This window comes from Perca fluviatilis, chromosome 21, assembly GCF_010015445.1.
Source record: "Perca fluviatilis chromosome 21, GENO_Pfluv_1.0, whole genome shotgun sequence".
Taxonomy (NCBI): domain Eukaryota; kingdom Metazoa; phylum Chordata; class Actinopteri; order Perciformes; family Percidae; genus Perca; species Perca fluviatilis.
In genome coordinates this window covers 17,258,120-17,509,770 of record NC_053132.1, presented here as the reverse complement: position 1 = coordinate 17,509,770, position 251,651 = coordinate 17,258,120, and the positions used below count along the sequence as shown (strand labels likewise).

General features: G+C 42.5%; 9 protein-coding genes across 16 annotated transcripts in view; 5 read left to right on the top strand and 4 right to left on the bottom strand.

Moving 5' to 3' along the window:
• Window positions 1-9,420: 9,420 nt before the first annotated feature.
• On the bottom strand, window positions 9,421-146,116 carry LOC120551712 (ankyrin repeat and fibronectin type-III domain-containing protein 1). 4 transcript variants are annotated; one of them, XM_039789239.1, is made up of 24 exons: window positions 145,947-146,116; window positions 139,888-139,984; window positions 117,330-117,511; window positions 112,854-113,092; window positions 63,525-63,565; window positions 46,829-46,951; window positions 32,661-32,874; window positions 32,149-32,356; window positions 27,720-27,917; window positions 26,806-26,919; window positions 26,498-26,595; window positions 25,346-25,436; window positions 21,753-21,860; window positions 19,360-19,459; window positions 18,756-18,888; window positions 18,315-18,434; window positions 17,993-18,208; window positions 16,719-16,885; window positions 16,398-16,548; window positions 14,784-14,952; window positions 14,484-14,650; window positions 14,108-14,315; window positions 13,197-13,921; window positions 9,421-13,101 (listed from the first exon to the last, which is right to left on the bottom strand). In XM_039789239.1, the coding sequence occupies exons 2-24, from the start codon at window positions 139,902-139,904 to the stop codon at window positions 12,793-12,795; spliced, it is 4,098 nt and encodes a 1,365-aa protein (XP_039645173.1). In that variant the 5' UTR covers window positions 139,905-139,984; window positions 145,947-146,116; the 3' UTR covers window positions 9,421-12,792. The 4 variants fall into 4 exon arrangements, with proteins under 4 accessions (XP_039645173.1, XP_039645174.1, XP_039645175.1 ...); XM_039789240.1 differs by lacking the exon at window positions 145,947-146,116 and adding an exon at window positions 145,434-145,652; XM_039789241.1 differs by lacking the exons at window positions 139,888-139,984; window positions 145,947-146,116 and adding an exon at window positions 127,589-127,626.
• Window positions 146,117-148,417: 2,301 nt separating this feature from the next.
• Window positions 148,418-187,394, top strand: capn15 (calpain 15). 3 transcript variants are annotated; one of them, XM_039788614.1, is made up of 12 exons: window positions 148,418-148,683; window positions 165,352-166,990; window positions 170,841-171,049; window positions 172,970-173,153; window positions 175,033-175,256; window positions 176,820-176,945; window positions 178,622-178,774; window positions 181,546-181,707; window positions 181,800-182,035; window positions 182,178-182,347; window positions 184,025-184,203; window positions 185,866-187,394. In XM_039788614.1, exons 2-12 carry the CDS (start codon window positions 165,374-165,376, stop codon window positions 186,041-186,043), a joined length of 3,438 nt encoding a protein of 1,145 aa, XP_039644548.1. In that variant the 5' UTR covers window positions 148,418-148,683; window positions 165,352-165,373; the 3' UTR covers window positions 186,044-187,394. The 3 variants fall into 3 exon arrangements, with proteins under 3 accessions (XP_039644548.1, XP_039644549.1, XP_039644547.1); XM_039788615.1 differs by lacking the exon at window positions 148,418-148,683 and adding an exon at window positions 151,266-151,824; XM_039788613.1 differs by lacking the exon at window positions 148,418-148,683 and adding an exon at window positions 152,245-153,191.
• A 2,702-nt stretch (window positions 187,395-190,096) lies between these two features.
• Window positions 190,097-200,682, top strand: LOC120551763 (putative protein MSS51 homolog, mitochondrial). 2 transcript variants are annotated; one of them, XM_039789334.1, is made up of 8 exons: window positions 190,097-190,381; window positions 192,055-192,126; window positions 192,260-192,437; window positions 192,654-192,803; window positions 195,377-195,501; window positions 195,797-196,360; window positions 199,264-199,357; window positions 199,924-200,682. In XM_039789334.1, exons 3-8 carry the CDS (start codon window positions 192,280-192,282, stop codon window positions 200,144-200,146), a joined length of 1,314 nt encoding a protein of 437 aa, XP_039645268.1. In that variant the 5' UTR covers window positions 190,097-190,381; window positions 192,055-192,126; window positions 192,260-192,279; the 3' UTR covers window positions 200,147-200,682. The 2 variants fall into 2 exon arrangements, with proteins under 2 accessions (XP_039645268.1, XP_039645265.1); XM_039789331.1 differs by lacking the exon at window positions 192,055-192,126 and having other exon boundaries at window positions 190,098-190,381.
• Window positions 200,683-201,536: 854 nt separating this feature from the next.
• Window positions 201,537-205,192, top strand: LOC120551762 (putative protein MSS51 homolog, mitochondrial). Its single transcript, XM_039789330.1, has 6 exons — window positions 201,537-201,879; window positions 202,419-202,568; window positions 202,678-202,802; window positions 202,965-203,528; window positions 203,688-203,781; window positions 204,687-205,192. The coding sequence occupies exons 1-6, from the start codon at window positions 201,863-201,865 to the stop codon at window positions 204,889-204,891; spliced, it is 1,155 nt and encodes a 384-aa protein (XP_039645264.1). The 5' UTR covers window positions 201,537-201,862; the 3' UTR covers window positions 204,892-205,192.
• A 455-nt stretch (window positions 205,193-205,647) lies between these two features.
• Window positions 205,648-206,394, bottom strand: LOC120551641 (myeloid-associated differentiation marker-like protein 2). The gene has a single exon (XM_039789138.1). The coding sequence runs from the start codon at window positions 206,392-206,394 to the stop codon at window positions 205,648-205,650; it is 747 nt and encodes a 248-aa protein (XP_039645072.1).
• A 1,783-nt stretch (window positions 206,395-208,177) lies between these two features.
• LOC120551591 (myeloid-associated differentiation marker-like protein 2) lies at window positions 208,178-209,801 on the bottom strand. The gene has a single exon (XM_039789080.1). It carries the CDS (start codon window positions 209,684-209,686, stop codon window positions 208,784-208,786), a length of 903 nt encoding a protein of 300 aa, XP_039645014.1. The 5' UTR covers window positions 209,687-209,801; the 3' UTR covers window positions 208,178-208,783.
• A 2,001-nt stretch (window positions 209,802-211,802) lies between these two features.
• Window positions 211,803-219,890, top strand: cog7 (component of oligomeric golgi complex 7). The gene is made up of 17 exons (XM_039788286.1): window positions 211,803-212,444; window positions 213,618-213,766; window positions 214,045-214,161; window positions 214,446-214,614; window positions 214,723-214,805; window positions 214,934-215,056; window positions 215,209-215,407; window positions 215,495-215,622; window positions 215,769-215,923; window positions 216,096-216,212; window positions 216,456-216,521; window positions 216,688-216,874; window positions 217,019-217,159; window positions 217,338-217,421; window positions 217,589-217,703; window positions 218,624-218,767; window positions 218,934-219,890. The coding sequence occupies exons 1-17, from the start codon at window positions 212,204-212,206 to the stop codon at window positions 219,098-219,100; spliced, it is 2,385 nt and encodes a 794-aa protein (XP_039644220.1). The 5' UTR covers window positions 211,803-212,203; the 3' UTR covers window positions 219,101-219,890.
• Window positions 219,891-220,839: 949 nt separating this feature from the next.
• Window positions 220,840-237,101, top strand: LOC120551110 (ubiquitin carboxyl-terminal hydrolase 31-like). Of its 2 annotated transcripts, none has more exons than XM_039788284.1 (16): window positions 220,840-222,334; window positions 225,613-225,750; window positions 226,004-226,092; window positions 226,859-226,951; window positions 227,208-227,343; window positions 227,697-227,847; window positions 228,129-228,309; window positions 228,394-228,505; window positions 228,605-228,699; window positions 228,951-229,028; window positions 229,200-229,329; window positions 229,643-229,762; window positions 229,985-230,210; window positions 230,305-230,463; window positions 232,881-233,033; window positions 233,140-237,101. In XM_039788284.1, exons 1-16 carry the CDS (start codon window positions 221,768-221,770, stop codon window positions 234,660-234,662), a joined length of 3,951 nt encoding a protein of 1,316 aa, XP_039644218.1. In that variant the 5' UTR covers window positions 220,840-221,767; the 3' UTR covers window positions 234,663-237,101. The 2 variants fall into 2 exon arrangements, with proteins under 2 accessions (XP_039644218.1, XP_039644219.1); XM_039788285.1 differs by having other exon boundaries at window positions 220,841-222,334; window positions 233,143-237,101.
• A 10,847-nt stretch (window positions 237,102-247,948) lies between these two features.
• LOC120550663 (heparan sulfate glucosamine 3-O-sulfotransferase 2-like) overlaps window positions 247,949-251,651 on the bottom strand; it is a 5,739-nt gene continuing 2,036 nt past the window's right edge. The window contains exon 2 of the mRNA XM_039787310.1: window positions 247,949-249,860. Within this exon, the coding sequence (XP_039643244.1) occupies window positions 249,242-249,860 (619 nt within the window). The 3' untranslated portion in view covers window positions 247,949-249,241. The remainder of the gene's footprint in view (window positions 249,861-251,651) is intronic.

Sequence of the window (251,651 nt, the reverse complement as noted above, 5' to 3'; positions counted from 1 at the left end):
AGTTGGCGAATGAAAGGCGAGAGCCGACGAAGTAGGTCATCGAATCAAATCGAAGCATTGACGTCAATGCTGCTGCCAGTTCTGCCGTGGTTTATCTTTTTCTTCTTATCTCTTCTTTTTCTAGTCCGTAGAAATAGCAAAGTCGGTAGCCTTTCCTCATTGGTGCCACCTCTGTTCAGGAGAAGACTGCAACTAGTGTCGCGACCACCAGCGCGGGTATAAATAGTTACGGCGATTCCGTGACGTCACATTTGCGCACTCCAGCTGGGCTGCGGCTACTGTATAACGCCCTTTATTGCTTGGTCCCTCACAAAGAGTTTAGGGAAGTGTCCTTTTATTGATCAACATGACAATGCCCCCATGCACAAAGCCAGGCAAACGGCTTGATTGGCCTGCACAGAGCCCTGACCACAAGCCCTATTCAACACCTTGGGATGAACTGGGACAGCGATAGCGAGACACTCCTTATCATCCAACATCAGTGCCTGACCTCACTAATGCTCTTGTAACTAAATACACTCCAACAAACATGATAAAATTCTCATTGAATATAATCTGGGCTTTTGCCGTCGCCCAATATCAATGTTCTTGTCTGGGGAAAGGATTGGGCTGAATGGGAGTAAATCCCTGCAGCCAGGTTCCAAAATCAGCTGGAAAGCCTTTCCAAAAAGTTGATACTATTATAGCATCATGTTCAACAATCACACAATCACTTTTTTTTACTTATCACAGCGCTCTATTTTTTGTTTCCTCTCTCAAACTGCTTGTAAACGTAGTTCTGAGGCTGTTCAGGTGAGTGATAGAGGATGTCACGGTGGACATAAAACTATAATGAGACAGAGAGACAGAATTCAGGAGCCGGGCACCTTTCTCAGTCTGTCTGGTAACAGTGTGTACATGAATGTGTATGTGTGTGTGTGTGTGTGAGTGTGTGTGTGTGTGTGTGTGTGTGTGTGTGTGTGTGTGTGTGTGTGTGTGTGTGTGTGTGTGTGTGTGTGTGTGTGTGTGTGCGCGTGTGTGTGTGTGGTGTAATTACAGCTAGGTCCCCGGCGTGGAGCCCAGTAGAAGTATCGTCAGTCTGTCTGTGGCATGCGGTGGTGCTGACCTTCCCTCTCTCCTCTCCTCTTCTTAGGCCTGGTGACTCTCTGACTGGCTCTGGAGACCCCCCCCCCACTGCACTGCTCACACACAGGTGCTAGCAGGACAGCTGGCTGCTCGCTTTGTGTGTAACATGTCCGGTAAAGTCTTCCCTATGCATGTATCAGTCATTAATCATTCTAAATTGTGTTTGGCTGATGATAAGTAAATGTTGATGCAACAGTCTGCACCATAAATAGAGTATTGTTTTGTAAACTTGGTTGTATATGTCTTCCTAAAATGCGTTCAAATCATTTCCCAAAACTGTTTCCGCATAAGCGTTTACTGAGCCATTATATCACAATATGAAGATTGTGTGTGTGTGTGTGTGTGTGTGTGTGTGTGTGTGTGTGTGTGTGTGTGTGTGTGTGTGTGTGTGTGTGTGTGTGTGTGTGTGTAAGAGATCGAGAAACTGGTGATCCAATTGGCTCCAGACGCTATTTACCTGTCTGTCTAATATTTGGTCAGTTGAACCAACTATCCAGCTCTTACATCTTCATGCTGGGCTCCGGGGGCACACACACACACACACACACACACACACACACGCATGCATGCACGCACACACAAACACACACACACACATGCACACACGCACACTCACTTATCATGAGTGAGTCTGACAGTAATCCGTAAGGGTTTGGTCCTCAGCAGGCCAGGGCTCAGGGCCCTGAAGATGAAGCCAAGTGGAATATGTGTGATATAACGCCACAGAAGAAGAATGGGGGAGGATGATGGCAGGTTCATCAAACAATTTGGTCAGTATGAGTCACTAGGATCCCCTCCATCCGGGCTTATTTATTTGTGAGCATGTTGCTAACAGCGCTCAAAGTCTGTGTCCGTGCAATTTTGCATGTCTTTGTTTGTGTATACAAGGTGTGTGTTTAAGTGTGTGTGAGCAATCAGTGAGCCTGGAATGTCTCAAGACATTGTGAATCCTAATGATCAACATTGTGACCCTGTGTTACATGTGCTGCATGCGCAGGGCACGTTTACACAAAGTGACCTAGACCGCCTCTGTGCTGGTGAGACGAGGCCCTCGGTCTGATGTCTAATGTAAATGCAGCCATTTACCATTTAGTCATTGTACAGAATTAGATGAAAGTAATAATACTTAGGATTCAAGCACTATCAGGACAGAGATTCTTTTGGTTAATCTGGCTCATTGAATTATGTCAATTAGTATCCCTGATAAATTAATTTAAAAAAAAGTACATTAAAGTAAGTAAATACACACATTTCTTAACCGCAATTGTTAGCAGCACTAACCTGAAAAATTCCTTCACTGACTCTGACTGTAGCAGAAACATTTGAAACAATGTTTTTCAAATGTATTAAAGTGTTGTGGATTTGTTTATTTGCTTTAAAAAAGCTGAAAAAGCTATCTGAGTGTGAGCACGAGATAGCTCAGGTAAACATGCTAAGAGAGAGCGTGTGTGTGTGTGTGTGTGTGTGTGGGTGCCTGCCTGCTTGCCTGCATGCGTGCGTGCGTGCGTGCGTGCGTATGCGCGCCCAACATGTATCCCTGCAAACTCCCCCCCTCCTCACTGCATCCAGGGGGATTTATTTGACCCCTTATTGCCAGCGGTGAGCCTGTGGTGGAGATGAAAGCATGCCTTCCCAGTGTGGCCCCAGTTTCTATAGCTATGGACACAGAGTCCCACTGGTCGGGGACAATAGAGGGGTCCTGCCACTCGCCCCTGCCAGAGCCCTCTCCTCTCCCCACCCCATCCGTCACCGCAATCATATTTTCAAAACAATAACACAGCCGGGGGGGTGGGCATGATTGAAGTGTGTGCGTGTTTGATCTGTTGGTATGCAAGTGTGTGTGTGTGTGTGTGTGTGTGTGTGTGTGTCTTTTTAAATGTGTGTATGCATGTGTGTCGTTATTTTTAGGCATGCGTTTGTTTCATCTGAGTGTGAACATGCTCGTTTGACTTGTGTGTAGGTGTGTCTGTAGGTCCGTACGTGCATTCGGTGCATGCATACTTTTGTGTGTGCAGATGCAAGTGTGTGTGTGTGTGTGTGTGTGTGTGTGAGCTGTGAGTCGGGCCTTTGATGGCGTGGCCGGAGCGTGCCTAATGTGACTGCTTGCTGGGGTGGGGTGGGATGGGGGTGGCAGCGTTGAGCCTCCTGCCCTCGTACTGTCTACCCTGCCGTGGCCCAAGGCTCCCCCTGCAAACTTGAAAGGACCAAAGGAATCCCCCCCTAAACCCCCCGACGCCGCCCCACATGTTTTCAGAAGGCATGACATCATCCTTTGCTCAAAGGGGGCTGGAGCTGGGGTTAATATGGTTGAATGTGTGAACGTGTGTGTGTGTGTGTGTGTGCGTGCGTGCGTGCGTGCGTGCGTGTGTGTGTGTGTGTGTAAGGTACAAGCCCATCAGTCACAGCATTTGGCTGACACACAAGATTTGTCCTTTCTCTGGCCTTATTTCCTCTTGTTTTCTGAATCCCCTATCTGACTCAAACTAGCAATCCGACTCCTCTTTGCATTTCCAAACATTTCCTCCTTTTATTCTGATGTACCTGAATCCTCCAAGTCCACACACACACATACACACACACACACACACACACACACACACACACACACACACACACACACACACACACACACACACACACACACACACACACATCAAGCCGATCTGTTTTTTTTTTTGTCTTTCCTTTCTTTTCAAGACCCTTTTATGTCGATGACTAACATGGATTTGATCCTAAATGTCTGGGGAAAGAAAATAAATTGCTTTCAGGTTGTTTGCCAGGCTCAGGATACTGAAACAGAACACAGAATAGCCTCGGCTGGTCCTTCCTTCTCTCATCTCTGTCTGCTCCTTAGATGTTTTTGGCATCAGTGTTGGCTCCCTTCGGACCAACCCTCTGGCTCCTCTGCATGCACCCAACTTTCACTGCAGACCCAAGCTGTTGTTTTCCCCAGCATTCACAACACGGGGTGGGCGAGGGAAGTTTGGAGCACTTTTAAACAAATCAGTGTGGTTCATAACTGGTGCAAGTACTTGCATCGGGGGCTGCAGTCAAACTCCACAAGAATGTTGGACAGATTTTTTTACTTTTGTGTCAGGATGTGACACTTTTCTATTTCATGTGGCGCTGCTTTGGGGTGACAGGAGTTACCAAACAAAACCAGAAACTATAAAACCATGAAAACATGCATCATCAACTGGAGAGCACTTTCATGGTGATTAGTTGATGATCAGATGTCCCTGAGGTGTGTGGGTACATAAACGTGTATACTTGTTAAAAAAAACATTTTGGGGAACCTTGGCAATGGACAGCTGGAATTAATACATAAACAAGTGATTTAATCAGATCCCATTTACTACCTTCTACTCAAGCAAGTAATCAAACTGGATTACCAAATGAGAGATATTTTCCTGTCAGTGCCTTGATTAGAATGTGGGAATACACACCTTTGTGACAATAAGGGTTGTGGGGGGCAAAGGCACAGTCAAAGCCACCAACATGGCTAATGCTAATACACACACACACACACACACACACACACACACACACACACACACACACACACACACACACACACACACAACAGAAATTTGCACTCACACAAGTTAAGAGTTAAGAAGCAGTCAGGTTTTGCATTTCACAGAGAAGAATTTCACATGAAATCCTCACACAAACATTTCTTGATTACTTTTATCTCCATCCTGTGTCTCTCTCTCTCTCTCTCTCTCTCTCTCTCTCTCTCTCTCTCTCTCTGTCTCTGCTTTCACAAGTCTTGCTTAGAGGTGAGGTCTCGCCGGCCTCGCCTGTTTGCCAACTGTTCCTTTGAGGGGGCCGATGCGTCGGGCGTCAGAGCCGGGATTTGGGGAGGGAGGGCCGGTGCCGCTGGATCAGACAGATGGAGGGGGGTCCGGCTCCATTCATTTAGCTCTATGAGAACAACAGAGCCCCACTTCAAACAACAAGGACGCAACCTGCTGGCCCCGTCGTTTGTGAACGCATTACGCAGGCATACGCAGACACACACATGCTACAACACATGCGTGCTTGTGTTCAAACACATGTGCTTTTATTAGAACTTTTTTGACTTGTATTTGATTCAATGTCTCTTAAATCTACTTAAAGGGCATAAACTCAACACCCCCAAAGATAAAGTTGTCACTGTTGCTGTTCACACTGCATCTGCAGCTCCTCTGCCACCCTGACACACACACACACACACACACACACACACACACACACACACACACACACACACACACACACACACATACGCACAAAATATGCACAGGGGGGCATAAAAACACAGGCTCCACAGTGCCAACCCCCATTCCTAGCCCTTCTTTCCCTGGGACTCCCTCCTTTTCTACCCCCCCCCCCTTCCTGAATTCTGGCACTGGAATTCTCAATACTGGCACTTCCAGAAAGCTCCGAGGCGCCAGCGGAGCGGGGCTCATCTCTTGGGAACAATAAAGCCAGATCTTCATAAAAACTTCAAAAAGGCCTCGCCAAGTGTTTTATAGGTGCTTTAAAGGTTTATGGGCCCTGGGGAGGGAGAGAAATGAGTGATGCAGTAGTAGCAGGCTTCACTTTTCCCACCCACTGCACACACACATAACACACATGCCAGCGTACACATACATGTACACCGCTGCTAATCCGCCAGTAAGTGCCCGGCTGAAATCGGCTGTTGATAGGCACGGCGGGGCGGGGCTTGTGGTGGTGGATGTGAGTGGCTGGGGGAAGGAAGTGAAACAGGTGATCAGTCAGTGCAGAAATGGAGTAGGAGAAGAGGAAAGAGGGATGCCACCGTGGCGTTAGAGAGCTGTCAAAGTGTCAGTTTCAAGCATATGAGAGAAGTGTTTTGTGTGTACTGAACCTGTTTAACAGTTAAACAGTGCATGCCATTTTGCCCGAAAACATGTCTGCATCCAGAGTCAGATGTTTAGACAGCCATCCATACAAGAAAGTTGTACATGTGGTAAGTTTGTCTGTTTCTGCTTCACGTAAAATGAGCTAGAAGGTGGTGTATGTGTGTGTGTGTGTGTGTGTGTTTGAAAGGTTATCTGACCAAAGTTGTGGACCCATTAACTTGCACGGCACGTGAGAATCGCGGGATCACATATCAGGCGACTGTTCGTTCAAAACAATGGCGGACAGGATAGACAGATGGTTCATCCAATCAACAGCCAGTTATTTTTTGAAAGTGTCTGCCCTTTTCCAAACAGTTTCCAATGACGGCTTCTTAGATGGTTTGGTTTGACAAACCATCTGGCACATGAAGTTAGCGGACCCACCCTTTGGCCCGTAATCCTGAACAACCTCAGGAATGCTGAAGATGAAGAGCGCGGAGGTGGGGCATTCTGAGACAGAACAGATTTGGGCCTGAAGCCTGCTCACCATCAATATGCATTGGTTGCTGTTTTGTCAGTTTAGCCGCACACAACCTTGAGCATACTGTAGGGCTCATATGCAACTAGCAGTTTAGACTCTTCCTGTTCAAGTATGAAAGCTTAGCAGCCTCTGGATCCTGCTTCACAGTCAGGGGACATGCTGACGAAATCACCTATCAAATGATTCTCCAAGATACCCAACTTCAGTTTGTCGCTGCACGAATTTTGATGAGTCACGAGTCGCTGCGCCTGCATACTCTACTTTGAATCTCTTTTATGAGCATGAATAGCCACTATTCAGAGCGTTTTGGGAATGTTTTCTTTATAGGTATTCAGATATATACCAGGGTTTATATTTAGCTCGGGTCCTCCTGGAGTCAGAAGGTTTAAAATTAGGAGGTGTCAGAATTCCAGTACAATTCTTAAGTTACTGTCAATAAACGTTAAAGGGGTGCTCTTAAAGACGTAGTGTGTCGGTAAGGATGCATTATGGCATGATTTGTGTGTGATAAGCTGCTTGGGAAAGTGTGTGTGAATTGGTCTTGATATAGTACAAAAGTGTAAATCCTCTACATGGTACTGTATACATGTGCATTTGCACATCTAAATATCAAGATTCCTAAGTGCATGCCGCTTGTGTGCACCAATGTGTGTTTGTGCGTCCATCTGCACATTAGTGTTTGTAGGATCTGTTGACAGGGAAGCATGCAGCATTTTATTTGCTCAAGGGCTGAAAAAACACATGGCGCTAGCAAGGGAGCGCTGTGATATAAGCCTGCTGAAAGCAACCTGGCCAGCCAGAATTTAACTCTGGGATCACGATTCAACAAAACATTTAAACAAACGAGCTGCGCAACATAAAGCTTTATAAATGCAAAAATGCAGAGGTGTTTATTACTTTAAGTTTTCGAAAAAACAATGTATTTGTACCAGTGAGCATCTAGCTTTCAACAGTAAACAGATACCTATGTAAATATGCTGTGACTTCAATCACATGGCTATTTTATTTATAAAGTCTTTGTTTTTAACATTTAATTAAATTAATTAAATAAATTCAACAGTTCATCTACTGGTTAAAATCCCAGAAATGTTAAAAAGTGGTAAAATTAAGGTCTTTTTTTATTAAAAAGCAGGTCGAGGTGCTGAATAAATAATGTGAAAGTATCAAAACGCTCAATCCACAGAGAAATGCACACAGCCCGTATTTACAAATGGTGTTGTGATGTCACAACCATACTATATATAGATAGAAAGTACCACTACAGTGCCTTTACAGTCATTCCCCGGCTGCAATACCGGTGCAGTGACACTGAGAGCAGAGATGCGGAAGACCCGGAAACGCAAATCTTTCAGGGGGGTTGCTAAAAGAGACAGGTGCTAAAATGGAGCATTTCAGACAAGAAGGTGAATACAGGTACATTCAGAAAGACAGTATGAGAAAAATGTTTGTGTCTTTTGAACATTAAAACATGTAAACATGTTCTAGTAGAAACCCAAAATACAAGTATAAACGTGAAATTGAGCATGTTATGGGACCTTTAAAGTACACTTAGCAGGATCTTGATGTGAATGAAGGCTAACATTGGGTTCTACATCTCACCTTGCTGCAGTAATGCACAGGTGTACTCCAGGACACTGCAACCTCACTGCTGGGTGGGGCACAGGTGCAGCAAAGCACACTTCTGAACACACCCAAACACACTCATATGGAGTTTGGTCAGAGGTGAAACTTTAAAAAATAAAGTGTTCTGTCTGTGGATGGAGGCCTTAGATTCCCTGCAGTTAAATATCTGGGACATTTTTGTTAAAGGTCCCATGACATGGTGCTTTTTGGATTCTTTTATATAGACCTTAGTGTTCCCCTAATACTGTATCTGAAGTCTCTTTCCCAAAATTCAGCCTTGGTGCAGAATTACAGCCACTAGAGCCAGTCCCACAATGAGCTTTCATTAGGATGTGCCATTTCTGTGTCTGTAGCTATTGAGGAGGAGAGGGGGGGGGGGCAAGGTGGAGGGTGTGACCTTTAATATCTGGAGGTGAAAAGTTCTGACAAGTAATAATAATAATAATTCAGCTGATAAAGGACCTGAGCCAATATGTAACAAATGTGCATTTTGCCTCAGTCACCTTCAAAAGCCGAATCCACTTTTATAAAGTTTAATGTGTAGTTTGTGGTTCTGTTATTAGCACAGCAAATTGACCTTTTTTTCATAGTCTCTTCAAGCACTTTTTTCATGACAGTATTAAAGTGCTCATATTATGCTTTTTGTCCTTTTCCCTTTCCGTTCAGATAGTTGTATCGCCATGACCAGGAGACAGTTCAGAATTAAAAACGTTACATTATGAAAGATTAATTTGTTAACATTTAAATAACTTACCACTCTGAAACGTCTTGCTCCAGTCTAGGTTGCGAAGCTGGTTCGGGTTGTTCTGCCTGTGTTTCGGGATCAGACTCGGGTTCGAACATGTACGGCTGAGCCGAAGCCATGGTTACCGGCTGAAGCGGGTTTGTTTTCTTGTCAGGGCCCGCCCTGCTCTGCTTCCGACTGGCTAGTAGTCCTTACCTAGCTACTGCGCATGCACAACTCCCAACAAAGATGGAATAGCAGTGTGATGCCTCACTCGGAAGCTAAAACAGAGAGCTCAACACACAGGGTGAAAAGAGGAGCTGCAGCAATGTGCAGTACAACAAAATATGCTGTTTATTGAATATTAAACCATGTAAAGCTATTCTGGTACCTCTAAATACAATTATGAACCTGAGAATTAGCATAACATGAGGTTTTTGAACTGTCTCAAGTAATTAAACCTCACCAATAGCAGTTGAATGCTTAGAGACAATTATTTAATGAGCACTGAGAAACCATATTTTAGTATCTTATTAAAAAAGAGACATCTACTTAAGATCTTTTATGATACTTTATGTTGAGTGTACTTCGACAAACATGCATATCTCATCTTTACAGTACTGCATTGAGAACGTAAAGCTGACGTAATGCACATCACCCTGAAACTGGTGGAGGGGATGTCATTATGTCAAGTATTTTTCCTAATGCTAAGCCTAAACTCCATTCAAACCTGTTACAAAAAAAAAAACACTCCATCAACATAGGCAATAGTAACATCATTGTTCATCCCTGGCGAGTGCACGCTGCAAGCTTCATGTGGCCATGCCCACCACTTATACTGTGAGATTCTGTCTGCAGCTGCCCACCATTCAGTTTTCAGCAACTGGGTGACAAACACTGATGAGGTCATTGCAAAATAGCATCTGTACGAACAAGTGCCCTCTATTTGTCATTTACTCTCATTCATATCAGATGAATGAGCAGCTTTTGGAAGTGTATCATACATGTGGATGGAACTACAAACTAAAAGAATAAGCCCCAAAGAAAATCTGATCTCCACACATTTGAAATATAAGCTTGTTATGCTCCTTATGCCTGATGAGGGTTGCCAGCATATATCATGAATCCTAGTGGAATGTACAGCTTTCAAGCTAAGTCAATGTAGTGCAGTTAATGCGGGACGTACTGTATCTCTCAAACAGGAAGTGTAAAAAGGTCAATATCACATAAAAGATGTTGTTATTGCTCAGTGGGACTCACATGAAGGTTAGAAACGTCCTACACTCGTGTGCAGTGATCTGTTTAAAGAGAAGAAACCCTCGTAAACAACCAAGGCTTTTATTTCGTAATATTCATTTATTGTTCAATAAAAATAGATTTTAAAAAAGTGACGTGATGTCTCCTTCATGACTTCGCCTGATGGATCTGCCAACAGCTACTTGTAAACATGGGGCTTTACTTTATTTTTCAACTTGACAGGGAATTCAAATCCCCTTCTTCCCCTTCAGCTTAATCTTAAGACAGACTCCTGCCTAGAACTTCACTGTCCTTTGACCTCAGTAGTGATGACAGCCCCACATTCACTTACTTTCACATTTAGGGCAGATACAGTACATTCATCCCCTGGTCTTTGTTAGTCTATGTACATAGTTCGGTTACTGGTTGTGTTGTTTTTTGCAGTTGGCCCCCGTAAAAACAGCTTATAACAATGTGAATAAAGAAGACATCTAAGCGCTAATACAACAGTTCAAGCCATTAGTAAAACCAACTACAACTTATAACATCAGTTCTCAGTGTCTTAAGACATCTATATACAGTAGTTACACGTAAACACATGTTTGAAAGTGTAAGGAAACTAACCTCTGTAAACACTTTGAGAGATGCCGTTCTTAACTCCCCCTGTGACAGGTGCGACAACATCCTGTGAACCTGGAATGCTACAGTAACTGAGGACAGGGCCACTGACTTCATCCCACTCTCCTCTTTTTGACCTTTCTGGTGCTACATTTTGAAAATGCTGCAGGTTATTATTAACGGTATGATGTTGACGTTTTATAGCCGGAAAAAAGTATCGATCATATGCTGAAAAACAGTTGATAGAAAAAAATATAACAGAAATTAAACGAGATGTGGAGTTTCGATGTAAACAGTGCACAGACGGTGTGAGGTTTCACGCACTGTATAGAGTGAACATAGGAATCAAAACTTGGCACAGGTTCCCAAAAATTAGATAAAAAGGATGGTGTAGATTGGTAAGAGGCCTTAATTATTGTGTAGCCAGAAATAGTGGTTCATACAAAAGTACAATACGTGCATCAGTGTTTTGGTGATTGAGGTAATCCACATATTAGAGACTCTCAACTGAACGCTTCCATTTGCAAGGAGAGGGTCCCATAAACCACTAGGGTAGACAAGCTGAGCACTAGCTAGCTAGCTAATCTGCTAGCTTGTTTACAGCAGACTGAGCACAATTGCTGCGGGTTTGACGATGTTGTTGTATGGGTGTTTTTACATTTGACATTTCGCCTTTACAATTCTCCCTCGGTCACGGGTATTGCAGGTCGTGGCGGTGTGTTCAGGGGCTAAAACGTAAACCCTTTTAAACCCTCTTATAGTTAATATATAACTTATTTTGAAGCAGTTCAGAGGAAAGTCTGGAATAAACTGTAGGATATGTTACTTTGCTAACAAACACTGGGCCTCTTAACAACTAGAGTCATCCCATTCACAGTAGAATCCCTTTGGGAGACTTTGCTCTAGACTGGCGGGCACCATTTTCTGAAGCATCTGGGAATACCACCGAACCAAACACAACAAAACACTGAACTAGTTTTTAGCACTTTTAGCACAGCATGAACTACAGTACTTTAGATGTACTCAGCACAATTCTGGAAGGTTTACATGCATTCTTCCCCATCTATTAGAAAAACCAAAAGGGTCAAGTATTGCTTGTGTTTTCTCTGTTGTGAAAATCCAAATTGGCTGGTTTTATTTTGTGTTACTTCACAAGATGAGTATTTGTTAGCTACACTACGACTGAGACTACTATACAGAGGATCTGTTGCCGAAAAGGGAGAAAAAGAGCACCAGAGAGCCAGTGCCAGGATCTGAAGGATGCAGCCTCCACCCTCCTCTTCGCTCTCTCTCACTCTCTATCGAGCTCTCTCTCCCTTGCTTGGCTGCTTAGCTACCAGACAGTACAGTGGACAAGAGCAGTTGAGTGACAGGCTGACGGGCCAAATCGTCGGGCAGATTGCGTCCCCAAGTGGAGACGCCAGCCCCCCTCTGTACTTCTCCCTTCCTTCCTGCCCTCTGGGCCGTGTCCAGAGCCCACATCCTGGGAACATGGGGCCGGGCGGCTGCAGCCGACAGCTCTTTGGGCATGACACAATGAGAGAGTTTATAGGAAAAGCTGTGTTCGCGTGTGGCTGGGGAGGATGATGCTGCCCATGTCGTTTTGGCAACGTACACGCCCCAATGTGCCGGCGTCAATCTTGCCAAAAGTAAAAATGACCCTCTATTAACCTTACTCGGCATCACAATCTTTTTTCCAAATGATTCCTGACAGCACAAAAACTATTTCTCTTTGTTCCATTTTGTTAATGTTCATTTGGTGTCCATATGAGGGTCTCTGATGTTCATAAAAAAAAAAAAGATCCTATGTATGGGGAACACATTTCATGGAAAAAGAAGCATTTCATAACAAGAACACAGCAGAAAATATGACATGTAATAGCTGCAGTTGTGGACGGTAACACCACAGTGAGAGAAAATAGTGTAGAGAATTAGGCCTGTTTGTACAAATGTAACAGTTCCTTCATTTCCAAACACATTTATCCAAAGTTAATCCAGAGAATTTGCACATGGCAGGTACTCTTTAATGTTCTCTTTATGTGTCTAAATGTTTCTCATTCTCTCTCCTGGAAGTGTCACACTGTGGTGGCCCGGCTGTGTTTGAGTGCTAGTGGTGAATATTCCTTAATGCGAACACACAGTTTGCCCCTCAGCCAGGGGTTTTGGAGCTCCAGGGGACAGAAATCATCCTGAAGCCACTTTTCTCTATTGTCCACCACCAGCACGAGCCCAAAGTGCTTTAACTGTTCGGGACTGTAGTACACACACTGCTCCTGTTCACCACCGCCTCCGCTGCTACCGAGCATGCGCCGCGACACAATGTTCATCTCCTGCACCACCAGCTGGACTATCTCCCGCGCTGAAGTCCCTGGAGTTGCACAAAGCTGAAACACGGGAAGACAAAATATCATTCAGAGTGTCACAAACACAACAACAGTTTAAAGGTGAATAGCTTCAACAAGTCAAAACATATCAATACCTTAACACTGGTCTCCTTTGGCAGGCCTGTGCGATACTGCGGGTACACTCTGAGTGTGGCATGACAGCCTTTCCTGAGGGCAGCAGATGATGGTGAGGAGAGTCTCTGTGTGCCGCTGTCCTCTGATAACGTACGCGCTGGTGGAACCCGTGGCTGGCAACGTTCAGCTGAGCAACAGCGGTCCACCGATGAGGGCCTGTGCCATCTCCGCTGTGGCGAGTTGGAGGGCGAGGGGCAAGTAGTGTGGTAGGAGTAAGGCTGGTGGGCTGAGGTGGTGGAAGGGAACTCCAGGCTGCTGGTTCTCACACAGAAGGCCTGTCTCTTCTCTGTGATGTGCAACAGCTCGATCTGCCTGCTGGGCAGGATGAAGTCACTGTCGAAGAGCTCTGGCCCCCCCCTTCGCCTTTCCCTGACACAGTGAACTCCTCCGCCACACCGCTCGCCTTCCCTCCCGTGCTGCAGCTCTGAGGCCTGGAGGACATCTGGCGTGGAATCCCTTAGCGCCCCACCTCCGCATCCACTCCCACCGAGACACATCCCTCCTCCTGAGCTGCTCCCGTCACTACGCAGGAAACCACAGGGCTCCAGTGGCGCAGAAGATGAGACGGGTGAGGGCGGCAACAGGTCCAGCTCACGGGGGCTCTGGGCACGGCTAGAGTCATAGTCACTGTCGGTGGTGAGGAAGACCTCAGAGGAGCCCTCCTCATCTGATAGTCCAGCAAAATCTGCAGAATGTGAGAAAAAAGTACTTAGTGATAGTGTATGAGGAAGTAAAAAATGGGCAATTTGAGCAAAGTACCAGAATCATGTATGTTAATGTCATTGTTGTAAGTTGAATGTTAAATCCTCTATTAACAACATCATATAACCGCAGAATCCGACATGTTTCTGTTGTAAGAGTTGATTGTAACCTGAGTGCTTGTGGCAGGGTTCGGGTGAAGGCATGGGGGAGGGCATGAAGTCTGGTTGGGAGGAGGTAGAGGGAGGCTTTTCGGGCAACACTTCCTTGGAGAAGTCAATTATCCAGCTTATGAAGATGCCTCCTGTTGGCTGCTTGTAGCGGGCATACTGAAGGGCATCCATGATCCACCTCGCATCGCGCCACACCTCCTCCATTTGCTGTTGCACAGTCAACAAATTCATAATAGTTAATCTCAGTAACAATCAAATGTATTATTGGATTAATTTCAATCCATCTCCCACACGAATACCAGTTTTACAGTACATAATCCAAACACCTAGGTGTGTGTAAAACTATATATACTGTTTATATTCCAGCTGTGTTACCTGTATGTGTTCCTGGACCTGCTGGTGTTTCTTCTTAGCAGCAATAAGCTCAGCCTCAGAGAAGGCCTCCCTTAGGGCCTGCTGGGACATGAGGGACTCCAGCTCCAGCAAAGCCGAAACTCTGCAGTACTGGCCGATGAAACTGGGGCAATAGGCATTAAAGTGGACTGAGGGAGAAAAGGGAATCCAACAAGAAAAAAAGAAATGTAAAACACTGTGCCCGTAAATACAAGGAAGATATATTTGGAAACAGCAGTTGGTGTCAAATTTACCATTTCTGCCAAAATCGGATATACTGACCCAATTCAAAGATCTGCAGGGGCAGTGTGAGGAAGCCAGAGCGGGGGGAGTATGGGTTATTCTGACCAGGAGCTGTGCACACTTCATCTGAAGGTGGCAAGAGGAGCAGGAAGGACACTTTCTCTCCAAACTCTACCACTTCTTGGCTGTAGATACGGAAGTCCTGCACCTAAACACACAGCGACAGGTGTTCTCAGTATGCCGATGTAAGTCTTAAGCGTGATTTATGGTTGTGCAGAGGCTCCACGCAGAGCTTTCGCCGTAGACTACGCAAGTGGCCTAAAGTTTCTACTTGTGCGTTGGTGTGTGCTTCGATCTCTTTAAGAGAATAGCAGGCCCGGCATGTGTGTAAGTGGGGAGCGTGTGGTGGAGCGAGTGAGAGAATGACGGTGATTAGCTTCGAAGCAGGTAGCCTACCGAATCTATAGTCATAGTGAGAGAAACAAAGTGTGTCCCCTGTGCTTTCTGACCACGGTGTGAAATCTGTAGCAGAAAAAGTTAACCCTCTCCTTGATTTCACGTTGTTTATGGAGAAGGAGAAACCGGAAAAGAGTCGGGGGAAATGCAACGGCCAAACCACGGCCAAGCAACGTACGTCGGCGCAACGTGTAGTTCCAATTTTCGAGAGGTGCACGTCAGGCTACAGTGTAGGGTCCGTGTCTCACGCTTAACCTTAAAACAGTGACAGAATACTGACATCATGTCATTTTAATGTATGCAGTTCTTTTTGTGCAAGATTAATTAGATATTATTAGATTATTAGATAATTTGCTCAACTGCTCCTTTTTTACCTCTAAATATATATATATATATATATATTTAGAGGTAAAAAAGGTATATATATATATATTTTTTTTTTAAGGTTATTTCAGCTTTTATTTTATAAGATAGAAGTAAAGGGTGAGTGGTTGCCTTCAAACGGAAGTCACAGTTGAAGGGTACGGATCACAGACTGCTAGCCCACCATGAAGTCATTTTTTCACTCATTTGAGTATCTTGAAAGTAGAACCAGAGGCTCCAACTCCAATAGTGGAATGAGAACTACGGTTTGCTGTAATTATGGGTTATTGCATGTCACTAATACACTGCTGAAGCCATATTTGTTTTTTGTTTTTTTAATGTAACATCCATCCCCTCTGGAAACAAACATATTTAAGGTTGCAGTTCTAAATTCTTCATTCTAATCTATCAATACATATGTTCATATATGTATTCATGTAACTTTTCATTGCTCAGCCGTAGAGTTCTGTCTGGTGCTAGCTGGAAGAGTGGGTGGTAAAAGGTTAAAGTCAAATGGACAATGATTGCCATTGTGCTGGAATTCAAACCATGTTCTTTTACAGAAATCATGTAGAATTAGTGGTCTAACCAGAATTGGCTGAATAACCATTGGAATCATTTTCATGGCTTTGAGCTCTTGCTACTGCCTGCCTCTGGAACTTGGCTAGATATCTCTCGAGAGGAGTTTCAACTGGTTCCATGATATCAGTCAAAATCAGTCTACACAAAAAATACCATTTTTGTTTTGCATTTGGTAAAGAAAAGGTTGTACATCTCACTGTAGAACTGTATGCTTATGGACAAAGAAACACACAGTTTCAGATTGACTCTGACCTGATTGCCAGGGACGTTGATGTATGCCATCAGGTCTTTGATGGCGCTGCGCAGGTCCTGTAGGAGGCGATGTGGAGCACTTTGTTCTTCACGGTCCATTTCCGACGACTCCTCCAGAGAGCTGAGAGCCTGCAGCCACTGCCACTCCTCTCTAAAACAACACACATGTAGAACACACACTCACAGGAATGCTTTAAAGGGTGCATCAATCCACTTAACAGGTATCCTTGTCATTGTTTAGCCAGTATATTCAGGTGTCTGGTCAAAACTGATCCAGATCCCATATACACTGACCAACATTAGGTGGCATATGATCCCCACCTGGACACGTTGCTGTTGTCCCGAATTTTGGAGTGACAGAGGACGTTGGGGAGTTTCTGGGGCACAAGCGCTCTGATTTGCTCCACTGATGTACACAGCTTCAAGTAGCCCAGGTATAAGCCTGGAGGCAACGTCTTCTTGCTTCGCCTGTGATACGCCAGCTTCTCCTGGGAACAACAGGTGGAGAGAGACTAAGTTAGAGGACGGTATGGTAATGTTGACTGAGGTCGACACAGATTCTAATTTTATCTCTTTAAGCAACCTCACAATCATTTAAATGATTGTGTTTTCATGTTTTGCCGTTGTTAGTCCTTGAGAGACTTCAGTCTAAAGTTGTTCCAACATGTTTAAAGTGGAAGTCAGCACAGCAAAGTAGCCCATCAGTACATTTTTATGTATTTCATCATACAATTTGTTCATAACTGGCCACAAAACAAATATTTCAGTGAAATGTGGTTTTGCCAAAGGGTTTCTCCACCATTGTTTTGGAACCACAAGGCCAAACCAACTTACACTGGAGACAGAACAGCATTGCAACAATGGTATCAAGTTTACCGGGCTATGTAGACAAAATCAACTTGTGGTTTGGTTCCAGATTGTGGTCGTTCTGAACAAAACAGCCACACAGCATTAGTTACAAAACACAAAACAAAAACAATTTGCAAGATTATCATCATCAGGTCCACAATGCTGAAATTCAAAGGTAACCTTCCAGTTTCCACTAAAATAAAGTGACTGAGATGATTAACGTTCATGTTGGGTTGGCATGGATCATTGACCTGAAATCTGGCTTTTAATTAATTTGTTGGCAAGCCAATTCAATATGTGTCCGCACAAAGAAGGTAACAAATGGATGAGGAGGGAATAGAAAACAATACAGAGTGTCTGCACAAGCAGCACTGGTAATTGGAAGCACATTTCATTTTACAGTGCTATTGTTTCAGCCACAGAGCCTCATGTTTACTGGTTTTCTGTGAATGAGAGTTTAAAAAACATTAGAGCGATACTAATAGATAAATGCTTTCCAGTGTTTTGGGGGGCATTTTGTTGTTGACAAAGGGCCTTAAACTATGCTGTTTCATCTTGCTAAATCTCTGGGTAACAAACATTGCAAAGAATGAGCCTGATGAAAACCACAACCACTGCTGACAAACCCTCCTACCATTCCTAACTGCTGTGGAAGCAGCCTGTCTCCAAAACAAAAGCAAAAATAACACATTTTCCAAAACAGAACTAACTACCAATCACTGCCCGTCTAATCATGTCGGACTCACGTGGAGAGTGATGAGAAGCATGTCCAAGGCAGTGGGCTCTTCAGGGGACGAGATGGACTTGCGTTGGAGCTGCAGTTTGCAAAGCTGCGTCCAGCGAACCCCATCCAGGTTGGGACAGGCATTCATGTCCTTCAGGAGCACCAGCAGGGCATTACCATGCTTGTCTTTGATTGGCTCAAAGTACACCTGACCAAGGTCCTGGGTTCCCAGCATTCCCTGATGAAAAGACATCAGATAATAATTGTACTGCTGTTCAGTGCTTTTCTCTTCGTTTGGAGCATCACCATAGTCCTAATAGTTTGTGATGCTGGTGTTGTACTACCTGTAGATGGGAGACAGCTTGCAGCATCTTGAGGCGTGTCTGCAGAGTACAGGAACAGGACGACTGGGACGGACTGAGACACTGCTGCAGCCAGGGAATCTCCTCCCATAGATAGGATACCTGGCACACATGGATGCACACATACAAAACGTTTTTCAGTTTATGATCTAATGTTCCGTTTGCAGCTGATTAGTAATAACCAAAGGGTAATGTAATCATGGTTAAAATGCAGTAATGTGTCCATGTAAATTACTAAACAAAAAAACATTTTTAGCACAATCTTAAAATAAATTATTCCTGTCGATTTTTATCAGTTTTATGATGATTGTAGCGGGTCATCAATTGTCTAAGAAATATATCAAAGTGTGGTGTTGGAAGTCTCTCTCTCTCTCTCTCTCTCTTTATATATATATATATATATATTTCTGTCTGTCTGTCTACCTTTGTAAACCAGAGGAAGTCCTGCATGAGGGAGCTGGAGTAGGAATCTTCAACCTCTACAATAGGAATCTGGTCCTCTGGAGTCACCAACACATTGTCATCTCTGTAGAGTATGGATGTCAGATAGAGACCTCTGGAAAGTAACAAAGAAAAAGTACATGTGTTACAGAAACACTACGCCACTGAGTGACTAAATATGAAAATGACACATTGCACAACTCACAGTACCCCAAACGTATCACCTATCTTGCCTTGGTGTCTAAAGGTGATTCAATTTTGATGGCCTTGCATTAAAGCCTACCCTGGTCTGCACGTCTCTGTGTGTATGTTCTCAAAGTAAGTAATTTATATAATGACTACATGTCATTAAAAATGTGATAAATATTTGCTGCAATGGAAACCATGTCACCATAAAGTCAGAAGTATATTTAACAATCTATAATGGATATAATATGTTCTCTCCAAAATGAAAATATATGTAAATTGACACATTTGCCATACACAGCAATTACTATTTCTTTCATATTATAGTGTAAAGTGTAATGGAGGCTAACTATTTTGATGTCACATTTCATGGAGGAAAGCGGACAAAAAGACCATCTACCTTTTCAAGCTTTTAACAAATTTGCTGGTGGGTTGGAAGAGGTGGCGCAGGCTTTTGGATACTGAATGCTTCCTCCCTTGTGGTGGAGCTTTGCACTGTTCTGCTCAGACAAGACAGAGACAAGAAAAAAGATGTTTATTACTCAATAGAAACAGAACAAATTAGTCAGATTACTTTTGGATGAATATTCTGATGCTTAAAGTCAGGACACTTATGAGAAACTGTGGCATGACTCTCATTGGTTGTCTGATTTTTTTTGCACCAATGAATACCTCTGTCCTGACAAACTCTAGAAACATCTCTTCCAGTGACAGGTCGTTACCTAATTGACAACAAACCTGACATGTCCAACAACATGGTCGGTGTGGAATGTTTTTCGACATTTCATGCGCTCCAGTGGCGCGGCACCATTTGACAGTCATGCTGGCTGCCAACAGCAGACTATGGGCCTTAAGGGAACCACTAGCTCTCTGCTCCCAGAGGGACACTAACTGTGTATATGTATGTGTGTGTGTGTGTGTGTGTGTTTACCTGCACATACTAAAGCTGCTGGAGCATGGCATGTCTTGAGCTTCAGCCATATGAGTGGAGCCAAGGAGCTGTAGTAATTTGTGTGTGTGTGTGTGTGTCTGTATGTTTCTTAACCCTTTGCCACTCACTGACAGGGAGGTCAGTTAAGTCTGTGGGGACATGTTTATTTTTAGTGGGCCTGGAGGTGGTTGGAGGCAAGAGAGGGATGTGTGTGTGTTTGTGTGGGCGCCTGTTGGTGAGATAACGCACCTCCCAACTCATTAGAAACCCTGAGTCCCAAACCCTTCACAGATTCCCTCTCCTCCCTCCCAGGTGATCTTACTCCAGCAACAGGCCACTTAAAGTCAATAAATCCCCCCATTCAGGACCCGAAAAGAACTAATTTTCTCTTCAGGTGGACGAGCCAAGGTGGAGTAACAAGAAAAAACAGCACCCCTCGACCCCTCTCACCTCCACAAATTTCTCTTTACTCGCGAGTCTGTTCAGCTCAGGTCCTCCTGGCCTCACTCCCTGTTTGACACTGAGTAAGACAGACAAGTAGGGCTGACTGCTGGGGTGCCTGTGTTAGTCAAGGCCTCTTTCACAGTTTAATTAATAGTGTTTGGACAAGGGGGAGAATGTGGCGTGGGCTATAAGTCGTGCTGCGATGGTGGTGCGTACATGGACATGTATGAGAGAGTCAGAGCTGAAAGAGAGACCATGAACTAGAATATTTGTGTCTGTTTCATGTACATGTGTATCTATGTGTGTGCCTGTCTATCTTTATGTGTGTATATGTATGGACAGCAGACAGAACGACTGGCGGGCTGTGGGGGGTGGGGGGTGGAGGCAGCAGTAGTCAGTGTTAATTTATGCCCTCTCCCGACTCCAGCCCAGGACTCGTCTCTTACAGGAATAACAAACATGACCCCGGGACACGCCACCTTGGCTACCGTGCCTGAACTCTCAAGCTCAATCAGTCGCCGTCTGAAGAACCAAGAGCCACTCAATACTGACTATTATATTGCGTCTCGCCCTATTGCAAATATGGTCTGGCCACAGTGGACAATAGTAAGTGGGTGAGTGTGTTTGGGCATGTGGGTGTGCGAGAAAAAGAGAGACATCTTGCTCCACGCTAAATGCAGTTTGCCGTCATGTAAAAGAGTCACTGTGGACAGGTTTTGACACTTATGGGACCAGCTTACAGCCTGCAGTGTTTGGGGATATAAACAGCCTGAGTGTGAGAGAAGTTGATCTGCATTTTGTCACAGAGAGAGAGGTATTCAGCAGAGGAAGGGCTGAGTCATGGAAAGATGTATAAGGGGGTGGGGGTGTTGTTGAGACAGAGGGGAGGGTATTATTTTTGAGGTGGCATGCCGTCTTAGGGTGTATGGCCCCCAGAGTACTTGTCATGCCTGAGATTGTAAAGTGTCTGTCAAGGTGAGATGAAACACAGCAATTGGTGAGACGTGTTACACCTGCGAGTTGAACCGTCCATTGCTCATGTTTGTGTTTGTTTACACGAAGAATATTTCTGAAACATTAACTAGATGGTGGCTGAAAATTCTGATGTGTTTGTTTAAAATGTGACGGGTGCAGTGAAAACGACAGAAGCTCAGGTTAATGTCAGAATCTCATACCGCAGCTAATGGTGCATTTCACTTGCTGCAGGCAATTCCATAGTTGAACCCAATGGCAGTTTAAAACCTTTAGTGTGGCATAACATGGGCTCATATGTAGAGTACATCAAGTCACTATCACTACCAGGTTTATGGGGTTGGGTTTCACCAGGGGTCAGCTATGCAAACCGTTAAAGCTCTCATATTACTGTTCTGTATTTTATGTAAACACGCCCACCAAATCGATCAAAAAGTTGTTGATACCATGGCAGACACAGTGGCGGTGAGCTTCTTTAATCTGTACAAGTAGCTGGTCTAGTGCCTCCTTCTGGCCTCTCTGACGTGGAGCGCGGCCATCGATATCCCTCCAACCTGCAGACAGAGGTGAGAATGACGATATTAGAAAAGTGAGAATGCAAATGTGCTGTATTTATCAATAGAGTCATAGTGCTGATCTCTAGACCTATGATGTGCATTAATGATGGTGAAGCAAAGATGATGAAATGAGGGTGCTGCAAGTCTGAAAATCCTATTAAATATTTTGCTGTAATGCAAGACAATTATTTTGCCATGCTAGTTGCATAGCTCTATGGATGGCAGTGTCGGTACACCACTTTGATCCAGACTAAATTATTTAAACAACTTTGTGGTCCCTAAGGCATGAATCATACAAACTTTACCTCACATGCTACCAGGTTGACATTTTTGTGAAATGTTTTTGTGAAATGTCTTGACTATTGGACAAATTTCTCATGAAATTCAGTACAGACATTGATGATTCCCTCATGTTGAATTGTAATTACTTAGTTTATCCCTTAACTTTTCATGTAGCTCCGTCATCAGGTTAAACTTTATATTTGTCCATTACTTTGACGACAGCCTCAGGTATGCTTTGTGTTCTGTGCTAATTACCAAATGTTAGCATTCTAACGTGCTAAGCTACATTATAACGGCTAAACATCTGCTTGCTAACATTGTCTTTGTGTTAGCATATTTGCATGCTGACGTTAGCATTTAGCTCAAAGCACGGCTGTGCCTTAAATAAAGCCTCACAAGCCTTTAGCATGGCTGTAGACTCTTAGTCTACTGTACATGCTGAAAAACATTTTGAACAGTTTTTAGTGTTTATTGAGTTTTTAGTGTCTGTATTGTTATCGGGCCCACTCCGAAAAGCTTTTACTAGCTTATTTGGGGTTCCCCATTTTGCGCAGCCTACATATGATCATTGAACCTTCTGAAATTGTGTTTAATGATAATGATGATGTGTGAAATAAATGAACTGTATAAAATATGGAAGTAGTCTCCTAATGACACCGATAGGATTCTGAAAAGCTAAAATGAGGCTCAAAGTGGGTGGCTCCCAGTGGCTGTCAACTATTAAATTAATCGCCAACTATTTTCATGATTTTGATTCCAGCTACTTAAATGTAAATATTTCCATTTTCATCACTCCTTTATGACAGTAATCTTAATATGTTTAAGTTTGGACAAAACAACACATTTAAGGATGTCATCTTGGGCTTTGGAAAACACTGATCAACATTTTTCACAATTTTCTAGCATTTTATAGACCAAACAACTAATCGATTAATCGAGAAAATATTGGACAGATTATTCGACGATGAATGAAATAATCGTTAGTTGGAGCCCTGTTAGTTGGCTTCTTTTTTCAGCACTGGAAGTTGAAGGGAACATACAGATTAGGTTCACAGAGGAATGTTTTAATAACATTATTTGGTTTATTTTAAATAGGTGAACCTGGATCCATGGACTATGGAGTAATAACTTTGGTTAGATGGAAATAAACTGGACTTAAACTGACACTTTTACTATTGTATAACCATACAGTGCTGACACATACGTAAGTGGGACTCTATGTGAGGTTAGCCTGGGGATTGGGAGGGGGTTAATCAAATTCTGCCTGGGACCCCAAAAATTCTTGGGCTGGCCCTGTTCCTGAGGCTTCCAATAGTAGGAGTGTGAGGTGTGTGAGACGACCTGCTTCTCAAACAGATCTTGTGTGTGTACTATAAGAAACAGCACCCACCCCAGTGTGAGAAAGCTGTGGTTGGCTGACAGACAGACCTACTGAGCACCACTGCTACTGGCTGCTCTGCACATATTTGAGCTCAGAACAGTCAGTATACACACACACACACACACACACACACACACACACACACACACACACACACACACACACACACACACACACACACACACACACACACACACACACACACACACACACACACACACACACACACAAACACACACACATGGTGTGGCTGCCCCAGTGACAGAAAGTATCACACCACACATTTGCTATGCCTCCAAAAGCAAACCATTCTGAATTCACAGTTATTGTAATACAACCTCTATCTCTGTTGCTATCCCTCTTTGTGTTTTCCCCCTGTTTCCTCTTATTACAATAATATAGACACACACACACAAACACACACTTTCCCTTCCCTCCTCATAGATGACTATCTCTGCAGAAAACGATCCTTCAGCACCTTCTGCATACTGTGGTAGTAAGCCAGCATCCTTGCTTGCTCACTGGAGGATGTGTCAGCGATACCCCCCACCCCACCACCACCACCACTACCACCATCAACCACCACCCACCCCCCATTACCCCCACCCCAACTCCCGCTCCTGGAGCCCCCCGGAGGGCGCGTGAGGCTGAAACACGGTGAGCTCTATTCCCGGAAAGGTGCCTGTCCCGACAGGACAAGCGGGCCCTTTAATGGGCGTCCACGGCCCGGTATAAGGCCCCCACTGTTGGGGCTGCGCCGCGTGCTACAGCACAGACATGCAAATATTTCCAGTGGTAGGCCCAAATGGAAAACACAAACACGCAACATCGAAATTAGCTCTGAGAGAGGGAGGGAGGTGGACAGTAGAAAAAAAAGAGAGGGAAAGCCCAGTCTCCTAAAATGAAGACACACACACACACACACACACACACACACACACACACACACTTGCTGAAAAACACGGTGTGCTGATGAGGACAAACATGTTCATGTGTTCCCCAGATGTGCCCTCAGTGTGTGCCAACACATCTACACTCACAGTACCTATGTTCACTCTCTTACAGTAGGTGTGTGCCGGCTGCACAGACTATACATGCTGCTAACAAACAACTATCATGAAACCCATCTCACAAATCAATACACTGAATTAAACACTTCACTTAATGAATTTACTTGCAAACCAACAAATCTAATATTATACTATATACCAAAGAAAACATTGTAAAGTCCTCAATCTATCCTTTGTAACTTATTAGAAAACCTCTGATAGATAGATAGATAGATAGATAGATATATAGATAGATAGATAGATAGATAGATAGATAGATAGATAGATAGATAGATAGATAGAGAAAGGAAGAAATAAGGTCAGAGCTGGTGAGTCAACACCTCAGCTGTTGTTGCACATGACTTCACGGTTAACTTCTTGGCTGAACTCGGGCACCTTCTTCTGTCAGCCAGCCCCAAACGCCATCCGGAGGCTATGGTTACACACTCTGACGTCCACAGAGGGGGTCCCAAAACCCACCCAGCCTGCTGGTCCCAGAGGGTCCAGCTGCCCCAGCCCCCATGATGCCAAAGCAACGTCAGAATGACGTTGGAACAACAAAATCAACTAATGTGAAATGATGCAAAGTCCACACACATACGCACATCTAAGTCCTGTGTGAAAACAATTTTTCAGTGGTGTTAATTCAGTGAGGCAAGCCAAAACCCTTCAGGGCACTTGTTTGGAGATGTTGTTAACTTGAAGTGCTATGCTTTGCGTTGTGTGAAACATAAAGTACACACACAAACATACACACTGTGGAGACTTACTGGAAGGTGCAGCGCAGGCAGGTGTGGAAACTAGTGGAGGCCCCCAGCCCTTCATGTTGTAGGCTGACACCTGGACATAGTAATAGGTCCCCTGTAAGGACAGGACAGATGACAGTTAAGGCACCATATACAAATGTATGTGTGTGATTCAGTGATGCATCTGGTTGTCTCTTGCTAGGTCGCTATCTGTCTACATTTCTGTAAAGGGTCTATCTAGAAGCTCTGTCTGTCCCTGTGCCTGGTCTGCAGACAGCAGGCCTCTGTCTCTCCTTTCTCAGCCAGATCAATCAAACCAGCCGCCGACACTTCCTGACCTCGCCTTGACCCCTGTCATGTGACAGGAGTGAGCTTTGGCTGGCAGTGGGGGTCTTAAAGGGGGGAAGGGGTTTCTCTCACACAATAACAAACAACCAATGGAGCGTCCATTTGTCTACATGCCCGCTTAAAAATGCCAAACATAAATCAGGTGGCAGGCTACCAAGCTGCTCTTTCCATCATTTTGGGAGCCAAGACTTTTAACAAATAACCAATAAACTGTGTTTTCCAATTGTGTTTTTAGCAGGGCCATTTGTCTTTCACCCCCATCATTTGGGATTGATGGTGACAACTTGTGTTCGGAGTTTGACATATGTAAAGAAGAGTCACTTGGGAAATGCCTTCAAATGTCGCCAGAGCAATTGTGTAAATAATATCAGGGGCCTTCGTGTGGCAGAATAGCTTCTAAATTTTATATCCGTCAACGCCAACAGCTGGAGAAGCTAGAGCTCAGTGGTTCTTTGTGTTGCTTTATCATCCATAAACTACCTAGATAATGCATGACAGTATCCTTTTTATCTGGTAGTTCTTAGGGACTGTGGTGGGAGCAGAGAAAATAGGACTAATTCATTAGGGTTAATGTGAAAATGGTGTGATGTGCAGGAAGTGATGAATGAACACATGGAAAGATGTTCTATCCAGACCATCAAAACAAGACACATTTATTGTCATTGGAGCGGCTCCTGGTGTTATCTTTTGACAGCATCACATATAAGAGATTTAATTCCGTTATTTTGGATTCTGGGTCGGTTTCTTCCTGCTTACTACTGGTTGAATCATCGTACTGAAAAAGACTGTCAATCATATGGCGGAGACAGAGATTCTGGCAGAACTTACAGAAGTGAGTCCAGGGATGTTGCACTGTAGCAGAGTGGTGTCCTCCACGATCATCTCACCCAGCAAAGGACTTAATAAAGGAGCACTGCTCCAGCTCACTGCAAATACACACAAACACATTTTTTTAAACTTCAATAACTAAACCTTAAGAAAAAAGAAACTAGTAATGAAAAAATTCCAAAACACTTGTGACTTGGAAATACTTGTAGTATTTAATAACACTTCTCATCTGCATTTCATTTTGCACCAGAGGTTTGTGATACAGAGTAGGTTTTAAATGAAGCAGAGGGACGGCCACGGTGGCTGACCTTTGTACTTGGTAACCACAGCAGAGTTGACACAAAGAGGTTCCTGGAAGTCCACCCTTAGACTGGTGCTGCTGCTTACAGACAGGCGGACTACACTGGGGGCGTCTGGAGGGTCTGGGCAGGCAGACAGACAGAAAGATGGCAAAGTAAACACAAGCAGACTTTCACTGTGTATCATAACTATTATAATGCAGTGAGCTTATACAATTGGCAGCTTACTGTAATGACATAATTTAGTCTTCCTGGTCTGTTGTACTATGCATTGCTCAGTTTCAGAAATTGGAAAGTTAAAAAAAGTGTCAAATAGTGGATGCTTGTTATGTAACATCTTCACAAGTTAATGTTGACTTAGTCAAAAGTGAGAAGAAGCGAGGATGTCAGTGATTGTGATTGTGAATTTAACTACATATACTTAAATTAAACTAATACATTTTAACATGTGGTGAATAATTTCCATTCATGTCCACACAACTTACCCATCAAATTACACGAGTACGTGGAATTACAAAGAGGGGAACAATCTTTTTTTTTTTTTGCATCAAAGTGCAGATTGGTTTGGGTGAAAGGGAGTGTGTGCGTGTGAGTAAGTCTGTTTTCAGGGGTGGCTGTCTACCCTGCTACTAAACGTGTCATGAAATGCCTATAAAAAATTAAAACAGGAATACAGGCGTGTTACGTTTGCACGCACGCACACACACACACACGCACACACACACACACGCACAGTCGTGTGCAAGCCTTTCCAGTGTGGAAGCCATTAACTCTGCCCAGACAGAATGCCAGCAGAGAACGGGGTGCAAAAATGAAAACCAAAGCGACTGCTCGTATGATGTCTGAGAGGCAAGCTTCCCCTCAGTCAGCATTTAAAAAAAAAAATCTCTGTAACAAGCATCAAAGTCATCCTGAAGCCTTACTAGCATGCTCGAAGCCCGTCTGCATGCGACGGAAGAGCCGGAGCCTCCACTCCCAGGCCTTTAGCTGCCTCTCGCGGTCAGCTCCCTCCCGCTCACCAGGACCATCGCTTCGAACCTGGGCCTGAAGCTCCGACACCCGCTGCTCAGCCTCCTGCACCAAGGTGGCCAAATGCCCTGCTCGGCCCTCCAGACTCACAACTAAGAAACACATGGGAGAGACAGCGAGAGAGAGAAAAGTCAATGCATGCATACTGTATTAAAAGAAGAGTTTCATTACACATTATTTCAAAACGACTTTGTCGTCGAGAAAAATGCTTTCATATTGAAACATAAAGACAGTTGGTAAAAACAGCTCAAAGCTAAGCAATGCTGGACTATAACTTTTTTTAAATTGAGTGGGCTGTTTTTCTAACCAAGATTCAAAGAGTAAATGCAAAATACTGTGAATCTATTTTTATAGTAGAACCATACCATTGTGGACTTTTTCAGGAACAAAACGATGAACAAACAACAAAATGATTTACTAGCTCAATTAGAGAAGTAAATATCATGTTGGTTTCACTTTTATCAAGTGCACATGGCTATACTGATATTGCAGTGGCCTGCAAAAGTGGCCTACAAAAGCAACTGAAATTGCTTTTGCAGGGACTCTTTTTTAATGTCTTTGTTTGCCAAAATGATGTGGCAGATTCCTCAATAAACTTCATTTAACTAAGCAGTCCCTCTTTAGGGATGACATCACCTAGAAAATGTTGCAATGAAAGTGAGAGGGGCAAGAGAGGGAGGAGTATTCTTCGTTTGCGGTTATAAGGGAACACAAAATGGTGGGAACGTGCATAGGCATCATTTAAAACTGCCATTGTAAAACTATTTTTCTGCAAAACTTGTGGAAAAAAATGTGTATAAGTCATCTATATATATATATCATAGACCACAGACTCAACCAGCCTCCATCAGAGGAATGCTTTTCTGAGAGGGGGTAGGGTGTTACTAACACGTGAAGAACGATGTTTACTTAAACATAAAAACACATCTCCATAGTAGATGCGATGCAACACCCAATGAAAATGTTCAAATCATGGCCATGCGGTTAATGATAATGGCTGAACACAAAGATTGAAGATTGCAATTGCCAACATGTACAGATCACTTTAAATAAAAGTATAGACCAGGTAATGTAAAGCTGTAAAGGTCACAAAGGACAGTAGCATACTGTACTTCTTCTTTGGTGGCTGGTCATTCTGGGAGTGTTTGGGACTGCTGTGTGTCTGTGTTTAGTCTGTGTGGTCTGTGTTTGTTCATTGTAGATTCCACTGTTGAGCGTTAGATTCCACTGTTGACAGTAAGTTTAAAGCTCCGTGTCAAAATGTCCATCTGGGTGTTTAATTCTGCGGCTCTCTCGGTGTCTCCTCTGTGGCTGCGAGCTTCTCTTTGAATCGGAGAATCTCTTCTGGGTGTCAGTTGTGTTCTTCTCTTCAGCCACTTGTGTGAAGACCTAGAGGCTGTTTGCCACTTTTAAAACAGGTAATGCAAGGGCCGGGGGTTAGGGTTTAAATTAGTCTTATTACTGAGGATCCTTGGACTTGGACTCTTGGACGGGTGGAAATAACTGTAAAAGGTCCATTTTGATTTACATTTCCAGCCCTTCCAGGGCTATAAACTGGTCCAGATGCTGTCACCAGTGTGTACGTGTGTCTTGATTTGTCCTTATTTCACATCAAGGATGGGATCCTCTACAGCACATTAAAGTGCCTTTGTCCTATTGAGAGGGATTTATAATGTGAATATGAAGTTGCTTTGGAGAATTTGCTTGGTTGTCTTTGTCTGCCTTTGTCTTTCTGGTAACCACACAATGAAGTCAAGCCTGGCAATATCAATAAGCATCGGAGTTAAATCCTTTCAAAGCTCAAGGAAAAGTCTGCAGCATCTTTGATGTCAATTCTCCTCAGATGGAGTTTGATTAGTACATGCTTATAAAAATAGAAGCCTTTACTTTCCTTATGTGCTGTTGTTCTCTCTCTTACACACACACACACACACACAGACACACAGACACACAGACAGACAGACAGACACACACACACACACACACACACACACACACACACACACACACACACACACACACACACACACACACACACACACACACACAAAACTCACATTCTCTCATGAGTTATTTGAGTCCTGGAGAGAGGGAACAATCAAAGAGCAAACTTCAGTAAACATCACTTTCCATTCAAGTGTTTTCAATTTAATGATATCTTTATAAGACGTCTGGCTCAGCTCTGGAGGAGTGTGTGTGCGCGTGTGCACACAAGTGCAAACACAAACAGCCTAGGAGCCATACTGGCGAGTTCTAATCATTAACAGAGGAATGGAGCAGAGGCTCAGCAGATCACAGACAGTGAAAAGTGCTTACGAAGATGACTAATATTGCATCATGATTAGCACCGCTTCATTGCCTTTAATATGTTTTCACTGCCAGCACAAAACAGAGGAGCTGTGTGAGTTTGTCAGGAGTGTGTAGATGAATGCAATACTGGTATGCATGATAAGAGATTGTGCTATTAGTTATTTGTGCGTCGTTGCTTTGGGCAACTCCTGCGTTTGCTTTGGTGGTAGCTGATGTTGTCGTGGCAGCAGCTTTGGTGTCCACAACGACAGTTGTTGATTCCCATTGAGTGGCTTTTGGGGCCCAAACAAACTGGTCTGGAATCCGTTCTGAGTCATGCTAAAGATTCAAGTCTATATAGGAAAAGAAATGATAACAGATCTGTCAGTAAGTGACAGATGTGGGTTGGGGCTTCACTTGCGTCATAATTTGTAAAGTGTACAAGTTGTGATTGGCAGAACACAACTACATTTGGCTTTTCCACACATCATACAAGTTTTTTGGCAAGATTAGATTGGCGAAAGGATCTGGCAAATCAACTTGCCTCCTGCTCAAAGCCAAGGTAGCATTTGCTATGGTACGATTCACCTGTAGGCCAGCCAAACTCCAAACAGGAGTAAAGGGCTGTCAAATTTTACAAGGAAGAATACGATTAAATACAAGAGAGTGAAAACATGAGAGAAACATTGCTCTCCTTAGTACGAACACATTGTGGTGACCCCAGAAGAGATTATGGATATTTTTTAAAGAAAGAAAAAGATGAAAACAGCTTCTTGAATAATTTTTTGTAACAAGTATATTTGTCCAATTTTATGGACTGCAACAAAAGGTTTATTAGTAACTTTCGGCAACTTTGCATGACCTTCCTTTACAGTTTTTTTTCGATTGCTAAACGACAGTGGGCACAACTGGAGCTCCATGTGCAAAACTCTAACTACAGTCTGCACAGCAGCAGTTCATGTGAACCAAACTCTAGTTCGTTTTTTATTGCTTGAACACAGTTTTCAAAACCCTACACACTTATCCCATGACTTTAACCACAACCTGCACAGCACTGTGGATTCACAGCACTTTGTTCAAATGCTAAGTCTGGTGATTGCAATTTTAACTCAATTTTTGGAAATAAAGAAACACCAAATAAGAATGAATCAATTATACACTGTACTGTTGGAGAGAAACAGTAAACAGGTAAAAGAGCAAAGATACCAACATGTCCAGGTAAGATGTCTGAGGTTACATACACAGCTATAAAAAAAACAAACGTGAAAAAACACTACCTTTACTATAGTAAAACTGTGGACTTACTGTTTTTCACAAAGTAATGGAGGTGGAAGCAATGGCAACACCACATTCATTTGTATTTATGGATGATGCAGGTGCATTTAGTTTTTAACTTTTTTTCTTTATTTTATTTTTATTTTATCTATTGAAGCAAACTGCTGATTTTCATTCCCTCTTGTTTACATAAAAAAAAAAATGTTCATGTGACAGAAATTCAGTCTTTTCTTTAAAGAAACTGTTGATTAGTGTGAAGTCACTTAAATGATTCAAACTGTAAAGATTAAAAGTTTGTAATTTCTGTATTGGTGGTTGATGTTAGTGTTTTTACTCTCAGTGTGTTCTGAGTGACGGTGTGTGTTATCTAGATGAAGATCGTTCATAGTGTTTGGCTGCACTGAGCCTGTTTTGAGACATGTGTGAAGAGTTGTGTTGCTTGGAATGAGTTTTGCAGATGATGTGAACTGTTTAGCTTAGATGACTGTTGGTAATTTTTTTGCACATGTGGCTTCAGTTGTGACGTCTGTCGTTTAGCAATCTAAAAAAACTGTAAACACACTCCAGTTCGTGGGTGTTGGTGTTGATCACCAAATCAGATGCAACTACACAGCAAGGGTACTGAACAGAGTATTCTTCACGTCACAAGCACATTGGGCAGCAGGAACTGTAGTTTTGATTAGTCCCATTAACATTCACATGATCCCCATGTGACTGGGTAGGTACTACAGTGCAGGTATGTTGTGTTCCTCTACTCACAGTGGGGGCTTTCCTTGGCACCAGCTTGCAGTAGCAGCTTGGCCATGGGCACGTTGTTGGTCATTATAGCGATATCGAGGGGAAGAAGACCCTCGCTGTTCGGGGTGTTATGGTCCAGCTCCTCCAGACTGTACTGGGACAAAAGCAGTTGTACCAGGTCCAACTCCTGGTGCTCCACTGCCTCAAACAGCGCCTCATTACTCTGGAACTGTGATACAAAGAAAGTGAAGTTAAAAAAAAGAATAGCACTGAAAGCTTACGTTATGATACCTCTGTCATGTCAGCTTGTATCGGTGAATGTTGAACTCTCTCTGCACACAACCATGTCCACATACGGAATGTTTCTCACAATATGTTTTCTGTCTCGCTGTACAGAAGTGAGATGGGTGGGTGTATGATGTTACTACCTGAAGTTCTCTTACTATCCAAGTCTATGTGTGTTCCCTGATTTTTTTAGACTACAATATTCCTGGGCTTATTATTTTTTCCTTCTCAGTCTCGCTCTGACATACTACGGTGGTTTTGCGCAGCTTCTCCTTGTCTCCTCCCCGTCCTGACACCACACTGTCCTCCAGGGCAGGGGGGTTGGTACGGAACTTTCCAGACAAGTTGCGGTATAGGCGGCGAGCCGCGCTTGGCGAGGACAGGCTGGTTGACTTGCGGGTTGGGGCCGGCTGGTGGGCCTGGTCCCCCCTCATTGGCTGCGTCATCTTGGCAGAGTCAGCCCTGGAGGAGAGACAGGAGGGATACTTTAGGTGAGAGAAAGGATTCGGTACATGGACCCTGTGAAGCTTGAACACTTCTCAAATCCAAAGAGATAAGACCAATGGACAAATGCAACAAGAACAAACAAACAGAGGAAGGAAAAAGAAAAAGCCAGTCAACTACTCTCCTCTTCTTTATAGATTGTCATTTTATCTCCATAAAACAAACTGTGACTTGCCTAATTTAATTTACTTGGACTAATTAGAAATTGTTACTACCGGTCAAAAAGCATTTCTGCTTTATAATGGTGGAGGAATAAAGAAAAAGAACCTGAAAGGAAGGATGGTCAGACGCGTGTTTAACTGACACAACTATAGTTAAAATCCATTTTGGTCTGGAATTCAATCTTAATCCATTCACAAAAGAAGCTGAAAAACACAATAAGACTAAGGAAGGACGTTTCTACTCTACAGGAAACAAGTTTAGATTCTGGCTCTTGAAAACAGCACCAGAAATTCATAGGTCTGAATGTGTCAATACTGTTTTAAGTGTCAAGGCAGGTCAGCTCAGCATATTGATTGTTGAAACACATTTAGTGCCTTGTGTTGATGTAACAGTATGTATGGCAGTGCCTGTCAAGATTTTTGGATTATGACAATTGAAAGTAAAGAAATGTCCACTAATGCCCACTGTCACAGGGTGCTAATGTAGAAAGGTGAACAGCTTATCTTAAGAGCTATTTTGCCTTTTTAGCTTTTGTAGGATTATCAGAAACAAAAATGTTTACATAGATCAACATTTTTTATTTTAATCCCATTATAAATCCTATTATATTATAAAAAATGATCTTCAACCCCGTGGGAGGGCGGTCAAAACACCTGGCTGAGAACCACTGATCTATGGCATGGTGATAAATGACACTGATCTGCCAGTTGGGCACCATGTTAGCATTATCAGTTCTCAGCAAGATAATCGGCATACAGCAGCTCTCTCTAACAAAGATCATTGACAGACAAGTTTTGCAGAAGGCACGGTCAATCTTGTCAAGCTCTGACCACCCACTCTTGGAGGAATTCATTCCTCTTCCCTCTGGTCGGAGATATCTGGATCTCTAGAGCAAAAACAAACTGGTACAAATATTCTTTTGTTCCTTGCACAACTCTTGAATGTTTTTATTAGTTAGCTTCTCTGTGACCCCCCGTAGAAATCACTATTCCTGACAATCTCAAGGGATTTGTTTTTGACACTGTCCACTATTCAAGTCATGAAATTGTTCTCAATCAATCTGTTGGTCGTGTGCTGCTAGGATGTTTGATGTTTTGTGCTGTGTTTATTGTGTTTTTGTTGTTTATTGTACCTCCATCTGCAAATCAAATTTCCCCTCGAGGGACAATAGGAACTCTGAACACTCTGAACAGTCACAGATGCCATCTGAGTCACCCTGCACTGGCAAAGTCTGCCATTTTAGGAACTATGTAGATGACAGTGCGTTTCTAGGGTGAGTCTGGTACGTGGTGTTCACACACACTCGACTGCTGAAGGAAATGTCAGCAGGACTCTACAGGCGATGGTGACAGACTCCGTGACGGGTCCCTCCAAACAGAGGCAGAGAGATAAATGAATTCCTCAAGGACACACTTAAAACAGCTTCCTTCTGTTCCTCCCTCGTCTCCTAACATCTTATGAACTCGTTTCCCATCCTATCATCTCTCCCCTCTCTTTCTCTGCTCTCTTCCTTCCCCTTGCTCTCGGGCTTACGCTCTTTCGCTCTTTCCCCTTATCTCCTTATTGCCTCTCATTTCTCTTACATCATCTCCCTCGTTCTCTTCTTCCACCTTCCCTCTCATCCTAACGCCTCTTTCTTGCCTTGATTCTACTAGTAGTATGACTATAATCAAAGAATCTTTTTGAAATAGACAATTATTCTACCGTCACAAACCCACTTGAAACATTCATACTCATTTCATTTCTTAAAAAAAGTGAAAAGGTTTCAATGTAAACTGAAAGACAGTAATAAGGTAATGAGTAAGTAGGTTATATAACATTGTCTAGGCATGTTCCAAAAGAATGAGATAACAATATTAGAGAAATGACATCTTTTGGTATTTGCCGACCTAATCATCGAAAGACTCATAAAAGATATCATAATTTGAATCCCTGTAGCAGTCAACGTGTTTGTCTTGAGCCACGTGTCCTGTTCAAGTCCTTCAGAAATGCTTGCTTTTAATCAGTCACTCTGGAAAACATCAGAAGTTAAATACCGCAAATGTAAATGTTGTCTTTAAAAAGCAATGGCTTGAACAGAAGCAGGGAGAGGTTGAGGAAAGTAAATAAAGGTTGAGTTACGTTGGTCCATCATGCCATATGCCAAGAAGTATCACACAGGCCAAGAACAGATTTGTCAAGGTGAGAACATCTGTAGGAAAAATGTTATTTATAGTCCCGCTCTGCTATGGACGTGTGAGCCCACAAGAGCATGAATACACATACACACACACAAGCCCTCCCCCAACACATGCAGATTGTACAACAGCTGACGGCGGCCCACATAGTAGACTTTAAGCAGCTCCAAGCCCCCGCAACAAGCCCTTTTTCACAGGGCCGATACACCTAAAATACACCCGATCCCCGTCCCTTCCCGCTCCGCTCCGTCCCATCCATCTCCACTCCATCCCGTAATAGAGGCCTTATTTTAGACATCCTCGTGTTCCCGGCTGGGCCTAACCTATTCCAGGGTTCCAGATAAAGCACGGCAGGTATTTGGAATAATTTTTCCATGGGCCTGGCCCGGAAGATAAAACAAGAGATATATTTGTAATGCGTGTGCCGGTATCCCATTTCAAAGAGAAAGCCCATTGGAATCCAGCCCCAGGCTTATTGTTATTTGCCTGAGATGGAACAGAGAACCTTTTTTTTGTCAGCAGGACGGTACCCCATCATTCTCTGACGACATTACGGAGTGTGTAACGTGATGTAGGGTGTGTGTGTGTCTTTACTTTCAAAGAGATGTTGCATCCAACACGTGAGATTGGGATGTCATTCCCCAATGACATGCCCTCTACTACCCTGGTGAAAGATGAAAGACAATCATAACACGAAAAAAAGAGAGAAGAAGCAATGTTAAGTGTCAAACAGAAAGAGAATGAGTGATGATAAGAAATAAATGTAAGGATTTCAACACAGCTTTTCAGCAACACATTTATCCAAACTGTAAACTGATGACCATCATGATGACACCTTATCCAATCAGCAATCTGCTGTCAATAAATGCTGACAATGATCATGTCTTGATGTGATTAACAACCTTGGTTAGCACTAACCTCAGTGATAAATCCATTGCATTTCTCTGAATGCTTAACTAGCAGCAGTAGGAAATGTTTGGTTGGCATTTGCATTAATACAGCTCTGAGACAGCACTTAGGAGAGTAAACATTTAACAGTCAGGCTGATATCCTGAGATAAACTTAGAAATGGCAACGCTGGGGGCGACCTCTAGCTCACCCAGTAAGAGGGTGTGCCCAATGTAGGCTGAGTCCTTTGCAGCGGCCCGGGTTTGAGGCCAACCTGCGGCCCTTAGCTGCCATGTCATCCCCCATCTCTCTCCCACTTTTCCTGTCTATCCACTGTCACTATCTAATAAAGGGAAAAAATACACCCCCCCAAAAAAAACGCTGGATTACACGCATGCATCGTATCCTGTGAATCCCTCGTGTTTAGGTCATTTAAATCCAGATCCAGTGGCGGACTCCACCACTTAAATACTACTATAAAGAAATTATAAAATGAAAATACATTGGCTATCACACACACACACACACACACACACACACACAGACACACATACACATACACACACACACAGAGTCTATGCCACACAATTTCCTACACTTTTACCAGATTTGGGAATAAGGAAGCAGTCGTTCTGGGAAACTAAAGTCTCTATCAAAAGCCAGGCTTCATGTTTGGCCCCCGACCAATCCCACATCAAATACACCCAGCCTGCTACAGTGAGACTGCATCAGCCCAACAAACAATCAACACCCCCAAACTGCAAACACACATACACGCAGCATTCACTTTATTAGTTGTATCGGCCTGTTTACACAAACAGCTTAGTCCTCCAGACAGTGAGTCACATGAACAATTACTGACTGAAAGTCAAAATGGGAAAAACCTGTGATGTAAAAGAAAAGAAAAAAAGATATATATATATATATATATGGTGGTTCCAGCATCTCAGAATTTCTGAGATTTTTGTGTGATCTAAAAAGCAGCCACAAGTATGCACATAACAGCTCATAACAGTTGTGTGCAGAGGGAAATCTCAGAAACACTTCAAAGCAAATCTGCAAACTGACAGCAGAGTGGAAACTGTTGCCTTGTCTGTAAGAAAAACTGAATCCATCCAACCTGTTGTCAGCAGTACAGGGGTAACCAAACGCACGCACACATGCACGCACGCACGCACGCACGCACGCCGGAATCAACTGTGAATAAGATTAAAATCGCATCGCACGAGCATCTTGGTGAGCTAGCAATGTAATCATTTATATATATATATATATATATATATATATATATATATATATATATATATATATATGTACCTGTCCTCTTTATTCGGTTTCTTCTCCTTTTTGTCATTTCGTGGTTTTTCTCTTGCTCTCTCTCTCACAGAAAATTTGTTTTTGTGTTTACCCCCTCAGTCTGTCATGTTGTGTTACGTCTTCTTGACATTTGTTGATGCAATTTAGGGAAACATTAAGAGTGGATCAGCCTGCTAATAAAAATACAGCAGGATTGTTGCCAGGTAAAAATGAGATTACAAAGAACTGAAATTACTATTTTAAAACAATGAATTGTTTAGCCCTACTCGGTAATGTAGGAATGATTAAGACAAATGGGAATGTAAGCAGAAAAATGTTCTTGGCCAGAGCTTTCTGCTTCTATAAATATAGATAATGTAAATCTAAACTATAAACAATGGAAAATGTCTTTACAACACACACACACACACAGACAGAGTGTATGTTTGTGCCATAGTGGGTTACCTACAGGCATGTGTCTATGTGTGTGTGCATAATCATGTATATGCCAGAGAAAGAAATGACATGGGCTGCTGCCCAAATTAGGTACAGCAGCACAAAGAAATGTATTTTGGTAGTGAGAACGACTATACAATTATGTTAGTGTAACAAAAGCATATAATGCAACCATATATGGACACCTACATAGCCATGTTTGTCCCAAAGAGCTTCAAGGCATGGAGCTGTGTAGAAGAAAGCTTTTACAACAATGCCCTCGGCCAAAATCAGTTTAATTCTAAGATTTCTTTTCTTCCCTAACACGTCCTGCCTTCATCTGGTTTACACCACCTTTCTCCTTCTACCCTTCCTCTGCTCCACCTCCTTCCCCAACTCCATCATATGTCATTCTGTCAGTGTGTCACAAGGTCTCTTAGGTCAGCTGTGTGCTGACAGGAACTCCCCCCCCCCTATTTCCAAACTTCTCACCAGTGGCTAGTATACTGCCACGAGAACACATAAATATCAGCTGAGTGTTAGTGTGTGTCCAATCGTGTTTATTACACACAGGCACAAATGACTATTCATATTAGTTGACATGTATTGCATCGGTTGTCTGCAAAGGTCAAGTTCCACAAAAAAAAAAAAAAAGAACTGAAGGAAGGTAGATGGATAGGGAGAGATGAAGAGAAGGAAAAGAGCGGCACCAGAAGGACAGTGCTCGCTGAAAACAGTGTGGCGGGGGTCAGAGAGGCAGACAGTGAGAGGAGAGAGTTGCACACACACACACACACACACACACACACACACACACACACCACATATGCACACAGCAGTGAGAGTACGCTGGCTGCTCTAAATGTGGCTTGTAGAAGGAAATTCTGAAATCTGAGTCTTGGCACCAGACAGGCTGGAAGCAGGAAGGCTGCTGGACGCACAGAGGGAGAGAGCAAGAGAGAAAGAGTAAGAGAGAGAGATAGGGGGGGGCAGCAGTATTACTAGAATTCAAATAGCCGTCCCCTCTGTTTGGCTCTCATCAGCTTATAGGCAACATGAGGCCACGCCAACACTGTGACCTGCAGCCCCTAAGTTGGCATAGCAACACAACAAATGCAGACATACACATTCAAGCTCACATATTAAAAACATACGGATGGCCATGTGCAGTGCTGTGTAGAGATTTCACATGCTTTTATAGCCAAGGAGACAATCAGAGTGACTCTTACGGCTCTTTAGGGTCAGATTTTATGGATGACATTTTATTGAGGGACGTATCAGGTGTGTGCACGAGTGTATTAATGTTTCAGCGGTACACATTTGCTAAAAACCTCCCCTTTCACTTTAGCCCCAAGGGGTCGACAGAGTGAGATGCGGATGGATTATCCTACCAGATGTGCATTTGAAAAGTGGTAGAGTGACCTGGAAGCAATGTACCTGATCAGCAAGATTATTAACATGGACTGTGGTGTTCTTTTGATAACAAGCAGCCTCATAAGTGCTGAGAAAACATCACCCAATCTGTTGCACCACTGGCAGCAGACAGCACAACTGATACCAGACAGGATAAAGCCATGGACTCAGTTGTTTACGCCAGAATTACACCATCTAGTGTATTTTTCCACTGTTGAGTCATCCACTTTTTGTAATCCACTGTCCACTTTAGACTCAACTTCCTCTTTTTGATAAGCTGGGTGTGCTGAGATGGTGCTCTTCATATCACTGTTGTTCTGAGGTGATGTTTATTTGTCATTGGCTTTGAGTTAGTCAGGCTAATTCTAATTCTTGTGACCTCGCTCATCTGGGTGACACATGCAGCACAATCCCAGAACATTGGTCGACGGTGTGCTGTGCTCAGATCACCGGTGCACAGGTTGGTTGGTTCGTTCATACGTAACTCACTCTAAATTGTGAGCTGTGTGCATAATCGGGGAGTCGACGCAGACTGTGGACACCAGGTATATACCATATCATACTGCATGCTCCCACATGAACATGCTCCCACTGCCCTTTATCTCTCTCTTTTTTTCCTTTTCTGTCTTTTATCTAGTCCTCTTCTTCTCACTTTCTCTCTCTTTCTCTCTCCCATGGGAGAACGGCAGAGAAAGAGTGGGCGGTCCGCTGTATGTTTAACCTTTGAAGTGGGCCTGCTGTGCTGGGCAAGGCCTGCCACCTGTTGGGTCTGTGTGTGTGCATGTGTTGTGTCCGCACGCAGAGGTAAATCTTTCTAATTGTGATGAGCAGAGACAACAGCGGAGTCACCAAGGGGGATGTGGTGGCGGGCAGCGGCCGACGTTCTCAGGAAGGGGGTGGGGGGAGAGGGGGGGCGGGTTGTGCTTCCAAGGTGGGATCAGACACACAAACATACACACAACCCCTCCTCTGTCAGAGGCTTGGTGACACCATGTCTCCCATGGCGATCGTGGGCCCAGCCTGGGTGGCTCCAGGCCTTCTGTGTGTGTGTGTGTGTGTGTGTGTGTGTGTGTGTGTGTGTGTGTGTGTGTGTGTGTGTGTGTGTCACACCAAAGGGGTCCCTGCCTGGGCCGCCATATGCCACCCACCCAGCCAAGGAGAGGAGAGGGGCGGGGGCGACCCCTGTCCACTGAAGCCACCAGTTGGCCCATTCTCTCAGTCACACGCCGCCCGGGCGCCATGTTTAAAGTCCCACGGCTGTTTATCTGGGATAGGGATGGAGGTACTTTTTTTTTCTCTTGACTATGATATATCCTCCTAACGTGCATGCTCACACACAAATATGTACACTCCTGATTGGACGGACAGACGGATGGATGCTTAGAGAATGGAAAGGGTGACGGTGTGTTACTGCATGATAACCAAAAATGTATCAGACATCAGCAGCATCATTGCAGCTTGTTTCTAGAAGCTCACATGGACGCCCACAAACATTATGCACATGTACACTCACACACCCATCACTGAAATTCATTCATTTAATTGTTAACAGTTATTACTGTAATTAAATAAATGTATTTGAGATTGACCCTGTTATGAATTTGTTATCTGTTATGGATGGAGCTGCACCAACATCTAAAGAACATTGAACCTCCAGGTGACGATCTAGATGGATGAGATCTGGAGTGAGATTCCCTGATGGAACCAAATCTGGACACAATCTGGAGCTGGCTCTGATATTAAACTGGATGTAGATATGTTTGAGGTGGGTCATGTCAATCAGACACAGAAGTGACAGCTGGCAGCAGACCAGAAAGTAACAGTTTTGAATTCTGACAGCAACAGTTTGATTGGTTAACAGAGGTTGTGGCAGAATCCGATTGGGTGAGGTAAATGGGGGAAACAATGTCTACTGATTAGAAAACAATTCATAAATAAAAGAGAGAAAGTGCAAAGAATTCCTCAGTAAGCAAGTAAGTAAAGCTCTTTACTGGCTCTCACAGCGCTTCTGTTCCATTGTTGAGTACACTGACGTGGGTGGAAATCTGTCCTACCTGAGCTTCCTATCTCAATCTGTAAACCATTTTCCAAGACTAGTTTCAAACCACAAGTCTCCTGAGTCCCCAGCCGATTTTCTTTCTGCCTCTGACCCTGAATACAACCCTCACACACACACACACACACACACACACACACACACACACACACACACACACTAGTAGAGAGTCTTTTATCAGCTTATAAGCAACACATGGAGCCGCGCTAACCCTCTGACCCACTGGCTCTTTCTCTGCACACACACAGAAACAGAAACAAACACACACAGACACATTAAATTAACTTTTTGTTTTCTACCATACTCTTTATTTTGTAACCTCTCCGCTCTCTTTCCAACTCTACAGTCCAGTTTTCAGGGCTATTTATCACTCGATCTAGCTGTCCCTCTCCATCATCTTTTCAATCTGACATGTCATCTGCTTCAGTCTCAATCATTCTCACTCTCTCCTTCCTCCTCTTCTTCCCCCCTCTTATCCCCTACATCTCTCATTCAGTCTACCTCCCTCCCTCTTTCTCTCTCTCACTGCCCTCCATCCCCACCCCCTGTCTCTCTGTGTCTGTGTGCTGAGTTGAGGTTTGGAGTGGAAACCAGAGTATCAAGTCAGAGACACACAGGACAAGAGGGAGCCAGCCTCATAAATCTCCCTTAGTGCGGCCCACAGCATCCAGAGTCAAGAAGACCGTGTGTGTGTGAGTGTATGTGCATATTTGAGTGCATGTATCTGTGTGTGGGTGCATACATGTGTTTATGTATATATGTGTATATGTGTATATGTATGTGTGCATGTGTGTATTTAATTTACGTAATTTGTAGGCACACATTTGAGGGGGTTTATGTGTCTGTTTGTTTGTGTGTGTGTGTGTGTGTGTAAGAAAGAATAGCCCAGGGCCTATCCAAAAGCAGAGAGATAAGCAGAAATTCTGCTCCCTCATGTGCACTGGAATCTATAGAGTGGCATCTTGGCAACAACTCAGTCTCAACAAATTAATATTACAGGCCTAGAAGCAGTTGATGTCCAAACTTAATGGGACATCTGAAACAAATGAAAAAAATGTTTCCTCATATCCTCAAGGGTTTGTCAATAAAAGCTAAACTTGTTTCTATTGGTGTCTTTGTCATGTAGGCACTTAAAGGTGCAGTTGGTAAGACTTATAAAACTAACTTTCTGTCATATTTGCTGAAACTGCCCCTATGTTCCAGTAGAACTACATGAAGTAGGTAATTTAAAAATAAATCCGGCTCCTCTGGCACCACCTACAGCCTGTAGTGCGATTTGCAAAAATCCACAGCTCCCTGTTCAGATGCACCAATCAGGGCAATCACTGCTCATGCAGACACATTCATTCTCCCTTGTGGGGGGAGGGGCTTAGGAGAACGTTTTGGGCTTTAGCGGAAATGGGGAAGGGACTGAGAAGTTGTCAATGTTCACATTTTTTGGCTAAGTCCTGGATCTTCGCAATCCTACCTACAGCATCTTTAAAATGGTTCAGAAAACAATCTCACCACAAGGTGGTTACATGATCTTCATCAGCAGAGTTTGGTCAGTTGTCATGTCATGTCCTTTTTTTCTGAGCACTTTAAGAACTTCTCGTCCATGTTGGCTTGAAAAATAAAAGCATTATTAATAAACTTTGGACTGAAAAGTGTAACACCTGCACACTGACACTAACCTGCACACTGACACTAACAAAAGAAAAACGGGAAAAAAATACTTTCAAGCCCAATATTGCATCAAGTTTATAGATCATCTTGAACTATATGTGTTAAAGCTTTTTAGTGTTTAATATATTCTAAGAATTATGTTATTTAAATGCAGCCAGAAAGTAAAATGCTCAACATTCCAGCACAAGCAGGGATCAGTTTACTTCTGTCGTGATCTTTAACATTGTCTGCTGAGCAGAATTTCTAAAAAAGAAAAATTATAGGGATCTATAACCTCCTCATTTGTCCCTCTTGTTTGAGCTGACAGCTCTCAGCCACAGAAGAAATGAGAAAAATCTACAGAGAGGATGAAAAAGAAAGAGTGGGGAATATAATATCAAATTAGAACCAAATGAGGCAAGTGGCACACTGTCCAAAACCACTTTACACCCAGGCCCCTTGAGCATCACCCTACTTTTTCCACTAAGACTTTGGTAATGTCTCTGTTCTTTTTTATTCCCTTTGTGCACAATTCATAAGGATTAGCACTTGGTAACCCCCTTACCCAACTCAACACAGTGCTAACTATTACAATGTGCATTTTCTCATGTATGTGTGTGAGCATGAATATCAAGGAGAAAATCAGACATTTGAACATGAGTTTCCAACACTGTGTGTGTGTGTGTGTGTGTGTGTGTGTGTGTGTGTGTGTGTGTGTGTGTGTGTGTGTGTGTGTGTGTGTGTGTGTGTGTTTGGGTGTGTGTTAATATATCGACTACAGGAAGGGGAGGCTGGCTTCTCTCCTGGCATCGAAATTAGGACGTCATCCTAAGAGTGCTGTCAGCTCCGAGTTATCCCTGAAGACAGGGTGGCACCAGGCAGAGAAGGGGATGGAGAGGGTTTAAACCCTCCAGCACATACTGCATAACCACACACATCACAATCAAACACTTACTGGTGTGGTACCAACTTCAGATTTCAACTTATTTATGAAGTGGATTTGGTTTGAGTAAAGAATGCTACAGTTGAAGTTGATGTTTAAGTACTTATGTATAGAGTTTCCTCTCCAGGCGTACTGCGGGGGAACTGTTATGGGAAATAAAAACTGCTTGGCCGACATACATGGCTGCCTCTCCATTGTACTCAGGGGTTTTGGCAAAGGGCTGGAACTGCCTTTCTGTCACCAAGAGAGGATATGGAAATAAAGACTTATTTACTGACTCTGCATTGGAACAGAACCAGTGTCCCTTTATAGCCCCAGTATTGACTGTACTGGATATCCACGTCATGCACAGGAAACAAGGCAGCAAATATACGCGACAGGAGACAGACCTATGTTAGGCTGAGTTTAGTTTAGATGTTGAACTTAATGTTCTCATAATGTAAATAATGCCCTTAGTGACATGCAGTTTCAGCAGCAGGCTGAGGTAAAATCAAATAGGTTCTCAAATGGCTTTTAGAAAACCAGAAGTAAAAAACTGCTTTTTATTCAGAATTATAGAATAGAAAGCTCACAAGGCCGCCATTTTTACCCAAAGACATCACAGATTGTGATTATTCATACGAATGGTTTCCTGGAGAAAAGAAAAATCTATCAATATTTTTTCAGCAATCTTAACAGGCAGCAAATAGCCTCTGGTTTCCCCTTTACTACTCCCTCTCACCCCCTTCTTCTACTCTTTACTCCACCCATATCCTAGAGGCCATTTACTATGATTACCAATAACAATAACACTCCCATTATCTTTTATTATCGCATTTTCCCAAGGCCCTGCCAGCCCTGACGGACTTTGATAAAGCTACAAAACGACTGCTGTTTCAAGCTTGTATATGGGCTGCCTTGGCTAAGAATTCCCTTAATAGTCACAGTTTGTTTGGGTATCTGACTTCAATCGACATAAACGGCAATGGTCCACTAAATAGATAGTAAAGTGTTAAGCCACCTGAGACTCCTTTACTGCGGAGGGCTGCTGGTAGGTTTCCAGCATGGCATTTAATATGATCCTTGTGTCACTTTACTCTTAAATGTTTTGATTTAAAGAGTGAAAGGAAGGGTGCAGTGCACAGATAAACATAATTAAACCTTCATTTTAAAGCGCATATTAGTGGGTAACGCTACATTTCCACATTTCACTTTCACTACAGGAAAAGACAATCCAGGGATTTTACAGCCTCAAATATTCAGTAAGGCATCAACGGTTCTTAGACAACAGGTAACTATTTACTGTAGATATGTCTGAGCTGTACTCTAATATCTCAGCACATAATATATACAAAACGCTCCTTGAATGAGTCACATAATAGAAACATCTCATCACAATTTTTTACTTGTACACATGGCATTTAAAAAACACATTCCAACACAATATATTATTTTATTGAGTACACTACTTAGAAAGATATTGCTCTGTGATAACAATTACTTGTTAGCAAAACAATAAGACAGATTGCTTGGACAGGCTACTGGAAGTGCTATAAATGTCGAACAATTCCAGAAATGCAAATGATTCATGGGATGTTTTCAGTAGATGCTACTAGCACACATGTTTTCCTTCTGACCGCGTTGATGACTGTGCATTCCAGAGGAGCCGTGCTGGTCTTGTCAGGACCTTGTTTCACCTCGCAGTAGCATGACTCAGCCCTCAACCTTGAATCTCTCCTCCTGGGGTCCCTTGTTTATTATGTCACAAAAGACCAGTCACACTCCTGTAACGGCGGCTCACCCCGGAGAAAGTCGGAATCCAGCTGTAGCCGAGCCCCCCCATCCCTCTCGTAAATGAGCATGTCCAATCTACCCACTGTGTTTCATTAAAACCAGACTACATCAATCAGGGCGTGAACTTTAAAGGCCAGGTCCCCTCTCCAGCATCATGGGAGAAAAACACAAACCTGTTAAAGTAAAGGACCTCACACTGCACATATACTCCAACGCTCATACACTTAACACCACATTTCTGCTGGCGGACCACACATCGCAACTTCAGTCCGAGACCACACAGTAGGTCTCATAAGGCCGACAAAAGACCTCGTAAGACCTCACACCGGGCCCAAGCATCATTCGATAGGACCTCAGAGAATCCCACACCTGTAAATCCACAAACTGCAGTAACTCTACTTGATAGCTACTGTGGTCCCTGCACAACAATTAGAAACCTGCAAACTGTTTAGACCCGAGACATTTTTTACATGACAAAATGAAGTGCAAAGGAAGTTTAAGATCCGCTTTAATCTGGGGCTATTTTCCCATATGCTGAGAGAAATATAAAGGAAGAGCCAAGAATACATAGCAGGAAGCTCAGGGGGGATGCCAGATGGACAGAAGGCAGGATGGATGGGTATATAAATGAGTGGAGGCCGTGCAACAAGAGGGGAGACTGGGAAGGAGTCCCATGGGTGTGGACGGGAAGGCAGCCTCGCGATGGAAAGCTTTCAAACTCCTTTCATCGGCTGCCTGAGGACTGGAGCTTTACAAGAGCAAGATGAGCCGGCGCCACTGGAGCTGTTTGGCGCTCTTCAACGAAACCCAGACGCAGAGACAAAGCAGGACCCTATCACCACTCCGCCCACTCTCTGTCCCCACCCATAACACCAGCCGTCCAATCCTCATCAACCTCAGCCTTGACTTTGTACACAGACACATCATAGCAAGGCCCAGATGCAGTTGTCTCTCTCTTGTTAGGTGTTACTTTTCGGATTTCAATGAACAATTCTGCTCAAAATCCTTTTTCTGATACCAGTTTATGAAGTCTTATTTCATAATCTTCACATGTCTGAAGTAGTGAAGGCCACGTACACTATCACAACCTTTTAAAGCAGATTAAGAGATGGTCTTTGGGCTTACCAGTCCACGCTAAGAGATCGTCTCCTGTAGGATGGAGGTCTGTCCGTGGAAGTCTTCTCTGCTTTGGCCACACGCTCTTTGAGGGACAGACGATGGGTAAATTTGGAGATCCCTGACTCTGACCTTGGGGACAGAACAAATATAAATAGATCAGAATAAGACTCAACTGGTTTAGACATGGACATTGACCCATTACGTGGGCAATCTTCGACAAACCTTCTGTTGTGCACCATATTCTATTATCGTTCAGGAGTAGTAACATAAGTGCCTTTTTTCTCAGCTCTTAGTATAAATGATTGCTAATAAGAAAACACATATAGGGACTGATATTTGTACTGTGGGTTTATCATCTCCAGTAGTACAAAAATTCTCTCTGCCAAAAACTCAAAACATTCAGCTAAGGTTAAATGTTGCTGGAAAACACGAATGTCTCAGTGAAATGGATTATTATGCCTAAAACTAAATTCATTTTTTGCAGAAATCACAATACTTAGTGGAAATGTAGTCCATGAAGTTGATAAACAGTGTAACAATGCTGCAGTTCCCAGAGGAAACATTAGGTTTCAGGGAAAGCTGCATACTTCCTGCCTAATTTTCTCCAAATCTTTTTCACAGATAAAAAAGTGAAGTCACACACATTTTAATCTCCTCTACTGGGCTGCCAATGTCCCAGTTCAACTTTTCGCTCAAAATTAAAAACAGGAAATGTAATATTTCTTCCATTCCAGCCCGGGACACATTTGATGAGACTCAGCATTGCAATATTGCTGTGGTAACAGTGGGGAATAATCAAAATGTAATAATATTCTCTATCAAAGAGCCAGGCTCACAGAGGAACATTGCTGGAGCACAGAGTATGTGATGTAAAAAAAAATCACAAGACGTATTAAGCAAAGGTTTATATACTGTACATGTAGCCAAACTGAATAAAAACCTGTGGGTAACTTTTAGGTAAGTCAAACACTGTAGGAACAAAAATATAAATCAAAAATGCATAATTGAAGGATGTTCCTGCTGGTATTGCCACAAACAGAGGATTACACAAAATGATGCCCAAGCATTACGCGACCTTCTTCGCTCACCTAATCTAACACACATGCTGTTTCCATTTCATTATGAAATGATAAAGCATCCCTAATAATGACTCATACGTACTTGCACACATACATAGATCTCCTCTCAACGTGAGCCAAAAAGCATTTTAGTCTCCATGGTGAGCTCTGTTGGAGACACACTGCAGGGAGGGTTGGATTGAGGAGAGCACAGACAACCGGGGTGCACCCTGCCACTCTAAACCAAAGCTTAAATCTGCTATTGCTTTTGTTTATGTACTTTATGTAAGATGCCACAGAAATAACAGTTCACATAAGGCTTTGATACAACAGGATCGATAAAATCTTACACAATAGTTCATGCTGTTACTTTGATTACTGAACAGTGACATGGATGAATGACAGTGTGGTGATGCATCCAGTTGCACCTAACTCAATTGCCAAATTGGCACAATGTCACGTCATTTTTTGGGCATTGTGATGCAGAGGTCTGACAGGACCTTGCATGAGTAATTCATATGTTCTTGTCCAGAAGAGTGCTTTACTTCAGAAAGAGGACAGAAGGTCTGAGAGTGTCCTGTCAAGTCTAATGCTTCGATGAGAGACCGGTCAGATCTGAGAGAATTATTCAGTTGGATGGAGACTTTTATTGCATCACAGACTTGTAAACGTTCCCACAGGTGTGAATAAAAGACTATTGTGACCTTGGAAATTAAAGTGAAACCCTTTTAAAAAGTTACAGATTCATGCCAGCTGGGCTCGCTGCTACCTTGCCTGGAACATTCTATCCTCTTTTCCAAACTGATATAAAAATAAATGTCTCGTAATAAGATTGCTTTCATTGCCAAAATTCTATTTCATCCCTCTCTCAAAACAGACAGAATCCATATTCTTGACAGGTATCATAAATCCAAGTTCTCTGAACACCAACTTAAAAAACAAAAGCTACAAAGCGACAAATAAAGAGTACATTTTAATATTAGATCAACCTTTTACAGAATCACAGTGGGCATAAAATCAAAGCGCCCAGACTATGATCACAGTTTACAATAAATATTTCAAAGAAAAGCTTTTCTGTCTATATAAAACTGGGAAGCATTTTCTTCTTGTGGCATATTCTGTAATGCTACAACAACACATTCCTCGTAAGACCAGCTGTTGCACTATAAAGACGTTGCCATAAGCTGAGATGAAAATGCATGAGTTCTCATTCAAAATGACCTCATGCTATGGCTTATCTGGTAGAACAACCCCCCTGCCTTACTGCCTTCATTCCCACTCCTACACCCTCAACTACTGTTTCCTGACCCTACGCCAGCTTCTCCAAAGAGTTGGTTGACCTCGAAGACAAAGAGGCATATTTTCCTGTATGAATCACACAAATGGGGTGTGGGATTTTGGTCAGATGGTCGAGCAACCCGTAATTGATGGTATTAAGTTAGGCTGGGCTTCTTCTTCTTCAAGGGCTTTTAATTAAATTAGTAGCACTGCCCTGTGTATGCCAGCTACTTCCAATCACTGATGCTAATGTCTCTGTTTATGTTTCCATAAACTGTGTATTTGAGAAAATCAGATTTATAAATAGACTAAAGGGTTGATTGGTTTGGATCATTATTGGGTTGTTAATAATTGCCTTGGTTTATATGTCTAATATGTTTGGCCTGTGCCCAACAGTTTACATTTAGAATTCCCTGTAAAACTTCAAACAAACTTTTGGATCAAACACATGACACAACATGACCATAGGATAATGACTTCAATGTCATGAAAACACATAGGATCATGACTTCAAAGACACCGGGGCCAGTGGACATAGAAGAGGACTCAGGGAATCCCTTTGAGGGGTTTAAAAGGAGAAAAAAAAGGACATGCGAAGCAGGTGGGTCTAAGCGAAGGGGATCTGCTGGCAACTGGCTGCCTCTTGGCTCCCTGAGAGCCTCAACCCCTGGCTCCGCCCCATGCAGCTGTCCCTGATAACATCATCACAGCAGGCACACTGTGATGATGCAATCCCCTTGGAGGCTCACTCAGGATATCCCGGTCGATTATCCTCTCATCAGAATTTTATTTTCTCTTTCATTTCCCTGGTGTTGATTACGGTTTAAGAAATCAGAGATTGATTGTTTTTCCATATAGAACCGAGTCTATAATGTGACCTTGAAGCCATGTGATCCAAAACACACACAACCAATGACGTTTTAAACCTATAGCACAACCAGGAAGGTTTATTTTATTTATTAGTTTATTTGTCAGGGACAATGCAGCACACATTATTACATACATAAGTATCACAGTCAAAACCATAACAATATGTGTAGATGTGTTGCATAAAAGGTTTCTAGCCAATAGGCTAATTTGCAACCCCTGGTCAGCCCTTTCTAAAAAGATAATCCAAATATAATTTTTGAACTACATAGTGTGAGTTACACAACCATGCAGCACATAGTGCATACATAGGAATTGGATGGATTGCCATGAAATTTAGTGCAGATATCCATGGCGCCAAGAGGATAAATCCTGACGGCTTTGGTGATTCCCATTTATCCAGAGAAATATCTAAACATCTGATGGATTGGCATACAAGTTTGTACGGCCATTCATAGTTCCCAGACATTGTGTTCTAATGACTTTTGGTAATCCCCTGACTTTTCCTTTAGCACCACTATGAGGTAGACATTTGTGGTTTTGAGTGAAATGTCTCAACATTTCTTACAGACATGCAGGTCCCCTTCAGGATGAATTGTAATAACATTTCATGTAGCACCAATATGAGCTCATTACTGTTGCCAAAATACCCCCGCAAATCAAATCCATACTTCACCATTAACTGTCAAGCCACTAAACCTGTATGGAAATGAACACCTCTGCTGAAACGTTAAATTCGTTAATGATCATAGGATACGAGACAACACCGTCTATCTCTCTCTCTCAAACTCCTCTCTGCACACACACACACAGTCCGGTTCTGGTGGTTGATGAACGCATATATATGCTGTTTAGCTCTCATAACGGGCCAGGTGGGTAGCGCACTGCCATGAGTCCATGACGCTAATGTCTGATTACTCCACATTTTCATTTTTTAAAGATTATTTTTGGGGCTTTTTCGCCTTTATTCGACAGGACAGCTAGGTGAGAAAGAGGAGAGAGAGGGGGAAGACATACAGGTCAGATTAAAACCCTGGACCATTGCGTCAATGGCATAAACCTCTAATTATATGAGCTCCTGCTCTACCCACTGACCCAACCTCCACATTTTCCTTGTGATATCTTCTTCTATTCTGAATCTGCAATGTTCTCTGTCAGGTAAATCAGTAAGTTAATAGTAGCATGTTAAGTGGTTTGGGGTCCTTCTTTAAGTAATTTTGGGGTACAAATTGGTTTTTATGAATTCTACAAGCAGCAATACCACAGGCCAAGCAATCGGTCTGTTCCAAACAGGCACATTTTCAATGGGCACTGCACTAGTTTTAAGAGGTTTTAAAAAACTTGTATGCATTTCTAATTAAAATTCTAAAATTGTATCCATTAAAACCAATTTAAACTGAAGGCGTGCAGATGATCAGCTCCTCTATGACTTGCAAAGTCAGTTCAACAGCCTGCAGACAACTAAAACACACAAAGAAAAGAGAACAAAAGCCTCACATGGTATACCCCAGACGAGGTTTGTTCTCACATCTCAACGTCCCCGGACGGTGTCTTTAACCACTGGACCATCTCCAGCGCCAACGAACACTGAGAACCAGAGACGAGGAAGATCAGACTGAAGCAGCAGTAACTTCACCTTCATCAACCTGCAGACTGAAACCTGTTCACACTGAAACCTGTTCAGACTGACAAACTGACAAATTTGAATTCTTCTCTGTGAGAGTCACTTCACCTCACAGATACCTGAGAGCTCAGCTGCTAATAAACTGCCTCACAGTCTTTGGTGTTTTCCTTCGATCAACCCTCAGAAGGCTGTTTCATACAGGTGTCTCTTATTGTGAAATGATCAAACAGCCCTCTGAGGGTTGACAGAAGGAAGACACAGAAAAAAGGTGGGATTTGAACCTACAACCTTCAGAATGTGAGGCAGTTTCTCCAGCAGGTGAGCTGAGAACCTGTGAGGTGAAGGAACTCTCACAGACACTATCAGTGTTTCAACATGTTTCAGTGTAAACAGGTTTTATCCGGTAAACTTTGTCTTTCTGCAGGCTGATGAAGCTAAAGTTTCTGCAGCTTCAGTCTGATCTGTTTTGTGTCTCTGGTTCTTTGTGTTAACCAGTGCTGAAGGTGGACCAGTGGTTAAGGACACTGACCAGAGATGTTGATACGCGGGTTCGAACCCTACCTGAGGTAAAACACACAGGAGTGAATGTAATGAATGTTGGTATATGGTTTTATTTGTCTGCTCTCAAAAAACAACAACAAATTTCAACTGACAACTAAAAATTTCAACCGACAACTAAAAATTTCAACCGACAACTAAAAATTTCAACCGTTGCGATCACAAAAGCCGTTTGTCGAAAAATCGTGTGAATTTCAACTTGCGAATTTACATCATCATCTGAGGAGGAAACAGAACACGTAAGTCCAAGTGAGCCTAGGTGGTCGAGCTAGCTAGCTAGCTTAGCTATCTTGACAGGCATTATTTAAAATATTTTTTTGCTTTTGTTATCACTTTAAATGTGTGTGTTTTAGTGCTCTGCAGGCTGTCCAACTGACTCTGCAGGTGATAGAGGAGCTGATGATGAGACCTTCACCTGCATATTACATATTATACGGTCAACCTGCCTTATTAAGACTTTTTATTGGATCATCTGCATGCTTTTAGTTAAAATTGATACATTTTAATGAATAATCCCTTAAAAAAATCATATGCAGCTGGCCCCCTTTTTAATATACATTTACTTACTGTTTAACAAACTGTTGACATCTCTGTATATATATATATATATATATATATATATATATATTTATATATATATATATTCATACTTCTTTTTTTTTTTTTTTTTGGGGCATTTCTGCCTTTATTGGATAGGAAAGCAGAGAAATATGAAAGGGGAGAGAGAGAGGGGGAAGACATGCAGGAAACCATCACAGGTTGGAGTCAAACCCTGGATCTTCTGCATTGAGGAATAAACCCTCCTCTGCGCATGTGCACCCACTCTACCAACTGAGCTAACCAGCCAAATATATATTCATTAGTGCTGTCAAACGATTAAAATATTTAATCGCGATTAATCGCATTAATGTCAGTTAACTCGCAATTAATCGCACATTTTTATCTATTCTAAATGTCCCTTGATTTCTTTTTGTCCCATTATTTTTTCTCATTTTAATGATTTATCAGCATGGAAAAGTGGATCGGCTTGCTTTGTGCTTTTGTCGCCTGGCTTTGACGAGGGGGCAGAGAATTCCCATCAGCTGTGTGCTTGGGCATCAAGTGGTATTTCAGACTGGACGTGCTGCGATGATAGCTCAGTTCACAACGACAAAACACACAGATCACTTTGGTCTTGTCAATGGAACCATTTGGCAACTTTTTAAAAGTAACATTTTTTTTTTTTTGCTTTTTTTTTTTTTTTTTTTTTTTTTTTTTTTTTTTTCCACTCAAAACGTAATGTTAGCCTACTACTCTTTGGCCGGCTCGCAAGCCCAAACAAGTGTGTGCGGTGTGCCTGTTGTTTTGTTTCCGGTCTAGCTAGATCCGATGTGCTGTTGTAGTTTTGCTAAAGTTACTAGTTGTTGCAACAGCATGTGAAAAAAACTACAAAGTCTGCTAGGCCAAAAAGAACGTTAATCTCGCGATAAAAAAATGGACACCGTTAATAACGCGTTTAACTGACAGCACTAATATTAATACTTCTCATTATGCATACATACTCCATTCCTATTTATATTCAGTTTATTCATTTGCAATTACTGTTTACCACAAATTCATAATACTTTATCAGGGGCCGAGCAGCAAAGCTGCGTGGACCCTATTGTTTTTGCCAGTGTTATTATTCTTCCTAAAAAATCCATGTTTCCATGCATGAAAACTCAGCAAACTTTGCACACAAGTCAAGTCCTATGCCACACTTAATCATTGCGATTTTTGTGCTAATAGTCCTGATGGTGGCTCTACAACAGCCATCTGAAATTACACAAGTACATTTAAAGAGGTTTTAAAAAACTTGTATGCATTTATAATTAAGGTAAACGCTTTCAAATTGTATCCATTAAAACCAATTTAAACTGAAGGCGTGCAGATGATCAGCTCCTCTATGACTTGCAAAGTCAGTTCAACAGCCTGCAGACAACTAAAACACACACAAAAGAGAACAAAGTTTCTGCAGCTTCAGTCTGATCTGTTTTGTGTCTCTGGTTCTTTGTGTTAACCAGTGCTGAAGATGGACCAGTGGTTAAAGACAACCAACCGGGTATGTTGAGATGTGGGTTCGAACTCTGCCTAAGATAAACCACACAAGAGTGAATGTAATGAATGTTTGTATGTGGTTTCATTTGTCTGCTCTAAAAATGTCAACTGTTGCAATCACAAAAGCCGTTCGTTGAAAAATCATGTTGATTACAACATCATCATCATCTGAGGTGGAAGAGGAAACAACACGTTATCACTTTAAATGTGTGTGTTTTAGTGCTCTGCAGGCTGTCAGAAAAATTGGTACATTTTAATGAATAATCCCTTAAAAATCATATGCAGCTGGTTCCCTTTTTTAATATACATTTACTTACTGTTTTACAAACTGTTCACATCTCTGTATACATATATATTCAATATATCCAGAGATGTTCACCACAGTTAAATGGGCCAGAGTGTCGTCCAGGCTTAATATGACGGGAGGGCACGGGCCCCGTCTTCCCCTCCCTTAGAACCGCCATTGGTAAAAGCCCACCACTGCCTCACTGCAATGTGACTTAGATTATGATCCTGCCAGCATTAGTAACTTTCCCCAATCCTGCAGCACAAGAGTGCTTTTGTCAGCACTGAATGGCTTGTGTGGTGATACGGAGAAAATGTTGACCTACGCTCACATATACGCTCTCACACACACTTTCACACTGTCACCGCGAAGGATCGCTTTCTTGCAAACAACTCACCTAATGTCACTTTCCCTCTCTGTTCTGTTGCCATGGCAGCAATTAACTGTTCAGAGGTATTCATGTGCAGGACAAATTCTGCTAAAGAACTCATTGTTCTTGCTCACAGTACACAAAGCTATCGAAGGTGCACTTTGACCCCCACGCATAGCCTGAGTAACCCACTGCTATTTGAGCGCAGAGTTAAGACTGCATGGAATTCTAGCAAAACCCACTACAGCTCAACGACATTTCACAGGGATGCATGGTCAAGTCTTTAAAGTGCTTCCTTTGTAAATAACAATAATAATACTAATAACAATATTATTATAGCATTACATTATTAGAATTTTTTAATTTTTACTATCATTTTAATTCTAAATGACTGAAAATCCTTGTTATTTGGAGCTGTACATTTTCTTCTAAAGAATGCTTTTATTTAATGCTATATGTTTTTACGTTCCTGCCCTCCTTGATGATACCATATATATGGTATCATCATATATTTAAACATTTGATTAATGGGAAATAATATGACAAGCATGCTCAGCAAAGCTTCCCAAATCATACAGAGGGCTGTGTGTTAGACGTGTTTATAAAGAGATCCCACTGAAAGCAGCAGAACGCTATGCATTACACAATTTATGTGGTCTGTCTGAGGTTGGGCTGCACTAAACCACAGATCTTATTTCAGATTACTAAGGAACAGACACGATAGTAAATCATAAGCAGGACAGACAAATACCTGACCCTGTTTCAGCAATTATGGGCAATGGCTGCCTACCTAAAACAACTATTTTGGAAAGGAGGGAAAACAAAGCGCTGGGATTTCTTTCATCTCTGTCTCCTGCTATGGCTTCTTATTCCTGCCAATGGAACTCTATTACGCCAAAAAGAATGTGGGCACCCACCCATATAACAGATACATGCAAATGAAATGGATGCACACACACATACACAAACACAGTTTAATTCAGGAACATACCCCTAAATGTGTTTCATTAGGCAAACAAAAAGGCTTTCAGTGGTCCAATCATAAAAGAACGCAGCCAAGCTATGAACATTGCTAATTAAAATCTGCTCAAAGAAAGCCTTGTTTTCCACTCACCATCTCCATCCAAACCCATGTCTGTGTGTACGTCTCTCTACATGGTGGAGGCCGCTTTTATTTCACTTGGACTGAAGTCTCCCCAATAAAACATACTGATATTTCTTCAAGCTAACAAGATTTTTCCTTCAGTTGTGATACGATTACATTATCTGAATTTCTCAAAGCGTAATGTTTAATCATTGGTAGCAGTGGGGGTCAATAAATGAGAGGCAATATGATAGCAGTCTGTTGCATAATACCTGATGCACTCTGGAGCCTAATGAATTAGGCTTGCTTCTTATACAATTGTCTAAAATAACACATCAAAATTATACAATGCGTGACACAGAGCAAATATGTTGATGAGAAGGATAATTCTTCTAACACCCACATGGGTCGAAAGGAGCGGGAAAGCATTTAACTGCCAGCTCACTGCCTTGACAAATAAATCCTAACAATAACTGCCTCAGCTTCAAGTGCTAATGATCTAATCATAACGCGACATGCCAAAGGAGGGGACTCTGTTATCACCCTACGCACATATTCTCATATGCTGCCCATCCACCCACTATGGTAAACACAGATATTTCCATCTCGGCGCCTTTCCCTCCATCCCCTCAGTTGCACGTCTCTGAGTCACTCTCATCTTCCTTGTTCTTTCCCTTTTATTACGTCGCTCTCTCTCACTCCTGTTTTCCACCGAATCGGCACATACAGAGTTTGTCAGGGAAACAAAAATGAGGGAGGAATTTGATGCCTTTTTTCACTTTTGGTTGGCTCCCTGTGGTGTTGGGCTTGATACAGTTCCCTCTGTGTCCCACTTTGCGTTTGATGTGTCCCATAAGGCTGACTCAACATACTGAGACATACAGATGATGGATCTGCAGTCAAATTAATCTTGAATTGAACTGACAAGTGCATGGCAGCCAGCAAACTATCAGAGCCTATAGCTGAAGTACTGCACCACTATCAGGGGAGGAGCGAAGCAAGCCATACCACACCACAGGACAGTTTTCTCTTTCCAATCGCTTTCGGTTAGGTGGGATGAGATAATGTGATTTGGAGGAAAGTGATCTTGAGTAATTTAATAGCTATCACATAGCAGTGTGTACAATATAGTACCAGCAGACGTATGAGCACACTGCACACCCACAGTATCAGATACTCTACTTCCCAAATCCAAAGTGAGCAGAGGCATTGACTCAAAATTTATTAGTGGGCCACAATCCAGGAAAGACATACAGTAACATAATAATGTTCAAGTGTCTGGGGAGCTGGACTTATCTGATGCGAAAGCCTTATCACTGCTGCTGTTTGAAAAAATCTACACAAACCTCACAACAGTCAAATAACATCACATGGCATTGTAACCCACTCATAATTCTGCACAGAATCTCCTCATAAAACTCCACATAAGACTCCAGCGGGTCTCCTCTAAGACACAGACAAGCTGATAAAACCTTGTGGAGCCTGGATCTAACCCCCTGTATCGGTACCCTCTGTATTGTAGAACTGCTGCCAGCCTGTAAGGGTTCATATAGCTCCTTGCAATTTTGCTAAGTTATGCACTTAAAAAATATGCTATTATTTAAGTGAGTCTTAAATAATAGCATGAGTCTGAATAGCTGACATGAGTCCATGGTTGTAGATCTTAGTTCTGACTAACTGAGATTTTTAGAGGCCTGGCCTGTTGGAGGTGGGCACCCCTCTGGAATTATGTTCATGGCCTTCAAACAGCTTTAAAGACACACGCATAGGGCACCCCACTTTCCCCCATCAACCCACAATTGAGCACGGCGTCGAGATTCCAATCAGGGTTGTGCCAGCAGACTGAGGGGATTATTTACGCTGGAAAGGAGAAGGGAAGCTCGATGAGGCAGTGTGCTGGGTTCTTGCATTTTGTGAGAACCAAATGTCTATCTCAGGGACAGAATGTTGAGCAAAATCCTCAAAAGTAAACATTTGTTCAGTTAAAGAGCTGATTTACAGTTAAAGCTTGGGTTTACAGTTTAAGTTACTTGGTTAAGGAGAAGAGAAAATTAGTGTTGAGCATATGAGCAGGTAAACATACACACACACACACACACACACACACACACACACACTTCGCGACCCGTGCTCTCGACCTGGGTTAATGCGGGTTAGACACTGCTCCGCTTTGGTGAATAGGCGTTTATATTTGGTATGAGAATCCAATCGAAAGTTATTGAAGTTCAAAAGATATTTAAGAGAGTTCTTAACTATTCTGAAATGTTTTTTTTTGTGTTAGCAGCATGGGAGATTTAGACGTTCCTGGGGTTAACTGAAGGACAATTCTGTGTGGTCGCCTGGTGAGAAAAAACAGCAAATATAAATTCAAAATGTAAACTTAAGCTGGTGCTGGTGGTTGAAATGCTGAGTTGGCTTGTTTGTACCAAGGGCAGCTTAATCCTGAAATCATATTTGTACAATTGTGAGCCAGCAAACTATGAGAATCCAAAGTGTTGAGATGTTTTTGGGAAAGCTGATCAGATTTTGATGTGTGGTTTCAAATATGGAGGGAGAGGTTTGGTAAAGGATTCAACTTGTTGTGCAACATACTAGTAATAACTTTCCCCTGAGAACTTTCTCAGCTAATGTGGTTGTTAGGATTGAGTGTTTAAATGTAACGTACGTGTGTGTGTGTGTGTGCGTGCGTGTGTGTGTGCATGTTTTTGCATTTAAAGGCAGAATGGAAAAGGATATGCACTGCTAGTCAGCATAGCAAGTACTCCAAATTAAGCTCAATTTCTTTCTTTGCATCTTTCTCTGTCACACACACGCACACACACACACACACACACACACACACACACACACACACACACACACACACACACACACACACACACACACAATCACGGCCAGGATGCCTTACCAAAACAATGGCTGTCTCTGCCCGCTCAGTTCTTTGGCCTGGCAGACTGCTCTTGGGAAGTTCTCAAACAACCCAACATCACTGCAGCCAAGCCACATCAAAAAAGCACATGCACACATACAGACACATACACGCGTGTACACGTGTGCACACGCACACACACACACACACACACACACACACACACACACACACACACACACACACACACACACACACACACACACACACACACACACACACACACACACACACACACACACAGTCTTTCATACAGTATGTGCACATATACACACATAGCCTCACCCACAGCAGTTACCCACAGTCACACTAAAGGCACATACACACCAGATCAACTGTGCAAATAGTCACACAGTCAGATCTAGTCTTCCAAGGCTCGCTGAGTTAGCTCCCTCTCCTACCACCATTACCACTATTGTAAATACTCCTCAAAGTATTTACACTTGGATTTCAAAACCCTGGAAAAAAAATTTGGTGAAAAGAAAAAGGGCTGGAAAAATGAAGAATGTGTTTCACGTCGGTCAGACAGCGGGAACCCTCAATCCTTATTATGCTTTTGCTAGAATTTGCCTTGGATTGTCCCTCTGGGGAGTGAGATGGAGTAGAGTGGTGTGTCTCTTCTCTCTCTGTTTGTCGCTTTCTTCTTCTGCCTATTTCCAACTGGTGCAACGTGATGGAAAAACATTTTATTCATGTTAATGCTCATTGGCCCGTTTGCATCTTTACTTGTGCTTGGTAGATAAGCTGTATAAGATGTAGCTATTTCTTCTGCTTTTCCTCTCTCATCTCCTTTCCTCTGATCTGAGACATGAGGCGCTGTGTTTGATCAGCCCCATTCAGGACTTTGTGCACCGTACACTGAATGAAATACATAAAACCTGTGATGTCGCTGTGAATTAAATGCTGCTGGGCTTTGGCTTTGTAACCACGGCAACAAGCAGCTACTGCTGGGAGAGAAAGTCTTGCAACTGTGGGGGAACGTGGTCGCTAAAACAACAGCTGGGTCTGAGACGCAGCGTCTTTAGAGTGAAAAAAAGAGTGTCTGATGGTTATTTCAGCAATAGAGCCGTCTTATATAGATGTATACGTTTTAAAAGAGACAGCTGTGTCACTTCAAAGACAAGCCATTATCCACTAGAAAGTGATTGCCACGACAGCTTTTGAAAACTCGTATGTAGATTTTATTGCATAAATAAAAAAGTTATACCTTCATTGACTGATTGACAGGTGCAGGCTACATTTTTATAATTAGAATAATTTAGATTTTATATTTCTCTAACGTTGTATTTCAAGTAGAGTGCATTTTTTACTTTTAGTGGTGGGAAAGTTATTCTTTATCTAATCGAGAGAATATCTCTAAAGTTGTGGAACTGAGAAATTACATTGAACTAGAATATGGTTTTATTATCTAAACAAAACCAAGTCTGGCACATTGCTGAAGAACAAATATCCCCTCTTACACACACACACACACACACACACACACACACACACACACACACACACACACACACACACACACACACACACACACACACACACACACACACACACACACACACCTACAGTACGTCACCCCATATGAGAACAATTACATGGCCTGCTCCTGTGAATAAATAAGTCTAATCAAGTTCTCTCTTCTCTGACATCCGTACCTAAATCCCTTGCTCCATGAAAAACGCAAAGCATCCCCCAGCCTCCAAGACACCCTTAGTTCCCCATCCTTCTATTATTCCTTCCTTCCTGTACTGTCTGCACCCAGCATAAGTAGGAAAGAAAAGTGAAGTTAAGTGAGTGTAAAGTTTTTTTATATATATACACATACAGAGAACAAGATTTCATGAGCACAAAGCACTTAACAATTATAGAGGTAAAGTGACTAAAACGTAGTAAGAGCATGAGTGCTTGTAAAAAAGGGCAAACTGAGAGAGAGAGAGGGAGAGAGAGAGGAGCCACAAAGTCAAAAGCCCAATCATAAAGCACTTCTTAGTACAACTATGAAGCCCAAGGTCTTTAATTTAGGTGTTAAAATCAAAAATGAAAACTGTGACTAAAACAATTCATCAAAAACAGCAAAAAAGAGAGGTAAAAAGGTAATTTGAAACTCTATAAAATCTCGAATGTCTTAAAAATGCAATGAAAAGTGTAAAAATGTGTTTGCCCTGCTTTGTGTAGGAATCCACTTGACAGGGATAAAGACATCAAAATAGGTGTAATGTGAGACCTTTTAGTACACCTGGTAATAAGCCTGGCAGAGGGAGTCTGAACCACTTGTAAATGATCCAGTGATTACCTGCTAAGGCACGTAAACAGAGAATTGCAGTGGTCCAAAATAAAGGCATGAATGGTCATCTCCATGTGGAGGAACAATGAGCCAGAGTTTAGCAATATTCCATCTGTAGGTAAGAAGAGGAACAGCTGGAATCCTTGAGATGCTTCTCAGGAATAAGAGAATGTTGGATAGCCTGTCAGGACAGAAATAAGCAAATATTTGATCTGCATTGAGATGCAGAAAAAGACTGACCATATCTATACAATCCTATATGATTATATTAATCATTTTGCTGACATTTGATGAGACTGAATGTTACTCCTAATCATCCTACCAATGGAAAGCTGAGCAGAAGGCAGAATAGGTGCCAGAACAGAGAGGAAGTGATTGTTAATATGGAGGATGGAGAGATAATACAGATAGGATATTGAAGAACAAAGTAATAATTAGTCTCTCTCTCTCTCTCTCTCTCACACACACACACACACACACACACACACACACACACACACACACACACACACACACACACACACACACACACACACACACACACACACACACATACACACGTATGTAGGTTAATGGTTATCTTGAGATGAAAAACATGAACATAGATGTGTGTGAATACTGTTTTCCTATTTACCCCACTGTGCCTGTTCATTTATGCTCATACATGTGATTTAGCTTGCATTAATAAATGTGTGGCAGAGTAAACTGAACACTCTTCTCCTTCCCTCTTTTTCTGGGGATGACTCCTGTTACTTGACATCCAGTGATGGCTATACTGTATAGCCCGTCTCCTGGCAACAGATGTCTGCCATTCTAGCACACTGAGCGCTTAATGTGCCAGCACACCTGGCACATCAGACACATCGGATATGACAAAAAAGTATACATTACTTCTATGATGCTCGATTGTGTTTTAAGCCCCCAAGGTCGACTTCAAGGCAGCGCTGCGACCGTCGACTTCAAGGCACCTAACCCTAACATAGCCATTTTTATGTGTGCCATTGTCATGGTAACGTATCAACTTCCGATAATAAATGGACAAATCACAGAGCTGAGGTTTTACCGTCACTGGGTTTTACAATAACTGACGGACAAACCAAGGGGGTAAGCGAGCATCCGGAAAGCGTACCTCCTATGGCGAGACTCTTAGGCTAACAAGCCATCACCTGCCGTTAGCATTCCATTGACTGCCATTCATTTTGGCGTCACTTTGACAGCCGATAACGTTACATCTGAAGTGTTTAAAGACTCTATGTGGAGAGTGGGGGTGTGGCCTTGACCAACTGCCACTTTGCTCATTTGAAACCCATGATGTCTCTCTCTCTCATGGGCGGGCCAAATTCTCTGGGCGGGCAAAGCAAAGAAAGGGGAGGTAACCTTGCTCCTTATGACCTCATAAGGAGCAAGATTCCAAATCGGCCCATCTGAGCTTTCATTTTCTCAAAGGCAGAGCAGGATACCCAGGGCTCGGTTTACACCTATCGCCATTTCTAGCCACTGGGGGACCATAGGCAGGCTGGGGGAACTCATATTAATGTTAAAAAACCTCATAGAGTGAAATGTTCATGCTATGGGACCTTTAAACAATATCAAGAGTACCTGACTGAATGTACTCAATTAAAAAACTAACAGAGGTCACACTCATTGAAGCTTAATTTCAATCCAATGGTATAGCTTTCAAAGAATGACAGCTAGCAGAAAATGAATTATATAGTCATGGGTAAATTGGCTTATTGGTCCAAAGTGAGGCATCCTGAAATGTCTTGGACTGGAAACATTTTTATAAACACCTCCATTGTCATTTCAAGTATCCATTTACACAGACAAACTCTATAGGTGCACAGACCATGCCTGTTGCACTGCTGACAGGAAGAAACAGACAGGAGAGATGTGTTGTAAAGAAAAGTATGGGTGTCCATTGCTTTGGTTGCTGAGCAACTATCTATCTCTGTCGATCTCCAATACCTACAGACCTAATCCTCAGTTATTTTATTGATATGAGTAAGATACAGGCTTAGTGGTTAACAGCGTTGTCTCACAGCAAAAAGCTCTTAGGTGTGAATCACAAATCCACAGAAGATGCCATTCTCAAGATATCACATGGCAACGTCACATTTAGTTGTTGCCACGTTAGCAAGAGATCATGGTGGCAACAACCATTGGTGGGAGAACATAACGTTTCTGGGAGCCATTGATTTCCAATGAAAATGTCCATGTCTCTGGTCTCTTTTGCTCTTTTCTTGAAATCAAATAAAGACAAAAGAGAGGAATGTACACATGCAACTTACTTCTTGCGCTGATTCTCCTTTCGGTCAGCAGAGCCAAGACTCTGGAAATCAGAGAAGAATAACACATTACAATCACCATCTAAGACAGAAATAGTATGGTTCTCCCTCCTTAAGTACTCTCTTGTAGAGAGCATGCTGCAAAACTATAGTCAGAGGGCACAGAATAGATGTGCATACAGTATATATGTACTCTATATAATACCAACAATTTCACTTGTATTTCGTTACATTCATGTATTCAATGTGACCTACAGTAATGTATTTCTCAACTCTCCCACTAATCTGGACATCTTCCTTTAAAGTAACACCAATCAAATGAGCAATGCCACCCTGGGAGAGCCAATTACATGGGTAATGACCTTGTAATGTGAACGTGAGAGAAGGCAAGAAGAGTGAGTGAGAGACAGGTTTAAAAGCCATTTCCCTGATGATGATGATGATGATGATGATGAAAACAACTGAGTTCAGAAACTCCAGGTGCAAAAAAATACGTCCTGCCAGCTCTGCTCAACAAGGGGCCGCTTGAATACATCCCTCTGGCAGAGCCAACTTATTAGGCACACATGCACAGAACACACACACTGACACAAAAACAAACCTACAGTATACACAACGGTGCAGACACACACATAGTATCCCCCTGCTGTCCGTATCTCCTGGGGGTGTTTAGCCCTTAGCGGTGACACACCTGAGACAGACAGTAACGCACACAGGAGAAACACTCTCAACACATATCACATAACCGGCCTTAGGCTGGAGACATTTGCAGAGTGAAATTCTGTTGCTGTTTTACATTTTTATATAAGATGGGAGAGGGAGGCAGCCATGCTCCACCACCAAAATAAAAGAGAAGTATATGCAATACAAAATATGATGATGGTTTCAAGGCTCAAATCCAGAGACCTTCCTAAGAATACATTCACTGACTCCAAAACCCTTCATTTCCTTTATGAAAGACGGTCCCAGAGTGCATTGGGCCAGGGACAGAGCACACTGTAGACAGGTTGCCAAATCATCCAAAGGGCTGGAAGTTGGAGAGATGTGTTGGTTAATAAATATACTGATAGCCAATCACATCACTGGTCTTTTAACAGTTATTTAGTACAATGCTGATAGAAATCAATAAGAAAAAGGTAAAGGTAAAGGAAATCATATAATCCCATCAATCCGACACCCTTTAAGTCATAATTTGACTGTAATTTACGTTGTAAAAAGTCACATCATATTTTAAGAAGTGAAACAGCAGTGTTTGCTTTGTAAAGCATTTTAAGAAAAAACATGAACCGCTGATTTTTAAATTTTTTTAAAAAGAGGCTGTGACACACAGGTTAATGAGCAGTAATCCAATGTCTCCTGCATGGACAGCATAATACCGAGTTATAACCGACCAGTCTGATAGATTTAATAAATGTGTTTTTTTATTTTTTTATTTTATTTAGTAGCAGCCTGGTGTCGTTTGCACATGTACATAAAATCATAAGATTGGCAGCAGATTAACATTACCAAAATATCACACAGATGGGCAAAGTGAACTTCAAGGTCAGGAAAAAATCAAACGTCGGAGCGCTGCTTTTGTTGGTTGTTGCATCGCCACGAAAATAGAGCCCAATGTCTCCAATTTTATCAGTGGAGCCATTAATGGACATCTACTGGTGTTCAGAGACTTTGATGCAGGCACTTTTCCTATGGTTCTCCAAAGTGATTAAGTGGTACAGCACGGAGAGTGTATCCTTAAAAAAAGTGAGGAAAAGCTATTTCCTCCCTTTGAATCGAAAACTAAACATCAGAGAAAACTGTTGTTCTGAGTGTGAGTGTGTGCATGTGTGCGTAATGTGCTTTGATGTGAGCAGTGCAATGACATTTTGAACAGCAACTGACTCCTCTACTCTGGCGTTTTGAGTGTTTGTGTACGTGTGTGTGCTTTTATGTGTGCAGCGCAGTGACATTTTGACCATCGTTGACTTTTCTGTGCGTTTAAGTCTGCATATGAGTTTCATCCTCCTGGTGGGGACAGGATAGGCCATACGGAGTGACTGACCTTTCACCTGCCAGCTCCCCCACAGTGCCCTCAGGTAGTGCCAATCTGCCATGGGGATGAGAGCAGGTGGGTGTCCTTTATGTGAAAGATAGGTCTGTGGGGGGTTGAAGGAGCACTATTTTAGAGCCACCATTCAGGCTGAAATAATGACCGCATCAAAGCATGAATAAGCACACGATTAACAGCGTGGTTCTGGAAATTCATGGGAATTATTTAGGTACTCACTATGACGAGTGTTTCTTTTTTAAATTGTGCCATAACAGAGCATTACTGCATCCTGGAGGCTGGTTAGGATTTATTTTGAAGAACCGCAAAATTTACAACCCATAGAAAAAATTTTAATAAACAAATATAAAAGCATTTCCTTTTGTGACAGTGGGTCATGCACATTATCTTCTCCCAAACTTAAATTACAAGTTATGGAAGCAAGCTTCAATTAAAATTCTGTAAATGGCATTAAATGAGTTTTTGGCCGTTTGTACACCAGCCTCTCACAAACTTAGTTCAAGGTGTTCCTGCTACTTGCCATCTGCATCCTTTCACCTCTGTCCACATGTATTCACGGAAAGCATCACTAAAAATCTTGCAAAAATCAATTATTAACAGCTCATGTGCAATCTCAGCTCATACAAAGCCGCTCTCTCTCCACGCATCTTTTACTAGGCATGTTTCCATAGACAATGGTAACAGCAGACAGCACACCTGACAACTAGAGCTATTCTTAATAACTTAGTCAATTATCCTAATGATAGTGGGGAACATATGGGAGACAATTAGCTGGCTTTACGCATCAAGTGTAGGACATATTTGTATATTATGTGCAAATTCATTTTTTAAATCAGGAAACTATGACCATATGGAAGGGATTATATGGATCTAACAATAATAAATACATGTCTTTCTTCAAATACTGACTATCGAGCAAACAGAAATACATAAGAAGTAATCCACACATAAAAACACCATCATATTGGTCAGAATACCTTCACTTTGTGTCCATTAATTCCAGCGCACACAAATACCTGTCGAGTCCAACCCAGTGAACCCAGTCGGAGAACGTTACTCCACTCTCCCTGTCTTCTTTTTCTCTTGTTTTCAAAAAAAAAAAACCCAAGCCCTCACTTCGGTGTTCCAGTGGTGGCTCTAATTGCAGTTCACCTGTCCAACTTCAACTCTTTCGCTCCGTTTTCCCTCCCTTCCTATCGAACTCTCTCTCTATTTTCCTCTCTTTCCGTTGGTCACACGAAGGTTTGTGAAGCTTGCTCTGATGGCGGCTGCTACCGCCACTGACTTGTTGTACTTTAATTGTGGTTGCTAGGCGATAAGCTTCTCCAATTCTGCACACAGTGAGAAGGGGAGGACAGGAGAGGAGGGAGGAGTGGGGGCTAAGTGAGAGAATAGGGAGGGGGGGGAGGAAATGCTCATTATAGACACAGTAGCCTGAAGAGAATGATCAGCGGGAAGAAAGGGGGAAGGTTTACAGGAGGGGAAGAAGTTGAGCAGATGAGCGACATGGATGGATGGAGAAGAGGAGACTTCACATAGCAGGTGCACTTCCTTGTTTTTGCTCTGGGACCTTGTGCAGCCTGGAGCACTTAAGCCGGAGCAACAGCACACTTTGAGGATTTGCTATAATACTTAAATGGACAAGCATTCAGAGAATTTTTGCACACACATTTACCCAAAGCCATGTCACTTGTTTCTGCTTGTGCATCAAATACCTTTTGTTTGGGTTGGTCTTAGCTTTCCACTCATTAAAAGCAGGAACATTGTCAGCCTTGTTTTCCAAATATGTTTGAAAGGACATTCAGATCTAGAGTCAGCAGTAAATAAACAATTAGCTAATTATGAGATTCAGCCCAAAACTCCTGGTGCTAATTATTGTCTTTGATGAACACAGGTGTCTAAAGCAGACAGCTCAAATTAGCTTTTGTGTGTGTACTACGTTATGTAGCTAGTTACTAAAATATTTACTTTGAATGGAATCCCATGCCATTGTCACAGTTGTCAGAATGATAAAAGCTTTAGCATGACATGGCAAAAATAATATTTTGGCACGTGTGATTTCTTTGATTATGCAAGAATAGCAGCTACAGGGGTTGACACTGAAAATGGATATTTGAACAAGATTCCACTTTTAGATAGCTTAAATATATAGTGATGCCTCTCTCTAACCCTAAAAGAGCTCTACTACACAGTCAAGACTTGGTTGATCTGAAGATTTTGATTTTTATGTGGAAAGCTAAGCAAAGAGTTTTGCCTATGGTTTTACAAAATTGATTTACTCCTGTATCAGAGGAAGATGGCCATAGAAGGCAATATCATTTTAAAACTCTTTTCGCACGTACTACACAAAAACAGAGGTGTTTGTCCATATATGTTAAACTGTGGAACACATTGGACTATGAACTGAAGTGCTGCGATACTGTTTGTAAATTTAAGAATTTGTATAAGAAAAAAATACAGGAATGTTATAAGAAAAAAGATGACTAATATGCTTAAAATGATGATAATTACATGTAAAGATAGGTAGTACTGATAATTTTTGGTGTTTGGGGTGAGGATTGGGGTTGATCCACTCTTGAAGCAGCTGTTGTTTTTTTTTTTTTTTTTTTTGATGTGCACAAATAAGTGACAGGTACCATAAGATTTTTTTCTTCTTCCTGTTCCTTTTTTTTTTTCATTCATGCATGTTATGAATGAATGAATAAATGTTATATTGGTTTATACTGACCACTAAAGTGAGTTCAGTCTCTTTATATAATATAGATATAAGTAACGCACACCGACGGCTGGGTTGCACACACTGGCTCCATATGCATTCCTCTTTTTAATTGAGATGATTTTTCGGCCTTCATGCCTTCTTCAAAATCAACCGTGTCAATGATGTTAATAATCAGACAAAATTTATATTACACAGAAACATAATTGCCTTTTGCGACGGCTGTTCACAACCTGACAGCTATTACTGTTAACACTGTGAACTGGAACTGTTTGACACATTAAGCTGACTCCCGTGGGACCTACGGCATTGACCTGGGACATCCTCGAGACGAGCCCTTTACATAAGATGTGGGCATGAGAATCTGATACGGCACTGCAACCCATAAAGTAGAATAATCTGCTGTGTGTCGTTGCTGTAACAGATTCAGTATTTTCTTCTTTTAATATAAATGATCTGTAAATATTCTATTCTAGGTCATTCAAACTGAAAGAGGGTCTTACATGGTAGCCTCTGGTACAGTACTACAGTAAAGCACACATTCATTATATGTATTTTGGTCCAATATGACTAAAGTTTAAATTATTGTGTGCTGAAAAAAAAAAAATCAACTTTAAATCATTTTGTCTTCTGTTCAGTTCATGAGATCAGCAGCCGAAAATGTTGACGATGATCAGTGCATGGTTATGATCAGTAAGCAAATCCTGCTTCCTCGTACAGTAACAGCCCACACGCTCAGACTTTTAGATCTGGTGGACGTCAATATAAATGAATTTAGTCATGAAATCTACATTGTGCTTAGTGGCTGGCAACCTTTAGTGTTACTGTGGGTAACTGCTGTGGGCGAGGCTCTGTGTGTATATGTGCACATACTGTATGAAAGACAACATATGTGTGTGTGTGTGTGTGTGTGTGTGTGCGCGCGCGTGCGTGCATGCGTGTATGTGTGTGTGTATGTATGGTGTTGGCATGGTTTATAATGACTCACGGTGTGTTTTCAGTGTCTGGCTGTGGGCACACACAAATCTCTGCCACCTCATTGTCCAGTGAGCGAGTTCTGTGTAGCCTGAGCACATTGAGAACATTACTCATAGCTGGTGGAAATGTCAAACATGGTGCCATTGCTCTGAAAGGATATTCAGGAAATACTGTCATACTTTCTTTTTTTAATCATCCCATTCCTACTTATGTCCATCCATCCCTCTATTCACCCACGTTTTCCACAAGTATAAAATCCACCTGCCAATTTCTCTGGCTGAGACTAGAGGAGATGCGGGCACCCAGCATGCACCACTGGAGGGCCACAGCAGGTTGTCCCAACACCTGTCAGTCAGGAGAAGCTTCTAATTATAACTAGCACACAAGTATGCACACATCCCAATACATCCAAATGCACACCCACACACACCCACACTAATTCTCATACATGCACACATCAACATACACATATTTAGAAACTTCCTTGAAGGGCTCTCAGTAGGTTCCTGGTGGCCTTTCAGTGTATCCTCCCTACACATGCTCCTGGGAGGAGAGTGTGACAGCTGGCTTCAGGATACACACTATGAGCTGCAAAGCCTCCCAACAACAACAATGTAATAATGCTACCGCTAACAATAATAATTGCAACTTATTAAAGTGCAATTATATATATGATCATTAAACTGTTAGACTTTAACTGTGAGCGTTCAGAATGAATATTATACAGTATCTGGAATAGAAAAATGTTCCACTGACTTGCTAGACAAATATTTTGCTGTTGGAGGAGCTAAGGAAAAAAACATGCAAATTTGTCTCCAAGTATAAGTAAAAGGATATTTATTAATATAAAACACAGACGTAGCACTTATCATTTTTGGCAGTGCCGCTAAGACAAAACATTACAACAGCTTTGAGATACAACTCTTCCAACACTGTGTCCAACTAGCAACAATTGACCACTAAATGTGCCAAACTTTGAGTTTTATGACATTTACAGCTACCTGCTGTCCTTTTTGCATTAACAGTGCATTTTCACTGCTTAAACAATTGCCAGATTTGTTTGGACTGAGGGCAACATGCTGCGTGCTGTGGTAACAAAGCACAACCCAATTATAAACAACAGCTCAGAGCAGTCAACTGGGGGCCTCCTACGCAACTGGGTTGGAGAGAGAGGGAAAAGGAAAGGTTAGAAGGTGAAAGAGATCGAGAGATATAAAGAAAAGAAAATCATTTAAATAAAAAATTAAAATTTTATCAAATGGGAGAAAGAAGGAAAATAAATTAAAAGTATGTACAGTAGTATCTCTGGGTTAATTATACTAAGACTTTAAAATATAGTCAGTGTTGGGAAAAATCAAATCACCACAAAGTGAGTTTTTATAAACCAAAGGGTTTTTGGGCGTTTTTAACAGAATACAAACAGTAATATGCTCTGTAAATATAGAACAAAAATGAATGCAAGGCTGATGTGGAGTTTACATAGGAGGTGAACATTGTGTTTTTCTTTCTTATTTCTTTCTTTCTTTCTTTCTTTCTTTCTTGCCTGTGCAAAGCCATTTTCCACTGTGGCGTTAGACAGAATTAATAGGGCTCTTAAAAACTCAGACACTTCTGAGGCAAAGAAAAAAGTGGGAAAGAAAACAGATGACAAAGGAGAGCTGACAAACAGATACATGACATCAATAGGAAAACAAATGGACAGAGAGACTGGGAGGCTAACAGGAAGCCAATACAAAGGGAAACAGCTAGCTAGACATTAACAGGTGGGCAGGTGTATGCAAAGAGAGAAAACTACAAGATGACTGAAAGAGAATTTGGCATCACATATGCATGTGCCGAGCTTCCTGATTTCACTGACCAATCAAAACATGTCAACAGCGCTGGGTGATGAGAGAGTGACAGGGCGGGTCTTCTCTCCCTCTGTCTCCAGTTTTACAATGCCATTATTTGTACAGGACTCCCCCTCCCAAGTCTTGTGGTCTGGGGACCAAAGGGACCAAAACATGGCTTATAAATCAACACAGCAGAGAGTGACTATGGATATTTACCCATAAATCACTGCGGCGGAGCCACCTACAATCAGACTAATGGGGCTGGAAGACGTGCTGTCATCCAAGCCATGATGTCACCAAGCCTGAGCCTGTGGGTGTTGATGTTGGTGGTGGGTCTCTGGTTCTGTGTGTGTGTGTGTGTGTGTATGGGGGGGATGCCTGCATATGTGGCTGTGGGTCTCTAGCTATGTGCGTGTGTAGGGGGTTGTCTGAGTATGTGGTGGTAGGTCTACGGTGCTGCTTGTGTAAGTGTCTGTGGTGAGTGTGTGCGTGTGTGGTGTATGTGGGAGGCGGGATGTCTGTTTATATGGGTTTGTGTGTATTGGGGTGGTCAGTATATACTTTCATCATGTCTCTGCATTTATGTACGTTACACACACACACACACACACTGGTATTCTTCATCTTAGACATGTATAAAACACACATCGACATACTGACACACACACACACACACACACACGTTGGTCTTGTGGTTAGTGCTGGCTTACAATGGGTGTGGGATTCCATAGAGAATATCTAAACAAGTAGAGCGGTTAGCACGGGTCTGCCACGTTTCCACACAATGGTGCTCATTGACATAAATAACTGGGGACTTTGTGAAATGGGACACCCATTAACTTCTCCTCCGCAGATAATTGCCCATTAGATCTTGGAAGAGCAGTGGATTGAGAAATAACTCAACTCTGACACTGACATTGTGAAAAGGGGCCTGGAATCCGTTAAAATGGGTTGGCTTTTCGTATAATCTAGCCAAGCACTTGGATTATCAACAAAGAAAACGATGGCTTGTTGTAGGAGCTGTGCAGTCTGTGCCTTTGCTTAAGCTGTGCTTTGAACATGGAAAAGATGATGACAACGAGAGGAAAAGAATTTAAAGAAGAAGAGAACTGCACATTATAAGAATAGAGAAATACAAGAGAAAAGAAGAAATGATTCGAGAAGAAATTGAAAAACTATTGTTGTGAAAGAAACAGAAGCAGAATGGTTAAAAAAAAATGTGGTTAAAGAATCGAAGAAAAGTAAGAAGTTCCTAGCACTTTTTCACAAAGTTGAGCTACATTTCTGAAATATGCATGTAGGCAATAACAGTAAGATGACTAATAAACGCCCGCAATGCATCCAGAACTGATGTCACTCATGACGTACAAATTGTACTCATAGACAACCTTCCCCTTTGATGAATCACAGTACATGGTTTCGCTGACTGCCCCATAGATTGGCTGTTAATTGATGTGCCTGTGTCAGCTCTTCACTTCCACTTACTCGTCTTCCGCCTCACTTGGTGTGCATGTTCCTATTTGTGTGTCTCAACAGCATGAGGAAAGGGCAAAGGATCCAGAGTAACATGACTCATTCATAAAATCAAATATCTCCTGCCTACATATTCTTCAGAGCGAACCACACGCAATACTGTAAACAGTCAACTCGCAGCAACACAGGGTGAGTCAATGTTGATGTCAAATATGACTTTGATAATAGTCAACATTAAACTTAAGGATCAATTTTAGATCTATAGGCGGTGATGCATGTATGAGGAGGCTGAACTAGCCTGTCAAATTATAGAGGATCCCGGTGGTGGAAATTCTACTGTGCGTCACACAATGCACATCATTTATAAAGTCATGACATTGTGGGACAGAGAATTTAAAATTCAAGGTTTGCTGCTTGGTGACGTCTGCCTTCTTTATGTTCACACACACACACGCACACACACACACACACACACACACACACACACACACACACACACACACACACACACACACACATACACACACACACACACACATATATTCACTCCACCTCTCCACCTACACATGCCAATAGCCATTGCTCTATTTATTTCCCCTCATTAGTTTTAAATGGCCCATCCAGACGTTACTGTGGCCCCTGCTTTTAATCATTGGAGAGAGCTCAGCTCAGCACTCGCTTCGTCCTCTTTGATGTCCCCCAGTCAGTCCGCAAGCCAATGTCTCTCCTCCCTTCCCTTTCTGCTACTGCAAACAGCTGCCCGCTCCGCCGCACTTAGCAAAGCTTTTTTCAGATTGAGTCATACATCTATCAAAATACTGTAGTAAGTATTCAGATCTCTATTTAATTGCCAGGGGTTAAGTGCACTGATGGAAAGGGCAGCAATATTCACATAAATAAATCAAGAAAGTAGCGGTGCATGTGACTAGAATATTTACTTTTCACTAATATGCAGGTGTATAGGAACATTTGTAAGACCCTAGCTCAGCTTCAGGTGCGCACGGTATGAATTACAAAAGTGATCAAGCTGGAGTTCTTTTTTTCTTCAAAACTGTCTAATATTTTATGTGCTGGCTGATCCAGAGGGACAGCCCAACAACAAGGATCTACTGTATGAGTTAGAGAGTAATAAGAGAAAGCTCCCGTCGGCTTCTCATATACTAACTTCGGCCTCTCATTTAAGACGGCAGCTTTATCAGTTGCTAGATTAGTTGCCTCTCAGCAGTCTTATTTTTAGGACTTCCGCTATGCAGTAATATCATTAAGCTATAAGCATTGAGACTAAGACTCTGTATCAATGTACAGTTATCATCTGACAACAGAAGGTGTCATAGAAGAGAGAGTAAGAAGTCAAACAGAGGGATTTATCACACTGGTTCACCTGAACGTTGTGTAATTTATAGCTATTCGGACAATTACAGCAAAAGATGAAATTGTAAGATGAAAAAGATTTGAAATAATTGTCTTTCTCTTGATAACTACCAGATAACAGCATATGTTTTGGACTTCCAAGGCCTTAGTATGACAGCTAGCGATTCTTTAATGATGTCATGGTCACGGTCATGGATCCAGAGACTTTTAACAATTCCAAAAAGTGTATCAAAGTTTCCAACCTTTATTTCCTATCCAGACATCCAGGGGATAAGGCATTGGCCAGAATGGTGCCACTTGAGGCGATTATAGGAATCTACTCAGGATTTAGCTTTCTCTACAAGCTGAGCTTCTTTTCGGTATGCATGCTAGCATACAGTACATGAATGATGTTAGATGGGATACATTATTGGCAAATGCAATATGCTGCACTTTTAAAGTAAAGGGAATAAGAATAAGTATTTGACATCATATTTGAAAGGAGACCCAAATGTAAGTGTGTGTGCTCTATATGATAACAGGGGGGTCGGGCCACAGACATAACTAATATGTCTAATATATTAGTTATATTATTATATATATATTATATACAGTTATAATACTAATATGAAAAATAAACTTTTGATATGAATGACATCACAGCCTGACCTGTTTTGAATTTCTGACTGGGGTCCTAAATATACACTGTTAGCAAGGCTAGCACTTCATTGTGGTGAATAACTGGACTTGTGCCTCTATTCATTAAATAAAAAACGCTGTAATAAAGAGAAACAACTGGTGACTAATGGAAAATTACAGTCAAAGCAGTCTGAAAATAAGTAACAATTCATTTCAATTTAGCTTTATGTCATCACGACAAATTACTTTATTCCTCAAATCCACAGAGAAAGAGAAAATATTATGTCTAAAGCACCTTAATAATTTTGGGCCTGTCTTTTCAAATCAGGTGTTAAAAATTTGGGGTAGGGTCACAACAGCAGGTACATTCGCTGCGATACTACTGGGTGGTAGAGTGTTGGACCAGAGTGTGTGTGTTCTCTCCTGATCCCAAAGTGATTTATTTCATTTTAATACAGCATGTTTGCTTTGGAGCATGATATGTATTTGGTCATGAGACATTAATAGAGTAGAAAACATGTTGAAAAATGAGCTTGCTGACGAGTGTTTGAGTACTGTATGTTCTTGAGTGTGTGTTTTTGTGTGTGTGTGTGTTTGTGTGTGTGTGTGTGTGTGTGTGTGTTTGTGTGTGTGTGTGTGAGTGTGTGTGTGCTGCATGAGTCTTGAGGCCCATGCTGTCACTCAGCCCAGCTCACAGGGTGGTCCAAACACTGAGCCCTCTTTACTCAGACACACACACACACACACACACACACACACACGCGACACACCACACACACACACACACACACACACACACACACACACACACACACACACACACACACACACACACACACACACACAAGCACATGCACACAAACAAACAAACACTCACTGGTGTACATGTAATGACATACATAACAAAGTATACATAAATATATGGCCATATATATGACCATAATGAAGTAATCAAATAACCTCAGCGCTTCCCCTCTTCCTGTCCCAAACCGTACGACTAAATATACCGCCACAGACTGCCATCACACAGCAACAAAAATGGAGAGTCCAAAGGAAAGGAAGAGCGCTACACAGCAACCCTTTCATGCTTCACATTTTATGGGGCAAAAGGCAGTCCTTCCAGAAAAACGCGAGTTTTTTTGTGATTGTTGCGGGCAAAAGTCCTTGATTATGCGGCACGTTTTCTTAAATAATGGGATATTTATGCAATTTTATGCGATGAAATTGTGGGAACTTGCAAAAAATGCGGGAACTTGCAAAAATGTATGGAACTTTGCAAAAATTGTGGGAACTTGCAAAAATTGTGGGAACTTGCAAAAATTGTGGGAACTTGCAAAAAATGCGGGAACTTGCAAAAATTGCGGGAACTTGCAAAAATTGAGGGAACATGCAAAAACTGCGGTTTGATGAAAAATAGTTTACAGATATTCAGTCATTGCAATAAGTAAACAAATAAGATACAAAAATATATACAAATAATATAATATTAAAGTAAAAATAAAAGTATTAGTCTAAACAGATGGAAATAAAAGATATAAAAGAGACAGACTTTCAAAAATCGTTAATAATATAGACAGCAGGAGCACTTAAACAAAGAAATTTGAGTAGACATCAGATATTAAGATAGGTTTCTTATTGGATACCAACTTAAGAGACTCAAAGTACATGTCAAATTCAACCTCCAACACCTGCTTTTCGATGATGTTCACGTCGCGTAATTACGTCACTTCATAACGTTCCCATGGCAACAGGAGAAAATGGCTGTTCTTGTGTGAAGTAAACGCAACATTTTTTCAACTTTCTGCTAAGATATATGTGACTTTTTTGCAACGAAAATGCGGGGATTATGAAATTATGCAAGCACCGCATATTCTGCGCGGAAATCGGCAATTATGCGGCGAAGGTGCGGCATATTTGAAAAAATGCAACCCCCGCATGAATATGCGGACTTTGGCTGATTATGCATTGAATTATACGATTGCATAATCGCGTTTTTCTGGAGGGACTGAAAAGGTTTCACTGGAAGGATGCTGAGTTTGACAGCATGGTGTATCTGCCAGTAGGTGACAGTGTCATTTGGTGTGCCTGCAAAGAAGCAGCGCTGACGGAGAGGTAAAAGGGGAAGTTTGCTCCTGATAACGCTTCTTAATAATAAAGGGTTCTTGTCAGTGAAAGAAATCGGTCTCAAATCCTCTTGGTACATAACTTACCAAAAAACACTTAACACTTAGGTTGAGGCTGTTTTTGTTTTTCAGTAAATTGGACGAGAGTGACGTTGATTTTGGCCTGCTCACGCTGATCTGGGCAGGCAATAAAGCTTGTCCCTGCGGCCAGATATTTAACATTTAATTATTCAGCAATTTGATTGGTGTAAAGATTCCTAAAATGGCAATATCTAGGATGACAGCATTTCTTGTGTAAATAGCACACCACCATGTCAGCTTCAAATTGAAATATTGACCTAACTCAAAGCCTGCACTCAAACAAAAAGAATTAGAAGTGAAACGGGGGAAGAAAAAGGGGTCCATGTCAAGATGTTTAATCAGAGCTGGAACAATTTCAAATTCTTCTGTACAATTAATTGTCCCAGAAATAATTGCGATTAACAATATGACCGTCTCGTTCAAATTTAAAAAAATATTTATTAATTTATTACTTTTTCAAACAAATTAAAGTTTTGAATGAATTCCAGAATAAGTCTGTTGGTTATATCACTTGTATGTGACCCAGATAATGTAATAACACAGATACACAGCCTATGAAGCAAACCACGCCTCTTTATTATCATAAATCATTATATATGAACATAAAATCGACAAATAAATAGAACATTAGATCATTTATCCTCATCTGTAAAAGACAGAAGGTAAGACAGCCCTTTGCTGCATGTCATTCCCCCTCTCTCTCCCCTTTCATGTCTTCATCTGTCCTGTGACAATAAAGGCCTAAAAAAACAACTTAAAAAACAAACAAACTACGTGGCAAAAAAGTCATCACTGCTTCCGTACAGTAGTTATGTTTGTTTTTTAAACTGTATCCCTCCTTGTCATTTTTGTTGCTATGAATGTGTATAGGGGCACGTGCCAACAACTAAGAAAAAGCATAGCACTAGCTCAACAGTCTGACAAATAATCACTTATATAATTACAATTTGGCATATCTAAACTAAATCAACAATTACCATCAACAGACGTACCCCTATACTCCTCGTTAGCGATTAATTGCGGTTCAGCAAAGAAACCGCGATTACGTAAAGATATTGTGATTAGACAATTATGCAATAATTGTTACAGGCCTAACATTGTAGCAACAAAGAGATAGTTTAAAAGAAGTTCAAACATAAGTAAATTATGCTCCTTTCATGAGTACCAGACGATGGCTTGATTTTCCATATCTGTTCCTCCAAAAGACAACAAGCCCCAAAGTAAGCTCACAAGTGATTTATTTAGGCTATTAGCACTGATGTATCTGGATTAGCTCCACTTTCGTCTTCCAGGTGAGGGGGAAATGAGTCGTTAATATTTGCGCCACGCTACAGTTCTCCTGCAGCATCACGGCTCGCACAGCAGGAAGCACCAGGCTCCCTCCCCATTCCCGCTATTAGACATTCACTGAACAAATACTGCAAATGAGCCCCGCTTCCCCCACCCAATGGTAATAAGACATAATTGCCTGTAATCTGAATACATTAGTCCTAAGAGGGTACTGTTGCTTTTGTGTGCAATCATGGTAGAGCTTGAGGACTAAAATACGAGAAGAAAGGTGTATGACTTTGACTTGGCTTATGAATTATATATCATATGTTGCAATACACAAAACAATCACACTGTACATACAATATACTGTAAGTGTATGTTTGTGTTGCTTAATTAGACTCTTGTGAGAATAGGCATGCTCCTGCCACTTATGAGGAAGTGTTGTAGACCACGGCCACAACTGATAGATGAGGGTCACGATCAATTACAATCCTTCTGGATGTTACAGTTTCTTTACTTATTTGTTTTTCTGCATGTTCTGCTGAGTGTGTTCCCCTCACCAGCATGTCAGTCTAAAGGTTGGCGTGCCCTCTTTCTGCCACTTTCTTTCTCTCTGACTCTCTAGAGTTGGAGGCGCCGTTGTGTGCTTGCGGCTTGTTTACGAAGAGCACTGATTTACCCAGTGAGGTTTGGCTTGCTTGTACAGAGAGGGGGAGAAATATGAATGAATTTACAGCACCCCAACCCTCCGCTTCTACCCTCTATTCCCAAATTCCCCCATCGTCTTTCTTAATCTCAACAAGCTCCTCGGCTACCTCCAGGCACACTTTTCCACTGGTGTGTGCGTGTGTCAGTGAGAGCGTATTTGTGTAAAGCCAAAGGGGCGGCCAACACTGGCCAGAGGCTCATTTTTGTGGCCAGGCCAGTGTGTATCCCGACGGCTTGCAGGCGTCTCGGGGGCCAGCTCCTCCTTCCAGCTCCATTCCCTCACCCTAGGGCCTCTCCAGAGTCTCTGCAACCAGCTTAGTCATTTCTAGATCTACCAGGACAAAAAACAGTGCTTAGTTTCAAGCATTTATTAAAAATGACAGGCTGTGACCTGTCTGTGAGAGGAGGAAGATGAGGAGAGGGGGGGGGGGGTGGGCATGTATCCAAAACTGGAAAGAACATTGAGAGTGGGTTTCATGGCTGGCTTGGCGATGGGAAGTCTTGGACTAACTTGTAATGGTATCGCTCCAAAAATGTCAATGTTAAAAACCATCTGCCTGCCGGGCTGCTGATGGTCATGTTCTCCATCTCTCCTATGCAAAGCCTGTGGTTGCCATAGAGACCTGCAATATTGCCTATTCTGGTACACTAGTTTATTATTAAAAGAGTAAACTAGCTGGAACTCTCAAACTCAAACATGCTAAACCGAGGACAGACATCTATATTTATCCCCAACAAGGAAGAAAACGTTCACAACTGTGGGGCACGCGGTGAAATGTTGGAACTACAGAAACTGTATTAGTTATTAATATCCATAACAGGTAGGAGTGGCAGGCAGGAATTGGATCTTTTTGTGTGGTTAATGAGCTCCTGAACTGAAGAGTTGTTGTGAGAGTCTCTTTCAGGCATGAAGAGCTGGGCTTTTTGGCTCACCTCAATAGTTCACGTGGCAAACAAATAAAACGGCACATGCTTTTCAGAAAGTTCACGAGTTCAGGACATCAGTGACGGAAGGGGGTGGTATTTGATTTCTCGCTGACACAAGAGGAAAAAGTTGGGGGTTGAAGAGCGAGAGCATGAGGGAGAGAGAGGGGGCATGGAGACGGCAGCATCCTCCGCTTGACACCCCATCTTTCCCACGGTATTTGGTTTGTTTACAAGCTGGAGTCAGTGACAGGTTCATTCCTTGTATCCTGGCTCCAGCCAGCACCAGGTAGGTGGCAGCCAGGCTGGACTCTGAGGCCGTCCTGCCGCTCAAAGCCCCACATAGGCCAGCATGACCAACAGGCTGGGATTTCCATGTCATAACATACCCCTCCCCAACCCCCCGACTGACGCCAAGGCTTTCTCCTTCCTCGTTGCTGTCGCATTCTCCAGCCCCCCTTCCTTTCCCTTTTTGCCATGTCTTTATCGCTCCAGGGGGCTACAGTAGCCGTGAAACAGCGTGACCCACACTGGAGGTCTCTCCCCCTCTCCCTTTCGTCTAATCGTTTCTGCAGTTTGTGCTGTTTTGGCGTCGGTGTCCGGATGCTGATACCCAAGACAGCAAACCTGACCCCTGCTGACTCCACACTGCCTCACACTCCCCAGAAACAACCCCCACCCCACAGTTAGCCTCAAATCCCATCAACCCTCTCCCTCCCAACCCCGGTGTCCCCCCCACCCCATTCCTTTCACGACCCTTTTTGCCACCTGCAGGCCTCTAATTTACAGTGTTTGTGCGTACTGAGATATCCGTGAACGGCTGGCTATTCTGGGCATGTGGAACATGGCATCAATGCCAGATTGCATCCATGCGATTTCCCCTATCTGCACCCCACTACCATACCACACTCGCCATCCTCTGCAGAAGCATTTGTGCAGGCTAGCTCAGGTCTTTTGCCCAGTAGCAGTCACAGTGTCTGGAGAACATTTTTCTTCCTCACAAAGGGCCAGATGAGTGATACCAGGAACATGACTGGTGGTCATTGATATGTTTCAGAGAAGCAAGAATGCATTATATTCCAAATGAATTTCCAGAATATCTTGCTGAACCGAACTGTAGAAAATACTCCTTCTTAATCTCAAAGCAGAAACTGTTTAGTTGCAGTTGTGTGTTTAAATACAAAGTGTTTTTCATGATTACAAGCATGTGATACTGATTGAGTAACTCAGACTGTTTCAGGGTGAAAATACTTCCTACTCTACAAAAAAACAGACTGAGAGAGCAGCAGAAAGAAGGAGGGTAGGAGAGAGAGCAAGAGAGAGTAATTGGCCTTAGAGATTCTGTGTTCCCAAACATGCCTTTCCATCCCAGGCATTTGAAAGAAGAAATGCCACAGTCTCTGCAGCGCTACAGCTCTTGTAAATAATCCGAGTCTGGGCGCCACCTCAGAATCCCCAGCCTGGTCCCCGGCCTGGTGGGTGCCATGTCAGTTCAGGAGGAGGGGTTTAAGGTGGGGTGGGGGTTCTTGAGAGAGGAAAGAGTGAGGCGAGGAAAGGTTGTGGAGAAGAAGGGAGGAGGGAGAGGGGCATCCAAGCCGGTTCTTGCATCATCACTAGAGTACTACTTACTGCATACTGCCTGGAAGAGTGAGTGGGGTACATGCGTAAAGCTTGAGGTAAAGAGGGATCAAAAAAGTACTTCTCTCTCTCTTTTCTTTTTTCACACTTTCTTATCACCCGCTACCACAACCATCACCACTTGCAAGTGAAGTTCATTCAATATACATCCGACAACTCACCGTATGTCTTAATCTTGTTGACTTCCCATTGACATGGGAGTGTGTGTGACTGTGTTTGATTGCATGTTTTTGGGGTAGCATATATTTGAGCAAACTTAAGTTTCAGTGCAAATAACATCTTTCATCTTTAGGTTTGGAACAAATGAAAGAATTGCAAGACTATAATACTATAATAGCTGGGAGTTTTGCCATTATATGGGATACAAGCGCTTTCATTTATTCATGTCTGGTGGTTCATAAATTCCAAAACAAGAAATGTTTAATGGGCGAGACAAGGGTCTACTATGACAGGTCCTGGTCAAAACAGGCCCAGTACAATGGAAAGAGAGACAGGGATGTACTAAAGCTGTATGGTGCAAAAAACAAACATCTGCAACTACGGCAAAAGTGTTGAGAACACTTGAACTCAGTGACACAAGCTCTAGATCTGTGATAGGCACAGTGAATGTGACAGACACACAAACACACACACACACACACACACACACACACACACACACACACACACACACACACACACACACACACACACACACACATACATGTACCCATCAAATGCAGCTTTTGGAATGAGACTGCAATGACAACTGTGCATAAGTGCTCTACATTCCACAAGGCTTGCAGCAGCAATCAGAAAGGCCATACAAATAAATACGGTACATAATGAAAGGGGGCTAAATGAGCTCCAGGCTGCAAAGGCCAGGGGAGCTAAACTTGACCTGGCCGTTGGCCCCAACATGGACACAGCTGCCAGGCATCCCGATTTCCACCACATGAGCAAGGGGGTAAAATATTTCCCCCCCTATAACTGGGTATACAACTGTCTGTTATTTAAAAATATAACAATGTTGGTTTAATTTGATGCAATTGTGAATTTCTCTCTGTTTAATTCCTTTTAAGCTTGACATCTAAGTCGCAAAAAAAAAACAGAAAGCAAGTTTCCTACATCTAGGTAGCTGGAAATGAAATTAGCTGAATTGTTTCAGGCAGCTGAAGCCAGTACCTCAGGCCCCTATAACATCCAGGTCTCCTGCTTGGCTCATGGACAGGTGAAAGCCCCAGATGGTTGGCACTGCCACTGTCCCCTGCACTGCATCCAGCTTCTCAAATTCCATATTGGGCACGAGGTAGACACAACAGCAACTATCCATTCTTACTAGCATTATGCTGGCACTTCTTTGGCAGTAAATAAATGGAAAGAGAAAACGTAACAGCATTTTTCTACCATGATAAACAGGTCTATTTAATGAATGCAATCACCTTACATCATCCCTTTTTACGTATCCAGGAAATCCTGTTAATTGAGGTGAAAATTATTTCCGTTCCTGACCATTATTTAACAGCACAATTTCAAGATTATAGAGCTACACAGCTATACAATGTGAATGCATTTTGTCCTCCTAAAAAATGAATAAAGAGTATTGCCTTTCAACAAATCTGAGACATGTAAGAGTCAGACAAGCCTGAAATTGTTGCAGAGCGGAAATATAAAATCTCAGGCCCTCCTCCTGCTTGAAGCTGGTGAGTGGTTTGCTTGCATGACAGTGGATGCTAAAGAGTAATGTGTGTTTGTGTATTATTTGATTGTTTGCTTTTAATTTTTGTGGCATTGCAATACTGTAGTCCATGGCTGTGGCAAGCTGTGGCTGGTCACAGCTGTTTGTCAGCCTCTAGTGGTTACCTGTACAACTATCAACAGGAACAACTAACACTATAGCAGCAATACTTTTTCTACTACTGGAGCTACTACACTACTACTTACACAATAATACTAGTTATTTAAAACAGTGTTTTGACTAATTTCAGTGCATTTTAAGTGCCTCATTTGGATTACATGGCCAGAGGAGCACCAATAACATTGCTTTACCTGATGACAGGGACGCTGAACCTCTGAATTCAGTGACATTCTTTCTTGACGGCTACTTCTATAAGTGAAAATGTGTTATCGATTAACACGATGCTCGCTGTGGCACATGAAATTTGAGTCAAGCACCATGAAAGGCTGAAATAGTGAGATGCTGTTGCCGTTCACATTGTTTCATATATCAACTTCCATTCATCGAGCCATTCATCTTTCACACTCATCCCTGCTTCTGTTTCATACTTTTGTGTCACTGTCCCCGGTGGGTTCGTGTCCTGAAGTTCCATCTATCAGCACCATCTAGGGGGGTGACAGAGCGGATGAGGCCCAGGGGAGAGACATCAAACGTGGGATGCTGGCCTTGGTTCTCCCCCCTCCATCCCATCGCTATTTGAGTTGCTGGCCTCTCCATCTGTCTGCGCATGATTTGGAGCTGGCTGTCGCAAGAGGGAAAGAAAGGCCCCTCCACCAATGACAAATGACAATCTCAGAATAAACACACAAGTGAGGGAGGGGAGGAGAAAAAGAGCTGAATCACTCTTTCATCATCCATCAGCCTCTGTTGGTCTTCTCATTAACCTCTGCTCTCTGCCCCTCACTCTCTTCTGATGCCTGTCACTCATTTTCTTCCATTTCACTCATTCGCCTACTTTTGTAAAGATATAAGGCAATGTAAGATATAAGACATTTTATGGAATTATATCTCTTCACTCATTAGTGCATGCAATCACAAAAGTCCTAGTTCACTTTTTACTTTAATCACAAATTAATAACGCTGAATGCTTGATCGCAAACTTGTGAGGCTGAGGTAAAAAAAAAAAGTGGCTCGCGGCTCTCCTGAGCTGCAAGTTAAACTACAACATGCATGCATGTTAATGCTGGAGACATGGATACCACCAGCAGTGCAAATTGTGAGTGCATACCAAAAGTACGTTGACTCATTCCCTACTCTAGCTCTCAGCACCGGCTAAAACCTGCAGCCAACATGCCGAGCCACCCTGATCCCAGTGCCGGCTCAACCAAACACACACATGACAGATGCCTCCTCTGCTGCAGCGAAGGCATTCAGAGCATCTCCTCCGCCACCAAAGGCATATTCCTTTTATAACCAGCAGGGATTAGGGCCCATTGGAGGAAGCTAGCATGTGCGCTGGCCTTAGGCGGCTTGCAGATAAAAAAGCATCTCAAATTGAATCAATAACCACCAGCCGCCAACTAATCCTGCCTAGCTCCCATAAACACCACTACAGCAGTCCCTCCACAAACCCCTGCCAATGCCCTAGTCCAGCCCCACCCGACCCAAGCTCCAGACCCCTTCATCTTTTTATAACTGCACCCCAGGGCCATGCAGGGGTGCTCAGGTGAGGGCTTTCAGGCGGGGTAGGGTGAGCTGTATATTCAGAGCATAAAGGGATGAAGGGGTACACTCGTTCGCCCAGGTAATCCAACAGCAGACAGGCCAGCTTTGGACTGCACGACGACTGGCAGCCGGAGAAAAGTGGACAGCTGATGTGGGTTGAGCCCAGCCACAGCACGTCAGACGGGATAAAGAGATATAAGCCCCCCCCCCGTGTTGAGTGCTCCCCCTTCTCCCCCCAACCATAGACCCATGTCATCCCAAAGCTCTTTCATCTTCAAACCCAGTGGGTGCTAAAGCAAACTTTCCACTTTGGCTCTCTAGGGGCTGGGCATTGTGGAATTGCAGAGAGACCTGCACTCTTTGCTCGGTGCCTCAAAGAAGGGGTGCCACACCCCTTGGCTGATTGGTGGATTCAGAGACCAGTGACAGCTTATCAACAGGAGGCTGGATATCCAGCCTATATGATGACTGTATAAAACTCACTCGTGATAAAAGACCCAGCTAAATAGTGTATGATAGATTTTGGATTTCACCATTGACAAGCATACAATAAGATGGCTGAGCTTTGGAAATAGTTATAACTAAGAACCGCTAACCACCAGTCCCTCCTGTGATTCTTTGGCGCGTGTTTAATACAGAATCTGTACAAAAACATCACAACTATTAATGTGTTTTTACAGTGAAATCAAGCTGTCCAAAGGTCTCACATACTCCAAGTCCTGGACGTCTCTGCAGCTCACACAAATTCCTCACAGCCCTCTACTGGCTCTCCTCTTAATGAATATCATTTTCGATCTTTAAATTTTAGGTTGGGACATAAGATGCAAGCTGAGACGAGGATCAAGCCATGGAGTGGTGGGATTTCCAAGCTGTCAGGAAAACTGAGCAAATCCTAACCCCAGGCCACTGGCTCCACACAGGAATGTGGGGCGTCCACTTTAATTGTGCTTTTCTCCCGATCCCCATCTCGCAAAATCAAATTTCCCTTTTCCCACTTGTGGATTCCCCGAAGAGCTTGGTGTAACATCTTTAAATGCAACTCAAGGCCACATATAAAAGTCACAGTAAGTAAAAGAGGAGGCTTCGATGGTTAGATAACTGAAAGCTTCAAAGTCGAGAGGACTATAAGAGACAGCCGGACAGTAAATCAGGGAGACACTTCAAAGCAAGCTATGGAGACAGCCGTGCAGATTGACGAGTGGCAAATGAAGACAGACGTTCAAACTCCAAGCAAATCAAGACGGCAGACAAAACAAGCAAACATCCCCATGCAAGACAGAAACAGACCAACAATAAGCTGTAAACAAACTATCAAAGTAGACAAAATATGACCAACGGTCACACACACAGCTGTTGTTAGTGGCCAGCCAGGCAGGCTGACAGAATGGCAGACAGACAAATAGAGTGAGAGATCCCCGTGTGAAAGACAAAGGAGGGTACAGTAGTGGGTAGCAGCAGCCAAGGGAGACTTCATTAGTGAGGTCAGTGCCCCAGGGTACTTAGTGTAACACTGGAGGCCTATGCAGCCGCCCCCCCGGCCCTATGCCGAGGTGGATATTGCATCTTTGCGATAACATCTCCCTACATAGGAGGGGGCCCCAGCATCACAGCATAAAGACCCCTGTTTTCGGCAAGTTTGAAATAAGGCTTTGTTCCCCCAAGGCCTTGGTCCCCCCCCACCACCTCCTCCTCCTACTCTTTCCTCTTGGGTGGGCCAGAGACTTTCCAAAAAACTGAGCAACTTGTGTCTGGGGATAGACCCCCCTTCTCTTGCACATACACACGCAGAAACACACTCACACATGCACGTATACAGGCACGTGCACGCTTACACACACATGCATAGACACACATATCTTCCACCGCCCTCAACCCCTGATCCCAACAGTGGCGTCCCCTGGCTTTTGGCCACGTCTGTGTGGAGCGGTTGGTAAGAGAGGTAGAGATCCAGGGCTGCTGGGGGAACAGCTCCAGGAGGGGCCTTGGTGGGCTCATCTCACCCCAGGGAGAGTGGGGGGCCCACAGAGAGGTGTGTGTGTGTGTGTGTGTGTGTGTGTGTGTGTGTGTGTGTGTGTGTGTGTGTGTGTGTGTGTGTGTGTGTGTGAGTGAGTGTGTGAGCGAAGGCCTGAGGGGGCCGAGTCCTGGTCAAAGGTGCCTGGCTGCCTGGGCACTCCAGGGAGCTCCAGAGACAGGCAACCTTTACATGGAGCCTCCCTTGGTACAGACGCTCCACAGTCAGTTACATAAAGTTTACTTTAAAAGCCCTCCCCGCTCATCAATAGCCACACTCAAACACACGGACAATAATAGCAACATTCATGAATCAGAACATTAATCTTTACCAACAAACATGCTTCATATCAACTCACAAAGCACCAAGAACTTAGAACGTGACTGCTGCTATGAAAGTAAGAGAAAAAGCGATGTATGCTAATTTCCTTGTCCATTCCTGACATGTGAGGGGTTCGTCAAGGTCTTACAGTAGGATGAACAGTATAAATATCCCTGTTGTGATGCTGAGATGGGTTGCCAGGTAGGAAAGACATTTGTGCCCCCATTTATACCCACATCAGCTGGTGGATTTATAGGACCCTTAAAACGGATCAATCATTTTCCACTCCCAGGACTCCACACCCTTCATCCCCTCTCTCCCCACTTTCCTTTTTGATTCTACACTCAGAGCGTATATGCAGAAGGGGAGTGGGGTTATGTGTGTGTATTGTGCAGACGCTGCCAATGTGTATGGGTGCACCTGTGTTGCACGCGTGTGTGAAAACCTTTAATGTATCTTTGTACGTGCACACACATGTAACGCTGGTTGCGTATGTGTGTATGCACACGGCTGCATGTGCTTAGCGGCTCAGTCAACTACCAGCACTGGGTGCTTTTCATGTTCATTATCACTTGTTTTATAGTGGAATATTTAAGTCGGGGGGCCTTGGCACGGCTGCGGCTATAGTTAGAGAACAAAGGAGAGCGCTGGGGGTGTCAGGAGGGTGTGGCATGCCGGAGCGCAGTGCAGAGCTTTTCAGTAAGTGTTGCGCCCCACACTTCATGGAAAGCCAGGGGGGCTGGCCAGGCCAGCCGTGCAGGCAGACGGAGCTAAATTCAACTCATTCCTGTATTAATGGGAGCTTATGTGCCATTCAACCTCACTGAAGAGGGCATTAGCCAGAGCCAGACAGCCAGGATACACCTCAAAATATCTCCTCTCTCTGGCCTTCTCTGTTTCTCTTGCATTGTGTATTTCTTTCTTACATGTGGGTTTCGCAGTATGACTGCTGAGGCTGAGGCTGTGTCTGTGTGGGCTATCAGATAGATTCAGCAATTTCTTTCCAATTTATGTAAAGCCTTAAATAAACCAAATAAGAAATGTGTCTGCTGGGTATGTAAGTGGTTTGGCGTATACATTCATACCACTAAATGCGTTATATTCCATACTAAACCGGAGGGTGAGTTTGGAGTGGTTCTATAATGCTACAATGCGGCTCCACCTGCTTTTGACATGAGACAGCATGAGGTCTCTCTGGCAAACGGTGAGCTGAGCTTTCTGGGCTTCTGAAGGAAACCAAGCTGCTGCTGGCATTAAGGTGTGGTCAAAGTGGCCTGACCCTAGTGGTTACCTGTGTAAGAAATGGAGTGACCCTGGACTTTTTATAGTATAGTAGGAGGTTTTTTATTCACAGGGAAAATGTCACCTTTTCATGAAACTGTTATTGAAAGGAATACTGGGGGGACTATATCCCAATGTACTGCTGTAAAATTGTTCAACCCAGTCTCTGACTGTGTACCACTTTGTCAGCTGTCAAAAATCATTCTGAAGTGTATTGTTCTGCTTTGAATTGTTGTCATTTAAATTGGTCTGTTTTGTAGGCTGCCTTTTCGCTCAGGACTTCCGTGCGTCCTAAAGACTCGGGCACAGGTAGGTGTGTCTGCATGTGTTAAAAGAGATACAAGTATGCACACAGAAAGCCATTCATTGTATAACAGGCAATTTTGTGTGCTGTGCGATGGAACAAGTTGAGCGGTTATTAGCTGGCAGGGATAATTGGACTCCATGTAGGTGGCATGACCCAGCTGTCTGCAGCAGGAAGGCCCAGAGCTGAGCGTGACCTCAACTGCTGACCTTACAAATGCAATACAGTGACCTTTGACCCTCCCCACATTAAAGAGACAGTGTTGTCTTTCTGCAGTCAGCCAACAAATTAGAGCACAAGGGGCAAAAGAATCTTCACCTATTCTTTTTGTTCAGCTTGGTGTTGCATCCTGTTGTATTGTCATTAAACTGCTACAAGAAATATCGGGTGCTTTGGACTTGGCAGGGAGCCGTGAGGGGCATTTCAACTCTCTCCTCCCTCACAACAACTGTCACAAGACCTATACCACAACTAAATAGTAACAACAAAAAGAAAAAAACTACTACTACAAGTACTACCTCTAACTAATCTCTACCACATACATCTAGGGCTGGGTATCGTTTTTTTTTGGTTTTTTTCGATACCAGTACCAATACCAATACTGTGCAATACCAATTTTATAAAACAAAAAGAAATTACAACATTATGGCACAAATATTTTTATTTATTTTTCAGCTCATACGACATGAGCCCCATCTCTGTGCGTAACCATAGACTGTTAATATACAGTCTATGTGCGTAACGTAGAGTTTTTCCTGCGTGTCTCTACAACGTGTAACGTTTAGACAGCCAATCAGCTATCCTGACAAGCCGGACCCACATCAAGATGTTGGGTCGGGAACTCACCATTGACAGGGCTCGAGCCGAGGGGCGGGATAGATGGTTGTCTTTCAAATTCCTTCTGCACGTAATAGGATAGTACAACCAGGCAGAACAACGAAGAAGATAGCGAAGCTAGTTGATAGATTAAACTTTTGCCGTATCCAGTCAGCAAAACTCCGAACACATCTTCCTTTTTTAAAGGTCCCATGACATGGTGCTCTTTGGATGCTTTTCTATAGACCTTAGTGGTCCCCTAATACTATATCTGAAGTCTCTTTCCCGAAATTCAGCCTTGGTGCAGAATTACAGCCACTAGAGCCAGTCCCACAATGAGCTTTCCTTAGTATGTGATTTTTCTGTGCCTGTAGCTATTGGAGGAGAGAGGGAGGGGCAAGGTGGAGGGTGGGGTGTGGCCTTGACCAACTGCCACTTTGCTCATTTGAAAGCCATGATGCCTCTCTCTCATGGGTTGGCCAAATTCTCTGGGTGGGCAAAGCAGAGAAAGGGGAGGTAACCTTGCTCCTTATGACCTCATAAGGAGCAAGATTCCAGAACGGCCCATCTGAGCTTTCATTTTCTCAAAGGCAGAGCAGGACACCCAGGGCTCGGTTTACACCTATCACCGTTTCAAGCCAATTGGGGACCATAGGCAGGCTGGGGGGAACACATATTAATGTTAAAAAACCTCATAAAGTGAAATTTTCATGCCATGGGACCTTTAAGAATGACTTCAGTGCCGTTTTTTGTTCTTTTCTCAAAGAAAAGCGTAACTCCAAGTCTTCCAGAAGACCGCTGTTCCCAGCAGCAGCAGCCATAAGCCCACCCACCGACTCTATACACAATGTGATTGGCCTGACCAGAGTTTGGTTTTTCCAGCTCGCAAGTCAACGGAGAGTGCCTAGACCCCCCTGGCTGCAAATTAAATTTGCTGCTGCTAGGGTGCGTCTAGATTTCTAGGCTACCAATCAGCAACATTATTAGATCTTGGTAGAAGCATACTTCATACTTACTGGCTCACTGACGCTGAGGCACTGAAATTTGGTATTGAATGACGAGGCATTTTTCGACACTCTGTCATTTAGAGGCAATTCAGTCGGAGCCTAAAAAGTATTGAATTGGGTACCCAGCCCTACATACATCACTAAAAAACAGACAAACTCTTGACACTTCTGTGTGGCATTGGTTTCTCATGGACCAAACTGAGTGTGAGGTCAACAAAAGTGTGACTCCACTTGCACGTCATGGATACACACAGTGCTTACACACAAGAACACACACACAAAGACAGAAGGGTAAACTTACAAAGTACATGAGCATCTTGAATTCATGGTACAATCTTTCTAAAGATGCCCCAATGTCCCTCTTGTCTCCCTCTGTGCATCAGTCACCAAGAGGGCAGGTAGGCCTCTCTTGGGGGACATTAGAGGAGAGATATCTGTCAAGATGGACTCAGTGCTCCCTGAGGCTGCCACTGAGCGACAAGCGTGTCCCCTTGCCTGCCCTCCTGTATCACAATACTGCTGTTGAGTGACTGGAAAGCCCTAATGGATGCAGGTATCTGCTGTTAGTCTGATCTTTTATAAAAGCCCAGGGCAAAAAAAAAAAAAAAAAGATAAGGGGAAAACCGAGAGGAGGGAGAGAATGTGTGTGGGTTTGATGTGTTTGTATGTAGGAACTCCTTTGATGGGGAAGTGCGCCTGATTTGGTAGCTCATACATTGGTGTGAAGAAAATATAATGAGGACATGTGTGTGCGTACGTTTAGAGAAAGCGTGCACCCATAAGTAAATACAGGTGTGTAGGTGTGCTGTTAAGTGAGTGTCCAGCATACACGTATATGTGTGTGTTAGGTCATTAGTGCCGCTTTAAAGGCTTGGCATCCCCGCTGAAATCTGCAATAAACCAGAGGAATTCAACAACTCACCAAGTCATCAGGGGGAAAAGAGTTTACCAGCCAATCCATGAGTGTTTCTCAATCTTGTCAGCACGCAACCCCCCAAAAAAAAAAAAAACACCTCTTGTTTCAGGCAATAACACAGAGTGGTGAACTTTAACACCAAAGGATGGATTTGATTTCCTTTTGCCAGATATTGTTTAGTGAAAATACTGGCTAAAACAAAGACTAAAAACACAATCTTTTCAAGTTTCATGATTGTCTTTTCTACAGCGACACTAATTGCCATCATTGTCATTCTCCTTAATCTTCTCTGCATGCCACCAAAAAGATTATTCTTTGTAACCAAATAAAACGTTTGAACTGTTGAGCTCAAATATTCTTGTTTATTTTGTTGAAGGCTATACTCCATGGTTTACCACCAGGTCAATCATCAGGAGACGCTGAGGGCTTAAAACTCAAATATTTTCCATTGCGTGGAGAACTTGTGAGTCTACCAGAGCTGCAAACTGAAGAGAGAACACACTCAAAAAAAAAAAAAAAAAAAGAACTTTTATCTAAAGTTTGACAAAGAAAAAACTTTTACAGTGTTTTATTCTCTGGGTTTCACATGCTCGCTCACACGGACCACCCTGGTTCATCCCACCCCATCTTTCATTTCACAACCCAAATCCCTTTAACTCTTCACTTCATCCTCTCCATATCCTCCCTCATCCCTGGTGCGCTTCTCTTTCTTGCCTGGCATTTTTCTTTCTCCTAACCTCTCCTTGCTCTCTTTTACTCACCTCCTCCTCTCCTCTCCCTGTTGTATTTTTTCTTGTTTACTCCACTCATCCATCTGGCCTCTTGACCTGAATGTTGTCTGCGGACTAAATGAGCTACTGCCTAGCAACCCTAGAGAGTATTTTCCGTTAAAAAACAAAACAGAAAGAAAGAAAGGAAATTCCAGTCAGTTAAAGGTGACTGATTGTTTAATACGGAAAAAATGAAATGATGGTGCAAAAGTTGAGAAATTGTTATTGTTTGAAATGTGCCCAAATCACATTGTTTTTTTTTTCTTTTTGAAGTGAGCTTTAGCCCAATAACCTTCAAAAAGAATAGTTGTCTCCATTTTACTATATCTCTATCCAACCCTCCATCCACAGAGGTTGAGAGTATCCAAGAAGGGATGTGTGTCTAGAGGGAGGGAGAGAGAGAAGGAGAGAACAGGGGGGATTTAAGAGTATGAATAGGAAATTGAGAAAGACAGAAAGGTGGCTGAGAAATGAAAAAGGGAAAAGTGAAGGAGAGACAACAAACAGCAGACAGAGAAAGAAACGGATACGAAAAGAAGCTGAGGGACAAAGAGAAGTGACAGATTGCAGATAGAGGCAGAGTGGATGGCTCAGCCCTATTGTTTCAAGCTAATTTCACGGGATCAAACCAAAGCACAGCCCCAGACACAGACGGAGCTACAGCAATCTGTTGGGAAATCTCCCCTCTAATTGGCCCCACGGAAAAAAAAAGGCCACCGCCAGCGCACTGCAACTTGCTCTTGATTGCTTTACCTCTCCACATAACCGGCTGTACAAGCAGCTAGGCCTGCCAATCAATTACCGCAATGACAGCATGCTGCGGCTAATACAAAGGCGCACAGGGTTAACAGTAAGTGATTATTTTATGGTGTTGCAGCAATTTGTCAGTTAAAAAAACACTGTCAATCAGCCGGTCTGAAGGACAAAAACACTCCCAAATTGGGGGGAGAGGAGTGAAAACTTGACAGGGATTGACTGTGTGTGTGTGTGTGTGTGTGTGTGTGTGTGTGTGTGTGTGTGTGTGTGTGTGTGTGTGTGTGTGTGTGTCAGCAGGACAATAAAGGAGAGTGAGAGGCTTTGTTATGAAATGCTTTATAATGAAAGAGTGCAGCAGCTGAAGGAGGAGAGAACAGACAACTCCATGCAATGGGTTTGCAAGCATCCTCCCCCTTTGTCCAACTCCCACCTGCCCATCTATACATCAGTTGCTGTCACTGCAGTGCACTCCACCTCTCCACACCTTCAGCCCCTAACACACACACACACACACACACACACACACACACACACACACACACACACACACACACACACACACACACACACACACACACACACACACACACTCAGTATCCCATGAGATGAGGTCATGGCTGGAGTATCTCTACTATGGCCATGCCAAAGAACAATGCAGCTTACCCAGTGATTATAGAGATCAGTGTGTTTGTGCATATGCAAGTGCTCTGTGGAGGTCTATGTACCTGTGCGTGCAGTTTTCTTGCGTGTGTGCAAGAAAAACACACAAGCAATAATCCTGCATCGCCTCAATCTGCCAAACAGTTGTGTTCAGCAAAACCAAAATAATGCCGTCCAAGTAGCAGCGACGGGAGGGAAAACAGTGAAAACTCACCGTGTCACAGGCGACATGACAATGGCTAAAATGAAAAGCGCAGATATAATAATCTTGCGCAGAGAGTCTGCTCGGGCCCGATAGTGGCGACAGTCCCGTTTTGGTGTGACTCATTGTTTCCGAGGCCTCTCATATGTGTCGCATTAGGAGGAGACGACAGACAAAACGGAGCTCTCCCCCTCGTCTCCTCCCTCATAGCTCATCTGTCCTAGTCTCCTCTTCTACCTCATCCCCCCCGTTGCCTGCTGTCAATTTGCTTTTACTCTTTGGGTTCGCATGTGTCTATCATCTCCTCTTTCATCATTTACACCTGACTCTCATTGATGTTCCTACCTTTTTTTATTTTGTTTGTTTACATGTCAGTCTCCTCTTTGTTCTTGCCCACACCCCTCTGTTTCCCCATTTTCACCTCTCCTGTCCAGAGAATTAATGGGGAAATGTGGCAACTTTTTTTTTGATCTCATCCACTTCAGATTTGTCAAATGCACCGATCCCTCTCCTTTTCACGTCCTCTATTTTCTTATCTTACCCTCGTCTTGTTAACAATAGGGCTTGGGTAGCCCCGCTATCAGATCACTAAAACTTTCCCAGTCTGTAGGACACACCTTTTGTTGTCACCTCTCACTTTATCTCTTTTGGGTGATGCTAAGACTGTGTGCAGTGTTTCAAACCTTCACCGTCACTGGAACCACAGGTATTCCTGCTGGTAAATGATCAGATCCTTCCCTTGTCCTGTCAACACAAATACTGTAAAAATACAAGTTACGAAAATGAAGAAAGGAGCAAGGAAGAGGTGAAGTGGATGGCGGGAAAAGTCTTGCCTGAGCTTGGACAGCCAATAACAAGAAGCTGTCCAACAAGTCTGCCTCAGTGTGTGTGTGTGTGTGTGTGTGTGTGTGTAATGATGCGTGTGTCCCTGGTGACAGGCACCCTTAGTGACTTACAGTATGTGTATGTGTGTGTTATGAGAGTGCATGGGAGATGGGAGGAGATTGAGGGGGGGTAAGTCCTTCTAAATATGCATCTTAATGGCTGCTCTGTTCCCACCATTCACAACGAGTGATGGAGAGAGCGAGGGCCAGAGAGGCAGAGGACGGGGAGAAGTGGTGCTGCATGTTTTCAAGTGGGCAGCCAAGACAAGGACGCAGACAGAGAGACAGTGAGACAGCGAGTTGAAAAGATAGAACGGTGCAAGCAAACGTCAACAAGAGGAAAGCTATGTAAGGAGCCGCCATACCTGACTCCTTCAACCGTGGCCCCATTCCACAGTGTGTGTGTGTGAACACACACACACACACACACACACACACACACACACACACACACACACACACACACACACACACACAAACACAGGCCGCAGCAGCCGTAGTATTAAGGGGCAGAGTGGAGAACTAGCCTCCTCAGGCAGTAGCTGTTTGTCGCTAAATGAAGGCCGGCATTCTTTGGTTTCCCAGGGAGCTGGGTGCCTGCCAGTCCCCTGGCCACTGAGTGCCATTTTATTAAGAACAAAATGGAGCCCCTATGAAAGGAGCCCAGCACTGAGCCTGCACAGGTCTCACTGAGCTGAGCCTCGGCATAAACAAACACCACCTTAAAGAGACAGGCTGGCAGAAAATGAGGGACGGCAGGGCCCCTCAAGAGTCTTCTAAGAGATACAAACTGCTTTGGGATTGGCAGTGGCTGTTATTGATTAGCGAGAATCACCTTACAGAGGTAAGGTGAGGGGGTGAGCTGAAGATTGCAATGATAAACAATCTAGTTCTTCCTTCAAAAACTAACTGAGAAATTATGTTTCACAACCAGTAGACTGCCAGGAAAGATGGTACTTTAAAGGTCTAAAATGTAATATATTTACTGTAATAAATCCAAAAATGACCCCAATGCCTCAATCAGATATTAAGGAAACATGCTAAGTTGAAACACTATCTTTTCTGACAACAATGCTATTGCCAGTATTTTCTCCTTTTGAAATTTCCGTTCCGTGACGGAATTTCTGTCTGTGTTTTGGCCTGTGTGTTGTTATTAACTGCCCAGTCTGACAGCCAGGCCGGGTTGCCAGATATACCTGTAAAAACGTAAACCCAGTGCGCTACAGCTGTAACGTTAGGACAGCCATGAAAGCAGCAAACAAACAATATACAGATATATATATAATTATAATACTTTAAATATTGGAGATGTATTTGAAAGATGGAGACAGCTTAGCCCAAAAGAACGCAGAGTTGGTTAATTTCCTCCTGAACAGGTAAGCATTAGCTTCAGGCTAATTTGTCACGGCTACCAGGTAGGGGCATTTTATGTCATTTCAATATTCGTGTAGCTATACACATTGAATTATATAGCTAGAGTACCCGAGTTGGTTACTCACAAACACAATTGAGACATAGCCAGTAAAGTGATCCTGACTGGTCCTTGCTAACGCCACCATGCCAACCCTGCTAACTGCTAATGTTACCTGAGGACCAGGCAGGCGGGCCACGGCTGTTTACAACGTGTAGCCTGTTCAGCGGCCGTAGCCAACAACGGTGAGTTATTTGAAGCCAAGAGAGGGGGGGCTGTAAATCGGGAAGAGAGGGCCACAGTGTGTTTAGCGATTGTTGCCATAATTCTAAGCCAATAAAGTGTGTATTTCAGTCGGGTGGAAAAGGAAGGCAAGGTAGTGGTATTTTTAGCGGTTCCTATCTTAATTCTTAGCCGAGGAAGTGTGTCTGTCTGGCGTGTGGAGAGGACGGCGAGGTAGTGGGGTTTTAGCGGTTCCTACTGTAATTCTAAGCCGAAAAAGTGTGTCTGTCAGTTGGGTACAGAGCTCCGCGTGATCACAGGCTTTTATGACTGTCAATATAGCCAGCATCTAACGTTAGCTACTCCGCTGTGCTGTGAAGTCATGTCTGGCTATGTGATACAAGCGTCTAGCAACATTGTTGTGGATGCTCCGGTCTCAGCCTGGCAATCTCCGTGAACTTCAAGCCAGAAGAAGGATACATGACAAAGGGTAGATCTCCCCCGTATCGGGAAGTTAGAGGAACACAGCATTACATAGCTTGTTTAGAATGGATCTAAGGTGGCCTTATGTCCAATCCAGAATACACCACCACACCTGACCATCAGGTAGTAAAACAGCTCAATGAGTAGCCTAGAGAGATATATCCTGAAGGTCCACAGAGTGAGAACTGAGCACTGATCTCAGAATGATCCAGAATTATTAGCAGAGTAGCAACAGATCAAAGGCCCAGACAACTTCAAACAGGTATCATCTACTGATGCTTTACTGAACAGAACCTCCAAAAATGGGTGGAGTGTGCTCCAATGGCTCCGGGGGTCAAAGTCTGCGAGTTAGCATGTGAAATGCCTTTGCATAGCCAGTGTGTGAGCCTCTGTTCAGAACGTGAACTTCGAGTCTGGGGAGGAGGGGGCGGGGGAGAGGACTCTCTCCAGTATTTTGAATTTGTACTGCAGCAACTATTTTAAACATTAGCTGTAAGTATTACATATTGCACCTTTAATTTCATTATTTAACTGATAATTATGACTTGCACGCACATACTTACACACATATGCAAACCAAATGGTACAGTACACAGACAGACAGATGTCTTGAGTGAGTGTAAAGCCCAATTATTGGACAGGTGGAGCAGTGGAAGCACAAAGGATGGATGTGTGGTTGTTCAAATGATAAATACATGGATTGAAGGATGGTGGGCAAAAGTAAGGAGTACTGACAGAAACACTGTGGTTTTGGTCTATACGATGGCCTCCTCCACCTCTGTCCCTTTCCATGATACACAGCATATTTCAATGTGAATTTGGACTCACATTTCATTAGAGGAGATATTTATTAGAGATTAGTGTAAACATACATGTGTCGTGCCAAAATGTCACAAATTCACAGTGTAACCAGGAGGGGTCAGTAACACAGAGTGTCTGTTGAAGCTCACTGTCAGTGTGTGTGTGTGTGTGTGTGTGTGTGTGAGAGAGAGAGAGAGAGAGAGAGAGAGAGAGAGAGAGAGGAAAAAAAGAGAGAACCTCTCTGGTTTGTGTATGTGCATGTAAGTGCATGAGAGAGCAGTGTTTTTTCTACAGTATGTGTGCATTGATATGTGTGTGTGTGTGTGTGTGTGTGTGTGTGTGTGTGTGTGTGTGTGTGTGTGTGTGTGTGTGTGTGTGTGTGTGTGTGTAAATATAAGTGTGTTTGATGTCCTGCTCATATTGTATATCATGAAAAGTAATACAAGTAAAAACGTCTTACCCATACTGTATTACAGTACTGATGAATAACAAATGTGTCGGATTATTTTCACTGCATGACAAAAGTTGTGGAAATAATAATTTGAGACATAGTTCAATGTGTGCATCATTGCATTACTGATTTTTGCATAAATGGTACAAGAATTATAAATTGTACAATGATCTATTTATTTATTTATGTAAATAAGAATGCTAACACTTCTATATTTCTTACTGTATCGTTCTTTTCTCATCTTTTATTTATTTATTTTTTACAATGCGAGCGTTTAAAGTAATCTTCAAGACACTGTTATAATAAAGCACAATATAGTGTGATGACAGTCATACTGTTTAAGAAAATAAGAAGGAAACATTTCTCGGAACTATTTGGTTTAGCCAAATGCGTTTAAACAGTTGAAGCTTGAGTTATCTGTATTTTCCATACATTTTTAATCCTAAGAATGAGTGGCAACTATCTACACAAATGTATAATAATTTCCAAGGAAACATGTGTTCCCAAGGATCTGCATATCAGTACTCCCCTTCTCAATCACACACACGCCATCAATACACACACATACACAAACACTCACACACACACAAAGTATGATGGGACCAAAGCCAACATCTGTCTTTGATATTATTTAACTAACCGCTTATTGTGGGAGCCCACCAGCACCACGGATGGCGTCTAGCGCTGTGTGTGTGTTAGTCTACGAGTGCGCTTCGGCGTCCATTCAAACACTTTGGCAAGCCGCTGTTGTGTTGTTACATCCTTCAGGGGTTGAGCTGTGTGTGTGTGTGTGTGTGTGTGTCTGCATTTCTGAGAATGTGACTGCATACCAGTGCGCAATGTGTGTTTCCACAGACATGTGAGAACAGTGTGAGTGTGTGCGGTGGCTATCCCCCTCCATAGTGAAAAGCACAGCCTCAAACCACATCAGAGAGCATGTGGGAGACAGAATGACAAGGCCAGGAACCAGCCAGCGTCTGCCTGCAGCCACACACAGACACGGACACACGCTCACACACTGACACACTGACACACACACCCACACCCACACACACACACACACACACACACACACGTTCAACACCAACCGTCATTACACCACTAGTCCTATCCAGTGGTCACCGTTTAGGCCAAGGATGCGGTCTGCAGCAGAGGGAGATGTTTGTGTTTGCATACTTTCTCACAAACAGACATTGACTGAGCAGAGAGCAAAATAGGCTTTCTACTGTGGATTTGTTTTAGCATTTTGACATGGTGCAACTGTCATTGGTGTGCGGGATAAATGAAAATGAAAATATTTGAATGATTTATTTATGTCCACCTCACTGGGTACAGAAATATAGGGCATACAAGCAATAACTAGCTCTGAAAACAAGATAATTACAGACATGTACACATGCGCAGCATAGCAAGCACAACAACCTGCATTCTGACATGCATGTATGCACGCATTCAGTGTTAATCAATACACAGCCAAAATATGCACACATTCATTTTAATGAACGGACTGACAAACACATATTAGCAGCAAAGAGACGCAGTATGAGTATGATGCATGCTTGCCTTGTTACACACACACACAAACACTCTGCTATTGCCAACGAAAGACCACTTATGCAATTTCTCACGCTGACACAAGCCCACACACACACACACACACAAAACACACACACACACACACACACATACACACAAAGACACAGTGCAAGTGTAGATCATCCATGGGTCAGTGAAAGCTAGAAGCGGTGTTTTTCCTTGCGGTGGACACACACATCAATTTAAAGGAAATTGCTCGCCCCATTATTGGAAAGTGTTACCGGAATGTCAATTAAGGGGGAAGTTTTTAACCTCGCACCACACAAATAAACAGTGCACCCCACTCCCCCTTATTAAAGGCGGTGTCAGCGCAGACAGAGAGTCTGGAGGGGGTAGAGGGGAGGGAAGGAGGGATGGAGGGAGAGAGGGAGGTAGGGATGGAGGAAGGGAGGCCCGGGAAAAGGGAGAAGAGGAGACAGGAGATGTGGTGCTCTTAAAGAAAATGCTTTTGGCCCTCCTTTTGTGCCCGAGGCCCTAGACCCTGAGAACCATTCAAAGCCCGGGCTCTGGCCCCGACTCAGGCCCACTTAAGGTTAACCTCAACAGGCAGGGATCTGTTTGACAGCTGGTTGGATCGTGTAGGTGCAACTGCAGCAGACCAATTAAGGGCAGGTCAGCGGAGGGGAGGGGGGGAAGAGGGGGGCCACGGAGATAGAGGTGGGAGATGGGAGAGTAGGAGGGGAGGGAGGATGGATTGGCAGATGGCAAGAGAAGGACTGGAGCAGAGAGGTGACGGAGTGTGGGAGGAATGATGTGTATAGGGTTGACAGAGGTGAGAGGAAAGATGTAAGGGAGGGAAGAACGGACATGCAGGAAGTAGTATGCAAAGGACAGATGTGATGTTAGAGGTGAAGGGGTAGTAGAGATTGAAAGTGTTTGTTGAGTGTTTGTAGTAAAGCAAATTTGGGGAAAGGAGGAAGAGATAAGAATGCAAGCAAACATGTACAGAAGAATAGCTGACCTATAAAAATATATAATATATAAATATGATGAGAGACAGAGAAACGGACAAATCTAACAGACAGGAATATTAAAGTATGATGGTTACATGTTGCGAACCTATTTCTGAAAAGACAGACAAAGTTCTCTAATGAGCCCCTTAGGCTTAACCGTTCTCTATTCTCCATGACCATTTCAGTGGGCAGCAGAGCATCATGGATTTATACTGGAGCCAGGAGAACGATACATGACAAAGGGTAGATCTCCCCCGTATCGGGAAGTTAGAGGAACACAGCATTACATAGCTTGTTTAGAATGGATCTAAGGTGGCCTTATATCCAATCCAGAATACACCACCACACCTGACCATCAGGTAGTAAAACAGCTCAATGAGTAGCCTAGAGAGATATATCCTGAAGGTCCACAGAGTGAGAATTGAGCACTGATCTCAGAACGATCCAGAATTATTAGCAGAGTAGCAACAGATCAAAGGCCCAGACAACTTCAAACAGGTATCATCTACTGATGCTTTACTGAACAGAACCTCCAAAAATGGGTGGAGTGTGCCCCAAAGGCTCCGGGGGTCTAAGTCTGCGAGTTCATAGGCATGGGAAATGCTTTTGCATAGCCAGTGTGTGAGCCTCTGTTTGGAAAAGGGCTTGCCAAGAGGCCCATCACCATAACAGACCAACAGCTGCTGAGAGGCTGCGTGTCCTGTGTAGTTCACGAGAGCACACACAAGATACAAATGTAGTAGAAGTAATTCCACTGGACCAAATATGTCCTGTGGTGAAGAAGTTGCAATTCTTAGTTGAAACAGTCAACGTGGAGAGGAGAGGAGAGGAGAGGAGAGGAGAGGAGAGGAGAGGGAGAGGAGAGGAGAGGAGAGGAGAGGAGAGGAGAGGAGAGGAGAGGTTTTGGTGTGGTTTTTAAAGTCCACGGAGCATAACACCCCCCCTACAGCCCACAAACGACTCAAATTGTCCATCATCTGGTAGTAGGAATGTTCCACCCTCAATCGGGCCTTAACCAGTCCTTCCAGAACCAGCACTGGCTCTACACTACCAGGAGAGGAGAGGAGAGGGAGAGGAGAGGAGAGGAGAGGAGAGGAGAGGAGAGGAGAGGAGAGGAGAGGAGAGGAGAGAGAGCAGAGGAGAGGATTACTATACATCATCATTAGTGTACTACTGACTCCAGAGTAATCCTCTGCAAAAGCTCCCATGTCAGTAAAAACTGAACCCTCACCCAAATACAGGGAGAAAAGATGCAAAGAGTGGGAAAAGAAAGGAAAAGGGAGGGTGAAGAGAAAGAGTGATGGGGAGCTAGAAAGAGAGACAGATCAGGAGAGGAGCAATTCTGAATCTACATAGTTAATGAACACCATTTCACTAGTTACCAGCGGCAACCAAAGTGGCTGCAGAAAACATTCCCATGCCATTCTTGGTCAGCTTTGAGTGAGCGCGTGCGCGTGCACGTGTGTCAAAGAGAGGACTAGTGGAACAGCCCTTTCAAATGAGTGGTATTTTTCTCCCTGTTTTTACGTAAAATAACCAGACTGTGGTTGTCCTCCTCGACCAGACTCACGTCCATTAAACCAGAGCTACGGCCTTTTAGAAACACAGGGAGAAAGAACAGGAATAGATGGAAAATAGGGGTTAATGAAAGAGAGGTTGATTGAAAATGGTGATGAATTATGTGTGATAGTGTGAGTTGTGTGTACGGTTATTCGAGTATGTGCATGCAAGTGTGTACAAAAAACAACTGTAACCAACCTAACCATAAATACGCCTTTCCTTTCTTTTTGAGTCGAAACCTAGCTTTGTTTCTGACCTACAACTAAGTTTCACCACTGCCGTTAGTGTCCCGAATTAACTTTAGCCACTGATCATCAGTGAAATCAGTTTACATCAAAATTCCATTTTAGTGTGGTTTGTTTATTCACAATAATCATTTTTACAGCATTATTCATCCATTTGTGTTAGAGGCGGGTGCCTGACAGTAAAGATGGAGGGTGAGAGAAGCACTAAAGCTTATGAACCAGACTCAAAGCTGTGACTTCATTACTTTATGGGTCTTTCAGCCTGCTGAGCCACCAGTTCACAGCCCTGACTGTCAAACTGGGGTTCAGCATAGGAATGCTGAGCAAACAAAAACACCACTGTTTTACATTTTCACAAAGTAGCTAAGGGTCTGGCTTCTCTCTCTCTCCTCTTTTTTTTTTTTTTTTACGCTTGCTGCTGTGCATTCCAATAAAAGTCACCATAGATAATGAATGTTAGCGGGCCGTCCGCAGCCAGACTTTGGCTCTGATGGTAGTTATGACTGTCCACTGTGGTGTCTGTGCGTTAGTCATCTCAGTATGAATGAGTCACCGGAGAGAAACCTCAAGCACCACCCAGGTAACAGTTGAGCCACACACACACACACACACACACACACACACACATACACACACACACACACACACACACACACACACACACACACACACACACACAGCACTGAGATGAGCGAGGTGAGGGATTGTAAGGCGGGACATCTATTGGGTGGTGTTGTGCTGCCACCATGTGGCCAGTATAATGATTAACAGAGCATGCCAGAGACAGGCAGCTGCAAAGCATGAAGCATAGAGAATATTATCCGGGGTTTGGAGTTAAACGACAAAAATAAAACGAGTGATCTGTATGCAGAACATATAATCAAGACCCAGGTGACAGATTGTAGGCTGGACCGCCGCTGGTAAGTGAGCCGCTACACTGATATGAATGTGTAACCTTATTATCAAGGCACCTAAATACCATTGGCACACCCCTACCTCTTCTGGGGACTGTGTGGGCGTGTACACCTCCTGATTCTCATGTCTTACACCTGTTAGAGCAGGACAACTTCTACCTTTTCATTACCTTATTTTCATTAGTGCATGTATTTTATCTCAACATGAGCAGATTATTAATCAGCATGAGAGAAAATATGTGTGGGTTCTTTAAAATTAGGTGTGTTGGTCTGTCAATTAGGGCATAACATCTACTATTTTACAGTAATAAGCAGACCGCAGACATCTACCCTAACACATATGGCTGTTTGCGTTACAGCTAGATGATAAAAACCTATAAAACCTGTATGCTATGTAGGGTAAATTGGAGGAGAGCAGGTACACCAGAAAATAAACCGAAACACAAAAACTCATGACAGACGACAGACATCATATAGCAGACAAAGAGTGCCCAAAGGTGGGAATTTAAATAGCAGGTGTTCAGATAGAAAGTGCCAATGTGGCAGACCCATGATACAAGGAGCAGATGTGATGGAAACAGGCACTGCATCAATACTAACAGAACACATTGTTTTCAATCCTCCCCCCAGTCCTTACAGTGGTTGATTTTTCATACAGGCAATTTGGGATTTTAGTTAAGCTGTGTGTGTGTTGCACAAATAAGAATAAGCTACATGTAAATGAGAAAATCCACAGTAAAGCAGAGCTCATCTGCTGTTCTTGGACAGCTAAATCAGCCTTCCACACTGCTAGAAACATGGATACCAACACTGGTAAATATGAGGTCAAAATCCTGTTTTACAAGGGAACGCGTGAAGCTAATTTGCTTGCACTGCAGAAGCTAAATCAGAGCGGTGGTTATATAGTAGTCTTTAGTATAACAATATTACTAATTCATTCTTTTCAAAGAGCAGAGATGGGAAGTAAAAAAGTACAAATACTTTGTTACTGTACTCAAGTAGATTTTTCAGATATTTTTACTTAACTATTTATTTTTGTGCCGACTTTTTACTTTTACTCCTTAGAGTTACCGTTATTATTTTTCGCGTCATCAATACCGAATTCAATCTAATTGGATGGAAATATACGTTGCACTTGACGCACCACAACAAGATGACTCGACAGATTCGGCCACATTCATTCACTGCAAATAATTGCGGCCTGATGGCGGTAATGTTAGCACATAGTAGTAGAAGAAGAAGAAGAAAACAGAGATCCCGGAAATTCGGCAGACAAGCAGCAAGCCATTCCCAGTCATCCCTGGCCTTATCTGAGAGAGATGTTTGAGATAGTAGGCATCAAGAATGACTCCTGGCGAATGTGCTGCATAACTCTAAAAGTATGGGGAACTTCTTAATTAATGTCTGTTTAGTAATTCATATTTAATCCTTTATTTTCTTTCCATAAGCCATATTTGAGCACACACACATGTATACATGTAGATTCCTTCAATGTTAAGGGGAAGATTAAAAAAGAGAAACTGGATCTGTGAATTCTCACAGAATCACAATTTAATTCCTATCTTGCTACTCAGTCAGAATCTTATTAACCTGGAGTCCCAGAGTCACAATAATCATATATGTGATGTTTTAGGCCTATTGGTTGACATCCATTTAAAATGTAGGCAATGGCATATAAAGAGCCTTTTTTCCATGTCGACTGAAGTTTCTCAGCTTGCACTCTAGTAATATTTGTGTAGTCCAGGTAGCTTTGCATAAAAAATGGGTGTCATTCGCAAGGCTACTTTTATACTTTTACTAGAGTAAAGAAGTTAAATCAGTACTTCTACTTTTACCAGAGTATTTTTTAACACAAGTATCTGTACTTCTACTTGAGTACGGGAAGTGAGTACTTTTGCCATCTCTGTCAAAGAGGGAATATCCACGGAAGTAAGATTTGTAGCTGCTATTGGTGATTAAATCAGCACTGAGGCAAGTCAGCAGAGTTATATACATACTGTACTTAGTGAAGTACCTTGGCAGATGTGTGAGTTCATCAAGCTAATGAGGAGTGATTAGCCAAGTGACCACAGGACTATTCAATGCCAAAACAGTTGTTGTTCCACTTCTCATTATCTTTATGGCGACTGGGAAAGAGAGAGTAACTGAATGGGGCAGACACAGAAAAGTGAGAATGAAAATTAGGAAAGACAGACAAAGACAGTAAGGATGATATCTCTGGAAGGAAAACAGCTAGGAGGACTTCCCATCACCATGCCCTCCCCTGACTCCACACGGGCCAGCACATCATCAGGCTAATTACCCCAGTAATGACTGTGCTAATGCTGCAAAGGCCTTGAGGCATCCTGTTTTGATTGAGGCCACTGGAAGTTGGCCAGCTCGAGGGAAAAGTGGAGCTCTCAAACTGCTGCAAGTGCGCCATTCGACATCTGTCATCCCTGGCCTTTCAGTGGATGTGTCCGAGTATGTACTTGTGGGTGTCCAAGAGGTACACACTGTACATTAAACAATGACATTTTCATGATAAACTCAACAGGCCCCCACCCTGGACCCTTAGCTGTCATTATACTGGTGTCTCGCCACCAACAACCACTTCACCTTTTAATGACTGTAATCAGAAAATGAAGTGGCTGTGCACACTGAGGACCTCCACTGCACCTCCCTGCTGTTATCCAACAGCACCACCACAAATACACACTACTCTGTAAGAATATTCATCAGAGTTGTGTTTCCATGTTATCACTACACTTTGAAGTGGTAGTAGTTCACAATTAAATCACGTATGCATTCAGGCAAGAAAATATTGTAGAAAGAATTTATTATCATTAGAATTATCATTCAAAAACATTTATAATTCTACAGTCTTTTAGTCCATACGCTATCAATTTTAGATTATTGGTAATAACTGGTAATTTCATTTCAACTAACATACTTAACTCAGAACGGCCTCTTTAACTTCTATTCAAGCACAAGCTGAGTTAAGGCTCCATCATGTTCTTGTATCAATATGGAATCAAAAACCTTCCTGTATTCTGAAAATGTGGCTTGTCCAACCAATGCTGCAGAGCATATACACCCCATTCTGCTTATCCAGTTTATCCAGCTCTAAACCACTTTTAGCTCAATGTGTTGGTCAGTATGGCTCTGGTCTAACATCCACTCCCCTCTGACAAGCCCACTAATTCCGACTATACGTTATCTGCCCAGCATCCAAGAGAAGGAAACCAATATAAATGGATGGCAGCAGTAAACAGAGAACCAATTTTGTAGGTTAGTGGACTAAACCCAATCTATCATATCCCTTTCAGTCACTCAGGTTAGCTACCTACCTTCAGCTTAACACTGAAACAGACAATGATTGATTGATTGATTGATTGATTGATTTATTAGACAGTAACAGAAATAAATGCATAACAAGATGCCAACACAGTGACATTGTACATTTATCAGAACTGTCGAGGATAACACAAGAAAGTTACAAACTTATTTCCATTGTGGTCCTACTTTGTCTAACTCTATCTTTTTTTTCTTTTAAAGATTATGTTTTGGGCTTTTCCACCTTTCATTTTTGACAGAATAGCTAGGTGAGAAAAGGGGGAAGACATGCAGGAAATTATCACAGGTCGGATTCGAACCCTGGACCTTTGCGTCGAGGCATAACCCTCTCAGTATATGTGTGTGTGTCACAAAACTGGTTGAAACAGATGGTAAATAAACAACTTATCTGCTGTCGAACACAGTTGAGGGGACACGATAGATTCTGTATTTTTGGATTTCAGAATCACAGAAGGTACTTTGTGAGCAGATTGTCAGTCTGGGTGGAAAGCAGTTGCTTTGCTGAAGCCTTATTGCTACTCATGGAAGTCTCGGAATAGGTCTCCGCAGTCCCTACCTCAGGTGAATTCTTTCTGATAGAGAGGCAAATGTGCTGGTTTAAAAACAGATCCGGTGGTAAGAACTGACAGTTCTGTATCACTTTTCATTCTTTTTATTGAAACCTTGACAATGCCTTTTGAATTACAGTGTATGATATCTGTATTTACGCAAGATGTTCTGGCCTCTTTGTTCATGTGTGTGATGTGCATGCTTATGAATGATTATGTGTGAGCACACTCTGTGCCTGATTCCTGACAGCAGATTTCAAACAGAGACTTAACCACAGGGAACAGTGACATATCTCTTAAACCAATCCAGAAGACCCGGAGCTCCTTTGACAACAAAGCAACATGCTGAATATCATTCGCCTCATTGGACAAACTGGGTACCACTGAGCTTCCTGGTAGTACGGTATAAAGAGGCCTGCATGGGTGTAAGTGTACGTATCTTATGTACATGATCTGTTTGAAATTCATCTTGTGTGTTTCCTGTGGGTTTCCGGTAAATCAGGAACATGAGACAAACAACTATTTGCATTCCCTGGTTTATGAGAAACAAATTGAAGAAACACTGACTCCCCTTGTTTCATTTAGTACAGACACTTTGTGAGTCATCTCGCAAACAGAGAGTGAGTCAGATTGAAGTGCTGCAAATCAGCACGAACAAAGCATTATAGTTACAGCCGTTCAATCAAAAAGGAATGATACGGTCTGTGAATACGTGGTTACTCATCTGCGTTTGCACACACACACACAGACACATTCATACATAAATAAAACTCGCACACACATAAATATTTACAGAGGTAAACAGATTTCCACGTAGTTAATGGCACTTGGAAACTCATATAGAATACATCCAAAATGATTAAACTGCATTATGTCAAGATATTAGCTCATGATCGATGAAAACAATCAACTGGCAATGTATTTTGATCATTCATCTGAGGCACATCGCCTCAGAAAAAGCTCCCTGTCTTTTTTCAAATGGATACCTCCTTCAGGTATAATTTGTCATCATCTCAAGATGCTTCCAGAAGCATCAAGGTGACTTCAGATCCATGCCCAGATGCCAAACCAATACTGCAGAGCAGTGTGAGGAATGAGGTGTGACTCGACTTTATCAGACGACGAACTGCGGCTATTCCGCAGGCAGCATTGTTTACAGTGTCACAACAGGAGGAGGTACTGGCTGGATATATAGTGCCTCGCTAAATTACATACGCCCTGAACTTTTCGACCTTTTGCACACATTTCAGGCCTCAAACATAAAGATATAAAACTGTAATTTTTGTGAAGAATCAACAACAAGTGGGACACAATCATGAAGTGGAACGAAATTTATTGGATATTTCAAACCTTTTAAACAAATAAAAACTGAAATATTGGCTGCAAAATTATTCAGCCCCTTAAGTTAATACTTTGTAGCGCCACCTTTTGCTGCGATTACAGCTGTAAATTGCTGGGGTATGTCTCTATCAGTTTTGCACATCGAGGACTGACATTTTTGCCCATTCCTCCTTGCAAAACAGCTCGAGCTCAGTGAGGTTGGATGGAGAGCGTTTGTGAACAGCAGTTTTCAGTTCTTTCCATAGATTCTCGATTGGATTCAGGTCTGGACTTTGACTTGGCCATTCTAACACCTGGATATGTTTATTTGTGAACCATTCCATTGTAGATTTTGCTTTATGTTTTGGATCATTGTCTTGTTGGAAGACAAATCTCCGTCCCAGTCTCAGGTCTTTTGCAGACTCCATCAGGTTTTCTTCCAGAATGGTACTGTATTTGGCTCCATCCATCTTCCCATCAATTTTAACCATCTTCCCTGTCCCTGCTGAAGAAAAGCGGGCCCAAACCATGATGCTGCCACCACCATGTTTGACAGTGGGGATGGTGTGTTCAGGGTGATGAGCTGTTGTTGCTTTTACGCCAAACATAACGTTTTGCATTGTTTCCAAAAAGTTCGATTTTGGTTTCATCTGACCACAGCACCTTCTTCCACATGTTTGGTGTGTCTCCCAGGTGGCTTTTGGCAAACTTTAAACGACACTTTTATGGATATCTTTAAGAAATGGCTTTCTTCTTGCCACTCTTCCATAAAGGCCAGATTTGTGCAGTATACGACTGATTGTTGTCCATGGACAGAGTCTCCCACCTCACTTAGATCTCTGCAGCCCAGAGATGCCTTGCGCATTCTATTCATGTATGAGTATAGATTTCTAATTTGTATGGTATATCATCAATAACGCTTGTGCTCCTTGGGTGTTAAAGTGATTTTTTATCCAAATCTTTAAACTTCCAACTATCTCGGACCTCTTTTTTTGTTTCATTTCTCTTGCCTCTATAAGAATGCATTTATAGAGACTTGATACACACTATTTATCATCATTAGACATTGATATCAGACATTTAGTTTGCTCAGAAGTAATATTACCCACTTTTTAGTTTTTTTTGTTAAAAAGTTTGAAATACCAATAATTGTCCACTTCATATGACCACTGTTGTTGATTCTTCACAAAAATTACATTTATTTTTATTTTGAGGTGAAATGTAAAGGTGAAACGTTCAAGGGCGAATACTTGCAAGGCACTGTATACCTGATAAGTCACATATACACACACTGTACGTACACACAGACAGGCCGACACAAAAACAATGCTATCCAGTCTTACAGAGATTTTTTGTCTATGTAGGAGTAGCTGTGTCATCAAGTGGAGTGTCATTTATTTTCATTTCGCTAGATAAAGCAGTTCCATATCCTACAAATGCCATTAATGCTTTAGAGCAAGAGAGGTGTGAGCTTCAACACAGTAGATGTGTGTTAAGAGGAAAAGACTTGAGACGAGATGATACTGTTACGGTAGATAAAACTCAACGGCAATGTTTCTTTCCAGAAACCATGACCTGGTTAAAAAGATAACTCACAGACCTGGCTGTGAGCAGTTTCATGTAGGAACTATTTTACCTACCTACCAACCGTATCACCGCGCAGAAGAAAGCATACTCATGGATGCGTCTAACTGTAGCTAAGCAATACTGCTAGCTCACCTGAGCTAACATTACAGCTCAGCCGAGGAGGAGGAGGCTGTCGCCCGTGAATATGCTTCCTTCTGCACAGTGATACGGTTAGGCAGGTGTAGTTCAGTAAAAAGAAAATAGTTCCTACATTAAACTGCTCACAAGCAGGTCTGTGGATCTATACGTCTAGTTCCATTATATCCCAGAGAAGGCAGACATCTCTACGCCCAATATGTCCTGCGCTACTTGCACCAAAACAATCTAAATTGATTAAGAGCACTACAGGTAAGAGAAAAAATATGTATTTTTGATTTTAGGGCAAACGGTCACTTTAACATTGCAGTGGGTTAAGCTGCAGTTGTTTTTGTCACCGTAATTTTCATTAAGCAAGTGATGCCTCGAAGATGGTACAAGTCACGAGCAACAATGTGCTACTCTGAATGTATTCTCATGCATTCATAACCAACTCAGAGCATTTGTACAGAGAAAAAAAGAGAAAAGAGACGTACGTTCTAAAACAGAAAGAAGGCAGGCAGCATAAATTACATTCAACATAAAAAGAAAACACCTCTACTGTGGAAAAAAACAGTGTGTCTTTCTCCCTAAGTTTAAAAAGTGACACTTGTCTCTGATAGGTGGAGATGAAATGAAAGAAGGTGCTGTTAACGCGAAGAAACCTGAATACTGCTGCCTTATATAACCTGTCTTTCTAAAGACCTGTTAATATGTTTTAATGTCTGTGTCTGTTTTCCATCTTGCTGGCAAAATTGCAGTCCCCGGGGACCTGCACAAAAAGGGATGTTGAATAAAAGCATCCACCAAATGTTTCACATTGTGTAAGAGTGTAAACCGTTGGAAATGATCCTGTTATATATCACAGCACAGGAATAATGCTTTTCTAATACTGCCTCTAATGCTGTGTGCTATTAGAAGACAAAATTGCGTGACGTCTCACCCCAAAACACATGTGGCAGGTCATCAGGTCCAGTGCTGTCCCCATTGCACCAACAGAAGTGTGATAAAAGTGTATATAATACGCTTTTCTTTCCTTTCTTTTTCAGCTCAGTGGAGGATCTCCAGGTCTCGCCCACAAAGTGCTGCAACTCCAACTAGGCCCACAAGATATGTCAAAAACAATGTGATGATGAATGAAAAGTCCTTTCGAGCTCTGACACAGGAATTCCAATTAAAATCCAGGCGATTCTTTCAACTACTTGTGTCTATAAACTGCTTCTCAAAAACGTTTCCCTCAGCAGTGCAACATCTCCTTTCCAGACACATTTTAGACAGCATGCATCCACATCCAGAAATATCCTAAAACAAATTCTCCCACCAGACTATCCCCTACCTATGCTGGTATCCTTTTGCACCTGTGACACTGGAGAATCAATTACAAAGTCCAGGCTGGTAATGAGGTCTCCAGTTACCTGATCCAGTGACCAAGGAACAATATAGAGGTCTTTAATCTTTAATGCAAATTCACCAAGCCTGCTGTCCATGCCTGGCATCACTGCCTCCAAAAGATCCAATGACTAAGTGTAATGAAATTATAACAAAATATACAGTATACAAAAATTTTCAAATTTGAGATCAAATCTCACAACTAGACAACTAGGTTAGGGCCCAGGAGTTTTAGAAGCTGTCAACTTTGGGTTGCCAAAGTTGACAGCTTGAGTGACGATATTTTAATTGTTGAGACTTCATAATTGGAGTAATAATAGGCATGTGTAATTATACCCTTTGTTTCATGGATATTAATGATAATTTGACTGATTTATTAAAATATCTTAAAGATAAGAGGGGGTAAGAGAGATTGTAAGAGAAGAACAGACAGATGTGAGGTACAGAGAGACAGTGTCATGCTGTCTTCATTTGAAAGCTGCTGTAAATGTCGATGGCACATTCTTGCAGCGAGTAAAGGCGCTGACACACCAACCCGATTATCGGCCGTCGGACAGTTTGGCGAGGTCGGCGACTCGAGTCTGTTCGGTGTGTTCCGTGCAGTCGTCAGTCGGAGGAGCCGTCGGCCTTCAAAATGAAGGCCGTGGGCAGTCGGACTCAATGACCAATCTGATTGGTGGAGTGCTAGCCCTTGACTAGCGAATCAGTGCACGAGAAAACCGGAGTTGACAACGCCAGTATCTTCTTATTAGTGGCCATCGTATTTTCTTCCGTTCAGCGAGTAATGACAACGATCCTTCTTGACTACCATCAACACTCTCTGATGAAAACAATGACTGACGACAGCTTGCTCTGTGTTTACTAGGTCTAGAGAGATGTTCCGTCATTTCCGGTTTTCATTTTTTGGGAGACAATACTGATTAGCGCCGCCTGTTGTTATGGAGACGTATTACGCCTCGCACATGCGCAGAACGTACGCTCAAGTCGGCATCGCTTCGGTGTGTTCCGAGGCACTTTTTTGACCTCGTCTTTTCTGCCGATGGTCAGCCGTCGGGTTGGTGTGTCAGAGCCTTAAGAAAACTTAAGCCATGTTCTACTAAATGACCATATGTACTGTAGCAACCTCTGAAGGATCCCCTTCAATCCACCCATCACTTGTGCCACTGTGTGGTCTGTGTAATGTTATGTGCCTGCGTGGGTGTATGTGTAACCATGTGTCAGAAGCAATTCGCTTCTTGATGATTTGTCTGAGCCAAACTCGTACCTCCTTTGAGTGGGGGGAAAAAAATAGAAACAAGTGGTCAGACTTACAAACTTTCTCTTCAGTTTGCCCTTGCTGCCACGGGTCGGCTTGCCCTCGACTGCAGTCGCAGCGCTGTAGTCCGAGCCCATGTCCAGGTGGTCATCTGCTGAGACGCTCTTGCGGAGGTAGGCAGCTCGCGCCCGGAAGTGGGAAAAGGGCGACTGGGAGCGAGGGCGGGCCTCGGTGCACCCACCGTGCTCAGGCTCATCTTCGCCCTCCATGTCATCCTCCAAACGCCACAGCTCCCCTGGAGGACAGCATATGGGAGGAAGAAGGACAAATGGTGAGATTAGGGAACCGTAGGGAAGGAAACAATGAGAAGAAAGAAAAAGGAAAGAGAACGGTTGTACACTAACATAAAATATTTCCTGAATGGAATTACGCTTCCTTTTAAGGTGGAATATTTTACACCCAGACATTATTCTCAGCCTGACTCCTTAACAACTTCAATATAATTACATACGCTCGAGAGACAATGGCGTTTTTCTCCAGCTCTGACGTGATTTGATGGCTGAGCTTCCACAGTCACACAACAGAGATGGATGTGTGCTGTCTGAAAGCAGCTCCGCTGCACTTATCACAGCCGACTTCCATCGCTCTGCATTTGATGTTCGGCAGGCACCCTGTCAGCGTCCAACGACTGACTAACAGCACTTACTGGTCTTTCAGTTACTTACCTGATGCATGCTGGGTAAGCTACAGAAACTCTGTCCATCACGGAGAGAGACATTGACAAGTAATTTCCAGTGAATATTTTTAGACCATAAATATTGAAGTATGCCCACATATAATTCTAGTAAAAAAATGTAAATTAAGCCCAGTGGAATGTAACTGTAGAAAACATGAATCAATTAAAAAAAGTTCTGTAAATGACAAAAATAAACCATCAACATAAACCTAAAGCGATGGCATGGTGCTGCAAATGTCACAAGCAATCGGAAACTTCCTGCTCAGAAGCATTGCTAACACTGTAAGCTGAACAACGGCAATGTTTTAAGCTAGCTAAGTTGCTAACATTAGCTAACAGATAAAGCAGCATTGCAACATGTTTTTCCTGAAACTTCACCAGTAAGTAACACTGGTTTCATAAATTAAATTTGTGTATGTTGCAGACATTGAATAAGTGAGTGCTTTTCTCACATTCTATATTTATTGTTAGGAGTTAGCTAGCATTAGCGTCTGTAAGCAAATGTGCACCAGACTAATCCTCAGTCTGCATCTTCTGATGATGTAACTTACAGTCAGTGGACACGTCAGCTGAAGTAAAGGATCCGTCAATAAAAAGCTTTTTCTTTTTTTGTCGTTTCATTTACTGTATTATTTTCCTCCTCACGTTTTGGGGTTTACAATCACGGTTTGGATATGTAATTTACAGAATTTATTTATTTATTGACATGTACATTCCACTGTGCTTAATTTGAAGCCATATTTTTTACGTAATTTAGAAAAATAATGTAAACAAAGTATTAACAACATTGCAAGTAAGCTACGCTTGTTTTGTTTTTTTATAGTTGGATCATAGGTTAGTTAACATAGACCAACAAATACAAAAATATGTTGTAGTTTCAGACGAGGTGTCAAGCCAGCAAAGGATTTTAGAGCCTAACCCACCAAGTGTTAGGAGTGACTATCCAAGGTTTTGTCTAACTTGTGTACTAAGACTTGTATAAGAGAAATGTATATTAAGCCTTAGAATTGCCTAGTAATGACATCCTTCATTTAAAAATTTCAACAGCAGGTCTTTTTGTAAGTGAATGATCTTCAGAGTGTGAAATATTACAGTATCAGTTCCACTGTCTGAGCAGCAGCCCAAATGCATTTGCACCCAAATAAATAACACTACAACAAAATGACCAGGGAGCAAATGCAAGTGTGTCACTAATATGGAATGTTGCTTAAATCCATGAATGAAGTGTAGCTGGTATTAAACAACTTCAATTTAAAAAAAAAGAAAGTTTCATCAGCACCACTGGAGAGATTAAGAGAGAAGAGAGAGAGAGAGAGAGAGAGCGGTAGGTAGATGGATGCAGCATCGTGGTCGATGACAGTGGTTGCTAGGCAACAAGGGGCCATGTGAGCGTGTCTCTCTCAATTTGATATTTGCAACAGAGCAGCAGTAGGGCAAGGGAAAACAGACAGAGGGTCAGACACAGACAGACAGTCAGACTCAGACAGACAAAGTGAGGACGTACAATGGAAGCACTTGGGCCAAATAACACAATCACAAGGAATGCAATTGACTCAAGGATCATTAGAAGTAGTAATAGTAAAGATGTAGTGCTTTAGAGCAGCGATGGCTGGAGTTGTGCTCTTCTACCAAAGGGGGGTTTGAAGACACATCATTCTCATAGCTCAAACATGAGAGATGTTGGGACAGTGGAAGGTAAAGAGAGATGGCCGGATGGAGAGAGAGAGAGAGAGAGAGAGAAAAAATAAATAAAAATAAATAAAGTTTTGTTTTCTTTTACTTTTATTTATTCATTTGAACCACTGCATGCTCAAAGAAATGCCTAATATTTAGTGAATTTAAACAAAAAGCAAATTTGTCCTCAGGTTTTTGGCACTTACAGACAAAAATGTTGAGTTTCCCATAATATTTGGATTATAATAATATAATATTCCCACTTGCTCTTGTTGTTTTGATATAGAAGCTGTCTGGAAGATTCACTTTTAGGTTGCTTCATTTGATCATTTATGTTGATGTTTATCTATGGCCACAATTCATTTTAGGGCTGCATGGTGGCTGTGGGGTTAGCACTAGAAGAAGGTTCTGAGTGACTGTGTTGTTTATTACATTGTGGAAAACTTTTCATTATTTTATTAAGTTCCTTTTCTCTGATGATTGCAGTTTCTTTTCTGTCTTTGTAAAGTCACACATTTCTTTTCTCTCAAAAGCTGTGCGTTTTCAGGAAGTGGAGTTCTGAGGGCGTGCGAGTTTCTCTTGTATTAAACATCACATGTAAGCATGATTATAAAGCAGCATTTTCTCTTATTCCAACACATGAAATGTAACAATTGTCATCCATCTGGTGGTGGTGGGGAGCTTTGATCAAGTCGACTTGAGCGATACCAATCTGCAGTGACAGTCCGCTGTTGACTGTACGTGTCTGTCAGTGCATGTGAATGAGGAGAAGGTTGTGTAAGGATGTTTGATGTAACAGCTCTTGGCTTGCTGACGGTCTGTCCATGGCTCGGATGGTGTGAAAGGGTCGGAAAGAAGATTAGTTTACAAATGACCCACTTTGTAAAAGTGTGAAAGCTGCTAGAAGCAGAACCATCTGATGTTTCCTTATCCACTGAGAAATTATGAATGTATAAAAACTGTATGTAGGTCACTTTTGAAGCAGTTTAAAAGCAAGCTCTAGCATAGGTTTCATATACTTAGGAAATGTTCAGAGTCTATTTCTTTTAAACATTGTGTTCATTCAGTGTTTTTATGGAAAAGCTCCTTTGTCATCTTTATGAATCAAAGCACTATATACCAAGACCTACTGTAGGGTTTCCTTTCACATAAAATATTCACCACCTGTAAATGTTTTCACATTTAAAGGTGCTGTAGGTAGGATTGCGAAGATCCAGGACTTAGCCAAAACATTTGAACATCGACAACTTCTCAGTCCGTCCCCCCTTTCCGCTAAAGCACAATACGGTCTCCTAAGCCCCTCCCCCCACAAGGGAGAATGAATGTGTGTGCATGAGCTGAGATTGACGCGGGTTAGACACACCAGGGAGCAGTAGATTTCAGTAGAAATCACACTACACTAGTTTTATAAGGCTTACCTACTGCACCTTTAAACTAAAAACCTCATTCATCTATAAGATAAAAGCTATCTCTGTCAGCAGGCTACAGCTTCAGGATTCTCCATGACAGTTTTTCCTCTCAGGTGAAGGAATTTATAAGCAAGAGGGAGAGAAAAAAGAGAAAGGATATATCTTTCTTCCACACGCTCCCACAGAGGCAGCTAGCTGCTCTGTGCTCTCCATCAGGTGAAGGAAATATCAAAGGAGCAAAGTTTGTGGAAGTTTGAAAGGAAAAGCAAACTGGATATGTTTGACATATATGACTCAAGTTTAAGCTTTAGTGGCCTCTAAAGGCACACACATTAGGTCAGAGAAACACCCTCCCTGAAAACAACAGTGCTGGTAAGAGCAAGACATTGATCTTAGCTAGCCACTTACGGGACTATTGCTATGAAGACACAAAGTGATTGTTGGTAAATGAATAAGACTATGCTGCTAAAGCTAAATGGTCATTTCACAATGGAAAAAGAAATGTTTTAAGCGACAATACCATAATTGTGTCAAGTGCATTTGGGGGAGATATGGGAGAGAACTTTGTCAAAATTGGACTAGAGATTTGTTTGAGATATTATGTGAACGAAGGGATAAATGAACAAACCGAGAAGATGAAAGAATCACACAGATAATAACTTCCCTGGTGCTGTTTTGGTAAACACAGTTGTCAGCTGCCATTTTATCTTTACCTGCAGGTGGCAGAGTGCAGGCCTTTGGGTGGCTGGCAGCAGGGGGCAGGTTCTTCCTGCGAGGAGGACTCCCACCAATGAGATCAGAGTGATGGACCCTGGAGATTGTAGGAGACTGGGGGATGCTGGGGAGAGTACGGGACTTAGCCAGTATGGGTCGCTGCAGCTTCCTTTCCAGTGACCTGGTTGGACAGCATAAAAAAAGTCAATTACGTGGAGCGTGTTTCCAGTGATTATCACAATAACAGCTGATAAGCATATCTATGAAAGCTACCCCCCAACACTGGAAGCAGATTAAGGAATCTTTTAATGGTCAGTATGAATAGGAGGAATGATCACCTGTTTCAGTGTTCATACAGCATCTGTTTAAAGACTGTTAACCTGTGACCTTTAAGCTATTATTGTGCAATACAATACCAGCACATGTATACACACTTAGACACATACTGGCGCACGCATGCACGCACACACACACACACACACACACACACACACACACACACACACACACACACACACACACACACACACATTGCTGCACAGATCAATTGTGACATTATTTCCACTTCAGCATAATCAAGGTGGAGGCCATTTGGAACACAACCAATTGAAACTGCCTTCTTTTAGAGCGTTTGATACCACACACTCTCCCACACCGATCAATAGCCAAAATCACAAGATCGGCTTAATAGCCAATTGGTGACAAACCACAACACGGTCAAAAGTCCGCATATATCAATAATAAGATGTGAGCTGGTTTTGTATGTCAATATATTTTAAAAGAAGACACAGATGGCTGTTATTTCACCATTGCTGTACAAATAGAAGCAACACCCCTTGTTTGACTGCAGTGTCCCGTCACAGCCATACCTTGTTGTTTCTCTTTTATCAGAAGAAAATACATTTTAGGCAAGTAACTAACACAAAAGACTGTTTCCTTTCCTAGATTGCCAGTATTACACTACAACAGATGTGAATAATATTACATATGATCAGCCCTAAAATCTTTGTGTCTCATGTATAATAGAACAGCGGCAAGACCTGGCAATACAACAAGTCTCTGCAGCGAATCCCCCTCCAATGCCAGCTCTGACCAGCCTAATGTGATCCAATTCAATGAAACGTGGACAGCATTACAGACACCCGAGTCAGCCTGGCAGAAGTAAAGGATGTCTGCATGACCTCCAGACTGAGTCTTGCGTGACAAGTTTGGGTACAAAACAACGGAAATCTTTCAATGACATGCGAGCTGAGTTCCCCCTGGCTGATGTATCCTGTCGTTTTCAGTGAGATGGAGTGAGATTTGAAAGTAGTGGGCTGATATTACCATATGAGATTTATTTGTCTCATTTTGATTTTGACACAAAAATCAGTGGCAGATTAGGACACTGTATGTAAACAAAGTCATTTAAGCTGTTAATATACTAACAGAACAGTGAGTGTGATTATAGTAGTATATGTATGTGCTTGCCTGAGTGGATTTTCTAATTGCTCAATCTTCACATCTTCCTGTTTGCTTCATCATAATTGATCACCCCAACAACTGCCTTTATTTTCCACAACCATGCATGCTTTGCTTTCATTTTAAAATAAATGAGCTTTTTTTGCCGAGAGTTAGATGGGAAGATTGATATCTCTGTCATGTCTGTCCATTAAATATGAAGCTGGAGCTGGGAGCTTATTAGCTTAGCTTAGCATTAAGAGTAAAAACAGGGGGAGATAGTTAGCCTGGCTCTGTCCAAAGGTAACAAACTATGCTCACCAGCACCTCTAAAGCTAAATAATAAACATGCTCTATCTTGTAGTACAAGTTGTAGTTTTAATTACGCTGGACTACTGCTATAGAGGTGACTTCCTGGAGTCTCTGCTGGTTGCCTGGCAACTTCACATTGATGACATGACTTCAGTTTTCCCCCTGTTTACAGGCTTTATGCAAAGCTAAGCTAACTGTCTCCTGGACATAACCTTATATTTAACAGATCATTTAAGCTGTTATGCAATATAAAACCATGATTATATATAAATGTCTCATATGTCACCAAAGTGGCCATTATACTGGCAACTGTGGCTCAAAATATGATCAACATTAGCTGATGTAAGACAATTATATTAGCCTGAGATCAGATCTAATCCATGAAATGCTTGATTTAACAGTAGAAGATTATCAATCAGTAATTAAGGACAAAATTAAATGCTGCAGCATCATTCAGTGGCATATGCACTGCACATTAAATGGCAGCCTCAGCCTCCTTATAGCCATGATTAACATCGTTTTACAGACCAGTGCCATTGAGTAAAAACTGTTTGTGTGAAACACACTTTGATTCCCTTGGATGTCTGGCTCAGGATGTATTTTCAGGCTTGAGGCTATTTATCACTTGGGAGCTATCAGGTAAACCCACAGTCAGCTCTAAGTCAGCACATCTGCTAGCTCGACAAGTATAATAATGACATCTGGCCGCTTTCAGCTAGTAAACTACTCCCCTGATAGAGGAGGTGGGTGTTGCAGTTGTGAATATTTGACCTGGGATCAGAGAATCCCTGGATGAGTTTCAAAGCAGAGACGTGGAGGACCCAGGATGGTCTGATGATGAATACTGCTCTTGTATTGCTGAATATCAGAGGAAGAGCTTGTAGCGACAGTATGCAGGCCTGCGCACACACACACACACACACACACACACACACACACACACACACACTTTGATGGTAATAGAAACAGACAGATCTCTCACTCCTCAGAAATCCATACTGACTTGCATGAAAAAGCATTTGCCTGAAGCGCACAAACACACACACACACACACACACACACACACACACACACACACACACACACAAAACTTCTCACAGTTGGCACAAGATGAAATAACTCAGGGTCCACCGCTTAACACATGCACACACGTAACCACACACATGCACAAACACAGTTGTTGGCCTCCCACCAGCACATCATGATGGTGATAACGCACTGGGCTGAACAGCCGGCCCAGGCCACTCTAACAATTTGGGCCTCACACATCCTACAAACCTGTTGCTAAGCGACTCTGTCTACAAAAACAGGAGGAGAGGAGAGGAGAAAAGAGAGGAGAGAGAGAAAGAGAGAGAGAGAAAAGAGAAAAGAGAAGAGAGAAGAGAGGAGAGGAGAGAGAAAAAGAAAAGAGGAGAGGAGAGAAAAAAAAGAGTTTGCTTCCAAGCAGCAATGTGAATTTTCAAAAAAAACTATGTCTTGCCCTGAGTTGTGTGGATCACAACTTTTTTTGTTGCCAAATTTAGTATCTCGGGTGCTGCAGTTATGGGAGACAACTCACTTTCTTTTGTGGAGTCTGTGTGTGCAACAGCGGAAAAATATGACAGGAGAAATAGCAAAAGAATTCTAGGATGATGGCGTATATACGTTCAAATACTTGCCAAAACAGGATGTTTATTTGAAAAAGCCCACATGCCAGCAAACCACAAACACATTCTGCACATGCGTTTGAGCACTCCTCCTTTGGCTCTTTGGTTTCCCCCCCTCCATCTCTTTCTCTTTCTCAGCTAATGCTGTACAATGGTGAATGCAGCTGCTGTAGTGAAAACTAGCCGTGGTGCTGAATCAACTTGGAAACACACACACACACACACACACACACACACACACACACACACACACACACACACACACACACACACACACACACACACACACACACACACACACACACACACACACACACACACACACATTCTAAAACCAATCCTAAACATTCTGCTACTGTTACAGTGTTCCATTTCTTAATGTGATGTTCTTTTAAAGCCAGTTAAATAGCACATAGTTATTCATTCATAAGCCAAACTTACTACTTGGTAGCAAGCCATCCATTACAAGTCCTTTTCAGTATTATTGTGCTCTCACTGTGTTTGAATGCAGATGTGTGTTTTGGGGCTGATGTGTTGTATTGACTTGAATTTTTTTACATGTGTTCTCATCTCTCTTTTGACACTTTTTTATGTCTTACTAATCTTTTTTCCCACACTTTCATTCACTGGCTGTAATACAGATAAAACCAACCCATGATAGCAGCATGTATGTATCTAAGTGCTGAGTAGGTAAGACTTGGATAAGGCTCGGGAGGTCGGGATAAGCAGGACTGACCCTAGGAGGCAAAAGGGTATGGATGGATTTACCTCTGTTTTTAGCGTTCAGTGTAGAGTGCTGATCGGGCCGCATTTTTCTGTCCGAGCCCGGCCCGCGTCCGACAGAGCAGTAACCGAGCCCGACCCGAGCCCGACAGGCATTAAAATATTTATGTCCGAGCCCGACCCGAGCCCGACACATCTCATTTTTTTCTCATACTAATGACACATGTACGTTTGTTTGTGTGGAAAGCCCACTTTTATTACTGTAGGAAGGCATTCGGGAATGTCAACAGATGAGCGCACATTAATAAGCTGTTTAATTTAAAATGTCCAATGTGTTAACCTTTCCTGATTGCTTCGTTTCCGACCGTGGTCAGAAAACCAGGGGAGACTCGTTAACTCTAGGGCTGACATTATAAAATGAATAACGCCGCGGTTAAAATCCCGTTTCTGGTGAGCAAATGAATGAACTTGGCTTTCAGTCTGGGGTTTATTTCGTCGGGTCCCGTCGGGCTCGGGTCGGGTATCCTCACTCTAGTTGAGTGATTCAGTAGACATTGGTCAGTGGAGTCACTGGAGACTGAATGAAGCAGCTTTGAGCTTAGTGACAGTCAAGAGCAAAGGCCATGCTTCGTAGACTTATCCCTCTACGTTACAGTAGATGGACCTTAACTTGTTTTATCACAGACTCATACATCATCACTCATCACCCATCATCGACTGACTGACTTGTCACCATTCATTATGGCTGTATACCAGAGAGGACACAGTGAGTGCCTACCTTTTGGCAAAAAAAAAAAGTGCTAAAACTACAGAATGTCTCTTTTCGAAGTAAATTTGCAGGGAACTTAATAAAACGTGAATTTGAACGCCCAATCGGGAGAAATTCCACATTAGAATCATCACAGCAAATCTGAAAGACCTAAAAGGATGTTCATATGTGAAAAGATAAGCACAGCTGGGCTGCTGAAAGCAAAGTTATGGAAAAGCATGACGTCTTATGAAGCTGTGAAAAAATAATGGCAATTCCAAGTTGACATAATTACTAGTATTTCTATAGCATTTAAGGTGGAATTGTGTGGTTTTATTGCAAAAAAAAAAACTGTGAAGGTTAATACTGGCTAAAGTTCTAATTAAAAGGTTACAAATATATCTCAGTGTAATCTGCCATGACAGGAAATTTGAGGGCTTTGAAGCCAATGGGGGCAGAAGTACTGTACAGTGTGAGCTCTTGGCAAATCTAAATTTAGAGCAAGGTCATTAATTAGTCTCAGTAGAAAGTGGCAGTTGACATGGGGCTCGACAATACTGTTGAATGTTAGAATATATAAGGTTTCTTCCTGCTCCTATTCAGTCAGAAAACAGAAGGAGGCAGAGCTCAGCTGTCCTGGTCCCACATCAACAAACAGATCTGTCGCAACTCTGAAGGCCCCCAAACCCCTCCGGCTCCTTCTCGATGGATGTCAGAGTACAGAGAGAGCAGGCATGAGAGAAAAAGAGCCGATATAGAGAGAAAGAGAATGATAAAAAAAGATGGGAAGAGATGGACGGGCGTGGGAAGGGGGTGGCTTGTGAGAAAGAGACAGTGAGTGGGAGAGACAGAGACAAAGAGACTGTGGGGATGAGAGAGATGCTGGATTTGTGATGGCAGGTATACTGAGAGATTTCTTTTTTTGTATCACATGTCCACCCACGTTAACACTTATGCTGTAAAGTGAATGATATGCGATTTGATGGGCATTATTTCAAAGTCTAGTAGTGGCAGTGTTTCACATTAGCACTCTGATTTGTACTTTTATCCTGGTTATGTAATTTAACATCACCTCACAAGCTATTTAATAGGATTCCTGTTCAAGCTTAGAGCTTTCTTTTTAGAAGGACAGAAAAAGAGAAACACAGGACTCCAAAGTTTAGCAAATGACATGCTCTTTCTGAATTTAAGACGCTAATAGCAGCGCTGTGAAACAACGCAACAAGTTGTTAGAACTCGGCAAAGCCACGAAAATGAAGTTTTAAGGGTGTGAACAGCTTCTGTGTGACACACAATTAACTGGGTATACACAGTGAAAGGGACATTAGACGCTGTCTCCTTGCACAGTCCTACTCAGAGGTGACTGTGATTTAAAAAAATGGAGGTAGAAGATTAATCACGTTGTCACACACACACACTTGAGAAGTCATTTCGAGTGGCGGTAGAGGTGATCGTGGACGTGCAGCATTAAGATTGTCTGGGAAACACCTGGATGCTAAATCTGTCAATCTGCCCTTGAGCAAGGCAATTACAGAACCCCCTACATTCCCTGCTGGAGTCTCTCACTAATCAACAGTAAAGAGTTGTGATTGTCACTGGGAAGCTCCCAGTGACAATGTATCCTGTTTCTCCTTCTCATCTACATCACATGCAGCGTTTCGACTTTATCCTCTCCGTCTCTATAGAAGAGCCTCATTATTTAGTGGTGCGTCATTTGGAAGAATCCATAGTAGCCAGCACCATGCCTGACAGCACACCACTACTGCACCTCTACACTTATGTAACATAATGGCTGCTCAAGCATGCATACATACACACACATGTTTACATGCGCACACACACGCACACATACACAAACACCTACTGTATATGCGTGTAGACACATGGATGTAGATTGACTTTTATTTTAAACAATGCTAACTTCCTCTAATACATGTTATTTATGTTATATTCACATCAATAATATCTAATGAGTAAAACATTCAATTGGGTCTAAAACACTGAGATACAGTGTGTGTGATGTACAAAGAGGAACAATACCATAATCTTCTGAAGACACAGCATGTAAACAAGCCCATTTTGTTGCACAAAGAAAATCACATAGGGACGTGACAATGTATGTTTACAGCCACAGAGACAACGTGTGCCATGCCCCCATGTAGCCTGGCATACCTGTGCACAGAGACAGACGCACACAGACATACACACAGGTTACCTGGCCTCTGCCACAGTGCAGCAGTAACTGCCACTGCGCTGCGTGCTCCTGCCCACCCGCAGCTCCTCTTGAGACTTACGGCGATTAAAGTAGTCTGTGAGTTTCCCAAAACTCGCCATCTTTTCCTCTCTTGGCTCACCTCCACCTCCCTCTCCCCTTCTGCCTTCTTTCCGTTTTGATCGGCAGAAAAAAAAATTCTGTTTCTGGTTCTATTCTGCAAAGCTCTCCTCGTCACAGGACTTCCCGGCTTGTCTGCCTTCTTCTGCTTCTATACTTGGGTTGGGCGGCGCGGTATCAGCCGCAGGTCCGAGTCTCCCCGCGCTCTCTCATCCTCTCGTGCATGGCTCTTAATGTGCAGAACGAGCCAAACCCCACTCTGCCTTTCTCTGCCTCTCTCCTCTTTCGATCGCTTGCTACGACGCGCGGAGCTCATACACTGACTCTCTGGAGATAGTAACGTTTGTAACTGCAGGAGCACTGCCCCCTCACTGGAGAGCAAACAAGAAGGAGAGAGAAAATGAGAGATAGAGAGAGAGAGAGAGAGAGAGAGAGAGAGAGAGAGAGAGAGAGAGAGAGAGATGGTAGCTCACCGATGGTCTTCTTGTGTGCTGGAGAAGAGCTGGTGGGAGAATATGAGCTGCTATGATGCTTGTATCTAAGCCAACCCCCCTCTTTCTCTTTCTATGTCTCTCTCCGTTTTTTTTAGCGCGTATTGTCTATGTCGCGCTTGAATTCTTTCACACGACCATTAGGGCATTTGGTGAGCACACACACAGACCTACGATCAAAGCGGGAGAGCAGGTGGTAATGATTGAGCTTTGTGTGTATCACTCTGTCTGGCTCTCCATCTCTCTCTTCTGTTCCTCCCTCCTCTCTTTCTCTCTCTCTCTCTCTCTCTCTCTCTCTCTCACACACACACACACACACACACATTCCACCTGAAGTGTACCTGCTCCACTCCAAAACTACCTCTGCTTGTTTGTCTGGGTGTTTACTTGTGTCTACGTGTGTGGTGTACAAGGTAGCTCTATTTAACTCCAATTTCATCAATAATGGAAAACAAGCAGAGAGGTTTGGCCAGATTGACCGGACGGTGCTCCCTGTGTGTGTGTCTGAAATCCATTCAGAATATAAAAAGGATGGGAGGCAGCAAAGGAAGAGAAGAAGAAGGGAAGTATACAAGGAAAGGAGGTATTGAGGGAGGGCTCGTTAGGAAGTGTGTGTGTGTGTGTGTGTGTGTGTGTGTAGCGTACGGGCGTGCGTGTGTGTGTGTGTGGCTTCCTCCCACACATCCAGACACCATACATACAGGCATTCCTGTCTCTTTGCTGTCTCGTTCTCACTGTGTTTTTTTTGTTGTTGTTTTTTTTTAGAATAGGTGTCTTCTTCTCTCTCTTTCTGCTTTCACTGTCTAGGCTAAATCTCTTGGGTGCATCCTCCATTTACCTCTTCATCCCTTCTAGCTGTCTGCTCCTCCTTTCACCCGTCTCCCTCCACATGCCTCCCTTTTCTTTACCTCTCATCCTCCCTCTCTCCCCATGCTCTCTCCTTCCTCCCCCTCTATACTCACTCACACTTGCAACAGGCTCTCTAAAGCAGCCAGGACCCACACTTCAAGAAATATTATAATCCTCCCACTGCAGTGTTCATCTTATTTTTACCATTCTTATAATCATTGACAATAAAATACAGCTTTGGGGAAAGTATCCAGGTTGGGTGGCACCATGACCAGAACTAATCTGAGACACTGCTGGAATGATCATGTACAATAACTGGTCAGCTCACATCTACTTCCTCATAAGGAGTAGCCAGGTTCACTCAGATCAGCGGCAATCAAAGTTGCTACAATCCCACTAAATAGATATGCTACACTATAATACACCAATAAATACAGTATATGCAATTTTAGCAGCTCAATGGTGTTTTTTTGCCCCCAGCTGCTCCTTCCAGGTAGCGACAGCTGCCTTCAAGGCACCTAACCCTAACCTTAACCTTAACCATAACCATAACCAGTGCCTCCCAACGGCGCCTTCCAGGCAGCGCTGTCTGGAAGGCGCCGTTGGGGGCAAAAAACACTGATAAACATTTTAGCATGAGTGGAATGGAAGTCTGTGATCATCACACAACTTGTTCCTGCTCAAATGATGTATTCGTGAGCCTCGCCACGAGGGCTGCAACTAAAAATTATTTTCATTATTGGTTAATCTGCAGATTACTTTCAGTATTAAGGGTTTGGTCTGCTAAACATCAGAAACAGTTTTAAAAAAACGGCATCACAATTTTCTTCAGGTGTCTTTTTAAAAAAAGTCTAAAATCCAAAGTTATTCACACATTAACATAATGTAAGACACAACAAAACTGTACAATCTCCCATTTGAGAAGCTGGAACCATCTAATGTTTGACACTTTTGCTTGGAAAATGACTTAAATGAATAAGCAATTATCAAAATAGATGCTAATTAGTAGTTTCCAATTGGCAGCTGCCCACTGCAGTAATGATCAGATACTGTGAAGATGGGGAAACAATGAAATAATAATAATAAATAAAGAATAATTCTCTACTATTAATAGAATAATTTGAAGCAATGCCTGTAAAGGAATGTGTCAGTGTGTAACTGTGTGTGTGTGTGTGTGTGTGTGTGTGTGTGTGTGTTTCTGCGCCTGTTGGCTCTGCTGAGATCCCACGCTGCAGTTAACGTTGTGTGAAAGGTGTGGGCTCGGCGAGATTTGCAGATTCCTGCGCTAAAGAGTTCAGCTTATCGATCCGCCTCTGCCGTCTTTCTCCTTCTCGATCAAAATTCTCTTCAGTCCCTCCCTCTCTGTCATGATTTGCACCACCCCTCCCCCGACCACCTACTGATCTGAGAAGCAGGATGGTCTGACTATATTGCCCAGAAAGGGATAGATAGATAGATAGATAGATAGATAGATAGATAGATAGATAGATAGATAGATAGATAGATAGATAGATAGATAGATAGATAGATAGATAGATGGATAGATAGATAGATATTTTATTCATCCCGAGGGAAATTGTGGGCATCCAATAGCTTAGACAACCATAACACAACAAACACACATACACACACATATCTCACATACATAAAAATCACTCAAAGAAATGTGAGAGTTAACAATTTGTGAAGTGATTACAAAGGTCTGGCACGGACTGACCATGTGATGCAATGACCATGACAAGGTGCTATGGTAGAGTGTGTGCCATGGTGGTAGTGCAGAAGCATGTTGAGTCCCTGGGAAGAAAGAGCAGGTAGAGAGAGACAGAGAATACCAAAGAAACAGAGATAGAAAAATTAGGTGAGCACAGAGTGTAATATTTATGACTCTTAAAGCCTCTGCAGTCCTCATCCTTGCTGACACCATTTGACTCTGCAGTGTTACAGCCGGTGAATACACATTTGCAAAACAGATAATATGCACGCACGTCCTTTGCTGCTGCACAGGAATACAGAAAGCATCAACAGCACCCCAGGTTTTCCTTTTTCTTCAACAATATGGGGAACATAATCTAAATGCTTGAGATAGCTGTTTTGTCTACAACACTGCTGTTACCTATAACTGCAATAGAGGCAGTGAAAGGCAGATAGAAAGATATACTCCATACACCTAGGACAAAATCAGCCTGTGTTTATGAATTAAAATACTACTTGAATATTCCTACTCCCGGCTGATGAATGAGGCTGTCTGTTTTGAATAGCTGGGGAGATAGAGAGACAGAAAGAAGGAAGAGTTGGGAGACAGAGACAGCTGGAGTTCAGAAGATTGAGGAAGACACAATGAAAGTGAGAGAGAGTGAATCTTGACCAAAAAAAGGATACGGCAGCAATGAAGCGAACAGCTCTGAGGGGAATTTACCACCACAGGGAGGAAGAGCTGAGCTCAAACTACCGATAGCTCGGGCTTCTTTTTGCCTTTAGACTGCATTTGGCTCTAAAATAGTGTTGGCTGCTGAATAAATCATGTAGTGCTATTTTTCAAGGGCTATTTGCATTCAAACACAAAGACATCCTCACTTTGGCAACATCCACTTGGGAACACAATACATGAGCGGCTTGAGAAATGTTCAGATTTTCAGAAACTGTGCTTCTAAACAAGTCGTCAGGGCTTCAGTACTATATAAATGTAGAAAGAGCCGCTACAGTCATTCCCTGGCTGCAACGACAGTGCAGACACTTAGAGAGCGCAGTTGCAGAAGCTCTGGAAATGCTGACCAATCAGAGCAGACTGTGCAATTTCCACAAGTGGGGCTTAAAGACAGGCGCTAAAAGGGAGTGTTTCAGAAAAAAGGGTGAATACAGTAGCCTGACGAGCCAGACACACATCAAGATGTTGGGTCTGGGAACTCACCATTGGCAGGGCTCAATCTGAGGGGCGGGATAAACGGTTGTCTTTCAAATTCCCTCTGCACGCAATAGGATAGCACTACAACCAACCAGAGCAACGCTAGTTGATAGATTAAACTTTTGCCATATCCGGTCGGCAAAACTCCGAACACATCTTCCTTTTTTAAGAATGATGTCAGTGCCGTTCTTTGTTCTTTTCTCAAAGAAAAGTTTAACTCCAAGTCTCTAGAGTCGCGGCCAAAGCCGATTCAAAAGTCCGCTGTCCGCCAGCAGCAGCAGCCATCGTCTTGGTTTCCAAGTAGCAGGGAATTCAACGCGGAACCGTCGCAACTCTCCCGTCCTTACGTTAAGCCCGCCCACCGACTCTATACACGATGTGATTGGCCTGACTAGAGTTTGGTTTTTCCAGCTCGCAAGCCAACAGAGAGTTGCTAGACTGACCCTGGCTGAAAATTACATTTGCTGCCGCTAGGGTGCATCTACATTTCTAGGCTATGAATACAGGGATATTCAGACAGTATGAGAAAAATAATGTTGTTTTTTTTTACATTAAAGCATGTAAACATGTTCTAGTAGAAACCCCAAATACAATTATGAACCTAAAAATTACCATAATATCGGACCTTTAATGTAAATGCTGAAAGATTCAATCATGATTAATATTTAAATAAATAACTATTCATGACTTATTTATTAAGTCAGCTGTCAAACAGTGTGAGGTAGCTCATTCCATTCAGGTTTTAGACCAGCAGGGTATTGCAACAGGAATTAGATTTTTATCAACACAGAGGTGAGGCAGGACAACATGAAACTGTTATCAGACACATTTGAGTTACTTTGTACATTTTTTCTCCACAATTTAGTTATTGTGTTTTCCCCATGTGTGCAACAATCCCTGTCTTTCCTGACACCTCTGTTGCCCCCTTCTTTACACATGGCACCAGCAGTTTTTTGTGTTTTTTCGAGCAGACAGGAGTGTCAAAGAACTGGAGTTTCTAGTGCAGAACGTGATGCTTTACCAGCATTCAACACACAGACCCTGCCAGGGTACTGCTGAACTGGGTCCCTCTGGTGGTGGGCAAGTGTTTTATACGTTTGCCCCTGTCGGCCACCGTAGTTTTACGTTTGCACAACACAAACATCATCTGAGTAGTTTTACATTTGTGTCGGACTGGACAGAGAAGCCAATAGAAACAGTGTCACCATTAAAGCACTGATGAGTTTTACACTGTAAAATGTCCAGTATAACTTGGGGACATTTGTGTAAATAATCAAGTCTAGGGGATCTTTATCAAAACTGTTTGCTTATGTCATGCGTTTGTGTAAAAAAAAAAAAAAAAACTTAAATATCAATATTGGTATTATAGCTGGGCAATATATCGATATTATATTGATATCTTGATATGAGACTAGATATCGTCTTAGATTTTAGATGTCGTAATATCGTAATATGGCATAAGTGTTGTCTTTTCCTGGTTTTAAAGGCTGCATTACAGTAAAGTGATGTCATTTTCTGAACTTACCAGACTGTTGTAACTGTTCTATTATATGCCTTTACCCACTTAGTCATTATATCCACATTACTGATGATTATTTATCAAAAATCTCATTGTGTAAATATTTTGTGAAAGCACCAATAGTCAACACTACTAATATCGTTGCGGTATCGATATCGAGGTATTTGGTCAAAAATATCGTGTATAATATATGATTTTCTCCATATCGCCCAGCCCTAATTGGTATTATCCTCAAAAATCCTGTATCTGTCGGGCTATTACGTGCACATGGAGCATTCCTGCAATGAGTGTAAAATCAATATTGACACTGAAGAGTGACAATAACTATTCACTGCAGACACCTTGATACATCATTCCTCTCCAGCTCATTTGACAAGATAGAAAAACAGGCAGCCATGAAGAAAGTGAGAGACAGCTTAAGAAAGGTCTTCCTTTAATTACTGTGGCAGCAGCCTTCCCTACTGCGATTAGTCAGACAGGACCACACACACGCACACAAAATCTAAGTTATCCACAGTAAAAGGAACACCATCATTTTGGAGCACACCGGAAGAATCTTTAACATCCTGATGGAATGATAATCACCCTTTTTAGAATCAGAAACACACACTCACATACACGACACGCTGAGGATGAGCCCTGCCACAGTCTTTATGAGTCATTAGTAAAGGGCCCGGCAAAGCAGCCTTAAGATTATCTCCATCTCTCTCTGCAGTGTCGGGGCCTTGACGTCCCTGCTTCTGCATCTTTTGTATTAGCAAAGAGGAAACTTCAGAGACATACAATCTGTCTCAGTCATACAGTTTGCCATTCACATACATTTTTATGTGTGCACATAATACACAAGAGAGGCATCACTTTTGAAAGCTAGTGCAGCATCAGCCTGACAATAGTCTGGCATTGTCAGACCTTCCTCCACAGAGCTGCGGAGGAGGGTCTGACTAGTCCATACAGCATTCCGGGATGGGAGAAAAAGGTGCTCTGGTTTATTGGCATTTCTTTAAACCAATCACAATCGGGCGCCCGGATAGCTCAGTTGGTAGAGCGGGCGCCCATACATAGAGATTTACTCCTTGACGCAGAGGGCCCAGGTTCGACTCCGACCGGCGGCCCTTTGCTGCATGTCATTCCCCCTCTCTCTCCCCTTTCGTGTCTTCAGCTGTCCTGTCAAATAAAGGCCTAGAAATGCCACAAAAAAAACCCAAAACAATCGCAATTGTCTTTGGCAGTGGAAAGCGCCGAGCGGAACCATGGTGCCGCTGCAAAGTAGACTCGGGAAGGAACTTGATGGTGGAACGTGTGTACTTAAAGATTGTTTTAGTCGTGCAACAGAAAACTCAGAGTGGACAGATAGTCTAGCTAGCTGTCTGGATTTACCCAGCAGAGATCTGAGGAGCAGTTAACCATAGTCCTCATTAGGGTTTATAGTAAAATTACAACACAAAGAATGCGGAAGGTAGCGGACATCCGAAGACGGACATCCGAAAAGAGTGGCATCCGGCAGAATTTCAGGCAGATCGAGAGCAATCCCGGATGTGGAACGTCATGGATATAGACTAGCCTGACAACAACTGTATTATACAGAGACAATGTTAGAAATCCTCTTTGCATTTGAGCACTGATTCGGAGTGCTTTCTGATTTTCATTCAGTACTTCTAAATGATAAACAAAAGGTTGTAAAAGTAATCATGTCGGTTAACCATGTCGTCATGCACTTACGTTACTTTGTCTTCTCTTAAAGTCAAAGTTAAGCAACATTTCTTGTCAACTGTAAATAATGTTGTGTTTTGGAAAACAATAATCTTCAGAATAATAAGCCTTTTACACAGCTCAGAAAGACACAGCTGAAATGGATTAACAATCCATGGTACTGTGCCACTATTGGTACACCCTCATACAGCACACACATCGTTGATGTTATTAGTTGCGCCTGCACTTCTCCTGCACCGATGAGCCAAAACAGCCAAAAGTCAAACTCAGAAAATGGCAATTACATCCACTTTGAACTCTTGAAGATCCCAAGAAGAACTTAATGTAATTCCTCATGCGATATGTCTCCTTTTCAGCTTTTAGTGGAATAAAGCACAAGCACACATTGCCGTACATATGTCACCATACTCAGAGCTGAATATTTCAGAGCTATATCAGAGCTTTTAACAATCGTGATTGACCATCTCTGAGCCCATGTCTGTGAAAGCCCGTCTTACTCTGGCTCACAGGAACGATTTTTTTGTTTAAAGGTGTGGGCACAGACAAATGTGCATACACATTCCCAGGAAGGAAAGGCTCTGAATAATGTTAGGGATGATTCTCATCCAGCATCTCCCCGCTTTAAGCAGATGCCCTCAGGGAGGTGGTACAGCTTTGTTTTTCATGTGAGAGGTTCAAAAGAAGAACATTCCCTGAAGCTGTTCGACTCTTGAGCAGTGAACCTTTGGCCCTTTATGTACATGTTTTTAGCTTGTTGTCTTCTCTGTATTTATATATAGGGCATTTTGTGTATTTTCAATCGTCTGTCCATATTGGTCTCACCTGTTTGTTCCGGTGTATGTTGCACTTTGAGCTCACACGTTCCTCAAAACCTTTGTTGTAATGGCAACAATGTAAACTCAGCTCAAAATTTGCCTGTATTTTTAATAGAGCACCACTAGCGCACAGACACAAACACACAGGCAAGCTTTGCACACACACACACACACACACACACACACACACACACACACACACACACACACACACACACACACACACACACACACACACACACAGCACAGCACAGCACAGCACAGTGAAATGCCATTAATAAACCTCAGAGAGGAAAATGGAAATGCTCTGCCTGGAGGACTTGGAACAAAATGTCTGTTTTTCTCTTTCTCTATCTCTCTTCCTCTCTCTATAACTACATCTTGTCCTACCGGTCTATCCATCTCCTCCTCCCTCACTCTATAACCTAACCTCTATCACCTTGCCCCTCCCAGTCTGCATAATGCCAGTCAGACATACTGCGATCTAGAGAGCTTCTGGTCCTGAGGGCTGGACTGAATACTGTAAAAGATGAAGAAATATAAGTATTGGCTGCTGACTTCTAACTTCTTCTTAACTCCTTTCACCTCCCAAAAAAAGCTTTGGCCTCTAAAATTGCTCATGAGGTATCACTTCTAGGGTGCAAGGTAAAACTGTTGCTTGACGTTAAAACCATACTGATCCGGGTCCGATCACAGAGATCAGAAGGTAAGATTGACAAACCCTACATTTAAAAAAGTGGAGTCCAATATTTTGTTAACTGTAGCTCTATGTAAACAGACGCATATTCCTTCCCCAAAATACAGACCTCTCTCTTATTTCTCTCCCTTTCAATCAAGCGACTGACACTCACACAGCCGTTAAATATGTTCACTGCTGCTTTTGTTTTTCTCTCACATAAACATCTCAGAAGATAATTTTACCATACTCCAGTAAGACACACACACACACACACACACACACACACACACACACACACACCTAGTCTGTTTTGATGGAGGCCCACCACTGATTCTGTTTTTGCTCCAGCCGACCGCCCTCCGTGATTCATTATGCGGCAGTTCAGTTAGATTTGAACTGCGCCGTGTGTCACTCCTCATTTTCATCTTTGTCTGAAGAGTGATTAAGCTGCCGCTGCTGTATGTATTTCTGCGTGCATGCGTGTATATGTGGAGGCGGAGTGTTACGACGTGAAATAAGTGCTCCTCCAGTCGTGGTCGCAACGCACAACACAATCAGAATCTCTTTTGGGTGTGTCTTGTAACAAAGCTCCGATTCCTCTGACGCTAGTGACACACACACACACACACACACTAAAAACACCAAACCAAAAGATACAATAACAACAAAGAGATAACAGGAAAACACAATGACAATAAAAAAGGATCAGTGATGTGTTAGTCCGTAGGCACATGTGAGTGTTTGTAGAAGTTTTCGACAGTGTGCTGAGATCATGTCTATCTGCAGACACAGACATGAGACCTTCCAGCTATGCTGTTCGCACAGTCTTGGAGAATCAGTCACACACACACACAGACACACACAGACACACACACACACACACACACACATCCACTCAGCATGAAAGCATAGTGATGAACGTAACACAAATAGGCACCTCAAGGACTGAATTGTGACATGGATCAAACAAACAGGCCAGCTAGAGCAAAAACAACTGGTCTGACGTCAGTATCATGAGGCCAAACAAATCCTAAACCTGTGGCTTGACAAGGAAGCTTTAGTGTTCTCTCAGGCAGCTACTTGTGTTCATTTCACACTGAGCCTGTGTATTTGGCAGGACTACATGAGGGGTGTGTAGAAGTGTAGAGTTTTATGTTATACTATACCCTGGGTAAAGGGGGAGAAGTCATTGTTATAAAGCTAAAATGGTGATTTGGGTAAAAACGTTGCAGTGTGTAGGTCATAGACAGTAAAATGAATGGACAAAGCGACGCCGTAGACTTGCAACAGAGACCAGTGAAGGGCATTAGAAGCACTTTTCCGGTGATGGCTCAGCGTTACTGCGCAGCCTCCAACTGAGCTTGCCGACGTATATGTGACGTGAGCAACCTGTCTGATAAGTTGGAAGTCTTCTAGTAGCTGTGCCAAGAGAAATCTCAATCATTCCCAATCTTGCAGAGATGGAGAGCGTAGGTATATGTAAGGAGATAACATAGGCACAGGCTAATTATTGCTAACTAACATGCTAGTTAACATTAGTAATTAAACTAAACAGAAAAAAAAAAAAAAAAAGCAAGTATTAAAAAAAATAATTTATTAAAGGGGGGAAAAAAAAAAGGGGGTTTTTTAAAAAAAAATTAAATTTTTTTTAAAAAAACGTCTACTGACCATGACGTGAGGTACAAGGTGATAGAGCTTTTTATACATTCTCGTGTTTCTTTAGAAATAAACATTGGACAAATAGAGTCTTTAAGATGTAAAGTTATTCGCTGTCAAAGTGACGCCAAAATGAATGGTCAATGGAATGCTAATGGCGGGTGATGGCTTATTAGCATCAAAATGGCTCCATAGTAGGTATGCTTTGTGGAGGCTGGCTTACCCCCTTGGTGTAGGTACACGAAGGAGCCAGTGAAAGCTGGAGCACCCATGAATCAGCTTTAAAAGAAAACGATCCATACAAACTGCGGCAGTGGCAGCAACTTGTTTGTGCACATCCTGCATTCTCTCAGCCCGACAGCTCAGCCCCAAATGAGCAATTAGGGCCTTTCTGCTTACCTGCTCACCACAACAGATAGTATTCACTCAGCTTGTCAGAGTGAAGATCAAGAATAAACATATTATCTCTACTCCTCAAGTCATACACTTCTTATCTATTTACTCACACAACGTGAGTAAAAGCCACAAGAGACCTAATGATATTTGTGACAAGCGTTATGGGACATCTTACTCACAAGCCGGCAGCCCAAATGAGATTTACAGTCTTTTTCTTTACGTACTTTACATTACTTCACTTTTCATCCCCTTTCATCCACTTCCGGTGACCCCTGTATATAACACTTGGGGTTTTGAAGAGTCTGATTTCCAGGGAATAGTGTTTTTTTTTTTTTTTAACATCAGCCCTTCTGCCGCTGGTTTCCTTGAAATACTATGTAAAATCCCCTAATACAACGTGGCCATTACCTTTTCAAATAGCGTGGACCTCAATTTCCCTGCACTGATTCCTTCATAGGCTGTGTGAATAGATCTAAAGTGGGAGCCCCTGATCAGATTTCTGCCAGTTTAACCTTGACGCAAGTAATTCAATCCCTTGAAAAAGGAACTGGTCAATTTGCTCTGGACAGCTGTTCCAGACAAACGATTCTGATGCGAGCAGAGACAAAGAGGGACATCAATGAGCTATTAAAAGCTTCCACTGCTGCGCGACGGCCATCTCATTTATTTGTTGCCCAAGGCGGCGATATATAAACCTTGGACGGAGCCCTGAAGACGGACTGCATGTCAGTGTAAAAGACTCATCGAGGTAAAGGTTTGGCTGCTACTTCAGTATTCAATGCAGAATGACCCTAACCATGATCACACAACAGCTCCATCCGTCACATGAAATCCAGCACTGCTGAAATCCCTGACAGCATGATGATGATGACACTTTTATTGTCTCCAAGGGAACATGAATCATCTACTACAGGCTATCATTTTGCACACATTTCAGAATCCAACTCCAAAACACAATAACAGCTTAAGAAAACGTTTCAACTCCTCCATAGTTTATTCAAATGTCTGACCAAACTTAAGTCATCAGCTTGTCATAAAAATAAAATGACTTGTGGTCAATTTCATTCAATTTTGTAGTCAATGTTGTAAAACCTTCCCAACAATAGTGAATCTTTTTCAGATTTGTTTCTCCATTTGTGACGACAGTAATCGGAGTTATAAAATATCTTCTCTTGAAAATATGTCATTCACTATCCCATTTTTGGTTGATTTTTTATGCTGAGGATGTTTTTTTGCTTTGGTATACCACTCAAATGTAGTGGGCTTTTTACAAAGAGATGCATTCTTGGAAAACATGCACGGAAAGGGAAATTCCCCTGAGGAATGTTAGAGCCATATTTAACTGTGCTTAAATGTCAATCTCTAAAGCAGTGGTATGGTATCCCATAGGAATAACTGATTTTGGATACGTGCATTTCTTTACGTAACCAGTGGGATATTTGTCAAGAGAAACAGGGGGAAATGATGAGGTTTCTAGAGGCCCACTTCTACAAAGCTGTCACCACACACCTGCGTTAAACTGTCACAACATGACAGGTTGTGTCATGGGATATTAAACAGTACAATCTAATATTGAGCCACACACTTCAGGAACATCTTTCTGATTTCATATATGCAAGTTCCATTTTGTGTGCGTTTGACTATTACAAGAAACACATCAGCAGATAAGCCTCTTAGGAGTTCAAAACTGATGGAGACAGAGGAAATGTGAAAAGATGTTATAAGGGAATTAAAATGAAGTGGCATTATCGCCCACTCTCCCAAACTTAAATTTCTGTTAATACAACTTGAGTTAATTTATCAACCGGCATCTTCAATCAAGTAACAAACATCCATCCTTAAAAAAAAAATATCAGTTTACAGAAAGAGTGGAAATATGATGATAGTCAACAACAAATTCACATGAAGATAATAATATAATATCATTTACTGTGTGAACTCAACCTTTCGTGTTAGAAACTAATGGTGATGTCTCCCTCTAGTGGCTGAATGCCCACCACTCTGAACCCAGTTTATTACAAACATCAGAACCGTCCTCATCATTATGCTTGGCTATCTAATCGAGGCAGAGTCAACAGAACAGTCATTTGAATGTCAAACAATTACTGGTTCTGCTTTTCGGTTCTTATCTGAAAAAGACTGAAAAACCTATTACAATTGTGTTTATTAGTATACTGTAAATAATTTTGTGTGTGTGTGTGTGTGTGTGTGTGTGTGTGTGTGTGTGTGTGTGTGTGTGTGTGTGTGTGTGTGTGTGTGTGTGTGTGTGTGTGTGTGTGCGCGCGCCGCACACACACACACACACACACCACGATGAACATCAACATGCTGTGACTCCAACAGAGTTTGGTAACAACAGGGAGGTGTGTGCTCATGTGCACACATGCACCATGTGCACAACTGTGTGGGTGCACTGCCCTTGCTTGGAGGTGCATTTATAGCCCCTTTTCCTGTTGCGATGACTCAACAGTGAGTCACAGGCCCGGGTGAAGAGCAGAGTTGCGCAAGCCAGCGGCAGGTCGGTAACTTTAGCTAGGCATATTGGCAAAGGAGCCAGGGGGTGTTGGATAATGAGGAGGGTGAATCAACAACCACTGATGCGTCAATGTCAATGTGAGACACGAGGGGGGCCAGTACTGATATACTGTAAATGAATGGTTTCACTTGACAGGTTGGGGTGAGTAGGAGGGAAAGCATGCACCCCTTCCTAGGCACAGACACAGGTATGAATTATACATGTTGCATCTACCCGCGCCGGTGAGAGATAGGTAGTGAAATGACAAGGAGAGTGTGATTCACACAAATATACTTGAATGAACAGTCTCACACACACAGACAGCCAGCACTTACTGTACTGTGTGTGCACACACACCTCAGAGACACAATGCCAATCCGGTTTCTGCTATCTGCAGAATAGGCTGAAAAGAAGGGGAAAAGACATGCAAATAGAGCCAAGAAGATACAACTCCCCATGGCTCTTATCGCACTCTGCTCAGCCACAGCAGCACTGAGAAACAAAGAGGGGAAGGGATGTATTTGCAAAGGAGCCTACTATTTGGGGAAAGAAGAAAACCAGGTTTTCGAGGAGAATAACGCATAATAGTTTGAGATAGTTAGATATCTAGATAGATATCTAGCTAGATAGATAGATAGATAGGTAGATAGATAGATAGATAGATAGATAGATAGATAGATAGATAGATAGATAGATAGATAGATAGATAGATAGATAGATAGATAGATAGATAGATAGATAGGAATGATGTCAAAATGTATCTATCAAGTCTAGCACTGTTGATAAGAAACGTTCCCTCACAAAGGAGGACTGGAGGTATGTAGGGTTAGATAAATCAAGTCCCCATCCCCCAAAAGTGTGAGCTTGCCTGCACAAAGACAGTTTGGTTATCGCTCCTCTGTGGCATTATTCCCAGGCTTTTTTCATTTTTTTCTGTTAGCTCACTGCTTCAAAGGTAGACATGGAGTAAAAAATGTGTGTTTATGTATAATTGCGTGATTTTTGTTAGTCTGATTTGTGCGTGCAAATTCATGATTACATATGGGTTTCTTTGTATTCCCTGTCCTCCCTGCTTCACTGTGACTCTATGAGTGTGCATCCAGAAACTCCATTCTTCAAATCAAAAAGGCAACTTTTTGCATAGTGGATGATGATGAGCTCTGTTTTTGCTAAAAAATAGTAAATATCAGGCTCCCAAAATGCCCAGACACGTTGGGCGGTAAACCACCTTCAAGCACCTCATCAACCTGTCCTACTAAAACAGGGAGAGACAAGTCAGAGAAACACACAGCGTGTGTTTAGATGTCACCAGCTGCCAAAAGAGGTGTCCATAAAGAACAGTGTGACTGAGCTTGTTTTCAATTTCTGTCAAGATGTTGTATTTCAAACAGACAGTCAGTCAGTCAGTCGTATCTTCATGCTTCCTTTTAAATGTCCTCACCTCAGCTTGTGCAAACACTTAATTACAAACCTTCAAGCTAGTGCTGTTAAATCAGTGTTTTAAAAGGTTCTGCCTTCCAAATGGCTTTTAGAAAACGCATGGCTTTGAATATATATATATATATATATATATATATATATATATATATATATATACAGTTTAAACTACTAGTTAGAAGGGCATGTAGTGTCTGCAATCTGCTGATGGCTGATGGCTGAAATGCTTCTCCAGTCACAATGCTCACAACACAAGTTTGGGCAACAACAGTTCCAGGAAGCCCCAAAATAGAGACAGGAAGTACATTTAGTAAACACAATAAAAACATGTTAACATACTGTGTAAAACCCACTTTTCAAATAAGACTAATTAAGAAGCTCTCTTACTCAATGAGTTGCTCCATTCCAGCACCCCTGGGCTCCAGCGTCTCCCCAGGTTTGACTCGGTAATCCTCCTCTCACAAGTGAGACTCCTGGCTTTCACCTGATAAACATACACATACGTATATACATGTTAGCCGGCAGCAGCGCGCATACACCTAGAAGTATGTGAAAGAGAGAGAAATGATGAATGAGCAGATGGGGTATGCTTCTCTTTCACTCATTCATCCAAATCATCACTCATTTTAGAACCGGAGGTCTCATTGATGTTTCTGGAAACATACAGGACATGCAATCACTCAAACCATAGCCTTGTCTTTTGTCTGTGCCTCTACATCTGTCAGCCTCTCTCTCTGTCTCTTTAAGGGCCTCGGTAGGCCTCTCAGATCTTAAGGTGTTGAGTTTCAAAGTTGTCTTCATACTGTGTGATTTATGATGGAAACAGAGATAGCCTTGGTTTGACTGCTGTCTTGGACTTTCCTGTATGTATTTAAAATTACTATTCAGGATCCCTCCACTTAGGGATCTAAAGAATTTGAAGATGCAAATAAAAGTGGTCAGGATCATCAATTTCTCTCCATCTTTGTCAATTCCTTCCGGCAAAGCAAAAACCTATTCAACTACCATTGGTTTTATGTCTGATTTTTACATTTGGTACATAGGCCTACTTAAATAGCTGTGCTAATGATTGACTTTTTACATGTGTTAATAACACAATGCCATACACAGTCCTATATATTTATCTATAGTTTATTGTTTTACTGTTTATTCACTTTTTGTTTACTTCCTATATTTAGCTAAAAGTTTATTGTTATTGTTATTCTAATACTGTATTTTCTATACTGTATTTTTATACCTCTTTATTTTCGATGCAAGTGTTTTGTAAGCTGAAATCTGCTGCTAGAAATCCAATTTCCTTGCGGGAGTCATCCCAAAAGTATCAATAAAGAGAAGTCTAAGTCTAAGTCTTCATGGTGTGGATTTAGTATATTATCTTCTTCTTCTTCTTCACACACACAGTTAAGCTTGATTGTACAGCATGTGCATGAACAAGAACACATTAACACAGAAAGACTCGCCCACAAACCTTTCTGTATGCCAATAACACCGACATCTATTTCTCACTCAAGGAAACACACCATGAATCTAATGAATATTATTCATGTTAATGCAAGTTCATTATGCAGAGCTGCGGCACCTGGATAAACTGCGTATGGGTGGTAACACCTCTCTCACCCCGAGGCTGCATGTTAATCAAGCAGAACATCTGGCGAGAAGGGAAACATATTGTCGAGTTGAAATGACGGGACTCTCCCTTGATCCAAAGTGCTGAATGTTTTGGAAGGTGAACTTCACTTTAATTTGGGATGCACCATCATGCGCGTGTCTCTTTGTGCCAAGAACTGCTACAGTCAATTTTTATTTGCAATTGATAGTCTGCCAAAATCCAGCTTTTACTGATTTTAAAATCCTGGCAAAGCAAAGACAGCGGATGTTGACAGAGTGGCATTGTGCTGCAAGGTGAAGAAAATGCAAACTAAGGCCTCCTGCACACTGCCTGCGTGGCGTGAGCGTGTCAGCTGCGTGGTGTATCTGTTTTTATTTCAGCTCCCATGTTAACAGGTTAGAGCTTGCACACTGCCTGCGTGACGCGCACGTCTCGAAAACGCGTGCATGCTCGAAATTAGAGATGGTCCGATACCGATACCAGTATCGGCTCCGATACTGCCTAAAACGCTGGTATCAGTATCGGGAAGTACTGGAGTTTATGCACTGATCCGATACCATGTAATAAAGCCCTAAAGAAAATCTACGTTAAAGTAGTTTATTTATGTTCTTTTTCCGTTATAACTGACTGTCAACCTGGATAATAAAAGTTTCATGTTTCAAGTTTCATTTTCATGTTTCACAAAGAGTTTAACCTGAGCCAGACCGACAAAAAAAAATAGAAATCATATCACATCCATACAGGGATAGTAGTATACATGTTGTTAAAACATAATAAAATATATGACACACTGGTATCGGATCGGTACTCGGTATCGGCCGATACGCAAGTTCAGGAATCGGAATCGGTATCGGGAAGCAAAAAATGGTATCGGACCATCTCTACTAGAAATAGGACTGACGCCTATTTTTTACGTGACACACAAGCGTGATGCAAGCGTTTTCAGGCAAAATAGAATACGAAAAGATGTTTATATGTCATTTTGACACAAATACATATTAATAAATGACATTTTGATGTTTGAAAGTCTCTAGGTTTTGACATAAATGCAGATATAAATGTAATTTAACAAAATAAAAATAAATAATCGAAAAATAAATAAATAAAAGAAAAATAAATAAATAAATAATAATCGATTTTCAAATATTGCACCTGTCAGTACAGAACAAAATATTCTGTAGCCTATTTTGCCGTCAATACTGCCGACGTTGTCTTTGCTGTAATCAAATCAGTATATATTATTTCATTTAATCAATGCAAAACATACAAGTGTCCAGACAAGGCTAGCAGCAGCAGCGCCGCGTCAGACACGTTACTGGTGTGCAAAGACGTAGAAAACGCCACGCAGCCGCCACGCAACTGACACGCAACAGAAACGGCACGCTCACGCCACGCAGGCAGCGTGCTGGAGGCCTAACTCACCTTCCCTTTACATGCACCGACATTTTTCTTGACGTGTTCTGTGCTGTACAAGAACACCGACTGATACACATGACTTGATCTAAGAAAATGAGTTTTTTTAAAGTGATTATTTTGCTACTTTGTTAAACCTTCTGAAATTTGAAAATTGCTTTTATTTTATAAAATTTCTATATTTCATGTAAATTAAAGTTCTTTTTGAGTATTTGTAAGACAGAAATAAGCATTAAAGACATTAAAGATGAAATATTTCTTCTTTTTTTTTAGATGATGAATAAATTAATCTCTAAAGAAACATTTTGTCTTTGCTAACTGGACTGAATTAAAAGAAGGAAGAAGAAGAAAGAAGTACTTTATGTATCCCCTTGGGGAAATGAATTTTTCACTTTAGAAGTCACAATGTCTGATGTGGCAAACAGACTTTACCAACTAATCTAAGCTCAGACTGATATGTCTTGTAAATGATCTTTAAGCCTACAAAATATAGACAAGCATAAATATAAACATTATTTGAGCAATTTCCTAAATGATCTTGGACTGGGCTTCATCCTTGTCTGGGAAACAAACTGATACAGTTGTTCTAACTGTGTCCCAGAATGGCAAACTTTTGGGCAACAGACTGACAACTAGAGAAAGGGACTTGTACCAGCTGCTCACAGCTAAAAAGGCCAACAATACATCAAACAGCGGGGACAAAAGACAACTGCACCACAGAGAAAAGAGTTATTAAGTCAATAGTGTCTCAGCTGTATAATATGCTGCGGTTCTATCCAGCTCTCCCCTATTCAATTAGACTTAGTGGTGGTAGCTTTTTGGTCATCATACGCCTAAAGGTCATCTAGGCTAACTGTCATTTAAAACCAAATTATGTAAAAAAAAAAAGAAAAGAAAATAAAATTACTGAACACATTCCTCATGTTTCATTTGTCTTTTCACATATCTACCTTCTTTCCCTCACCAAAGCCATCCGCATTCACGGCTTTGCTTCCACCTAGTCATGCATAATAATCTGTGCTGTAACTTGGAGCAGTGGCCAGCCACTGCCTGCCTGTCCCATCAAACATGCATATGAAACAGATGTATCTTTGATGTATGCTTGTTCATGTTGCCCCATGTGCATGACTGTATGTATGAATGAGTGTGTGTGTGTGTGTGTGTGTGTGTGTGTGTGTGTGTGTGTGTGTGTGTGTGTGTGTGTGTGTGTGTGTGTGTGTGTGTGTGTGTGTGTGTGTGTGTGTGTGTCGGTGTGTGTCAGTGTGCTCCCAGGCCCTGCGGGTGAAAGTCAGACTGAGAAGATGCGGCTACATGCCCCAACACACAAGGAGAGAGGGAAGGCTGACATAGATCATTGGCAGGACAAATAATCAATGCAGCAATATGTTGCCATTATCTTTAAATGCATAATTCATATGACTGGAAGCAATTCTGTGCCTGTAATGTATAGCTATTAAACATACTGTATGTATTGTCGACTTCATTTAGATAGCCTCTGTATTACTTCACTATTTTAAGTTTTCATTTGCTTTAATTGAAAAGATTACTATCATAAATATATTCATACTGCTCTGCTCTCTAGCATTTTAGCACACATACAGTAGGCTGTAGGTGCTACTGTTATGTGTTAAAAAAAAAACACTAAGATGACATGCAATGTGTTACACATTTTTATATCTCCCTGGTTTACAACCATTCTGTGAAACAGAATATCATTAATAGGCTAATTGTACAAAATTAATTACAATATCTGCTTGACTCGTATATTATTGCATACCATAGAATTTTGTGCATTATGACACCATCATTATCAGTGTAATAAGATTACATGTGTCACACAATGTTCTCATCTCTGAAAGCGAACTTCCAAAGACTATTGCTATACTTGATTATTTTGATAATTGATTTATTGTTCAGGTCATTTTTCAAGCTAAAATTTTTTTTACCTAACAGCAAGGTGCTACTGAATGCTACGACAGCGCTCTTAAGTTCCATGAGTAATTCGATATATTGGAAAGATATAAAATAGAAATTATAAAAATTAGAGACAATTTCAATTGATACAATATATGGATTATAATAATTTATATAGCAAACTTTCTGGCTTTGGTGTGGTTTAGTCTTCCTAGTGTTTTGGCCACCCAGTGTGTTGTTATGTATGAGCAGTAGGAGGATATTTTGCTGGTGTTGCATTTAATGACAAGTACTGGCACTGGTCCATGAGACTGTCACCTTTTAGCATCTGGACTTGTGAAAATGTCCCTTGAACAAGATTGTAAACAAGTTTAATCATGAGTCATCAGAAAGGGAGAGCTTATCCTGCTTGTCAAAAGTCACACTCGTGCCAGTAGTAGCTGCCTGTTTTGCTGTGTCCGGGTGTGTGTACTGTGTGTGTACTGTGTATGTGTGTGTGTGTGTGTGTGTGTGTGTGTGTGTGTGTGTGTGTGTGTGTGGTAACATCTGCAGTAGTGATATAAATAAAGCGCCCCCCCCCACACACACACACACACACACACACACTCCACTACCGTTGTGTCCTCTCATGTCCTCTCATGAGTCCATGGTCATGTAAAGGAACCCTGACCCCACCTTCCTACCATTTCCACACACACATGCACACATGCCCTACCAAACATACAATGACACTCACATTTCTGTCCCTCAATGCAATCGTTGCCCCCCACTCGCCCACACACATCTTTTTCCTTTTCCCCTAAGACAATTGTGTTATTCACTCACTATTGTGGAAGCCAGTCATTTCCACATGTGTGTGTGTTGGCCATAAAAAAGAAAAAAGAGCCGACTAAAAGCATCCCTTTCCTGGCTAACAGGGTCACAAGTTGTCTCATATAAACACAGGACACACCTTAGCCCAACAGTTTTCACATATCCTTTCTTGACCCCCCCTTACCTCCCAAAGTGCTCTTCTTTCCACTGACACAGGATAGCAGTGACTTAGCAACGCTGCCTGGCTTTCTTTGATATTTCCACGCAGAAGAGTAAAGGAGAATAACATTACACTTCCTGCGGTCTTTGTTTTAGACTTTCAGTGAACTTTCGGGGGAGTTTGTGTGTCGAAATGAAAGTCCTTAAACCACGCTGAACACTGAGGCTGGTGTCTTTTGTGTCTCCCAACGTGCCTCGCGCTGGGTTTCCCTAGCATTGTCATGACAACAGTGTGTACGCACCGACACTCTGGCCATTGGAAACAATACACCCACGAAGATTTTAGTGAAGTGGGCTAGCTAACTTTCTGTCCTTTCTAAAAAATATATATATATAAGTTAGCCCAAGCGCACACACAAAAGAAAAGTCGCGACTGAAATTATCTTGTTTCGCTCTAGCGTACAACAAGTGCACAAGTGTAACCCTAAGAGACAAAAAAAGGAAGTGTACAAAGATTAATTCATTCGCATAACTTTACCTTCTTGACGAAGAAATTGTTTCCTTCCCGGACCGCGTTAGCTACTTTAACTCAACCGCTCAAAAGATTAAGTATGTCACACCGGTGCTAACATTTTCTAAGCATGTATATACTGTAGACCGTGAACACTTGTAATTTACTACCCGACATGTGAGAGACCACGTCCAGCAGTAGCTAACTTTCTCCGCCCAGACTCATTGCCAACTCTTCTGCCTGCTTCTATCAGAGGGATGCTTTGCTCCGCCTCACTCAGCCCTGAAGATAAATCACTGTAATCCCAGATATTTATTGATTGTGTCTCTTAACCGATGGAAGGATGTATTTCCCCCCAAGGATGTTAAAGGATATTAGCCTGCTGAGATTTAAATACTTAATTTGAATTGATGAACTTTCTTCAAGGTTGTAATTGGCACGGAATCAGTCACCCAACACAAAGCCGGTTCGTTGTGTTTTCTACAATGGTTCAAACACACATCCAAGTGAATTTTTGGCGATTGATTGCATACAGGAAAATTATCTTAATGGCAATAAAAGGTTTTTATACTTCGCTCTGTTATCTCATTATTGAAGTATGGCTACACCGACCCTGTTGATATTGGCCTAATCCTCTGAACTTCCCCGGTTCAAACAACCCTGGTGACACCGGCATTAACAGAGATAATCCAGACTCACTGAACGTTTCACATGCTACTTTATCCTAATGAAATATAAATTCCACTTGTGGTTTAGGCTACACAGAAATAGCAGAGTTATATAATTGATATGAACTCAAGATAGGTGTAGGACTATAGTAAAAAGAAAATCGAAAGTTCTTAACCTTATGAGTGAACTGAAATTAAGTTTAGTCTTGATTTAGAGTTTCCTGAAAAGTTATGTCCATTTAGGTAAATGACTTTAGAGCAATAGCCTACGTCAACCTGAATATAAAAATATAATCCATACATGCAATATCCAAGTGATTTGTACAAAACAAAGATTCCTAGAATATTAGAGACATATTTTAACTTTTAATTTCCATTATCAAGCTGACAAGGCAATAAGCATTCATTCAAGAAGCATACAGGTTGGTGTAAAAGGTCATGTGTGGCCTGCAACTATGGTTACTAGAGTATAGGCTATTAGAAGTAACAGAACCCAAACCACCTGATATCATTCTGCATTCTGTAGTAGCAATAGTGGCCATAGATAATAATATTATACTACAATATGATAGGCTATTGATGATTTCCTTAGGTTCAATACATTTTTAGGGTGCAGTTTGAGTGCTTCAAAACAATCACACACTTTGATGGTGGCAACAGCAATAACAATCATTGGAGTAACTGCACTAGTGATATGACATGATATGATATGATATTTCATTTCTTTTTATTTATAAAGGACAACGCACATCAATCAACATTTCTGTAAATGTGCCAGTGTTAGTCAGCCGGCTAATTTTCAACTGTAGTGCTTTGGCCAGATGCAGATGTTTTGAGACTACTACCATATGTCTGCATTGTCAAATTATCTAAATCTGTGACACACACACAAATGTGTCACAAGACAGTAATGAACAAAATATCAACACAGAAATCCATATTGCACATAATTACAATAAGCATAACTACCAATTATAATGTTACCAATAACATTAGCAGCAATCAAAGTAGTAGCAATAATAGTCTATAACAAGCATTTTATTGGTTGTCAGAGGGTCTTATTTGTTGGACCCAAATGTTACTTTTTATTGGGTGTCAGTGCTCCTACATATGCTCCCCAAAATGATAGGACTTGCCTCATACAGTAATCCAGTGAGGATTCTGCCCCCATCCACTATATCATAGCTGCTTTAAAAGTAAAACTACTACATTTTAGAAAAATAGATTACAAAATATCATAGCTGCTTTATATAAAAGTAAAATTTCTACATTTTAGAAAAATAGATAGGCCTGAAGAAGCTTGTAGATGACATGGACATTTTAAAGATGTGAAATTATCTATTTTATTGCATTTACACCTCACACTCAGCCTCACAAATTACTGATAGCCTACCAATGGTTCAACTCGGACAGTTCCAATTTAGGTCCACTAGATGACACTAGAGTGCCGCTGTCTGACCCTGGCCTGTGAGGCGGTATAACGGGGAATCTACTCTCAGATTTTAAACTCAAGATTTAAATCTAACCACAGCAAGGGTATTTTTAAAATACAGGCTAACAAAATGAAAGGAACGACGATATCACACATTTGAATATAAATGTATTTTAGTTAGGTATAATAATAAGAAATATGCAAAGGCGACGACATTTGTTCCCGGATATCCTAGTTGCAAATATCCGTGTTGAACACATAGGTTGAACATGGGAAGTTGAGTTTTCTACCCCCGGATTCTTGAAACGCTTTACGTACGTTAACGTGTGCTCGCTGGCAGTTAGCAACCACCCGGTACGCATTTGGCGTACGTGCATTCTCTGTTTGCTCCTTGGAGATTCCCCTTCCTTCCTGGGCTGTTGTAGGTAAAGCTACGCGGTCGCATCAGTCCCCCGAATACCCGACGGAGTGAAAATAAACTGTACGTGTACGTGTTTGTCACAGATGTCTGAAACATGCAGCGAAGAGCGCGAAGCTAAAGCCTGGAAAGGTTACGGTGGCTAAAGTACAATCCGCCGGGAAGAACTTATCGTCTCGATGGCTGCGAAAAGTTAACGCACAGACGACCGAAAAACAGGATTAATTCCCCTTCGACCGACTTGAGGTAAGAATAACCGATTTGTGAGTGGACTTCGCGAAGTACACAACTGTAGGGCAGCGTCGGTAACGTCGACCAAATGATTGAATAAGAGTGTCTTTGTTTACATGGTCCCCGGCGTCCTCTGCTCGCACTGTCTCAATGGGATTGTTCAGAGTTCTCATCTGGCTGCACTGTATAGCCAATGTTAGTGTTTGTGACAGGGCTCACAGGCTTACACTTCGGCCACAAATAGATCGATTATGTGACAGTGGCTCGTATTTAAACGTGGTTTCACATGACGGCTGTCTTTCTTTTATTCTATAAAATGACAATAAAGTCTTTCTATTTTTCATTCCGCTTTACTGCACATAACAGGGTAATACAACAACAGCATGGACATTTTATCTTCTGCTTGTCTGTTTAGGGGAGTTAGGCAGGTTAGAGGGCAAGCTCAGGTTAATGAACTTGCGTCTAGAGATACATTGTCTTGCTTCATGGACACTTGAACAGGGCTGATGATGTGTGTGTGACCTGAAGCCTTAACTTTGCTTATCCAGTTGTAGGTTTGGCTTGTAGAATCAAAATCAAATCTAATGTGTTTACATGATTTGGTTGGGAGTGAACTTGCAGAGTGTAGTCTGACAATTTGTGTTCCTGCTTTGAGAATGTCCACGGCACAGAAAACACGTTTTTGACAGTCAGGGCATTTTGGGGTGGTGTAGAAATGACAACTTACAATGTACCGTGAAATCAGCTCACATCCTCCCTTTCCCTTCTTCCCCCTCTATGTCCCTGGAGAATAGAAATGAAATCCAATCTTACTCTCTCTCTCTCTCTCTCTCTCTCTCTCTCTCTCTCTCTCTCTCTATCTGGTACTGACTGTGTCAGCTGCTGTATCTCTGGGTGCTGACTGTTAGAGGAACAGGTGGCCCTTAGACAGGTGCACCCTTAACAAAGGGTCGCAGTCCTCAGACTTCTCGGCTGGTTTGTGTGCAGTTTTATTTTGTGTGTGGTTGGTTACACATCGGTGTGGTTTCCCCTGTCCCGTGTCTATCTGTGCATACTGCTTTAGTAATTCAGTTATTATTGTCCTTATTTCTGCTTTGTCATTGTGAGTGTGTTACATGGCTAAATTAAAACCACCCAAATTGTGTTATGACGAATACAAGTGAGCTGTTTGTGCCTAGCTTTCTGCATGACGCATGCATTCTTGACAGCTCCAGCCATGCACCCTGGAACTGGGGTTGGACTTAAGTCTACACCAGCAACTATGTTACATATCGTAGCCTGGGCTGTTCTCTGGAATCTAAAAGCAACTCAAGTTTAACCAGACAAACTACTTTCAGTCTCAACGCATTTCACAAGGGAACATAAAAGGAGTCACGCCCGGAGCTGTGCGTTAAGAACACACCCTTTACTGTGAAACTAAGCAGAGTTCCAGACAAATGACTTGCCACGCAGCCAGCCTGCTTGACTGATTGGTAGTTAAAGGCCACGGCTAATGGTTAACCCACTGCAACTCAGGATGCTTAGAACAATATGTGGTATGATAAGTATTTTCATGTCATGGTAGGCCTGTGCTTAATGCATTGGTTTGCTGGTGAACGCTGTGAATTCAAAGAGAGAGAAGCGGAGAGAGAGAGAGCGAGAGAGAGAGGATGAGAGATCAGAAAAGAGGTCAGCAAAGTGATATGAAGTGGAAGAGAGGGAAAGTTTGAAGGCTTATCTCAGTAATGTGAAGGGACAGTTGAGCAGTGATGAGTGTTGCAGTCACCGCTGTCTTCTCCTTAACCCTTCACTTTCTCTTCTGACATTGACTATGAAAGCTTTTTTTTTTTTTTTTTTGCAAGGAACCAGTACAAAAACATAGGTAGTTTTTAAACAGTTGTGTAAGTGGGACATTTCTACCAGTTGTGTTTTTTTTTTTACCAGAATGAACATGCCTCAACCTGCCCCGGCTGGTTCTGACATCCATTACTAGCCATTACAGTGGGATCCTATTCACATTAATGAGTGAGATCTCTACTACTCCTATTGAGGTTTATTTCAATCTCTTGAACGCAGCCTCCCAGCTTTTCTGTGCTCGCCAGGGTCAGTGCGCCTGCGCTCTGCTGACACTCCAGTAATCCGCTGTTATAGGAGGAGATTGCATCCTCGTCCACTGCGCTCACGCTACCAGTGAGGGAGAATTAAAGCCCGTGGAAGAAAAAAAAAAAAATACATAACGGGAGAATAAGAACAAATAACGGAACCATAACATGCCCACATGGAACCATTAGATACAGGCATTCTGGGATGGAGCAGATTTCCACTATCTGAGCAGGCGACAGCCAGCGGGACTGGAGCGAGGATGTCTCCTAATATAAGACAACCGGGCTCGGCATCTACAGCCAGAACGCAGGAAATATGAGATGATGAACGCAGGCTGGAGTGGACCCGGTGGAAGATGGTGAAATTTGCGATTGAGTGCTCCTTCCTGGCTGAGACCTCCTCGGCTCTCTTGGCGTTTCTTACGCCTGGATGTCGCCTCCTGCACGATGCTCTCCCTGGCCTCAGTACCGCTGTGTGGGAACGGACACACACCACCTTTTTTTTTTGTATACAAGTAATGCTTTGCAGTGCTGCTAAACTGAAAGCCTATATGCGTTTTCACTGATTTAGTTGTCACGTATGGTTCACCGAATCTGGAAACGTAAACTGTAGATTTAAGTCCATGTGATCTCTGCGTCAGTAGGCTACCATAGAAGAATCAGCTGTAAAATTAAGCCAAAAAAAACAAACAAACAAACCACGGAATATCGCCCTCCAGACTTTTAAAGACTCGGCAAAAATAGCCAATGGGATGATAACTTGTTTCCTTCAGATGCTACGCCTGTAGGGAGACTTACTATGACAAGCTGGGCAAAGTCCACACACATCTCCGCTCAAGTTGATGAACTAGGCTGGCCGGCCTCGGTGGGGGGATCAGACAGCGGGAACTAGGATCGTGTCCCGTCCTGGCGCTGGCAGAGCACCGCGGGCCCGAAACGGACCATCCCTCTCCGGGATCTTGTCGGTTATTACACAGAACGTGGAGCTGACCAGCTGTAAACATGGTTCATGCTGTGGCAACTGTTGGGGCTTAAAGAGCAGCTCCCTGTACCCGGGTTAAGTTCGGAAGTGCATGTGAGTTGTTCTTTTTGTTCATGTGGAAATCCCCAAATTCTGCAAAGACCAGAAGTGGTTTTACCCCCTGAGAAATCCCCCCCCCCCCCACACCTCCCCCATGGGGTTTCAAACATGACGTTTTATCCAGCGGGAGAAATGCAGCTGGGGGTGTTTTTTGGTGGTGAACTTCCACAGCAGCTGTTAGTCAGACTGGATGGCTGAAAGATGAGACTTGGATATTAGCGTACTTGTAGTTTTGCCAACACCCTTCCCGGCAAATGCAATGAATTGATTTCCTCCAGTGCCCACATTGTAAATAACTCTGTGGATATGTTTTGTACGACTTTTTATTAGTGAAAATCCTTGTCACTATTGATCACTATCAGCTGTCTTTGGGGAATCCTGATGCTGTTGTACTGTCCTGGATGTTCTCCCCCACTCACTGAACCTTACATTTTCCAGAGGTGTACCGTTTGGCTGCTGAGATGCTGAGTGACTGCGAACACATTTACTTGAGTGCCACAGATTTTTTTTTTCCTGCTATTGCTAATTGATTGTTTTTTTGTGAGCATGTGCAAAAGAAAGAGGAACCAGGCATGAGACTGCACAGCCTGGGGGGATGTTGTGTCAGGAGGAACGCAGGAGGAATTATGAGTGGCTTCATGGAAGACGTGGTGCAGAGTGTTACAAGCTCAACGGCTACAAGAGAGAGAATTACGAGCCTTTGCTGTGAGAAAATTGCATTTTCTCCTCTCTGAGACCAACTGCTGAACGGGAATCAGCGCCCCATGCATCAAATTACTATTTGAATTGAGAACGTATTCCCCTGTGCACTGTGGGATATCCACCCTGCATACTTGGCCACCTGCAAGTTCTGCTCCTATTTTGAGTGCCCTCATCTCGGATTCCCTGTTGCTGTGTTTTTGTGTTATTTGTTTTGACTGGCACTCTCAAAGGACTTTTGCTGAAGGAAATTCTTCCTGTTTTGAAGTATAAAGTTGTCAACGGGAAGTTTACAGCAAATACAAACACATGATTGCTGTTGTGGTCCAAACATCCCCTTTAGTCTCACTGTATGTCAGTTTGTCTCACTGAATGCAAGCGTGGATACCTCCCCCAACCTTGGTGCTCTAGGGAAAAGCAGAAACAAACCGATCCTCCTATCAGAGTGCATTCAGAGACTGATTTCCTGTCGCCGTGGTGATGGGGAGCTCAGCCTCGTCTCTCACTGCAGAGACCGAGTCAGACCATGGCTTCCGCAGCACCCCGTACCCATCGTCCCCTCCTGTGGGCTGGCTGAGGAACAGCCACAGCAGCCCGGTGTGGGGCACCACCTTCATCCCACGTCAGCAGCAGCAGCCCCCGCTGCCTCACCGAGAGCGCAGGTAAGAGCCAACTCTGTCTACCCAGCCGGGTGCCAACTTTTCTCAGTTGAGTGCACGCGGGCAACAGAGCGGCGGGCTGGCCTGGCCTGGCTTGGCCAGTTGTTGGGGGAAGTCGCAGGAGGAACGAGCCGCGGGGGTGTGTTACGCGGGAATGCTGCCATTTAAAGCTGTGACTGGTGTAAGCGTACAAACTGGCATTCTTTTGAGGCTCCTGTGCTGATGTTCTCTTGGCGACAGTATTTTGGGTGATGTGCACAGACACTGTTCGTCAGTGTTGTTCATTTCAGAGCGAGTGCTACTTTCTCTTTCGCAGGCTTTTAGAAACGCTTACTGAGGATTCAATAACCTCACAGCGATGGATCAAATCCCTTCATCAAAGCTTATCTAATCAAAGCCTGCATGTTGATGTGTTTTTTATTTTTTTTATGATGCACCCAAAATCGGGCTAAGCCGGATTTGTAAACCAAAATCCCACCCCATTGGTTCCTCCTAGCACAGCTGTACAGTGCTGAGTGAATTGCCAGGACAGACACATTGACCTGACCTCTGTGAGCCCAATGAAAACCAGCCCCAGGGTAATTGGAAGATGATTTTTGCTGCCATGCTTTTTATCAGGCTTTAAGTCCAGCTCTGATTCAGTTTTATTAATTTTGAAAATGATTAAAAACAGTGGATACATTATAACTGTTGACACACTGGTATTGTTTAAAAAAAAAAATCACATCTATAGTTTGTTGTTTACTGTGAATAGAGGTTCCTTTTCAGACTATAACCTAAAGAGTTTTTCTTTTAAAGATTATTTCTTAGGGGCTTTTCCATTTTTATTCGAAAGTGGATAGATATGAAGGGGAGAGATGGGGGATGACTCGCAGCAAAGGGCAGCAGGTCGGATTCGAACCCTGCGCCGCTGCAGGACTCAGCCAACATGGGGTGAACGCTCCCACTGGGTGAGCTAGAGGCTGCCCCGTTAAAGAGTTTTTCTGAAAACAAACTTCTCATGGAGGTAGCAGCAGCTGTGTAATAATAATAATAATAATAATAATAATAATAATAATAATAATGTATACTTTATTAATCCCGCAAGGGGAAATTACAATGTTTTCACTCTGTTGTTATTACACACAGGCCTGAATTACACATGTATGCCCAGTACCTATACATGCACTAATGGAGAGATGTCAGAGTGAGGGGGCTGCTCATGGAATGGGGTTCGGTGCCTTGCTCAAGAGCACCTCGGCAGTGCCCAGGAGGTGAACTGGCATCTCTCCAGCTACCAGTCCACCGCCATACTTTGGGCCGTATGGGGACTTGAACCAGCAAACTATTTGTGGAAGAGACATCCTATTCATAATAAACACTGTTTTGCCAATATTGACTGCATGAAAGAGATATATTCAGTTACTGTATTTACAAGAAAGACTGTGCGCTGCAATAATCCATTATTCCAGTCATTGCCTTCTGAGTCACTGTCACCACAGTGAAAGGCCTATCAGCGTGTAAGAAGCTCAGTTTCAATGTGCAGCTCATCCAGCAGTTTTGACTGACTTTCTTCCAAAGGATGATCTTCTCAACCGCCCTCACAGAAACATGTTTAGAAGGGTTTCCAGATTTCCTTCGGCTTTTTGGGTCATGTCTGCCGGAATGAGAACAGGCAGTTGTTATTGACCGCCTGTAGTGTATTGAAGTTGTTGCTGAGTCACTCAGGGCATCACGGTCCGGTTGTTAGTTATTGATTTTCAGAGAGCCCGATCACATTTCCCCACAATGGATGTCATTATTTATTCAGCATCAGTCTCCAGTTGGGCTTTCATCTTTCTTGATTCCTGCCTGCCGCTGTCCATGCTTTCCTTGCATTTGCTCTACATTTAACAGTTAAGGGAGTCATGGCTACTGTTGCTTACTCTTCTGAGAGTTTTAAAATATAGACCGGGTTCCATCAACTAGAGCTGTAACAATTCAAAATTTTGCTGTACAGATAAGTGTCACAGAAATAATTGCGATTAACAATATAATTGTCTTTCAATCAAATACAAAAAAAAATGTATTTATTACTTTATTAAACAAATTAAACTTTTGGTTATATCACTGTTATGTGAGCCACATAATGTAATAACACAGGTACAACGCCTCTTTATTATCTTAAAACTACTTTCTAACTATGAACGTGTCAAGTGCCAACAACTAACAATTTAAATAATACGAATATAGTCCGACCAATAATCACTTATATAATTATTATTTGGCATATCTAAACAAAATCAACGATTACCAGTCCTACGCCTTAAGACCTTAGTTAATGTTAGCAATTAATTGCGGTTAAACAAAGACACAGCGATTATGTAAACAAATTGACAACTTGACATTTATGTAACAGTTGTTACAGGCCTACCAATCAACCATAGCTCCATTCATGAATAAAACTCAAGTATAGCTCGTACTGTCAGTGTAGTTTCATACAGTCAACTTGCTTTTTTTTTTATTCAGCAAACTCTTCCATTGTGTTGGTGCATCTCTGTAGCAACAAGCTTCTCTTCCTCCATCACCAATCAGACGCCGCTCTCAGTCAGCTGACCACATTAACACAGGCAGACACACTGGTCTTCTGCTGGGAGGCAGAGAGGGACACACACACACACACACAAATATAGCACAATAGATGTTTTAGAAACACTGTGCAGTAGCACTTACTAACATGTAGCACTTACTAACATGCCCTCTTATCTACCCCCACTGCCCCCTCTCACACACACTCACTTGCAGTCTTATGCACATGTACACACTGCTGTGTGAGCCTAACAATGTTAGGCAAGCTTTGCTGAGCTGTGACAGAGCATGAAATATAGAAACAACAGAACACTATGAGCCCAGCTTAACTTCAGCCGTTCTTATACTGTTTATTCTCTAATATATTGTCCTTCCCTTGTTTTTCTCAGTTTGGAGACTGCATGAACAGTCTTGTTCTTGGGTAATTTCAATTTGTCTTCATCCAGTGGCAACCCATTGACTTTGGGAAGTGCTTGTGTGCACTGAATCAGTACCTAACCTGTAAAGTTTTACTCGACAATAACAACCCACTCAGCAGACAAAGATGTGCAACAGAGGTGTAGTTGTGTGAGCTGCGATTGTCAACTTTAAAATCTCAATCTTTTTTCCATTTTAATTGCAGCACAACGCAGTTTTCCCAAAGCCCATTATTTGTGTACGTCAACAGTGTGACTGTGTTTCATTATCTCTAAGCCCCATAGTGCTTCAGGGTTTCACTGTACGTGGCCTTTGGAGCCTTTTAAAGTTAGTGTCTGCTCACTCCAGAGTCGATCCCAGTGTCTCTGCTGTCCCAGCATGATGGATGATGGCGTTTATTGCAGCTCCATTCCACTGGCTCTCCTCCCTTTTTAATTGGATTAAAACGGGTCCACTTGGATTCAACCAGCATGGTCACTGGCCGTGTTTATGTCTGAATTATTTCAGCACGTCCTTCCCGGCTATTGCCTGTCCGGTGAAGACAGGGCCTTGTCAGGACAGTCCCCAAGCCACCAGAATAGATTTGGCATGCAGGCTTTGTCTCACAGTGTGTCTTTCTTTGGAAAACAGAGCATTGATGCGGCAAGAAAAACTAGCCTATTGGCACTGCAACTGACATGATTCCAGATCTCTTCCCCCCACACACACACACACACACTCTTGTTGCCATGGAAATCCGTAGCATATGTTCAGTAACCTAATTCACTTGGTCCCTAGATAAGACCACACATGGTAACCTGGCAGTCTCACACACAGAAAGAAACGTGCTGGCAAACTGCACCTCTGGAGGAATACCATAAAACCAGCTGATTAGTCAGTCAGTGTTTAGTAGGGGTGCACCATTCAGAAAACGTCACGATTCGATATCGATTTTTAGGGTCACGATTCGATTAAAAAATCGATTTTTCGATTCAAAAAACGATTCACAGTATGTAAATGTAGTTACTTTTCCCATGTGATTGCAGTAGACGTACAATAAAAACATTAAAAAGAATCGGTAGAGCTTGAATTGCGTTTCGAATATGAATCGTTTTTTTTTTGCACACCCCTAGTGTTTAGTGACGAGCTAGAGAAACCTCAAGGCAAGTGGTCCGCCTTCAAGGGTTGAATTTGTGTCTTAAACAGGAAGTTAAACTCCACTCTGTGCTGCCTGTCTGAGAAGATTCCCCTCTGGCTGAAGGCAGCGCTGTGTCAGCAGTGCTCCTGCCCTCCAGGTTTGGGTCCCCACAGGAACTTCAGATTCTGTAAGCACAGCAGCGGTGGCGGCGGCGGTGGCGGCGGCGGCAGCAGCACCGTGCCCCTGCCATTTCATCCTCTTCTCCCTCCCTGACTCTGGAGCTTCCTGCCAGCTTCCTGCCAGCTTCCTGCTTGCTCTCGCTTTGCCTCGTGCTACTGATGGCTGCTGAAACCCAGTCAGACAGTTTCCTCTGTTTAAAGATTCAAATGTCTGAAGCTGTCTCCACCGTTGACAGATTCACTCATCAAAACTGAGCACCGGTCGTGAAATATTCACTCAGGGCACAGCTAGAGGTCAGAAGCTACTATTATTCTTTCTATTTCCTTCCCCCTCTTTTGACCAGTATTTGCATTCTTAGAATCATCAGTCTCTTATTCAGGAGAACAGATTGTTAGTTCACATCTTTTTTTTTTCGGAAAATAGTTCTGGGTTATGAGGCCTCGATCATAAGGTGTGTGATCATCTAGATCATGCTTGCATTAAAAACAACAGCATAAAAACCATTAACCAGACTCCGATGTTCTCATGCATGGCATTACCCTGACACATAACCTTTACACAACAACACCCCTGTTTGTTATTACAGCATCACACCCTTCTTGTGATATTCCATTTTCGTAAAGCCTCAGGAATGTTTATTGGAGATATGTCTCGGCTCGGCCTAAGGGCACTTTTTCAAAAGACCTTTTTGTCTAAATTGCTCTGGAGTCTTTGTGCCAGCACAATAACATTTTATGAATCTATTCTGTCTCAAAATGTCTCATTTAAAAGTGTCCTGCTCAATGTCAGTGCCTCAAAACCTTTTATCTTGTTGTGCTGTCCTGTGACTAAGGCATCGAGTCTCAGCACGTCACAGTAGAAACTCTTTGTCTGCCGCTTAAGTCTGGGCTCTAGATACACCGCCTCAGATAAGTTGCAGTCATTGGCTCAGCTCCATCGAGTTTGTTGTAGCCAATTGGCCTAATTTTGGAGACCTGTCAGGGTTGAGTAATGAGTCATATTCATGTCACAACACATTATCTGGCAGATAGGTTGTGGCAGTTAATCCTCAAGCCTTTGGCCCTGAAGAAAAAAATTTTTAAGTGAAAAGATTGCTTTAATCTCGCAAGCAAGAAGAATCCCACAATTAAGTGATGAACAACGTTTTGCCAGTGAAACCGCTGCAGACAGACTGCATACGTTACTAAAGGGGTGAAATAAATTCTCTGTCGGTTTCCTCAAGTCTGGTAAGGAATGGGTGAATGTGCTGATCTAATCCCTGTCACTGAAGTGTTCTGGGTGTGTTCAGATGCAGCAGAATGTTTCAGCATTCATTATCCATTTTTTTTTTCTTCTTTTTCTTTTTTTCACACCTTGTCCGATCCAACGGCGTTTGGCCTCTGATAGGTCTCCTTTTTAAATAACAAGCTGTGCTCGGTGGAGGGTGGCAGTAGCTCAGTCAGTAGGGATTTGGGTTGGGAACCGGAGTGGTTCCCCGCTGGTTCAAGTCCCCACACGGACCAAAGTATGGTGGCGGACTGTTCACCTCCTGGGCACGGCCAAGGTGCACTTGAGCAAGGCACCGGACCCTCAACTGCTCAGGGCGCCGTTCCATGGGCAGCCCCCTCACTCTGACATCTCTCCATTAGTGCATGTATAGGTACTGGGCATGTGTGTGTAATTCAGGCCTGTGTGTAATATGGGTAATAACATTGTAATTTCCCCTTGCGGGATTAATAAAGTATACATTATTATTACATTACATTATTAAACAAGAGTCACCACTTAGGTTGGCATCATCATTCTGTCTGCTAGTAATGTTTGCGTGGATGAAGTAAAAAAACAACAACATAAAAAGCACAAACCCTGGGTAATTCCCCAGCAGCTGGTCGTTACGACAATCACTCCCTGCATCCCTGTTACTTCTAGAGGTTGCAGCTCTTAAACAGGTTCCTCATCAAAGGCACAATAACCGAGACCTTTTTCTAACATAAACATTTTATAAGATACGGTATCTACGCCTCCAGCTATCTCCCTGCGTTCACTCAAAGCTGCACCTGTAAATATTTATCAGAGGAGTGACTCACTTTTAGAGAGTGTGTGTGTGTGTGCGTGTGCGTGTGCGTGTGCGTGTGTGCGTGTGCGCATGTGCTGCACTTGGAGCATGTCTCACAAAGTGAGCTCAACGGTCAGGCTAGTTATTCAGCCTCACACAGCCTATTAGTAATCCGGATATAAGTCATCAAGACTTCAAATTACAGCAGATAAAGTGTAGCACGTTTAAAGATGAAAATATTATAATAGCTATTACAACGTAGGCCTTAATACCTTATGTAAACATCAATCCAGCGAATACGTTTAGGGGGATTCAAAACATTGGGAAGATAACACTGAGGCTAGCAGTGATTACTGGATGAAAATTTGTTGCAGCGTTAGCATGGAGGCAATATAGTTTTTGATTATTTGCAGTATTGATTACTCTATTGATCATTAATTAGGCTCAATTGACCCCACGTGAGTGTCTTAGAATTGCTTTAACCTGCAGCCCAAACATTTAATTACTAATGATCTACAAGTTAAAATATGTGAAGCTGTCGCCATGTTTAATGAGAAATCTATCGTTCAAAGAAGACATATTTTTCTTACAGTATTTCTCTGCTGTGCAAAAGTCTAAGCAGTAGCTATCCAACCACTGATGAGCTAGTTTGCTAGAATTGAATTTACTAAGAAAATACTTTTAAATTGTACAAATAGACGCCTTATGGGTTAGCTTGCAGCTGTGTACAAGCTTCAAGTAGTGATGCATGTTGGGAGTCCATTTTTTTGTCTGTCAAGTACGTTCTCATACCAGGAAGTTGACTTGGTATGTTGCTCTCAGATACACAAAGCATGTACACATACGCAAGATACAATGTGTGGAAGTGTCATTTAATGTTATAAGTCATCAGTCCAATGGGCAACCAGAGTATAGAGGAGACCGTCTGTTGGGTTAGGGCATTCCCTGTGGTTATTTGTGTTTACAGTCAAGGCTTTGAGAAACCTTTTTGTTTTGCAAAATTTAGAAAGCACAGCCTGTCACAAGAAGAACTGTCATGTAAACCCTGTGTAGCACTGACTGTGTGCTAACAGACAGGCCATGTGTTATATAATATCTGTGAAGTGCTGACTGACTCCCTTTGTGTGTTAGCTTAGTCCAATGTCAGGATGAATTCATCAGACAGCCAGTTAAGTGTTTGAATTGTTGAGAAAGAATAAATAGTATGACATTTTTGTTCTTATGGTGTGTTCTTTAATTATTAATCATGTTTTTTAGTTTTTAGATTAGAATGGAACCAAAGACATATATGTACCGCACCGTACAGTACATCAGATACAATATCACCTGATGAAAATAGAACAAAAATAGAACTGCTATTTTAAAAATAGTTGAATGTGAGTATATAAGCAGTGTGGACTTATCGGCATGTTTAATCATCGAGTAAAATTGTCAACAGAACATAAAAAAATCACATGTTAACAGCCACGGCTACTGCTGTGCTGGTGATTATCAGTTTGGTGGTGATGCTTGTCTTTATGTTGAGTGTATAAAGCAGGTACGCTCTGCCCCAGTGGCCAAAGAAAGGCACCGTGCTCTTCCCCCTCGCCCCCCCCCCCCGGCCCTGGGCTCAGGGCCAACAACAGAAAGGCAGTGCTAATGACTGTCGCACAAGAGCCAAATGTCTCACAGCGACACCGGGAGAAGCTGGTGAGACTCAGTTCACTTGATCTCGCAATCCAGTTCAGTATGTGGAATGAATCCAAGTAGCCAGTCATAGGTGGCCTACACACTCATCAGTGCTTTTGTAGTTTATCTAACCTTAGCATTTCTTAAAGCCTTACTGACCCATTTTACATCCAGGATGATGACAGTCTGTATCTCTCTCACCTTTTTCTCTAAAGCCTGAAGACTTCCTTACTGACTCCTCAGTTGTGGCAGTTAGTTAGGCCTTTGCCACCCACCATGAATTTATCGGTTTGCTTGTTTTCGCCGAGCGCTGTAGTGCTCTCACTCCTTGTAATAGTCTGCTGAAGTGCTCTATGATTGTCTTACACCCAGTGATGCATTAAAAATTGGCCAGGGATCATTGATGCTCTTACTTAAATTAATTTATACTAGGAACAGGTACTTTATGGGCAGCAGGCAGCATTGAGGGCCTCATTGCAGGAAGATGTGTTTTCTAGAGGCAGGTGAGCTCTCTCTCTCTCTCTCTCTCTCTCTCTCTCTCTCTCTCTACTATTGGCTACTCGCCCAGGTCTGCGACACTGAGGAACTGAGGAGCTGAAGTGGGCGCTTTTAGAGCAGCTCCTCTGAGCACAGGGCCAAGGACAAAAGGTGTGTGAGTGAGTGTGTCTTTGTGTGTGTGTGTGTGTGTGTGTGTGTGTGTATATATGTGTGTTTGTGCACACTCCTGTGAGTGGAGCATGTACACGGAAAGCAGCCTTTTATGTAGGGCTCAGGGGTCACAAGCTGTCGTGGTTCATTGTCTGCTGCAGGCATGTTCTGTACATACAATGGTGTGTGTGTGTGTGTGTGTGTGTGTGTGTGTGTGTGTGCTCACTCTATATGCACTCACAATGCATCTTTTTAATTGGGGGGACAGAATAATAGTTGTAGTTGTTCATCATACGTTACATTTAATAGTTGTCGTGCTTAAAGCTGATAATAACGAGATAATTAAGCTAGATATTAAATATTGCTTGCGAGGCTGATCACTACAATGAAAAGCTCGTACCTTGGCTGCTGCAGACAATAACGTAATGAATTTGCAATCCCTTGGCTCCGTAAAGAACCAAATCAATTGCTTTGACAAAGTCTCCATGTGGCTGACGCTGTGACTTTGCTCTCTCGCTTGAGATGAAAGAGGCTTGACAGTTAGGAAAATGGCCACAGGGAAAAAACTGTCATCAAACATGAGGTGTTGACACTTGCTGCTGTTGTTGTCGTTGTCTTCATTGCTGTTTGCTGCCTTGAAATAGGCAGGCCTTTGGAGAGCTGAGCACGGGCCATCAATGCTAGCATGGGGCTGCCACTTAATTCAACCACATTAACCTAAACTGAAGGGTGGGTGATGGGTTGTAGTCTGAGGACACAGCACAGGTTGTTTGGGGGTGGATGGAATATTTTCAGAGCATACAAAATAATTTTAGGGAATTTTTTTTTTTTAATTCTTACTCTGTGACTGATACTGTTAATGTTTAAGGTCAAGAACACTTATTATTGCATAGCTAACAGGAGGACATGGCAGCTAGTACTGTGGGATGAAAGACAAGCAAAACAAATAGCTGAGATTGAAGACTGATCTCTCAGTGTTTGTGTGTCTTCACAAAAAGTGCGTTTTCCTCATTTTGCTTAATGTTATCGTTGGAAGGCTATGTTTCCTCCTCGCTCAGTGGGCCCTGGTTTATGTTGGAGTGCTGACTTCAGCTCAGGACAATGAATGCAGTGCTAATAGCTCCTGACATAAAGCACCGGGACTTCTACTTCCATACTTTTGCTGCCCTGGGGCTGAGGACACACACACAAACTAAGGCACAAATATAGTTGGACAATATAACAAGCAATGCTATCTCTACAAATAGATATAGCTCCATGCCTGCATACACACAAACACATACACCCAGCGGCAAGGACCTACACACACAAAGACCCCACGAGAGACGCTTAGTTGTTCCTCCCTGCTGTCGTTCTCCTCCTTACCTTAGGGAGGAGAGTTGACGAGAGGAGAGGACAGTGTGCTGGGAGCCAGAGGTTTTCTGTAAGAGGTTCCCCTGAGTTCTGATGATTCCCCTGGTTTGAAAGGGTTTAGTGGAGTTGAACTGAGGGCTATTAGCCGGCCAGGACACATGGTGCTGCAGTGGAGGACAGCAGGACCTTAGGCTGGTCAACCAGCAGTCACACTCAAGACTCCTCTGTACTTCATCGCTGGAATTAAAATGTCACATGGACTGTGAAGTTGTTTTTTCAATTCCCTAATTTTAACCGATGAAGGATTATCATAATATGTGTTTCCATAGGGAGTATAGACATTTTACCAATAGCCACAAACCAATCTTCCCCATGAAATCATTTGTGAAAGCAGCCTTAGATTTGGGCATAGTTCTCCAACCAAAATATAATAACATGGGATAAATGTGACCAGATCCACAAGCGGTCATTTTGTGGGCAACATCTTTGCCAGCGAGATCAATGTGAAGAGCACTGCAGAATTCTAGCTCTTAGCACCTTGCTCTCCACTACCCTGCAATTCCCACATTACCATCTCTGTATTGGTGTTTCACACATGAGCAGCTTGAGTGACAGTGACATTTATGGACTTGTCCGGGGAGCAACCTTGTCCCTCCCTTGGGGGCGTCCCTCTCCAAACCCCCCTCGCTCTGTGGAGGTATCCAACTGTGCTGCTTCCTCTCCCAAAGCCCCTAATATACCCACTATCAATAAGTCAGATTGACTGAACTGCAGGCCCACAGAATGAACTGTACATACAAGGCAATCCACAACAACAGACCGCTTATTATGTGTAGAGGATCGAAATCAATTCAGTAGCCTGACTAGATACATTATGTGCTCCCAATGCTTCTGAATTAAAACCGTCCACAATTAATTTGTTCTGCTCTCCTCACATTTCCCTCGGCACTGTTTACACCACTGAAGTCCAGTTAAAGATGTCGGTAGTATTTGTTTTTAAATTGCTTTAAATCCAGGGGTATGAATCCTAAGTCCTAAATGCTGCCAGTATTAATAGACTCATGCATTCAAAATGTATTAGGAAATTCATTTGGGCATGGGATTGACGTGACCTTAAGTTGCCCCCGTCTACCCTGCATTAGCATTCCCAGAGTAAAAGAGGAGAGAAGTGCTAATATTAAGTGGAAGAGACCCACGTGTATTTTCCATTCTAATAAGTGTCAGTCAGGAGGACTGAAGAAACGCTTTCCTTGGTATTCTGAGGCAGTAGCAGCCTCCTCTCCTCTGGCTCCTCCTCTCTATGTGCTGTCTTCCTGGCTCTAATCATGTGGCCATTGTGTATGGATTTACTGCCCTCAGAGCCCCCAGGAGGGAGATTTGATTTTCCCCCTGCACTGGCTAATCTTTCTCTCTCACACTCTATTTTTCCTTTTCTAATTCTGCCTGTCTATCCTGCTCTTGCAGTCTCACATATTTTTGCTGTCCTCCTCTCTTTAGATAATCACACTGGAAGCATGTATTCATTCTCTGGCTTTCTCATAATTTCTTATCTCTGACACTTACTGGCTCCGTCTAGCTTCTATATTTTCCTTTTCTGTTTACTTTGTAGGGCTGTGTTCGATTGAAGAAATTCTTAGTCGACTAACTAAAATTTAATCGACAGATCTGTAAATCTGAGTTTCTCCGCAAAGAGTCATGCAAAAGGATACATATATTGAATAAGATAATGCCTCCTTTGCATATTTAAACACATTTCAGAAAACGTGTAATACAACAAAAATTGCCTTAATGAAAGTAATCAAAGTAGGTTTCACGGTGATATCTATTAGGTAAAACGTCAACCCTTAATTCTTGTGTTTACCAGAGATGTGCTCGTACGTTTCTTGGAAATCAGTCATTCAGCATGAAAAAAGCATAAAACATGACTAATCGACTAAAGAAATCTAAGTTGACTAAGACTAAAACGACCGATTAGTCAACTAATTGACTAAGAGGGAGCAGCCCTGTTACTTTGCTCCACCAACATCACGCTTAAACATGGCTCAGAATATTAGTGACTGAAATGGCTGAAATGATTGAACAGTGGCATACTTAATATGCATGTATTATTGCCTAGCAATTACAGTTATATGGCAGAATGTATTACTGACTCATTTGGTTGTGGAATTGGTTTTGACTCAGTGTTTTCTGTTTTCCAGCCACTCTCACTCTCCTGGCTCCATGGCAGCCGCGGTGCGAGGCACTGAGTGGTCATGTGGACGCTGCACCTTCCTAAATGCCGGCGCAGCACCTCGCTGCTCCATCTGTGAGGCACCACGCCAGAAACCCGACCTTAACCAGATCCTGCGGCTGAGCAGCTCTGAGGAGCATCGCTGGGCCTGTCCCCGCTGTACGCTCAACAACCCCCAGGGATCTGGAGCCTGCACTGTCTGTGGCTTCGGACCATCCCCTGCCACTCACACACCCCCTACAACCACCATAGCTGCCACTGCCAATGGCCTCCCGTCTGCTCCGATCGAACCCCCGACACCTACGGTCACCCCTACGGTTCTACTTGAGCCCCATGGACAGCATCCAGCTAAGGAGGAAGTGCTGCGTCGGTCTGAGAGCAACGGGGAGGTGTGCGCCCTGGAGGTGCAGCACTCGGGCTGGGCTTGCCCTCGCTGCACACTTCACAACACACCTGTGGCACTGTCATGCTCAGCCTGTGGTGGGCCCAGGAAACTGTCTTTGCCTAAAATCCCCCCCGAAGCACTAGTTGTGCCTGAGGTGCGAACACCTGTTCTGGGGTTTCCTGTTCACACAGCAGGGGCTGTCCCGCTACTTATAGACCTAACGGATGACTCTCCCCCAGCCTCTGCCTGTGATCCTCAAGAATCACCCCACGTCTCCTCACTGTCCAGTTCCTCCCCTTTTACTGCTTTTTCATCCCTCCAAAACAACCCGGTGCCTCGCAGCAGGAGAGAGGTGCCCCCGCCAGGGCGCGCACCAAACCCGGGCACCAACACTCCCAGCCCCACCTCCCCTTCAGCAGCCGGTGTGCCACCCCAGCCAGGCCCACAGCGGCCAGCCAAGCCCAAACATGCCCAACCCCAGGAACCTTCATACCCCAGCAAGCGCCTCAGCATCTTGGAAGAAGAAGATCCTCAGCACCACCCACTGATCCCCCATCTCCCTGTTGCTTCCACAGCTGCCCCCACCTGGAAGTGCCCTAGCTGCTCATTGCCCAACCTAGGTAGCTCGTCTAAATGCGACACCTGCCGCTCCTCACGGGCTGGTGCTGACCTCATTGACTTGGTAGGCTGTGAGACGGTGCGATTTACTCCGGCCAGCCCCTCCAGCCCAGACTTTAGCACGTGGGCCTGCTCCAAGTGCACGCTGCGCAACCCTACCGGGTCCGCCAAGTGCTCGGCCTGTGGTTCTTCCAAGCTGCATGGCTTTCAGGAGCAGCAGGTGCCCCTGCCCCGCTGCTGTACACACTGTGGCACTGCATCATGCTCCTGTATACCTTCCTCATCCTCCTCGGGTCATAAAACACGGAAACAGGCCCGGGGCTACCCTTCCTCCTCTTCTGCTATTGCTTCTTCTACTTCCTCCTCCACCTCATCTAGCCTTCAGGAGAAGGTAGGACAGTGGAGCTGCCCAGCATGTACGCTGCTCAATGACATCAAGGCCAAGAACTGTGCAGCGTGCCACACAGCGCAGCAGTACCTCACCCTTCGCAAGGTGGTTAAGCCTCTGAAGAGGAGGGAGAGCATGCATGTAGAGGCCCGTCGACGAAATGATGAGGGCGAGGCCAAGGAGCTTTTGGAGAACATAGTCAGCTTCTGCAGAGAGGTAAGAGAGAAAAAAATGCGTTGTAGCTGGGAAACACTAGAAAACACTTTCTGTCTGCCTACTTCAATGTGCACTGCGTCACAGGGTGCACAGTTCCCTCATTGTAATTCCTCTTTTTGTTATGGCTCTGGCATTGTTCCCACTCACTCAATCTCTCTAATTTCAGAGAAATGCTAATAGGCTTTGTCATTGCCTCTGTTTGCACAAGCTTCGTTAGCTGAGTTTTAAACAGCCAGCAGATACAGAGTGCCTCATACTGTATCCAGACTATAACCTGCCTTCAGTCACAGAGAAATCACATCACTAAATTAAAAAGTCTGTTTCAGGACTGTAACTCTTGTAACAGGAGGCTCTAATAAGTCCAAGTTTTATTGTTTGTTTGTTTAGGTTAGACTGCTGGAATGCTGTTGTTTTTAATGCTGACAGTAATCCAATACATAATGATGCATTTTACCCCCCGCTGGAGCACCTCTGCATTTATTATTCAAAGATCAAGAAGACTTTGATCAATTGTGTCATTCATGAGCCCCGATTGGTCTGAGTCACAGTGTCACAGCTGTTTGGAGACAACGAGATGTCTTCCCTAGCAACCCCAGTTGAGATGTGACAAACTTTGATGTTGCTTCTTTGTATAACACCACTTCATAGCTCACCTTCTCTGCAATACTGGACCTTGTGGCCGTGATATACTTGTATTATGTTTTTAATGGATATGCTGCTCAGGGCTGTCAAAAGGGTTCACTTTAGACCGTTTTGTTAAGATTAATGCTAACGAGACAAACTTGATTGGACTAATTTAACCTGGTTGAACGTGGGCATTTGCAGGCTTTTGTTCTCTGAATTTATTTGGGTGTCTCAGGCGTGCCCACTTACTACACTGGCATGGCACCTATCGTGCCCTGTTTACAATAGCATGAAGTGTGCTTTAGAATGCATTATTAATGGCTTCTTTGAAAGGCTCATTGCTGCGAGCGTGGGAGGGAAGTTGGCTCAGTAGGAAGGAAGGATATCAGAGATCCCTCATCCCCACCTTCCCCTCCTCTTTTCCCAATTTCTTTTAAGCCAGTCTTTCTTTTTTATCATCTTTCCTTTTCTCTTTTGCAAATATTTTAGGCCTCGCTCTCTCTAGCTCTGCCCCTCTGCGCTCTTCAAAGTACTTTCCCCTCTCCATCTCCATTTTATCCGTCTCCCTCCATCACATCTATCCCCACTCTCTCATTCTGTTTTTTTTTCCTCCTCTCTGCTAATATCTCAAAATATGCTTTCCCCTTGCTACCCACCGCACCCCATCCACCCCCATCCGACCCTCTCCACACGACTGCACTCAATTCTCCAGTGTAGCAGTCGATGTGTGGCTGTGTGTGTGTGTCTGTCTGTCTGTCTGTGTGCTAAGGTGAACACAGGGGCTGGCCTATTTTTAGCAGCAGAGCTGAAGAGGAGAGGAGCAGAAATGATCCGCTTTCCTATAGTGAATGTAATCGCTAACAGCATCAAGTGCTGAAGCTCGGTTTTAGTGGTCTGAGAGATGAACGGGTGTAGAGTTGGTAAGCGAGAGGGGCTAGTCTTTCTAATCCATCACTGTCGACGCGTTAACACTTGGCAAGCACCGAAACACCCGTGGTGAAAATGTAATAATGATAAAGCTTTTGGTTTACGCTGTTACAAGGTGCGTGGGCAGTCTGAGCACACAAATACAGGGAAAGTTTCAGGTTTAGTTAAGATTTTGCATTTCAGCAGATGGTGTTGCTGATGAAATATACTGTATGTGTTACTGGAGAGTTTGTCCAGATTGCAGCAATCATTAAAGACCAAAACTCGAGCTGGAGTCGTAGTGTAAGAAATATTATTCTCTCTTCAGCTCAGTGCAGTTTGTTTCTTTTGCCTCCTTGCCTTTCTACTCTCCTTGATTGGTTTGGAGAGCGAGAGGTGTGTGTGCTCGATGCCAGAGCCGCAGAGCGTGTCTGCTTACTCACTATGCCAGACGAGTAAACGCTACTAACAGCCATCAGCGCCGCTCGTGAACTGTAAAGCCCAGCATGGCTGGAGCTGGTTCCTCTGTTCCCTCTCCATGTCACCCTGTGGGGGTGCAACAAAAAGATGCTACATGGCAACATATTGACTTTGATTTGTTTTAATTTTCCTTCTTTAGACCCCTCTTTATGCTACTTGTTGTTTGTTTTTTAGCCACACTTAGGATTTTATCTGGGGTTTGCATGTTTGATTGTAACTTCTGACTGCGTGCAGCGACGGGGACAGTATCGTACGGTTTATTACGTGTGGCACTTTGAAATCCAGCTCTAAAGTTCCTTGTCATCACATTTTCCTAGATCAGTAGGTTGTCTGTACCACGTAGATATCTAGCTACGAGCTTACCATCCTCAAAAAAGGCCACTTATGATTGCCAGTTTTCTTAGCTCAGCGCTGAATTGGCTGATTGTGGTCTAGTTTGCATGCTGGCATGTGTCCAGTGATAGAATCAGAGACAGCAGCACCAGGTTCACTCGATGAGGACAGTCAGCTAGACTTACGCTGGCTGACGTCACAACACAGCGACCTGAAAAACAGGGAAATGCCTTTGTGTTATTTGCATCTTAGTCATACTCTTTGCACAATCCAAACGTGTAGTAGTTTCCACCTTGGTACTAATGTTATATCTTATTTCATACAGGCCTATCCCATTTTACAGCCGTGTACTTCTGTTTATGTGCCGACTGTGCTCCGAGTTACATTAGTTAGAAGTGCAGTCTCTGTATGTGTCCAGGGCCAAAGCATTCCCCACCTCTGGTTAAATCCACATGGACCCCTAAGCCCATACAATAAAAGCCAGCACAAGGGTCATACATAAGCCAGTGAGCTACAGAATCGGTAAGCTACACGGAGACCTCGGATGGCCGGGGTGGTAAGGCGGCGTTAAAGTGAATCTGTCTGGTAGCTAATGCTGCTTCGAGACTACAGAATTGGATTGTGGGGATGGCGACTAATCAATTCGCTTCACTGTGAGCCACCAGTGGGGTGCCCACATTACATCCCCTGCCTGCCTCTCGACACGACTGGCCGAGCCCACTTTTGACACCACAAATAGGAAACCGGATAGGGCTGCGTGTGTGGCTGTTGGCCCTCTCAGGTTTGTGTACAGGGGAGTTTTAGATAGGCAGATAGTGTGTCAGATTGGGTGTCTTGATCTGTTAATGTATCCACGTAGTCCGGGTCCTGTGTACAGTAGAGAGGCAGCTACATTTCAGAGTGTTAAAAATCCAGCGTGTCATTTTAAATGCTCGGGGCTCTGCAATGAATGTGTCAGAAAGTGAAGCGTTTGAAATGTTTGAAAGGGATTTGCATATGTGTTCTGTATCCTGGCTGCTACATGGCACCACATTTGGTCTCCTGCTGTGCAGACGTGTGATGGCCCACTAACAGTGGAAGTCATCCATCCTGCCACATGACTAAATGTGGAAGGCAGTAGTTTGTCCTTGTTCCACCCCAAATCCAGGGCTCATGTGGCGGCCTGTGGTGTCCCGTATTAATCATCCACCTGCAAAATATGCCACATCAGAAATGCAGGGAAGAGATTAACAGTTAGTCCTCAGTGCTCCAAGTGTCCTTCAGGCTTGCATTATGTGCTTGAAAAGCTTTATTTTGAAGTTCTCTCATCAACTCCTTTAAGCATGATTTAAAAAATGGGGTTTCAAGTTTTTACATAATTAGTTTTCTTCTAAAAAAAAAAGTGTCCTTTTGAATCTATTTTAAATGGAAGTTAATATTTGAACAGGTTCAGTCGTCTCACCCCTTTGTCTCCCTATCTCTTTTCCTCTCCACCCTCCACCGTCTCCCTCTCGTCCCCCCCATTCAGAACACCGTGAACTTTGTGGATGACAGTTTCCCCCCGGGACCTCGCTCCGTGGGCTTCCCCGAGGGCGACAGCGTCCAGCAGCGAATCAAAAAGTGGCTCCGCCCCCACGAGATCAACTGCAGCAACTTTAAAGACCGAGGCGTCAAGTGGTCCGTCTTTCGCACGCCACGGCCCTCTGACATCCTGCAAGGCCTGCTCGGGAACTGCTGGTGAGCTGTCAGAACCACATAGGACACGAATCAGTCTAGATAGCTTGGAACAATCTAGAGACCGAGCATTCATGTACAACAAAGGTAGGAAACGCAAGGAAGTCTGCCCTGATTAATGTTTCAACCCAGGACAAACAAGAGTAGCTAGCCTTAAGCCAAAGTAAGGACGATTGTCATTCCGTTCAGTCTCTCTGAAAGGTCAGAGGAATAAAAAACAGACAGCAGATAATATTTCACGTCCGTGTGATTTTTGTCACAGTCTGCTTTAAATGAACACTGCAGCCTGAAGCTAGCAGAGAGAGAGAGATGCAGAGAGTGACCGAGAGGCAATGAAACAGCAAGTGAAGAAACCGAAAGCGAGAAACTGAAAAATTGGGAGGGAGAGGGGGAAAAAAAGTAAGAAGGCAAGCATTAAATGAAAGAGGGAGCAGAGCATAGTTGGACAGATGTACAGATACACCAGACAGGGAGATTATTCACGGGAATGTGAGTCTGGACACATGCTTTATCTCCCTGCCCTTGTTCTGTGTGTCTTTTTGGAGTGTGTGTGTGTGTGTATGTGTGTGTGTGTGTGTGACTTGCCATCTGTCATCTTCCTCCACACACAAGAAAGAACAGTCACAAAGTTGTCCCAATACGACTTTTCGCTTCATCACCAGCACACACAGCTTATCAAAAATAACTCTCCCCATAGCTGAATCCTCTCACTCACGACAGGATGTTGCCCTAATTTGTCTCTCTAACTCTCTCTCTCTCTCTCTCTCTCTCTCACACACTCACACACACACACACACACACACACACACACACACACACACACACACACACACACACACACACACTTGTCCTAATAAACTAGCAAACAACCCAGCTCCCCTCACCCTTGTCCTTGAGTACAAGCTGACATTAGAGTCACATTATGACACGGCTAATTGGATTTCCATTTGATTCTTTGCAGCCGATTGGTTTTTCATCAGCGGCTGAATGGGCCTCACTCAGCTGCCACTTCAACAGATGGGGTATAGCTTTGATAATACACATTTCCAACTCCACACAAAGAGTTTGGGTCTTTAAACGGCTGCTGCACTAACACACGTTGATGGCTGGACTCAAAGGGATTTTACTTTCATCAGTAGATAAAGTGACGGTACCAGTGGCAAAAGTAGCAAGTCAGTTTGGTAATTTTTAGTTACGGCATGAACAAAGGCGTCAGTATAGTGAAATCAGCGGTGAGTCCACAGTGTACTAAGAGAAATATATATTTTGCTCAGCGATTTGTAGCCATTTCTTAAGTATTGTATGATCTCTTTCCACACTTTCAGATGAACTTATGTTCACTTTATAGCATATTAAGTATATTCCTTTTAAGTTGGATCCTCGCGTCCCCAGCCACGCTTCTCTTGTGTGAGGAATTAGCATTTTCTGATGTATCCGGATTTTTGGTTAACTAATGTCTCTCGCACGCTAATTAGGGGAGGCAAGCCAGTTTGTCTTTGCTGCAAGGTGAATTAACAGTAATGGGGAGGAAACTAGAAGGCATAGACTCATCAAATGTGATTTATTTTCAATGAAGACAAAAACTGATTTGTAAAAAAAAAGGTACCTTTTTGAGAATAATTTTTTTTTTTAATTTCACATTTAAAGTCTCACGTCTGCTTTTTGTCCTCTCTGATTGCGTCCGTCAGTCGACAGCCCTCGTCTCCGCCTGTCTTTTTCAACTAAAGCGGGCATCCATTCACATCCATCCACCTGTCCGTCACAATCAGCTGATCAGCTGATGTCCTCGCACTTCCATTTCTTTCACTGCTCAGTTCAGATTGTCGTTTGCTCTGTGTTACAGTCACATCCTCTCATTCGCCCATCTGTCCTTCCTGATCCTACAATTCATTTTCTGATTCGTTGAGTTTTATCCCTCTCCAGGTTCCTGAGTGCGCTGGCGGTGCTGGCGGAGCGTCCGGAGCTGGTGGAGAGAGTGATGATCACTAGGACCATCTGCCCGGAGGGGGCCTACCAGGTTCGGCTGTGTAAAGACGGGACGTGGACGACTGTACTGGTGGACGACATGCTGCCCTGCGACGACTATGGCTACCTCCTCTTCTCCCAGGTCAGGCATGAAGAGAGGGCTGAGGGGCCTCCCCTGGAGGGAGGGATCTAGGGGAAGAAGTAGTCTCGCATTGCCAGACCTTCCTCCACAGCGCTGCGGAGGAGGGTCTGGCTTGCGGAGGAGGGTCTGGCTAGTCCACATAGCATTACGGGATGGGAGAAAAACGAGCTCTGGTTTATTGGCATTTCCTCAAACCAATCACAGTCGTCTTGGGCGGTGCTAAGCTCGGCACGGTGCCGCTGCAAAATAGCCTCGGGAAAGAACTTGTTTTGGTGGAACGTGTACGTTCAAAAGTTGTTTTAGTCGTGCGAGAGAAAACTCACATTGGACAGATAGTCTAGCTGTCTGGATTAACCCTGCAGAGATCTGAGGAGCAGTTAACCATAGTCCTCATACATCCACCAGAGTTTAGAATTCCAACACAAAGAAAGCAGAAGGAAACGGACGAAAAGACATGCAATCCCAGAAGTGGGTCGTCGTGGATATAGACTAGAGTAAAAGTAATGGATGAGAAAAGATGCTCATTGATATTTAGTCAATGAATGTCAAAGGTTGCATGGACACTGCAGAATAGATAGAGGAGGTTTAGGTATATATGTTTGTCCTCTTCTAGGTCAGAGAAGATAGATAGATAGGTAATACATAAAGTTGGCCAAAACAATGTTATCATACAGTAGAGACAATGCAGAATATTCAACCTCTGACATGCTTTTATATTCACTCACACTATTGTTACCCTTAAAGGAAGTGCACACGTCAAAGTGTGTGTTGGGGAGTACTACTGCATATGTGGAAAAACGTTGGATAGAGCTTTCTGTGGCTCCAGAGATAGCTGCGCAAATTCTGATAAACGTGTGGGTGGAAGACTACAAGTTTTAAAATGAAAACAATCTGGGGGGGCGTCCTCTAGCTCACCGAGTAAGAGTGTTCTCCCCATGTTGGCTGAGTCCTGCAGCGGCTGTTCGGTTTCGAATCCGACCTGCTGCCCTTTGCCGCGTGTCATCCCCCCCATCTCTCTCCCCCTTTCATGTCTAACCACTGTCACTATGTAATAAAGGGAAAAGACCCCAAAAAATATTCTTAAAATAAATAAATAATTAAAACAATCTGGGGGTGTGGAGTTAGAAAGAAGTCCACTAGCCCGCTCCTCATCTCTGCTATAGGCTCAAGGCTACGTAAGCTGCTGCTAGCATTAACGCTCCTGTCAGCGGTCGAGTGGCTTTGCGGGTAATCTAGGCCATGCAGCCCAGAAATGCAATGCTAAATTGGTGTGGTGCTCTTCTAAAAGCAGTATATGAGACATATATACTCTCTGATTTATCAGTAAGCAGGGCATCCATAAGTTGCTTTGGGCTGTTAGCCTCGGGTAATCGGAATCGCCTCGTCGATGGAGTTGCAGCCTAACATCAGTGTAATTTTAACTAGGTTAACTTCAAGCTAATTCAATTTCCAGCTTTTTATCGCAAGCATGTCCCAAAGGGACCCCACAGAGACGGATTGTACCTGGAGGTCTAATAAATCAACAGTCAATTACAGGACAAATGAATACATTATGCAACAAATAAAACACTGGGAAGCAACAACAACGCAGAGAGACATACTGTAAAACATACCATAACTTATTTACATAATGTTGTTAAGACAACCTGGCACCGCCAACCTTAGATCTCAGGGTAGACAAGGAAAAACAAAGGTAATAGAAGGACAACATGTTAAGTGTTAACCTTTTCAACAATTTAGTCACAGCCAACAGGTTCAGAGCCAACACTTCAAAACGAGCGCCACAGCAAAGCCAACGTCCTGTTACAAGTGAGCTTTTCTCACGACTGAGACATGACTCTCCCTCTTTCTTCCCTCCTTCTCTTTCCCATCACTGCAGGCTCAGAGGAAGCAGTTATGGGTGGCGCTTATTGAAAAGGCCCTGGCCAAACTCCATGGCTCCTACTTTGCCCTGCAGGCAGGGCGCGCCATCGAGGGCCTGGCAACGCTGACGGGGGCGCCTTGTGACTCCCTGATGCTCCAGGTCAGCTCCACCAACCCTCGGGAGGAACCCATCGACACCGACCTCATCTGGGCCAAGATGCTCAGCTCCAAGGAGGCTGGGTAAGAGAAGGAGTGGATCTATCTATATATTGCTACACATGGGTTTCATGAACAAATTCAAGCAGTCAGATGTATATGAACTCCCCTTTTTATTGTATCTGCTCTTAAAAAAGACACTTCCTGAATGTAGCGTAGAGTCTGAACACAGCAGACAACAGACAAAAGGCAAAAACAAAAAAGCAGCGACCGGAAAATCAATAAGCAAAATCAGTAGTCAATAATCGATTATGGTCTGTCACGGCATGGTCCATGCAGAATGGTCCAGGTCCGCATCGCGATGCATCGATGCCATGATTAATTTCAACACCCCTAGTGGGCGGGAAGGAACATTGTCCTCGCCGGCTTTGCTTTCCACTTTTGAACCATCCTTGTGTTAAAGGTCCCATGGCATGAAAATTTCATTTTATTAGGTTTTTTAACATTAATATGAGTTCCCCTAGCCTGTCTATGGTCCCCCAGTGGCTAGAAATGGTGATAGGTGTAAACCGAGCCCTGGTTATCCTGCTCTGCCTTTGAGAAAATGAAAGCTCAGATGGGCCGTTTTGGAATCTTCTCCTTATGAGGTCATAACAAGCAAGGTTACCTCCCCTTTCTCTGCTTTGCCCGCCCAGAGAATTTGGCCCACCCATGAGAGAGAGACATCATGGCTTTCAAATGAGAAAAGTGGCAGTTGGTCAAGGCCACACCCCCACCCTCCACCTTGCCACTCCCTCTCTCCTCCTCAATAGCTAGAGACACAGAATTGGCACATACTAAGGAAAGCTCATTGTGGGACTGGCTCTAGTGGCTGTAGTTCTGCACCAAAGCTGAATTTCGGGAAAGAGACTTCAGATACAGTATTAGGGGACCACTAAGGTCTATATAAAAGCATTCAAAGAGCACCATGTCATGGAACCTTTAATATGATTCTCCACTGTGTCCTGTTAAATAACAAAAAAAAACATGCATATACAATAGATTTTTTTTTTTCTTGCACAGTACAGGTAACAGACAAAATAATAAATAGTAACAGTGGATCAACAACTACAAACACTAAGGTGTTAACAAAACTACAAACGCGCTGAATGCCAATTAGTAGCATATGCCAGTAATAAAAGAGGTCTGGTAATCAGCACTTTGATATGTGAGCTTTGAAAGCGACATGAGACAACTAGCAGAACTCCAAAGGGGGCAAATTATCCGTGGCCAAACTGCAGGTCCATCTGTCAGAAAACCTGTGGCATTATTCAATATATCAAAGGGGAACGGCCTGGAAAATGACAAGTGCTGCATCCACAAAGAAGGAGCATCAGTCAGAATTTGAAATCCGATTAACATGTATGTAACTGATATTTGTGTTTCGTTGTTGGTCTGTAACTCTGTAGTGCTGCCAAAAGTATGAGATTTTAATTTCGAGGCTCTCCTGCTTTAACAAAGACATGATTGGCTATTCGAAGCGAAAGAAGCGCAAACGTTGAAAAGTTTGTTCTGACCTTTACGTTCTCTTTCGTTTGCAAACGCTTATGTTTCCTGATGCTCTTCTAGTAAATCCTACAATGACTGTGTGTTGCCCATGTCTGCTAGGTTTCTGATGGGTGCATCTTGTGGAGGAGGAAACATGAAGGTAGACGACGCTGTCTATGAGTCTCTGGGTCTGCGGCCTCGACATGCCTATTCCATCCTAGACGTCCGAGACGTCCAGGGTTACAGGTATGACGGGATGTGAACTAGAGTGATAACCTGCCTCTCGTTCTGTGAGTTCTTCTAGTTTCATTGCTTTTCCCCATCCGGATTTCTCTCTGAACGTATATCAGTCTGCTATAGCTCCCTCCCGTACATCTACTATGTCTTGGTAACTGAACAATATAGTAGACTTTTAAGAGAAACATCAAATTAGGGAAACAAATGAAATTACCATCTGTACTAAGCTGCAAAATGTGAGGACATGAATGTCACCCATTCATTCAATGTGAGGTGACTGACAGTAGGAGCTCCTCCACGGCTCGGATAGGCATGACGTTCTCTCGAGTGAATCATCGGTTCAAAAGATTAACAGCTGCGCTACAAAATCTCAGCTTCCTTGATTTAAAAAGTCAAAGGTACAACACTGTACATGACACAAAAAAGGAGGAGAAGTTAACCATGACTCCCCAACACTGCATTTTGCAATCAATTCAATTTGTAATTCTTGGACAATTTTTGGATGAATCCAGCAACCAAAGGGATTTGTGTTTAGTTCACAACTGTAACAAACAAAGGATTAGAATTCACTCTTGCTCCCGCTTCTCCATAGCGATGCCGGCCAAGGCTCATGGGTACTGTAGTATTTAGAGGCTTGCCGTGCTATAATCTGATATCTCACAAACGTTTTAAATAGTTAACACTGGAGGCCGTAACGTAACCTATTTGATCTAAACGTTAGCTGTGAGAGTTCTGTGTTTCTGTGTTAACCAACATATCATAAAAAGACAAATTTGAAATGGGGAACACAAAATGGGGGGGGGGGAAACACTTTGCAACTCTATACGTGCCATTCCCCTTACAAAATACTTTTCTAAGTTTCCCTTTTAATTCCTCCTCTCCCTTCTACTTCTCTCATCCATGACTGTTGTAGATGGCATAATCGAACGTAATGAATCATACAGTAGGTTTCACTGGCACGGGCTGGTGGGTGTATTTCATGGAAAGAAACCATGTCTTAAATATTTTGTTTACTCATTAAAAAAAACGAGGCATATTCATAAATAAGTGTCCTTGGTTAAGAATTGATTGAACAGATGCACACCCTGTGAAGGTGCTTCTTGGATGACTCATAGGTCAATGGGTTAGAGGATGAATGCCAATAGAGAACAGGTGCACGCCAGTTCAGTTTGATCACTTTGGTCAGCATTGTGGGTCCACACAATGGAGGCTTCTTCTGTCCTACCTGCGAGAGGAGTTTGTGAGTAGCCGTAAATCCCAGATGTAATTTGCTCAAGAGCTCCACACATCCGCTTTAATTTACTGCCATAAAGCAATCCAAGTGGAAGATTGGGCCACAGAAATGACTTGGAGTCCTCCTGCTAGGAGCCGGAGGAGATGAAAAGCAGCTTGGTAACAGCGAATCACCTGCCCCTTTTTTTTTGGGGGTAGTGGGGACTCTCCAATATGGTTTTCCATTATGCCTCTCAGGTTTCTCACTGTAGGGAGGAGGCAGTAAAATGAAATGGGTTGTTAAAAAGTAGGCAATGATCCATAAGAGGAGCAATATGAGTCTGCAGAGATGGGGATACCGCGTCAACTGAAAGCTGTTGTCACTCTCAGTGTGTTCTGCGTTTGGCTCTCCCTTTCTGTCCCGTCATCTTCCCCGCCCCCCCCCTAACTGTCACTCTTTGGCCGCGCTTCAGGTTGCTGCGGCTGCGTAACCCGTGGGGTCGCTTCTCGTGGAACGGCAGCTGGTCGGACGAGTGGGCGGACTGGCCGCAGCACCTGCGCCACGAGCTGATGGCTCATGGCAGCAGCGAGGGGGTCTTCTGGATGGAGTACAGCGACTTTATAAAGTAAGAACCCTGTTAACAGTATTATGAGTATTTCATTGCAATTGTGTATCTGTTTTGGTTTGTTTAGGAAACAGCGGGCTTATTTACCAGCACAGATGCAACCACAATGGCTTCACAGAATCTTTAATCCACAAGTTCCTCATTTGTAGCTCATGTACTTGTACTTACTTGTTGTTGTCCGGAGTTCGTACCTTTAAGGTTGAAAGGCACTTAATTGGGAGGCGCTTTGGATAAAAGCGTCAGCTAAATGAGATGTAATGTAATGTAATGTAATGTAGATGCGTATCTCATATAGTAACTTACTCATTCATTCACTCATTACCAGGTGAGCTTTCTTCCCCCTAGTGGCCACCAGGAGGCATGGCAGCCTCTAAAGCAAACTCCGAACTGTAATATTTTGTCAACATCTTTGACGATAATGATTTCTTTTTTTTGCACTGTACTTTTCAAAGGTGTCTTCAAAGTCAATCACTGTGCACACATGATGCTTTCACAGATTTGTCTTCTGCTGATTAATTTGAGCCGTGGTGGCGGTGGCTGCTAACGCTACACTTGTTTATTCTAAACGTTAGAAATGTAACCTGCATGACTCCCTGTGAGGGGAAAGATCTTCCCAGGACCAGCTGTTAAGAGGAGCAAATGTCAAAGCTAAACAGGTGAAATATGTGTTTCCTTTAGGATTTTTTTTAGCAGTGGGGGCACGTCCGCAAACCCCCCCGCCCCTCCCCCCACGCCCCCATGAAACGGAACTGACACTTCGCTGCAAAACAAACTAATATATTTATTCCCTTCTATTCACACACACAATGAGGCATATTTTCTGTATTTTTTGAGTTACTATATAGGCCAACTTTGATCTTGACATATAGGCTAAGCATTCTGTAGCAAATAACAATAAACCCACTATTAATTACATTATCTGAATGCAGTGTAACTACTTCAGCATGTAAATAATGCACCTACAACACAAACGTGGGCGAGGGCGTTCAGCAATCGCTATCGGATCGACAGCCACGTGCAATTTAGCTCGCAGGTGAAAATGAACTGACAACATAAGTTATACGACTTACAGTTCTCAAGGACGTACACACACGATCTCAACTGGCTAGTTATCCTCGTGTGTCCGCGCTATTCTCCGACGTGCACTCTAACAATGCAGCCCTATTTCTGATACCGTGGGGGGGGGGGAGAAATGTTGCCGTGGGGGGGGCCGCCACGGTCAAATCAACATAGAGGAAACACTGACATGACAGTTAATTGTGCCATGATGGACGCACGTGATGTGCTAAAAAGTGTTGGATAGTTTAGTAATCTCATGCCTTTGTGGATGTTGCATTGACACCAAACTGAGTTTTTGTTGACAAGTGCATCATGCACTGGTTCCCACACCATGGTGTTATTATGGAATTGTGGGTTGTTTTTTTGTGTGGTTGCTTTGGTTGCCAAGGATTTGGCATGCAGAGGCTTAGACTTGTAATGGCGCTCAGTGTGTTTTGTCATATTACATTAATCCTGTCATTCATTCACACACAGCATCAAGTATTGACTGGTGTTTTTCTAGCTGTTTTTGTACATGACTATTTTTTGGGCCAGCAACCTTGTGGAGGTCAGTAAACACTGTTGCCTGTAACAGCTTGATTTGAAAAGTCATCTGAAACACAACAGGGAGTTGTTGCCTGGCTTGGGACTGCCCTAAAACATAACTGACTGAACCATAAGGTTAGAAAAAATAAACGTGAATGAAAACCAAAACTGAATAACAGCCAAATCGGTGTGACCTGCAAACAATAAACATTTTTCTAAGTGTTTTATAATTTGTGTAAATACCATCATTTGACACGACCAAGGAGTTACCTCGTGTACAGGACCGCACTTGCCTCGAAAAGGTTTTTTCTTACTGTCAGCAAACAATCTGATCAGCGGGCATTGTCACAAAGTCCACCAGGTTAGTAAGTTCACTGAAAGATAAATGATGTGCGCGTCAGATTGTTATTCATGTCCCTCGTGTCTAACAAAATAAGAGTCGCAATACGTCCAAGGGGATCGATGTGGCTGTCGTCCAGAACAACTTAAACCTGAAAAATGTGTGCGGCCTAGACCAGAATCCCATCTGTCTTCTGACTGTTTATTGTTTTCTCTGACAGACAAATAATCTCTCAGCAGCTTTGTTTTATAGGACAAACCTACAAGCATGCGCGTGCCTACGCCTGTTGGTCAGCTCGTGGGACAAATATCAAGGCCCTTATATTGACTCAAGTGGACAAATAGATGATGATGCTGATTATTAATAACATTTCAGATATATTATTTCACTAAAAAACTAACTGAATTCTAAGAAACCAAAGATTTTAACAGCAGACATACTTATTCTCTAAGTGATCAAAGCCTACTGTAAAGCTTCAGCATGCTCCCCACTTTTTTTCCAGATTGTCAAGAAGACAAAAGTAAGATGTAAGAAAGTTGTCAGCGCGAGGTTAGGAAGTGATGAAACAATGAAAAACAGACTGAAAGGGAGGAAGAAAATGTCTCTCGGGGGCTCTGTCTTTGAAGGAGGAGGTCTGACATGTTAGCAAGGTAAATGGTGTTTGTACGGCAGCACCCTCAGAGGCTATGCTGATATTAAAGAGTTCCTTGCGATGCATACCAATCGACTTAGCTCATGACAGGGGGAGAGCAGCCGGTCAAATTGTTGGAACGCGTCCTTTTCAGGACTTTCTGTTGATGCTATATGCTCAAGAAGGCCCTATCCTCTCATCCGTCTCCTCCAACAGGTACTTTGACTCAGTGGACATCTGTAAGATCCACTCAGACTGGCAGGAGGTGAGGCTACAGGGCTGCTTCCCTAGCAAGGCCAGCGGGCCGGTCACCGTCACTGCCCTCACCGTGCTGGAGAGAACGGCATTAGAGTTTGCTCTCTTCCAGGAGGGAAGCAGGTAAATAGGACAGCCCTTCCTCCCCTTCTGTTTTTTTTGTTCCATCCTTACCGTCGTTTGCGCTAACCCGTTCATCCCCTCTCCCTCTCCAGGCGGTCGGACACGGCCGACAGCCACCTGCTGGACCTGTGCATCATGGTGTTTCGTGCCTCTTTCGGCAGCAGCAACAAGCTGACTCTGGGCCGCCTGTTGGCCCACAGCAAGCGGGCGGTGAAGAAGTTTGTTGGTTGCGATGTGATGCTGGAGCCGGGGGAGTATGCTGTTGTCTGCTGCGCCTTCAACCACTGGCAGATGAATGTCAGCGGGGCGGAAGGTCCACCCACGCCAGGTAGGTGTACAGATAACCATAATAATAATAATATGCACAAGCAATGCTTTTGTTGATTCGTTTACCCAGTTCATCCATACCTGTAACCCTGTTCAGCATACAGCAGTAGGTACTTGTATTAAAGCACGTTTCTGTCCTGCAGTCTCCAGTCCGACCAGCGCAGCAGCACGGCGGCCCAGCCAAGACTTCCCCGGCTACATCCTTGCCATCTACAGCTCGCGACAGGTGATGGTGGAGCAAGTGGAGGCGATGGCCACCACGCTGGCAGACGCCATCATCCTCCTCACGGAAAACAAAGGCGAAAGACACGAGGTGAGACCATAGACTGTATATAAGAATGGACCAACAGATCCCGTTGCTCTGGACGGAGACCAGTGAAGGATATTAGAAGCACTTTTCTGGTGAGCGCTGAGCGTTACTGCGCAGCCTCCAACTGAGAGAGACAACGTAAATGTGACGTGAGCAACCTGTCTGAAAGTTGTAAGTCTTCTGGTAGCTGTGCCAAGAGAAATCTCAATCATTCCCAATCTTGCAGAGACGGAGAGCGTAGGTATATGTAAGGAGATAACATAGGCACAGGCTAATTATTGCTAACTAAAATGCCAGTCAACATTAGTAATTAAACTAAACAGCTCATGTAAGTCGAAACTGCCTGCAAGCTTCTCCTGTACTATACGGTAATTTCTCTACTGTGTAACTAATCGTTAGCCTATTTTTACAAAAACGTCTGCTACGGAGCCATAACGTGAGGTATAAGGTAATGGAGCCTTTTATACATTGTCGTGTTTCTTTAGAAATAAACAATGGACAAATAGAGTCTTTAAACGCTTCAGATGTAAAGTTATTCGCTGTCAAAATGAATGGCAGTCAGTGGAATGCTAACGAGAGGTGATGTTGTTGTAGCATCAAAATGGCACCATAGGAGGTTCGAGTTCTGAAGCAAAGCTTACCCCCTTGGGTGAGACACATGTATACACTCGCTCAAATAGAGAATAAGCACACTTGTCTCTGGCCCCTGTCTCCTTGTCACACACACACACACACACACACTGTTTGAGTATAATGCTTGTAAAGCCGGTGAATGCTTGCACTCCATAAGCCACTTTGAGATAACACTTTAGATTTTCTTAGCAGAGTCCCAAATCCTATTCTGCCTTTACCTGTGCAAGTATGTGTGCATCTCTCCCACACACACACACACACACACACACACACACACACACACACACACACACACACACACACAAACAGCTGCTCACACCCAAGGTAGCAAATTATTCTGGCTCTCCTGAACAGCGCTTTCCTGAAAGTGCTGTCACATTGGCTGGTATTTTAGATAATGACAGAGCTTTTTAAACACTTGAGATCATCTTTGTTAAATCATTCACCGCTCGCAGTAGGTGGGCCAAGCACTCGGGAGTGCATTGCAGCCACTAAACGAACACTAGTGTTTTAACAATATGGTTAAAAAAATATTTTTTGGGTGGGGGAGATTTGTGCAGTAATTTGAGCTGTCATGAAACAAGTGATTTGTATTATGAGCACATACATGTGTTGCTGACAGCTATGTTTGAGGTGCAGTGGAATTACTGGATTATGTTACCGGATCATTGGACAGCAGCTAAACGACTAAATGGCTAAAGCAGTTTAGCTGCACTTGTATTCACTTTGTTATAATTACAGGCCCCTAAAGAGAGATCAGCAGCCCCTGCATGAGAGATGAAAGTCATCTCGCCTTCAGGAGGAGTTGCTATTGTGAATGCAGTATTAAAAGCGTTATATATGCACTATAGGGATGCACCTTTCCAATGCAACTACATAATAGTTGGACAGTAGAATATTTTTCAGCCATCGGTCCATCAAAAGACCAAGGTGTTTTTTTTTAAGTGTTACACAAGCAGATTGCTGATAGAGGCCTCAGTAGCTCAGGAGATATATGTAAAAACATCTTCCCTGATCACATTTCCGTGTTTCCCTGTGTGCTCTTAGGGCCGCGAGGGCATGACGTGCTACTACCTGACCCATGGCTGGGCGGGGCTCATCGTGGTGGTGGAGAACCGCCATCCCAAATACTACCTCCACGTCTCCTGTGACTGCACTGACAGCTTCAATGTGGTGTCGACGCGCGGCAGCCTCAAGACCATCGACAGCGTACCGCCTTTGCACAGGTACACACACACACACACACACACACACACACACACACACACACACACACACACACACACACACACACACACACACACACACACACGCGCGTATCTTATTCTCTCTCTCTCTCTTCCTCACATACACACAACTCTGAAGGTCTTTTTTTTCATCAAGCTATATTTCACCCTGAAAGAAAAACTAAATAGATTGCAAGTGATGAGATTAAATGCTTTGGAAACATTTGGTACAGGTGCAGCAAACATCCACCCACTTTTTACGACAATTATATCTGTACACACATACACACTTCTATGAATGTCAGTGATCCCAGAGGATTAGCGCTCCGTATTTCATTCTAATCTAATTTAGGCTGGTCTCAGCACTGTTACAACTGCCTTTGTTTTCTGTCGGTCCCCATTGTTATTTGCCCATTAAAGCCAATGATTTAAATACCTGAAGAATATTGCATGCTCAATTCTCATAGACACCTATGAAATGCAGCACAGTGGAGCTGTTCACACACCATTAGGTTTATCTGAAGTTAGGTTTTTTTTGGACATCTACTGTGTGAAAGTTTCACTCGTACAGACACATTACAGCACACATTATTGTCAATTTACATAATGGCAAACTGTAAAATGTCTAACAAGAATATTGTCAGTTCACTTGATAAAAAAAACAATCTGCTGCAATATCGCAGTCTTATTCTCTGACGTTCTTACTCACCTGCTGTTATACAATCAGTTTATAGGCGCAAGCATTTTGCAGGTAGGTAATGGTATTCAGGATTCTCTCTGGGGTGTACTTTCTGTCGCCATGTTACCTCATCTTGTTCTCTAAATAGACTGAATCCAACAAACAAACTGCTCTAGAGTGCTGACTAAGCAACATGTCTTCCTCCAGTCCTAGCTCTAACTTTGCTGACTAGCTAACAAGCAGTTCCAATACCAGTGGCATACTGAGTGACTGTACAATAAGTATTAGCCAGAAGGGGGGGGGGAATGGAGGTGGAAGGAGGGATGTCTGACTTTTTTGGTAGACTTTTTTCTAATCCCAGAGTTTATTTTTCTTCCCTTGTGAGATTTATTATTTAAAAAAAAGATAGTTACATCAAAAAGATCTAAACTAATTCATATTTATTTTGATCATTTTGGAATATGAAGTGGGGAACAACATTTGATGGGCTCCAGTCCATCAGCAGCCTGTTCCTGGTTCACTCTTTAGATAACTGTAATAACCATTGCTTTAGCAGCTCTTTATTCGAAATTTGAGAGTAGCTGTATTTTCACCATGTCCCTATGTTTACCATAAATATATTATTTTGAGATATTAAGGCAGGGTATTGCAGTTTTGGAAGATTTTATTATAATTTAACCCTTGTGTTGACTTCGGGTCACATTGATTTTTTGTTTTATATCAGAAAATATGGGACGTAGAAATAAGTGCTGAAGACAACACAAGGGTTAAGCTGGGGAGGGCCTTGCTTTTTCAGTCATTTTCATACAGTCCCTTACTTCCCTTCACCATACACAATGCACAACAGAAAAATACCATACTTGTATTCAGAATGAGTGTGCGTTATCTGCCATAACTGAAGCTAGAAAGGACTTGAACTGGAACCTCTCCATGTTTTTTTTCTTTTCTTTTTTTCCCCCAACACTCTCTGTCTCCCCCTGCAGGCAGGTGCTGGTGGTGCTTTCACAGCTGGAAGGAAATGCCGGTTTCTCCATCACCCACCGCCTGGCTCACCGCAAGGCAGCCCAGGCCTCCCTGGGAGACTGGACCCCCACCAAGGCCACCCACTGCCCCCAGCTCACTGCGGACATTGACGGCCTGCACCGGCCCAGGCCGCTATGACCACCGCCCCCTATCTCACATACACACACAGACTGTTATCCAGTGAACTGTCAGACGACTGGAAAACCAGGCAAGGGAGGGCGAGTGGTGTGTGCAGCCCTAAAACGTGGAGAAAGATGTGTATTTGTGTGTCTTTTTTTTTTTTAGATGAACACACACCTGAATGTAAAGCATAAATAAGCAGCATTTATGTGCTGTCCTACTAATGCTCCATAAATGCTTTCATCCGGCCCTTACGAGCTCTCTTCTTTGCCAAGTGGATGTGCCATGTCAGGATGAAATGAGGGAAGCGGGCCACGCGGAGTGACCTGGACTTACTCACAAAACAATGTTTCGCCCGGGCACCGAACATGATCCAGTTCAGACTGCTTAAAATTCCGGACGTTTTTGGTACGAGCGCTGTACGTGGAACGGATGTCATCTCTTGGAGACGACCCTGCTTTTCTTCACAGAAGTCAGGGTGGAGTGCCCTAACTACTGAGCCATTTTCCAGCCCACAAACTTTGAGCCAATCACCCGCAGCGATCAGACACTTACCCCTACGTCGTCCACAAGGACAGCTCACAAAGCAGGAGACTTCGGGGGGGGAGGTTAATCTCGCCCAGCCCATAGTACGGTACTTCATGAGCCAACACAATAATATAGTTTTACTCATAGTCATACATGTTTTGTTTTTTTTATTCAATACAATACACGTTGGTCTTACTTGCATTATACACGGTCTTTGTTGCCGTCTTGTCCATATTTGTGTTTTTGAGGTCGTAGAAAAAGCCATCATTCATACAGTGCTGTCTGTCTGTCTCCATCCTCACCGCAGTGCTGTGTAGCGCTCTCTCTAACTCAGGACCAAACCCGTGATTTGTAGGGTAAGCTGGAGTCAAGCAAAAAACCTCGAGCTGATGTTGCGGCAGGTGTACGGTGCCCAGATAGCTGGTTTATCATCTTTCTGTAAGCACTTTACGAGCCAAGCTGTGGTGCAGAGGGGAGTGTTGTGATTGGGAGGTTTTATCTTGTGAAATACTGACACGTGATAGAATTCCTTCCCGAGTGTTTCGACAGACTAACATCCAATTTTGGCTTTTTTCCCTACAGAGGAGCCACTGTACCTCCTTTATTCCTTCCTTTTACTTACTTTAATTCTTTTTTTTTTTTTTAAACTCAGTCTCAGTTTGGGGTCTAACCGCTGGAGTCGAGTCATTATATGACCAGCTTTGTAGCTCGGGCGTGCTTGCTGTTCTCATCCAATTCAGCGGTCACTTTATTTCTTCACACTTTTTAGATGTTGTATGCTGCTTCTTGCACTCTTGGATTGTGACACCCCAAAAGTTGTGTCTGATCTTTTTAGTTTTATGGGGGGCATATCGCTTTTAATCAGACTTGAAAGGAGAGCGAAGAGAGAGAGAGAAATATGGGGAAGACACGCAAGAAACCACCGCAGGTCGGATTCAAACCCTGGGCCTCTGCGTCAAGGAACAAGCCTCATCATATGGCCGCGCGCTCTACCAACTGAGCCACCCGAGCGCCCGTGTCTGATCTTTTTTTTTTTTTTTTTGGTACTAAAGATCAGTGTCTATTTGTCACACGTTGCCAGTATTTTTGATTTACACTTGAGTGTACTTAGGGAGTACCGGAGGAGCTAGTTGCTGTTTGAACAGACAGTCTGCCAAAGGAGCTGCCGAGTTTACTTTGGGAGGTCAGGGACCATTTTTGTTTGCTTGGATGCAGCGCGAGCATCTGGGCCATCCTCCCACAAGAATACACCGAGCGCACATTAGCGACAGCACAGAGTCCTTTTGTAATAACAGATGACAATTTTGTCAGTCTGCGTGCACACATAACAAGAGGGAGAGAGGGGACCCCTGAGACATGTTGTGACACAGAAAATAATTTAGTTTTGTCTGCGTCGTTTCAAAGCACGGGTTGCCTACAGCAGTTTTACGTAGGTTCCCTTTTAGGGCCCCACCCGCCACTTGATCGTTCCAATTCCTTCAGTGTCAAAGCCATTGCTCCTGTTTTCACTAAGGACCTTTCAGTCCTCACCATGGCAACATAGGTGTTTTATCAGAGAGAGGGGGGAAAACTAACGCGGTACTATAGTAACGGGATGGAGTGGGGGACTTTTTATTTTTATTTTTCCCCCAAGTCAAAGTGGATGTCTTACTATTGTGTAGTGAAATGGAGAAAAACTTGAAAGCTTATGAGCAAAATCGCCGGAGCACTCTTACAGTGAATGATTGCTTGGTAGAAATGAATGCTGCTTTTGGTTTTGAGTCTAAGCATTAAAGTTCCCACATGACTTGATTCAGTTCAGGTCTAGAGCTCAGTGCCCTTGAGTTGGAAGGGTGCTGCCAACTCATGAGCCCATGTCCCTATTTGTCGGTAGCGTTGATGGTAAATGGCAGCACCGTGTCCCGTACGCTCGCGGTCTTACTTAACTTAACTGCACAACCACGACTGGAAGGCTGTACTTCCACGACGTCTTCGGGACAGCTCGTAAAGAAAAACCACTACAGCACAGTAACGTTTTCCATAAAGAAACCTGAAGCGGAAGTAGCTGTAAATATGTTTTCCAAAGAAACAAAATGTGTAATGATGACCACTTTGAGATGTCTGTCTTCGCTGTGTGTATGTGTGAGTGTGTGTGTGGTCACAGCCAAGCAGCTGTGACCTTTTTTAATTTATTTGTGTAAGTGATTTGCAGGCCTTTTGTCAAATGAATATTGCTCAGTACTGGACCGATGTATGACAGATAAAGGAATGTGATAATTGTATGGCTTTAGTTTTGAGCCCAGAGGGATTAGCTTGACAAAAAAAAAAAAATGAACCCTGCACTGAAACACCTGCAATGACAAGGCACCTCAAAATTCAGTGTCAACGCTGGATCACTTTACATTAACATGAGATTTTAATTCATTTTTTAATATAATTTTTTTTTATTACACTGTTTTTTTTTTTTTGTCATAATTGTCATTTTGGCTCTTGCTGGTGTCCTATGAACCTACTCCTCTTCTGTGAAGTTGTGGTGGTGACTCTTCTGTGTGTCAGGTGCGCCCCCTGCTGCTGAAGAGGCTGCAGCCAGAGATCAGCTGGTCATTTACAGACCGGCCAACACAACGCCTTTTCTCTCCTCTCCTTTGTCCTGGTTCCCTCCTTGTAAATTGTACAGACTGCAAACTTAAGCCACATATAAGATAGAAAACGGGTGGGGGGTGGGGTGGGGGCTGGGTGTAATCAACTGACCCTTTTAAACTTGTAAAAAAAAAAAAAAAGTATGATAGTAGTAACTAAAGAAAAAGAAACCTAATGCTGAAAAAAATGGAACTCTGATGAATGTGATATATATATTTTATTGATCTTTTTCTGGGAGGGGGATATGAGTATATGTGTACAAACATCTATGTTTAATTGTCAATCTCAGGTTCCGATGGACCAAATAAATTTTTTTAAATGAAGGCAACTTTTGTTATTATTGCGAACCCAGTGTGTTTCCATGTACTGCACGGTAACAAAGGCTTTTTGAGTTTGTGACTCACGGAGACTGACAGAATTACATCAGAGCAGACGTTTGTTTTCATTTGTTTCCTGCTCAGGCTTTTGTTTTTGATGAATAATAAGTCCATGCTTTCAAGCTGCAAATATTAAGTAAGAAAAGCACTAATAAATGAGTGGAAAAGCACAGCCTGATGAAAGGATAACGTATTTACATATCAAAAATCTTTTTCACTTACATGTACACTTGTTTAACTGCACTATTATTGATTCCAGAAATCCACTTTCTAATGTGTTTGTTATCATTGGTTCCTATCATTGGCTCTTCATTTCCTGCCCTGTGATGTGCCTCTTCTCATCTCTGAACTCCCTCTTCCCAGCAGACTGAGTGTTTTATTTTTTTTTTCAAGAATATTTTTGGTGGTATCTTGTGTGTTCTCCCTGTTTCTGTCTCCACCTCTTCTCCAAAAAAAACAAACAACCTCCACCTCACCCTTTTTATTTATTTAAATGTCCTGCTTTCCACTCCTCTCTTCTTTGGCCCTCATCTTCCTCCAAGGCACACTCCCTCCCTAACCCATCCAAGTCCCTCTCCCACTCAGTAGGGGGTACTGAGTGGGAGACAACCCCTAAACCCCTCAGATGCCAGAAGCACTCCATAGTCCCCAACCCTCCCCTGGCTACTTCCCCTACGTTGGCTCTGTGGTGGTAACTTTATTACTGACCCCAGCAGAGACGCAGTGAAGGCTCTAAGAAGCAGAGGCGTCCAGCATAAGGAGCTGTCAATCACTTCTATCAAGAAAACTCCTAGAATCGCCTAGAAGACACTCTGCTCGCCTGGAAACAAAGGTACCGCTACTAAAATATCTGCCTATGTCTTTAGTCATCGTCACCTTACGGCACGGCCAGGCAGGGTGAAAATGTGATAATGCTTTGGCCAGATAGTCAGCCGACAAACTTTGCATGCTTAAAACTTAACAGTTTCACGGTCAGATATGTGAGGGGGAGACCAGCAAAAGAAAAAAAAAAAGCTGCCCTCTCATGGGAAATCTGTTCATTTCCAACCCCGTGCCTCCCTGGTGCTCTGTAGATATAAAGAGCTAATTAGATATAGGCCTTTCAATTTTGTCTGTGGACATGATAAGGCTAAATCATTCCATAGCAACACTTAGTATGAAATTGAAAAGATACAGAGTTCCTCAAAGTAGGAGACTGGAGCAGCGTTGTTGTGAGTGCCTCAGTGTGATAAAGTAAATCATGTGGTCTCACATTGTTGTGCAAGTTAAGGACATATTTTCTTCTGCGAGCTGCACGGAGTTAAATGCTGTTTGTCATGTTTTCAAGGCCAGGTTGAGCGCTGCTGTAATTAAGAGACAGGTAGATATGTTTAATCATAATAAACAGAAAGAAAATGTACAGACACCATCTAAACCAAACCGACTTGCACACATACTCTACATGATTTTGAAGTGTTAAATCAGCGCAAAATCTAAAGAAAGACTGAAGGAGCTACAGTATGTGAGCTACTGAGAGTGCCACTACAAGATGATCACATTTCTCTCCCCATCTTATTTCCCAAAAATAAATGAATCATGTGACATGCAAGTAGGAGGGATTTTTGGGAATAGGGAAGAGGCTTGATGGTGCAGCTCAAAGAACATGCCAGTCTGAGATCTGGGTGATCCTCTTGTCATGAGAGCTTCTGTCGTCAGGGTCATCAAGCCAGAGTGTGAGTGTGTTTTAAAGCACAAAGGTCTGCAGTCTACAGTGTGTGTACTTCGCACCCTCGAATCTATGTTGAGAAGAGATGCCTATGCCAGCCTTGAGAACAGGAATGCATACTGTCTGGGTTTATGTATAGTTTCACTGCTGCTCGGCAAAAAGCTCATATACCTTTTGAAAAAGTCATACAGCATCTTACTTTGTGTATAACTGTGTATTTCTTTAAAATGTTATCATTGGTGCTGAAATAGATTTTTTGTGGGTCCTGGCAGCAGTGATGCATTATGAAAAGGAGCATTGAAACAACAGTGAAAATCTGTGTTGTGTCAGTGCAGGGTGCTACTTGGTTGTCAGGGCGCATAGAACGAATACCTCTGTGAGCTAGGGGCTGTATGTCCTTCCACCAGAGTCCACATTTATGGCCATACTTCTCATTTGTCATTGTGACCTGACTGGGGGGTCGGGGGGGTTCCTGTGTCCCTCACATCCTACAGATTCTGCTTTGTGTCTGTCAGTAAGCACACACAGCACACAAACACATGGATTTGATGTTTTAGAATGCCAAAGGGGGGTCTACGTTGATGTGGTTTCAGGTAGCTGTGATAAACACGATCCAGATCCTGTTTAAGTGACAGATCCATGAGTTCAAAGGCTAATCAGACAACCGCAGTTATTTGTAGCTTTTTGTGAGACGATCACGAGGTAAACTGTAAAAACATGGTGTTTGTGTTGCAAATTAATGTCGAGTTGTCGTCCTGCAAAAGTTGAGCTGTAGGTTCTACTTCTTTTTTTTTTTTAAGGCTTTGACCACATACCAGCATCAATAATGTCACAGTGTCCTGGGCGCACCTGTGCATCACATTAAAACACAGGTAAAGTCAGACAGGCAAAAACAAGATTTTCAGGGGGAGTTTAGTTACTCTTTAAATGTCTGAAATGCATCAACCATTAATCAATATAGGCAACACAGTACAATGAATAACAACGTGTTCCTTCCTCTCTTAGTGGAAATTGAAGGCCACAACATGGCGTCCCAGATCCCAGCGATCCAACAGCCCGACACTCCAAGGACTGACAGCGTCTTTTCTGTTCTGTCTGGCTTTTACTCACTGGACTCCAATGTTCCTGGGCTCTCTAAGGTGATTCTCAACAAGCTCAACATGAAGGATTACGGCGAATACAGGTAAAAACTGCTGGTACTAACTAAGAACTGATGAGTTGTAAGCTCAGCTGTCTTGTTCATTTTCTGTTTGATTGTCACGCAATGTAGTGTTTGATTTTATATGGCATACTGTATGGGCTATTAGTTGCACTTCCTCTAGGCTATGTTTCACTCAAATTCCACTAAATTCATGAACGTGTCTCCTGCTTGGCAAATAAATTGTCTGATTCTAACCAGGGCTGCCGTTGAGGGAAAGGCTAAAGGAATCTCGTTCCGCAACTACAAGGAGATGTTCAAGAGGATGGAGGAGACCTTTGAGTTCTGCACCAGCTGCAACAAACTCCCAGCGCATCTCACCGACGGTCAGACCCTGAAACGCTGCGTGAAGTGAGTGGCATTAACACGGATTAACATTAATCATTGTTGACAATCAGACTATTTTAAGGCGACTGAAACCTACACCGTTCTCATTTCGGCTCCATCATCACCCAGTTGGGATGTGGTTTCGACATTGATGTGTGAAGCATTACCAGTTGCCGTTGCATCAGCTACCGAATGACAGGCCACCAAGTTGGGACAGCTCAGAGGACAATGGCAAATATAGCTAAGCCATCTGATTATGTTTAATCTGCAGCTTATTAAGAGCAGCTTAATGCGGTTCACAACATCACACAATGTACTGAGAATAAAGAGCGGAGTACAGTATGCTGCCTCGTTGCTTTTGTGCCTCATTTTTCTTTTTTCTGTCGCTCTCTTTTTCCTACTGATTGACACACACATTCACACACTGCATGTGTTTTCCCCTTGAAATTCTCAGCTGCCACTGCCTCTCTCAGGGAAGTTATGTGTAGAAGCAGATAAAAAAACCTAACGACTGAAAGTAAAACCCTCAAGACCTTTGACATCTGAGAATTAGGCTACCACCAATAGTCCAACAGTGCATGCATTCCTTTTCATTCTCATTCTGATTCACATTCATCTATTTATTACTCTTAAGCTGAAGCATCTCCGCAGAAGTGTGTACCTTTCAATGGCCCCCTATGTTTTCTCACCTTGTTTTGTTTCACTTTGTAAGCCTCCTCTGGATGATCAGTACGCCCAAAGTGTGCCATGACAGAACACGTAGGCTGATAAATGATTTTATGTAAATGTGTGTGCCCCGAAAGGCTGCAAATGATTGCAAGGTAAAGTAATATAGACTCCCAAAGCACCAACTGGCACTGGCTGTCAGACCTCTAATCCAACACATTAACTCGCCACTTAAACTGTGTGACAACACTAAAGCCCACATCCGTACTAAGAAGTTGTGTAATCAGTAACAAATTCCAGCCTCTACCTACGGTGGCTGTTTTTGCCAGCTGTCGTCTAAACAGAACAGAAACTTGTTTTTTCAACTGAATGAGAAGGTATACCAAACATGGGTTCTAAATGAATGTAAGCTATTTATGTCTTGGCTAACATTTGCTAATTAGCTCTAAACATGGTAGCGCATTCCCAGGTCCTATGTTCCTCAGCTCAATATCATCTTAATATGACTCAATATGTCAATATGACTTAATATGTTCTTCGAGGTCAAGTGTACAATGTATGTTTCCCCGGGTGTTGAAATCCCCCACTTACAGATTAAGGCCTACTGATTTTATACTCCTTGAATCCTACGCCCTCAAATTTGACAGCAAGACAGTTTTCTTGACTTGGCTCTCGCCAGAGGCTAATTTTTTTATTATGATTTTTACCATTTAAATTGAATTTGAAACGTCCATCTTCTTTCATGTGTTTGCAATTTGAGCTGCGAAGAAAGCCCTTACCGATCTCTTACAATGAGGAACTTGGGAACATAAGAATAACCCCAACACAAACTACATTTGAGGCTGATGGGAATGTCATTAGTTTTCCAGATATTTGCTCATGAACCACACTATAGGGCAAACCAAAATCTTGACCCTTATGGTGGCGCTAGATGAAAGGTCAGAGGATCACCAAAGTCATCCTAATTTATTCTTTGGGAAAATGAAAATATGTAGCAACTTTCATGCCCTTGCAATGGTTTCAGTCTAAACCGTGGTGGACCGACTGACCGACCAACCAACAGACAGACCAAAATGACCATCTCTAAAGTCATGCTACTAGCATGGCTAAAAACATACAACAATATTTTGCAACTATTTTATATTAAAGGTGCCGTAGGTAGGATTGTGAAGATCCAGGACTTAGCCAACATTTTTTAACATCGACAACTTCTCAGTCCCTCCCCGCTTTCCGCTAAAGCCCAAAACGGTCTCCTATGCCCCTCCCCCCACAAGTGAGAATGAATGCATGTGGATGAGCAGTGATTGACAGGCAGTTAGACTGCCCCCCTGGCCCTGATTGGTGCATCTGAACAGGGAGCGGTGGATTGTTGCAAATTGCACTACAGGCTGTAGGTGGTGCCAGAGGAGCCGGATTTCTTTTTTTATTACCTGCTTCATGTAGTTCTACTGGAGTTTCAGCAAATATGACAGAAAGTTAGTTTTATAAGTCTTACCTACTGCACCTTTAATGAACACCCATTAAATTCAAGCCGTTGCCAAATGAGTTGGTAGAAAGCTAATTAAGCCTATCAGCTCTGCAAAACTCTCTCTGTATTTCTCCGTGCGGTTATGTTTACAAAATGATGTAGTCCGGCGACTTTAGCGCACAGAAGCTCAAGTGATAATTACCTCCATCATGTTTTTAATCCTCCGTGTCCTCCTTGATTTGACGTGTTAAGCGCTACTAGCAACTGCGTGGAGGAGGGGTGGTGCACTTTCATGTGGATGCGCCGACAGTGTTGTTGTCATTACTTAGAATTCCTCATGGGTGCGACAGAAACTAAACACTATAGCTTTAGCTTGTATGCCTTGCATCATTTCCTTACGTTTCATTTCCTTGCTTTTCCTTTCCTTTCCTCCCCTGCCCCCCCCCCCATCTTTCTCTCACAGGTGCTTGAATGTGTACTACTGCACCAAAGACTGTCAGAGAAAGGACTGGCCTCAGCATAAAAAGGTCTGCAAACTGCTGCGCCTGGTGGCCATTGACAGACTAGTGGAGTGGCTGATGTTCACTGGTGAGCAATAAAAAAGGGGGTGCTGTTGAAATGGAAACGCCTCATCATCATTAATGAGATGGCATATTTTAAAGATGAGCTGCTAAAATGAAATGCCTCTGAGAGACAAAAACTGACAGAAAGTCACAGTGCAATAGTGGTGCGCTTTTGAAATTTTAATTTAAGTTCCTCAGCCTTTGGATCTCTCTGATTGCTTTTCAAACACCATGTAAACTTGCCACACTCTATTTGACTCAACTCTAATCTGTGTTTTGTGTCACATATGTCCATCATAAATGTTCTGCCACCCGCGCAGGAGATCTCCCGTTCCCCACTGAGAAGTGGTCTAAGTCAGCTGCTGAGGTGAAGAACTGGGACGACTGGCTTCTCATGCAGGGTGACCTCACGCCACGTCTGGACGCCATCTTGTCCGGTGCCAACGTGACAACCCTTTGGAAGAACGCCAGCAGGCCAAGGCCGTGTGACTCTGACCTGCAACAGTCTTTATGGCGGATTCAGAGCGAGTTCCTCTCTCGAATTCTCACAGTTGGGATGGCCATACAACACTTCGGCCTTGACCCGCACGCTACACCGCTAACTATTCACATAGCAGGCGCATCTCACAATGAGACCATGGGAGCCAGACTGACAGACTATGATGAGCTGAACAAAATGTTCCCTGGACACCAGGGCATCGAGATAGTCATGGTGGGACCAGAGGTGGTGGACGGCCCCATCGTGAGGCCTCCTCTCAGGGCGTTTGGCCCCAGGCAGAGGGTCTACATCAGCGCCTACAAGGGCCTCTACCACCAATTTTGGGAGGAGCTGGTGGAGAAAGAGGAAGCAGCCAAGCCAGATCTGGTGGTTGGATTTCATCCTGGTATGTACATCCAAAAACCCGTCAAACATGAACAAACAAAAAGTAAGAAATGTGATTGTACAGCCACTTAAATCTTAAGACAGGTCTGGTTCAAAGGAGACTTTTACCTCAAATGCTTTAAAATCAAACAGTAAAAAGCATAATGATTGCTGCGGCTATAAATAGAAACTGCTAAGCTTAAGTGGTCAGTTGTCTCTGAGAACCAGTGACTTGTGTCCCTTTATGTTCATTTGACAATTACCTCTTTCAGAGAGTAGAGCAAGCAGGAGACTTGTAACTCACTAGATCTGGCCTATTCATTAGCGCCAGGCTTTTATTGGGGCTTTGGGTGATTAATGGGAGCAGCTGGGAAAGAGTTTGGCTTCTGATTGCTGTACTCAGCATAATGCTGGTAAGCTGCCCTTTTTAAGGCCCCCTTGGATTCACTCTGACGAACATTGCAAGCCCCAGTTGTGTGCAAAATAGGTCTTCGATCTTAAACAATCTCACTATTTTCAGTGAACCATTTTCAGAATGATTGATATTGTTAATACAATACAAAAGGCAACTGCAACTTTTTCTCCACTTCACGACAAACAAACTTCATTTTGTGACTGAAAGACATCCGCCGTCTACTCTCACAGACAAGCACCTCATTAAAGTGTTACTATAACCCTAAACCTCCTAAGCTCTTGCACCAAATCTGTTGTCTGACCCTTTATTGCTGTAGAGCAGCAGTAAAGCCCCGACCCAACTGCACCCATAACCCCTGGCTCAGTTATCACTGCAGGCACCAGGGGAGCTAAATATACAGGAATCAGTCATCCTGCGAGTAAACTGCCTGAGTGCCTGGCTGTGTTTCATACCGCAAAGCTGGCAGAGCACTGCATTATGACACTGTTTAAGTGATAGGGGAGCAGACAGCGTGACGGAAGGAATAAAAAGGAAGGTGCGTGTGAAAGTCACAAAGAGAATGACAGAGGAAAAGGCTGCTAGAAAGCAGTAAAAACAGACTTTGACTTAGAGAATATGAGACGGAGGGTGATGTCAACTGTCAGCTCTTACAAAGGAGATGGGTGCTGGCTGAGTAATGTCATCCATACAAAGATAGCCCATTGAGAACAGGCGCCTCCTGATAGCTGGTTGTTATCCATGAAATAAACTGTTTTTTTTATATTTCTAAAGCTTCTTATTTCTTCCAGACCAGGAAACAAAGTAAGTCTACTACCATTACTTTAACTTTTTCCACCATATGGCCAAACATTAACATTAACAGTCAGGCTGCAGCGTATCGTCGTTCCCTTATCTCCTGAAGGTCTAGACGCCTAAATGCTTACTCCCTGTTAAATGTTTTATCATGATGAGAAGTGTAACCTCGGGGATGTTTTTATCATGGCATGCATTATTCAAAAATCAAAATCCTCTCTTTCTGCAGTTTGAGTTCCCCGGAAAGATGTGGCAGGCGTTGGATAACATGATACCATCTGTGTGTCGGTGTCTTACAATTCTCTGCCTCTGTGGCATGCTCTGGGCCCCCCGACACACTTACAACCAGTATACACACACACCAGTAATGTACTGAACAGCTGATGTTTTAATAAATTCATAGCATGCATAGTTCTTCCCCTATGTTGAATCCGTGAATCCGTGATTATGTCTTTCTCTTGGAGTAACTAATAATGTGAGAGTTTATTGATCAGTGCAGGGAAATTCTCTGTTTGCAGCCTGGTTTTGTCTCACTCAAGGACACTTAAGCCGGATGGATTTACAGTATTTGCCGTCATGGTGGCTTGAACCTCAGTCATGTGGATGACGGGCGAACTATTCACCACACCACCCTGCTGCTCAGAAAAAAAAAGTACTGATATAAACACGAGTCAGGGGAAAGTGACATCTGTCAGTTAATATGCTGGAGGATTATGAAACCCAACCCAGCATGAATGTAGCCAGACTGCTGCACTGGGTCGTCTCTATGTGAGAATGTCCTACATTTTCAGCTGGTGTGGTTGCAAGGTTAAGTTACAACAAGCTTTCTCCAGTCCAGCTGAATTTCCCAAAACGAGGTCAGCTTGTTTAGACCAAGGTTTACTTTGTCATATCGGCTGATAATTAGGATGACTGTCAGTGACACGTCCAGATGGAAATATAGTCTAGCTAACAAGAGAGAAACACGGCCGACTGGAGACCAATCAAGCGTAATCTGTTCGATCTTCACCCTGATAAGACTTGCATGGCGAGAAACAGACAGTGCTTTTTAGTGTCAGTGTCATTCAGCTTGCTTATTCAGGGAGTATGTATATTGCATGAGTGGCTTATTGTAAATGAAAGGCCCTGGAAATATATTTTTCTAATCAGCTATATACTATGGTTGATGTGATCCTATGCGAATGCACTATTTTCTGCCAAAGTAAGAGCAGTTTTGGTTAACTTACATTAAAGATTTTTTTGTGTGTGTGTGCTCTTTAGTTGGAAAAAAGGTGATGCCACATACTTTCAGGCACCAATAGGATTTAAAGCGAAACTGATACTGGTTATTTTATCATTAAATTAGTCTTGCATTGTCAGACCCACCTCCACAGCGCTGCGGAGGAGGTTCTGGCGAGTCCACACAGCATTCCGGGATGGGAGAAAAACACGCTCTGGTTTATTGGCATTTCTTTACACCAATCACAATCGGCGGCGCTAAACCTGATAAGAAAAAATGTTAACCATGGTCCTCATAAATCGGCCGGAGTTTAAAATGCCAACACAACGGAAGCCCAAGGCACTGGATATCTGGCCTAAATAAGTGAAATCCGGCGGAATTTTCGTCGGCAACGGAGCAATCCTGGAAGTGGAACGGCGTGGAAATACACTATCATTAAATTAACACACTGGTTCTTCTTCTTCTTTTATGTATCTTACACGTGTGTGTTTTACCACAGGGTTCCACGCTAACCAGGGTCTGGTAGAAGGTTGGCTGCCCACCCTCCTGCTGCTCAGAGATTATACCATCCCTTCCTTCTTCACTATGTACAGGTTAGTCACATTATTGCAACTCTGAAACATACATTTACATTTTAGAGTGGGGATAATGACATCCAATGCCCTTTGAGCAATAGTAAACATGTTTAGTTCACATTGCTTGTCATCTACTATCCAAAATTATAGAACTATTGTTTGTTTACACACATATCATGTGTGGTCTCCTTACTCCTCACCTACCTGACCTCATCACCACAATCCTCAGTCTCAATGCAGTTATTGTTGCCCAGATCACACCACTCCTTCCACAATTCACACTCCTTCCCTCTGGTGGCAAATACCAGTTCTCTGGCCAAGTTGAAGAAAAGATTTATTTCTTTTGCTGCAGGCGCTCTCAGCAAACTCCCCCTGCAGACTCTTACTTGATGATATAGCAAAGTAATTGATGTTGTTCTCCTTCTCTTCTGTTGATGCTGTTCCTCTGTAATCTCTCAAACTGTTTATTTGTGGGTGGATGTTAAAAGAAGTCTGGGAGGTGTTTAATCTCTCCTCAGTCTCTCATGAGTACTATACAACTTACTTGATTAATTGATTCCTTAGCTATCTCGTTGTCTCCACAGTGAAATGGAGCTCAAGCGCTCACTCCAGATCCTGTTGGAGTTGGAGATGCACATCAGGGACAGTGGACCCAATCCATTCACCTCACAGAAGCCGGAGCAGGTCCAGTCTTGTCCCAACAAAACCCCAGTCTACTGCAACTCTCACTACATCTGTTTCCAGGGACTGCTGCTGCATCAAGAAGACTTAGAGGAGCCCGGGCTAGACAATGAGAGGCCCTCATAAGGAAAAGCAAAGCCTGTTTGGAGTGCCACAAGTCCTCTCCTTTAATGTGTGGGTTTCAAAATAGGACTTTGGGGACTTCCTGCAGCCTTTTAGAGATGGATATTGCTCAGCTGTGCAGCCACTTGGCAGATATGGATGCTGAATATGGGGCAGAGAGCATGAAAGCGAAAAAAAAAACGCACCCTCACCGCTGCACCAAACACACTTAATTAATTGGTGAGACAGATTACAGAAAACACTCAAAGCTCATTATGTAGTATGATGGCACTTGAGGGCACCAGCGGGGTACAAATGTTTGTACTTTGTTGGTGCCCCGGAGGTAGCATGGTAGGTGGCTGTAAAGGATCATAGGTGTAAATACATAATGAGACCAAAATCAGTTCAGCCATCATTTTGCGGCCGCCTATAATCCGTTCTGCGGCTACACGTATTCCCAAATCTCACAATAGCTGCTTGAAATCAGATGATATGCATACTAATATAACGCACAATCTAAAATTACATCTCAATAAAATATACAGTGTCGCACTGCCTGACTTTGTTTTATTTTTAATTTATTTTTGTGATTCTGTTTGTAGCTGTTGCTGGTCTTGAAATGGTGAGTCTGCGTTCTGGATTGTGTGATCACTACAGACAATATAAGTGGAGACTCTATAAGCAATCATGCCTTTTCCCTTTCTCTTTACAATAAAAAAAGGCCAAAGCAAGCCAAGCAGCATTTGTTTGACAACTGTTTTCAGTTTTATTCTGGGTTGATAACAGTATTACTATAAAATCCAAAAAATAATATGAGCCACAGGCTAAGAAAAAACATGAGATAAGACATTGCCTGATTGTCTGACACAGTCTCAATCTCAACAAAACATTATTACATTATATGCTTCACCTATTGCAGGCCTGATAAGGGATTGTATTATATTGCGAGGCATGGACAAATGCCACAGGATTTCGCCTCTGTGGCAGCTTTAAAAAGGCCACTTTGTGACTAAAAAATAGACCCATTTCTGTAGGTTTAAGGTTTTAAATAATTTAGCAGTGGTCAAGTGATAAGCACATTAGAACAAACTTTGTATGACAAATCCTGCTTTAGAAACTGCTATCTGTAACAGTGAAAGAAGGAATTGCTTTGCTGCTTATTGAATGAATGAAAATAATTTATATTGCTCAATCATGACACTGATAGCAATGTGTTAAACATAGCCTACCATTACATCTCTGTCTGAATGTGTTCCTTGTTATGCATCTTGGAAAGGGAAGGATGGGAAAAAAATCTTGCAGCCTGTTATCTACAGTGTGACTCTGCCCTCCAGTGGACGAAAGTGGAGGCATACAGTACAGAGAGCATAGTTAGCGTTGTAATAATAGGCTTAGGACTTTTTAGTGGACATTTGTCTGTGTCCTGGTGAGTTAGCATTCAAATTAATGTAGTGAACTTAGATTTCAATTAAAAGTAATTTGGTAACAGAATCAGGTTGGGATCATATCCCACAGTAATGGTTGGGTTGTTATTTTCTTGCCATTAAAATTGTGTACAGATATGAATGTAGTTTTTGTCGAGTCAGGAAGTGTCTGGAGCGGTCTGGAGTTGTCAGAACTTTCTAGAAGGGAAAGCACAGGTGCTATATGTGGCACCGGCAGCAGCCCCCAACAGGCCGATCACATAACAAACCAGAGCACAAGAAGAAACTGGGAACAGCGCGTGAGACTCATTAACAAATGACGGAAACTAAGAGGTAAGCAAGTTTTGGCTAAATTATTGACACTTCTTGAACATCATTTTGGAGAACATGCCTAAATGTACATGTCCATCTTACCATATGACATAAATGTCAGAAGTGTGTAAAGTCGCGCGCGCATGAACAGAGCCGCCTGGTATGGTGCTCGTTATTAACTGCTCGACATTTGAATGACACAATGCCGCAGTCTGTTTCATACTTTAGCTCCCTGCTGTTCCATTCGCTCTCTGTCCATGTTGTCACCATTAAGCTCCGGGCAACTTTCTTGTAACATTTTTATATGTAAACTGAACTCATTATAAAGGTGTCCATGCGGTCACTGCACTCCTCTCCTCATAATGTAGCAGATGTCCCAGTCTAAGAATAGAAATGTATAGGCCTCAGTAGTATATTGGTCTACGCATAAACAAGATGTTGTTGTCTAGAATTCGTATATTTGCTTGTGGTGTTTATAACTTGACTGTTGTCCAAATTATTACTAATGAGTTACTGATCAATATTTCTATTGTTTTCTGTTCTTTTATTTGTCTCTCCAGAGCTGGTCTGGAGACCAAGAGTAAAGCCATGGCCTTCCGGTCTCAAAAAGAGATGTTTGAGAAGATGGAGGAATCTTTTCAAATCTGTGCCTGTTGCGAAAAGAAGCCAAACCAACTTTCCAACCCGCAGAGTCTGAAGCGTTGTGGCAGGTAAAAAGAAATGAAAAGAAAAAGCAGGCCTGTACGGTCAAGATATTACTCATCAAAGTGGTTCATTTTACAATCACAGATCTCTCACTTTTCTCCTATTTTTGCACAGATGTCTAAATGTTTACTACTGCTGTAAAGACTGTCAGAAGGAGGACTGGCCCAAACACAAGAAGTTCTGCCCACAGCTGCGTCTGGCTGCCATTGACAGAGTTGTGGAATGGCTTTTATATAAAGGTAAAACGCATCTGAAAGGTGCAAACAATTACATAAGCCAGGTGAATTCTTCTTCTTCCGCTAAAGGAATTAAGTAATGTGCAAGAAAGGATAAGTTACCATGTCATGTCTGTACTTCTATTAACTACTTAACTAATTGTATTATTTTCACCCTATCATCAGGAGACCTTCCATTCACAACAGAGAAATGGTCAAAGCCCCAGTCTGAGGTTAAAGGCTGGGATGACTGGCTTGCGATGCAGGGAGACCTCACGGCTCGCCTTGATCCCATTTTAAAAGGAGCAAACATGAAAGACTTGTGGACCAGCGCTGGCAGGTCTCCGCCTGACGACGAGGACTTGAAGCAGTCCCTGTGGAGGGTTTGCAGTGAGTTCTTCTCCAGGCCGCTGGCCATAGCCTGGGGGATGAGGCTGTTTGGCCTTAACCCTTATTCCAAACCTCTCACTTGTCACCTGGTGGGAGTAGGCCAGAGTGAGACTCTGGCAGCCAGACTGACAGACTATGATGAGCTGAACAAAATGTTCCCTGGACACCAGGGCATCAGTATAGTCATGGTGGGACCGGAGGTGGTGGACGGCCCCATCGTGAGGCCTCCTCTCCATGGGTCTGGCCCCAGGCAGAGGGTCTACATCAGCGCCTACAAGGGCCTCTACCACCAGTTCTGGGAGGAGCTAGTGGAGAAAGAGGAAGCAGCCAAACCAGACCTAGTGGTTGGGTTTAATCCTGGTGAGAACAAAAATATACCAAACTCACTTTTACTCTAAAATAATTTTTTTTGTGTTGTGTGTGTCAGTAAACAGCTAGCTGAACTAGCTGCTGAGGAGGAGGGTCGTTCTCAAAGTGAACTCTTTTCATTTGTTTTCCTTTACATCTTTTTGTGTCAAGGATTTGATGCCAGTCAGGGCCTGGACCAGGGTTGGCTTCCCACACTTCTGCTCCTCAGGGATTATGAAATTCCTTCCCTTTTCACTGCTCTCAAGTGAGTGTTACAGCCTCACATGACAGCCACACATGTAGTGGGATACCTTTCAGAATTGCAGTGGTTCAAAGTAACACAGCAGATTTACTCAAGTACTGTGCATCAGTACAATTTTTTTAAATTTGTTTTTGGGGGGGGTGGGGGGGATTCCCTTTATTTGATAGTGACAGTGAATAGACAGGAAAGGTGGGAGAGAGATGGGGGAGAGATGGGGGATTACATGCAGCAAAGGGCCGCAGATCGGACTTGAACCCGGGCCGCTCTTACTGGGTGAGCTAGAGGCCGCCCCACCTCAGTACAATTTTAATGTACTTTACTTGAATAGTTCCATTTAGTGCTACTTTATACTTCTCACCACATTTCAGAGTATTTTTTACTCCATTCCATTTATTTTACATTTATTATGCCTTATGAAATCCTATCAGACACATATCAGATAAAGACACGACTGCTTAACACAAGAATATTGTGGCTGTAAATAAAGTATTTGGTAAACTGCTTATGTTTTGAAATTTGTGAAGTAAAGTAACTTGAATGGAATAATATGCCGTACTGTAGCACTGATTTTACATTCTAATTATGTTACATATAATCAATGATCTGTAATTGATTATCATTTCAAACTGTCTTTCCCTCCCGCATGTTGTCAGATTACCATTCAGGCCTCCATTTAACCAAGAATAGCATACAAATTGGCGCACTGACATTGTTTTATATTATTGGCATTATGGTGTTGTATGTTAGACCAGTGCATAAAGACATGCAAATATACCAAATGTCTGATGGATGTGCTACCTCCACAGTCAACCTCTTTATCCTCTCACTGCTCTCTTATCTTCCGTTTGAATTCATCCATGCTGTGTCGTGTATAATGGCTGCTGATGCTTCTGGTCCTCCACCCGCAGTGAGACAGAGATGACCTACTCGCTGCAGATCCTGTTGGAGTTGGAGATGGACATGAAGGGAAGCGGAGCGTGCCCCTTCGCGTCGCTGAAACCAGAAGTGATGGGCTCGTGTCCCAATAAGCCTGCTGTCTACTGCAACTCCCACTACTTCTGTTTTCAAGGTCTGCTGGAGAATGTGGAGTTTGAGGAACCAGAGGAGGCCTGAAGGTTCACACACATCGTTGCTGTTTTGGACTATGAGGCATTGTTTGTATATGCCTGTTTTTTTTCTCCTTATAATGACATCATGTAATAATGTTTTAAAAGTACAATGCATACTGTATGTATTATTGTTAAAAGGTCGGTATCATTTTTCTTTGGTATCAGCTGTGAATGTTTGCTATGACATTTGCATTCTCTATCTCAGTGTAATTTCATATAACTGCCATAGTTGTGAGATTTGAATATACTGTTTCAGAACTATTGTGTTAGCAGAGAGTCAATTAAACTTTATAGTAACAGTCAAATGTCTCCTTATATTACGTTGGCAATACATTTTACTAAATACGAGGGAGACTACATTATCCACTCTGGTTTAACACAGCTTTTCTTCATCATTTCATAGACATTATTTCAAATGCCTTTTATACATTATACACATTTTTAGAACTTTTAATTTGACAAGAAATACTCAAAAATAAAAGCATATCTCAGGCACTTATTTGTTAACAACTTTTGAGAATTAAGAACGCAAAACAATAGGACAAACATCCATTTTTTAAATCATATTGTCACCTGGTGACTTGAGGCCAGATTTAAAAAGCAATATAATAATTCACTATAACATACAGTACATACTGTATAAACATCTACTGTCCATTGAATATTTTATCAAAGAATGAACTTCTCAAGAAATGAAACCACACAACAAGCAAATCAATGTTTCTATCTTCATCTACAAGTACATGTTATGTATACATTTCTAGCGAGATTTAAAGGATAAAACCAGGTCCACTATGTAAAAGACAATATTGACAAGGGCTCCAATGGTAACAGTATTTATGTCTACATAGGAACACTTCTGACAGATGTAAGGATTGTGCATGTAGCGTTTGTAACCAAATATGGACCAAAGAATGACAGCGAGCAGGTACAACAGCACTGCCACAATGTTGAACACGAGCTCCATCACACTCAACTTGAATGAGAGCAGACACTGCAGTAGCTTGAGCAGATGGAGAACTATGATGACCACGGTGACCAGGAGGCAAACAGCAAACACAATGATGCTGCATATCATCCCAAAAGGGCGAAAGGCCCATTCGCCATTTACAAAGTGGTCAGCGGCAGCAGTGAGAATAATACACGCTATAAAGGCCTCTGTTGTGCGGAGGCCTCCTCTCAGGCTGGATAGGTAGCCGCTCGGACACAGCTTTTTTTGCATTGCACCATCAATCAGGAAGACAACGGTGGCAACCAGGGAGAAGAGGAAACACAGGATGTTGACGAAGCAGGAGAGGCAGACAAACACGGCTGCAAAGATGACTGTGGCTGAGGTGATCATCACAGCACACAGGCTGGTGAGCCCGCACGTCAGGTCAGCCCAGTTGGGGAGGAAGGCAGCCAGGAGGATGTGCCACATTTTGGCCTCCATCACGGTGATGACCACGGGCACAATGATGCAGAACACCCAGACAAACTCACACCAGACACCCCATGGACTCACCATCCGGCCTCTGCAGATGACAACGATGAAAGATAAAGCGCTGAAGATTATTTCCAGGAGGCGCAAAATGCCCTGACAGCCTTTGAATGGACCACACATGAGGCTCAAATTAGGAACCCAAGATCTTGAAGAAAAAGTAAGAAGGAAAAGTCTGTTCTGTTATACCAGTACTCTGCAAGGTGAATTAAGTGTGAACACTAATTCCTTGTCCTGCTGCTGTTGGATCCTTTTATTGAGGTAGAGCCATGTCTTACCCACTATTCAAATTTCCAAATTCATGAATTGCTCAGTGTGTGTTCCATGAATGTCTGAAGGGGAAGGAGACTCGCTCTCGACCATTTCTAATACACAGTATGTTGTGTTAAATATATACATGCATGCTGTCTCTATAGACTTTTTTCTGCATGTCACTGCATGTCAATATTTATTTTTTGTTTATTTTGTAATTCATCCAGCAAGCAAAAAATACATTTACTCCTTATTTAATTGTTATCTTCTTATATTTCATTTATGTTACCTTTGTCTTATCAGGATCATATGCTTAAAAATAAACACATGTATTTATTTTACCATTACCAGATGAATGAATGAATGAAAGTTTATTTGGTTACTGAACATAGAACATAATATATGTACAGCAAATTCATTAGAAACAAGGGTGGTAACCGAAAAGATATAGGCTGAAGCCGTGGCTTATTACACCTACCCTGTTTTACAAAACAACATCTACCCATCAGAATTTAAACATAAACAATATACATGCGTAAACGTGTATTCATACACACATACATGTATACATACTATATATATATATATATATACTCATATACGTACATATATACATACATACATACATACCTGCAGACATATGCACTTAATCACAAACAGTTTGTCTTAGCCCACCATATATTTAACAAAAATTGATGTTTTAAACTGTTTTTTTAAATAATGAATGGAATTGCTCCTCTTAAGATCATCGGTGAGACCATTCCACAAGTCGACCCCTTTTATCGAAATCGTATTCATTTTAAAATTTGTTCTAACCATTTGTTTTTTAAACATATACTCTGCTCTTAGGTTATATTTTTGTTCCCGTTTTTCAAACAAACATATGTTTTCAGGCAAAATTTTCATGTAGACTTTAAACATAAAGACCGCAGTATTCAGACTGACAAAATCTGAAAGTTTTATTGCTTTAAATTTGCAAAATATTGAGTTTGTCGGTTCGTTATACGGTAAATGATTGGCTATCCTTATGGCTTTTTTTTGTAAAATAAAAATAGGTTTTATATTTGTGGTGTAGGCGTGCCCCCATATTTCAACACAATAAGAAAAGTATGGAACAATAAGAGAACAATACAGAATATACAGAGATGGCTTGTTTAAAAAATACTTGGTTTTATGTAATATAGCTATTGTTTTGGACATTTTTGATTGAACATGAGTGATGTGGGGTTTCCAGGATAATTTGTGGTCTAATATTATTCCAAGAAATTTAATTTCATTCACCCTTTCTAGTTCCACCTCATCAATCTTTAAGCTCATGGTAGTTTGAATCAGTGTGTTTGTTTGATTTAACCTTAAATAAAATTGCAAACTGACAATTCAATACCGCCCTGTCTCCTTAGCATCCATATGTCTTCTCTAATTAAAAGCCTTTTCATCTAGTATTGGAAGAAACAAAATAAGGTCACAAATATGTTTTTTTCAAGAGCGTCACTTTATTTCCATCTTGGTATTCATCTGTCTGTTGCTGACAGATCCCAGAAAACACAGGTGTGTTCATTCATGTGTTATATCATTTTCAAATGTAATGCAACACAGCTTACATCTTTAAATATTCATTGGCAGTGCCATATACAGTTCATATTTCACGGCAGCACATTAAGAAATATGAAAACAGACAGTGGAAAACAAATGAATAGAGCTGAATTCACGTTTTAATTATACACCACACATTAAACTTTACATTGAAACATAAACAGATTAATGTTTGAATTATTGAGTTTCAAAAATGTAGACTACCTTTTAGGGCTGGCGTTTTAAGTGGGATCAGAAATGGATGTTTAAAGCCCCAATACATGATTGGTGTACAGCCACAGCGCTGTTTCTGCTCCAATAGAGACTGTGTTCACTCTGCTACATGCGCCCAAATATTGAATATGTGACTTGAGGGCAGAAATGGCACAGTTCACTCACTTCAGACTAGGCTTTAAAAGCATAATTTAAAACCTCTAATAAAGTAAACCTCTAATTAGCTAGAAAACTTAACTCACATACACACTTTTTTTTATGTTGAGCAGCATTTACCATTTTTTTTTATCTGTATGGGTCAGATTAACAAGTACAAGAACTAAAAAAAGATGATAGGACGATAGGAGTGAAGTCACCACTATGTGCGCTTAAAGTCACAGATACCAAGCAGGGTAAAAATGAGGTCCAGTGTGAAAAGAATGAGATTCACATAGGTAAAAAATGCAACCATAAACTCTATGGCCCAGATACAGAAGCTGGGTGGACAGTCTTTGGGTCGAGGGTTGTTTCTGAACATAAAAATGGGCCACATAATAGCAGCAAATATGTACAGCACAACAGAGATCACCAGAAATATAAACACAAACCTATCCAGGTTAAAGGGCAAACACTTCTTCAGTTTCTTGAGGATGTTGGTGGCTATGATTAGAGGGAGGATGGGGAAAGGAATGGCATATGCTATAATACACAAGATCAGAGCGGGCTTGTCTCTGTAACCAGTCAGTGAGATAAAAATCATGCAGCTCACAAAGGCCTCCATGACCTTCCAGAATCCAGGCAGAGCAGAAAGGTAGCTCCCTTTCTTCTTGTCCAGGAATTTGTCCTTCACCACTTCAAGCGTGTAGACAAAGGCGCACAAGAAAGCAAATATACTCACTATCCAGCCGTACAGGCATAGCCATTTCAGGCAGGCATAGAAGTTGGCATAAGTGATAGCGACAGAGACGGTCATGAGCGTAGAGGACATGGCCATCCCAGTGGTGAAGTCAGCCCAGTCCATGCAAAACAAATTGAGTATTACATCGAGCTTAAACATCTCAATAATGGTGATGATGAGGGTCATGATGGGGCAGAAGGCCCAGGTGAACATAGCATAGTTCCAGTAGGTATGGGTGCTCCCTCCTCTGAAGGCACCCAAGACAAAGGTAACCACAGAAAGAATGATCTGGGCCATGTGCAGCCCGCCTCGGCCGGATAACAGAGTAGAAGGAGAAAACACAGCCTTGGACAATGTGTCCTTAATATCATCAATTATTCCCATCTCTTTAAATGAGCTGAAGAGCAGTTAAAATGACTGTTATGTATGTCCTCGCAGGCAGCTGCTCCAAACTGGTTGAGGTGTGTCCAGCTCCACTTTTCATGTGGTCTTTTACTGCCTTTCAGGTTTGCATATTATTCATGACACTGACTGTGTGTGGTGATAAATGTCTGCTGATATGAAATAACCAAAATGAGTATACTATAGGTAAAGAGGCATCAGTGAGGACAAGACACGGCAAAAGCAGATCTGCTTTGGCTCCCTGACTAATTAGTTACCTCTGCTGTGTGTCCATCGCTTCCTGCTGTCAAATGCCATTTTACAAATAGGCCAGTGGTGAAAGCAGGGGCGGATTTAGTCATTTTGGGGCCCAAGGCAAACACAGACATGGGGCCCTCTACATCTCTTGTTTCCCTACTTTTGTCAATCCTTATTTTTCTAAGAAAGTCCTACTTGTAACTTCTCTTCAGCAGTCTTCACACAGCAATGATGTCTAGACATCTGGAGTTGCATCTGTAAGAAAAAAAATTCTGTTTAACAGATGCATCCACTGTAAAATTGTATTTAAAAATGTCTCTGTACAATAATATGTATTGTCTTTTTATAGGGAAGAGCTGCCATTGGTTGTCATTTACCTTGGTTGGCTCTCTGATAATATCTCTTATATGGATCTGCTTGCTGCTACATGTTGTTTGTGGACTTCTGTCTTGTGTTACTAAAGTGAGAAGAAACAAAAAGACAATAAGTGATCAATTATGGAGTCATCATTTTAATAAAAAATAACTTACAGTTTAAAATAGTGGTTGTAGCATGGGTTGTAGCGTTGTTGTCATTGTCAGCGGCGGGCATCACAACAAAGTTTGTTAACTTCGGCAATTTTTTTAAAAGAGTTTTGCTTCCTCCTTTTTTCAGCACCACTTGGGTAGTTTCACTTAATTTTTACTCAACTCTGTACACTGTCTGTCACTCTGCACACGCACTCTGTTTGTCTGTCACTTTTTTTTCTCCGTTTTTTTGGCGCATTACAGCCTTGTCACTTTCGCAGATGCGCAGTAAGTGAGATAATGGAATAGTCCAATGTAGTGAGGTCTGCGAAACTAATGATTTCATGCCATTTTTCGCAAATGGAGTTTTAGAAATATATAATTTGCGAAAAGTAAAAAAAAAAAAAAACCTTAAGCATAAGTTAATGGGGCATTTGGGGGCCCCTAGGTAGCTTGGGGCCCAAGGCAATTGCCGACCTTTGCCTAAGGGTAAAGTCCGCCCCTGGGTGAAAGAAGTATTCAGATCCTTTACTCAAGTAGAAGTACTAATACCACACTGTAAAAAATACTCTGTTACAAGTAAAAGTCCTGCATTGAAAATGTTACGTAAGTAAAAGTATGTAAGTATCATCAGGAAAATGTACTTAAAGTAGTAAAAGTACTCAATGCAGAAAAATCCTCACATTTTGGAAACTGGAAACGATCCAAACAGTTCTGCCAATTGTGTCATAGGTCTATATATTGTTGGGTAGGCCTAGTTACATTTATAATTAAACATTGTATTTTATAAACTATATATGTTTTGTGTGCCAAAATCTTAATTTGTAAAGTAACTAGTAACTAAAGCTGTTAGATTAATGTAGTGGAGTAAAAAGTACAATATTTCCCTCTGAAATGTAGTGGAGTAGAAGTAGAAAGTGAAAAGACTCAAGTAAAGTACAAGTACTTCAAATTAGCACTTAAGTACAGTACTTGAGTAAATGTACTCAGTTACATTTCACCACTGAAAATAGGCCTACATAAATGTACAAACTATATGTCCCTTCTTAAAGTCCAGACACATTCTATAAAACTCTACAGTTCAGCTGTTTTCCCCTTCCCCAGATCATATATATATATATATATATATATAATATATATATATATATATATATATATATATATATATATATATATATATATATATATATATATATATATAATATTTGTCACTAATTCAGCATGAAGGTATTGCAATAACATCGGTTTACGTTTCTGTACGGATATACTTATTTGTGACACTGCTTCAAGCTTCGTTGTTTCTATCGGCAGTACTTCTATACTTTGCTTCAGCTTTATGTCTTCCCCTTTATTTTTTCTCGGGGGCCACTTGTGATATATCTTCATTTAAAAACACACAAATTGTCCCATATTGTTGACGAAATTGTTCTCCGTTCTGTTGACAAGCTGTGTATTCAGCAGGTCAGTTTGTTGAGCTGGCGCGCGTTTCTGGGGAAGGTAAATCGAAAGAACAAAGAGGAAGTTGTTGTCAAGTGTTGGTAGCACTGCTATGTGTTAGCATCAAACATTTAGAAATATGTCTTTACTTTTCTCCTTTTAAAGACGTCAACATTTAAAAAACAACTCTGGAGGAAGCCGTCGCCTTGTTGGAACTATATCTAGTTGTAATGATAATTTCGTTTTCTTGGGCTATTTATTTTATATTCGTGTCGAAGCCATTGGTTGGGAAAAACTAGCCAACGTTAGCAATGGGTCGATGACACAGGCTGCACTGCACCACAAGAGTTTTACTGAACACCGCTCTGCACTAGTGAAGGAGTATAGAGGCCAAATGGATTTCTCCAAATTCCTGGACGATGACTTTGATGTGAAAGACTGGGTGAACGGCGCCTTCAAGGTGGTGCAGAAAGACGCGCCGGGGAAGGCAGACACACACGCAGCCACACTGGTCATGAAACTACAGCTGTTCATCCAGGAAGTCAACAATGCCATTGAGGGTAAGTTAACTGATGACGTTTTGCTTTTAACACCACGTTAACAGTTTGTAAGGTGTTTTCTTTCGGCTGCACAAAGTGTATTTTCTCTTGCTGTCACCCAGTTTCCGGTTTCTGTACACCTAGCTAAATCTTAATACAACAGCTCTGCATTACTACTCTCTACCTACTCCGTAGAATTGTATTAATTATAGTGAAGGCTGTTTATAATGCTCTGTCCAGCCTTTTTGTTTCAGTGAGGGTAGACTTGTATATTAGAAACACCCCTAAATATAAATTCGACAGAAACACAGTGTCCAAAATGACCATAACGTTGAATCAACACCTCTCAAAAACAGTTTCATTATAACCTCTTGCTAATGCTGTGGTATTAGACTGTATTAGCTCATAAAGTGGCAACTTTAACATAAACTGTTCTGTTTATGGGGACTTAGCTGCATGCAATCTAAACGATGGGCCTGTATCACTGACTAGTGAGTTGTTTCCTTTTCTTGCAACCTCGAGAAATAGTTTGTGATTTTGCAGCAATTCAGATTACATGATGATGGCATAATGGCAATACCAGACCTATCATCTGAAAAGTGGTAAGCCTAAATGGATAGGGAAATAAGCAAGCTCATTCAGGGACAGCATTGTTTGTGAGTCATTACACTTAGTTGCCATTTATTAGGTAGGCCTACACCTAGCTAAACCTAATGATGTCATGTGATACATTATCCCTTCATGTTTTGTTGAAACTGTTTTATGATTCAACTAAGTGATCATTTTGGAGTATGTTATTTGTGTGGTGACGTTCAACTGTAATACACCCAAATTATAGAAACACCTGTCAGTTGAATCAACACCTCGAAAAAAATTTCAACAAAAAGAACAATCCAACATTCACAAAGGTAGGATATATTGCAGGAATGTTTTATTAGAATGCATTTATTTTAACTGGGTTTACCTAATAAACTGGCAACTGATTGTATAGCATAGTATATACTTTACTTGCATTTTGGTGACAATGAAACATCTAAGATGTAGAGAGGATTGTACAAAATCACACTAATCTATTAGGAGCAGCATTAAGTTTTACCCAAACAAAGTTAGTTTTTTGCTGTGATATCATGTTATGAAAGTTATACTTTTCTTGTTAAGTCCATTAACTGAAATACTTTTGTTTTTTATGTGTAGAGAGCAGTAATCAAGCCCTGCAAAATATGCCCAGAGTGCTGCGAGATGTGGAGGCTTTGAAACAGGAGGCTTCTTTCCTCAAGGAGCAAATGGTTCTGGTCAAGGAAGACATCAAGAAGTTTGAGCAAGACACTGTGCAGTCTATGCAGGTGTGCATTAGTTAAATCGCTATGTCATTACTCCGTCTATAGCATATGCATACTTGAAGTAGATTCATGGTTCACAAATCATGTACTGCATGTAAAACAAAGATACAAATCTACATTGACTCTGAGTGTTTACCGAACGTTATGTCATTAGAATAATTTCTTTGACAATAAGCACTATAATAGTGATCTATCAGAGCCTGACAGGCATAAAATGTGCAGGGTGCTCTCAGGATATTTCTTAGGTATGACTTTTATATTGTGTGGTTCCTAATCACCAGGTCCTGGTGGAGATAGATCAAGTGAAGAGCCGCATGCAGGTGGCAGCTGACGCTCTGCAGGAGGCGGACAAATGGAGCACACTGAGTGCAGACATTGAGGAGACCTTCAAAACACAGGTATACATGCAAGACATCACCACGGGACTCCTGAATGTTCGAGGAATAGTTCCAATTGAAGTGTGCAAGACACTAAGGCAATGGCCTCTCACAGACTCAAGCATTTTTCTAGGCAGTTGATTTTAAGTGATTCAATTTAGTTAAAAAAATATGACATTGGAATATTCATATTTCTGATGCAGGGTAATTAGTTTGTTTTATCGTCTAACAAATGATGATAGAATATTAAGATAATACTTTGTGGACATTATCATCATCTAAAATATGTTCTCTTCCTTTTCCAGGACTTTGCTGTAATTTCCTCGAAGCTGACCAGCATGCAGAACAGTCTGGCCATGTTGGTGGACACACCAGACTACTCTGAAAAGTGTGTCCACCTGGAGGCTCTCAAGAACAGACTGGAGGCCCTGGCCAGCCCACAAATAGTAGCAACTTTTAATTCCATGTCTATAGGTAAGAAGAACCTTCAATATTAATTCCAACTTCAATTTCTTTCTTTGTTCACTGTACTTCACTTCTAGTGGTATACTTCCAGAATGTTTCCACATTTTTTATTTGCAGACCAAGCCAAGCTGTTTGTTAAAGTCTTCACAGAGATAGATAGAATGCCACAGCTCTTTGCCTACTACTACAAGTGTCACAAGGTCGGTGCCACAGCTCTCTTTTACCTTAATAAGCCATCACAAAATCATATTCTCGTATGTTTTACCTGTTTGGAGTAGGAATGCTCTAATGTCCATTTGTGAGTGACCGTCTGTTTTGGCGTCTCCAGGGCCAGTTGGTGAGCATTTGGCAGGATCTCTCTCAGAGCGAGCTCAGTCTGAATCAGCAGCTGTCCGAATTCTATGACACTTTGCTCTCCTCTTGGCACTCTCAACTACAGTGGAGCAGCCAGGTGAGACATGCCACAGACCCAGTATCGATCCAACAATGTTAACACACAATTGGAAAGGGCTGGATAGTGATCAGTAATTAAAAAAAAATAATAATAATGTCAAGTCAGTCAGAATGCTCTTTTAATTTTTTGCATATCACCTACTATAACAGGTGTTCAAGAACCCGTATGAGGTGGTGACAGTGTTGCTGATCCAAACTCTGGGAGCCATGGTCCCATCCATCCCCGTGTGCCTGAGCTCAGCCATGGAGCGAGCTGCCCAAGAGCAGCGCCTCGACACATTGCTCGAACTCCATCACACCACGTCCACCTTCGGACACAGCCTAGAGGCCGCCATGCTGCCCCACCTAGGTCTGTACATTGACAAGACGTGACAGTAGATACTTCAGATGTGGGTGAAGTTAGGTCCTTATGTTCTGTCTTGTGTTTCCTCCCCAGGTGAGAATAATCTGCTGAAGGTGAATGAGCTGGTCTGTGCGCTGTATGACCCCTACAAACCTTATCAGCTGCAGTATGGAGATCTGGAGGAAGCTCACCTCCTTATCCAGATCAGTGCTGTACCCTTGGTTAGACACACACACTCACACTCACACTCTCTCACACACACACACACACACAAAATAATAGATTTATTAAAACCTTGCCACAACCTTTTATTTCCTCTGTTTGTGCTGCCCCTTGTTTCAAGCTCTATATTCTCTCCTGTCTTTAGGAGCATGGGGAGGTAATTGATTGTGTGGAAGAGTTGAGCCACTCGGTTGGCAAGTTGTTTGGCCTGGCCAGCTCTGCTGTGGACCGCTGTGTCAAACTGAGTGATGGACTGGCCGTGTGTGGCCTCCTAAAAGCCCTCAAAGCCCTCTTCACCAAGTAAATAAATGTCCTTTATTTTCAAAACAGTCATAGGCCACATAAGATGTATTACTTTGCTTTATGATAGGAAAAAAAAAATGGCCTACTTTTTTTTTTTTTTTTTTTAACTAGATGTAGACATGACTTTATTTGACTTCTGTAGCCAGCTTTAACATTGTGCTTGTTCTAGGTATGTGTCGGACTTCTCTACAACACTGCAGTCAATCAGGAAGAAGTGTAAACTGGAGGATACGCCAAGTTCATCTGTTTTCCAGGAGGACTGGACGGCCTTCCAGAACTCCGTCAGGTTAATGTTTTTGACATTTCAGTGCACAGGACAGATTTTTGTAATACTTGTCGGACCAAGGCCCTCTCCCGTAGGCAACGATGGAGAAACCTGGCGGAGGATGATTGGGAGGAATAGCCTGAGCCTTAACCTGAGTGGTGCTTTGTTGTTGTTGACTTCTGTGATTGGCCATAACAAACACCATGTGCAAGCATAGGGCCAAAATGGATGGATAGATGAACAGTTTCCTGTTTGATTTTGCAGGATTATTGCCACTTGTGGAGAACTGCTTAGACAATGTGGAGCCTTTGAGCAGCAGCTGTCAAACAAGTAAGAGGGATGTTTATACTTTATATTTCATTTTGTTCTAGTTGTTTCGCCCTAAAACTTTCCCTTTGACATGGATGTAACTCATGGGGCACTCTATTAATATGGCACAATCTCAGATTTAAAGGAGTTGCATTTGTTCTCTGAATACAATCACTCCTTCCCATAGGATCCTGGGCACTGCAGGTAAGTACTTGTCAGAATCGTATAGCCCACGCAGCCTGGCGGGCATCCAGGAGGCCAGCTCCACAGAGAGGAAGAGCGCCACCAAGAACCCCTGGCAGGAATACAACTACCTCCAGAGAGGAAATATGGCTGAATACAACAGCCTGATGGAAGTCCTCTACTCCCTAAAGGTATGGAGCAGGGATTGGTGTCAGAATGAGAATAGATTTGGTTGTTGTCCTATGAAGAGAACTGACACTTGTTCTACTGTTGCATGTTATCAGGTGGTTTGTAAAGCAGCTGTTAATATGCATCTCTTTCCCCTTATCTTGCAGGAGAAGGGCACAGGTAACTCCAGCCTTTTAGCAAAGCCCAGAGCAGCTCTGATCAGACTCAATCAGCAGGCCAACCAGCTGGCCTTCGACTCCGTCTTCCTGCAAATCAAACACCAGCTCTGCCTCATCTCCAAGATGGAGGTGATTCAGTGTCAAGTTACTACATGATCTGATTTGTTATAGGGATTAGCACGATAACGAGTGCATTGCTGAGAGCTTTTGGACCGCCTTTCCTCATGTGCATTTAAGTGTTGGATGTACTGTGTCTACTTTAATCTCACCTCATACTGTTTGCTTCCTGCATCTTGTTTGTGTTCAGAGACAAGAGGCACCTGGTTTTGGAGAGAGCTACACGGAGGACCTGCCTAATTTCAGCCTGTCACCGCAAGAATACATTACAAATGTTAGTCAGGTTTGGCTGTCAGGTCATGACAATCAATTAATTACAATTGATATGATTCATATGGGCAGTGCAGATCAATACAAAAAACAACAGCACTGTCCTCATAAGATGAAGTCAAACTAGCAGTATTTTTGTACATATTCACGTATTACTGTTGTCCCTTCCAGATAGGGCAGTACCTGATGTCTCTGCCTCTCCACTTGGAGCCATTTGTGACTCAGGAGGACCCGGCACTAGAGATGGCCCTACATGCTGGGAAGCTGCCTTTCCCTCCAGAGCAAGGTTTCTGGTCATCAACCCTGATTTTCTTCTCAATCTAACACTTCACATATTTGTTCCCTCCCCCCCGTTCCCCTTTCTCTCTTTATTTCACTATTTCAGCTTTCTTTCCTTCCACTAACCCTTCCGTCATATTTCTTAAGCCTCCGATTTGTATATCATTTCTGTAATGATACAAAAGAAGCAAATATAAATATTTGATTTGCAAATTAAAAGCAGTGCCAACTTAATATGAATATTCTATTTGAAAACAGATAAGTTAAAGGTCAAATTAATCCTCTTGGACTACAACCATGGCAATGGAAATTCAAAAAAACAAAAATTTGCAATTTGATACACGCATAACACAAACATTAGCTTGGTAGACGGAAGGTTGTCTGGGTCAGTTAGAAATCTGTGATTGTATTTATTATTAAAATGTTTCTATAAACTCCCAAGAGCATGATGCAGCATTAAAAAAGAAATAAAAGAGAGCGCAAGCTTTTTTTGGGGAGCGCACGCTCAACCAGGTGAGCCATCCGGGCGTTCCAGATAGGGCAAGTTTGATGTAAATCAGTTTTTGGTAGTATTTCAATCAAATGGTGATTGAAGCAGGATAACCCACCCAGAGATACACGACAAAGTAACATCCAAGACATTAAACATTAAGACAACTGATCTATCGTGAAGCCAAAGAGCTGAGAGGTCAAATTGTTATCAGTGCAAATGTGCCATGCAACTGTACTTTTTTCCCAACCTTTTCTGTTCCACATCATTTTATCCTTTATCCTCCATCTCCAGCTTCCTCTTTGCCCCTGACACTCTATATTAAATCCCATTCTGTAAAAAAAAAAAAAAAAGTATCTACATCACTATCCTCACACCTTGTCTTTAAATTTTGTAAACTGACTCACTTTGGAAACACCACCTTCCTCCTATCTCAGGTGATGACCTTCCCGAGCTGGACAACACCGCAGACTACTGGCTGGGCTCCATCGCTCGGGCAACAATGCAGACCTACTGTGATGCCATTCTGCTCATTCCCCAACTGAGCATCCATTCCACTAAACAGCTGGCCACGGATATCGGTACAGTAACCAGAACGCCGCCGGACGGGCACACGCAGTTACAAATTACTTATGATGGTTAAGCAGAGCAACGACACTGTCATTAATGCTCACAAGGAACAATTCAGTGAAACGTGACTCCCAGTCGAGCTAATGTGTACTGATGACTCCCGTTCCTGCTCCACAGACTATCTGAGCAACGTGATGGACGCTCTGGGCCTGCAGCCCTCCCGCACCCTGCAGCACATCGTCACCCTGCTGAGGGCCAAGCCAGAAGACTACAGACAGACGGCCAAACTGCTTCCTCGTCGGCTGGCCTCCACCGTTGCTGCTGTCCGGTGCATCGACTACTAACACCAAGGGAGAGGAAGCTGGACTGTAGGTACAGTGGCTCTCAGAGCGGCACCTGGGACTCGCAGGCATGTTTGAAAACTACGAAGAATGTGACATCAATAGTAGCTGGTTTACATGTTACTGTCCTTTTTTAAGTCTCAAATTTGTGGCTGCAGCGTTTTAGGATTATAGTCCTGTCCATTTCTAATGGCATTTATGGGAATGTTAAGAGATTGAAATCAGGGTGGTTCAGACTTTTTAATACTGATTATTGTTGAGCTAAATGTGGCGTTGAATGATCAACGGGGATAATGCCTTCAAGTCAAAGCGCCTTGACCAGAGATCTTTAATTTCTGCTTTGTTGTTGTTGTTTTTGTTGCTGTTTTTGTTGCTGGTGCATCTATAGAGGAACTAACAACATGTACGTCAGGGGATGTGTGAGAGCATTTGAAAATCTATAGGACTGATATTTGTTGTTGATTATTTGTCATACAAATATAATGAATCTGTGATATTAAATTATATTAAGGTAATATTTCAGATATAGCTGTATTTTTTTTCTGTTAACTGAGCTTCACATTCAGCAGTTGACTTCAGAAATGAAGGTGAGCATTCTCTCTCTCTCTCTCTCTCTCTCTCTCTCTCTCTCTCTCTCTCTCTCTCTCTCTCTCTCTCTCTCTCTCTCTCTCTCTCTCTCTCTGGTTGCAGTCTGGGCTGGACAATATGAATATTCTTCATGTGGACATTCTTCTATATTTCTCCATGCAGTATCATAAAAATCTGTACATAAAACATTGACATAACACTAAAATGGAGCCTATTGTGTTACTTTTGATCAATCTATTTTTATTGCACTGGATAATAGAGGGGGTTGAATGAGTTTGTAATGTAATCCGTCTAGTGTAATAAATGTATAGCTTTTCTGCTAAATCCTTCTTTCGCAATCCCACATTGGTCGAACTGTGTGTGTCCAATGACTCAAAGGTGCCATGTTTTAGCCTCTTTTATTTTACTGATGTTGAATGTATTTCACACCTTCAAGTCATGAAAATTGGCATGTCTGTCACAGTCAACTGTCAAAGGAATACATGCAGAAATAGAATACTTTACTGTAACAAGGGTCTTTTAAAGTTTTTTCCCACAATTTTAAACTACAATATTAGTGCGGAATAGATTAGTTTATTTAGATAAACAATTTTTTGATAATTAATCATCTCTCAAGCAAAAATGACTCATTTCCTAGTTCCAGCTTTTCCATTGTTGCTTTTTTTCAGTCTTTGTGAAGTTTGAATATATTTTGGATTTCTATACTGTTGGTCTGATGAAAACAATTTGAACAAGTCTTATTTTTCATCTTGTTAAATGTCAAATAATCAGCAGATTGATAACAATTATTTGTAGATAAGAAATCAATTGAATTTATAAATTACCAACAGATTGAAAATTACGTGTTTAATATGTTTTCGGGAGAATTTTGACATGGCTGAAAGAAATTTTTCAAAAATATAATTAAACTCGTTGCAATACCCCTAAATGGACACCAATACCTTGACTAATGGTAACCTTTGTTCCTCTGTGGTTTGGTAGATTCCATGGGATTTCTGTAGCGACACCCTAAATGCATCAGATAAATACCAATTTTATTTTCTGTCAATGACGTGATAATATATCGCCATTTGATGCCAAACTGGCGCTCATCAATGCCCATGCTGTCCAGAGACGCGGATGTAGCATCACCGAGCATCACATGCCGCTGTACCTGCTCTCTCCTCCAACATGGACCAGTGTTTGGCCCTGACGTCAGCCGTTACCGCCCTGCCTGCAGTATCGGTGCGTTCAGATGGTGATGGAGACGGGAGAAGCGGCCTCGCCATGAATCCCATCCGAAGGAGGAATTAAGACTCACGGAGAGTGGGACAAGTATTCAAAAAAAAACTTTTAGATGGGGACACCGAAACGTGCACCTTTCACATCTGGCCCACGAAGTGATGCTCCAAGGCGGACAAGCGCGAGGGAGCCGCGGGCTGTGCCGCTCCGGTCGGGGTGTTCCTCAGTTTGGCAGAGCTCCTGCGAGCGCGCCCACCGTGGAGGCGATTTAGGGAAGACATCCATTGGGTAAATATCACCAACCAAGCGCTCAGTTTTTAACATCACCGTGGATATGATGACCAGAGGTGAAGAAATGCCTTTTTAAAGGGTGGAGCTGCGGCTTCTTTAATAAATAATGAGGAATTTCGCTCGTCACTCTCAGCCTAATTGGGAAAGGTTGATTTGATGTGCATGTCTGACGGACGCTGATACTCGACCACATCGCCTTGTTTTTGTGTCTGAACAATGGCACGGGTGATGTTATGTCACCGGACCGAGCGCCAGAGATGATGGCTGCCGGCTGGTGCGGGACTACCCCATGCGTTCATGTGAAGCGCCCTGATAGCGGCTCTCTATGGAGGCTGTTTATGCAATCATACGCAGTGTTGCAAGTGGGCTGATTTCATGCTACTCCACTGTCTCCATATGATCCCCAGAACTGCCAGGCCTTCTGTGTGTCTGTGAAATATGCTCGGGCCTTTTGTAAAACACCAGAAAGTGAAGGAGCTGTCACTACATGGGGATGAGGCGGTGCTCTGAAAAGGGGGGCCCTTTCTGGAATTAAGGCGTAAAAAAGCGGGGAAAGCCATCAGAGCGACCATGTCGAAAGTTGTCAGTAACAAGGAGAAGAAATCCTTTAGTAAAAAACTCTTCCGGAGAAGCTCTGTCCGCTCCGTTGGGAGCTTTATGAACAGAGTTCTCCGGACTCTGTCGACTCTGTCTCATTTCGGTACCGAGGAGCAGACCGCCGAGGATGAGAAGGACGACTCAAGTTTGATCCCGACCACCACCGGAGGGTCAGTCCCGTCCGACGATAGCGACTGCGGGGGTTTCCCTTTCGGGGACAAGGTGCCGGGTGTCGCCGGACTCAAGAACCACGGCAACACCTGCTTCATGAACGCTATCTTACAGTGCCTGAGCAACACGGAGCTCTTTGCCGAGTACCTGGCTTTGGAGCAGTTTAAAGGGGCAGAGACGAGCAGCAGCAACGAGAAGTCCAAGTCCAACGGGCTGCTGGTGCAGAAGAAGGGGAGCCAGCAGCAGCAGCAGCAGCAGCAGCAGCAGCAGCAGCAGGAGGAGGCAGGGGAGGTGACTGAGCAGCTGTCCGGTCTGGTTCGGGCTCTGTGGACCTTCGAGTACACGCCTCAGCACAGCAGAGACTTCAAGGTAGGCTGTGCATCATGCGGGACTCCTTACCCGTCAGTCTGAAGAATGTTGCTGGATTAATTTGGTTCAAACGTGTAATAAATGTAACAACAGACTACACTGTAGCCTACTATATAGCTACAGAGAGGCTGGCTAGTTAGTTCATATCGACCCAAACTTGATCCTGCTTAGAATAAAGTTTCCAGATACCTTCAGTACCCCCTGATTTATTTTAATACTTACAGAGGAACTTAATAACAAACAAACTGAGATGTCAGGTGAGGATATGGTCTTCTCAAGTTATTAACTTTGTTGTTTTGCTGTTCGTCATCAGGAGCCCCGGCTTTTTTATTTGGTCCATGTCATTCTTAAAAGAAGAGTACAGTCACTGTTAGGATTGCAAATGGCCCTACTGAATAGCACCTCAGCCCCAGTTTGTGGACTATTAAGGACAATACATGACAAGTGGGATCAGCAGCATCTGAGACTACTTTTTAAATCATCAGTGGGAAATAAAAAAAACGTTCTGTGCTCTGTCAATTCTGACATCTATAATACCAGATGCAGATGCTTTGGTCCCACCGATTAGTACGGAAAATATAAATTTGAGTCTGTCTTATATAAAATTCCTTCATTTGTCAGAATAATTGCAGACAGGTCTCTTCTTTAGTCAAGAATCAGATTCCAGCACATCTCACAGTTCTGATATCAGTTCATGTAATATTTGCGCTTACAATCAGCGTTTTTATAGGCTAATAAATCCTAATGAAACAAGTGCAGTCAGTGTTCCTGGACTAACGCTGCTTACTTCAAAAGGCTGTTTTAGCCGGGCAGCTGAGTCCTAGATTTGAGCTGTAATAAAACTCATCTGTTTTTGGAACTGCTTTATTGTCTGTCCCACACTTATCAGCTTTTGTTGCAGCCTCCTTTTCTTTCTCATCGTTTCACCTCATGGTTGGTTCGCCTGTCACAATCACAAAGGTTTGTTCTTTCGCAACAGGGATACTTTATTTTTATGTCTTTTTCTGTCTGATAACCTATTTCTTTCTTTCAGAAGTTCAAAATAACAGAGACCATTTAAATTGTTACAACACATTGCTTATTCTTGACAGTGTTACTATTTCTGTCCACTTTTTTCTACCTTGGTTGCCAGCCAAAGTACAAACTGTCTGATTGGATATAGATTGTTCTCTCCCGAGTGAGAGGCCTTGAATCTGTAACTCATTGGAAAAAAAAAGAAGTTCAAACCCAGACTATCAGGCACTTTACATTAACAATATTTGTAAAATTTAGTATTTCGTTAGTGATAAATGAGGAATCCTGGCAATATATCCAAAAGCTAATGGTGATTCATCTTTTTTTTCTCTTTTTTTTTTTACGTATATTATGTTGGCTAACATCCCAAGCTGTTGCTTTTTAATAGCATCATTCCGTGTATATGTTCGTGCAGTAGAAATAAAGTCAAAGTCAGTAGACTTTCCCTTTTTAATAACTTAAAAGATCCAGTATTTGGATGGAAAGAAAGGATTCTCATGCTCAAACTATTTGACAAAATTGTTATTTTGCTCACCAACTTGTACATCTCCAACTTAAGTGCAGCTAATTGAACTTTAGTGATGTTATTTTTGTGGTCAGTGTACATCACAGCTCATCATGCACATTTTTTTGCTTTTTGTTTTGCGCCTCTTTCCCTCCGACCACAATCTGAGCCGAAACTGAGAGCACTTAAAGATCATTAGGAAGACATCCGTAATAATAACACAGGGGAATTATCCGCTGCGTCTCAGAGACCATTTTCTCCCAGAAGCAATTGGTTTGAGGATTTTGTTGCTTTACACCAAACTGCCACTGAGTACGATCTGCACAAACTCTCATAGATGATGGCAAGAGACATTCACCATTTGTGAAATGCGATGCTTAATTTGACGATGTGATTGATTGGGAAACAAATCCAACAAATGGTGGGAGTCTGTAAACAACACAAGGTTACTGAAATCAATAGTTGATACAATTATTAGATGTTTTTTTTTATTTTGTAGATCTGTATTGTAGGGATATTAAATGAGAAACTGATATGAATGGAATAACTAATTACTGTAGCTGTTTAAGAGCAGCATTCCTTTCTCGAATTATATTTGTACTGTTGCATACAGTATATTGTGAGCATCATCAATATTTTGACATTAAAATTATTACTTTTACACAATGCATCAGACCCATTTTTTTTGACACTTTCCTTTATTTCACCAGAACCTTGAGAAAGCATTGCCTTTCATAGGACACACTATTTTTGTCAAGGTGTGCTGTTTACACGAGATACAGATATTTAAAACAATGCCTCATTAATATTCAGTCCGCATTTCACTCTCTGTCTAAATCTCTTAATTGCTTGTTCGCCTTAAAATTGACTCATAATCAGTAGGGTTGGGAAAAAAAAATCGAAACAGCATAGTATCGCGATGTTTTCCGTGGCTGTACTGTATCGATACACAGACGCCAAGTATCGATATATTCTTATATGTGTTGGTCCGTTTGTCTGCTTGACAATCCCATTTTGCAGCAATAAAATAGAAGTAAGATGAACAAACAGAGAAAATTATCTTTTTAGATGAAACAGATGTTGAAAAAGTTTTCTTTTGGGGACATCATTTGGAATTGGGCAATTAATTGCAACATATCGCAGAATATTGCAATATGTTTAAAATCGCAATAATATCGTATATGGACATAAGTATGGTGATGGTATCGTACCGTGAGGCCTGCGGTGATTCCCACCCCTAATAATCAGAGGGGCATACTAAGGCTAGCTCGAGAGCTATCACCAACAAACCTCTGTAGCCAAGCCACAGAAGGAAGGCTAGTTCTTTATTTGCACCACATCTTGTACAAAATGCTGAGGCTGCATTGGTAATGCCTTCAAAATGAAAAAAGAACGTCTGGTGGGACAGGCTGGGAAAGACACACAGTCCCCTCATGTCTTTGACCCAGCGTGACATTTGATAGCCAGTAGAGGTGACTTTACTGGGTGGCTCTGCAGAGTAAACACTGTTGTCATCTCCGATAGCTAATCGTCAGTGAGGTTAAGATGTCGATTTTTCCGCCTGTGTCCCGGTTTTTGAAAAGCTTCTCCGCGCCTACGTCTCACCATCACCCGCATCGCTGCTGACCTTTTGGATTGTGCTGATCATCATCCTGGTCAAACATGCTGAATATTTTATGACGAGACAGTGATGTCGACAAAATCCTTTCTGTTTTAGGAGCAGTCCACTTAAACCAATCATGTGTTTGTCCTGCTGCAGAATGTGGTTTCCAAGAGCGCTCTTCAGTTCAAGGGTAACTCCCAGCACGATGCCCAGGAATTCCTCCTCTGGTTGCTGGATAGAGTTCACGAAGACCTCAACCATATCATCCACCCTGACATCAGACCCCCCAGGAAGGTAAACAGCAACTTAGAACACAGTTTTCTCCGTACAGAGTACCTTTATATTCAAAATTATGTGAATATCTGAACAGTGATTTTATGTTTTGACAGGATGTTAACCCTTTTGTAATTCCCAACTGATCAATATTGAAATAAACTGAATGTTGCGATACTATAAAGTGTACTACCGGTGACTGCCGCTGTTATATAACATGCATTTTACCGTGCCTGTTTGCCAAATAATTGCTCTGTGTCTGTTGTTTTCCCAGCCTCCAGGAGAAGAGGAAAATGCCCCTGAAGGATCTCCACTACCAGCACCTGGATCTTTTGTACAAGAGTTGTTTCAGGCACAATACAGGTGAAACTTTCAATTGCTGGTATATACTCTGTTTATACCGTCTGCAAATATTTACTACTAGCTCACATTCATATTGACTGAAAATCAATGAGGAGTTCATAACATCCTGTATCTTCTATATCGCAACAATTATGACGTATGCCACACAACACATAACGCACAACTTTTGTGATAAAATATTCTAAACTTAAGGATCACTTACTAGTTTTGTTTTGTAGAGCTTTTGACCATATCCCACGAACTTGCTCGGGTGTCATCACGTGACCTAAGAACAGAACTTGAAGCGATTGTATTGACAAAAAGAAACGGTGATTACAAGTTTAAACTCCAGGGATATAAAGTTGATGTAACTGATTTTATCTAACTCTAACTGTATTATACATTACTGTAATATATGGCACTGATGTTTAAAATGATACACCGATAATACTGCATCTTTATGCTCTCCTATGCTCTTAACAGCAAACTGTACAGATAATTGTGAACACAATGTTTCTGGAAGTGGATGTTAGGTTTTTCTATCCTGTATTCCACTAATTTGAAAGGAGCAGTTCCATATTTTGCAAAACTTATTTTCTTTCTTCACCGTGAGTTGAGATAAGAAGATCAATACCAGCTCATTCAAACGAGTGGTATCAATGTTCTCATTCAACTCTCGGCAAGAAAGTGAATAAGCATATATCCCCAAAAAATACATTTCTTTGTAATGATACACAATCACAGTATTCCAGCTGAATGTAATTATTCTCGCCATGTCTCTGTGTAGGTCCTCTCTGACCTGCCCTCACTGCCAGAAACAGAGCAACACCTTTGATCCTTTCCTCTGCATCTCACTGCCAATCCCGGTACCTCACACACGGTAAGATGACTCTGCATCGTGTTTATGAGTAAGACAATATCTGTCAGACAAAAAAAGTCCCTGTATCCAAAACATGCAACGAGACGAGACCCAGTCTGAACCCAGCATTAAAAGAAGTGTCAAACCCAGCTTTGACAAACACTGTGAAATATCTGACAGGAGGAAGTTAAAATTAGAAGATGCTGTCTATGTTTGCAACATCAGTCCAGTCGTGGTTATGAAACAGCCAATTAATTCCAGTCTTTCTGTGTTGCAGGCCCCTGTATGTGACAGTGGTGTACCAAGGAAAGTGCTCCCACTGCATGAGAGTCGGGGTGGCGGTGCCTCTTTCTGGCACCGTGTCCAGGCTGAGACAAGCTGTGGCCCAAGAGACCAAAATCCCTGCCCAACAGGTGCTGTCTTATTAGGAAACTTCCTTTTTTTAGTGCCATTAATGTATCAAGATTAAGAGGATTAAAGATGGGGTGTGCTACTTTGAGGAAACTGGATGGCGAAGGAGTGTTTTTAGTCAGATGTGAGAGAATTTGATGGTCAAGTATTTGATTTATCTCATAGTAGAAGACCAGCCTTTTATTATCAGTGCTTTATAAATATCCATATATGTATGTAGTGTATTTCAGAATATAAAGCCTCTTTTGATATTTAGAAGCACCTCTTTTTTGTCACTTGTTAGTTTGTTTCACAAATTTTCATCAAATGATTCAATCCAAATGCAAACCTGCTTTTGTTCCCTGTCTCTGCTCAGATCGTCCTCACTGAAATGTACTTTGACGGCTTTCACCGTTCCTTCTGTGACGACGACGACGACCTCGAGATCATTCAGGAGAGTGACTCCATCTTTGCCTTCGAGACACCTGAGCTATTCAGACCGGAGCAGATCCGCTCCAAGCGAAATGGTACATACAGTACATCCTGTTTTTGTCTCTGAGAAATAAGTTTAGCTCTTGGTCTTATTACGCCTGTAGGAGTCGAGATCAGATTAGAAATGGACTAATATTAGAGATGTGCTTTATTCGGGGAGCTGCCACACACGCACACACACACACACACACACACACACACACACACACACACACACACACACACACACACACACACACACACACACACACACACACACGTGTGTATAATTTTCAATTTCACATTTGTATCTTTACATTTTGTGTGTTTATTACAGGGAGCCCACATGCAAATCTCAACCAGAACAACCTGAAGTATGGCACAGATAATAATAGGATATCCACACAAATACAAGAGCCGACGACCCCACCTCAGAGTCCCAATAAGAATAGTGGACAGGCTGAGAAGATCGTCCTGCTGGTGTGTAACAGAGCCTGCGCTGGACAGCAAGGACGCAGGTATTAAACAACACTTGAAAAGGTTTAAATTATTATCCCAAGGAAATCTTTAAAACTGATGTTTTGTTTTTGTAATTCCGGCAGGTTTGGTAATCCATTTATTCTGTATTTGGAGCGTACAGTGACATGGGATGTACTTCAGAAAGAGATCTTGGAGAAGATGCGGCATCTTTTGCGCCCTGGAGTCTTTGTGCAGGTACATCCTCATCACATACTCTTTGATTTTTAATAATCTTTTAATTCCATTTTAATGTGTTATGTTTTTTTTTAACGTCTTACCCTTGACGGTCTGTAGGTAGGGCCCTTCACTTTACGTGTGGTAGGAGTGGTTGGAATCACATACCTCTTGCCTCAGGAGGAGCAGCCGCTCTGCCATCCCTCTGTGGAGAGGTAATTTTACTTATCGCCACAAGGGGGGAGTGTTACCGCACTTGAATAGTCATTATATAAACCCTGCAGTGAGTTCAAGCCACTTAAAGCTTCAGTATGTAGGCGGACTCTTCAGTCGTATTGATGTTAATATATCTCCTGAGATTTATAATAGCTTGTCTGAGTTTTTAGAGATTTTCTTCTAAGAAAATTATGAGTAAAATGAATAAAAAAAATATAATGTGTGTTTCTCTCAATCTATTTACCAACAGGGCATACAAGTCTTGTGGTCCTGGAGGGCCACCTCATGTCAAAATTGTTGTTGAATGGGACAAGGAGACGAAAGACTAGTAAGTGACAGCTGAAGCAACAATCACTCACACTTTAATTAAGCTCAGGGCAGACAGCTGTGTGATGTATCCTTTCAGAGCTCTGCGTTTTAACACAAATACATGTAGAAAAATGTCTTTACAAGTTTTGTGTGATCCCTCTGTGACTTGTGCCGTGTTATGCCCCCGCAGTCTGTTCAAAAGAACTGAGGATGAATACATCCCAGATGCTGAAAGCGTGCGTCAAGTAAAGGAGCAGCACCTGCAGCCTCAGACCTGCTCACTTGCCCAGTGCTTTCAACTCTACACCAAAGAGGAACAGGTAGGCTGAGACATGCTGTCATATAAGCTGCAGGAGTGTTAGAATTAAAGAAGTGTTTTATTCTTCAGGTTCATGTGAGTAAGGGAAGTGATGTTGGGTTATATTTCTATTCATTTGATTTCAGTGGTGGTGTGGGCAGACAATTACAAACAGTAGATGGCAGTACAATTACACTTTTCTGCCACTTTTCTTTTGCTATATTATATTGCTTACGAAATGTTTAAAGAAATCAATTCATACCATAAAAAAAAGCATATGTTAACAGGTAAAATGTTACTTTTTAATTACTGACTTTTCTTCACATTCATTTCAGCTTGCTCCTGATGATGCATGGCGTTGTCCACACTGTAAGCAGCTTCAGCAGGGCAGCATCAAGCTCAGTCTGTGGACCCTGCCAGACATCCTCATACTTCACCTGAAACGCTTTAGACAGGTACTCATGTAGACAGTCTAGTAAATAAAGGTGCCAAAATGCTTAGATTTCTAAAAGTTAAAATATATATATATATATATATATATATATATATATATATATATATATATATATATATATATATATATATAAGTGAGAGAAAGAGATTTTTCATTTTCATATTACTGTGTAGGAACTTTAAAAAAGTAGAAATGAAATGCCATAAATGTGTCGTGTCTTCAGGATGGGGATCGACGAATGAAGATGCAGAACATGGTTAAGTTCCCGCTCGCAGGCATGGACATGGCACCCCATATGGTAAAGAGGAGCCAGAGCAGCTGGAGTCTCCCCTCCCACTGGTCACCGTGGAGACGGCCTTATGGGATGGGCCGTGACCCAGAGGACTACCTTTATGACCTGTATGCAGTGTGTAACCATCATGGTACCATGCAGGGAGGACATTACACAGGTAGCAAAGCAGCATCAACAACCAACCACAACTGATGTTCCTTTCAAAAAAGTTTTCCAAGATATTAATATTTGTATTGTGTTGTGTCCTGTAGCTCACTGTAAGAACTCCATAGATGGACAGTGGTATTGCTTTGATGATAGTGATGTTCAGCCCATACCTGAAGATGAGGTCTGCAAGCAGACCGGTTACATCTTGTTTTATCAGAGACGTGCCACAATTCCATCTTGGTCTGCCAACAGTTCTGTGGGAGGTAATCTTTATTGCTATTAGCTTGTACAATCTCGTATGTACATGTTTAAATATATTATACATGTTCAACCCATAGACTGTATATGAAGATGGACGACCCGTCTCCACTTCCTCCCACTGTACAAAAGTGAAGCCAAAATATCCCGTATATGGGCGCTGCCATCTTGTAATGTTGGAGCCAGAGTCCGCGCAGTAGTGATCGGGCGGTGGAGTCACTGTATCAAAGTCCCGCCCATACACCCGCCCGACCAACTGCTAGTCAATAACAGCTGTCAATCATGACATTTCACCCCATTTTTATAGCATCTAACAAATAAAAACCAAACTTATCACAAAAATAAAAACTTGAACAAACATCAGCGTGATAGCAACTACCTAAAATGACAGAAAACATCTTTGGGAAATATGTATTTGATGTGCACTTTGATTTTTTAGTTTGTCCCATGTCCCATCCTTTAAAGGAGTGATAGAATGCAAAGCCAATTTTACCTTGCCATAGTTGAATAACGACAGTTTGGTGGGTAAATAGTAGATACATAGAACCTCAAAATCCCATTGACACCTCTTTCCTCTGCAAATCTCACAATTTGAAACTGCCTCTGAAAACGGGCGAATCTCAACGAGCCGCCGAGTTGACGTCAACTCAGTGGCTCCTCCTCATTTGGCTCTAGTCTCTACCTTTGCCACGCCCAAACATTTACATAGGCTACACCACTGATCTGAGGTCAGCTTAGTCTTCTGAATAGGTCGCGTAGATCTCAGAAATTGTATAGCTACATTGTTCATCTGCTATTTTACCACTAAATTCTAAATTCATTGAGACTTTTTTATGCAAGAAATCAACTATGTAGAGGTCAAATATGGACCGTTTTACGAAAATTGATGGCTAAACCGGCCCGCTGTGAGGTAGATGGAGCTCCGTCAGCGCTGGCAGCCCACGGTGCTCGATACCTGCGCAAAGTCACCTTTCCGGGTTAGTGGACTACCAAACGCCGCTGCCCTGACAGAGCTCCAGGGCCTGCAGGTCCCCTCTTCCTGCTAAATGGTCGGTGTGTGTGAGTGAGAGCGCGGTCAGCGAGCTTGTTACGCCCGCAATCTCTTACCACAGGTTCCAGTTAATCTTATAATGGATATGTGTGTTGAGTTATTTAAACAAACGATCGGGGAAATAAACGCCTCTTGTCCGTGAGTGAGCTGTATGGAGCTCTGTCAATGAGAGCTAGCTTGCCTCCTCCTAACAAAACCTCTAAAATTCACAAAAATGCATTAAAATAGCTTTGTTAAGAATTTAGGGTAGCTGTGATATACATGTCGTGACGAAATTCAAACTGTAAATATACGACAGTTATGATGAAAGTGTAGCATCGATCTTTTCCCATAGGATTAAATGGGACACATAGCCTAGCTAGCAGCTCCTCCTAAAGAGACCCCTCATGTTCACAAAAATACCTTAAATTGAAATTGGACACCATTGTTAACTTTATAAGACCTTGGGGTAGCTGTTATATAAGTGACGTGACGAAATTCAAACTGTAAATATACGACAGTTATGATGAAAGTGTAGCATCGATCTTTTCCCATAGGATTAAGTGGGACACATAGCCTAGCTTGCAGCTCCTCCTAAGTAGACCCCTCATGTTCACAAAAATGCATTAAATTGAAATTGGACAGCATTGTTAGCTTTATAAGACCTTGGGGTAGCTGTTTTATAAGTGACGTGACGAAATTCAAGCTGTAAATATACTTTAATTATGCTGGCAGCTGGCCAGCTCTGGAGCTCTGCGGAGCCCCGAGCCCCGGTCGTCCAGTAACCGCGAAACTGTGACTTTCACTGGGTATGGAGGTTGCCGCTTTCTCTCCAGACTGTGTGGAGCTCCTAAAGTCTGACACGTCTTCCCAAATTTGCAATTAGCCATCAATTTTCGTAAAACGGCCCATATTTGAGCTTTATATAGTTGATTTCTCGCATAAAAAAGTCTCAGAAGTGAATTTAATAATGAAATAGTAGACAAACTATGTATAACTTTGCAGTGTCCTGCTGTCTAGTCTCCAATGTGTTTCTATGTGGTTCGCTCACATCAATCAGCGCGCAGCTCATCTACATATTCATGAGCATACCATATTTGGAAGAAAAGCTCTTTTTACAAATAGGGCTATATTCACAGGGTAGTTAAGGACCCATAAAATAGCATTCGAGCAATATTCAGCCAAACCAATGTTACATACCCTATTAGGAGACCTTAAAGAACAGTGTGAAATACCATATATAATCATTCTATCACTCCTTTAACATGGAGGGGGTGGGATTTATGACCTATACTGCAGCCAGCCACTAGAGGCGATCCAGATGTTTTGGCTTCACCTTATACAGTCTATGCATCAACCCCTGGTTCAACCATTGTTTGTTTGGGACTTTAGGATCCACCAGTTCTTCTTTGTGTGAGCACTGGATCAGTCGGTTAATGGGCAGCCGTCCACCTAGCCAAGCCTCATCTGGTTCCTCCAGACGCACCTCACTGGCCTCCCTCTCTGAGTCTGCTGAGTTTGCCGGTGAAAGGAGCGAGGATGATGGTAATATAGACTCATCCAAATACACACAATTTCTGACTTGTTTTCAATGCTTCAAATGTGACAAATGTGGATATGTTCTTATATTGATGCATATCTTTCTACCAAGCAGGCTTATCGAGCCGGCCAGCAGTAAGAGGCATGCAAAGACAAACATTCTCCTCAAGGTCTTCCATTGCCAGCCCACTGGTGCTCAGTGAAAATGTCACTAAACCACCCTGGCCCCACTCTGCTAAACTCCAACTCCGTTCCAACTCTCCCTCACGCTTCTCCCTGGAATCCCACTCCTCCTCCACCACACTGGAGAGGATAGGAGAGGTGGTTGATACCAAGCTGTCAGCCTCCTGCTGCACTGGGTCACCTAAGCCAGACAGAGCTTCAGGGGGCAAGTCGACCCTTGCAGCTTTGGATAGTAATCCAGGCAGTAAGAGGCTGATAGAGCAGGTTCACTCCAAGAATGTGGCACAGGCAGAGCAGAGGAACTCCACCCAGGCTGGGGATAACAACAATGTAGTCACTGCTGCTGAACAGATCAGTCCTCGACACGGGGCAACTGCAAAGGACCCGAAACAAAGAAATGGGGCTGCAGATAGCGCCGGTGTTAAAAGGACCTCAGCAAGTCCCAAGAAACGCCCTGCCACCTCCTCAACATCTTCCAGCTCTCTGTCTCCCGCATCCCCAGCTGTTGACAAGTTACTGTCTCGAACACAGACCAAGACAGGAGCATCAGCATCAACCCCCAAGGACAAAAGTGATGGGCTGCCTAAAACTAGCAAGGCCGGTTCCTCGAGAACTGCAACCCCCTGCAAGAAAGGATCATCCCAAGCCCCGGAGGTATTACATTCTGACTCTGGCCAACAGAAGAAGAGTGGTTCTCCAGGATTACAAAGCTCACACCCTCAGAGGAGGACATCACCCAAAGGGGGAGGCGAGAAAAGCTTAGCCTCAGGAAGGACTAAAGCAGCAGACAGGAGCACTAGCCGGGAATCCTCACGGACTACCGTAGTCTCAGAGAAGAAGGTTAACCACGGAGGGCCTCCCTCCAGGTCGAGTGCTGCTAGTAGAGCAGAGGGCAGGCCGGGCCGTGCTGTGGAGAACAGGACGGCAGGCCGGAGCTCAAGTAGTAGCTCCTCCATGGCTAGTCTCCGATCCTCAAGTGTGGGTGTTTCCTCTGCAAGTGCAGCCCCACCATCAAGAGGACCTCGTAGGAACAGTAAGACAGAAGACAAAGGTTTATCCTTCTTCAAAACTGCTCTGAGGCCCAAAGAGACCCGTAAATCAGCTGATGGTGGGAAAGCAGGGGCGGGAGAGGCTAAAGCGAGTCCAGAGGATGGTGGTGGCGATGTAGCTAGAGAGGGAATCCCAAACGGTGCGAGCAAGAAAGCCCAGAATGTGGCTTCAGAGGCCCAGACTAATGTGACCACAGCCAAAGACAAGGAGTCCTCTAAGGTGTCCGCTGCAGCTAAGCATTCACTGCTGCCGTCCACAAGGTCCAAGCTTTCTGGAGCAGAAACGACCGGCAAGTCCGCTGCCAATGCAAAAGAGCCTTCAAAGAAAGAGCCTGCTAAAAAGATGATGCAGTCCAGGAAGATCCCCATCAGCTCTACACAATCTAGCCACAGGGCCAAGTGACTTTCTTTTAAAGGCCTGATAACAATCTCTCTAGTGCAGCTCTGAGGTGTTTTAACCATCAAACTAACATCTTTAACGCACCCGTAGCTCTTCAGTGGTTACTGAATACCAGCTGCCATACTGGACACCTACTGTCCACGTTGTTAAATAGTTATTAAGGAATGGATTTTAACAAAGCACTTTGTATGGATTGCATTGATTTTGAGGAATATTATACTGTATTGTAAATAAGCATGGACTGCACATGTATTGAAATGATTGCCTTGTTCTGTCTGTAGCATAGTTGGGAGAAGTACATCTCAGTAGGAGTTGAAAAGGAAAAGTGACTTTGCACAAGGTGGAAAGCAGATATAATAGTGGGAAGAAACTTTTGAGATACATCAAACACAGACTTCTCAGTCGCCAAAGGAAGTTTACTGGCAATTTTTAACATGCTGATGCAGTGAAACACGGAATTATTTCCAAAAATCTTCATGTACAGCTCTCCGTGAATATTGAGAGCCATATGTAAACAAACATCAGTGCCTCAGATAATCAAAGTGAAGTATTTAATCTCAATTGTATACCTGCAGCTGTTGGTAAATTTATAATTCAATTTTAATATTTATTAAGCACTGAAAATGTAATTTCAAGTCAAACACAATTAAGCCTATTTAACCTGAAGCGCTGTTTACATATGCTCCTTGATGTAGTAATTGCGCGACAGCCTTTAAGAAGTATTTTTTGTGCAGGCAGAATCGAGATGTTCGAGAAGTCAGAAGGGGAAGAAAGTGCAGGAGTGAAGCATGTGTCGTTGGTGTTAAATGTCTGGAGACATGAGTTTATAATGGTTCTTAAAAGTTTGTGTTTTATTTACCAGTAATGACCTGTTACCCCTCAGACATTCTCCCATCCGTCACCACCTCTGTCCTCCAGCTGCTGATGCCAACACTTAAACTGCGGTGCCCATGCTCCTCATGGGGATCAGCCTCTTTAGACTGCCAGACATCTCCAAACATTCCTCTCAGATGAACACAGGGTTAATGTAAAAAGCCACTATACGCACACGTATTCAAAAACAGACGGGATGCCTTCGTTGAACGCACCATACATGTACATAGAGCATTATGGTATGTTTGAGTCCGCCCATCTTCCGTCTTCATGTGTGACTTCACAGCTTGTGCACATCTTTAGCTTGCATCGCAGAGTAGATCAACACTAAACACACTGACATAGACTGAGAAAAGAGATTTTGACGTATATGACAGTTGTTGCATGATAAATTTGCTTATGCATGCACTTAACTATGCAAGCATATTCTTGCTAATGCCCACAATGAGTATGTAGAAGTGCTACTTTTGGATGTGTATATATTTCTAACTGTATATTTTTCCAAATGCCAGCATCAGAGAGCATGTGAAGGCATCCTTTATTAAAGCTTTGTTTGCACATTTCTTCAAAGTAATATACATTTTGTATGAATGATAAGTATTGCTCATTCACCCTCTCAAAGTAAATTAACTTACTTGCAAATGAATGTTTTCTGCATTGTATTCATTTGTCTCACGTTTTCCCTCACTATTTCCTTTAGCAACTTTTAACAGAAGATATTTTATTTGGCAAGAAAACATTGCTGCAGTTTACAAGTTGGGGTATAACTTTCAATCATCATCTGTTTGAGATGTATGGCAAACATGTCAAATTTTACCAGGAGTTAAAATGGCACAGTTCAAACAGTAGAGTTTCATATATAAGAACTGACGACTGGCTTGTTGTCTGCTTCTCAATACATTATATTATAATATTCTCTAATATTTTATAATGTTTTTAATTCAAGTCGTGTATAATCAAACCTCAAACCTATCTCAAAAACCTACAACAAAAGACACAAGCTGTACATTTCCCACTGTGAAAGACTGCACTTGAAGGCACCATTAACTGAGTTTGTAACAGGACTCCCACCCAAATAAAAATGTAATATTGACGGTTGTAATAATATACGTCAGCATTATAGATTTACTGAATGTCAGTGTTACAGTCACGGAGGAGTGTTCATCAGTAAACCACAAGCTACTTTAATTTCTCACATGGTGCAGAATAAAGTATTGTCTTTAGTGCCTGGTCTGGTGGCTACAGTGTGTCGATACTGTGCTACATCCAACACATGCAGTATATAAACCGATAAACTGACATATGTATGTCACATGAACATTAATTTACTTCATTTTGAATAAATGAAAGAGATGTATAAATATAACAAAATGCTGGGGGGGGGGGTGATGAATTATTTTCACAAATGCATGAGAATGATTTTTATTGTTCCATTCATAATCTGTGATATAATGTAATGTTTGACATGTACTGTGTTCATCTTTTTGTGGGGTAGCAGTGTATGTTGGCATTGATTTAACAATGAAACAACAAAATAAAATCATGTCATTAAGTAACATTTTGACATAATGTAGCTTTGGATGTTTTGTTTTACATTTACACTTTTTGTTCAGGTATTTTCTTTTTACAATTCTCATTGTCTCCACTGGGTGGAGCTCAGTGTTTGCCAACAAAACCTCAGGAGACATACAAAATGAGTGAGGGGAAATAAAGCAACAACGTGAATTTGTCCCCGAGAAATGTCCTTCAATTTCAACTTGTGGGATAACTAAGATTTATAGTACCGTCAAATCCATTGCTGTCAGTGAGGGAGATGATATGCTATTAAACTGCAGCACAATCATTTATTTAGAGCTGATTCGATTGTGGTTTTATTAGTTTGGCCCAAGGCTGGGCATATTAAGAGTTAATGCTGCCTCTTTGTCTTTCTGTTCTTGTAATTTTGTATAACAGTCATCAGTTTTGGGAATTACATTTTCACCCCTTTCTTCTCTTCACTTCTCACCTCTTGTGCAGTCTGAGAAGTGATGAAATAAAAAATAAATAAATAAAAGGCCTGTGGTGCGATGGAGCTGCTACATGCTCCTCTTCACATGCAGCAGGAAGGCTCTGCGTCACATAGCTCATCAGAAATGGAACATTTTGTCTCGTATTCTACAGAAAAGCGTGAGGCTGTTGAATTAATATGCATGTTTGAATGTAATTAAAAAACTCACAGACTGCAACCCGGCGCATGATCATTCTGTAAAGGAGCCAGCCTCCTCGAGTGCTGAAATCAATAATCATTTGCCAATTGTACCAGTTCCAAGAGAACATCATTAGCAAGACCTCAGTGGAGAATTCAACAACTTTTATCTAAATTTAACATGCAAATCTTGACATTACCCTTCTTGACTCCTGAATATAATGCCTCTAACATGCTGAATTAGTTTACATGTTTTGCTTTTGCTACATTAGTGTGCTTGATGCATTGTGAAGAAGCAATCTAACCGTATTGATCAATCCTTTGTTGGTATCTCCTGTGGCCAAATTCAATCCTGCTGCAAAGTCTCCATTTTGAGACACTCTGTCCCTGGCTAGGTTGGGCTAGAAGGAGTCGACAAGCAGGACCTTTGTGATCAGCTCTCACTTTTTCCACTGCTTGCTGTTTGGATGGATCGATACAATGACAACAGGGGAAAAGGCAACATACAGAAGGTGGCTACCATGTCATAAACACCACTAATATAACACTAAAACAATATAATGCTACATGTACTGTATATCTTGCATACTTTGATGCATTAAAAGCACACCAACCTACAGTACAGCCAAAAACGTTTGCCATTGAGTTGAATTACAATATATGATAAAATTTAAACAAACTGATGGTTTATATGCTGCAGCGCTATTGAATTAAATACATAATTATAAATATTGCATTAAATGAACAAGTGTTTATGATATTGTAGCCTCTGATGTTTTAACGTGGTGATATTTTATTGAAAACCCAAAGGAATCTGGAACATTAAAATGTCTGACAGAATACACAAGAAAAAAGTTGTGAGACTAACAGACACATGGAAAACTTTAAGTAAAAAAAAAAAGCCTTAAGTAATTTATTAAATCTTAGCTTTTCTATTTCAATTGCCAAGTCCCTGGAGGTACTCAATCCATATTCTTAGGACAAGTGCAAAATAATCTAATATCTTGAGATGCTGTCACCCAGTTTCATTCATTAACTTTCTTGAAATTACATTGTTTAAAGGTGCTCTAAGCGATGTCACGCGTTTTTAAGGCTACAACATTTTTGTCACATACAGCAAAAATCTCCTCACTATCCGCGAGCTGCCTGTCCCCTGAACACACTGTAAAAAAACGCGGTCTATGTAGACAGCCAGGGCTCCACAAACGCCTACAAAAACAAACTGCGCCAACCTGCACCACGAAACATAACAAACAGTGTTCCAGCCAATAACCGACAAGAAGGATTTGGGGGGTTAGTGCGCGTAAGCACGGAAGGGAGGGAAAGGGGACGGGATGAGGAGGAGGGATAGGCGAGCTAGCCTCCGTTTTGTTTGAAAATACTTTGAACGTCAACGAGAAGTGCCGTCACCCAACATCGCTTAGAGCACCTTTAAATGACAATATCTTAAAGAAAGACTAACTTTTGAGAGAAGAAATAGCACATGCATTCTCTTACAAATGAATAATTAAAAAGTGTTAAAACCAACGCAGGAGTTTTGCTGCTAAAGCTTAGCCTACTTGATCTGGTATGACCACTAGCTTATAGCGGCTAATGATAGCTAATGTAAGCTAACTTTTGATAGATATTGCCGTTTTGCTGTACAACAGACATTGCCGAGTATGTTTATAGACTTTGTAACCCTTCTATTCTTGGACTACTGTTATACTACAATTTAGCATTTGACATTATTCCATACAGGACTTGCTACTTGGTGGCCAAAGTGGCTGCTGTTAAATTACTGCCAATTCACACTTTTTGTTTGACAACATTGCATTGCAAGCAGTGATATTCCAAGATAATGTCATCTGTTTTATTGATGGGGGATTGTAAACTCCTACTAATCTAGAACTATTAATCTAAAGGCAACTGTAGTGTGGATGTTTCAGAAAGCAGCAAGTCATTTTTTTTGTCTTCCTTAGCAGTTCTGGTTCAGTTGAAAGCTGCTACTATTTCTTGTTACTGTAACTTTGAGCGTATGAGCCTCCCTGTCCACTTATATCTTTTATACATCCAGCAACCAACACTTAGCACCAGAGAAATTGAAATAAAACACAAATAAATAGCATAAATAGCTTCCGTCGGGATTTCTTTCATTATTTTTCTTTTTCCTCTTGTTGGCCACTTCCAGAGTCAGAGAAAAGGATTCTGAAAAAGTACATTTACCAAATGACCAAATTTCTCTTAATATTTCATCTACAGTAAGTAGCTATAGAGATTATTTTTGCATCACACCAAGCAACAACCTAGGCCTACACATTACTAAACATATTCTCGATGAGAGACTTTTTTTATTCTCTACCGAATTAAAAACAAATTGAATTATTCACTTGTTTCAGGAGCGACCATGTCAATTATTTCTCTCCTCTTGAGTCCAGTGATGCAGTGCTTTAGTTCCTTTTTAATTGGAGATGAAATATCTAGCAAGCCTTGAGTGCAGTCGGAGAGAGAGAGAGCTGCTTTTTAGGCATGCAATATACATGACGTGTCATGTGGGACATCCACGGCTGAATTACGTAACCCCAAACGGTAAGTGGTGCCTTGAAAACAACTTTAACACCCGATGAGACCGTGCTGTTGTGTGTGGACTAGAGTGTGCGTGGGGATTAGTCTGTGTAGTATCTTTCAGGAAGCATGTGTGGTCACAAAAGAACCAGCACACAGGATACAACCACCAAGGATACCAACTTGCACCTTTAAATGTAAAATATTTTTTAACTTTAGTTTTAATTAATTCACTGACATTTTAGGCAACTAAGTGCTGTTTCTGCCTAAGATGGCAGAGGATATACTTAAAACCTTAACCTGTGAAAGGCCTGAGACCCATCAGTCATATTCCTACCACTCACTGCACATTCATTTCTCCTACATAATGCACAGAAGTGGGTAGCTGGAATCCCGGGCGTGGACTCATCAGGATGCTAGAGAGCAAGGTGTGAAGTGTCAAAAGTTGGACATACAGCCAGGTGGTTGGCAGGCAGAGAGACGCATATCACCAGATTGCTGCATCAGCCAAAGTATGAGGCCACAGTTTCTGGCATCAGTGTGTCTGGACGAACATCACAGGAATAATAAAACGATGCAGGGATGTCAATCATCACCCAAAATGTTTGTTTTTTTTCTCCCCATGTTGTTGGCAGCAGTCTCTCCATCTTGAATCTTGTATCATTAGATTATTTTGCCTTTTGAGCAATGCTGAGATAGAAGACAGGCAAGGCTGCACGGGTAAAAAGAAAAACACGAGGATTCTTGGGTTCTTGTGGGAGAGGGGTGGGGGGGGAAGCTTTGATGTTGTGGAGTTTCATGGAGGCAAATAACACACTTTGATATTTCATAAGCCATCTCTGCTTTAAAAAAAAAAAAAAACACGCAGGCACCAACATCTGCACACACACTGTCAAAGAGGAGGTTTGATTTACCACCCAGCTGAAAGATTTGCAGTTATTTTGGCTGCAGATATTTGTCTTACACAGTCTCTGAAAGTTCCAATTTTCCAGAGAACTGGTGAGTGAATATCTGTCCTGTTTGATTATCTGAGGATGATAAATCAGTGTTTGGAAGAACATAAAAGGTAATGTATTCATAAAAGCTGTGATGAGTGCAGCTGTCTCCAGCATCTGACATCCAATCTGAGACAAGCCGCCGGGGGAGGTTGGACCATCCTCCACTGTGTGTGTGTGTGTGTGTGTGTGTGTGTGTGTGTGTGTGTGTGTGTGTGTGTGTGTGCGTGTGCATTGATGTTTACAGGCACAACAAATAATTTCTTGTCTAATAGAATACAATTTCCGTCAAGGAAAGCATGCAGGATAATTTTTCTACAAGTACTAAAGATGATCTTATATTTATAACTTAGATTGACTAATAGACATTTCAATAGTCAGTGAAGCTCAATATTTGAATGATTCTTGAATTTTCATCAGCATTGATTATAATTAAAGATTGCCTGTCAATCAAGAAAATAAATGTAGACCTACCAATATTAAATGCTTCATTAATAATATATGCTATGTATTTAATATATTGGTGTGCAGGAATATTCAAGTCTTCCATATCAGCTTAATTTGTTATTGTAAATATAATATTAATAAGGCTTATAATTCAACCCTACAAAGTATTTTACTGTTTAGAAATTGTTTTAAATGTAGTCTTTCTCACCAAATTTGAGTAGAAATTCAAACAAAATGTCCCTTTCAAATCTAATTTGTCTGCCAATTGGACATTTTGTCTTAGCCTAGTTATGTATTTAACATATGTGTCGAGGCACATATGTGACATGTAATTTAAAATTGCTTCACACATTGGAGCAGGCTTATGCAGGATCATCCCATAATCACAGCCCCCAGAATTTTATCCAGGTTCAGTTTTCCCTACTTTTAGCTCCATATGTGGAAAAAAACCATACCCTTCTTAGTGGTTAAAATGCAGCATAGAAATGGCTGCTTTCCATTAGTTTGCTAATGATTGGGGGTTTTAAGGTGTGTTCATCACCTGAAAGATATCTTTTGGTATTAAAAACAGGAGGCAGAGCATCTCTACTTCATTGTTGCTCCCACTTTGCAAGGCCTCCTGCTTAGAGAGCGCTGCCAGGTGATGTAAACCCCCAGCAAAATCCTAATGCCCCGTGTGTCGACTCAGGTGTGGTGTGGAGTCCAGGGGTTGCTGATACATCAGATGTGTTTTGGTTTGCTGTGGATGTGAGGTTCAGCCTTGGGATGAGGCTTGTTATTCTCTTCAGTGAGACACGAGGCACGCACTCTAATTAGAACACATCTCCTGGTGAGAGAGACGCTGAGGTCTGACTACTCCTCCAATCTAATCAGATTTCTACCTCACTTTAGCTGCTCCACAGAAAACAGACTCCCGCCTGTCTGACAAACGGATGCAACAACAAGGAGATGGCACTGAACGACTGTTTCAAATTTGGAGGACTTTGCAGAATTTCACAGATCTAAATCTTGAAAGGGCACGCGCCCAACAAAATCTCACTTCTTTGTCATCACCCTCTCCCTCTCTGCTGGAAGACGAGTTAAATAGGGGTGGGCAGGCCAATTACATCATTTTGTCAAAATATTACATGGTAGCATGGCCCACATTAAGAATTACATTTCACTTGAAACTTTATTTTCATTACACTTCACTTCTTCACTTCCCTTTCCTCCATAAATACAATAGAGCACAGTACATACACACGCTTATTAAGTGCCATCCCTGCAGTTCCAACATTGGTCTGCAAATAGTTGTAGAACATGTATCATTACATACTTGAGACTATGCCACAGTTGTCAGCACTTCATTTTAATTTGGCTCCTAAGCCACTGGTGATTCCGACCACTGGGACATCCTGTCGGCTACAGAAGTTAAACTATTCTGAAGCATTAGGACTTAACGAGGTACACTGCTGAATCTCTGCCTCTGCAGTGTCAGCTGCTGTCTCGATCACATACCAGGGAACCTCATTCTATCTTATGTGAACATCAAAAAGGACTGGGGATGTGGTGCGAATGTGTACTATTTTAATTCAGTGCAGCTTAAATGGAGCGTGCATGTAAAATGCATTTTCCTGTAGGCATGCATTAAATAGTGTTATTGCATTGTTAACAAACATAAGTAAAAATGACTGCAATATTAGGGTTTCAGGGAAGGATTCCTTTTGAAATAATCATTTGCCACTGCTTTGCTATCTCACATTTGAGCTTATTAAATATCCATAAGAGTGAATGTTTGAAGCTACATTAACCAACAGGGATTCTGTAGATGATCATCATTAAGTGCATGAGGAAAATCACTGTGACATTTATACACTTAAAGTCTGTCTTCAGCCTGATTTTACTTATTTTTTGGTGCTTTAAAGAAAAGTAGACCCCCCCCAGTAAAAAAAACAATATTGCTGCTTTAAGCATTAATCAATATCAGATCGCAATGTTCAAAACATATTATCAAGAAAGCTCCGAGCCTCTTTCTAAAACTCTTTAAGGATTGTGAAAGATAAAAAGGAACTATATGGGACTGCTCTTGTCCTTGAAGTCTTATTATTAGTCTCAGCCATATAACTAATGCTCATCAACAGTACACAACTGATCCCTTCAGCTCTTTCAGGTATTGTGAGCATTACATAATTCTGAACAAGTAGTTACAGGAACGTAGTTATAGGAACAGTCCACTTCTAAACAGTTCTACTAACTACTCTCCCGCAAAACCGTTTTTTTCCCATTTGCATTCACACTGGCCAAGTGGCCATAGGAACTGACCTTTTGTTATTATAACACAGCCATCTAACCACCACTATGCGGAAAAGGGAAAAGACCCTGCCCTGAAGTAGGAGCTGAAAGAGTTACAGGAACAGTGGCCAAAGGAACTTAATAATCCCCAAATTGGTCCAGTCAGAACACGAAAAAAAAGGGTTCTAGGAACATTATGTTCTAGGAACTGCAAAAATCCCTCCGGATGGAAAGCGGCTAATGACCAGGCTGCTTCATTGGGATGAAATTATGCGAATTGTACTATATAGGAAACATCCAAATATTCAACACATTCAACATACCCTACAGGGAAATGGTTAATGTATAACAGTAATGTTTCATAATAGCAGGAAAAAAGTATGAATCAACACAATATTCACACATCCGTTTTAACAAATACTCATTAAGCTCAACAAGCACCTCATTAGCTGGAGTGCAAATAGGTCACGTCGTAGTGCTGCGAAATGCAAAGGATTTCATGATTTGCATGGGCTGCGTCCTGAGGGAATTCATATTTGAAAAGAAAGCTGAGTGTTATGGGTGAGAGAGAGAGAGCGAGAGAAAGAGCGAGCATCAGAGAGTGAGAGATATAGGAGAGAGGGAGAGTGAGAGAGAGAAAGAAAAAGAGAGAGAGAGAGAGACAGAGTTTTGACCTGCACGCAATCTCTGGAGAGCTGTTCACTAGCAGTCTAATCAGGCTCTGGCTGGTGCTTGTGGTATAGGGATTGCTCCTCTCCAGCCCTCAGGCCTAATTAGGACCCATGTGTACCATACAGGGAGTTGCAGCTCACAGTGACGACTGGATAGACCCTCACCTGTGTGCGCTCAAAAAGCCCCAGTAAATGAGCTACTGGCGAGCATGATGACAAGAAGGGCATCAGAGGTGGTGCAGCCACACTGCCTATATACGCCCCCACCTGGAGGTTGTATGAGTTTAATGAATGTTAGGACAGGGAGAGAGATGGCGGGTGAAAGAGAGGCTGTGAGAAGAGAGAGAAAGAGAGAGAGAGAAAAGACAGACGTCTGGGCTGAGAGAGGGTCACAGAGAGTGGAGCATGTTTCATGGTTTTTCTCTTAACAATGTGAGTATTTTGCAATAGATGCAAAGAACGAGGAGAGAGAGAGAGAGAGAGAGAGAGAGAGAGAGAGAGAGAGAGTCTGAAGATATAGCAGAGTGAAAACAAGAGCAGGTTTTAAGCTTCCTGAGCTCCGCTTTCTGTATTTCTATGTCAAACACCAAGAAATCTTCAAAGGATACTCTGTTACATGCAGATTTCAATGGGGCTTCAGATGAAGTAATATTCAAACAGATAAAAGTACTAGACTTCTGAGTTATGTAGATAACAGAGAGGACCGACATGTCCTACATTTCACTGGGAGCAAAATCATTATTAATGAGCATTATTAGTTAAGGAAACATATTCTCAGTGTTCAATGTTCCAACGTCTGTTTCTTGATATTGAAAGGTACAGACTGAAATGCCGAGTACCTCTCTGCTGTTCTGTATTTCTGTACTTCAGTGAAGCCTCGCAGTCTATATATGCACTGTCAATATGTCTGCTTACTCTTGTGTATAGGATCTAACTTTTATGATATTGATTTAATTGTTGCTTAGGGTTGCGTGTAATGAGCTCATACGAGGGTCCAAAGAAATACTTACTGGTATGTGTAAAAGGGGAGAACTACAGGGAAGGTAATACATTTGCATTTAGAGGCGACCTGGAACGAAATTACACTGTAAGTACTTTTAATTACCCAGTCCATATTGAATAAGTATAGGATACAGGAAGCTCATTACAGCAGGAGTGCTTTATTTTACAGCCCACAGCCCTACTCTGACCTGGGCAAATTACGGCTGGATCCAGCCCCCTGAAAAGTTCCATGTGGCCTACGAGGCCATGAAAAGCACTTAGATATCAATATCATTTCTGCTTGCCGTCAAAGTGTTATTGGGCTTTTATTATGACAGGGGTCAGTGCGGTAATCATTGGTCATGATAATGAACTGTATCTTTTATATTACACTGTAACTTTATTCACCTAATGCTGTGCATCCATGTTGTTTACATTGCTCTTCTTCTATTGTTGGTTTGGACTCTACCAACAAAAATAATTCGCCCACAATTTCATCACATGGCAATTCAGAAAGGGTGACCCAACAGTAGAATTGCATTACTATGTTAGCCAGCTATTGACTCACAGACATACATGTATTACTTGTGCCAGAAACAGTACACTTCTGTTTTGTATAAAGTACTTCAAAGCAATACTTTAGTAAAAGTACAAGTATCTTTCCAGAAAATAACTTTAAGTTAAAGTCACCTTTTAGAATATAACTTGAGTAAAAGTCTTAAAGTATCTGATGTTTACTATACTTAAGTATCAAAAGTAATTTTCTGATATCAAATGTACATAAGTATTAGAAGTAAAAGTAAAAGTGATTTTTTTGTTGTTGATTATGGCTTCCATGACACTATCAGTTATTACGCTTCCCCTCTTGTTTTTTAGTTTTGGCCTATGTTTTTTTTGTTGTTGCTTGGCAACAAACAGGCATCACTTCACCAACTGGAACGGAGTGTGCACTAACTTGCAGTCTAGGAACAATGATTCGCCAAACCTTTTTTTTTTTCCAGTGTAACAAATTTCTTCTGATTTCATTTTGTAGTAATGAGTAACTAAGATGCTTAGGGGAAATGTAGTCGAGTAAAAGTATACATTTTATTCAGGAAATGTAGTGGAGAAAAAGTAAAAGTTTCCGTAAATATAAATAACGAAGTAAAGTACAGGTACGTGAAAATGATTATATTTAGTATTTGTACTTCGTTACATTACTGGTACACTTCTGACTATACCATTGTTAGAGATCCGGCCTTTGAATGTCCACAGGTAATCATGATCCAACCATACATCTTGTGGCTAAAAAGTACATCACAGCCAGATCTCACAGAAATACTAAGGGCATGGCACAGTTGCCTTCAACCGCGCTCGAGCACGATTGTCACATTTGTGTCCGGCCCAATTTCTCATGTGGCCACCCCATGGAAAATAATTGTCCACTCCTGCTGTAACTACACTGTAATTACAATTGAAAGAGTGGTGAAACGGGGCTACTTTATTTTACAGACCTCATACTCTGTGACTACCCAGCTATTACAGTGACAGGGCTGCGTTATTTTACAGCCGACATACTCTGGACTAACACTGTAATAAGAAAGCTTTCTCACAAATTTCCAACGTCCTGATTATAGCGTACTGTCACCAAAAAATATCGGCCATCACCTTATATAGAATTCCGGATTAACGTTGTGTGGCTGCTGTTGTTCTCATTCGTTGTACAGTGTTATATACTTATGGAAGTGGAGAGTAAAGCTGACTCAACGCATCTCAGTCTCTTGTCTCCTCACTTATTGCACTCCACATTGGTGACCCCGACATGATCTGAACACGCAACCTTCTGTTTTGCACTAGCGAATAGTGTCCTATGTTCTCTTTGGGGTACCTGTTCGGTCTGGCCCTGTTATTATGGGTGAATTCTGGGGTGGGCCTGTGTGGTGACCCACAAGTAAGACTAAAAGAGACATTCACCAAGGGACTGTACCTTTAAGGGAGAGGTGTTATGCTATACGAGTTCCGGATTAACGTTGTGTGGCCGCTGTTGTTCTCATTCGCTGTACAGTGTTATATACTTATGGAAGTGGAGAGTAAAGCTGACTCAATGCATCTCAGTCTCTTGTCTCCTCACTTATTGCACTCCACAGTACCCCATTTCTTCTGCCTTATTACCCAGTAATAATGTTACTATAACCCGTAATCATTAAATAAGTACTCACTTATTCAAAAATTATATACAATGTAATTAATTAAGTTCCTCTTAAACACAAGTATTCCCACTTGTGTCATTCCCATAAATAATTACACTTTATTTTAAGCATAAATGTTGTGTTACCAATAACATCATGATGTATGATATGTAATTTGAGTGCCTAATCATAAGATATTCTCCTATATCCCTATTCATGTTTCCCATTTGTTTTTACAGTATCGTATCAGTCTGGCTTAAGCTCAGACAGTCTAGCTTTAGTATTCACACCATGTAACCAAATCCAAACTTTTCACCACAATCATGTGACATGCAGTCCTAGAATCTATTTGAAAACCTGCCACAACTAGGTGTTCCCTGCTTTGTCTTTGAAAAGTGATTGAAATTCCTTACACCTACGCCCACTCATCCACCACCGAGGCACACAACAAACCTTACAGAATGCAATAAACCTCAAAGGAGATGATTTTCAGTAGCAACACGGGTGACGGTGTCAGAACTACAAGTGGTCTAATCTGTTGAAAACCTCAATTTTTCTGACTAGATATGAAAAGGGAGGTATAATACAGAATCAACCATTTTCTAAGATGTTCACATTCAGCAATTGAAAAAGGGATTCACCATCAAGGTCAAGGTTTCAGATGAGACAGAATTAAAAAAGATGTCACGAATATATTTGTGCTTCTGTTTTCATTTAATGAAGTTCATCGACAAGCATTGTGGCTAAGGCAGTGATTAAATACTTTAGTAATAAAAATATAAACAGGGATTTTGCAAATGAAGCACAGAGAACAAAGTGAGGGGCTGCATGTTACAGCATGATCTAACAATTCATGCTGGAAAGAGTGAGACAGAAAATCTTCCACCCTGTATAGGAACTGATGAGACCAACAGTAAGTGCTATTAGGTGGTTCATACTTGTGTTATGGCTTTACATTTCAGATTTACCACCACAGTGCCTCAGCTTAATTCTGCTCTCCCTGAAGACTTCACTGACATTTTCCAAGGTCTTGCTTTCAAGCCGTGCCTTGATTAGTGAAGCAGGTTTTTAGAGGAACTAATCCCATTCCCTGGATTTTTCCCTTTTTTATATATATAAACTAGTCAGCAAAGGGGCAATCTATCGGCGATAATACAAAGTAACAGTAACAGAAATCATGAACCTGAAGCTGAAATGCCTACTATATCTGGCAACAAACAGGATGTTGAGGCCAGCTGGTAACAGAACATTACAAGTGCAAAAGCAATGTCCTCTTAGATTTTGCTCTGCTCATTAGTGTCCCTAATAATGCTTTTGCCGTTTGACTCAAAAATTGCCTGGAGACTGCTGATAGCCATGTCATGTTAATGCAGGCAAACCATTTTTGAATTTGTGGAATACATAATATACATACATCTTGTACCATTCAAAAATATCTCTCAAATCTCTACTCCCACTTGAAATCATGACCCACCATTTCATAAAACTTGACATTGTAAGGTCTATAGAAGTCTCGCAGTTGCTCAATAGCATCTCTGTCTATCTGCACATGAGTTCTGCCCTTGGACTTGCCCAGGCAGCGAGGCGAGCCGCTGCTCTCCGGCTTCTTAAGGCAAGGGAAGCCCTTGGTGCGGTTGAAATAGAAGTGTTTGTCTGTGACAATGCGCTTTAACCCAAGGAAGTCTTGCATCCGAGCCAACTCCTCTGCCGGGTCTGTGATAAGGCGCTCTCCGCTCACAAAGTGAATCTGAGCCAAAGGAAAGTAGCGGAGCCAGTTCTCGAGGTGCAGAGCGTACAGGCCGATCCGAATGGCGTTCCAGGACGTGTCCACAATGCCCAGGCTCTGGTTTCGGAAGGCCAGATCCTGGAAGCTTGGCAGGTCGGGAGTTTTGGTTAAAGTCTGAGTGTAATCTGATATTGCACGAGTGACGGGGTCACGCACTACCACAATGAGCTTGGTATCTCGGGACATGGCAGAGATCCGGTGTGGCGTCTCTTTTGTCACAAAGTAGCTTGGTGTCTTCTCCATCGTGATTTGGCTTTCAAGAGTCCTTGGCATTAAACCTCTGAATGAAGGATGAAAACACAAAATAAAAATCCCAGTAAGAGAAAAGTTTCTCATTTACATTCACATTACTGTAAGTGTATTTTATTTTACATTTTCTTGCTGTTTTGAATTGCTCACATCACAACAAAGGCTAACAGATTCAGAGAGAGGACACAACGTCCCCGCATTCACTCTGTCGAAAGGCAAAAAGTTTACATTAGATGTCTATATAGGGCAGGATAAAGCAAGTGAGGTACAAAACTACGCGAACTGAGAAGCTCCAGTTTGGACATGAACCCAGATTCTCCATGTAAATGATAATAGGACACAAAGTCACAGTAGTCTGTTGTCACAGGAGACTTGTCTCGCGGACAGCTCTCCTGTGCATCAGCCCAGCATGGTTCAAGAGTAATAAATCATGCAAACAGAACACATACAGCAGAGTGACTCTGTTAGGTTACTTCTGGGTCTTCAAACTAGGCCATTGTTGTCTTTGAAAGAAATGATGAGAAAAGGTATGCCTCACAGGGTAAAAGTTGGAAGTTTGATTGGAAACCAAGGACGGAGTTCAAATAGAGCTGAGATTAACAATTATTTTCATAATCGATTAACTAATTTATCATTTGGTCAATATAACATCAGCAAACGGTTTACCAATGTCCATAACACTTAGGTCCCATGAAATGCCTTTGTTTTATCCAACCAGCAGTCCAAAACCTAAAAAATAGTCAATTTGCTGTAATGCTTGTTGTCAAATTTCAGAACATTAAACAAGCCAGTGTTTGGATTTTGTACTCAATTTACTGATTGGCTTAATTTAATTATTTTAAACCTAATTTAGTTAGTTTAATGAGTTTAACGTTAACGACGCTCACGTTCATGTTCATTAGTTGCAAACAGATACGGTTCAGTTCAACGTTGACCAAAAACATGAGCATGTTCAATGAACACGCTCTTTTATTGTGTTCATGCACAACTCTGACCAATGTTACGATCCTACACACAATGGCTTTAACTTGTGAATTTGGGTGATCCATTTGATGGCTACTTGACTGTCAAATACAAGCAAGAAGCAAGCGATGCATCATGTCACGTCTGCAGGTAACACTATAGCTAAATGACACTATAAAGTTGATTGAAACAGCTGGAAAATGAACACTGGAAACATCAAAATAGACAGAGCCCATTGGAAATGGTACAGATGAGTTTGCAGTGCTTACATTTTTCGAAAGGTTTGTTGAACCTAAAAAAACCTGTGAAATAACTAAATTTGTTCTCCACTGGAGTGGAAGTACCCAGTGTAGCCTTTAGCACTGCTCTGACCTGTTATTGCATTTCTTAGAGAAGAGGGACCAAGTGTGCACACATCCACGCAAAAACACTGAGGTGCAAGACAAGAACACTTAACTTTAGGGGACAAAGGAGGTCTGCATACTTTTAGGCTCCAAATAAATCATTTCTTTTTTACTTTTAAGGGCAACGTTTCGATCTACAAGATCTTCCTCAGGCATTATTGCATTTCTTCTCATTTGCATAACGAGAATGAGACTAGTAGTACTAATAGTGTGGCAAGAGAGTTTCCTGAGAAGCAACTGTTTGTTTTGAAAGCAATCCTCAAAAGTCAGTGAGTTGGCATTTGACCTTTTCTTGCCAGCTTTGACAGCTGACAATCAATCTACGGTAATAAGCGAGGGTTCACATCTTCAAGACACATCTCTGAGATAAACAGTCCGGAAGACTGCCAATTAACCGAGATACTTTCAGTTTATAATTATTTTACACTGATATACATGCTTTCTGCAGGCTGCAT

Bases quoted from the DNA above. Each gene is read 5' to 3' on its own strand.
- LOC120551712 (XM_039789238.1), bottom strand. From the start codon at position 124,533: ATGGCGAGTTTTGGGAAACTCACAGACTACTTTAATCGCCGTAAGTCT. The intron at 26,596-26,805 runs GTCAGCCACCGT...GTGTATTTGCAG, and splicing joins TGTGGTTACCAAGTACAAAG to TGAGCTGGAGCAGTGCTCCT. The intron at 18,209-18,314 runs GTAGTACAACAC...TCTTTTCATCAG, and splicing joins AAGCTGTCTCCCATCTACAG to GGAATGCTGGGAACCCAGGA.
- capn15 (XM_039788613.1), top strand. From the start codon at position 153,010: ATGGGGAGCTCAGCCTCGTCTCTCACTGCAGAGACCGAGTCAGACCAT. The intron at 173,154-175,032 runs GTCAGGCATGAA...CCATCACTGCAG, and splicing joins GCTACCTCCTCTTCTCCCAG to GCTCAGAGGAAGCAGTTATG. The intron at 181,708-181,799 runs GTAAATAGGACA...CTCCCTCTCCAG, and splicing joins CTCTTCCAGGAGGGAAGCAG to GCGGTCGGACACGGCCGACA.
- LOC120551763 (XM_039789334.1), top strand. From the start codon at position 192,280: ATGGCGTCCCAGATCCCAGCGATCCAACAGCCCGACACTCCAAGGACT. The intron at 192,438-192,653 runs GTAAAAACTGCT...GATTCTAACCAG, and splicing joins AAGGATTACGGCGAATACAG to GGCTGCCGTTGAGGGAAAGG. The intron at 199,358-199,923 runs GTTAGTCACATT...TTGTCTCCACAG, and splicing joins TCCTTCTTCACTATGTACAG to TGAAATGGAGCTCAAGCGCT.
- LOC120551762 (XM_039789330.1), top strand. The intron at 202,569-202,677 runs GTAAAAAGAAAT...ATTTTTGCACAG, and splicing joins AGTCTGAAGCGTTGTGGCAG to ATGTCTAAATGTTTACTACT. The intron at 202,803-202,964 runs GTAAAACGCATC...CCCTATCATCAG, and splicing joins GGAATGGCTTTTATATAAAG to GAGACCTTCCATTCACAACA.
- LOC120551641 (XM_039789138.1), bottom strand. From the start codon at position 206,394: ATGGTGAGTCCATGGGGTGTCTGGTGTGAGTTTGTCTGGGTGTTCTGC.
- LOC120551591 (XM_039789080.1), bottom strand. From the start codon at position 209,686: ATGGGAATAATTGATGATATTAAGGACACATTGTCCAAGGCTGTGTTT.
- cog7 (XM_039788286.1), top strand. From the start codon at position 212,204: ATGACACAGGCTGCACTGCACCACAAGAGTTTTACTGAACACCGCTCT. The intron at 213,767-214,044 runs GTGTGCATTAGT...CCTAATCACCAG, and splicing joins ACACTGTGCAGTCTATGCAG to GTCCTGGTGGAGATAGATCA. The intron at 216,522-216,687 runs GTAAGAGGGATG...TCCTTCCCATAG, and splicing joins GAGCAGCAGCTGTCAAACAA to GATCCTGGGCACTGCAGGTA.
- LOC120551110 (XM_039788284.1), top strand. From the start codon at position 221,768: ATGTCGAAAGTTGTCAGTAACAAGGAGAAGAAATCCTTTAGTAAAAAA. The intron at 222,335-225,612 runs GTAGGCTGTGCA...GTCCTGCTGCAG, and splicing joins AGCACAGCAGAGACTTCAAG to AATGTGGTTTCCAAGAGCGC. The intron at 227,344-227,696 runs GTGCTGTCTTAT...GTCTCTGCTCAG, and splicing joins CCAAAATCCCTGCCCAACAG to ATCGTCCTCACTGAAATGTA.